Raw genomic sequence first — 288,358 nt, forward strand, 5'->3', positions numbered from 1 at the left:
GTTATTATGCTTTATTGTGTCTGCCTGTTCCCACCTCCCTTCCTCTCCCCGCCACCTCTCCCTCCTCCCTCCCTCCCTTCCGTCTTTCACACACACACACATAGATACATACATACATACATGCATACATATGAACACACACACACGCTCCCCCCTCTGCAGAGCTGGCAATACTGCATCTCACAAATGTCTGGCCTTATGGTTTACAAGCAGAAGAGTGTACTAGCAAAATGCATAATCTTAATATCCCTGCTTCTTGATATTCATGGATTTATTTACAAGCCCCTGTGTTCTACTTTTTTTCCTGTTTCTATGGTTTATATCACTGGCATGCTTATATTCTTGTGAGAATTTCAAATAAGAATCAAGATATAACTGGCAAATATTCTGTAATGCAGACTGCATTTCCATCATTTAGATGTTTGCTTTTTTTTTAAAGAGACAATTTTAAGAGGTTTATGGACTTACAGATATATGAAGAGTATTTTGATTGGCTTTTTTAGTACTTCAGCTACTTAAGGTTCTGTTTGTGTAAAATGGCTGTAATAAAATGAATTTATATACACATATTGTATATATGTAAATGCATTTGAAATGAAAAAGTTCATAAATCCTTGTCAGTTGTGCTGATTAAGCCCCACACTCTGACATTGTCAGTGTTAAGATTTTTCACAAAAGAGTTAAAATGCTAAAGAGGTATTCATTTTAGTTTTTCTTTTGGTAACAGGTAAAAAAAGGATTTAACTAGTTCAAAGGAAGTCATTCATACTTAGCTAATTTTCACTTCTTTAAGAAAGCCTTTCATTAGCACATTTTACAATTGCCAAATGGACATTTCCATCTTGTAAACAGAAGGATATAGTGCATTTCATCAATGATTTATTTTCTAAATACTTACAGAAAATGGCTTGATTCTGCAAGTTCTTGCACAGGAGTAACTACACTTATCTGAGTAAACTTCTTAATATAAATGGATTACTCATGCAAGTAGTTTCTTGTAAGTAAATTTGCTGAATCGGGCTCTAAAATTAAAAAATGCTTTAAATATGCTTTCCATCTACTATTTTGGTGTATTTTTCCTTTTTTTTTTCTCAAGATCCACTTGTGAACAAATAACTGACAAGCAACAATTTTCCAAAAGCTGATCTAAATTACTTTTACTGGGCTACAGCAATAAAAAAACCCACATATGCTTATCGTGTAGCACCTACATTTTCCCCCTTTTTTATTTGAAGCAACAAGATATTCCTCATTAATTCACCATAAGTAAAATACTATTGCTTTTAATGTGAGCAGGCACTCCACCTTACTAAATGAGAATAATATCTTCCAAAAACATAGTTAATTTGCAGTCAGATGCAAACCAATTCACATTAACATTATTCTGTCTGGGGCTTTAGGTTTTGTTTTCTTCTGCAAGTAACCACAGTGTTTTTGCAAGACGTTGCCTCAGTAGTAAAGCAATTTAGAGTGAAGGATATTTTTAGACTACATTCATTTAAAGGAGGGGGAGGGAAAGGCCGTGCAGTAAGATATACATGTATTTGTAATTCATATTGTTGCTGTGCTTCTATTGTACTCTGAGCTTCCATCATGGCTGAGATGGGGAGCTAGCATCCAGACAGTGCAAGCAGGGCAAGAAAAAAAACCCTCACCAAAAACACAAATAGCGGGGTTTCTCCCTCCTCTCATTTATCCCCGCTAATTATTACCATGCTTGTTATATTTTAAAATATATAAGTAAATAGCTGTAGGCTAGGAAGGCATATCTGGACAGTCTGTTAAATAACGTTATTAATCCTTTTGGTCCAAAACAGAGATATTTTGATTCTGGTCTTTCAAGAGCCTTAGTCTACACATTCAAAAACGTGACAGAAAAATTGAACTGGAATGTGGAAGCATTAAACATTTAAATTCTCTACTCCTTGGTCATTATACTGATGGCCATATTTTACATCTTCCCCTCCTCCACCATACTTTTGCTGATTTCCCCTCATTTGCATGGTCTTATTATGCATATAGCTTTTGTTCTTCTGATGTAGAGTACAGCATGGTGACAAAGCAAAACCTATATACAGAGATAACATTTTCTCTTCTTCATAATTATTCCAGCCATCAGATATTAGCATTTGGTTTATCAATATAATTCAACATTAAATCAGATGTATGTTCTTGCTTATAAAATGCTAACAGATTTACTATTGTTCAAGAAAATGAAAAGTCAACGTCTAAACTGCGTCCAAAAATATTTTGCTTTAATAATACATTCAGGTTTTCTGTTGATAACACTGTAAGCAAACACACTAACGGTAGGTAACAATTAAGAAGTACCTGTTTATTTATGACAAGGATACCTACTATATGTCTAACTATATGGATGTTGAGAAGGTGATATTATGAAATACTGCATTTGACAGATAAGGCTCAACATGGACAGCCAGCCTTTGATTCCAAGGGTTCCTGCTTGCCTCGCATCTTAAAACAAAGAGACCAGATCCCCGGTGTTATTACTTTCTGGTTGTTCTTATAGTCTACCAAGTGTATTTTGATGTTATGGAAATTTGAGGCTGATTCATCTAGCTTTTTCCACTGATTTCAGTGGATCTGCCAACCAGAGGGAAGGTTTCAGCATCACTTTCTTGTTTTCTGTCCAAAAGTAGGTGATAGAGGGTTTAACATTGTCGCCTTGAAAGGGAAAGATAAACTCCCACTGGCTGCAACAGGAACAGAACTGGGCCCACCTTGAGAGAAGCATAAATTCATTAAAAAGAAAAGAAAAAAGAAAAAAAAGAGTCTTTGCCTTCAGTAACATTTTAGGATGTAAAAAGAATAATTTGACTTCTTGAGCTTTATCTTGCATAATACCAAATAACTTCCCTTCTGTGAGATTCCTACATGGGAGATCAACTATTTCTTTAATTTCTAAGATCCTGTGGAAATAATGCAACTAATCAAATATAACATCATTAAACTTGCTTCTAAACAAGAATGATTCTAGTAATGCTAAATTGTTACAATACCACCATTACCACCTTCCTGCTAGAAACCAAGAAACAAAAAAGTATTTTCTTTCTCAAAGAAGGGCGTTCTCATGCTAGTCTTAAAGAACACAATGCTGTCCTCATCACCTTGTATCAGAGCACCTCCCAGCAGAAGCATTGGTTACACTTCATCAATATGATGCAACATAAATAAAATAGCTCCACAATTCAAGGGAGGAAACATCCTTACCGTTACTGGTAAGAATTTGTTTGTGCCTTCTTGGGAGCTGCCACAATTACTTGATTTCGACAGCTATATTCAGTGCATGCTTTTAAATAAAATAATGGGCTGTGTGGTGCTTCTAATTGTTACATTCACTTTGTTCCAGATATTTCTTGCACTGATTAATCAGATCTTATTTCATACATGGGAAGTTGCAGTTGTTTCCATTCTTATGACATTTATTTTTTATGGGGCATAGTCCAAAAACCCAGTAAGATACAGTCTAGGAATATGCACATGGGGGCTCAGCATTACACAAAACACCAAACCCTCAGTGAGCTCTGCGCGCACATCTGTGCCAATGCCCCATGTGCTGTCTCTTGCAAACCAAAGCCTTGTTCTCCGTGCAATAGTTTCATGGAGGTTATAAATTATATTTAGAAAATCTAGGCCTAAAGGCTTTGTCTTGGCATGCGTATTATTATGTTGTGTGTGCAGTTGGAGGAGTGGCTGTCCACAAAAAACACGACCCTTGAACAGGCAGCTGACACGCCATAGAATCACAGAATCATGGAATCGGTTAGGTTGGAAAAGACCTTCAAGATCATCCAGTCCAACCATTAACCCAACACCACCAAGTCCACACTAAACCAATTAAGGGTAGACTAGACTAAACCATGTCCCAAAGTGCCACATCTACCTGTTTTTTGAACATCTCCAGGGATGGTGACTCCACCACCTCTCTGGGAAGACGGTTCCAATGCTTGACTACCCTTTCCATAAAGAAATTTTTCCTAATATCCAACCTAAACCTCCTCTGGCACAGCTTGAGCCCATTTCCTCTCATCCTATTGCTAACTACTTGGGAGAAGAGACCAACACCCACCTCACTACAACCTCCTTTCAGGTAGTTGTACAGAGCAATAAGGTCTCCCCTCAGCCTCCTCTTCTCCAGACTAAACAACCCCAGGTCCCTCAGCCGCTCCTCATAAGACCTGTGCTCCAGACCCTTCACCAGCTTTGTTGCCCTTCTCTGAACACGCTCCAGCACCTCAATGTCTTTCTTGTAGTGAGGGGCCCAAAACTGGACACAGTATTCCAGGTGCAGCCTCAACAGTGCCGAGTACAGGGGGACAATCACCTCCCTGCTCCTGCTGGCCACACTATTCCTGATACAAGCCAGGATGCTGTTGGCCTTCTTGGCCACCTGGGCACACTGCTGCCTCATGTTCAGACTGCTGGCTCGTGTTCAGACCATCCTCTTCTGCAGAACACAGGAGCTCCTTCCTGTTGGCTGCCTCATATGAGCCCTCACCAAGAACCAAGATGTGACCTTCAACATGACTTGCTTCGCTCTGGTGTCTCCCTGGGAAGCCTAGGAATGTTTGTCATCCTACCATAAAACACTATTTTTACACAGATTTAGCCTGAGGTACCTAAGAATCCCTTCTAGATCTCACCCTAGACATTTTTCCTATGTAGGACAAATAAGATCAAAACTCAGGTGTTACGTCCAGCGCTTGCAGGAGTGTGTTCCCAATTTAATAAAGTCAGCAGAGTGGTGAATATGTAAATAACCAGAGGAGAACCCAGCCTACAATAATTGAAATATTGTGATACTTGCTCATCTTCATCCAGTGAGGGATACATGGACCTTATCCCCAACAGAGTTCTTAAGAAAAACCCTTGCTACAAAAAAGCACGGTAAAGCCGCAAGTTGCCTTGGCATTGTTCTTGGGGGCTGAGGATCCCTGTCCATCAAATGAGCTTTCCACCAGTGAACATCCTGCTCCTAGACATTGAAGGAAACGTGCTCCAGAGTTTCAAAGGTCAACGCAGTACTCCATAGCAAAATGTTTAACTTATGCAGCCTTTTGCAGTGGTGCCATTTCACATAAATGCGCTATCCAGGATGGCACATCTGCAAGTTTAGGAGGACCAAGCTCCTGGGAATGATGTCGACAGGGTGCTTTCCCTCTGTAGACATTTATGAAGCTGACAGAAATCAGTCAGCTGAGGAAGATTTTTAGAGAAAATGTGGCTGTGAGTCATCACACTCTTTGAGGCTGACAATTTCGAAAATAAACCAGAGATGAGGCAAACAGGCCTAAAGGTAACCTATTCATGTACCTTGCCTTCCCATCCCCATCCCCACCACAGACTTACAAGACAGGGTAAGCAATTGCCCCTTCCAGTAGGCATGCAATTATGAAGTTTCCTAGAAGAATGTCAAGTGTGGGAATAAAGAAACAGAGGAAAATAAATAATCTGTAACAATACACTTGTTTGGGGGCTACACCTGTTTGGGAAATATTACATGTGTACAGTGCTTAACAAATTGGGTAGTGCTACTACAAAACAAACCGCAAGTTAAAGGAATAATAGATAAAAGGTTGTGCCCAAGGTGGTGTCATCTTTCTTTGCAGGGATTTGAAGGGGACTAGAGAAGTTAGTAGAGTTTATACAGCCCAAAGTGCAAGGGTGTAGAGCAGAGAAGAGTATAAAAAACAGATAATGAAATTTTATATATATATATGTTATATCTAATATAAATAAATATCTTTGCATTGGTCTTACTTCATCTTTGATATACTAGTTACTTAGTTAATAAATAACTACAATTATTTCTAAATCAATAGCCTTATTTAACTATGTAAGTAACATGTTTCTTGTCTCTGACTGAGCTAATGCTACTTTTGGAATGAGGATTTTAACACTCGTGACTATGAATGAAAATGTTTCATATCGCATTTGGTAATATTTGCTTAAAATTTTCTGTTACAGTGACTGTTTCGTCCAGTAAACTACTTTCTTAGAATATTCATACACAGAATAGCAGAGCCAATTACAGTGAATCACTCAAAGATATGAACAAGCATTTCTTGACAATGATGTGATGTAGTCACTAGTCTCTAATGCAGAAGGGAGGCACTGTAAGTCATCTCTGAAGCTTTCAGCAGCTTGCAAACAGGGAGATACATCTGTCTGGGTTGGGTTTCATTTATTCATCAGGTAGATTCTCTGCTTGGACTGACTGACCTGCTCTGGGATGGTTGCTGTTAGTTTCAAGAGGCTCAGCCTTGCAATCCCTTTCATCCTATCTTATGTAGCTGGTGATAGTGGGTGGAATCAATGTTTAAGTTTTAGCTGTCAAAATCTGATCTTTGTTTATATATGTAGAAATATTCACCCAGATGCATATATTTTCACGTTACTGTTATAACCCAATAAATGCATTTTCTCTATTTCTGAAATTTGGAAAAGAAGAAAAAATTGTACCACACAATGTATTAGAAAAAACATTGTATAAAAGCAAATTATATTATTTTCATACAACTAGATGCTAACATTTTTCTAAAGGCAGAAGTAGGTATTTTTATTCCCAAAATGCTTCTGTTTCCCTGTAGTGATGCATAAATGGTAGCTTGGTGTTAGCCTGGATTCAAACTGGGCCTTTAACACTTCCACTCTCATTTTTCAGAAGTTTCAAATTGATGGTGGCTGAGCTACCAACAAAAAACATGGTGCTGCAATACTTGGGATGCTAAATATCTGGAGTTAGTAAACATCCGTCAATGACTTTTCTACTGCTTTAGCTTTACACTATATCTTGAACAGGATATATAAGCAACACAAAATTTTTAGCTATTTGACAAAAAGATTTTAACACAGAGAATGAGCCAATACTGAAAACAGCATCTCTGAAAATAAGAACCAGTCTTGCAGTCTTCAAACAGAGCTCTCCAAGGGTATTCTTGCTGCCCCATGCTTTAAAATGCACCATATTCTGTTGTCTCCTAGTTTTATTTCCATACATACATATATATATCTTTATAGCACTCCACTGTGGCAAAGGGAGTTATATATAGTATCTAAGGGAAAAAAAACAACATGAGCTTTAAAAAGTTGATTTACAAAAGGAAAGCATGTTTAGGTGTGATCGAGGAAACAAAAGGTCTGTTCTCATTTCTTTTCCACTGTGCTTGGGAGAATTCCACTCAGTTTATCGCCCTTATTTCTCAGTATGATACTACCTTCACAGGTAGCCAACAAATACCCACTTTGCAAATAAAATTCCCATAGGGTTACAATTGTTGTAGGGCTCCAGGGCTACCAAGCCCACTCCAGCTCCAGATGCACATCCCAGCAGCCCCCCTACCCTGTATTTTACTGCTGCCTCTGCTGCATAGCTTGGTGGCAAAGTACATGTCATCTCTCCCTCTGAGAGCTGCCCATGTACAGGAGCATCTCCAACCCCAGTTACTGGTTATTCCATTGCCTCAAATGAAAGAAACATGCACTACAGCTTTGAAGATCATACCTTCAAACTCCGCTGATTAAGTGAGAAAAACAGTATGTGACAGTATCAGAATGGCATCAAAGGAAGCTTTAATTCTTACACTTCCAAATATTCAAAAGCTGGACTGCAGCGTTCTCTTCTAGTGAAATTTTTGGTATATTGACTTACAACAGAACTCTCAAACTTGCAACTTTCCAAGATTTTTATGCAAGGAGAAGGGCTTGCCTTTTTATCTTTGCCATATATACTCCAATGCATGACATGCTTTTTCTGTAAAATGATGACAAAAGCAGTGCCTGTTCGAGTAACACGTAGACCCTGGAAGAACTGTAATATCATTTACAACTGGTTGTACTGATCAGTTAATTAAAACTGAACAGTGTTTATGATGTGAAACAGTAGGTAGAGAAGTTATTTGGTGTTGATGCTGATATGTATTTTACTGTTTGCTTTCATCCTGGTTACTATCCTTTCAGCACAGGAGAGGCCATTTCATTTTGTTTCATAAAGAAGCACAAAAGCAGCGAGTGGTAGGTTGCAGTGGTGGTGGTGGCAGGAGAGTGGAAGATGTTGTTGACAAAGCTTTGCACAGGACCCTTACTTTTCAAAAAAGAGTAGCCTTATCTGGGACATGTTCAGCTCTCCATACATGCGCCTATCACGAATTCACCACCAGACTCTGACCGGTTTGGCAGAGCCAGAAGAAATGTTAGAATGAACAACTTAGATTAAGCTGGCCTGGATCCAGCCAGCCTAAATTCCACCTAAATCCTTGTGCCGGTCCTTATTATTGGCTGCCTCTGTTTCTTATCTCTGCAGAGAAAGTCAGAACTAATCCCAGCCACCAGGAATGGGCAGTTCCTGGATGAGGGCACTCACTCCTCACTCCTGCTCAACTTGCAAAGAAATATTCAAGATTCATTAGGCCAGAGAGAAAAAAAACTTATGAGCAGCACTAGCTGCTCCTGTGGGTATTTTATGTTATTTTTAAAAAGTAAAAAAATACCTGTTTGTATTATATCAAAAAATCTCTATTCTTTCGAAGATGAACAGTTACCACATGAACTCCAACCACCGTACTGATCCAAGTCAGCCCAGCTGACCACAAAATTTGTCCTATCCAAACTCTTTTGCAGGGGTAAGGCAACATAGATGCTGTTGGTTAGTTTGATGATTCTTGCTGTATCCTTAACAGTTAAGATAGGACCACACTGGCATTTAGATGAAACTTCATCAAAGCTCTCCTGACGAACAGTTGCATAGCACTGCAAGGTAATTTGCATTCCTGTGTGTACCCTGTTCTTAAATTAAGGTATTGACTGCTTTCCAACAGGCTAAATTTTTGTAGGAGACTTTCTTTTACCATGTTCTAGATATGCTACTGTTTCCATTGGTTTTAGCTTGTATCAGAAAGGACAAGCACCTGAGTTACAAATATCTAAGAAAAGATCAAGATGAGTAACAACATGAAAATCAGTCTGAGATCTCATTAATGCTTTCGCAGAGTGGTGCTACAATTAAAAATGCTGAGAAATCAAACATTTTATTGCATTTTAAATTAATAAAATATTAGTTAAATTAAGTAAGAAATTGACAGGGCATTTGTGTTACAGAATAATGTACACTTTAAGAAAGCACCTTAAAATGACATAAACATTTACTTCTAAAGTTAGAGACCACCAGAAATTAGAGGGGATGTGCATATATATGTCTATAAATAGATACATAATTATGTGCATAATTCCTCTTAATGAGAACTGTGTATATGTATTGTGACATATTTTGACTTGACAGCAAGTATGTAATTGAGACAATTAGGAAATGAGGCAGTATTTGTCTTTAAGAGATGCTAAGACACCTATAAATCTCACAAGTGTGTTCTAGTTCATAAGACATTTGTTAACTTTATATTAATTTGTATATACAAAAGTTTCGATAACTGAAAGAAATCACTGACAAACTTGTGAAAAACATCTTTGTTCAACCTTTTTCTTAAAATGTGCTTGATTTTTGTAGTCTGTATTTTTGGAGTCAGGATTTCTTTATTATTAAGAACCTAGATTTTCAATCCCGTGTATACAGAGCTCCCACTGAAATCAGGTCAAACCTTTGAAGTAAATGGGATTTCTGAACATGAAGGATTCGTGCATTGTTTGCAATGTGTTTAGGAATATTTAATGTATTATCTGATAATAATTTGAGTACCTTGATGTAATTTTTTCAGGTTGCATAAATGGCAGAAACATTTGAAGGTTATTCCTCCTCCCAAAAAAAGGTAGCAGAAGCATAATGCACCTATAATATCATTAAAATCATACTGACTTTGTCTTGCTGAAATTATTAGCAGAAGCAGCGAGTATTTCATTTTGTACTACAGACATCTTAACAACCATTCATTATCCTTTATTATTGTCAACACATCCAATTTTTTAAATACTCTAAAGGGAGAAAAAATTAGTGAAAATTATTACATAATAATTAATATCTTTCGAAGACCAGACTGTTACCCAAAGTGAAGAGGGCATACATAATTTATGTAACCTCAAGGAAGCAGAATGAGACAGATATACTTCAGACCTGGGCGTATGCTCTGCTGCTTTTTAGCTACGACCATTTAAAGAAAACTTTCCAAAAGATCATTCCACAGCAAGCAAATTAGTTTTCATGCATATTGCTTGGCAAATCATACTGGCCATGTTTATGTGTGTACAACCCAGTAGGGCTGATTCTGCTCTTATTTTATGTCACGTTCATCCTGATACAAAATGATTGCAACCAAAACCTCTTCTGGGGTACACCAGGCTAAAGGAAAGCAGACTTTGAGTGTTTTTCTAGCAGGAGGCTTAGGCCTGAGCAGTATCAAACCATATAACATTAACTGTCCACATTCTTATTTTAAATTGTCCGATTTTCCTGAAGTGGAATCTCTGAGGTTGTAAAGGCTCTCCAAATTAACCAAAAATGACAACGCTCTTGTGTTTGCCATCATGCTGTGTATTGTTATGTAAATAACAAGTTAGTTAATTTTCAAGAAGGTGCTACCTGGTGGCAGAAGTCTGGGCTATCACTGTTAATAAAACCTAGAGAAGCTTTTGGTTCCACTGACTAAATATCCCTTGGAAAGGACTTTATGTTTACCATTGTTGTGGTTTAGCCCCAGCCAGCAACTAAGCACCATGCAGACCCTCACTAACTCCCCCTACCCCGATGGGATGGGGGAGAGAATCGGAAGAGTAAGAGTGAGAAACACTCCTGGGTTGAGATAAGAACAGTTTAATAACTGAAATAAAATATAGCAAAATAGTAGTAGTAGTAATAATAATAACTATATAATAATAATAGTAATAATAATATACAAAGCAAGTGATGCACAATGCAATTGCTCACCACCCACTGACCAACACCCAGACAGTTCCCGAGCAGCAATCATTGCTCCACGGCCAACCCCCATCCCCCCCCATCCCCCCCCCCAGTTTCTATACTGAGCATGACATCATATGGTATGGAATAGCCCTTTGGGCAGTTTGGGTCAGCTGTCCTGCCTGTGCCCCCTCCCAGGTTCTTGTGCACCTGGCAGAGCATGGGAACCTTGCTCTAAACCATCTAAACAACTAAACCATCAGCATGTTATCAGCATTCTTCTCCTACTAAATCCAAAACACAGCACTATGCCTGCTATTAGGAAGAAAATTAACTCTATCCCAGCTGAAACCAGGACAACCATACCTCATAGAGCGATGATGTCCCCAGGTTTACCCATTCTCCTGGCATTTTTTTGGCTGCAGGCATGTGGAACTTTTGCTAGCGTTGACATTGTCAATGCATAGTCAGCTGGACATACATCACTTTGGATTTCTTGCCTTTCAGTGGTATTACCTCACATTAGTAGAGGAGACCTCATGCTGGTCTACTTCCAGGAATAATTCCAAACAGACACCTCAGCCATTCTCCTCGTGAAGACAGGCCACTAACCATACACTGCTCTGAAACATAGAATTATTAAGTGTATTAGAAAAAGATGTTTGTTGTAAAGCATACTCATTTTTCTACTTTAAATAGAACTTTAAAGGACAAAACCCTCTCTCTTTGATTCTATGTGCAATACACTGAGGCAGATGTGCACTCATCTACAAAGAGAAGATGAATCATTCATTTTACAGGTAGCATGGCACGGAAATAAATACACAATAATATTTCAGATATTTTGCTCTTTAACACTCTTGAATTAATATAAATTCATTTATATTAAAAGGACAAATGAAGTAGCAATATCAAGCACCCTAAGTATACGAACAGCACTAGAAAACCCCTAGTTGTAACCCCAGTTCTGATAATATCTTGTACTTGACCTCTAGTAAACACTTTACTTCTGTGTATACGTCCATGTCTGTGAAAAAGGAATAAAAAGATCATTTACTCTTTGCTACAGTGACTGATTGTGAGGCTTATTACCTCAAAGTAGGTATACTGTTTTAAGGTATTATGTAATAGGTATTGCTATTAGTGGAGGTTCATGCAAGAAATCTCTTTTAGAAATATATTTGCCAAGCATAAAATCAGCTTAGAGCATGAGTAATTTATCAGATAATTTTGCAGGACTGAGCAGCATCTGTTTAGCTCATAATTTTTCTTCATGGCTTGGTACCATTGTACCAGCTGAGCCCCAGACTACCTGTATCTAACCAAAGAGACCAGAATAAACTCTTTTTTGAGTGCACAGGTACAAGCAATCTGGTTATTCTGAGCTACACTGAAACTGTCCTATTGTGCCTTGATGGAATTCCTTGATTACTTCCATGGTCCAGGTGACAGTTTTCAGCCTGATTTTTGTCTGAAATAGTCTCATTGCCCCATCACCAGAGAGCATCACACATAGCACGGTGGCTGACTCGCACCTTCAGGCAGCCAGGACAGGGCAGATCAAGCCACTGGCACAATGTTTAGTTCCACTCTCAGTAGGACAAGTACCCAAACACCCACACAAGGCTTGTCTGCCTTTAGCACTAGACCTAAAATATCAGTAGTCTTGCAGGCAGCCCCTGCAGAACTGGAAAAAAGGGATGGAGACTTTGGTTCAGGCATGTGGGCACCCCCCTTCCAGCAGTGTGTCCATCTAATGGCACCAAAACTCCTTTCCAAATCTGACTGTCCATCCTATACACATAACCAGAACTGCATCAAGACACACTCCAAAGTACACCAGGTAAATAAAAGAAGCAAGAAGGCTACTGAAATGCAGCTGCAAACTAGCTTTGGTGTTTCAAGGCAAAATGCTCAGGTATGATGCAAGTCTTTATATAGGGAGCCATGAGGTCTGGTAGTTATACTCTGCACCTAGACAAAGTTTTGGTTTCTCTGTGATTTAGAAAAGTCACATGCTTCAATTTCCTCATCTGGAAAACAAGAATGATACCTTCCTCTGGAAAGAAGTTTGAGAAGCAAACTGAAAAGCTGGCATAGGAGAGCTAAGAATAATTAATATCTATACTTTTGGTGTACTGGGGAGAGATTTGTATATGAGTAGCAACTTTATACAGGAAAGCGCTTGATGCTTTTGGCCATTGCAGCATTCTTAACACAGGAAAGCATGGAATCACATATTTACATCGGATAGATTGTTCTTCCCTGGTTGGTAGATCCAACAGTGTCCTTTTTCCTCCCATACTGTTAATTTTCCCCTTTCTGACGTCATTTCCTTATAACTGCTCAAGTTAGTTAGATTAGCCCCATTCATATATACTGAATCAGCACACACAGAATCAAAAATATTACTGTTGTGGCCCAGCATTGAGCATTAGAGAGACATACTACAGAGCTGTAAATAAGCAGGAAAATTTAAGGTTGGGAAATATTCTTTTTAGAGTTGGATTAATCTAAGTGATTAAGAGAGAGTATATCTTTTCCAACATTCATTAGATAAAATTATCAGGAGATATAACATTACATGTGAATATTGCCTTAATGTAATAATTCTCTCTCTTCACCCAACCAGGGTGAAGAGATAGATGAAGCATTCTGTTAAGTGGCTGGCAGAAGTCTCACAATCACTAGCCCTTGTTCTCATGGGGGACTTCAACTTGCCGGACATCTGCTGGAAATACAACACAGCAGAGAGGAAACAGTCTAGGAGGTTTCTGGAGTGTGTGGAAGATAACTTCCTGATGCAGCTGGTAAATGAGCCTACCAGGGGAGATGCCTCACTTGACCTGCTGTTTACAAACACAGAAGGATTCATGGGAGATGTCATGGTCAGAGGCCGTCTTGGGCTTAGCAACCATGATATGATAGAGTTTTCAGTTCTTGGAGAAGTAAGGAGGGAGGCCAGCAAAACCACTACCATGGACTTCCAGAGGGCAGACTTTGACCTCTTCAGGACACTGGTGGAGAAAGTCCCTTGGAAGGTAGTCCTGAAGGGCAAAGGTCTCCAGGAAGGCTGGATGTTCTTCAAGGAGGAAGTCTTAAAGGCAGAGGAGCAGGCTGTCCCCATGTGCCGTAAGACAAACCAGTGGGGAAGACGACCGGCCTGGCTGAACAGGGAGATTTTGTTGGGACTCAAGGAAAAAAAGGAGAGTTTACCACCTTTGGAAGAAGGGGTAGGCAACTCAAGAAGAGTACAGGGATCTCGTCAGGTCACACAGAGAGGAAATTACAAAGGCAAAAGTCCAGCTAGAACTCAATCTGGCCACTGTTGTAAGAGATAATAAAAAATGTTTCTACAAATACATTAACAACAAAAAGAGAGCCAAGGAGAATCTCCATCTTTTATTGGATGCAGGGGGCAACATTGCCTCCAATGATGAGGAAAAGGCTGAGGTACTTAATGCCTTCTTTGCCTCTGTCTTTAATAGCCAGACCAGTCGTCCCCAGGATACTCAGGCCCCTGAGCAGCAAGACAGGGACAGGGAGCAGAATGGAGCCCCCAGAATCCAGGAGGAAGCAGTTAATGACCTGCTACACCACCTGGACACTCACAAGTCTATGGGGCCAGATGGGATCCACCCAAGAGTGCTGAGGGAGCTGGTGGAGGAGCTTGCTGAGCCACTTTCCATCATCTATCAGCAGTCCTGGTTAACAGGGGAGGTCCCTGATGACTGGAGGCTTGCCAATGTGATGCCCATCTACAAGAAGGGCCGGAAGGAGGACCCGGGGAACTACAGGCCTTTCAGCCTGACCTCGGTGCTGGGGAAGATTATGGAGTGGTTCATCCTGAGTGAGCTCAACAGGCATGTGCAGGTCAACTCAGGGATCAGGCCCAGCCAGCATGGGTTCATGAAAGGCAGGTCCTGCTTGACCAACTTGATCTCCTTCTATGACAAGGTGTCCTGCCTAGTAGGCAAGGGAAAGGCTGTGGATGTCATCTACCTGGACAGTAAAGCCTTTAACACCATCTCCCACAGCATTCTCCTAAGGAAGCCAGTGGTTCATGGCTTGGACGGGCGTAGTCTTCACTGGGTAAAAAACTGGCTGGGTGGCTGAGCCCAGAGAGTTGTGGTGAATCGAGTTAAATCCAGTTGGTGACTGGTCACAAGCAGTATTCCCCAGGGCTCTGTTTTGGGGCCAGCCTTGTTTAATATCTTTATCAATGATCTGGATGAGGGGATTGAGTGCACCCTCAGTAAGTTTGCAGATGACACCAAACTGGGTGGGAGTGTCGATCTGCTGGAGGGTAGGAAGGCCCTGCAGAGGGACCTGGACAGGCTGGATTGATGGGCCGAGGCCAACTGTATGAGGTTTAACAAGGCCAAGTGCCTTTGGTCCTGCACTTGGGTCACAACAACCCCATGCAACGCTACAGGCTTGGGGAAGAGTGGCTGGAAAGCTGCCTGGCAGAAAAGGACCTGGGGATGCTGGTCAACATCCAGCTGAACATGAGCCATCAGTGTGCCCGCCCAGGTGGCCAAGAAGGCCAACAGCATCCTGGCTTGTATCAGGAATAGTGTGGCCAGCAGGAGCAGGGAGGTGATTGTGCCCCTGTACTCGGCACTGTTGAGGCCACACCTGGAATACTGTGTCCAGTTTTGGGCCCCTCACTACAAGAAAGACATTGAGGTGCTGGAGCGTGTCCAGAGAAGGGCAATGAAGCTGGTGAAGGGTCTGGAGAACAAGTCTTACAAGATGCGGCTGAGGGAACTCGGATTGTTTAGCCTGGAGGAGGCTGAGGGGAGACCTTATTGCTCTCTACAACTAGCTGAAAGGGGGTTGTAGTGGGACAAGGTTTAGTGGGCATGGTGGTGTTGGTTGGTTGGTGGTTGGTTGATGGTTGGACTGATGATCTTAGAGATCCTTTTCAACCTTAATGATTCCTAGTTTTTCCTTTCATTAAAAAATAATCCAGCCACCAAGCCAGGAACATGAAATTATTACTCTACCTTTAATTGGTTTAGTGGTGGACTTGGTAGTGTTAGGTTAATGGTTGGACTGGATGATCTTAAAGGTCTTTTCCAACCTGAACAATTCTATGATTCTATGAATTTATTGCCTTAACGTAACAATTGTATGCTTTGTATGACTGGGTAAAAAACACACTTCTGATACAAGCAGTGCTGAATTATTTTATGACTGCCATTAGCACAAGTTGCCATTCTGAAGTTGTGACAAAGTTCAGACTGTCTGATGAAGAGATGGAATGACACTTCTCATTTATAACTTCAAGACTGTATCATTCATAACCTCAAGGTGTAGATATTCAATGAAGCTAGGTAAAATATCTTTTTTCAAATTTCAAAGATATGTAAGTATAATATAGGCAAAGACATCTACTATCTATATCCTCTAGATATTGCCATTCTATGAAGTTAAGTAAATGTGGTTTGCATTTTAAAATTATGTAAGTATATAAAATACAAAAGCACATTTTTGTAGAAAACATTTCTCAGAAGTGCTTTGCTAACCATTTTAAAAACATACTCTTTGCTGGCTTTTTTTTAACCTTAAAAAATTAATCACATCCAAAAACTGCATTACACATTTAGGAGCTACTAATCCTTCACCATACTAATTTGTCTCTATATTAGGTTAAAGTTTCTTACCCATTGGCTCTGTCTTTCAGGTTGCATCAGGTCGCAATGCAAGACATGTTTGTTGCTTGTGTTTGCAGAACTGCCATAAGAATAATGTATTGTACATTCCTGATGTAGCTATTTCATAAGGTCACCTCCCCCATTTGAGTTCAATGGCATGACTAATGCACGTGAAGTTAAGCATGTGCGTTAGGCCCTGAGCCAGCAAACATTAGCACAGGGGCAGGGAAGTGGATCCATGCAGAACCCTGCTCGTTTCAGAACAGGAACACAGAAACCTGCCACTGTTGGAGCCAAAGTGTTTACAGGACAAGGACCTTTGAAAGCAATTAAACCACAAAACATTTCAGCTCTGCTTATGTAACAAGCTATTAAACAAAAAAAACCAAAAGCGGTTTTCTCCATTTTATTTGGTTTCCCAGTACTGTCATTGCAAATAATAACAAAACAATAAGATTGCTTTCTTTATCATCAGTCACTCAAAATGGGAAACAGCCAGCTATACTTTACATTGAAAAACAAAGAAGCATTCAACAGGAACATCCCAAACTAACTCACTCTTTGGAAAAGAGCTTGGAAAAGCAGGTTAAATTGCAAACATGGTATTCTGTTATTTTGTTATGTTTATCCTCCTTAGATAATCCCTATTAATATACCCATCTACACAGAGCACTTTTTGACTGCAGTCCTCACAAACATGCTCCAGTATCCTACGCCTGAAAATAAATTATTATTTCATTGGAGTAATTGCTTCTTCAGACTGAGCTGTGATGGGGTTACACCTGTGCAAGGGCTGTCCATAGTGACACAAAGATGTGAGTAAAAGATCTTGTAAGGGGAATTCAACAAACAAGACCTCAGTGCTGCAATATCTGTGTTTAATATTATGCATGTGAGTCATCTAACTACCCTGAAGGGGATTCTTGCATGCATAAGTATTTGCCAGATGGAAAATGACATATTTTTGATGCACAGGAAGGAGCAGAACTGAGTTTATGCTTCAATCTCTTATAGCTGTTTGGGGTTTTTTTCCACTGATTCTTATGATATTATACCTAGTCTTTAGTCTGATGACTTAAACCATATAACCAAGACAATAGGGCTGATTTGTGTTCATTGTCTCTACCAGAGAGAGAGAGAGAGAGAGAAGGAAATTGGGACCATGCAGTAGATCAGCAGATACGTATGGTTAAGAAATTTCAAAGCTGACCTATTATATGCTTATATACATAAGTGTAATGTGTATATGTATACATGTTCATATATGTACACATTAGCTGGGTATATGCTAGGTTCCAAAATACTAGAATTTCTCTCTCATGTAAAGGAGACAATGATACATACAAAAAGACTTACTCCACTTACCAGAAACTTTTATGGGATTGTTAACTTTTTATGACATGCATATGTGATTCTCCTGCTATGTACCGAGTGAAGAAAATTAAGTTTCTAATAATTTTTCTTTCGATCATGAAAATGAATTTCTTGAAAATTTAAATTCTTATTACAACTTCAAACTTCTGAACACACTGTGCAGTCAAAATCAATATTTTCCCACAGATTGTCAGGCTTTTTAAACTAAGTATTTATAAAGCTCCTTGACTAAATATGAAAACAATTTTTAAAACTTGATTAAGGTCACCAGAAAAGACTGTCTTTTATTAACATTTTAGCTGCAAGTGCCATATAACAGATCCTAGCAAGACAGAAATGATAGATAAGCTAGAACTGCAACTATTAGAAATGCAAGCTTGTAATTTTTAAGACTGATTTAAAAAAAAAAAAAAAATCCATACCAAAGGAAACAACGCTCCCATTTCAATGAAGACATTAAAACAGCCCTGTCCACCATGCTTAGCAAGGGGCACTCTAATACCAGCAGGTTTAGGAGAGAGTTACATGACTCATATCTCCATCCCCAGGGCAAAGGCCCCCTCCGCATCCTCCAGTATGTCAACACCCTGCTGCTGCTGCTGCAGACACTGAGCCTCCTTTGGAGCTTGTTCTTGTTCTGACAGCAGCCTCAGGCCCTCACTGAGCTCCCCAACCCCAGTTCATATTTCCACTGCCTTGCAACAGCCTGGCTCCTGGTGAGCCGTGTTACCCAGGAGATCTGGCAATCATGCACCACGCAGCCTCTCCCACCATGCCCGCTCAGAATGGTCCCCCTCGCAACTCTCTGGCTTGGTGCATCCTTGATTTGCCCTCCCTCTGCACAGCTCCTCTGTGCATAGGCACGACCACCCCACTGCCGCGAGCTGATTAATGGCCCCAGGACATGATGCAAGGCACACTCCTGAACTTGCCCTTCCCAGGCGATCCTCGTGGGTGTTAGTGATGTGGCAATTATTCCACCACCACTACCATGGTGTGCTGTGGGCAAGGGCTGTGTGATTAAATGCCTTCCTGGCCCAGAAGTGACATGAGTACCGCTTTTATTAGCAATACAACCCCTTCCAGCAATTCCATCAAGTTATCAGCACTGACTCTCACTTTAAATATTTTTGTTCTTCCCCCCAGATTCTGTGTCGAAATATTCCTCTTTTCATTCCAACTTTCCTAAAATGCATTTTCAAGATGGCACTGCAAATACTCATGGAAATAACGCCTTCAAACACCTGTGCCACTTTCTGCAACTTTGCTTGTCTGTTTACTCTGAAAAATGCAAGAAAAGTGATCTTAAAACCCCGGAAAATAAAGTCTCAACTCCTAGTGATATGACTGATCTTATTTTTTTCACTATTATTTCTAGAGTGATATTAACAGCAAAATAATATGAAGCATAGATAATTGCTGTAAGGAAAACCCCAAACATTAATGTATAAATGCTTGAAAGTCTGGTTTCTGGAAGTTCTGTGTGCTTCCATTTATTTCAGCAGCAAGAATGAATGCTTATCATTTCTGAAAATATGGACACCAGTGGACAAGAAGTTTGAAGGAAGATTTTCAATGCGATTTGACAGGAGGGAAAAAAAAAAGCCATGTTATTTTTGGCTTCCCACAGAAAGCCATCAAATCACAGGCTGTAGAAGTACTATATCTTTTCTGCATAAGATGAAAGATACCAAAAATCTCATCAATTGTATGTTCACTACCACAAAACTTCAGTAACAAATTATTGCCAAGTTGCAAATAACATTAAAATAAAGGACTGCATGGGAAAAATTTATAATGTACTCAGTAGCTCCTGTAAAAGCACAGATTGTAGCAAGGAAACCAGAATAAAATTTTAAAAGTTGCAACTACTAGGCTAGGAAAAGAGCTGTTCAGTGATACAAGGTTGTGTACCTATCTGTAGTCAAACAGAGCGCTCATATTTCATAAACTAAGTAAAGTTGGGCCATGTCAGTGCCTGGGATAAGAGATAGGTGATACCAGAGGTTGCTTTTATGCATCAGCACCTGACATGCTTCTGTGTAAGTGAGCATTAAATTAAACATTCAAGTGAGCAGTAAGTTGCACTACTTTGCCAGAAATATGTCTTTGCTGAGAACAAAATCCAGGTCCTATCACTCTCTTGGTTAAAAAAAACATAATAATGAATTCTATGAAAGTCACCACCCGGTATGAACATATATAGTACTCTGAGTTTTTCCTGTTCATCCAGTACTTACATGAATTATAAGCTTAAAATTCCTATTTTGATGTCATGAGAATACATTTTAAGTCACGCAAATTTTCCTGTCATAAAGTCCATTGCAAATGTTGACTCAGATTTTGCAATTGCTCATAGGATCCCACAGCTGACAAATCAGTCTCTATTCTGATCTGTTTACTAGACTCAAACATCTTTGGGGAGGCAAAAAACCAACAATGTTTAATCAGATAAAGTAAAAAACTGGCCTTTTCTGTGGTGTGATGCAACAGTCTGGAGGAGAATAAGTCTTCAGTGATTGATGATGAACTCCTGTGTGAAGGGTCTGAATGCTGGATTGACCCATTCCCATAAGAAGGTGGTGATTGCATATAGCTGAGTAGTGGGATCTAGTAGGTGAAGAAACACAACTAAGAATGCATGTGAAGAAAATGAAAAGATGTGGTTGTTATCTGGCAATGTGATTGGCAATGGGGAGTGTGTGTGCATGGGATTTTCTCTCTGTGGCTATGCTTCTCATTTTTCAAAGATATAATATCAATCTGTTTTAAAATAAGTGTGAGCAGTTTGGGGTAAATGGAGGAATGGAATCTCACCTTGTCAATTAAGAGCTTGTAGAAAGGCATTAAACTAGGAACCATGGCAAGAGAGGTTTCTCTATTCCATATACAAGGATATCATCACACCTAAAACTAAGTTTATAGAGGAAAGGTTTGATATAAATTTTCTGTAGGCTTAAAGAAAAGAGAAAGGTAAGTAACAAAGGTGCTAAGGTGCACTATTTTACCAAATTCACTTTCAAGTGATCATGATTTTGTTGGAGCCTGATTTATGAGTGGGTGGATTTGGCAAAAATGTCAAAGCACAAGATCTTAAAAATAATTAAATATTAAAACAACAACAAAAAAAATTAATTAACCAAACAAATTACAAAATGGTATATTTTGTTAACATTTATTTCATAATCTATGGATACAGGAGAATTCTGGTATACAAATAACTAAAACAAATTGGTTTCCCTTCTAGTAACAGAGGACTGTTAAGTGATGATAATTTAAAGATGTTGCTCACAGGTTAGGGGAGCCACAAGTGTGCGTAGGCCTCTGTCCAGAGATAATACAACACAGGCCTGGGGCAAATAGCAGAAGAAAATTTAGATATCAGTGAAACAAATAAATGTCTTCTTGTAAAATTGAGACATACTATGTCAGGTCAAATGAAAAATAAAACCAAGACAGTTCCCAAAGGAGTTGCAGAAGGTAATAAAAGAAAGCAACAGAACTAGGGCTAAATCCAGGAGATGTTCTTCCCAGATTTGTTTCCATCAGAAAGAACATGGGAAATAGGTGGGTTTTTTTCTGATAAATCAAATGAAAATGAATCTTGACTGAACTTCCCCTCTTGTCATTCATTCAACCCAGAATCACTGGATGCACTACCGATGCTTCTTCCACCTTAGTTTCCTAAAATACCTTTTCACAGCAAAGCAGGCTCACCTTCAGATTCAATATGCACATCAGCCTGAAAACTCTGAGGATACTTTTAACAGAGAGGAATAGATATACACATATCCCTCAGGGGTCTGTACTGGGACCAGTGCTATTTAACATCTTCATCAATGACATAGACAGTGGGATCGAGTGCACCCTCAGCAAGTTTGCAGATGACACCAATCTGAGTGGTGTGGTTGACACGCCAGGAGGACGAGATGTCATCCAGAGGGACCTGGACAAGCTGGAGAGGTGGGCCTGTGTGAACCTCATGAGGTTCAACAAGGCCAAGTGCAAGGTCCTGCACCTGGGATGGGGCAACCCCCGGTATCAGTACAGGCTGGGGGATGAAGGGATTGAGAGCAGTCCTGCCAAGAAGGACTTGGGGGTACTGGTGGATGGATAGCTGGACATGACTCAACAATGTGTGCTTGCAGCCCAGAAAGCCAACTGAATCCTGGGCTGCATCCAAAGAAGTGTGGCCAGCAGGTCGAGGGAGGGGATTCTGCCCCTCTACTCTGCTCTGGTGAGACCTCACCTGGAGTGCTGCGTCCAGCTCTGGGGCTATCAGCACAAGAAGGACATGGACCTGCTGGAGCGGGTCCAGAAGAGGGCCACCAAAATGATCCAAGGGCTGGAACACCTCTCCTATGAGAACAGGCTGAGAGAGTTGGGGTTGTTCAGCCTGGAGAAGAGAAGGCTGCGAGGAGACCTTATTGTGGCCTTCCAGTACTTAAAGGGTGCCTACAGGAAAGATGGGGAGAATCTTTTTAGCAAGGCCTGTTGTGACAGAACAAGGAATAATGGATTTAAACTAAAGAAGAATAGATTTAGACTAGACATTAGAAAGAAATTTTTTACACTGAGGGTGGTGAAGCACTGGCACAGGTTTCCCAGAGAGGTGGTAGAGGCCCCATCCCTGGCAACATCCCAGGTCAGGCTGGATGGGGCTCTGAGCACCCTGGTCTGGTTAAAGCTGTCCCTGCTCACTGCAGGGGGTTGGGCTGGGTGACCTCTAAAGGTCCCTTCCAACCCAAAGCATTCTATCATTCTATGATTCTATGATGTACTTATCTAGCAAACAGCTTTGACAGAGCTTATAAAAAGGCACCCATAACACTTGAGCAAATAACTGTTAATTTGCAGATACAGTTCAAAGCCTACCCCAGACTGATTGCAAATACTTCTGTAGTTCATGTCAAACAGGTTAGTCATCAGTGGGCTTCAGTATCCTAAATGATTCTTTGTGCCTATTTTTTCAACTGAGCAGTATTTGCACATTCAGGGAAATTCCTGCTGTTTCCTCCACTCAAAATGAAGTTTGAGCTCCACTCAAAAATGCAGTTTTCCTCTAAGCAGTTTCTATTTATTAATTTACTTGAAGACAAAGCTACATTTGATGTTGAAGTACAAAGACTATTGAAAATTGCAGATTTTTTTTTTTTGCCTAATTGGAATTTCAGGATAAAACTAATGCTACTACTGTTTTTCTACTAAAAATTAATTTCTTTTTTAAGTTAGACATTGTACTTTCAAAGCAAACATCTTCTTTTCCCAGAGAAGTTTACTTTTACTACAATCTCAACACAAGTTTGAGAACAGGATAAAATGAGAGAAGAGAAGCAAACCTCATAGCAAAAATTAAATAACTGCAGTTATTTAGCAAAAGTGAGTTTACCTTGGGGTCGTTTATTTCACTGTTCAGAACTTGCAAAATAAATACACTTCTAAACACTCAAAAAGATCACCCACATTGCTTTAATTTTAATGCTGAAACCTGGAGTTTAACCAGAGCTCTTGCTAAGGAGAAGGTGGGTGTTTCATAACTCAGTTCACTGAGGATGCTTTATGCAAATGGAAAGGAGGAGACAAAACAACACAGATGAGGAGGGGAGCAGACAGCCAGGGCACCAAGGGTAACATCATTAGTAGAAAAGAGAGGGCAGAGGCAGGGCAAATGTCTAGGTCAAATAAGGTAGGACAACGTTATGGAGAGGTTTGAATACAAAGGCAAAAGGCTTGCATTTAACCAGGAGGTGCTGCATTTGAGCTACATGCAACACTTTGCAGGACATGCCCAGCACCTTGCAGAAGTGTATTTGAAGACTAAATTTTCACCACTGGTAGGACATTGCAGATTAGTAATGACTGCAGAATTAGGTTCCAAGTGTTTGGGAATGTATCTGGAAAGACGATACAGTATGATTGTCAGATTATTATCATTAAGTAGAAGTATCTGAATGAAATGAAGAAAAGGAGAATGTAAGCTGAACAAAGGGAAAATGTTCCTAATGATAAATTCTATTAGACTGTTGAAAAGTTGCCCAGGGGAAATAGTGGTCTCCTGTTCTTTGCAAGACAAAACACTGAAGAATATACTTTAAGTAACAAACCTACAGTGGCATAGAAAAACATGTTTAGATAACCTATTAGGCCATCACCATCTTTGATTTCTGTGAACTGAATAGAGCCAGAGCAATAAAGCAGCAAGAAAAAAACACAAATATTATTTTAACAAAAAAACTTACTCCATTAATGTCAGTGTGACCTGTGAAAATGTAGGCAGGTAAGTCTTTGTTACCTTGTCAGAATTGGAAGTACCATACATGCTAATATTGGTTCTTTTGCAAATATATATTCATGCAGGTGTCCTAGTCCAGAACAAACTACACATCTGTTTTGAAAACTCTTAGTCTTGTGAAATAAGAAACAATAGGTCATAATATAGGTAACATAACAAGATAGCAAGATAATATCACATGCCAGGTAACACCAGTATTCAGTCACAATATAAGGCATTTGCATGAAAGCACAATCAAATCTCTGAGAATAATTGTCTCTGTGCAAAATATTGTCTTACACTGATAGTGGCCCTGAAGAAAAAGCCCTAATAAAAACCCTATCTGGTCATTATTGAATACATTTTTTTTTTGTCTCGAGTACTTTCTGTGTAATTTTGAAAATTAGTTTCTCACAGAATACCGTGAAAAAATATTTTTTAAATATTTCTGTGCTAATTAATATCAATTAAAACAGTCAGTCATGTGTTACAACATGAAGCAACAGAGAAATCTTGATGCAAAGTCCAGTGACTGGAATAATGTTATTCCTGGATCTGCAGGTCCGCAACCAGAAGCCTCAAACAGAAGAGCAAAAAGTGTAAAAAGTAGCACTGCTATGTTGCATTTCATCACTGTCACTGTCCTGATCTAAAGGAAAGTTGCACTCTGCCTTCCCAATCTCCAAAGATAAAAACCTACACTATCGTAGGGAGCAAAGAAGTGGATATGCAGAACTATTATCACCCCGTTCTTCAGTGTCAAGTTTTTGTTTTGATAACACTCTTCCCTAGAATAGTGTAAGGAAGGTGAAGGAGAACTCATTTGGTCCCACACCTTCTCTCAGAAAGACAAGGGTACAAGCAGGGAAGGGTTATGATCAATAGTCAGGCTGAAAAGCATCACAGAAACAGTGCAAGGTCCTGATTGCTATTACAGCTGGAAACCTTCACAATTGCACCATATGTGCCATTCATCTCCCTCTGGCCTTTTGTAATAATGCTTACATGTATATTTCCAAAAGTACCACGAAGAAAATTTCAGGAATCTTCCCTGTAAGGGGGTGCAGCTGCCTTCACCATGTGGCACTGCTCTGTGTAGTGCATCTGAAAACTGTATCTAATAATCTGTATTTAATGGGATATGTTCAGTCCTCTTCCACAGTAGTTGAATTTCATTTTCAACATGTTCTTTTAATGAAAAGTTTGCAGATAGCACTGCAGTGCCCTCCCTGATCTGCTGTATTCAACTTGGCAAGCATTATTTTTTCCCCTCACCGATGTTATGTTCATATTCTGCATAGTGGCATATGACCAGGGGAAAAAAATCACTTAAAACAGAGGCCCAGACTAAATGTTTTTAACATACTGATTTTCTTCTTGCTGTTATCTTCATTGAAGGTATTATTCATGATCCCAGTACAGTCCTATAATATCAGCCTCTGTAGGGCAAAATCATTACAGAAACATGCTATCAGTTTTAGTTTTTTAATTCCTTTATTGTTGGAATCTTATATTTTAATTTCACAATATATACCTATGTGTTTAAAATGTATTTTTGTTTTTAAGAAACGTCTAATCCCTATGCATATAGCAAAACTAAAGACCAGAAACTGAGCCAGAGCAGTTGAAAGAAGATAAATGGCATATTCTAGCTCAACACCTGTTATTGTCTCCCTCCCTCTCTCACCATGTAACTGATAATGCTTCAGAAGAACACCTTGTGTCTGAGAAAAACTATACAGCAACCTAAAAGATCCTTGGCTTATACTAGGCTGACTTGGCCTCTGTGGCTAAACATGTTTCTGAAACTCTTCTTCCACCCTTTTGACGCTGAGCAAACACTGTCCCTCAACATTCAAATGAAAATTAAATTAACTATTTTGGTCAAGAAAGGATAGTGAATGTAGGTAATACAGGGTTAATGGAATTCTGTTTAATGTTAAAGACATTTTACTTCATTTTTTTCTATTACAGGGAAAAAAGAAAAAAAATATTACAACTCGTCAAAACATCAGTGCAATACCAAGCCCCAGCATGACTTTGGGACTCTGAAGAAAGGATTTGGTTCAGATAATGACTGTGATTTCTGGTGTGTGCACACTGTATGTATTTGGCTGTCTGCAGGGTCAGAGGTCTGAGATCCTCAGCAGACACTTTTAGAGAGATGCACTCCCTGTGTTCTTGCAGAAAAGTTAAAGCTCTCCATTCCTTCTTTTATTTAGGGTATAATGCACATAAGTCAGATGGAAAAAAAAGGTGTTTACTTCATAATGAATGGGAAACATATAATAACAAAAATAATGTTTCTTGGGTCTTAAAATGAGCCCAGTTTATTCTGAGACATGACTCTGGAATTTAAGTCTAATTAAGAAAAAGCAAGAAATGACATCCTAAAACTAGCAAGGAGGTGATAATAATGTCCTATTAGTGAGCATATTTGTGCATAGGCAGACATGATTAATAAAGCTTAGGTTTATATATCTTTTTATTAGAACTGAACTTTTAAAGATTCCAGGGAACTCTAATGGAATGTTAAAAGCCTTTTATTACACTGCTACCGATTCATTATGTTATTTTGATAACAAAGAGCTGAAATGATTTAGCCCACCTTTAAAATCTCCATATTCTGTAGTTTCCAAATGCATATGCACATGTCGAGGTCATCTTGAGAGATTTTATACTATGCAAGGTTGTAAATTTGTCTCACCTTTTACTGCTTCTATGATGCATACATAAAATACACTGTAATTTTGGTCTTGTGATTCTTGTCACAATTGGAAAAGTCTTTAAATAATGATTCCAGCAATATACAGGTTTTCCTATTCACATAAAGAAGGGCATGATTTTCACACATTTATGCCAGGCTGTTTATTAAAGGTACTAAACCAATTTGGAATTGTGGGCTGATGTGACAGATAACCACGTAACCTCATGGCACGAGTGATCTAGACTCAGAGATACTTCACTAACTTAAGAGAAAGATCATCCGCCAGTACTTGAATGAGAAGGGTAGGAAAGTCAAAAGGTGTGCAGAAGAAAGAGGCAGAATAGCTTCACTGAGGCTTGAGGAGAGAGCAAAATACATATCAGAAGACATAAAGAAGAGAGCTATGTGAAAATCAGACCAAAACAAAACCAAAAGAGTAAAAGAAGATATATGCAATAGGCTTGTGGTAGTCTTCCTCTGTCTCAAAAAAGAGTCAATTAAATTTTACAGAAAAGGACTATAGATGCAGAGCTTACATCAGATGTTACAGAATAAGGGGCTCTATGCTTTTACAGTGCTCTTAAGGATAAAAAGTAAGCTTCATTTTAAAATTTCAGTGGAATACTTGATCTATCAAATAGTCATATTAAGAAACATGCCTTCAAAATAGCCTAAAAAAGCCTTGGTTTAATCACATTTGCTGAGGTTTACAACACTGTAGCCCTAAAATTATAAAATTATTGATGTCCTATAAAATTCTTCAGTTTTCACAGCTGAAGGACCACATTGCTTTATGTACTTTATATTAATATAATTTCTCTACTGCTTGTTTTTTTCCATACAAAACCTTTAATCACAATCCTAATGAATTTTTAACCATGGCTGTTCTGGATGCAATTTCCTTTAGTTCTGTGGGAATTATGTATCCAATGGAAGAAAGAATGGGAACTGATATCCTGGATCAGATCATCCTGACTCCGTGGCTGGCCGGCATTATTTACACAGAAGAAAAATCATTTACTCACAAGAACAGCAAATGATGCCAGTCTAGAGGAAAAGGTTTTTTCTTTTACTTCTTGATTAGTTATCTGTACAGCATACAACTTCCCATACAACATAACTGTGGCTACTCAAGTTGTCCATAGCATACCTAATACTTTGCTGGAGTATCGTCCTGGTTATTGCTTATGAAAGTGAGTTTCACACATCAGTTATGAAGCTTGGCTTAAGAAATACCATTTCCTCTCCTCTGATTTAAAACATTCCTTTCAGTTTTGACCATGATTTCATTCTTTAAGTGTAGATTGCCTTACTTTCTATGGCACAAGTTACTAAATAATGCCCGTGGCTTAGTGTGTTATTTTGTTTAGACTGTAAATACTAAACACACTTTGAAAAAATGCCAGTTGTTACTGGATTCATCCTATGATTTAAATACAAGATGAAATCTCTTCCTGAAACTTGCTGTTTGCCACTTCATGGAACATATTATTTCACTCTTGCAACCATACACAGGTGATCTGAACAAAGTTATTTAAAGGCGCAGTTGAAACCCCAATAGTAGAGATATGAGATACATCAGCATTGCTTTGAAGTTTGCTTGTCAGTAGGTTACCTTAAGACAACATTAATGGGTAGGCAGAATCAGCAGTTTTTACATGTAAGTCAAGGGAATATAATCATGAATCCAGAAAAGTAACTATTGAAATTCTGAGTTATAGGGAGTACAAATTACAGTTCATTCCAAAACAATTAACCTGTATCTATAAGTTAAATTTTAATATCAGAAAAATACAAAAGCATTGCAAACTGCAGCTGAAAGTGATGATATGAAAAATTAAGTTCTACATTTATTAAGTAAATAATACAACATGGGTGCAAAATATATTTTCATAGCTTACAAAAACTTGCGTGCTTGTTACAGAAACCTGTTAAGCTGACCATATGCATTTCAGTAAGCACCACTCATTTTTGTCCCCAGTGGACCCATATTCAATAAATATATTGCATTTTCCTCAATTTCTTTGCTCAAAATCATTCACTCCAAAATCTGGAATCCTAAAAACTGCTTGAGAAACATCTCTGAATCTCAGCTACATTTACATAATCATTCTGTAATCCCAGTTCATTGTCAATTGGGTTAGTTGCCATTTTTATCTACCAGAGCATTTTCTGGGCAGTCGCCTTATGTTTGCAATGGAAACCCACTGTAAGCCTAATGCCCATACCAGTGACGCTCTCCCCTGTGGAAGATTTTTGTTATCTCAAATTCTATAGTACAGTTCTACTTCGGATTTTAAATCTCGCTTCTCATTTTTCTCTGGACTGCTGTATCTATCAAATCGTTTTGCCTCCTGTTTTCAAAATGGTTGCTTCCATACTTTCGAAGAGTGTTGGGGTTTTCTGTTGGGATTTTTTTCTGTAAAACATTGTGCTTAGTTAAAAAAATTGGCTCCTTTCTGCACCGTGAAGACTTGTGTTTATCTTACTAAAGAAAAGACCTAAAAAAAAGGACTCCCCACTCACATCTTCCAGCATAAGCCTTTTATCAACATCTATCACATCTTTGAAATATCTTCCAGGTTCTTTTCATAGTTCAGTCACTGGTCCATGATGTCTTACATGCTTGGAAGTCTACTTCAGCCAGCCATGGACATCTGAACCTTTATTATCTTCATTAGTATGTATTAATGCCAAGAAAAAAACACTTAGCCAGCACAATAATAATTTACCATAGAAAAAATTATGAACATTTTTCCATCCAGGACAAGTGTCAGACAGGTGACAGTTGCTTACCAGAATTTGCTTGTGCTGAGAAGCTCCATTTTATGAAACTTAGCTCTTCAGGAGCCCAGCAGAGATTGATGGTGGCTAAGAACTAGAGTGGGGCTACTGAATTTTCTTTACAAAGCTGCCATTTCAAAAGTGTCTAGGATTACAATATCTTGGTGTTAAAGAGGAACTCCATTATTCCATCACTAGATGGAAAATATATATATAAAAAAAAGAAGTTTCCCAGTTAACCTAACTGAAACAAACTGGGCTCAGGAGGGAGCAGAACTTGCCTATGCCACTGTGTTGGTATTTTGTCTTCTGTATTTTACTCTGCATATTTTTGTTATGGAAATACTCATGGCTGTGTAGACTTTGCTGTGTTTTGTTCTCTGACACAAATTTTGTTCACTGTTATATACTGGTTTTGTTTTGGTTTTTTTTTTTTTTACTCAAAGCCATGGGGTTCCACTAAGCAGAAAAGACACATCAAATCACCTACCTTATTGATGAATTACTTAAGGCTTGGGCAATGTTGTAAGTAGATCATGCTGTAAAAGTGCTAAGTATCATTTTTTGGCCATTCCTCTAACTCTAAACAATAATATTTCTGTTTCTTGTGAAGGCTGCATGTACTCCTACAAAGTCAGTCTGATTCCTTCACTTTATTTTGAGAAAGATGCATCTTCTGTGTTTTAGGCTTTCATACAGTTTGCCCATGAATGTCACAGTCTCGGCATGCCTAAGGCTACCTCTGTCAAAGGCAGACCCATTTTTAGCAGACTGTGCTAGCATATATACTACAGGAATGAGTCTGTATGAGATCTCTGTGAGAAGACATGAACTGCCATTTCTGAGCTGAAAAAAAGAGTTAATATTTTTGTTTTACCCCTTAATACCTCCTAAAATTCAAGGACAGATTGCTTTAAAGAGTTTACATTTACATACAAATTATAAACTAATAATTTATAGGAAATATGTAAATTAGGTAGGCATACAAAACATGACATGAATGTTGAAATTTGTATCTTTAAGAGGAAACCTAGGTGCCCAAGCATGTAACCTTTACAAGCATAAATAAATTTTATGTGAATATACCCTATAAGCTTTTACTTACACTGCTGTAAATCTAAAATAACTCCTCTGACCTTAATAGCTTTACTTAAGATGTACCCCTTGTACAGATGAGATTAGAGTTTGGCCTTTTAACCTCAATGAAACTCCATGTGCAGGTAATACCATACCATGGAAGTCAGGGTGGCTGAATCAGGTCCTCCACATAAAACACCATTGCTAGGGAAATGTTTAGATAGTGATTTTCAGAGGAATATTTAGATCTATAACTGGTCTCAGTTAAGTCAGTTGCAGTCTTAATTATTTACCAGCTGTGTCCCTGGACAGAATACTGAATTTAGAGTAACTCGGGGTAGAGTTCTCAGAGCCTGTTTAGTTAAGAAAAATAATGGCAGTTTTCTTCTGATCTACCCTATCACTTTTACCCTAACAACATTCTTCTAGTCTTTAAAATACATGCTGGAATACAGAACAAGGTTAAAGGCAATGCTCTGTCTTTGAGGTCTTCCTCAGGCTGAAGAAGAAATAGAAATCTGTTAGTTTTCAGCTTATGGCCTGAAGAAGACCCAACAGCCAAAACATCACCTTTAACTCGGCTTCTATTTTTGAGTATCATTTGCTATCAACTTTTCTTTCATTTTCCAGCTTTCATACCACTGCCACACTATCAGTACTTCCACTTATCCTATTTTTATAAGGCATCAGGTTCTTCCCTTCAGAGGAATCTCACAGTGATTCTGATCAGGCAATTGATTTTTTAGCAGAACTTCCTATTAAAGTCAGTGGAGAATTCCAGTTAAAAATCAATTGCATAATCTGACCCAAAATGAGTGAATAAGTCTTTGAGAAAAGCAAGAAATGAATGACACCTTGATGCAAAACTGAATGTTTTGCATGAACCCCTAAAAGTGGAACACTAAAGCACATGCATTTTCTTTGTTTTTTGACTATTTTCCAGTAATATAAGGAAAAAGAATCAGATTTTAAGTGGATGGAGAAACAGACAGAAAAAACAAACTCATGTCAGTTATCCATTATAAGATTTTTGCAACATTCCTTTCCATACATTTCTTGCTTAGTAAAAAAATGTAATTATCAAGAAATATTCCTTTTTTATTATTGTTGCGGTTTAGCCCCAGCCAGCAACTAAGCACCACGCAGACCCTCACTCACTCCCCCTACCCCGATGGGATGGGGGAGAGAATCGGAGGAGTAAGAGTGAGAAACACTCCTGGGCTGAGATAAGAACAGTTTAATAACTGAAATAAAGTAAAATAGCAATGATAATAATAACATTGTAATAATGATAATAATAATAACAATATACAAAGCAAGTGATGCACAATGCAATTGCTCACCACCCGCCGACCAATACCCAACCAGTTCCCGAGCAGCGATCGCTGCTCCCTGGCCAACCCCCCCCCCCCCAGTTTCTATAGTGAGCATGACGTCACATGGTATGGAATAGCCCTTTGGGCAGTTTGGGTCAGCTGTCCTGCCTGTGCCCCCTCCCAGTTTCTTGTGCACCTGGCAGAGCATGGGAAGCTGAAAAGTCCTTGACTGGCATAAGCACTGCTCAGCAACAACTAAACCATCAGGGTGTTATCAACATTCTTCTCCTACTAAATCCAAACCACAGCACTATGCCAGCTCCTAGGAGGAAAATTAACTCTATCCCAGCCAAAACCAGGACAATTATTAATATTTTAGAGGTATCATTTACATTTCTAAGTGTTCATAAAACATATTTCTCATTTCAAACAACTCTTACACCACTGGCACACTGGCAATATCAGATTTACTGGCTTTTACATTCATATTGTGTGTTGCAGTATCTTTCTGTTAACTACCATAAAAATACTCCTTGTTTGAAGTACTATTTTGATTTTGTTTTAAAATTTGTAAATTATATTTCTATGTTGATTTTGGTATATTGCAGTTTCATTTTTAAATTACTTTTTAAATTGTATCAACTGTTGATATACATGAAAGTTACAAAACTCACAATAATGTAACTATGAACTTTTTATTTTCCACATTATTAGATTAAATACAATGAAAGAACTATCAGAATACCTAAACCACTGCTTTAAAAGATGAATTTAGAAATTCATCTTTGATAAAAAATGTATTCAAAGCAATACATTTTAAAAATGTATGTTTAACTTCTAAACTGGAGCATCTATAAGTTTAAATTACCTCTATGCTTGACACTGAAAAGAAAATGTCACAAAATATTGTGATCCAACTGGAAAAATAATTCCCATCTTTAATTTAGGCTAGTACACTTTAGTCTTAGGCGAACATGTTTCTGACAATATTTTTCATTTTAAGTTAATTGATCAAGCAAATAAGCAGGATTTGTTTTTTTGTTTCAGTCCTGGGGTTGTGTGGGTTTGTTTTTTTTTTTAATTTAGGTTCAGAAGAAGTTTTTTAACAAGCAAAAATGGCCACATGTAATAGCTGCAGCAATTTCAGACTTGCAATTAAAAAATCTAGGGACTCTGCTCTTTGTGCCAAAGTCCAGTGCAGGGAAAACCAACTGTTCTCAACGGAGGGATGCAAACTTAAAACTAACACAGAGATTGAGGTCTGTATTACTATCTGTATAGAATAATAGATGGGATTTTAGAAGTGCAGGCTTAAGTTCAATTTCTGCTCATATAGATTACCAGAAAACATTGCTGAAATTGATGGTGATTACTGTGACTAAAATCACTTTTTAAAATAAACGGAGACATAATCTTGGCTGTTCCACTTGTCTAGGCTGAGACTCTGCCAACTTTCTGAGCAGGAGAATCAATAGGATTGCTTAAATTAGTCATGGCTATAGTAGAAAGAATCTTGCTCTTCACTACTCAGCCACATTTTATCTACACTAGTCACTGATCTTGATTTTATTTCTATGGTCCAAACTGATAAAAGTGATGTTTTAAGTGGATACTTAAGTTGGGGAAATGAAAAACAGTGGAAAAATAGCTCTTAGCTTTTGGCTTAACCTAGGCAAGAATACATCTGCACAAAGAAATTAAGACTGAAGTAAAATTTCATAGATTATAATCTTCATAGAACATAATGTTTTCTTCGGTTTAGCAGTTATGATATTATAACTTAGGTTAAGCTAGTTATGCTAGCTAGCATGCCCAATTATAATTTAAATTTTTGTAATTTTCAACTCCTGTTAATTTTTTTCTTCCATTTAAATCCATTCCTGATTCTTTTCACTGTGACAAATAAAAGTAGATTCTGTTCTCTAGAACATAAATGCAACTGTAAAATAATCTAAGTTCAAAAAATTTCATACAAAAAGTCAGTTTCCCATTATTTCTTATTTTGTCATTTTAAAATCTAATTGCAACATCAGGTATTCACATATGTAAATCTTGCACCATGTTTCCTTAAAAGTCTTGTAATTCTCTTGGAGTTTTTTTCCTTTATGCACCAGGTTTGGTTTTCAGTGTGCAGGCACTTGCAGCTATGCAACTCCAATGATGCGTCTACAGCTTGGTTAGGCAGGAGATGATATTGCACTATTCATATATGAGAAAAGGAATCTCATCTTCAACACCCATGAAGCAATATCAGAACACAGAGACATGTAATTCAGTAACAACAAACTCAAACATTTGGTTTTTTTTGAGAAGAAAATCAAAACATTTCAGCAAACATGAAAGTGTACAATAGTGATTTTTTTTTTCCATCAACTTTGTTCTCAAACACTTCCATTCCTACATTCTTCTCTTTTGGCCTGATTCAACAAAGACACAGTACATGCCCCCAGTGAAAGCAAGAATCCCTCAGTAATAGGCAGGTTAGAACCACACGTAGCAAATATGCAGTATATCTGTATTATACCCTGCAGCTCAAAATTTAGGTTCTGTGCTTGTTGTTTTATCATCAATGTTGCAAGAGTTTAGATATCCACACAGCACATTTCAGTCTTAGGAGAAAGAAAAGCCACTGCATTGCTCACTAGTAAGCTACCAACAAATAATATTTACAAAAAGCAAATAAGATACAAATCTTGCCATTTAAAGTATGTCCAGGACCAGTTTATTCACATAGAGTACTCAAGCACATAGTAACAATCACAAATACAAAGTAGAATTTTTTTGGCATTTTCGTAATATGTCTAGTAAATTAAAGCTTGAGTATTTCCTTCTTACTTTGGCAAGGGTTTACTCTACTGTGCAATAATTTTTATCACTCTGCTGTGTTTAGGATAAAGGGTTCAGCACCAGGAAAGGACCAGGAGTTACAAACTCAACTCAGTTGTACAACACTGCTCTCTGCCTCCTGGGGAGCACACCAACTCTGAGAGACAGGAGATTTGACCATCCAGTAACACAGCTGATTGATTGGCCACCATGTACAACTTTGCTTATATTAGTATAAATCTGTTCAAAGTGCCCCCATCAGAAGACCAAGGTTTTCTGATGGGAACTGGAAGTCTATCCCAGCTCCTCTGCTGGCAGTCAGCTGCAAATCTCCCACCCACCTATTTTTCTGATCTCCACTGGTTTTGTGGTTGCCATTTGCCTCAGTATTAAAGCTCAGAAAGGAATAGTCGGGTTTCAGATGCAGCTTGTTCTGTCAGAAAATCCTGATGTCCTACACTACATTTCACTTATTGCTAGATTTGGGTCAGAAAAGGCATTTTCTTGAGGGCACATTGACTCTGTCTTGAGATGTTACTTTATTGTTCCTTCCCCTGCATTTGAGAAGGAAATTGAAGGCCTTTGAGCTGCTGAGTGTCTCCTACAAGGTGCTGAAGAGTCTCAGCTTCCATTAAAATTAAAATGAGCATATCACAGAAGGCACTTAGCTTTTTGCAGAGTTGTATCTTTGCTGTGTCCTGGAGGGGAAAAAAAAAATCAGCTGGCCATAGCATGAAAGTTTCAAGAACTTCATTATCTACCTAGCCTATGTACACCACATTGGCTGTGTTCTTTTCCCTGCGTTACAGATTTTTATTTTTTAAAAAGGAAAAAAAAGAGAGAGAAGGAGCCCTTATAATCATGTATGAAGTATTTATTATTACTTAATTTAAGAATTTGCTTATGAAGATATAAAATCCTCAGCTGAGTCCATCAAGATTGAACTAAAACACATCAAAACAGGACTGGCATTAAACTGTCAAATTTAAGAATAAGGTAGTCTCATGCACCATGAGACTGATTCTTTCCTTAAAGAAAGTTCTTTCTTGATTCTTGTTTTTGAAGATGAATCTTCTGGATAAATTTGTCATAAGCGTTATGCCTACATAGGCTTTGTATGAAGGTCTGCTGAATGCTGTGCTTGGCCCCAGTGGCAGGGAAATTCAGCACTTATTTGTTTTGATATTTAACTTACTGATAAAGTTTTCACCCTTATCCTGAAATCCAGCTTCAGTTGTGATCCTTACTGAAAGGATGATTACACGAGTTTATATTCCTGAAAACCACGACTGCATGTCTGAAGTACAAAACCCTTTTCCCAGGTGCTTGGAAATGAGGTACACTTTACAACAACATTTGGGTTAAGAGTTCTCCCCATCTACTCCAATAAATTGGCTGAAATTCTCCAGAAAAAATTATCTTCTGTATATTTCTTTCATTTATTTGGGATGTTTTGCTAAAATAAGTGATATCAGGGCTTACCAAAAGTTGATGGCCTTTCCAAGAATTATTGCAGATAAATATTTGAATTTAATCTTTAACTAAACTGATATATAGAGGACAGTAGATTGCCTTCTAAATAGACATTCATCTAATACTTCTTGATGTTATTCAGATCTCCAGGCTTAAAAGACACTGCTCTAGAATGAATTTCAGGATAAGACGCTTTGAGGAGTTTTAAAAATATTTTTTATCAGATGAGCCACTGACACACAAGTTTGGCTTCTATAAGCTTTAGTTTATCTGAAACTTACTGAAGATTATCTATTTAATTAGCAGATAATCACTAATGCAAATCAGGAGTTTTGCTTTCTGTGACTACTTACCTAATAAGCAGCCCTTGAACTGAAGAACACTGACCCTTCAGCTTCCTTATTTTGCATGAAGTTGGACAACTGTCTCTCCTATGCCAAAATATTAGGACCATGGGGATGAATATTTAGTTCTTTATAGTTCCGATAAAGAATCTTTTGGAATATTGCATGTGACAACCCCTAATTCAAAAGTCAAAGATGCCTCTTCTTAAACTGCGCCTTAGTTATTGAAATCAGCTGACTTCTCAAAATAAGTAAGAAGTCTGTGTGTAATTGATTAAAATTTATTTTATTTTTCCAGTTGCCCTGCTTTCAACTTGTTCACTTTTTTAATGTCATCATGCTACTAGCTGTCAAGTTGCTGTAGGACTCCCTCTTCACTGGAGATAAGCCAGCTGTCACCTAAATGTGCAGCTAAAATGAAAAAAAAAATCAGTTGCCAATACTCAGAAAAATAAAACACGTCACTTCAGAGCAAGGTCCAAACTGGCTCCTAAGTAGTGCTGAGTATGCTCTTGGTCTGTCTACACTTTGAGGTCATCTCTAAACAGAAGACTCATTTTGGCAAAAATAATTATACCATATATTCAGTAGTTAAAGCACACTAAACACCTTTATTCATAAAAGATACTGAACATTAGCTCTTTCCTTAAATATCACTGTGTAAATAAACCTAAACTTAGATGCCTGCAGTACCAGCTCAGCTGTGCCTGTTATTGACTCAAGCAGATAGCAACAGATAAATTTCCCAGTGAAAACATGGGTATTTAGATTCTTTAGCGAGCGCAGAATTTCTAATTTAAAAAAAAAAATCTTTTTAAAGAACAACAATTCTCTTAGGTCTTCTTAAAATATAGTAAATAGTTTTTTTAAAATAGATATCATTCTGGTGAAGTAAGGTCCTCTCTCAAGTTCTTGTGAAAGACAATGTTTACATGGTTGAGAGATTTCCCTGCTTTTTAAAAAAAACCCAAAACATACAAGCAGTCAGCCTCACCATCAGAAGTACCTTATTTTAAGATTAATTAATAAACATTTATGAAGGATTTGATACATGAAGTGCCTTCTCTCCATATACCTATACATATACATCATATACATAAACACAAACATATATATATACACATACACATACTTAAATACCCACACTCACATACACACATACATATGCTACATGTTATGAAAAGGATGCTGTATTACCTGGAATGTCTTTGGAAATAAAGATAGGAAAATGGTTTTATTTTCTTCCTGATTTATAAGTCAAGATCAACAGACTGGAATATTTCAATTTTTTCTATTTTTGAATACTCCATATTTTTTTATTTTATTCAGTCACTACTTGAAATTTACATTTTTGGGAATATTTTAAATCACAATCAACATAGATGAATTTAAAAAGAGATCAGAATTCTTCCCACATCATAACTGTTTAAGGTAGAATCGATGTTATTTCTTTCAATAGGTTTTCTGCCTTTGTGGAAAAAACTTAATTATTTGTTTTGTGAAATATTGATTAAACTATAGCTAATCCTTCTATAACCTGCCCCAAACTTATTGTACAGAAAGGCTCATTATTAATTTATGCACACATTTGATACCTAACTTGAAGGGAGACAATGTGGCAAAAACACAAATCATGTCATTTTGTTAGTAATTTTGTTAAATTTATTCAAGAAAAGATATCTCTTACTAATATCTCACTGACTAATTAAGTCTCAGACCATAGTATTTTAGAGCAGCAGTTTCAGAACTCTACAAGCTTTGTTGCAATAATCCATTTCTAGCCACATTCACAATATATTAAATACAATTTCATCTGGAATTTTAACTGTATCTATGAAAAATAAATTTCACAAATACATAGCAGGATGAGTTTTCATAGCAAAATTGTAATAAAATTGATTTCTTATTGTAAATTACTGTGCAGATATGCTCAATTACTGCATAAAGTAAGCTTTGCAATGCTTTACATTCTGATTGGCTGAGGAGTTTCTAATTTTCTTAATCACTGCACAGTTATTTCTCTTTAAGTATGTACCCTATAAATCCATTCCTGCTGTTTGGCAGAGAGTTAACCAACCAGAGAAGTAGGATGTATGTAATAGCTATGTGGTTATCTTTCAATAACCATATTTCTACCATCACCTACCATACTTCTTCTTAGGTTGGCTCTGGAATACAAACTTTTCAACCTCAGTTGAAAACCTCAGTCAGCCTCAGTTTATCATTTTTTTAAATAATGCAAAAATGCATGAAGGAGGAATTCTTCTTCTGTTCTTAATGCAATGAAAAGGAAAAAAAAAAGCAAAACAAGGCTGGCAAAACTGGAAAAAAAAAAGAAAGTGCTCAATTCTGATCTCATTTTAAATCATGTCAAATCCAAATTAATTCTACTAACGATCACCGGAGACAACCAAAGTCAAAAGGTCAGAATATGCCCTGGTTTGTAAAGGTTGAATTCTAGCACTCATGCCCCCGCTGCAGCATGCTCTTCCCCTACACTTAGGACCTCAAGGACAGCAAAGCTCTCATCCCAAGAGCAGCAGCTATGTATTTGCTCTCTGTGTTCACTTCCAATAGCAGAATCTTGCTCTGCACTGGTAAGGAGGAAAAGGCAGCAAGCATGGAAAAAGGTCTAAGATGGCAGAAACAAGGAGGAGTAGGGAGGAGTTGCAAGGCATAGATCCTGCAAAGAAGGCCATACCCCGACCTGTACCAACCCTTTGTGGCATCTAATCCATACCAACGTCCAGCTAGGGTCACGAAACTTGGCATGGCATCATTAGAGCAAACAGGACCATGTAGGAAAACACAGACACAGCCCCCAGAAACCCCAGGATTAGACCCATGTCTCCCTGGTGCATGTCCAGACGATTAAACCAAAGAGACACACTCCTCTGTCCTCCCTCCTTCTCTGCCCCACTGAGCTTTCAGTTATTCCCCACACAGTGGCACAGTTTCACCCAACTTGTAGCTGATACCTCTGACCACACACACTCCTGAACCTCCCCTTTACGTAAGCTAGAAAATGGAGCTTTTAAAAATAAACAAATTTCCCTCAATAGCTTCCTGTGAAATAACATTTTCCAAAGGTTGTCTAAATGTTTTTCATGGTTCTGTTGTCTCATGCCTTATTTTTCCTTTTTTTTTGCTCTAATTGTCCACATTTTATAAACTGAAAATTTAGAACAATAATAAAATAATTGTGCACGAAACTATTTCTTCTACATATTTACTTTAAACATGGGCTTAAGGCTAATGCATATTATTGAATGTTGGTCTTATCAGCAAGAGGTGATCCACTGACTCTTCCCAGTCATTATTGGAAACTGTCAGGAAAAAGTAATTAAAATGGAGTTAGGGTTGACAGTTTATATTTTTTTCCTGGTTTTCCATATTTTTTATTTTTACTATTTTCAATATTTTTTGAAAGCTCACATTTTTTCTCTCTAATTTATCAAAAAAAGACACCAAGAAATTTTACTTTGGGGAAGCTCTCTCTATATATAATTTAGCTATGTAATATATAACATATACAGTTTGCACTCATATATAGTTTGTACATGTTTCTCCCAAGTAGCTAGTGATAGGACAAGAGGAAATGGCCTCAAGCTGCTTCAAGGGAGATTTAGATTGGATATTAGGAAAAATTTCTTCACGGAAAGGGTAGTCAAGCATTGGACCAGGCTGCCCAGAGAGGTGGTGGAGTCCCCATCCCTGGAAGCGTTCAAAAAACGGGTAGATGTGGCACTTGGGGACATGGTTTAGTAGGCATGGTGGTGTTGGGTTGATGGTTGGACTGATGATCTTAGAGGTCCTTTCCAGTCTTAATGATTCCTAGTTTTTACTTTCATTATAAATAATCCAGCCACCAAGCCAGGAAACACAAAATTGTTACTCGACCCTTAATTGTTTTAGTGGTGGACTTGGTAATGTTAGGTTGATGGTTGGACTGGATGATCTTAAAGGTCTTTTCCAACCTAAACGATTCTATGATTCTATGATTCTACATACTTCTGTATACATATATATGTATAACTATAAGCTATGCACAACACGGATGCATGCTAATAAGACACCCAAAACAACTCAGAAACGTCAAATCACCTCTCAGGCTACACTGTAAAAGTGCTTGAATTTGGCATTCTCGACTATATTCTTCTTATTGAACAAGGTGGCTGAATGCTCACACCATGTTCAGACTGAAACTTAAGGATGAAATCAGGACAGGTGCCTCTGTAATTAACTTGGCCTGGTATTCTGCCAGTGTCTGCTTAGAGACAATAATTTATAAATTATTTGAGATTCAATCATTTTAATTTCCTGCAGACATTCATAAAGAGATCTTGATCTTGCACAAGCACAAGTGTCCCCCACCAACTTCAGTGGAAAGATGCAAGGGTCTTTAAAGGACAATGCAAATTCTCTAGGACATGGACATTAAAGAATAAATGTTTTTAACCATTGTATTTATAAATATGTGATATGTTGCTATAGACCATAATATATGATATGTAATATGATACATTTATACTTCACCTGTTCATGGAAAAGAATTATTCAGATACATACCTATCGATGTCAAATAAATGGAAGGAATGTGCCTATATCTAATATAATTATACCTTTGTGATCTTCACCATGAGGCTGTGCATCTTAAACCAACCATTTTCATTTCTGATTCTTAAATTTATATTTCAAGCCAATGTTTGTATTCCTGTTATTCCCATGATGGTAGCTGGGCAGCAAACACTATTACAATAGGTCTATCACTATCACGTGTGTTTCTCAAAATGAGCATGCAAATGAACTATCCAGGTTTATCTTTAGAAAACAATTTTATTTGGAGATTTAACTCTAGGCAAAAGAATCAAGTGGAATCAAATGACTATGTAAACATAGAAATTTAGAGATGGAAAAAGATCTAAGAACTGATCTAGTCAATCCTCTTAAGTACACAGGATTGTAAACTTCAATAGGTTCTCTGGAGTATTCTCTGCCCCAGGTTTAAATTACTCCAGCAATGAAGTTACCATCATTTCCCTTGAATCTACCCCACCGTCAACCTCCTTACTCAGAATTTTTCCAGATATTCAGACAGTGAGTTCCTGTGCTCAGTTTCTTCTCATTTACCTTTCCTAGGTACACAGACCATCATGTTGGCACTGCTCTAATATTGGTTATAATGTCCAGGTTTTGGTCAACATTAGAGAGAACTCTGGACTCATGCGAAGAATGACCAGTTGACACCATGCAAGCCTTTCGTAGCTGGGATAACTCCCTGTGCAAGCACCCACACGTTTGTTTTTGATTTGATATCAGTTAGCTCAGTCTCTTCTCTCAAGCTGTCCCCCTGAATCAATGCTTCCATTCTGTCACTTTAACAGTTTTCCCCTTTTTTTCTCTGAATCTTATCAGTCTGAGTCATTACAGGTTTTTTTTAATAGCATGCTGTATTCTAGGTAGCCTAATACTGCCATGTGGAAATTATGGGTTCCCAACACGATGCTTTTAAACATATGGCATAAAAGGCATTGCTACTACTATTTTTTTTTTTAATCACATTTTAACCTTGTAATTAATTTGTTGTCCTCTTTCACTCTTAGGTCTCTTCCTATTACTTAGTATCTGTTACCCCTGAATATTTCTTTGTGTTTCAGATATTTTTTTTCTCCTGCATACCCATTACCTTATTTTTTTTTTCACATTAAATCTTATATTCTGATTTCTAGACAGTATTGCTAACCTGTCTTGATTAGTCTTATTCTTTTGCTTCTCCCACAAGTGTTTATAGCATCTCCAAATACAGTAACTTCAGTTGTTTCATTTACACTCTCCAAATTATTAGTAAATAAGTACATTCAGATTATAAATTCAGTATTCATAGAACTAGATAATAAACTTCCTTAAAATCACTAAAATGTGTGCAATTATTTAAGCATTTTTGGGGTAAAAAATGTTCATTTTTACAATTAGTAGAACATCACAATTGCATATTCTTTTGTTCTTTTTCAGGTGAACTCATCATATTACACCTAAGAGTTCAAATATCCTGTGGTCTTTAACGTTCTGTGTAACTGATGGCTAGTTAACAGCAGGGTTGGGCTTCACCTGCGGGAGCAAAACCACAGGGATGAAAACATAGAAAGAACAGGTCAAAATCCAGTTTAAAAGTCAAACTGCAGAAGATTATATCCCTTGATGAGAAATGTTAATTGTATGTATAATAGGCCCAACTTAAAGCCTCTGTTTGTTTTAGCAGCTCTTATTTATAGGAGCTGCCTGATTTAAGAGACACCATAGGTAAGTAATGACTACTTACAGCTTACAGGACTGGGCTCAATACATGACTAATAGGTTGTACAGTATATTTTGATTTTACAGGTATTTTGGCCTGTTTTAAACTAAATTAAGAAATTAAGCATTTGTGTTAAATATAGTATCTTATGTTTATTGTGTGTACAGCAGGGGAACATGTCTGCATACTGTACATTATTAGCAAAATGTGCTCAGATGGCTGACTTTCATTTACACTAACTGGCATATCTTTTTCCTTCTGTGATATTCTATTTGTTTCACAGATGTTGAGAGGCATGAACAAAACTAATGAATATTTCTAAGCAAACTGCTTCAAAATTGTGTACTTTCAAAGTGACAGAAATATTTAATTTCATAAATGCATCCCATTTATGTTCAAAATGTTCTCTCTCACTGGGAGAATTTACATGTTTCAGCATCATCTATCAACAGTGTTTAGAATAGGAGTGGTATCTTTCAAATGCAGCATTTACAAGTCACCACTTGTCATTAAACGTAACTGTATGTTCAAGAGGTTTGTAATAACAGCCTTTAATTAAACTGGGGACTGTTAGAGGGTTTCTGTTGCCCTTTGAAGTTCTTAATTATTAGTTGTATCCAGCCTTTCATGGCGCACTTAAGGTTAAATTAAATAATTAAAATATACCTCCAAGAGAAATATAAAGACTTTACATGTTTAATTAAATTGCTGATTTTCAAGGTTTTTAAAATAATAACATATGTTTTGATTTTCTTGCATTGGCATAGTAGAATGCTACATACATTAAACAAAAAATTGGTAGCTTTTTATGAGAATAATCGCTAAGCATAACGCATGTAAATGAGCTATTTTCTATGCATGGCTGGCAAAAGTGCTAATTAAATAGTTGGTATTCAAGGCTATGCTCGTTCATTGTTTAGTGACATACAAATCCAGCGATGTGTGCCAGCAGACATTTTAAGTTGAATGTTTTCTCCTCTACGCTCTTTGTCATGAAATGGTGGCACCATGATGAGAACACTACTGTAAGCAAAACACTGAAATATGCTTTAATAATGTTTTAACCATGTAGTGACACTAGTCTAGTTTTCTAATGAATTTTTAATTTCTTTCTTCTTATAAGGATGTTACGAGTTATCACTGATGCATATTAAATCATATACATGAGTCATTTTCTCACTAAATTTGCATAAAATGGCTAAATGCTAATGCACCAAATGGGGCTTACTATATATGGTACAGTAAGTATGCCCTTGCAGGTTTTCTGCAATCAATCTCCTGTATTTCATTAGCAGCTAGATCAAGCTCTGTTCTGAAAAGGGAAAACTATTGTGTATACACTGCGAACTTATGATGCCTACGATGATTTCTATGTGATGATTAGAACCCAGTCTAGAATCAGAATTCACACAAGACTGAAAATAAAGTTCCTTAGCAAGTACAGCTTAAATGGTCCCCCTGAAAGCAGCCCAGTGCTGCTAATAACCACCAGGCAATTAATTGAGACTTTCCACATTTAGCATTGAACATTGGGTTTAAAATCCACGTAGCCCATGATTTTAATTTTGCAATGCTTGATACATCTCTAACATTCCCTGCTAAATATATAGCCACCAAAATCTTGCAAGCTCCTCGCTAATTCTCAGCACAAGTTTAAAATGTTCTTCTTCTCTTATTGTTACATACACTCACCTCCCACCCACATTAACTGTTCCCTTCTTGTCTTCCTGCTAATAGAAATTATATATACATATTGGCCAACATATATTTCAACTGATAGTGTGATCGCAGTAAGAATGGCATCACTGTTGCAATATTATTAATCCAAACAAAAACCCTACATTTAATGACAGAAACTTTGTTCTCCCTCTCTTTTCTCTCTGGAATATTTTTGTACCTGGTGAAAAAAAAGTGCTATTTAAAAATAAATGTATGCTTTGCCCTACAGTTATTTTGAATTAGTCTTGATAAATAATTAAGTAGTGCATAATATATTATTTAGATGCAACAGTCTTAAGAATTTGAGTGGTATTTCAACTACAATTATAGTAATTTATTTATCAGTGAAAAATTTACATAATCACACTTCAAAATCCAGTGGACTGGAGAGATATCAGAAGGACACCCAGGAATGTGCGTAATGACTCTGGGCATTAGATTAACTTAATAATGTAGTGATGTGCAAGATGTTATAATATCTAACATAGCTATATTTGATGAATCGTTTTTAAACTATGAAAGCTAAACATTGTTTTCTCTTTTCAGTTTTATTTTAAGAAAAAGGCAAATTTTAAACCCAGAATAGGAATTAGACAATTGTATAGGAAGTAAAGTATTGTTCGTACTAGAATGGAAGAAAATTTAAATACCATTCACAATAAAATCCTGGAGTCTGTCTTCTTCAACTACCAGAGGAAATGTTGATTGTATTACAATGTCACTGAATGGTTACTTGGGTTTGTGCAGTTATTTCAGGTGATCCTGTTGGTCATCAGCAGTAAAGGACAATGCAGGGAAGAAATGGAAGCTTTCTGTCTTGTCAGTGTAGACAGACCAGTGACAGAGGTAACTCACTCCTGCTAACTCTGTCATACTAAGGATCTTCCCTCAGCCCAGGAAGTCTTTTTGAGGCAAATGAGGTCGAGCTTATAGCTACAATGGAGTGCAGTGAACTTACGTCATGACAATGCACATGCAGATACAGATCACAGGTTTGCTGGATTCAAACTTACACACACACAGGCACATACAAACACACAAGTTTGCATATGCCAATTCTGTCCATGTATATGTTTCTAAAATAAAAAGAGGATCTACGTAGTTGCCATACGAACCCAATTTATGCCATCTGAGAATTATGGGAATTTAGAGGAAGGCATAAAATTAATATTCATGTATTTCCCAACAATGTATTTATGCCCACTGATAAAATATTGGTACCTCATAAAGTCCTCAGCACTCAGCTGAACAGTAACCTACGTAATGTATGCTTCCACCAATTACAACCATAGAGAAGGAGATTTTAATGGTCTGTTTTGAAACAATTTTTTAATGTAGAAAAATGAGTGAAGAATTAGCTCTGGCTCTGTTTCAGCCCGTACCACCACCAGGTTATACTTTCCTACACACCTACAGCAAATTCTGAGATGCTACAACAGCAATTCGTTCCTGTGACAGAGAACAGCTAAAGACAATAATTCATACTTCATACAAAAGAGTGCTAATTTTACATTTTCTGATGTACCACAACTGCTGCTGAGTTAGACAGGTGAGCAGAAATTGCATATGTGTGATCCCATCCTCGCTGTGCAGTTTTTCTGTTACTGACTCCAGCTTTCTCATACAAGGTTTTGAGTTAGATTTCAATTACATTAAACTATTACCATTATTCTCATGATAATTATATTATTTTATAACACCCCAAACTCTTGTTTCCTAAAGATAATATTCTACATGACAATGAGAGTGGAGCATTTTTTTATGTTAATGTTCCTTTCAGAGAACTGACATTATTAACGGAATAAATGCAACTCACCTGAAAAGACATCTCTGGAAAAAAAAAATCAGATTAAAAAAAAAAAAACAATTATGTGTCTCTTCTCATTGGCACAGAGTTTATTCTGGAAAAAAAATGATCCCACTCAGACCATACAGTTCCTTTTACAAAGGGCAAAATGCTGGTCCTATTCAAGTCTGAAGATAGACTGAGCAAGCTTTGACCCAAAGCACAGGACTTTAATTTTTCCCAACAAACTCTTCTTAGACTCCAAAGAAGATAAATTACTGACCATTTCCCATAGTTATCTAAGAAGTTCATTTTGACCTAGCTTCTACTTTCTCCACGCCAATGTACAAACCTGAGGTCAAAAGGCTAACCAGAAGGTGGTTCCTTATCACAACCTCCTAGGCATCGGCAGTTTCCTTACTGTCCTTATCACAGGGGTCTGCGCATCCTGCCCACTGCTGCAACCTTACTCACATGCCACATGGCTTTCAGCACCATCGAAGCCATAATGGTCTACAAATCATTAAGCAAACGAAGATGACCAGTGTTCTTATCACACACTGTGCTTCAGCACAGATATTTAAACTATCAGTGTCTAGGAGGAGTGCCCATTCACCATTACTTTCCAACGTTACATGCCTCAGATTTCAGTAAGAGCTGAAGGAACTGGGAAAGATGGCATCTACACCTGGAGTTTCCCCTGAACTCTTACACATCCCGTGATTGTTCCTACATTAAATATGTGTGTATTTACCTTTCTAGTATAAACCACTTTAGAAATATGTCCTTACGGTATAGGAACAAAAATTTCAAAGGCAGATGGTTACAGATATAAAACCGAACAGCATCCCAAATGGCTGGGGTACCAGAGACTCTTTTCCAAAACGTTACTCCTTTAGTTATGAGGTGCTGGAAGAATCCGCACTCATAAGCAAGATACTCTGACTCATTACAAGGTCCACAAATGGGCCTATCCATACAGCACCAACATGGGATGACCGCTTCAAACGGGGTGCTGTCCCATCTTGCTGGGAAATTAGGTAACACAAACAACAGACCAGCACAGAGCGGGGGAGGGGAAGAAAAAAAGCAGCCCTGGCTACGAGATGATGGTGAGATGATGGCAGGCCCCGAAGTGTTTTTCCACAGCCCAGGCACAGTGGCCGCCGGGGCCGTGGCCATGGCGGGTGGGACGAGCCCCACCTGCGGCGCTCAGGAGCCAAGATGGTACCACTAGCCCCGCGCAGCATGACTTCTCCCTAATCCTTTCTGCAGCTTACAACAAGTTTAAATGTCCATGCATGATGTTATTAACTGGCTTTACCAACCGCTTACGACCCGGATTTTTTTTTCCCCCCTTTTTTGGGTTTGGTTTTTGGTTTTTTTTTGGAGCCTCCCCCGGCGGACGCACACACCGGCACGGCAGCCCAGTAGCGATAACAACTCAATTACTCGCCGACGGGGTACCCGGGGAGGGGGCTGGCTGCTGCGAGAGGCGGCTCCTCGTACGGCGGGCAGCGCTAATTAGCGATAAGCGTTAATAACAATTAACAGCCGCCGTTAGCAACGCAGCCCCGCGGCCGCAGGGGGTGGGCGATGAGCCGGGGCACGGGGGCAAAGGCCGGGCACCGCCGGGGAGAGGCCCGGCGCATCATCCCGGCGCATCATCATCCCGGCGCATCATCCCGGCGCATCCCGGCCGGGGCGCGGCACCGCCTCCGGTCTCCCTGGAAACACCAATCAGCGCCGCGGCCGCTCCGCGGGGGCGTGGCCGCGCAGGCGGTGGCGCAGGGGCGGGCTCCCGGCGGCCCCCGCGGCGTCCGGCCGCCATCTCGGCGGGGCGGGTCGCGGCAGGCCCGGGCTGGGTCCCTCCGCCTCGGCGGCGCCGGGCCCGCGGCTGGAGCCGGGCCCGGACCCGGACCCGGCGGGGATTGGGTTGGGGGGGCGTGGAGGGGCGTGCGGCCTGGCGGAGCGGCCAGCGGGCTGGGGAGGCCTCAGGCCCCGGGCGGCCTCCTGGTGTGCGGGGATAGCCGCCCACGCGTGGAGGCTGCAGGGCCGAGGGGGAGGCCGTTGCCTTCCGGGGCGGGGGGGGGGGGGGGGGATCAGGGAAGAGGCCTTCGCCTCCGCCCCTGCGTGCATCCACTGTGGACAAGACGTGAGGGGAGCCCTGACAGCCTCCTAGCAAACCAGGCAGTAGCAGTAAATTTTTGCCATTGTTATTGTTGGATAAGGGACAAGATCCAAATGCATGAAGCCGAATTATGGTTAGTTATTGACCTGTTCTGCTTGCAGTCCAAATCGTACAGAAGCAGGAGTGGGCAGCCGTCAGCCCAGTCTCTGAGTGGCCCTTAGCAGTGCAGACAGGCGCTGCCAGGCTTGGCTCCTTCATAGCTTGGCATTAGTGGTATGGAATTGCGGGGGAAGACCAGCTTTTTTAGCGTGAGCTTTAAAGACACATATGGAACAGACCAGCTTTTTTAGTGTTAGCTTTAAAGACACGTACGGAACACCCCATTCGCTTTTGCCCTGCATTAAATACGTATCTAAAATCTGCAGGTCAGCAGCCTTTCACAAGTCAGTCCTGCTTCCCACAAAGCCAATGCCACAAGTTATCCATGCTATACTCTGACTTTGGCAGGTAACCTCCACACCAGCGTTACACCACACACTACGAATGCATATGCTTACACACATATGTATATTTATATGCAAGTGAGAGCCTCAGGAAGAGCGAAACGAGTCACTGTTGATGGACAACGGCAAAGCCAAAGGGCTCCTTTCTCTTCGTTTCCCACTCCCTCCCAGAAAGGCCCATAAAAAATGCCCTAATTTTTACCTCATGCACTTGCCATTTAGTTAGGAAATTTAATTGTTGGAGTCTGACATTTTCTTTCTTCTAAATTAAAATAATGAAGGAGGTAAGGGGTAATTAACACATGCACCCCAGGGTGAGCAATCTATGGAAGTAGCGTATGTTTTAAAAATCTAAATGGACTTTTTCATCGTGTCTCTGTGGGACTGCTACACACCCACCCCTCCCCTTTCTGGAGGTAGCCAACAGAAATCAGAAAACAACTTTCAATTCACACGGGCCAGGCGGGATCTGCCTGAATGGACAACGCACCCATGGCTTCCCCACAAAATGGAATATTCCACCACGTCTGTTTTAACTGAAACAAATAATGAATATACCCTATGTTAATGCATATTAACGGCAACTTTAGGGAAGGGGGAGATGCACTCATGAATATGCCCATTCATAGAAGCAGCCCTTTCTGGAGGGGTGAGGGCAGGCCCCCACCCCAGCTGCCGGCTGCTGTGTGGTGGGCAGGGGGCTGGCTGAGGCCCGGCTTCTCTTTCTGCCTCGGCGGACGGGGTCTGGGCACCTTCCCACGCTGCCCTGCTTCTGCCCTGAGCCCCGACAGTCCCAGCTGCCCCTCACTCACAAGTGGTTGTGTGAGAAAGTCCAAAAAAGGCAATTTTTCTGGCACCGACGCCTGCCCAGCCACCGCGTACTGGCATCCCCACCATCCCGTGCTGCAAGTGGTGGCCCTGCTGGGACAGGCAGTGGGTGGAGGGGCTGAAGGGCTGCGTCGTGCAGCGCAAGGGTAGTTACTTGTCCTTTTGCGGTTTTATGCCAGGAACTGTACAGCGCTTTATGAAACATGAACAGAATCGTGGTTGCTTTCATTTAAAATGCAGACGTTCTAATAAAGCACATGCAACTAACTCCTCGCGATGTCCTTGAGGGGTTTCTTAGTCTGCACATGCACAAATGCTTAGCAGAGGACTAAGCTGAATAGTACTCAGAAGAAACCATTATCAAGTGAGCTGGGGGGTGGGGGGAGGCGGAGTAGTAAAAACTGAGAGAACTGGAAACATTCCTTCTGGTACCTGGGTCTACACTGAGGTGCTCTGATGGATGTCCTCCAGCACCTGGAGAAACATATTTCCCACTGCTTTGCTTATCAGTTTCAGCCTTATTCCTGCTAAACATTCAAGAAGAAATCCTCCCCTAGACTCAGAAGCAGCGACCCGTGTACTATGGGGCGCACTTGTTAATTTGTCCGTCCCAAGCTGGAGGTCCACAATAGTTGCTGAACACGAGCTTGTTCACACAGTTTATTTTCTCGAGTGCTTAAGAAGCATTTTGGTAACTGGAACTTCTCAAGAAACCATTAGCCAGCTCTACGCACTGAACCCCAGTTCCCATAAGAAAATTAAAATGTTTATCTGGCCAAAATAACACGTAAATGAACTCATTTCCACCACCACCACCCCCTTCTTTTTGTATTTTGTGCATTGTAGGCCCTAGCAATGATATTAGTTCTAGTGTGGGAAAATATTATAATTGAGATCTGGTAAGTTATTTGCAGACTTCAAGTTTTTCTTTACACTGTGCTGACATTTAGTACAGCCCCGGTGAGGAAAACAATGCTGCCATTCATGGCTCTAGACGTAGATTTCAATCGACTTAAGCGGGCACAATGAAACTTGGTCATTCACTGGTTACCCATATTGTGTTCTCAAATTTTCTCTCAGCAAAAGTATAATGACTCAGTATTGTATGGTTGCATAGACAAGGGCTCCGAACAAGAGACACTAGTTTTGTCTGACGGTGTGAGAAAGTCGTGAAGGGATCTTTTCTTCCAGATGGTGTTAAATTCAGCTGCCTTTTTAACATTGGCCTTGCACAGCAATCTGCTGCTCCCTTTTCACAAAGAATAAGCCCGGGTCCCTGCTAGTTAACATGCATACTCACGCAACCTGCAACTTCACTCCAACTGTTTTACAATGCACTGGTATGCTAAATAAACTTGATCTGGTCTCTCCCACTGCTAAAACTAGCCTTCAAAGAACTTCTCCGCTGATATGTACACTTCCCCCTGTCCTCCTGCCCCATCACATAAAGCTGTGTACAGTTTTATTATTTTTTTTCCCCCCATGAGTTTTAAGGAAACGGCACCTAACAGATAGATACTCCGAGGAAACATTACTTGCTGTGTGAGCCTCTCAAAGCATAAAGTTGCAGGGCATGATGCCACATTTCTACATGCTCTCTTTGCCCAAGTCAGAAGTCAGATGTGCGGGACAAAAGGCGGGAGAAATGGGGCGCTTTGCTCCTAAGTGGCAAAGGAGTAACAGTAATAATAGTAATAATAGCCAAAGGTATTTTATTGATTGATAGTCAGGTAACATTAATACGGCAGAAAACAATCTAATATGACAATGGCCAACGCGCCATTATAATACTGATTCTTTTCCTCTGGTGTTTTCCCTGACGAATTTCCATCAAAGACCAAGACGCGAGCAACAGCTTAAGTGAATTGACCCCATTGAACGCCTACGTAAACAATGGGTTTCCCCAGAAAACAGCTTATTGCCTTAATTGAGGCTCTTTGAGAAAGGAAACGCGCACTTTGTCATGTAAATGTTAATTGTGGTAGACAATGGCTCTAGGTAAATAGGACCCCTGGACAGGCAGTCAATGAGCGGCGTGCGGGCACGCTGCGGTGAAAGGTTGGTGGCACAAACAGGGTTTCGGATGTAAATAAAGAAGAATCCGCTCCCTGGTCGCTACCGACGTACTACTTGGGCACGTGTAGCGCAGCCAAAACGAGGGATTTACCTCAAAACAGCCTGGCCGGGGTCCCGGCCGCCACTGCCGGCAGCCGCCGGGCGAGACCCTCAGACCGAAACTGCAGCTAACGGGGAGGTTGGGGTAACTTTTGAGGCCAAATTCTTTGTTTTAAACCGACAAGACGCCTGGTGCTGCCGGGACGCGCTGCCTGACTCTCTGCTCCCCTCCTCTCCCTCTGTGTGGCGTGAAGGCAAATATTCCCAATGTAACCTCCCCAAAACAACGTTTTATATAAGCGGTCCGATTGCAAAGTTTTTTAAAAAAAAAAAAACCAAACCAAAAACCCAACCAACAAGCATCACGCGCAGAAGGTTAGCCCCTCGCTTGATGGAGACCGCTCAGCCCCGTTCCCTTATCTCTGATCTTATTTTAATCTGCCCTGGAGACGCCAGGTTTCCAGCACGGTATCACAGGCCTCCGTGCCTCTGGGAAGATGTTTGGGTCAAGTCCAAAGGAAAATGTTACCCTCCGCAATTAATCCCGCTCGATTTCGCTGCGAGAGGTGCCTAAGCCGCCGTCATTACGAAGATGAATCGCACCCCAACTCGTCTTTATTAAAAACGCGGGGATGTTCGCCTGGCCAGCCCGCCACGCCTGCTCTTCCCTGGCTCCCACCGGGCCCAGCCGCCGCCTTACCCCCCCTCGGTGTCCCCGTGTCCCCCCCGCCTTCCCGGGGCGAGGGGCGGAACTTGCACCGGGGGGGAGCGGGCGGCATCCGCGGGAAGGGGCGGGGGTGAGGAAGAGGAGCACGGCGTGGTGCCGGCGGTGCGCTTCCCCCCGCCGCAGCCCCGGCCCCGCCGCAGCCCCGGCCCCGCCGCAGCCCCCGGCCCCGCCGCAGCCCGGCCCCCGCCGCGCTGTCTGTCACCGGCTGCCGGGGCACGGCGCTGCCGCTTGCCCCGAGCGTGGGAACGGGAGCGCCCAGCCGTTCACATCTCCTGCACGCCGTTTAACGGAATCAATTAGGCAAGACAGACCCTCCGCGTCCCCGCCCCCCCCAGCTCCCCCCAACCCCTCTCCGTTTTTTTGTCAGGTCTATATACGTCCTAATTATTTCGGTTTGCGATGCCAGAGCTGTTTCCTGGATAGATCTGATCATCCTTAAACAAAAAGAGAGGAGGCGCACACGTGGGTTTTGGAGTAAATGTCACTTTCATTTCCAATGCTAGGCGCAGAGTAAGACACAGAACATTTTTTAACACTTTGACAAGGCGGGAGGCGATCTCGTCTCCATCATGTCTTTCTGCTTCAGTAGCTTCCTCAAGGAAACCCTCTCGGAACAGAGAAGCATCTGTGCTCGCGTTTTGAATAGAAGAATAAAAATCGGCCATCACTTTTTTTTTTTTTTTCCATCTTTGTGCAGCTCCGCTGAGTTCTCAGTGGATATAAATTATTAAGCTTGCCTACACTTCAGTGTAAACTTTTCCTGAAAGCCTGCTTTCATATGATTTGAAATAAACCCCGATGCTTTGTCTCAGATGCACATAGACAGGTTTTGGGTTGGTTTGTTGTTTTGCTTTTTTGTTGTTGTTTTTTTCTCCCCGCCCCCCCCCGAGTTCAGTCCACACGGTTTCATCACCACCACCGTCATCTTCATCATTATCAGCTACCACCTTTATCTTTAAGGCCATTTCATTGCAATGAATAATTTCGCAAAATGAAACTCAGCGTTTCCAAATAGCTTTCTAAGAAAAAAAAAAAAATCCTCTTAGCCCAGTTAAACGTTAGCTGGTCTGGGTTTCTCTTTATTTATTTATGCACCAGCAATAGTTGCACATGCATTGTTTACCATCGGTACCATTCCCTCCGTGCAGTGCCTGGCTATCCGTTCTGTGCCATCTGACAACTTCGTATTTTGGAATAAGTCTGCCATTTAATTTCCTCCACTCCCACCTTCAGCTGTGAAAATGTTAGATTCAATAAGCATTCCTGACCTTTCTCGGTTTTTACTGTCTCTCGCAGTAGTCTCATTTTCATACGCTGTACGATGATCTTGAAGGAGTTTTTACTTTCGGTTATCTAGCTTTATGAAGACCAAAACACTCATACAGCTAGATAACCAAAGATAACAACTCGCTTCCCTCAAAGCTTTTTTGGTTTGGTTTTTTTTTTTTTTCCCCCTCCTTGCTAGAATCCAGATTCTTTCTGACAAACAGCCGTGTTGTTTCCTTCCAAGAGTACTAAGTGCCGCTTTAAAACATTCATCCTTTTTTATGCAGTCGTGACCCGGTTTGTGTGTATGTGTGTATGTGCAGCTAATAACATCCAAAAAGAGATCTGTTGCCTTCAAAGTTTATTCCGAACTTTTCCTTTCAGCCAGTAATTTCCGGCAGCGATAGCCAACAATTCGTCTGTTAATACGGAAAATAAAACCAGCTATTAAGGTGCGTCAAGCTGCGTTAAGAGTGAGAAGCATCCGTCCCTTCACAGGCCTCTATTTGCATTGTAAATCGCTTCGTTCTCACGAAAGACTCTTTAGCCTCTATAAAGATGTAAAGCCATCGGCAATTTCCAGCGCAGTGTTAAGGAGGAAGAAGAAGAAGGAAGAAAAAGAAAAAAGAAAAAAAAAAAAATCCTATTTCGGTAGAAAGTGACAAGATGATTCGAGGGTGCGGCTCCCGATCCCTTTAAGTCTATGCACGGCACAGAGCTTTTTACCAAATGGTGGCAGCTGGATTGCAAATATCTTGCGTGCGTGTGTGTTTTAGGGGGGGAAGATCCTCGCTTTCTCGGGGCTCCTAGAGCTGGGGAGAAGAAGATGCGGTCTTGCCGGCTTGCTGCTGCCCCCGGTCTGAAAGAAGGAGAAAAGGGCCATCATTGGAGGGCTTTCAGTGCCAAAATGTGGACCAGCCCGGCAAGGTCAGACGTCCTGGACCGCGGGAGACCAAGGTAATGATGATGTCACCAGAAATCTCAAGTACACAGGGCCATTGGCATGCACGAGCGGCCAGCCACCGGCCCCGGCCGGCGGGAGCCAGCCCGCCTCGCCCCGGCGCCGCCGCCGCCGGCTGCAGGGGAGCCCGCCCGCCGCCTTCGCCCTCCTCCTCGCCGCTCCAAGATCCAAAAGGCCGGACGAAAGCTCTCTCTAAGGACAGACACGAGCGTTTGCAGAGCCGGGGAGCGCCCTCGCCTCCGCATTTCTCTCTGCCGGCGGCCCCCGCCGCGCGGGGGGGCGAGGGGCTGCGCCGCGGCTGGCAGCGGGGCCTTGCTGCGGCCGGCACCGGGTCCGCGCTACGCAGTGAGTCGATGTGCAATTACGCTGACAATTTGCTCTGATGTGGGGCTGGGGGTGGGGGGCGGTTTGCTTGTTTGTTTGGGTTTTTTGGGTCTGGTGGTGGTTTTTGGATTTTTTTTTTTTTTTCTCCTCCCGGCTCCGCATCTGGGCGATGCTCCGCGCCTAGAAGTGATTTGCAGGTATTTACACCGGGACGGTCGTGCAAGGCGTTTTCCTCTGCGTGTCTATCGCGAAAGCGGCGAGCGGCAGGCTCGGTGTATTTTATAGCATCTATACGCCCCTCTCCCCCCCCCCCCCGCCTCCATCCCTCCCTCCCAGCCCGTATGTCTGTGTGTCTGTGTCTGTCTTAGAATGCAACACAGGTGAACGTTGCAGCAATATTTATCTCAGGCTATACATCATCTGGCGAAATGCCTTAATAAAAACGCTGATTTATGGTTTATTTTTATTAACATCCTACTTAGAGCAAAGAAATGCACACTGACGTTACTCGAGGAAACGGTGGAGGCAAGTCTTTCTACACTGTTAAGAATGCCTTATGTGCGGTTTTAGGATTTAAGTCTCTCAGTTCCCCCTCCCCCACCCCCCAAAAAGAACATTATACTTTGAATTATTTAACAGTATAATTTGTATAGAATTTTTCTAAGCCCTAAAGTGCAAACATTAAAGGTCTCTCGAGTATACGTGATACAATGAATCTTCTCACTGAGATCTACCATATTTACTGTTGAAATTAATAAACGCACTTCAACAGCTCGCGTGTGCTGCAGTCGGTATAGGATGCACACTGAAAAATTCAGCACAGACAGAACGTGGACTGCTCTGCGCTCCTAAAGGAATTATGACTTAAAATTCATGCTGCTACTGCTCTTTTGAGGTGCAAAATAAACCACAACATACCATGCGCTGTGTCCCCACACAGTCACAGTCAATATGCCACACCACATTTAAATACATTTCTGTGTAAATTAACCTGTGTTTGCACATGTTACTGTTTTTAAGGGGAAATTTTTGAATGCCTGGAGTTAAACTGAAGTTGTTGCTGGCTACATAGCCTGCTTACGTGATAAAGCAAGCATATGTGTGCTTGTGTGTATATGGGGGAACCATATGTACGTGTGTCAGTTGAGGTACGTGCCTGTGTGTGCGTCTGTGTTAAAGTATCTATGTAGGTGTCATGTGGTTACGCTGCAAAATGACAACTGTACAATCCAGTCCATTTTTATCATAAGTTAATATCACAAAAGCATGAAAATGGTGGAGCAATCTCATCTGTCAGACAAGGCCCAAAATTAATACTGCCACCACAGAGTAATGCACATATGCTGCTGATCTGCCAAATCCCAAATTCAGCAGCAATATTACCGAAGAGGCCACTCAGCCGCCTTTCAGATCCTCAGCCTTGGAAACTGAGCATTTCTTTTTTAAACAGGTATTAGGTATCCTGGTGTAGGGGGACACTGCAATTTACCACCAGTGCTCTGTACCTGAGAGAGGTAAGAGCTGATTGTGCCAGTGCTCTCGATGGAAAATACACACACAGCCTGGCACAAAACAGTTGGAATCCTTACAATGCTGTGTTCTTAGTTACTGCGCTTCTTCATTACCTCCCAAGCTGTTCAGGCCCAGCAAGGTTGACTGAATCAGATGTCTGATAACATCCAGAGGCACGCGATCATTTTGATATTATGCAAAAGTCTAATGAGCTTTTCTGAATTGGCAGACAGATGTTTTTTTTCTGGCAATAGCTAGGGGCAGCAGTGTTGGTGATCAGGCATGTGTTGCACACGACAGGCTTGTGAGCTTATGCATTAAATTCTTTCAGTCAGAGGCAGGAAAACGCAAGCGCTCCTCACGTATATGCATGCATACGTCTGTGCTTATATAGGTATGTGTACATATAAAACGTGCTAATGCAGACATGTATGTACGCATTGCTGCACGCATATAAAATTTGTCACCATGTCACCGGATTTACAGTTAAATGCAAGGCATATTACTGCAAACTGGCATGTGTCAAAGAGGCAAGATATACCTTGAAAAGACCGAGCCCTGTGCTCATGACCACCTCTCTTACATGCTGACTTGGGAAGTAACTGCAACATGCCTGTCACATTTTGTTGATTAATCATTGGAGCCTCAGTAAGTCAAAAGAGCCAACATGACAATTACGACCTAGCTGTTCCTTAGCCACATTACCAATTACATTTTCTAGAGCTCAGATACCTAGTAAGGCCTCGAAATCGACGGGTGTCCATTAAGACTTGCTCAAAAGTATTTGCTTATTATCACAAAAGGTGTATGCAGCAGCTGCAAAATAAGTTTCCAAGACTGTGGTGTTGTCTAGCATGTGGAAGGTTTAAGCAATGTGAGGTTCTGACTCTACCACCAAAAATATGGCCTGAATTGTCAAAAGCAGCCCTTAACACTGCCTGCTTTCTTCCAGTTTACATAATTGTATAAAACTTATTTATTCCAAGATCACTGTAGAAGTGGTCTGCATATGGCAAGATACAGAATCCAAACATTGACTTTTTCCTCCTACCTCCCTAATAAATTCCTGCTAATGGGCTGTAGATTAGTATGTGATTGCCATGCTTGTTTTCTAATCTTTTTATAGATCTCCAGATGGCTGTGACGTAAAGAAGAAACATCCTGGGTGGATTTCTTAAGAATAAACAGTCTCCATTGACTTTCAAGAGGAATGCTTATGGTTTTCCAATTATTGAAATCAGAGCCCCGTCCTAATGCCAACATCCCCACCTTCTGCGGGGAAGACACGCAGGACCCTCCCCGCCCCGGCCCCAAGCTGCTGTGAGCTACATAAGAAGAGTGTAGCATTACATAAATCCCCTTTTCGCACTAAATTACGATAGGATTCACGTAGCTGTAGACCCATGGCACACCACTACAGCCCAGGCCAGCTTTTCCTGCAGAGCACCCCTGTCCTCCCAGCCAGGTAAGTCACTTGAGCGGCTCGCCTTCTGATGAAGGTGCCTCATCATTTCTTTTGTGACCACAATTTCATTTCAGAGGCAGCTGCAGATTATAATTCTGCTCTGTTGAACATATGGTATTCGAAGGGACATCTACTACCAAACCAAATGACAAAATAAGAAAAGGCACACTATCAAGAATTCAAAGTCTTGGGAAAAAAAAATACTAAACCCACAGTCAGTAATTACACATGGAAACACTGCGTGCTCTTAAGGAACATACATTCATATCTGTAGGCAATGCATATCGTATCGCCTGACTTTTATTAAACAGAAAAAAAATTGAAATTACCGTTTCTTGTCATGATTGTCACTCCTTGTGGCCTGTCTGTGTTGTCCAAATCTGAAAAATAGCCAGGAAAAAAAAAAAAACCAAAGGTTCATAATTCAAACACTTCAAGTGTTTGGTTCTTGCTGTCATGAACATATATGTGAACAGGTAAACCTATGTGTACTCAGAAGGCGCTGAGTGTATTAACTTTTGAGATTATTAAATAAATCACTAAAATGCTTGGCTCTAGAGTAAACGGGGAAATAAGTAGCCACATTTCCCACAGATGATCTAATGTGACACAAAACAGATATGAGTCATGTACTGCGGTATCTGCAGGGTTAAATGTGGTAACCAATATTTACGGGTAATAATATGAATATAATAATAATAGTAATAAAACAAAATGCATCATTAATTCTGGAGAACTCTGCTTAAAAATAAAAGGTTAAGAATATTATTTGGGGCTGCGGAAGAGAAGTGATGAAAACTAGGGAGGCAGATACAGGATTTGTATACTATAAGCTGCCAGTTACTTAATAAAGGATGGAGGCTCCACCTAGCCTTCAGTTCAAAACATGCAAAACACATTAGGCCAGCGTTTCCCTGCTAGATTTCCCAGCTCTCCCAGACCGCCGGTGTCCTGAAACCGGGATCTCCGGGAAGGCATGCTGTCTGTTTACAGCCCTGCCAGCCTACCAGGAGTCGCAGGGGTAAGGAAATACAGCGTAAGCTACTCGCTTGCATTGCATCATATCGGTTACATCAGCTTCAGATAAAAAAAAAAAAAAAAAAAAAGCACGTTGTTGTTGTTGGGGTTGGGGGGGGGGGGGGGTGTTGGTTTTTTGGTTATTGTGGGTTTTTGTTTTTTTTTCCAGGGAGCAACCGAGTTGTTCTGTTTCACGGTGGAGCAGTTTCACCCGTTCCACGGAGCCGGGGTGGACCGGCGTTGCGGAGGGATGCGACTCTGTTGGTGGGAGGGATGCAGGGATGCAGCGGGGCACCCTCGGGCGAGTCCCCCTCCCCACTGACACCCGTGCCGCCCATCACCGGCCCGCCCCGGGCCCCGGCTCAGGCAGCCCCCCCCCGCCCCTCCCCCGAGTCCCCGCGGCCGGGAGGGGAAGAGTGGCAGGAGCATCACGCCTTTACCAACCACCCCCCGCGCGGAGGGGTGCGTGTTTTGAGCGGGCTGCGTTTTGGATAACCCGGGAAGTGACGGCTGCCTGCTCCAAGCGACCCACTGCGTGCGGAGGCCGCGGACGGACTAACTGCAGCGAGCGATCCCTTGCACCGCGGCCGGCTGCAAGATCGCCTTCGGATTCTCTCTTTTTTTCTTTTTTTCTTTCCTTTTTCCCCCTCTTTTTTCTCCCTTTTCTTTTCCCTTTTTTTTTCTTTTTTTTTCCGTCGTTTCTTTTCTTCTTTTTTTTTTTAAGCTCGAATATATAGAGGCCACAGGAGTTAGTTCCTATACTCCAGCCCTGCGAGTGTCTGTTCCTATGCCTGCACATCTTCTGAGGGCACCCAGGCATTGCCAAAAAAGCTGCCTGAAAAGCCTCAGCTCTGCGTTCGCCGGGAGTCTGCTGGATAATTAACAGCTCCCGCACCTAACTACGCCCCACGACCAACAGGTTTAGCATCAGGCGCAGAAAATCGGGCAACCGGAGTCAGCCGCCGTGTCAAGTCATAAACTCTGCCTTGTTAATCAAATTTCCCTCGCCGGGGGCGAGGGGAAGCGGCCGGAGCCCCGCCGAGGCGACTTCAGCCCGGGCTCACACGGACCCGGGAAGCCCCGACCCGCCCGGGGCTCAGGTCCCCCGGTTTTGCAGGGAATTCGGGATCGGTCTATCCCACACACGCTCCCACACAACACCCCGCGGTACTTACAATTCTTCGTCTTTATCAGAGAAAGATTTGACCTCCGGTCTAGGGGGTGAGCTTGGGCCTCCGGTGGCAAACAAAGATCCCCGGGGCCAAGTCTCCTCGGAGCAGGGAAAGCTCTTGCACGTCTCCAGAAATTCAGGTCTCTCCCCTCGCCATCCCTGTTTAAAAGTGCCGCTTAGCTCCACGGTGTCATTCTTGCGCGGACGGCTCCAAAAGAGTTAGAAATCTTCCATCCAGGAAAACGGGAGAGAAACGCAGAAAGTTGCTTTGCCTTTGGTTTTGGTTTGTTTGGTGGTTGTTTTTTTTTGTTTGGTTTTTTTTTTTGTTCCCCCCGTTTTTTCCATATTGCTTCCTACGCCCCGGAGTAGAAAGTGAAGTGTTGTATGTGAGGCTCTGCAAGTTTTTTGGGGGGGTTGGCCAAGGTCTAGTCCAGCCCTCTCTGCTGAGGAGGACGTGCTCTGAAATTCAACCAATTTCCCCAACGCTTTTGTTGCTGATGAACTGAAGCCCTATTGTTCATCCATTGCCACGGTCTTTTTCAGTTCCTACTATACGTTATGCGTTGCCAGAGATAATGAATTTGCACCAAAACCTCTCATAGTCCCATTCTGACAGACGAAACAAATTAGAAATGCGTAGTCTAAAGAAGAGCAATGGCTACCTTTTCCTAGAGAAGAAGGAAAGTGCACTTTTCTTTGGAAACTTAAAAAAAAAAAGAAAAATTATACTGCAGCAAAAGGTCGAGTTTTGTAAGGTGTTTTCCTCCGGCTAACTTCTGAAGAACAGTTTCTTCTTGTTTTTGGGAGGCACTTCCATTTTGTGCAACTTTTGCCAAAACCAACCAGCCAGCCAACAGCAGCCAAAAAAAAAAAAAATTAGGAAAAAATCACGGTACTAACAAAAAAAAGACTATCTTCCCATCCCTGCTGTCATGCAAACTTGCAGCGTGACCTCTCGTCGCTGGAAGGAGGGTGTCCTAAAGCGCTGCCGCTTCCTTCTCTCCCCTTTCGTCCATCGCTCCGGGTTTGGAAACAGCGTGAAAACGCCCCTCAAAGCCCCGGGTGGGTTTTAGGGCGCGGGAGGCGGGCGGGGAGCGGCGGGGGTGGGGGGGGGGGAGGCGGGCTGGGAGAAGTTTGGGTGTGCGCCGGAGCGGGAGGTGTGCGGGGAGGGAGGGGTGGAGGAGGGGTGGAGGGAGGTGGTGCACGGCGAGGGGGCGGCGGGACGGCTCCCGCCAGGGTTGGGGGGCGGCGGGGGGTCGTGCTGGCCCCCCACTCTGGGGAGGCTTTACGCGACGCCCTGGCCCCGCGTGGGCAGATGTCAGGGAGCGTGGGTATTGGGGGGGGGCTGCGAGGAGGAGGGGCGGGCGGGGGGAGGGGCGACGCTCGAAAATGAATATATGTATGTATACACATGCTACCCCTGCGCACATATGTACGTATGTGTGTATATATATATGTATATGGTGCCAGGTGGGTGTCCCGCCGGCAGCGCGGTTGCAGGGAGCGGGGAGGTGCTCCGGGGTCCCCGGGCGCAGATTTCCGCGGGGAGAGCAGCGGGAGAGCAGCGGGAGAGCAGGGGGGACAGCAGCGGGGAGAGCAGGGGGGACAGCAGCGGGACAGCAGCGGGAGAGCAGCGGGAGAGCAGCGGGGGAGAGCAGCGGGAGAACGGGGGGACAGCAGCGGGAGAGCAGCGGGAGAACGGGGGGACAGCAGCGGGGAGAGCAGCGGGAGAGCAGCGGGAGAGCAGGGGGGAGAGCAGCGGGAGAGCAGCGGGAGAGCAGCGGGAGAGCAGCGGGAGAGCAGGGGGGACAGCAGCGGGGAGAGCAGGGGGGAGAGCAGCGGGAGAGCAGGGGGGAGAGCAGCGGGGAGAACGGGGGGACAGCAGCGGGGAGAGCAGCGGGGACAGCAGCGGGAGAGCAGCGGGAGAGCAGGGGGGAGAGCAGCGGGGAGAGCAGCGGGGAGAGCAGCGGGGACAGCAGCGGGGAGAGCAGGGGGGAGAGCAGCGGGAGAGCAGGGGGGACAGCAGCGGGGAGAGCAGGGGGGAGAGCAGCGGGAGAGCAGGGGGGACAGCAGCGGGAGAGCAGCGGGAGAGCAGCGGGAGAGCAGCGGGAGAGCAGGGGGGACAGCAGCGGGGAGAGCAGGGGGGAGAGCAGCGGGAGAGCAGGGGGGACAGCAGCGGGAGAACGGGGGGACAGCAGCGGGGAGAGCAGCGGGGACAGCAGCGGGAGAGCAGCGGGAGAGCAGGGGGGAGAGCAGCGGGGACAGCAGCGGGGAGAGCAGCGGGGACAGCAGCGGGGAGAGCAGGGGGGACAGCAGCGGGAGAGCAGGGGGGACAGCAGCGGGGAGAGCAGCGGGAGAACGGGGGGACAGCAGCGGGAGAGCAGCGGGGACAGCAGCGGGAGAGCAGCGGGGAGAGCAGGGGGGAGAGCAGCGGGAGAGCAGCGGGAGAGCAGGGGGGAGAGCAGCGGGAGAGCAGCGGGAGAGCAGCGGGAGAGCAGGGGGGACAGCAGCGGGGAGAGCAGGGGGGAGAGCAGCGGGAGAACGGGGGGACAGCAGCGGGAGAGCAGCGGGAGAGCAGGGGGGACAGCAGCGGGGAGAGCAGGGGGGAGAGCAGCGGGAGAACGGGGGGACAGCAGCGGGAGAGCAGCGGGGACAGCAGCGGGAGAGCAGCGGGAGAGCAGCGGGAGAGCAGGGGGGACAGCAGCGGGGACAGCAGCGGGAGAGCAGGGGGGACAGCAGCGGGACAGCAGCGGGGAGAGCAGCGGGGAGAACGGGGGGACAGCAGCGGGAGAGCAGCGGGGACAGCAGCGGGAGAGCAGCGGGAGAGCAGCGGGAGAGCAGCGGGGACAGCAGCGGGAGAGCAGCGGGGAGAGCAGGGGGGACAGCAGCGGGGAGAGCCCCCCGCAGCCCGGCCGCACGGCCCCGGGGAGCCGGCGGACAAAGGGGGCTCTGTGAGGACCAAAACGCAAGCCCGGAGCGAAGGGGGGGCGGGCAGGAACCCGGGAGGAGCCCCCGGCTGCAGGGGAGAAAAGAAAAAACCCGAAGTGGTGAGAGGATTTATAGAAGTCCGCAGCGCTGCCCCGGCCAGAGGCGCGCTCGCCTTCCCACGCCTCGGCGTGGGCGTCGCGGTTTATTTGGGGTGCTTCAGCGGAGAGGCAGGCGGCTGTGCGGTGTGAGGGGGTGCGGTGTGAGGGGGTGCAGGTGTGCGGTGTGAGGGGGTGCGGCTGTGCGGTGTGCGGGTGTGCGGGTGTACGGCTGTGCGGCTGTGCGGCTGTGCCCTGTGCGGGTGTACGGCTGTGCGGCTGTGCCCTGTGCGGGTGTGCGGCTGTGCGGTGTGCGGGTGTACGGCTGTGCGGAGTGAGGGGGTGCGGGTGTGCGGGTGTGCCGTGTGCGGGTGTGAGGGTGTGCGGCTGTGCCCTGTGCGGATGTACGGCTGTGCGGCTGTGCCCTGTGCGGGTGTGCCGTGTGCGGGTGTGAGGGTGTGCGGCTGTGCGGCTGTGCCCTGTGCGGGTGTGCGGCTGTGCCGTGTGCGGGTGTGAGGGTGTGCCGTGTGCGGGTGTGAGGGTGTGCGGCTGTGCGGCTGTGCGGGTGTGAGGGTGTGCGGCTGTGCGGGTGTGCCGTGTGCGGGTGTGAGGGTGTGCGGCTGTGCGGCTGTGCCCTGTGCGGGTGTGCAGCCCTCGCTGGCGGCTGGTTTGCCGTCGGAGCGACCGTGCCAAGGTCCGGAGAGATGCTCCGGCACATCTCACAGCAGGCTAAGAAAGAAATAAAGAACAACGCCAGGAAAAACGGGGGTCCTAGCAGAGGACTCCCCTCGCTTCCAAGCCGGCGGTTGCGTTCCATCCTGCCGCCGCGCCCGCAGAAATCCCCCCGGCGCTAAAAGTTCTGCAGCCACCACCACACACCGCGGTGTCTCCAAAGGGCGAGGGGGAAGAGGAAGAGGAGCCCAAACCGCTCTCCTGCCCCCGCTGCCACCCTGGCACCGCGCACGGCCCGCCGCCAGACGCCGGGTCCCCGCTCCTCCCGCTCCTCCCCCGGGCCGGGGTCCCCGCCGCTGGGCCGGGGAGCGGCTCTCACCCGCCACCAGACGGGGGGAGCTGCGGGACCCTCGCCCCTCGCCCCGGCACCCGGCGGAGCGCGGCTGGCCGCCGGAGGGGTGCTTCCTTGTCATGCAACATTTTGGGGAGGGAGGAGGGGGTTTGGGTTTGGTTTTTTTTTAATTGCCCGGAGTTTTCTGTTTCCCGCTCGCCGCCTGATGAAGAGAAGCAGCAAATAGCGTTCCATTAAAAAAAAAAAAAAAAGCAAGCAGGACGGGCTCGGCGGCGTTCCGGGGAGGTGGGCTTTGTTTTGGAGCCGCGCGGGGGGGCGGGCTCCTGCTGCTGATGATGATAATGATGATGATGATGATGATGATGATGATGCCAGCGCTCATTTCATCGGGCAGGAGCGCGGAGCGGCGCGGAGCTTCCCCGCGCCTGCGCCCCCGCCCCGCGTCCCCCATCCCCGCTTCACGTTCAAGGTTTAATGGCGAGGTCACGTCCATTGACGTCAGCTGGAGGCAGACTGTACGTCCGGCTACATTTACATACATCAAGGAAATTAGGGCAATAAAAAAAAAAAAAAGAAAAAAAAATGCAAATGCCACTGCTCGGAGAAGAGACCGCGGATTCCCGGAGCAATCGCCCTCATGGCGGAAGGTCCTAATTGACGGAACAAAAAACCGGGCCTACCCTCTCATTCCAATCTTCATCATCATCATCAACAAAACAAACGCGCCCGAAACGAGCGGGCCGGGGCACGAAGAGCCCGGCCCGGGTGCGGGATGCGGGATCCGCCGCCGCTCCACTCTCCTCTCCTCTCCTCCTCCTCCTGCTGCTTCTCCTGTCGGCTCCGGCGTGTGTTATTTTTAATACTGATGCATATGTAAAGATATATTTGCATTTTTTTAATTTACTGGATGATACAGGGTATCACTTTTCCTTCAATCTCTCCTTTTTTTTTTTTTTTTTTTTAACCCTCCCCCCTTCCGTTTGTTTTTATTCCCCTGCTTTTTGGTGAGGCTCTGCTGTGTATGTCTCTTTATATCCCCTTTCTTCCATGCCTCTGTTTGCGTAAGGTTACAAAATATGCACAGTGCTAATATTACAAATCAAGGTACACAAGACACTTATTGGGCCTTAAGAGGAAGGGAGGATCTCACTGCCCAGCTATCATACCGCTAGCTCGAAACTGGAACTTTGATCGCCTAATTAACTTCATATTAGCAAAAAAAAAAAACCCCAAACCCCAAACGAACCAAAACCATCTTAAGGTATAAGACGATATAGACAAACCGTGTAATGGGGAGTGTTTCAAAGGATTTGTCACATTTCATTGTTGTATTACGGCCTATAAGTGCACTGATATCTGCCTTGATTTCAGGAACCTTTTATTTCAAAATCTTCTCTTAAAATGTATAGATCCAGGTACAGAGAGCTTTCTCTGAGGAAGACATTTTGTGTGTTCAGCCTTAACTGCTACATTATTAAATGTATTACATTTCATTTTAGCCTGTGTAGCTTTAAGCCCTCTATCTAATTCTTTACAGAAAAAAAGGCATTTTTAGAGGTTATTTTAAAATATTGCTGATGGCATTACATTTGCTTTATCCGAAAATCCGCAGGCCTTGAATGCCATTACAAACAGTGTGAGCACATTTCTGTTTACCTTAATGAGGAAGTTCTCACGAGAAAGAAGAGTAGTTTAACTCTGATTGAAAGCAGAAGGTTACACACTTTTTATAGTCCTGGCGTGTTATGTTTTTAAATGAGCAACATTCCATAAAAACCACCACCCCCATTTTTTTTTTCTAAAGAAAAAAAAGTCTAAGTGCTTGCATAGATAATTAGTTACACTATGAATGACTTACCTGCATGAACGTATAGGTCGAAAGTTAGCACTCCCCAAAGATTGGCATGCACGTTTGTTTTGTTTGTTTGTTTGTTTAAATAAAGAGCAGAGTGTCGTGTTCGGTCGGTATTACTCAGTGCCTGTTTTACCACATATATACTTTAATTCTTTGGCGTATCTTACGGTATTTCCAGCGCTACCTCTCGCTGCAGTTTCACAAGCCCTACACTGGTATGTCGTCACCCAATAAAAAGTGGTCAGATGGCTACGCGTAAAATATTTTAAAAAACCCAAACCAACAAACCACACCACAACAACAGAAAAAAACACCCCACAAAGGAAACCGACACCGTCAGCCGTTAGGTTAGCTCTCACCTTAGCACACATAGCACAATTCATTAGGAAAGTACCATTTCTACACGTTTTTACCAACGGCGGGTGCCGGGGACTCCCGCCCCGCGGACTCAAACCCAACCTCCCTCCCCCGCTTTTAATGAGCGCACGTGCAGCTCCCGCTCCCCTGCGGGCCCACATTAGCATATGCAAAACGCCGAGGTGAGTGCGGGGACGGACGCCTGTCTGTCCGTGTGTCCCTCCCCGCAGCGCAACCTCGCTTCCTCCCCGCCGCCCACCCCCGACGGCCGCCCCCCCGCTCGCTTACTCCACGCCCGGAGGGGGGGGGGCACGGGCCCCGCCCCCGCCCCCCCAAGCGCCCCCCGGCCGGGATGCCGCCGCACCCCCTCCCCTCCCCTCCCCTCTCCCCGCCCCCCGTTACCGCAGGGCGGCCCCGCGAGTGGCCCGGGGGGAGGCGGCGCGCCCCTCCCACGCCTGCCTGCGCCGCGGGCAGCTTCTTCCCTCCCCCAATGGCCGCGGGAACGACAGCTCGACGGTGGAATGGGAACAATAAATGCACCCCCCACCCCCCATCACCACCACCCCCACCCCCCGCACACGCGTTACCTAATATCGGCCTTTTATGGCTAAAAATACTGGCGCGTGTATTCCGCCGCACGGCTCAGCCGAGGGATTCGAAGTGCCGCCGAAGTGGGCGATTTCACGGGTTTCGGCCAAGGATGGAAAAATGAATAAACGAATGCTTCAAAGCGCTCATAACGCTCAGACTTGGGGTGGCGGCTACAGCCACGGAGATGAGGCAGGGCGCCGGGTGAAAACAAATAAATGCATGAAGTAAATCCACTCCTTCCTCTTCTTAGTTTTTCCCCCACCCTCGTCGTCTTTTTTTTTTTTTTTGTTCTGTTCTCCCCAATTCCTTTAATACCTAGACTTCTCTAAACCGAGTATTCAGCATTTTACCCTTAGATTTCCTCCCTCGCCTCTGCAGCCTTCTCTCTCCACCTTCTTATCAAACTGTAAATAACCAGAAATGCTTCGATACGGTCTACACGTGAACATACATATTTTAGAAGAGTGGAGATGGAACGTCATCTTTTTTTTTTTTTTTTTCTTTTCTTTATCCCGCAAGATTTAAATACTGAAACGAAACTATGTAGAATGGAAAACATATGCTACTAGGTGAAGTAAGCGAAGTTTGGCATGATAAAAACAATTTTTCCTTTTTCAGTAAAAATATGGATTTAGAGTTTTCTGGCTACACACGCAGAGGGGAAAAAAATCATAATTTGAATTCTTTACACAAAAGCTTCCAGTGTGCATACACCTCACGGTGCAGCACCTTTGGAAGTAATAAAGACAGCCCCAAAGCTATACCCCTTCTCTCCGGTTAAGGACATCTGCCCTGGTTAGAGACAGAAAGGCAGAAACCAAGAGGAGCGGCGGGAGAAGAGGGGGCGAGGACTGCGATACTTTCATCCAGACTTCCAATAATCGCTAAAAGGTAAGATTTCCGGGGAATGACGTACGGCAAACTCTTTGTTAGGGGCGGTGTAGCCAGCACGCAGAACGCCAACTTCAGCACCAGCCCGGGGTAAGCGGCCAAGGCAGCGGGGTTTCCACGCACGCCGTGGTTTTGCCTCTCAGCACCGGCGGAAGGGGAATGATCCCCGTTTTCGCCATGGCTTTTCTGCTCTTTTTCGTAATCAGTTTATACCTGGGCGTAAAATAACCAGCTAATAATGACGAGCTTTGAAATGCACGGTTATTTCGCTCTTTTCCGTGATTACGGCCTCACGGATATGAGTAAACCTGCTTTTTTTAATATTTCCGCCTGGAGGCGCCGGGTTTATCCCCCCCCCCCCCACCCCGCCTTTTGCATCCCCTCGGCGGGCCGGACCCCACTTTATGAGCCGGGGCGGCGGGGGGAAGGAGGGCAGGAGGCGGGGGCAGGGGGGACACCCCGCGCCTCGGCGGGGCCTTTCCCACCCCCGGTGCCCCCCAGCTGCTCCGCAGGGCGCCGGGCCCCGGCTGCCCCCGGCCCCGGTGGCGGCGGCGGCGAGGGGACAGCGGCACCTGCAGGTGCTCGCCCGCGGGCAGGGGCAGGGGCTGGGGCAGGGGCAGGGGCTGGGGCAGGGAGGGGCAGGGGCAGGGGCAGGGAGGGGCAGGGAGGGGCAGGGGCGGGCAGGGGCAGGGAGGGGCAGGGGCAGGGGCAGAGAGGGTCAGGTTCAGGGAGGGGCAGGGTCAGGGGCAGGGAGGGGCAGGGAGGGGCAGGGAGGGGCAGGGGCAGGGGAAGGCAGGGGCAGGGAGGGGCAGGGAGGGTCAGGGTCAGGCAGGGGCAGGGTCAGGGTCAGGGAGGGGCAGGAGCAGGGGCAGGGGCAGGCAGGGGCAGGGGCAGGGGCAGGGAGGGTCAGGGAGGGTCAGGGGCAGGGGCAGGGAGGGGCAGGGGCAGGGGCAGGGGCAGGGAGGGGCAGGGGTGGGCAGGGTCAGGGGCAGGGAGGGGCAGGGGCAGGGGCAGGGAGGGGCAGGGGCAGGAGCAGGAGCAGGAGCAGGAGCAGGGGCAGGGGCAGGGGCAGGAGCAAGCAGGGGCAGGAGCGGGCAGGGGCAGGAGCAGGAGCAGGAGCAGGAGCAGGAGCAGGGGCAGGGGCAGGAGCGGGCAGGGGCAGGAGCAGGAGCAGGAGCAAGCAGGGGCAGGAGCGGGCAGGGGCAGGGTCAGGGGCAGGGAGGGTCAGGGGCAGGGTCAGGAGAAGGAGCAGGAGCAGGAGCAAGCAGGAGCAGGAGCAAGCAGGGGCAGGAGCAAGCAGGGGCAGGAGCGGGCAGGGGCAGGAGCGGGCAGGAGGAGCAGCGGGAATAACGATGAACGGCTGCCTGCCGGCAGAGCATCCCCCGGGTGACGGGCAGCACCCCCTGCCCGCCGCCCCCGCCGGGGAAGGGCACCTTCCGCGCACTAAGGCGGAATTTTCGGCCCCCCCCCCGCCCCCGCTCCTCCGCGCTTCGCATGTTAATTACCGGGATCAAAATATGGTCTCGCTCTGTGGGTGCCTGTTTGAAGAAAAGCTGGGCTTATGAACCACGGGGCGAGGAGGTATCCCAAGGAACAGTAATATTTCAATATTCGTCCCGGCAGAATGTCCCCATTCTTTATATAATTTGCACCTGCGCTGCGTGGAAAGACCTTTTCCTCGGAAGCACTCGCTACCTGATCATAAGAGGCTTTACCTTTCCCCGATTCTCCCTTCCTCTTTTTAATAAAAATAGTGAAAATGCTAAGTTTGGTGTCACCGAAAGGCAGTTTTTACGAGCAGGAATGGCGGTGAGGAGCTCTCATCGAGGTAGGTAGTCAGAAGGAAGACGCACGCTGCAAAGTTGGAGGTTACGTTTGATTGGATTAACTGCCACTTCTATTATTATTATTATTATTATTATTATTATTATTATTATTATTATTATTATTTTGGTAGTTCATTAGCCGAGCTTCCGTCAAGTTGGTGTGCTTCAATAATTGATTTCCCAGATCTCCTTCTAGGAATTTTGGTTGTCCCATATCTCAACAGGTGGAGAAAGGAATCACCCGGCTCTTTCGGAGGATGATTCTTCTGCACCTGCAGGACTTTATTTCTTCTTCTCCGAAAAAAACCCACCCCAAACCCACAACAACGCACTGGGTTTTTACAACGAGGAAAGGCTGCGGGCGCACGAACATCAAATATTTCTATTAAAAGGTGGCGTGGCCGGCATACGCAGTTGCCAGAGCACGCGTGGCGTGGCTGCCCCTCGCGGGTTTTAGGCACCGGCGAGGGGCCTCACACAGCCCTGCCAGCGCGTACCAGGGACGTGCACCCAGGCAAAGGAACAAAACTTGGCCGAACCTCCCGGGTCGCCAAAACCCGCTATGAATTATTCCGCCCCCGCCCCCCCCCCCCCAAGCCTCGACAAGCCCGAGGCGCCCTTCTCAGCAAAGGTGTCTCTGTCTAGGGACGGCGTGGGTTATCCGAGCGCTGGTCTCGCTCGGGGAGGTGGAAAAATCACGGATTAAAAGCAAGGACTACCCCCGAGGGGCTGCAGAGGTCCCTCGCTGCCGCAGCCGGCCCAGCGCCGGGGAGGCGACGCGGCGGCGGCGTTTGTCCGTCTCTTCTCCTGCTGTCCTTTTGTCCTAGTGGCTCCCGGCACCGTCGAGGACTATTTTGACGGTAAAATGACAGCCGCGGATCTCACTTACTTCGCCCTGGACACGCGACCATCCCGACCCCCGTCCCCACCCCCCCCGCCCCATCGGGCCGCGCCGGCGGCACCGCCTCTCCCCGCCGCGCCGTGCGGACGGACAGACGGACTGCCCCTGCTGGGGCCGGTTCCCACGCCCCACTACCCGAGCCGGCACCCCAGCACCCTCACTAAAATCTCTCCGTTGACACAAAAGTTTCAGAGCTCTGCCAGGGCGTCCCCCGCGCCGGGCACCAGGGGCAGCGGACGCCCCCCGCCCCGGGGCACAGGGCAGGGCAGACACGCAGAACCCCTTGTCCTCAGAGCCCCCTCCCGCCCCTCATTTCTTCCCTTCTTTTCAGCAGCAAGGAAGGAATCAAGAAACGGAGCGACGGGAGCGGGAGATCGAACGCCGCCGCTGCGCCGGTGCCGGGCGGGCTGGCGGGCGGAGTCCCGACGGACAGACCCCTACAGAGGAGTGGGAGGGCGGCCCCCCACCTCCACCTACCCCTGCAGCACTCCAGCCGCCCCCCTCCCCCTCTTTCACACCCCCAAAACGACGCTGGGCGGGGAGCAGGAAGACCCCTACCTCGGCTCTAACACCTTGTCCCCCCGCCCGGGCCGAGCCGTGCCCCGTCCCGTTCCCAGCACAGACGGTCACACCCCCAGCAACCGCCCCACCTCGCCTCCACACCGTTTATTTTGACTTCTCCCCCCGGAGAATTCCCCGCCCGGCCTGTCCCGCCCCCCCCCGCCGGTGAGGGGCGATGCTCAGGGTGCGGGCAGCGCGGTGCGGGTGCCCCCCGCACCCCCACGCGTGTGCGTGTTTAACGAGCCCCCCGGCGAGCCCCCGTCAGGTGATCAGGCTTGCAATCCAGTCGCTTCTCTTCGCGTAAATACGATTTGCCACCGACGGTAAAAAATTGGGGGGCGAGGGGGTGTTCAAGAGAAAAAAAGCCAGCGGCGGAGGAATCCCGCCCCCGCCCCCGGCAGGGACGCGTCCCCAGCTTCCCCCTCGCCCCGCACCCCGCTCTGCCCCGACCTCAGCTTTCCCTCCCGTGTTTTCAGGAGGCCGAGAGTTGCAGCTCGGCGAGGGGACGGGAGGCCGGGGGTGTCCCGCCTCGCCCCCAGCCCCTGGCACCCTTCTCCCGCCGCAGGGTGAGCCGGCGCGGCCGGGCCGAACCCCCCCAAATCCCCCCCGGGGGAGCCCCCGCCCCGGTACTCACCGGGCCCCCCCGCTCCGCAGCCGGTACCGGCGCTCGCGGGCGTCCCGGGAGAGGCTGCTCCAGCCCGGCCCTGCTCGTCCGGCGCCGGGAAGGGGCGGCGGAGGGGGGGGGGGAGGATGGAGATAGGGGGGTGGCCACGGGTGCTGCCCCACGCCGGGCTGCGACGTGGCTCCCCCCTCCCTTTCGCCCCGGCTTTTCCCACCCACTCACCTCCCGCCCCAAATCAGACTGCCGCCGGGGACGAGGACGCGTCTTTCGGCACGGCCCCTCCTTCGGGGACTTGGGTTTGGGGCTAAAAGAGGGAAAAGGGGCTCCGGGGCTGACTGCCAGGACGCGGGCCCCCCTCCGCGAGTGGGGGGGCTGGGGCCGGGCATTCCCCTTCCCGCGCCCCGCGCCGCCTCTCCTCCTTCCTCTTGCTATTAATATTATTATTCCTACCGATTAATAATTAATTAGAAAGGGCTCTGCGAACGGAGGCCGGCAGCCGGGGCCGGAGGAGACTGGGGAAGGGTCTCCGCGGGGAGGGGGGCTCTGCCGGCGGGCAGCCCCCGGGGGCCAAGGGCCCGGGCAAAGGCCGGCTGCGCATCGCTGCTGCGGCACCGCCAGTTCCCGGGATAACACAACAGCGTGGGCCCTCGTGGTTAATTACAGAGGCGGCTTGATGAGCTGCGGCTCCTCCGCCGCTGCAGGGGCCGGCGGGCAGCGCGCCTGTGTCCGAGGGGCTGGGGTTGGAGGGTGGCTCGCCAGGCCCCCCCCCCGAAACTTTCGCTGCTGCAGACGTACTAATTGCCCCTCCGATGCCTCGGCTGACGGTTTCTGCGGCGCTTTTCTCCAAAAGGTTCTTCGAAAACTTGTTTGCGTCCATCCCCGCCAGCGACGGTGCAGCTCCGGCGTGCCCGGCACCAGATCCCCCCGTTTGCGATTGCTGCATCGACCGCGGTTTGCCAGCGATTTGCACGCCAGGGATTGCATCATTCACAGCCTTCTTCCCTCTGTAATGCAAGTGACGGCAAAATACGATTTGCCGTACAGCTAATTGGAGCAGAGCGCAGCACCCCAGCGAGGCTGCGGTTTCTGCAGGGTTATGCGAGTTTCGTGTTTATACAGAGTGAAAAATAGCCAACACTAACATTTGCCGATGCCTTTTGAGATGTTTATACCTTATATATCCTATATCCCAATAAACAGGTAATGCGATTAAAGATTGGATTAATGGTATCGAAATAAAATGAATGGGTAAGAATTACATTCTAGTTAAAAACAGATTGCACTAAGATGAAAATAAATCTTTGATGCTTTAGGACAAACAACAACAACAAAAAAACCCTACTGTAAGCATCCTACATTATGTTCAGAAATTGTCTTTAATTTCGTATGGATTTTGGTGTTACATAAAATGATTAATATAATAAATACAAGCAGCTAAGTCAGACTGAATTGAAAAGTACTATTATTTAAATTAGCAAAATAAAATCCATCGAATAATGTTCTTCATTCTAATGAGCACGGAAACGTTTTCCTTTTAATTTGCTTATTTTCAAAACGGAAATTAAATCATGTTAGGACGTACTTCCTTTCAAATCAGAAGGGCTGACATTAGAACAAGCGCCTGTATATTCTTGCTGTAATGTGCCACTACCTGAAGCAAGTAAAAATGAACAGTCGAGCTCCTGAATTTGCAATTCCGCCCCCCCCCCCCCCCCCCCCCGCCCTTACCCTGTCTATAAGCACTGCTGCTTATTACATCCACTCACTTTCTCGTACGGACCACCCATTCTCCGGTGTCTGCATCTTTCCGAACGCACTCGCACTCAGGTTTACTCTTCAGAGCAGTTACTAGATACACTGACAACGCCAGCGTGCTTTTTTTTTTTTTCCCCCTTTAAGTAGGGATACACGGAAATTGTTTTCGACTTCACAAACCAGCTAAGGTCTTTCTGGGCAGGTCAGCTCCAGGGATGTTAGGCATCGGTTGCTGTCGAGCTCTAAGAATTCAATCAGGAAAAAAAGTGGGTTATTAAGCGTGGAACAATCAGCAAATTAGTTCTGAAGCCATTGAAATGGGTGCAATTGATTTTAAATGGGCAGAATTTGGCCCAGGTTACAAGGGTTTGTGGCTATTTCTTTTAAAATGTAGGTCTCAAACTCATCTCTTGTTTTATATATATATATATATATATATATATATGGCAGGTAAAGGCAAGGTATTAATCTTTTTCAAAGGAATTTCAGGTGGGGGAATCCGCTGAAGTTAAAATTGTTTACTCCCAAATTTACTAGATTGTTGCAGTAGTGCAGTTGTATGGAACATAATTACCAGCAGAAAAATCTTGCCAAGATGTTGACGCCATACAAATGGGAAAAAAAACATTTAAAATCCAGCTTAATTATTCTGGCGAAGTGAAAGGCTTTAATTCTATTTCCGCCTTTCCTCTAATGATTTTTTTTAACTCCCCGAAACTCTCCTCGCGAATCGTACACCCCCATTTCTGAGCAAGAAGTAGGCCACTCGGGAAACCGTCTGTCGGGGCGGTGGGAGCGTGGGAGCCGGCGTCGGGGTGCTCGGTCGGTCCGTGGCACCCCCTGACGAGGATTGGGCTTACCACGGGACATCCTTCTCTGTCCTCCTCTTCACTAGACGAAATCACTTCAAGTACGTCGTAAGCGTAGGATGTGTTATTTTTGCCTTAGTTATCCGAGTAACCGAAGGCAGACTTCAGTCCTGCCGCTGCAACTCAAGCAAAACTTGCGTGAGGCGAGGGGACACTTTTCCCGGGGAAGAACTGGGTACGGGTCTCAAAAACGAGGATGGAAAGTTTGCTGTGCTCTTTGGAAGTCGTTTTTTTAATTTTTTTTTTTTTTAAACTCGGAGTGGAGTGTTGCTATAAAAATGCGCTTAGGTAATAAAACGAGAACTCCCCAACGAGCCTCTGGCTGTGCACGTTTGGCTTGAACCCTGTAAAACCGGGGTAAGACCCCACTCCCGCCACGGGCAAACCGAGCCGCTCTGCTTTGCAGGGAGGTGGGATTCGGCTCTGCTCCGCACCCCTCCGAGAGAGGCACACCCGAAAGCCGGGGCTCCGGACCGTGTGGGGAGCCGCGGGGGTGTCCAGGGCGGGGGGGACACTGCCATACCCCCGTCTGAGTGACGAAGGGGAGGCCTTCAAAGCGAGCTGCGTGTTTCCCTGCTAAAAAGGTGCCGACCGGCTGAGAGAGGAGCGTCCACGGCGCTCCCCGAGCTCCACTGCCCGGTTTCAGCTCAGATCGTTATTCTCGCACCAGAGGAAAACGAAGAGTTATACGAATTGCCTGAATTAATTTTTTTTTTCTTTTTTTTGGGGGGGTGGGGTGGGGAATGCTTTCCAGGCACTTTTAAAGGGTCTCATTTTCCCCAAGCAGCGTAGAAACGACAGGAGAAATTTCCAAAAGAGTACACTATTTTCCCTCTTGTTTTTTATCTTTTATTATCCACCCCCCCCCCCCCCCCTTCCCCAAACGAATAGCTAGAATTGCTGAGCACTGAAGGTGGTGGGGAGGAATTGCCTCACGCACGGTGAAACTCCCGGGTGTGGCGATCGTGGGCCTGCGGCGGGGACCCCCCGGAGATGGGGATCAGCAGCGTGCAGGAGCAAGCCCGCAGACCCCCGCCTCGCCGCTACACCCAGCCGCGGGGATTTCGAGTCCCTGCAGGCACCCTGCAAGGTGCGACGCAGCATAGCTCTGCGGCTATATGTTACTAAGCATAGATGCTAGCAGGAACGGTCACAAAAGGCGTCGAGGAAGCGTTCCCAGCCGAAATTCCTGCCGGGTGGGGAAGCCCCCGCATCCTGCGTGGACAGCTTCTCCCCAGACACTAGCAACACGTTGCTTCATTTCCTCCTGCTCCCAGAAAAAGCACTTTTTCTTCATACACGGCTTCCCCAAAACTGGGATGGGAAGGAGGGCAGGACACAGGTACACTCCTTCCAGAGCAGGGGTAAAGTCTCTTTGCTTTGCTTTGATTTGTTTTTTTCTTTGCAGGAGGCAGCGCCATCCAGGGCAGACACCTCCGCAGGACGATGGAGGACACCCCTCCCCCCCACCCCCCGCCGCTGCCGGGACCTCCCTGCCCGCTCCGCCACCGCCAGCGGATTTCACCGGAGTAAAACCATCAGCGTACAGGTAAACAACACGAAAAAAAGCACTTTTCTCTCCCCGTGGCCGGGTTAGTACCTGTTTTTCATCCCAACATAAGTGTTTCTGCCCGGTTTTCAAGCCGACCCCTGTACGCGCCTCTTCCTCCCTGGAGGGGTACGTATGATAGGTGCATAATAACAACCATAGAGTGTATTAGGTTATACTTATTATTATTATCAATATTATAATTATGAATTATCACCACCATCGTTATTAAAAGAAAGGACAAAGAAACCAACCTGCGGAGAGGACCGCTCCCCCCGGCACGGACGGACGGACGGACGGGGAGGGGGGGGGTCAGGTCTCGGGGGGGCCACTGGGACCCCCCCTCCCCCCACCTCCGCTCCGCTGCGGGGCTGGCCGGGAGCCGCCGCTCCCCTGGGGCGGGCCGGGGGCCGGGGAGGACGTCTGGGGGGGGCGGGAGGGGCGGGGGGGGGACGGGGAAGGGATTTGGGGGGGGAGGACGGCGGGGAAGGGACGGGACAGGGCGACGCGCGGGGCGCTGCTGCCCCCTGGCGGCGGCGCGGGGAACCGCCCCGCTCCGCACCCGCGGAGCTGCGCGGAGCCGGAGCCAGCGGCGGGGTTAGCACCGACCCCCCCCCCACCCGCTCCGTACCCCTTCACCAGCCCCGGCTTCCTCGGGGCTGCCCCGCCGCCCCCGCCGCGCTGCCCGGGGAGGCGGGACGGGAGAAACCGCGGAAAAGGCAGGGAAAATAGTAACAGTAATAGTGAAAAAGGCAGGCGGAAGCGACGCGGGTGGGGCGAGAGAGGAGAGACGCAGCCCTACACTCGCCCTTGTCCGCACTCCGCTGGGGAAAAAACCAACCAAACAAACAAAAATCAGAATAAGTCTGAAAATAAAGGAGACTTTTCTGCTTTTTAGGACTTGCTCGATACTTCGGAAAACCACCGGGAAATGCGGCGGGGCGGGCGGGACGACGAGCACCCTCCCGCGGGTGCGGGGTGGGGCGGGTCCCCATGGGGCCAAAAAGGAAGAATAGGGGAAAGAGAGGAAATTTGGAAACGGCGAGGAAGGGGGGCCGGGAAAGGAAGTAGGCCAGAAATTTTAGGGAAACGTGGCGGAATGAGGCCAAGGAGAACGGCTACACCAAGCGCAGGTGCGTAGGCAGGGACGCAACCGAAGAAGATGTGAAATGAAGGTGAAAAAATCACCCGGAGCGGGGGGAAAAAGGGTTTGTTTTGGGTTTTTTATATTTTCTTTTTTTTTTCTTTTTTTTTTTCTTTTTTTTTTTCTTTTTTTTAGTTGGATTTTATCCTCTGTTGGGCATAAGCAGTGGTTCCATCAGCCGGGGCAGATGGTCTCCGGTCCCCCCCATCCCACCCCGCCCCGCGGTAGTTCCGTGGCTCTCCGCAGGGATGCCGGGTGCGGGGCTACAGCAGCAGCAGCGCATAATTTGTTGAAAACTTTGCGGGGAAAAATACCCCAAACCACACCTCAAAAACGTGGGTTTGAGGAATTGAGTGGAGCTCTCAACACCCACTTAAAACCATGCCACTTAAAACCAGTGGGACTCGGGAGGAAAGTTGACTCCCTAAACTGGGCAGCTCTGTAAAGGTAATTAATAAAACCCCAAAAGGTGCAATTCTTCCCAGGTTTTATTGTAACCATAATATATAGTTATTTTTATAGAGATTATATATATTTTAATATATAGTTTTATATATCTTTATATATATAAAATAATAAAAAAATAATACATTTATAAGCCCATACCCCACAGATTCTTCTCCCCTTACAGGTAGGGCAGATTTGGGAAAACAGCACCAGGGATGGCTCACCATGACAACTTGCTGCTTGACACATCCCCCCTCCCAAGCCCAATCCTGCCCACAGAAAGAGGTGAGTCTTTGTAGATTCAGGCGTCCACAGGAGAGAGTTGTCTTGGTGTAATCCATGCTTGTTGTCCTTTGGGAAGCACAACTCAAGGAGTAACTTCCCCTCAGCCATCACTTCTGCCACCAGTCACCTACTCCCGCTTTCATCAGAAAGCACAAGGAAAACTAATCCTTGAAGGGAAACCCATGTTTATTAATGGAGACTAACTGTACAGAGCATACCAGGCCCCTCTCAGTAACAGAGTTTTGCTGCTACTGAGAGTAAACCATCAAGTTTGGGATATTAGCAGGAAACAGCTATTTGAGATGCCAGCTGACCCTCTCAAAGCTGTTTTCATTGTGACTGCGATGAAGAATGGAGGTCTCCTTTCTGCTGCCAGGCCGCTGCTTCCCACGCAGCCCTTCTCCTGCTTTACTTGTGATTACTCATCCCAAAAGACAGGAAAAAAAATAGTTTTTCTTCCTAAAATACAGGGATTTTCTTTGTTTTGTTTGAATTTTCAGACAAACCTATGCACGTGAAAACTGTTTTATCTGGTATTCAGCAATGGACATTCCGAAGTCAAGTACAATGAAAACCAAGGTCTGAGTACTTGATATCATCTCATCTTTAATTTGCCTAAGGATTGTAATCAAGATTATTTTCTGGGCTAAGCTTTTCTTCCTCCATGAGTACGGCTACAATAGTCTTTCTCTGTGACTTCATGTTGCAACAGTTGTTAAATACAATGGTTAGATGTTCAGCTACATCTCATGAACTGTATCAAAGTGCCCGTCATATAAATTTGCCAAATAGAAAACAGACAATTAATAAAACAGAATTCAAAGTCCATTTTCTGTTACACACTTTTGAAAGAGTAAGTTCAAAATGGATGGAAGTAATATGTAGTATTTTTTTTCCCACTGTGTCCAGAGCAGTAGAGGTAAATGTCAGATGCTACATGCCATAAGGCTATATTAAGGCTTGCAGCTACCGTCCCTCCCCTCCATTCTTAGATCTAGTTTCAAAGATCCCCAGGTTTTCCATGTATGTGTTATTTCCTTATAAAACAAAAAATTAGGCTGCAATATAGACATGCACTTTCTCAGCCTGAGTCACTGCAACATGTAACACCACCACTACTCTTGTTTTTGTTATGTATTAAATTACTAATCAAATAAATGAATATGTTACAGGGGTACAAATATGAAATATCAAAGTTAAGTTTATGATTCCTTTTTGTTCAACTAATTGCATTAAACTTTTATGTTTTGGACTATTTATCTATTAGAAATGTTGAGCGATACTGGGATTACATATTTTTTTATTTTAGGATTAAAATGTAGAGCCAGAATGTATTTAACTTTGCTGCCCCATACAGATATAATGCTATGACTCTTTCTTATGGCATATTGGCATTCTGAGAGCTTCACTTTCTGACCCAGAGGTGACCTTGTTAGATCACTGTTCCTCTTAATGTGGTAAGAGCTCCTGAATTTGGGCATAAGCAATTACAAGATTTCCACTAAACCTCCCAAAAGCAAGACAGGACCTTCAGTCCTTGAGGTACAATCCACAACGCTCACTAGAGAGGAGAAGTACAGACCAGACCGTAGCTGTAACGATTTCAAAGCTAATAAGTGCACTTTGCAAACATTTACGAGATTTAAAAATTCATTAAGCGCACATTTAAAAATTCAGGTCATGTATTTTGTGATTTTACAAAGCAGAGGAAAGCAGCAGTTTACCTCTGAGGCTTATGCCCAGTGGGAAACTGAGAGTCTATCCAACAGACTGACTCATAACACCTTATTTTAGCCATGAACAGGTGAATACTTTTGTTGATGGGATTAGCTTCAGTGGAAGAAGGAAGTCTTTTAAACAAAATTACAATTACATTGTCTCTTCTACTCCCTGATACTTGTTACAGTTCACAGTCACAAATATTTGCTAGGCCAGAAACGAGTGACTAGTCACTCACTGGAGTATCAGCTGAGTATTCCTGTAAATATTACTTTTTTGACTGTACCAGATAAAATAATATCTATCAAATTTCCAGAAGAGATTAACTGAAACAAACACATTAGAAAATTAGAAAATTCAGCTTTCTTCCTTTAAAACCATTGTTAACAACAAACTGATAATCCTGTCAGTTTCCTGAAGTGACCACTTGCCTCCCTCACTGCCTCCAAAACCAACTTCACCTTTAAAAATGGAGGAAAACAATGCAATTAAGTAAACAACAGCAACAAAAACATAAAACTCTGCTTGCAGTTTTTGCTCACAAATGGGAAAGAGGCAGATAGCTAAATAATTACGTTATTGTTGGCAATTTTTTCCTAAGGAGAAATGAATGCACTATGGTAATAGGCAGCACTACTGGAAAACACCGCTGAGTTAAATAGGCTGTTTCGTTACTTATTTAGTAAAAGTAAAACCAAAAAAAACCTACCCTATTTAGAGATAGGCATTTTTTCACAACCATAGGTACTTCCTGCTACACACACCGCCCTCACAGGCTGACTTTGATATTTTAAAATGAGTCTAGCATGAAAAACAGAGCTATTCAGGCATCCCTGAAGAATCTGTAATTTCTACTTTGAATGGTTTTATTCTTGGCAATGGGGCAGTGGTCTTCCTTCACTAATGAAATTCAGTATCATTACACGATACAACTCTGTGTGATTTGGAGGGACTCAATAGCAGGGTCAGATCAATGGACGCAGTCTGTCCTTGGCATTTGCAGGGGTTCCCAGCAGTGATGGCAACTACAAGGAGGTGTGGCAGAGAAGCAGACTGAGCGAGCTGTGGATGTTTATTCCCTTCAGCAATGAAAATAAATGATTCAACAGAGTATGTATCACACACTTTTCCCTAATACGTAACAATTACTGATCAGTTTGTGACAAGCAACCACTCGCAATGTGCGATCTTGGCTTGTTTGCAAACCCTCTACACCAAGCTGCCAAAAGAAGGACATGACGTGCATCGACCCTTGTTTCCTCCCAACGTCCTTTTACATTTTCTGTTCTTCTCAGATGGTGCTGATTGTTGGGTTTTCAGATTAAGGCTAACTGTTGACATTCCCTATAAAACCTTCCTTCTCTCAGCCTATTGCACTTGTGACAAAGGCAGCTTTTCACTCCTTCCCACCATATTGTAGCCATTCAACAACAACAACAACAGCAGCAGCAATCCCCCGGCTAGATTGTCCAAATGTTGATTCTCACATTTGCTACTGCTAGCTTATTATAACATGTTTGTTTAGCATTCAGCATGGGATTTCCTTCCCATTGCCCATGGCTTGTCTGGAAGGCAGACTTTGTGTCCCAAATAAATCACAAGCATCTGTCCTTTGTTCACCCTTCTGCCCTGTTACATGAAGTATCGCGTTTCTTCAGCAAAGTGCTCACAGCCTCCCTCCTCACCTTCACCCATCCCAACTAATTAAGTCTACATTCACCTTGTCCATTCTGCTGAATCTACCTTCAGTCACTGACAAGTTTCTCCTTAAGAAATCTGTGACCTCTATTACACCCTCCCCGATCTGCCTCTGTCTTAAATATTATGTCCTGCCTTCTTTCTAAGTCCCATCTCTCAGGTCACTACACCTTCTGGCTTCTTCTCACTCAGAGGGCCTTTATTTAACATTTCTTTCCAGCTACACCCAACCTGATGAGCATCTTTAGCAGTATAAAGTGCATAATATCCTTAACTCATGCTACCAGTAAACTTATTTTTCCCCACAAATTAAATGGAAAATTGACTGCTTCCTGTTAGTTGCACCTACAAGAAAAATGGCAAATTTCTTCAGTGATATGTCAGTAGCATGATAAAACTCACGAAATTGTGTGGATTAGAGTAATAGAAACAGCATCAAGTCAGGTTTTATTTTCTTGCTGCCTTTTGTATTTAGGTGGTAAGTTTAGTTCACTGTACAAAATGAAGATGAACAATAAGATCCTGGCTTTTGATCATGAGATCCAAGATGGACAGAGAAGATAAAACCCAATTCATACAATCTCACTCTATATAACCTTGCTTCTTTGTAAAAAAGAAGCATGGGAAGCGTATGTACTAAGTATTAAAGTTGCCACGTTCCAGTAAGGTCACCAAAGGCTCTCTGTAGTAATTTGGTTTTTTGAAGAACATGTCAAACTCAGTATGGCTGTTGGGCACTAAAAACTAACTGCTGTGCCTTGAAGTCCACTGATGCTGTTGTTCTCTCAAGGAAAATGTGCTTGCAGAAGGTAAGTTGGGGGATGCACTCTGCATTTTTCAGCATGAGGGGAAATGCATGGCTTTCATAATGCATCCTCGAGCTGGTGGAAAACAGAGGCAGCATCATGACTACCACCTTCCAAGTGTCAGGCAACGGAAAGAGCCATCTGCTTGTCCTGTCACCACAAGCTCTCTTAACACGATGTTCCAATTCTTCATCTTTTCTTTTATTGATGAAAGTTGCAGTTTCACTACTCAGTAATTGCAATAGTCACAAAGTCTCTCAATTGGTCTGATAAACAACTAATACAGACTGTAATTTGCAGGTGAGAGTCCAAACACAGCTAAAGTTAGTGGATGCCATATCTAAAGCTTTCTTTAGAAAAGCTTTCACTCTTCACACTCATTTCTTCAAAATCCAAATTTTTGTGGCTGGCAAAATCAGCTCTGGAGATTTATACTTTAGCCAACACATCATCCATTATCTACCTTTGTTTTATCATCAATTTCTGTAGACTGAAGACGATCTTTTTTTTGATGGTACTATAGTGCAAGGGCTCTTGGGGGGGGAAAAAAAGTAATTTGTTCCTTCTTTTTGACTGTATGTTGCTGTTCTCCAGCCTCACACAAAATCTGAACTGTTGACACATTTCATTAGTTATTTATTGAACAACACACTGAGGCAATTTTGAATAGTTTTGCTTGTGTGCTATGCTTTTGGGACCATATTTATTGTCTATCATATCAACAAAAGACACACACACAAAAAACCTCACTCATGATACATTTCAAAATCAGTAATTTTCTAGGACAGCATCTTGCTCTGTTACCAAAAAATTGATGCTTTGTAGCAAAACCTATCTGATTTTATACACAGCCTTTCAGGCCTTTTCAGCCTCAGAACAAGGATGACACTGACTGCAAATAGCAGTCGAGTGGCTGTTGGAAAACTCAGTGCTCTTCCTGTGATAATTTTTTTTTTTTAAAGTATATCAGGTGTGTGATTGAATCTGCTCATGACTATTTTTCAGCAAGATGTTGAGTTGTTGTGAATAATAATTAATTTTAATTTCTCAAAAGGTATACATTACTGCCAGTAACAACCCTTTTTGTACTAAAAAAAGTACCAAAACCAGTTCTGAATTGCTCATGATAAAATTTCTGCCTTTCCATATAGTCCTAAATTTTTTTAGAATGTCATGTTACTCAGGACAAATTAAATAATGAATTTAACACCAATTTGAGAAAGCACAGTGAAGAAACTGATATATGATTAATCAAGAAGAAACTGAGGGATGGCAGTGCAGCTAGTGCCAATTCACAGTTTTATACAGAATGGTTTTAATCAAAGAAACATGACTTCAGTTTTTATAAGATTGATTGGGATGATTGATAAGATTGGGTTGACTGATAAGAGTAACTGCATAGTTCTCCACATTAATTTAGCAATGCTTGACAGTCTGACCAAAGACTATCAGGCTATCAATAAAGCACACATTATTTTGAGTTAGGAACTGGTCAACTGGTAGACTTAAAAAAATTGGTGCCAGGGGAAAAACTGTTCAATAAATGTCTTCCTGACAGGATTCCCACTGATCAGTGATGACTCCGTTCTTTTCAATATTTTATTAACTATCTGAAACTAAATAAAAAATCACAACTGGCAACATTTGCAGTGATATAAGCTTTGGACAAGACAGAAATAATGTTATAGAGGAGTCATGGAGCGTATTCTAGGTTTGTACCTAATTTGGGTCAGTCAAGGCATTTTCTAGTACATGCAAGTCAAATGCAAAGTCATGCATCATGGGACAACAATTGCAACCGCCTGCAGAGTGCAGGTTCTTTTGAAAAGCAATAACCTTGCAGAGCTTCAGAATCTACAGGCAACTCAACAGTAATTCTCATCTTGAGACTGCTGAAAAAAAAGACTAATCTGTCCTCAAACTGTGACAAGGAATTAGTGAGTACAGAAAGATCATTTCACATTTTCATACAGCTCAGGAACACAACCAGGACACTGTCTCATGTTCACATGTTCACAAGTCCACCTTTTAAAATGGAAGCTGAAAAACTGGACAGCATACCTAACAACTATTTGAATGCTGGGGAAAACAAAAAGCCTAAGTCAGGCACATACATGTATATCTGCCTATCAAAAAAAAAAAAAAAAAAGAAAAAAAAAAAAGACTTGCTTACATGACTTAAGTAGCTTTATAGGGAGAAATGTACTGAAGGGGTCTTCCTTGGGGGAAGGGAAAAACACAGATGAAAAGCTGTATTTGTCAAGAGTAGGCACATATCTTTAATGGACAGAGGACACCAGCAGTACAAGGGAAGAGAAGAGCTCTCTAAGCCTTGCTATCCTGCGTCAGAGATGCGCACTAGCATACTAGTAAGCTCAGTGCAGGGTGTAATGTGAAAATCTACAGCCCACAAGGCACAAGAAGTCAGCTGAGATGATCTCAGGTTCTGTCTGGTTTTCTAACCTGAGGGGGCCACTTAAACCACCTAACTTTAAACACTTAATTTAGGAGGTTATTCCCTGTAGGTACTCAATAGTCACTGGAGGGAGACAGAGTCCTCTGTGAGAGCATTTAAGGACTGTTTTCAGGAGGAGCCTTTATTTTTTACAGCTGTACGGGGTGTCCAGAAAGAGAACAATTTCCTGATGCTGGTGGTAAAGGCAGGGGTGGCATGGTGCTGATGCATGTACGTTGCCCCTCCGTCTCATGCTCCTCAGCAGCTGGAGGCACCTGGAAAGCAGTACTTACCCAGGCAGGGAAGGTGACTTGACACCCTGAAAGTGTTGTCCCAAGTGTCCCAGGAAGCAGAGTGGTCTCCAAGAGGAGGGCAGTCCAGGAGCAGGTGGTATTTCAGGTGGAGTGTCTGCACAGAAGCAAATGAAGACAGTGTAATTGAAGGGCTAAACTCTGCTCTGGACCAGCAGCAGATATCAACATGAATGGCATGCCTGGTTATTTGGATGCCAGCTCCACAGCATAAATTTCTGGGACAGGAGCGTCAGACAGCCGGCCTGTGAGGCTCAGTTTCATCTGTCTCTCTTGTTTGAGAGGGAGAGGTGGCATTCTGCTGCAGGCAATGGGAGCCAAAGGGGGGGGACAAAAGCTGGCAGCACAGCAAGAATCCAGCTTTTCTTCATGCAGAACCAAGATGCAAAATTACGTTCCCGTAAAAGCAAAAATTCCAGCTGCCAAACCACATGCTCCTCCATACAGCAAGGAAAATCAAAACATGCGTACACTCACGGAGAAAAATTCCTGTGTTTTCAGTGTAAAAGCAGCCCATAAAAAGGCATGTCCCTCTCTCTCTGAGCACCCTTTATTTTGTGCAGCTGTGAAATAAAGATCTCCAGGAGCTGCTGCCTTCCTCTTCACTGAATCATTCACATTCAAAACTGCGGTCCATGGTTTTTAGACTGAGCCCGCACAGTACCTTGGGCAGCCTGATGACCTCCCCAGTGCCAGTGACACAACCCAGTGGAAGTACTGTCCATGACTACACCAGAGCTGGTAAACCACACAGTAAATAAGTGACCTGGTAACACCCACTCCTGTCCTGCTCTACCTGAGACCTGCAGCTCAGGTCCCGGTTTAACAATGGTCCACAAGGTGGTAATGAAAATGCTAAAAGAAGGTGGTAGTGGAAAGAAAACACTCTTTTGGATTTCCACTGGACCATCTCCCTCAAGATCTCTCTTCAATATGCTACTGCTTTCTAATATTGGACATACTTGAAGAGGAGAGTGTTGTCATCTTCCATTAGACCTTCTTCACTCTCTTTTCTTCATCTTCATTGACATCTTCCAGGCGACTCAGGCTTCCCAACCTAGATTTATTTTTTAACTGTCACCTCTGCCGTCTTTTCTTCTCATATAGAAACTTGTCAACTCCCACCACGCTCCCTCCACATCAGAGGGCAGTGGAAAAATGCCGTTGCAGTGCCTGTAATTCAAACTAATACTGTGCTGTGACTCAGCTTCACCCTGAGGAAATGCACACAGCCTTATGCTCTCAGGTTTTGCTTACAGAGATGGTAATTCAGGTTGTTAGTTGATTGTTTTATTTCATGGCATAAAATAATACAAGCAGGTGAACATCCTCATAGATTTTCCCTGTGGTCAGCTTTTTTTGATACGGATCATCTCCTATGTTATCTTAAAACCGTGCCCTCACTGACACTATAGCAGTAAAAGAACAGAGACCGACCATAAACTTTTACCTGCTACTGATTTTACACAAAGGTAGGGATTTTTTATTAAGCTCATAAAGTCTTCTAAACATTTATATTTAAGTTCCATTATTGTGTATCATGAATGACAAATTTAACTGTAACATAATTATATACCAAAGCATAACTATATACTTAATTTGTCTTATTCAAGCTTTGTAAATTATGGAAAATATTGACCGTATAGTGTTTAATTGCTAACCCAGATATAATGATCAGTGATCCTCAAAGTCTTTTCAAATACACCATGGGCTTCTCTGAAGACAGAAGATAAAGTCAACTCATTAAAAAAATAGAGTTTCTGTCTATACTTTCAGACATTTAAAGTAAGAAAGGACCATTTGTATCACATAGTCAGATGTCTCTATTTCCAAGCTATAGAAGTTTGCACAGGAAGATAACATGAACGATATTTTTACCAAAAGCTTGCCAGCTGAGAGCAGCAAAGCAGCAGCACTAGCTGTTTCTGTAGCTGCTCTTCCCAATGGAAGCTGCCGTCATGTGTCTGAGTGCAGAGCTCGGTCTGCAGGGACTACTAACAAACTGGAGTTTTACCTGCAGATCTATCAAAACATAGAGTTTTTAACACAACCAGACACAGACAGAAGAGTGCATGATTGCTTCCAGCAACACTAAACTTAGGCCCTGTAGATCACACAAACTGTGGAGTAGTGTCAGAACACCTATCCTCATCTCCCCCACTTTGACAAGTACCTGCTCCTGGAGAAGGAGCTCCTGCTTCTCACCCAGGAGTTGGGAAGGGAGCGCTAAGGAGGGATGTGGAGTTAAGCTCCCACCAGGGGCAAGAAGCTTTAAAATGAATCCCAAACTGCTTTGCCATTTTTCCTTTTTGAAATCCGTGCATCAGGAGCAGGGATTAGCAGATAAAGGGGCAGATCCTGATTTTATGGCACGGCTTAGACTAACGGGGTCTGCACAGCAAAACCGTCAGATGCCCAAGGGAGATGCCTGGGTGCTGCTATGCAGAGAGCATTTTATCTGCTCTGCAGTAATGGTCAGGCAGCTCCCAAGGCCCCTGCTGAGCATTAGAAGTGCTTTTGGACAGACAGGTCCTGCTCCAAAGCCCATTGGAGGCAACTGGAGCCCTTCCAACACCTTCAGTGAGCTTCAGCTTGAAACATGCACTGTGGACGTGCATGGCCAGTTTAAGGAAACTGGTTATATAGCTGTGCAGGGATGTCTTGACAAAACACTTTGATCAGACTTGTATTTTATATTTTTTTTGTCTACAAAGCTAGATTGATAGTCACTCAAGTGCTGCCAAGCCACCAAGTCTCTGCCCCTTTGCGGAGATGGAAGAAAGTAATTTCAGCAACAGAGAGGTTTCTCCACCCCAGCATGCAAGCCAAAGCAACTGACATCTTCCCTCGCCATGAATACAGTGTGTATGTTTACATTCATTTTTTGCTTACTTGGGGATTTGCAGTTGAAAAGGTCCTGAATGGGTGAGGAGTGTCTGACACAGGAGAAAATTGAGACACAGATAGAATGGCTTGCCTGGGAGGAATTGTGGAATATTTATTCATTTAAATTTAAATGGTAATTAAGGTGACAAAATTGCCTAGACAAGGCTCCAGGCATCTAACACATAGGTAATAATAATATAAAGTTCCAGCAGCAAAAATAATGATTTGAAACTGTATCTTTGCCAGCCAGTTACAAAAACTTTGTTGCAGTCCTATATCACTCCAGGAAGAATATTCCCATTGTTCTCCAAAAAACCTTACTGAACAGATGTCTTTTTCAGCATGCCCAGAAGAGCGACAGCTCTAAATCATACACATTACACAACAGAGAGGAGGTTAAGATTATCTGTGCAACCTTAACTTCAACATAACACCCATATGCTCTGGCTTGGCATGCATTTGCAAACTCCCAGTCTGTTAATCAAGACTTTTAAAAGTATTTCTGTCTTGTTGTCTGTCTATTCACTAACTCTGATATAAAAATTAAAATTTTGATCTCCTAGCATTTGTAAAAAACTACTTTGGAATTAAAGGGAGACAGGGTATCAGAAATGAGTGGTAAAAAAAAGCACTTTGTCTTTAAAAGCATTGTGAAACTCTTTTGAGACTAAGCTTGGAGATAAGAAGTGTTGGGTTTTTTTTTTTTTTAAAGGCAAAAGTCAAGAGTTTGGTAGACAGTTTTTTGTCTTCTGTACCACACAGGCAGGTAGGTGGTGCAAAACCAAGATCCAAGGTACTTTGTTAACTGTCACATAGACACTAACACTTCAGAGACGGCCCATCCACTGACAGACTGGTCTGGCACAGTAAGGAGACCTGGATAGTAAGTCCCCATGTAAAGTCTAAGTATCATAGCCCTTACACAGGGCATCTGCATGGGATCTGGATAATCTTTGAAAAATCTCCTCTGCTTGACCTGTTCTCGGTCTCTTCTAAAGACCCTGGTTTTCAGCAGAGGTGTTTGTGGATGCTTACCCCATCATTGGCTGCCCGACCCTCTGTGTTGGTGCACAGCTCACATTCCTAGCTACAAAGACTGAGCCATGTGCTTTAGTACCATCACCACTTTATATACGAGCTGCCCTCAGGAACGCTAAGTGATGAATGCTACGTGTGTCTCTATTACCTGAGTACAGAGCAAAGCAAATTGCTTTCTTCTGCTTCGGGTAATGTGAGGACAAGATGAGATTTTTCTGCACAGTGTAGCCACAGAGAACAGTTTTACACTGTCAATTAAATCCAGTCCTGCTTAGTCTGTACTCTGGGATAAAAGGGCATTAACCTCAGGGAAATAAAGTCTCCCAGGAGTGAGGCTGAGCCAAGGTGCTGCTGTGCAAAGGCTGTGTGGCTTCTGTATCTCTCTCTGGTTGACTATTTGCATCTACCAGGTAAAGGGTGGCTAAACCTGAGGAGCAAACCATAGGAGTTGGAGAACCTTCTGATAGAGAGCATGATTGCACCAGTTCTCCAAAAATCAGAGGGAATTCAGGAGACAGTGGCGAAGTATGAGGTTCTTTTAAGGTAACTGGATCTAGCCCAATGAGCAGAATTGTCTTTTTTTTTATATGAAAGGGGGGTAACTGCGTGGGATCACTGGCTGCCAAAGAGCAAGGTCAAAGGAAATTACCAAACACCTGGGAGATGGAAAGGAAGGGTTTTTCTGAAGCCTCTCTAATACTCTGCATCTCCAGAAAATAGGGCAGAAAACCTGCATAGGAGAGACTGGTACTTCTCTTTACTGGCAAAATTAGCTTCCTTATAATCTAGTAGGCTGGAGAAATCTGCTGCCATTCAGAAGACAGGAAGAGAAAAGGTCTGGCTAATGCTCTTTCTTCAGCAGCTATTCATAGATTGTTTGAAGGAGACTGATAGTGTTAGCAGAAGAACTATCCAAGCTTAGCTAAGTGGCCTGACCCCAGCTGGCAGCATAACTACAGAAGTTTCTCAGAAACAGCAGTCGGTCTGTTTAGCTTTGTCAGAGGAAATCAGTGCAAGTGGTCAGCTCACACTGTCACAGTTAAAAAAAATTATAAGAGACTATCGGATAAAAAAGATTGAGAGGCTTATACTGTCTACTGAAAAATTAGCCCTAGTTTAAGGAAGTTTTACTCCCTTTTATATAGTGTTATCTCTACATGCTTGGCAAACAGGCCAATCAATTACAAGGCAAACTGGTTCTCCATAGGATAAATAAATTATCGTGTTCTTCCAGCTTCTGACTAGGGAAAAGGAATTTTTCAGTTAGTGAGGAACCAGAGGGGGATTTTACAACTTAACACAGAACAAACCTTTTGGTACAGCCTAGTAAATGCTTGTTTGTGCAGCCACAGTGGCCTAGAAGCTGAGTCCTGACATCCTCAAATAAGTGCATGATGAGAACCTTGGCTGAGCTGAGCCTTGAGGTGAAGCTGTCTGACTTTTTCTTACTGTGAGCATCTTCACTAGTGTTCTCTCTCAAGCAAGCTTTTTCTTAAAATGGTGATTGCTAAACACAAGAAAACTTTAAATAGTGGAATATCAGGTCTGCAGAAGGAGATATTAAATAAGAGTAGGGAAATTAACTCTCTTCAATCCCTGTTCCTGGTAGTCTTCATTACTGGTCTTGTGCTCCACTCCAGCAGCCTTTGATGGCCTCTTGCACTGTAAAATCTTCAGACAATTCCCCTCAGCTTCCTAGGAAATGTTCCTTCCCTTGCTCTTTTTAGTCTTTTCTAGGGGAGATTTCTTGCCATTATCAGTACCCCACTCCTGCTGGGTGGCTCAGCCTGTGATTATATGTCACTCCAGAAACTCCCTGCTCAGTTTCTCCCAGGGAAGGCTCTGTCTTCCCTGTTTTTCCAGAGGGCTTTGCCTGCCTAAAATAGTAAGAGCCATAGTAAAGCAAACTGGTTGGCTTCCAGATGCAGCCTTTCAAACAAAACATACTGCATGCGCACAGTAAGCTGCAAACAGATAAAACATCGCCTTCACAAGGTGTTTCACCTGTAGGATATATGATGCAGCAGCAGAAGAAAGAGACCAGTCAAATAAATCATCTTATTCAAGAAAATTAATTCATTATATAAAAACCTTGCAAAGTCTCAGAATTATAAGCAGTTGATTATAGTTTCTATGTTTCTTCCTTCAAGACCCTCATTCAGTTGTTACTGAGCCTGTGATTTTCAATTAGCATCTTCTTACACAGAGTGTAAGTAAAATCACACAAATTGTTAGCCCTGAAGAGATGAACACCTCCCTTGCTACCCTGGCTTGGAGCGGGGACCTTGATCTGATCTGAGGCAGGGAGACTACACTGGGATGATTGATACTTCCCAGCACGAACAAGTGGATCGGAGAGGGACGGAGGGGATTAGTGATTCTAATTATTATTAATCACTCAGGAATGGACAAGCTGAAAGTGCTGAACCCAAAGTAAAAGGTGTGATCCAAGTGCTGCTGAGCAGCTACTCAGAGTAGCAGCGAAACTTGCTTATGCAAAGATGTCCTCAAACCAGTGCGTATTTTCACAAACCATTCTTCATGGTGAAGTCTTCTTGCATGCATAGACACACATTTAGGCATCACTGTGTAGACTGTCCACTAATTCTCAGCTTAAATTTTCTGATTAAGATTATTTCTCTCACTAGGAACATATGATTACTTCTCTTTCTAATGTGATCACATTCTGCCCTAAATTCTGCTAAGTTATATAAAAATATCACAAGAAAAATTAAAAAGGAACAAAATGGCGTCTTGTATACATGGCATATTAAAAAAAGAAGAAATCATGACAAATCAGGAGAAATTTGGGATATCACTTTGCATAAAGAAATCTTCTGAAAAATAAATCCATACAGATATGCTATTACATTAAATCATCTCTTTTCTGTCCCCCATCTTAAAATGTGTCAGAAGGAGATAAGCAACCCCTGAGGTCCAGCATAAAAGGAATGTGCTTCAGCATCTTCCTTCTAGCCAGGGCATGTCGAAGGCAGTACAGAAGGGGGCTGAGGGAATAAAAGAGATTTTTCTCCTTTTCCTGTTACTCATCAGCAAGGGGAGAGAGAAACAGCTGAATGTTTGTTATGGCATTGCCTTCACCGACTATGCAAGTTGTTGGACCACCTATTTTTCTGTGGCTTTCCTGTGACTGCCTTTCCCTAAAACAATTATTCAGTTGTCTCTGTGTTTCAAAGCTGCTGTTCATCTGACACTTTTCGGAAGCAGAAAGAATTTTGCTTTCTCTGAGCCATATCAATGCAATGATGGGGTTTTTTGTGTGTCCTCATAGTATCTTGAAAGTATCTTAGAATAATAACAACTAAAGAGAGGAAATGTTGGATAGTGAATACATTGACTCAGGAATTTAATTGCAATATGTAGCTAGTATTTAACAGGTGAGAGGTTCAGAAAGGCTAGCAGTGGAAAGAAATTTCAGTGAAAAACTCAGGAGGTGATTGATAGGCATCTGTTGCATGTTGGCAGAAGGAAATACCCCCAAACTGTACCAAACCATAATATGCTTCATGTATATCCACATTTCATCCTGCAGAAATAGAGTGAATCAGCCACAAACACTGGGTAAGAAAAACCTCTCCTGTTTTCAGGAGGCAGAGTGTACACTTCCTCTGCTAAATTCAAAAGCTAAGAAAACAGCAGCCTAATGCCTCAGAAATTCTTGTCTGTATCACAACTCCTCTGTGTGCCGATCAGCCACCTTTGTTCTTCTGAAAACCTGAACTAAAGTCATACTGTTCTTATTCTTTTGAAGGTCCTTTACCTTTAAAAGGGGATTAGAAGACATTGCACTGGTAACTTCCATTGCTTGACCTGCAGGCTGTTTCTAGTTCTGCAAACTCCCAAACAATTGCTATTTACACTTGTGAGCGGCACTGACACAGCCATATGAAAAGCTAGATCAGGATTAGCTTTACAGCTATTTAAATGTAACTTCTATTTTTTAACCATTCAAATTTAGAACAGCTGAGATTTCAAACAGATTTCAAAAAGATGGTACTGAAATGATGTTTGCAGACTGTTTACTCTTCTTGCATGCTTTCTAATTTGTCCAATTGTCATCATAGAATCATAGAATGCTTTGGGTTGGAAGGGACCTTGAGAGATCATCTAGCCCAATCCCCCTGCAGTGAGCAGGGATTCAACCCATAACCTTGGCGTTATTAGCACCACACTCTAACCAACTGAGCTAACAACAAAGCTTGTTTTTCTGCAACAAATCAAATGACTCGAAACACTGAATTGTTCAGCTAATATTCAAAGGGTATAAATACAGAAGAAGTCATTGCAGGAGGCTGCGTTTGACAAGGGCTCAGCCTCTGCATGTATACAAGACAGACTTTTTAAAAATGATTGTTATATTTATGCTGCATCTTCCATGAGCATTTGTCATGAGTTGCTAAATCACCCTCACTAAATGGTTTCATGGTTAGACTATTAATAACCTTGACTAGTTCACAGTGTCACACATAAAAACATTTTTGGAAACTCCTAAAATACCTCAGTCTACACTCAAAGATATTAAAGGCAGTAGCAACCATAATCTGGAAGCCCTTGAGTTTGAGCTGTGTAACGTATCCATGGAATTTTGCTCAGGAGTTGCTGCACTGAGCCCTGTAATTTTGATTAAACTACAGCATATTCTTTTTTAGGTTAGTCAGTCTAGATATAGACAACGAAGTCTGTACAGGAGTGGCCAATCCAGCAGATCCATGTACACTGGTCCAATGGGCTGCTTGCAAAAGTATTCTTAAGCCCATGAGCACATGGAATACATTTCCTGATAATGCTGTTCCATGGATTTCCTGTAGTTGGGTCCTCCCGAGACTGAACAAAGATTTAACTATTTGTCCTGTGCATGTATGTGTTTTATTAATTAAAGTTTTGTGCCTAATAACTGGCATATTTACATACACAAGCAATTTTTTTTCATGGTGGGAGTAGTCCCAGTGCATTAGCTGGCACTTTGCAGACAACTACAAATCCATCGTCTGAGCAAAGTTCTGGTGCTTAGTTGAACAGCAGGTATGTGAAATTACAGGCCCAGGTCTGTATTTGTGTCATCTCTCTGTTTTCATTTTCCACCCCCATACTAACACACTGATATTGTCTCATTCCTGTACATGCACATTCATTCTATCAATCATGCATCCTTAACTGTACTTGTGCGTCTGTAATTTATGCACTATTCATTTTTCCTGACTGTCGTAAAATAAACAGGTGCATGTTTATTACACTTGAGTCAACTGGGTGTGCCTCACAATATTGAAAAAGCAAAGCCATACTAAATGGAAAGGTCTGACAGTTCTAGCTCTTGGCTTATTACGCATGCTGACTACTCCATTTGTACTGTGTTAATTTCTAACACTGTAAAACCAGTATGCATATTCTGAAAAAAAAGGGTTTGCAGGGAAAAGAAGGATGGTTATTATGTTATCTAGACACAGGAACTGCCATATGGAATCAAATCAAAAGTTCATTTATCTCATTACCTTCTCCTTGACAATGGTCTGTAGGGGATTTTCAGGGGGAAGAACATAAAAAATCCATGGCATATAGGAATTCTCCCCTAGAATACCTCTCATTTTCCAGAAATACGTCATGGAAAATGTTCCTTTACTCTCTCAGCTGGGAACTGTATGTGTATCATCATGCTTAAAGGACAAATGGAGCTATGTCCTGTTAACTTATCTAATCCCTTATGAATTTACCCAGGCTTTTGGCTTCCACAGTGTTTTATGGCTGTAAGTCCCACAACTTCATTACATGTAATGTGGTCATTGTATGTCCTTGTGAACCTGCTGTCTGATGGTTTCTTTGGCTGTCCCTTGCTTCCACTGTTTTTGAGAGAGAGCACGTAGTTGTTTCCTGCATATCTGCTGTCTCCATACCATTCACATAAGCACATACTCTCTCATTCATTTATTTTTCAAGTTGAAGACTGACATTTTATGTAATTTATCCTTTCAAACAGATCTGTCCCCAGCTCTTCTTATTCTATACTCTTTCTGAGGTGGAGTAATGTGTATTAGATCAGGGTTTCCCACAGTAAGAACACACCTGCAAAGGGTGCCATAATGATATTTTCTAGTCTAGCTCTCAGTTCGTTTCCCAAAAGAATCCCAATGCAGTGTAAAAAGCTGCAAAAAAGTCACTTGGGCCTCCGCCAAGCAGAGATAAATTTATTTCAGATGACTAAGTGCCACATGTATTATATTCTCACAAGCTTGTCTTTGAAGGTGTAGAGTGTTGCTGTGAGGCAACAGCCTCAGTGCTATCTCCTCCAACTTTATGTCTTAAACTTTGCTGAGTGAAAGTTCAGTATCTGTAGCCTGAGACTACTGCTGTAAACCAGGCTACTTTTCCTGGCTACTGACTATGAACTCAGCATACTTAGGCCAGGAACCTCTTTTCGGCTTTTCCAAGTTAACTAATGTGTAATACAGTAAATTATAATTAGAGAAAGTGATGTTTTTCCTGATAAACAAGTGTCAGAGGGAAACAAAAGGGTTGCATTTCAAGCACCATTCTTTTGAAATATATTCAGACATGTAGGCATAGAAAGGCAGAAATTTATGTTGTGGTTTTTTTTCTTTTACTATGAAATTCCTTCCCTTTTGATTATTTTCTAAGTGGTTCAAAATGCAACCTTGTAAATGCAACTGATTGCATTTCTACTGGCCATTTTGGTGGTCTGTGTGCTGTACCTTGGCTTGTTAACTCTCTGTGGTCAGATTCCAGATATTTTTTCTTTGTTTCCTCCTTTTGAGTTTTGGTCATACAACATGCTTCTCTACATACTTGTCACAGGATGCTGTGTTTTCACCGTGAGACTGCACGACCTATCCTGAGCAACTCTCCTAAATACAGAAAATAATTAGCTATGTAATGTACTGTCATAACAAAATTGTGGTTTACACCAATTATGTTTATCATGAAAATATACTACCTTTAAGTTTTTCCCACGCAGTGAAATGTTCTATTACCTCACTTCTTGTCTTCAAAGAAGTGAAACCTTCACAGCTAACAGTGATCAATGACCGCACCACAGAATGAGGCAGTATTTTCTAGCCTAAAATGACTTACAGGTCATTGTCCAGACAAGCACAAACAGATTCTTGAAACTGAAAACTCTGGGCAGGCTACAAAGGAATCACAAACAGAAGCACAAAGACAGAACAGGGTAGAAAGGACAATTAGAACAGCATACTTTGCAGCTTTCAGAAGCAACGTACTCATTTCAAATTAATCATTCCCACAACCATCCTCATGTTAGCTTTGAACTATCTCTAGCAATTAAGGTGATGCAGAACGGAACCAAAGCATGGTCTGATATCTGCTGGAAGAGGAGGAAGAAATACCTTTATCAGTGGAAGTACTACTGTTAGCCATAATGCCTGCTAACAACAGTTACAGTTATCTTGGGTGTGTTTACATGAACTGCAGAGAAAACAGTATAGATTTACCTAATGCAGGTGCTCTGAATACCCAGTGTAAAGTGTCAAGTGCAGTACGTGAATACAAAATAAATGTAGCCTCAGTTTGTTATGGCTAAGCAGTCAGTCTGAGCTTCCCAAAATCAGGGACTGCAGAAAACTAGAGTTTCATTTATATGTAAGTGGGAACATACCTGGAGCAGGCAAAGCCTTGCTGCATTGGTCTGCACTGGTAAATTTACACTGAATTAACGAAGAATAGGTTATGTTTGTCACTAGAGGCATGAACAACATCCTTCTGCTGTTTACAGACTAAATGGTCTGATTGCTTTAAAGTAATTCCTCTTTGCTGGACCCTCTCACCCCCAGTATTTTAGCTCTGGAAATGCAGGCATTACCTTTGAGGAAGGGTTAGGTATGAATGGGTCACATTGACAATAAGCAAAGGTATAAACAGAACTGACATTCTGAGCTCTCTTCTGTGAGACATGTGCAACAACTGTCTCAGCATAGTTTTCCAGTTCTAAAAAGATGCTATGTTGACTTTTGTTAAAGAAAAAAAGGAAAAACTTTGGAAGGAGAGCAAACACTTTGGATGGAGAAGGTATGTGGCTTAGTTATCTCAGATCACACACCTTACAACTGCTTCTCAGAACGACATGTGAGCCTGAAGTGAGAAAGCTTATTTAAAGAACTGGTGACCTCCCCACTTCTATTGCAACATACAATTTTAAAAATTGTTTAAAACTATAGTTCATAGAATCTAAAGCAAACTAACCAGTATGTGTATGGTTATTTTTCTGGAGCAATAAATCAGAAAAGAGAGTATATAACTGACTCTACTTCCGAAGGAATTCCTTTTCCAGTGCAGGTATAGCATTATCAATATTAATCACACAGATGACTGATTGCAGGAGCAAGTACTCCCAGATATAAATTCTCTAAGATTTCAGAGAGTATTACACTTTGACTGCATTTCCAGAAATATTTTTCTTATCCTTGCCAATAATGACAAAAAGTTATTTACTTGAGAAAAATATATTATGTAATAAACCCAATAACATTTAATCTCAGTTTTAGCACCTAATTCTTATGCTGTCTCCAATACTGCAATACTAGGAACGCTTCTCTTTAAAAAAATTGTCATTAAGAGCAACAGGTAAATAACAATGCAGCTGTTTTCTTTCATAAACGTATTTAGAAACTAGGCCTTCCAATGTTATTTTTGAAATTGCCACATTCACCAAGCACCTTAAGTTATAAGTATGTAAGTAATAGCTTGTCTGTCTCTGGCATGAAAAAACATCTTGTTGAATTACAGTGATCCTTGTATTCTTAGACTCCAAAACTATAACTGTTAGCAGGGAAAAAAAATTAAACAACAACAAAAGTACACAAAACGGAACAGATTAATTCTGATGCAGTACCCATTAAGTTATCATGTTAAAGAATATATATATATATAAAGCACAGACCCAATGATACATGATTTTGACAGAGAACATGCTGCTTTTGTAGCGTTTTTGCATGGTTCTCTGCACACGGAGAAATTGCAGGACATGTATACACAGGAATCTGGATTCCCAATCAGGGAGGAAGTACCTAAAAGCCAGGCGTTATCTCACCTGGCTCCTCTGCTAGCTCAGACATCAGGGCCAGATTTAGACGGCCTCATTCAAAATGACACTAACTTCCAAGAGTAGTAATGGAGTTTCTCTAGCTTGATGGGATGATGTGTGGTGGGGCATTAACATTTGTGAGGCGCAGATATGCTCAGGATGCCATAAAAAGGCGCTTAACTTTCTGAGCAAGCACAAGTGACAGGCAGAGGGACCTCGAGGCAACTGCTGGTTGTAAAAGTGCTGATTCTTTCATGTGTTACAGTGCAAAACAGTGAAAACCGAACATTATTTAAATGAATAAAAAAACGCACCACAGACACCATATCACTAAGAAAGCCAGTAACTTTACTGATTTGTCTGCAAAATACAAATTATACCTTATTTCCAGCAGGAGAATCTTTTGAAATTTTCCCATTTTTGTTCACTACAGACAGCTGAATCAAGTCCCTTGAGATACACAGATGTGGTTTAACTTAGTTATAACATCTTGTCATCTAGTGGCGACAAAGTCCAGCTTATGCCGCTGTGAGCCTCTACTTATATTTGTTGCAAATGCTTGTATGCTCCCATTTACAAGCTATTTTGTTATCACCATTGTTTTATGGAAGCAAATCCCCATGAAAGAGAAGAAAAAAAGAAAAAAAAGGATACAACAAACCATCTGAAGCAATCCAAGTGTAATGCCTGCGGTAACCCAGGTCTGATATTAGTTACTCCACAAAAGACTCTGGTACTGCATTTTGTATTATTTTTTTTTTTTTTAATGAGTTACTTAACTGACCTTTTTTGAATCAAACTGAGGTACGGATCAGTCTGAGGTATGAGCAGGGAAGGTAGAAATGCAACACCTGATTATGAAAATAATCAAACAGATACTTTTGATGCAGAAGGTCTGTGGCTCAAAGCTTGGATTGCTCCACATCTTTGGTTAAAATATATTAACAAAAGCCTTTTATTACATCTACAGTCTGAAGCATTCTAACAGACACCAATGTTCCATCAGTCCTTCAAGAGACCTGTAGTGGCAGGAAATTAATGCCATATAACTGACGACATCACAGCAGATGGCACAAACAGGAACAGATGAAGTATGCCATGTTTAGGCAACAGCCTTTATTGAGGTTTCAAGTGGCTTTTAAAAAATTACAAAGCATTTACCTTCAAGGCGAAGGAAGAAGGAAAACAAAACAGCTCTGTTAGGACTATAGGTAAAAGAGGGTATATAGGATAACACATACAATACAAAAGGGTTGACATCCTTGGAAACAGTCTATGAGTTCTTTTATTCTTATGCTAGCTTTACCTGAAAAAGATCTGAGGACAACAGATATTTTTATATTATTCATTAAAAACTGCTAAACTCCTCTTCTGGGAAAAATATAAGCCATTTTGTTATAAAACACAACTTTTGAAAAACACTGAAATGACAAAAGCTTTACTGCAAATGGGTCAATGCATACAATATACAGGTTGTGCAGATAGGGTATATCATATAATTGTCACCAGCAATTAAACACTAACTGACAACACCTTTTAATAGAGGTTAGCTTAGCTATAACAATACTTGCAGATGTCTAGAATGCCACTTCAGGTGTTTGAACTTACAATTAAGAATGTTGCCTAAAACATTATATAGCATGGGTTAAGGTAAAGTAAATGTTAATACTCTTTCAGGGCTCTGCCCCAAACTCCTTAAATACAAAGGAATCACACAATAAACCCAAATTAGCTTTGCAAATACAATAAATGGTAAGGTACAGATAAAGGAACAAGAAAGGTAGACAGTTATAGTTTACAGAAAGTGACTTCACAATCAAAGTTGTGCTTCTTATCATTAGATCAGTTTGCAAATATGCATTATCCCCCACAATTTTGCCAGTATAAGTTAGTTGCCCTCTGCAGCAGGAACAAGAGGGATGACTGGCATTTATTTTCACGTGATTCTGTTCTACTTGTGTTATACAAAAATCACTGTCAGAGTTAATATAAATTGCCCAGGCAATACTTTTCACGCTACTTTCTGCTTAGTTACGTGCAGTAATATATTACACTGCATCTTCGTTAAATATGGTATCTTTCCTTTTTCATGCGTTGCTGAGGCAAATCGCAAGGTAAACTATTAATATGGCTATTCTTCATATATCAATAGACCAAATCCCCTTCCCCACTGACAAGTTTCTACTACAATACTGATAAAGTTGTATTTTTTTTTGAAATGACAAGGTACATTTGTGATATATTTGCATATTTTTGACACACCAAAGTTTAAAATTCTCAGAAGAGAATATGAGTATAGGTTCATCTGAAGGTGAAGAAAGTGGTTTCAAAAACAGTTTTTTTGTGTTTTAAAATTAATTATGGGCCCCATTTTACCTTTTTTTTTGTTTTGTTTTGTTCCTTTTTTTTTTTTTTTTTAAACATGCGTATCTTTCTTTACCCTGCAGATTGCTACACGAGATAAGATGGATGCATCAGTAGCACAGTATTCTGCTTAAAGAGTTTCCAGATTATGCACTAGCCCCTGCACGGCTGAGAGTGCCTGTAAGGCAGGCTTCTATAAAGTCATGATAAGTGAAAAGTGTATGTCCTAATGCACACTGTAGTCTGTTCATCATCCTCTACTACAGAGAGGTACACTCTATTATTGAGCAGTGAACAGCAACTGCATGTATAGGTGGGAAACAGAGTGTGGATTTCCCTTAACAAAATATTCTGTGTTGATATTTAGGTCTCGCAGCTATATCCTTCATCATAGTGTCAATGTATGTAGGTAAGAGTTGGAAGGAGTCTTGGAAAAAGAAGAAATATTATAGTTTTACTATGGCACTAACATTTTGCTTAAATACTTTCTCCCTTCAACAGAAAGGTTGAACTGAAACATTTGAATACACCATTTTCTTCTAATAAACAAGAGGGACAGAGGGACTTAAAGAAATGATACATTCCCTCTGGTCAATCTATTGTATTCAAAGGAACAATATGAGGCAGGAGAAAACATGGGTGTCACACGCTGAAGCAAATCTTGCTACGGTGCAAATACATAGGGAGCGTTGTTCAACAACGTGCCCACTGTGAGATGATGCAACCGCAGACGTCCTTAAGAACCAGGGATCTGATGGCCAGTGTTGGCTGTAATGGTCCTGATGATCTCTCTAAGAGTTTTAAATCTGTGAGAGAGGGGAGTAATCTTTACAACAGGCATGTTTGTGCCGATTCCTCCCTTTAACTCTCCCTACTGCTTCTGCAAATATTTACCTGCACTCACATAACTGACAGCCGTTAGAGCTGTACACCCAATTCTGACAGGCAGAATACCAGCTTCATTAACGAGAAAGGGCCAAGTTATGCCACTTTGTCATTTAGTCCATGGAAAACTACAAGATACGCAGGACATTAAGTAATAGAAGGGCCCTTAACTTGTTACAATGCACAAAACAGCATGAAAGAACTAATCAGTATATACAATGGATCGCAGTTCACCCAACTGATTGTAAAATGCTGTATTAAAATGATTTAAGTTGTTACACCATGGGTAAATTCTAACTTTTTACAGATCAGTCTTTGAACGGCTGACTTTGATCTGTAAAATGTATACCCAGTAAAAGAAAACTGAAAGAAAATAGTTAAATGTGCAACTGCACAAATATAATTCCCCACTATTAAGATAACAAAAACTTTTGCTATTACCATAATTATTATATATATTAGAAAGCTATACACAAGCATGTTAATTTCACAGATTTTTTTAAAAGATTCTTAATATTTTATATAATTAGAAATACACATTTCAAAAACAAAACTTCTGCAAAGAGAAAACAGTTATCTTGGTTAGCAAAGCATGGAGTTCTTCATGGCTTAGGGTAGTGCTTTCTATACAAAAAGTCCTTTTTGTTTGTTTCTTCAGGACTGTTTAAAAGATTAGCGAAGCTATCAAGGAAAAAAGAACACATTTTGGCTTAAGGAAACTACAAAAGCCACAAATGCTTTGCAAACTCTGTCTTACTTTTTAATATGAAAATAAGCAAAATGTAATGTACATATTTTTATATTTTTTTATTTAATAAGTGATGCAGACCCAGAATTTTTAAAATTAAATATGTTAGCCCTCGAACTCAACATTTTTACAAGTATGGTCCTCTTTAAATGTTTTGATCCTTTTAAACTGAGTGCCATACTCTAATGATATGCCTGCATGTTTGTAAGCATTTTCGGTATGTTAGGTGACCCAGTCTCTTTCTGGCATCAATTCATGGCCACCCAACTGCTGGGTCTGTCAAAACATCTGTACATTTTCTATACGTTGCATAACAGCTGCTTTCTCTCTCAGTAAAGATCTGCCATTTCTGGCAAATGTTTTCGTTTTGTCTATTTACATGTAAATAACGTTGAACCTGCAACATGACACTATCTATTGTAACATACATTTTGCAAGGGAGCACAACAGTGAAAAGAAGTTAGCCTTAAAATCTATTTTGTACAAGTGTTCTGTTGTACAACTCAAGTGCTAAGCTTATCTCAGCATTTCTGTTTATCCTTATACTGTATCACTGAGGCAATTTAAAAGTACTTTTACAAAACAGAGTACCTGACTTTTTTTTTCCACACACGGCACATATAATGCATATCGACCCCCCCCCCCCGCCCCATTAAGGTATAGCACACACACACTGCAAGAAAAAAAACTAATAGGTAATAATGTTATCATGTCGCCCATCCCTCAGAGAGCCGCATGCGCTTGACAGAGGGGCTTTCCCTTTCGTCCGGCGAAGGTCTGGTGAGTCCAATGGGGGAGTGGAATTCATTCCGGTGATCTTCTCGGTCACTTCCATCGTAGGAACTGCTACAGCTGCTCAAACTGTCAACAGGAGATCTCCCCGCCTCATGGCGCGTGTGCTGTGGGTATCTCGAGGGTGTGGTGGTACGGTCTCTAGGAGGAGAAACAGGTTCTGACTTGATGTTGAGGCTTTGAGTAGAAGGCAGGGAGAGATTTGTACTCTGAGATAAATGAGTGCTAGTGCAAGCTCTGTAGGAGGAAAGGAAACCCAGTTACAGACGGAGGAGGCATGGAGCCCCCAGATATGCACAAACACTCACACAAAACACCAGTGTAAAGGCTCGCGCAGGACCAGAGAGCATGAGGACTGTTTTCTGGGCAGAATTCACAAATTCAAAGAGATGAAAGCATCACAACAAATGTGGTCAGCCTGAGTGGCACATGCCCTCGGTTTGAAAGGAGGTCTTGCTTTCAATCTCTCTCTCTCTCTCTCTCCTTTTTTTGACTCAAGTGTCAACAAATTTTGGAAGGCGAGCCTTTGCACTGTTGGAACCACCTGCAGGTTTCTTTATAACTAATGCTTGTGTGTGTGTATGCACCGGCTGAGACAGGGGAGGCATGGACTTTCTGCTGGGATTAATCCAATTAGTTTGAATGCACCCAACTATTTTTATTGCTGTTCATTTTGACATGCAACTTCTAATGCAAAACAGAAACAAAAATTTGGGCCAGGTACATTTTGTACCTTTCAGAATGGAGTTGAAATTACTGGTCCTAGGATTGACACTAAAAAATTACCACAGGCAGACAAGGATTTAGGTACTGTTTTATGGTTTAAATCTATGAATTCATAACTCAATCCAGAATGCTTTTGAATATACTACCAAAGAGAAGCTGAAGAGTAGTGGAAGACGTCAGAGGATTGTACTGTTTGCCTGTAGGAAAGCCCAGCTCAGATGATGCTCCTAGCATCAAGAGAAACTGCTACACTAAAGCTTTTTCAAAGGCAAGCTATATACCTATTCCAAGTTCATTTTCTGTGGTTTTGTGTGGGCAGATAGTGGCAGAGGAAAGCTGAAGCAGGCAGGGAGGAGAGTGAATACTGAGAAGGTGCTTTATCTCTATGGAGAAATGAGATTACTTGCATCTGCAGGATGTTTTGTACAAAAGCACCACCTCCTGGTAAAAACTGACTTTTCTCTTCATTATTAAAATAGAGTTCTCAACATGCAGTTCCCATTATGTTCCACTTCAGGGACCATTTGCTAGGCTGAAGTTAGTGTCTAACCCTAGACAGCTGTGTGGTGTTTAGCTGCCTGCCGGGTTAAACCACAACACACAGTTTCAAGGTTTCTACTCGTAAGTATTTATACAGGGGGAGACTGAAGGCAGTAGGGGCAACATGGGGCAGGCAACTTGGCCTCATAAGATTTTAAACCCAAATGGATGGGCAGGCATTTTTACTACAAGCAGAAGAAATTGGCATTTGGAAGTAATATTTAGGCATGTAGAAGAAAAAACTAACTTTAGATGGGGTCTCTTCATATATTGAAATATTCCACTTTTCCTGATACCTCAACAGGGAGCTAAGCTTTATTTAAGCAACATTTACTACAACTTTGATGAAAGACAAAATGTTTTCTTTTCTTCTGACAGACTTAAAATGGAACTATATGGCTTCAATATTGAATGATATCAGCTGCTTTTATCAGGAATTATTACAGTCTTTAATAATGGATGGATCTTGTTAGAAAACAGGATGTTCTACCTCCAATTGCTTTTATCTACCTTTCATTCCTATACAGATGAATGTGCCAAATTTGCAGAGATCCCTTTCACAAGTCACAGAGTTCATGAGTAATAGCCCTCACGATAGCAGCAAATGCAGGCTTTTTTTTTTTTTTTTACAAAGAGGACATTTTCTTTGCTTTTGTAACTACTAAATTAACACATATAAGAAACTGTAAATATCAGACTTCATCGCTCCAATTTAGTAAAGTATTCCACTCTTCCTGAAAACTTGTTGAAAAGAATCCAACAAGAACCAAAAATACATTTCTGAGGGTTTTTTTTTTTTGTTGTTGTTTTTGTTGGTGGTTTTGGGTTTTTTTTTTGCTTTTCATTTCCAGTGACTTTATTTTTCAGTTGCTTAGGAGATACTAGGACTTCACCTGGGAAAAAAGGCTGCCAGTTCCAGTTTAGCATGTGTGATAAAATTACATGAGATTTTAGATGCCAAGCTTATAGCTAAACCTGAAAGTCCCATAATAAAGGATGGTGGAGCCTGGGGATTGATTTAGAAGTGTTTGATATGAGCAGATGACATGTCACTTTGCAAAGCTGGGGACAGCTAAAAAAACCCATGTTAGTTAAAACCAACCATACTCAGTCAAATTTGTTCACATGGAACATACTTGCATTCTATTGCGTGACAGCCCCCAAAGGAACAAATCTAGAGGTATAAGCTGCATTTTTAATGAAATAGATCTAGTTTTGCTGTACTGCAATGTTGCTTTTTTAATAGTGTTTCAGAAGTGAGTATGAGAATGCATCTCTATAGACTTTTCCTTAGATTCTTTGTGATTCGTCAGCAGGGTTATGTAAATACCTGGCATACAAATTTGTGGTAGTTTTAAAAATGCTACAGGTTGATCTGCATTTTGAATACTTTTTTGTGAATGGAAAAAAGGTTAAGAAGTCATTTTGGCAGGTCAGGACTAAATTTTTGAGGCTTAAAACAATATAAATAATTAAAGGAATTATTTTGAGTCATTAATTTTTTTTTCTTTTTAAATATAGTCTTTTTCTGCTACAATTATTTCTGAATTTTAATATCTGGTTTGGGTGACTCATTTACATTATTTCATTACAATTCTCTGAAACATCTTTACGAGAATCTCATCTAAGCAAAAATGGTCAATTACAAGGGAAATTACTGTTACACATAGATCTGAATGGTGAAATAGTACATACCTAGGTGCAGTCTTTAGACCCATATTCTAAACAAAGGATTAACCTCTATTTAAAATAGAAGCTGTACTATAAAAAATGAGAATTCTGTTGCTACAAAATGATTTCTTCTTGTGCATGCATGTGTGTGACTGTAGAAACAGCTGTTTCAATGTATATCAGCTGTATCAATGTATATTTTACACTGTTGCTTCATATAATTAAGTAATTTTTGTCCAGCCATGCCTTATTTTCATCCTTTGAAACCTACACTAAGTTCACTGGAAAACAAACAGGTTTTGAATATGGAAAATCCACAGAGAAAATAAAGCAAAACACTTCAAAGGATTGCTTATAATTCTAAGAACTCAGTAACTGCCACACAGTCTGCTCATGTTGACGTAATCACCTTTTCCCACATATTGTATGGAAACATTTCATTTTATGGGGACAACAAAGAAAATCAACGTTTTATTTTTACACAGCAGTTCCTATTGAGACCAGTGTAGTGAAAATGTGACATTTATTTAGAATGCAACAGCCACACAGGAGAAATGCTGGTTCCTATCTGGGTTCAACACTGAACAACTACACAGCTCTGTGGTGTAAGAGTAGGGAGGCAAGTCAGGATGCAATGAGCTTGCAAGAGGGTTTAGTCCTTGCTGATGCCAGTGAGATTAGTTCTGTGTGTGTCTCCATCTATTCAAATCTCCAACTGGTAAGGAAGCTCAGCATGCACAGATAGAAGTGCAGGTCTGAGTAGGTGATGAGTGAGGACATGAACACACACCAGATAGGTTTTTACAGAGGCAGAAAGTGATCTATTGAAGGAAGAAAAAGCTTCACATCCCTTTTCTTTTATGCCCACACTTGCTTCTCTAAATTAGTTCACCTCCTCACTTTGTATAATTTTTTTCCCCATAAATATATATAAGGAACCATTGAAAATTCACTGCAAAATTTAGTTATGTAGCTTTAGTTATGTGCTAGTCTATAACTAGGAGAGTAGAGGACATTTTTGAATTGCTAGCAATGAAACCTTCCTCCCTCCCCTCTGTTCTTTCTGGTAAAAGCAAAGTTATTTTTCATATTTTTTGATCAATGTAAAAGCAGAATAAGAATTTCTGTGTCAAGATATTTTGATTAGCTGTCCTGGTTTTGGCTGGGATAGAGTTAATTTTCTTCCTAGTAGCTGGCATAGTGCTGTGTTTTGGATTTAGTAGGAGAAGAATGTTGACAACACACTGATGTTTTTAGTTGTTGCTGAGTACTGCTTATGCCAGTCAAGGACTTTTCAGCTTCCCATGCTCTGCCAGGTGCACAAGAAACTGGGAGGAGGCACAGCCAGAATAGTTGATCCAAACTGGCCAAAGGGCTATTCCATACCATATGCTCATGCTCAGCATAGAAACTGGGGGGGGTTGGCCAGGAGCAGCGATCGCTGCTCAGGAACTGTCTGGGTATCGGTCGGCGGGTGGTGAGCAATTGCATTGTGCATGACTTGCTTTGTATATTGTTATTATTATTATCATTATTACAATGTTATTATTATCATTGCTATTTTACTTTATTTCAGTTATTAAACTGTTCTTATCTCACCCCAGGAGTGTTTCTCACTCTTACTCCTCCGATTCTCTCCCCCATCCCATCGGGGTAGGGGGAGTGAGCGAGCGGCTGCGTGGTGCTTAGCTGCTGGCTGGGGCTAAACCACGACATTAGCTCTCACATGTTAAGGTCTACACTTTAAAAATAAATTTCTAAATAAAGAATAATATGAAACTGAAAAACTTGGAACATCTTGTTTACAATGGTGGCATAAGAAAAAAGGCTCAATCCTAACTATACAAGTCTTTTATTCAAAACAAGGAAGTTGGCAGAACCAATACAAGTTCACAAAACATGATGTTACTGCACCTAAATTTTTCAGTAAAAATGGTTCAATGGAGAATACTTGCCTATATCTAGCTATGGCTATTACCTAATCAAAATTAATCATTGCTAAGTAATAAGCTTGCTATGTAAGAGTCACAGAACAATATGCATAAATTTGGACAATTTTTTGTTCAGGTAGGTAGAAGTTTGGAGATAGTTCTTTTATGTAAACAATTATCTATACCGAAGATTCGTCAGATGAAATATTGTTTCCATGTTTGCACTTCTATTTTAGGAAAGCCAAAATTTCACCTGTGGAAGATACTTCAGGAAGAAAAGATTCTCTCTTAGACTAGGAAATATGGATGAAAGAGAACATTTTCCATATAATGGACTTGTGCCTAAAAAAATTAGATCATTTATTTCAAAGTTTGGAACGGCCTTCCCTTCTGGTTAGCAGCAATTAACTTCTGATAGACTCTTTGGTCCATCTTAAATAAGCCATAACCCTCCCTGTAATGTATTGCTCCATTGCAGCAATATTCAGACAAAATCCCAAAGTTTTGGGAGGGACTGATTTTCAATAGAATTTGTGTGTATTTTTTCCAGATGTAGACCTAGTTAAAAATCCATGAAAGTACTATTTTGCTTTTTAACCTAAAAAGTTGAAAAGTCTGAATTATTTTAATGTCCAAATCATATCAAAACAGGCTCTACATTGTTATCCTATTCACCAGGCTCAGCAAAAGGCTAAAAGCTGCACAGACAGGGAAAGCGAACCACTCCCAAGTCCTCAGGTATCTGCCCTGAAGCCCACTGGCACTAGTATGCTTGCTAATTGCAGAGTCAGCATGAAGAGTTAGGTTGCAGAGATCTCCAATTATCTTAAAGATGGTTCTGACAGTGCTGCTGAAATTGTTAGGGACTTATCTGGAGCAAGCTAATACATCTAACCATACCCTATTCTATGACTAACCATATTCTTCTGCCATGCATTGAGGAAGCAGAGCTGGTTTTCACCTTTAGGCAATGGTGAAAAACAAAACCTGGTGGAGAACTAGGATGTCTCTTCCAGTAACTGTTTTCTCACAGGTCTTTACAGCCTACTGTTACCAACAAACACCTCACAGTTGCCAAATCTTTCCACTATATGACCTCACTCAGCACAGGGATTTGAGTTGTCAAACCCTTTTTAGATGGATTTTCTCAAATACCTGGGGATGACTATAATTTTGTGTGATTAAGTTTTAATCTTTGTGCAAATTCTAGCTCAGGTTGACATGGACTGAATATGTTCTCTATAATTTCCAGTCTTTCAAATAATCCAAAAATTGGTACAGGTGCTTTTGCATGTAGAACTCAGTGACTAAGACAAAATAAAGTAATGCTTATGGTTTTCTGCAGAGATAGAAGACTTCTCTAGAACTGTCAGTGAAGCAGTTTTCATAGCTGAATTCATTTACAAATCACTGAAAGAATAATAATAAAAGTAGCAACTCAGAATGTATTCCACAAGCCAAAACCATTACACTTCGACATTCTGTGATATGAATTAGAAACAGATGACGATGTGTGACATATCTGAAAAGGCATGTAGTTAGTTTAGAATTTAATTTATACTTTTTGGTTAACCAAATAGCCTTATTACATTCTTTGGTACACCACTGCAAACAATAAGCTTATTGTAAGGTTATACATTGACATCTAACGTGAGTTTTCAATTTATTTGAGTCTTTATGTCTTTAGCTGTACAATTAGCCTGAATGTTGCCCCAGAAACAGTGCAAACTCAAAAAGGAAGAACTGTAAGAGAAAGGTATTAAGACTATTTTTTCTAGCACAGCAACTATTTCAGTTGTATGTTTTCATGTAGTTAGTAACTATATATGTTTATTTATATAGAAATGAGGTTTAAAAAAAATCTTTGTTTCCTCTGAAACACTTGTACAGCTGTCCTTTAAAAACACAAACTCTCTGTACATGGTAAAGAAATTACAGTAAGTTACAAAAAGTGGTCAGATAAATTAGAAGGAGAATTTTGAAGTTTAAGCCACATTTGTAGTTTTAAATAGTTTCACATTATGGCAACAATTTTGCAAAAAAATTGGAGCATATGTGCAACACCTTTTTCTTGGGGAAAAAAAAGTTTACTTTTCAAATGCATGTGAATTACATTTCTTCTCATAAATACACTCCAGCTGTTTTCAGCTTCTATTTTTATAATGAAAACTTCTAAAATTCAAACATGTCTAGCCATACCTTAGGCTACGTGTGGTGTGCTGGTGAATGCCTACGGACTTACTCAATAGAAACTGCAGATACCAGGATTTTTTAAAATCATAAAGTTCACTTCAATGAGCCAATAGGTTGCTTTTTCAAGAATGCATTAGGTGACTTCCCTGTGTGAATTTTCACACTTCTAAAAATCCTGAAATTATTTAGCAGTGTGCTTCACCAATCTTGAATATGTCTTGAAATTAGCCACTAGAGGGCACGAATACCTATCCTCCTCAACATAGGCTAATCACAATGAGTTTTGTTGGGCTTATGGTTCTTAGGTCTAATTATGTTATTTGCTTGTAGAAAACATTTCCAAAGAAATGAAACTTGAATGTCAGAGCTGAGCAGAAGGGCGTATGTGATTATTATATAAGGTTAAGGCTTAATCTCAGGTCAAATCACTACATCACTCTTACTTGATTAAAAATATTTAGAACATTTTCAAGTTTCTGCTATAGTAACTGGAAATAAAAAGCATAAATGGCAAAATACATCAACAGCACAATACAAGTGTTTAGTTTCATCTTTAGTAGTGAAATAAAATGCTATTTAAAGAAATAAAGAGTAAAACATGAACAGTAGTCTTTACTACACTATTGAGAAAATGTCATGGACAGCATATTTCATTGTAGCTACCTAGCAAACTTTTCATGAAATATGTAGTTCCAGTTTTGGGAAATGGAGCTTTTACATAAAGTAAATATGTGCTTACATGTTGTCTTGATATAGTTCAGATTTGGGATTACTGGGGAGACTGAAGTTACTGTAGAACAATAAAATAAAGAAAACACTGCTTACCCCAATTGACTGAGGGCAGATGGTGGCATGTTATGTAGGTGTTGCTGTTGCCAGCCAGTCACAGAACCAAGATGAAGAGCACTGGCTGTATTAAACCCAGAGAGAGATGATATATCTGCACTACTCAGAGAATATTCTAGATTTGAAAACAGAAAAGACAATAAATAAAAGGGAATTAAAGAGGAAGCAATTAAACTGTAACTAGCAAAATAATTTTCACATGTCACTTTATAACCCTTTTAATTACTTACACCAATCACATTAAGTTGTAGCAGAAAATGTAGACCTTCCTCTCCCCTCAACTCATTAACGGGAGCAAATAATGCACCAATAATTACTCTGTAATTTAGCAGGGCTTTTCTGGATCTGGAAGATCCAAAGCATTCTTAGCTTGTATAACCACCCTAACTACAGGTGCATTCTCACAGAGTCAAAGACATGAAAAACATAATAATATTTCAGTTACAGTCTTCCTTGCAGAACCCAGCAGGCAGCCTGGTCTGAACAATGTACATCTTCTCTAAGAGCATTGGATCTGTACACCAGCACGCTCTATACAGCAGCAATGTGCAATGGGAACTGGAAAGGATCTCCTGAGGCTTCATTTCTAGTCTCTCCCAGGTAACTCTGTGATAGCCCACAAAGTTACTGAATTCCATTTTGAAGCCAGTGAAGCTGCTTGCTCCCACTACCCTTATGACTTCAGGAAGGTGCACTCAACTACACAAAATTCCTTGTGGTATTAACAGGATTAAGAAATGTCTTTTAAGCTACATTTTTTATTAAAGCAAATGAAAGAAAGCTATCAAAGCAGTTTTCCATTCTAACAAAATAGCTAACTTTTAAATAGATGTCTCAAGTTAGTGACAGATACAGAATAAGTAAATGCAGTGCAAAAGCATATCAGCTATGAATTTTTCAGTTTCTCTCAACAAACATTAGCTAATTCATTAGTACTGAGACACACATTTGTCAGCATCTTGCTCCTTCCCCCACCCTTTACATCCTGCGCCCATACTTACCAGTACCATATGTTGTTGAGATGGCTGATGGGTATCCTCCCATCCCTTGCCCTGGTAGAGTAGGAGTTGCTACGGAAACCACTGGAGTAGCCAATGACTGAGCAGACTGGGAGTTATTTATCCTCTGATTCTTTTAAAGTAAGTAAAATAAACATATTATTGACTAGTTTTAAGCCAGCTGAGTGCATTAGCTTTCTAGGTATGTTTTGTGCATGAGAAACACAAGCTGATACAAATTTCTAGAAATTAATCGTTTAACATGTGGCTTTTATGAACTCTGCCAACCCTATCATTTACAAGCCTTCAAGAGACCAGTTGTCACCATAGTAACCCATCACATCAGTATCTCCTAGGTAACTGAACTAGTAACAAGATTGCTTTTATTGTGGGGAGAAGAACAGATCGTGTGGAGAACTAATGAAATATGTAAACTCTATGGCCATCGTTTTCCTTTCCACTCAAATTAAAAAAAAAAAAAAAGGCAAAAAAATCAAAAGAAAAAACCCCAAACCCAGCCCTACTGGATTTGATGCTTTGAAAGTGAGGGGCACCCTGAGATTGCTGAACACTGAACTCTTACCAGCAGATGGTGCTCTGACTACTTCGGTTTTTGTGCAATAAAACAATCTTCGAGAGCGTTAGGTAGCACAGCAGTTACACGCTTATCTTTAACTCCGCGGCACTAGAAGTTGCACTGTAAAAACTGCACTACAGAACTCTAATCTTGTGAGTGGCAAGATAAAATGACCATAAAGCCACCAAAAAAATGTCATAAGGCTGCACCATCTTCAGCAACACAGGTTTACATGCTCTCAAAGCAACAGCAACAAGAAAGTTTTATTCTAGCATGCATAATTTGAATATGTGCAACAACTGCACCTGGCCTTCCATATTGCTAAATGTCAAAAATTATGATGACCTTTTTGTTCACAAAATAGTTATGGTAAAGTTTTCCATTTTATTTCAACCAACACTTTACCTATGCAAGTATCAATCATACAAAAGAACTGATTTTCTTTTCCTTGTTATTAAGATGAACATCACTACCACTTACCAGAAGCAGATCAACATCCTCAGACTGAGTGCATAGGAAAGGAGCATTAAAAATTAGTGAATATAAATATTTACCAGGATGCAGATTTCTAGCCTAGGGAATAGCTTAATCTGATAGGGGCAGCAAATTAAAGACTTTCTGAGCATAGTTTGGAAAAACAACACGTGATAGATCTCCTCTTTGTCCTTCTAATGGGATGTTTGTTTCAACTGTGAGGACAACCTACCCTGTTTTCAGAACAAGACTTTCTCTAAGAATTCATTATTTCTTCTACAGCCCCAGTGGCTGCAGACTGTGTTACTATACCTGGTTTCAGGAGACCTGACTATTCACAGAATCCCTTGGAAAGTATCAGTTTTAAGGACCTTGGAATAAATCATTTGATGCAGACAGCTTGTCACTGCCTTGGTTGACTTTGAGCATTGCCCTGTAGGAGACTATTTGTTACTTATCCTCTCAGAAGGCAGCATCACATTTATGGAGGGTTTTAGTTTGATGTTCAAAGTTAATTTATTATGCGTCAAGCTGAAGTAGCCAACTTGGAAGTTGTTTTAATAGTGTCTGTTACATAATGAAAAATATGTTTCTAGTGTCACTTAAATTTACCATCAAGATCCTTTTTAAATTAAGCTCACTTTCAATGTCAAATCACTCACGAAACATTGACTTGCAACCACTAGCCGACTTTCAGAAGGGAACTACAAGATATGCACACGACACTTTCATGATTCAACCTTCTAGCATAATAGCCTGCCTGAATTTCTTTAATCCTGGCAGGAGATACAGCAGTTTCATGCTCCTTTTTATCCTGCCCTATATATTTACTTCTTATCATTACAAAATTTGGCCTTCGGAGCGCAGAGCAATAGAGTTCAAATTAATTTATTTGTAGTTAATCTCCCATCTGCTGAGAGTCTGTGTGGCTAAATATTTAAGAAAAACATAGTAGGTTAGGAATACTCAGGGTTAAATTGAGCCTTTATAACAAATCCAGGAAAGGCTCTTCCAGTTACTAGGAAAGCGAGTGCAGAAGTTTAGACTGTGCAGGACACAGTTCCTATTTTGCAACTCAATAGAAAAAAGGGAGGAAGTAAATACGACTTCATAAAAGCAATCGAACAGGCTCTGCCTACATCCTCAGCTAGATATCAAACCTTAAGGTTAGACAGAAAGACCAAACAAGCAAGAATGTGGAATGTTATTCTGCTGATTTTAGTTGCTTGAGCAGGACTTGAAATTCCTAAATATCTCTTAGCTGAAGGAGATAAAAAGAGCTTTGAAAATGCATTACCACTGATGGCATTGTATTCTTGCTGCCAGGTGGAATAAGCACACGGAGATCTGGTTTACGGTTGTTCATTCCCAAATTCATTGGAGGTGGAGATTTTGCTTGCATATTCTTGTTCAAGTTGCCAGGTGAGACCAGCAGACCTGGTGAGTTGCGGGGGTTGCCATATCCATTTCCTGTTTAGGTAAAAAAAAAAAGAAAAGAAAAAGGAGAAAGAATGATTATAAACTCCAAAGTATTTCTTAAGACTGAATACTAAAAATGTCAAATAAAAAAGTTCAAGGCAAAGACCTGTGCCACGTAATGTATTTTTATAGGAAAATACTACACATGCCATATTTGGAACAACTGCTCTTAAAATGCTTTCTCTCATGGCAGCTGACATCTTCGTGGTGTGCTGAAATTAACTTGATTATACGACTCTGTTTACAGTACTACAGTATAAAGCATAATATACTGTGGACTCAAAGCAGCCAAGATCTAACACTTGCCTTACAAGAGAATCAGGAAAGGCAGACAGTCTTATGGCTTAAAAAAATGTCAAAGCTATGCTGTGTTTTCTTGACAACTACAGAGGATTCTGCCTTGCCTGACTCAGCCCTTTCCAGGTCATGATTTTGTTTTGTTTTTAAACAAAGGATGAGTATAGCAAGGCTATAATTTCCAGAACAGGCAAGGGGAGGAATAGGAAGATTCTTAAATGTTTTTGGCTCTCTTTCACCACACTTTTTGGACCTGATTCTGTCAACAGTAAAGTCAATGGGAGCAAGAGCATAACCTTATTTGGAAAATACCACCGCATCTTTCATCTCCATCTCTCTGCTGCTTTCTGCAGGCCCCAGGAATGATTGACAGGCAAATGCTTCATTTGCCTTTTTCAGAAATGGGTTTCCTTCTCTCACCACATAGTACTGACAACTGTATATCCGTAAGGTTACTGACCTACCGTTCCACTAAAAATGAGACCTTCCTATTTCATCCACCTAATTTCACCTCCTACCCACACAAAGTCTGGGGAAAGAGATGACTTTTTAGTGTAGCCTTGAAATTCTGTCTGCCCAGGCTCGAGAGAGAGAGAGAAACTGCCCAGTCATAGAGAGGGAATACCATGAAAACTTGTACAGAAAGAGAAAACTTTCACGGATCAATACCAAGAAAACAAATGCTAGGGGAGACTTTCTGTTCTGTGCTCATCGTTTGTCCACAGCTTGCAAGGTGTGACACACAACATAGAAATAGTGTGGGAAGATGAGGTAGTGAGTGTGGCAGAGCCCTATGAGTTAGAAGCCCTGGACCTTCAAATTTCCTTTGTAGTCCCAAAGTCAGTGAAGAACTCAGTATCTCACTTTTTTCCACATGTGAAAGGGGGTTTACAGCCCTAAAGGACATAAATGGATTATGGAACTACATTTGATAAAGTCTATGAGATGGGCGTAAAAATGACTGTACATGAGAATGAATCTGTCTTCTAGTAAGGATAATGAAGTGTGTCCAAGCATGACTAACATTATATCATGTCTTTAATCTGCAAGCACATGTATTTATCAGATCAGCAAATTCATGGGAAAAAGAAAAAATCTGTCAAAGGCTACTAAATACAAAAACACCACTTCAAGGTCTGGAAGACCCTGAACTGTGAACACTAGGCTTAGGACACAGGAAAAGTATCACAAAGTGCTTGACTTCCATATTTGTGAGGTACTTTTAGTCATAGGTCTGGCCTGGCTTGTTTATTCTCATGCTTTTTATTATCATGATCTCCCATGCCTTTGCAAAAAGGAATTAAGATGAAAACTTAGAAGCACTCAGATCACTTCAGAGATTTTGTATTAAAATATTTTTCATAGTTAATCTTGTTGTTTATTTCCTTAATAATATCTTACAGTTAGTGAGATAAAATGAGTTAATGAAAAAAAGTGTATTTTACACTTATCAAGCTAAAATAGCAGAACACTGTCAAGAATTTTCCATTTTGTGTCAGTAGGCTTTTTTTTTAAAGTGAACAATTGCTCTCAACATGGATTTGCTACATATTATGCTCTAATTAATGCTATGTGTTACTAGAGGCATTGAAATTAGAAGGGGTGTTTTGAATATACAACATTTTCTTCTAGAAACTACAGTGCCTTTTAAAAGTTGAATTTTTACAAACTGAATACTGAAAAACTAATGTCGCGGAGAAGTGATCAACAGAAGAAACTGAAGCAAAAGGAGGGTTTCTCTGGTGCTGGTTTCATACAGGAGCTATTTTACCAACAGGAAGTAAAACTGCCTTGTGAAATCTGTTGTATGACAAGCATTTGTTCAGAGAGTGAAAATGAAGCTGTTTGAAGAAGCAGCATATTTTTTTTTAGTTCTACAATAGGCAGCTTAAGATATTTAACGAAACAGCATGCACTGTAATCTATATGTTTGTTTCTGTAGTTGTGATTTTCAGAGAATAGAAACCCTATGAGAAAGAACTCCCATTTTCTACATAAGATTTACTTAATATAATTTACTATTAAAAATTAAGAGAAAGAATGTATCTGCATAAAACTTTATTCTTCAGAAACTTTTGTCTGACCTTTAAATTATTTACCTACTGATGTAAAATATGTTGAACAGTGATAACACTTCTTACATTTATATTTTTAGAACACCAAATTATTTTTAAGAACTACTGCAATCTTCTCTTTACCAGTAGATTTCTGCTGTTCATGGCATATTATGCCAGCTAGCACTTTGGAGCCATATAATAACCATTCCTCTTTCCAGCCACCAAATTGTTATTCTTTTGGTATAATGTGGCTTCAGGAATGTAAGACTGTGGACCTTAAACCAATGATACAGAAACCCATCATTTGAAAATCAATGATGAATGCATGCGTGCGGTTTACAGTTAAGAAGAGTCTGCATTTAAACCAGCTCTTTAAACTGTATCCTCTTTACTCAGAAAGCTGTGGCCTGCTCTGAGGCAGCTGTCCCACCTCCAGATAAATCCACCGAAGAGAATGGCCTTATTTACATTCAGAGGCAAAAAAAAAATGTATAAGACTTCTAATATACAAATTAAGCCTTCCTTCATCCTATACTTTAAAATTATACTCTGCTTGGACAATTATCAATTTAGATGTGACTGTACGCAGAACATCACATTCCACTATCCACTTGAAAGCCTAAAAATTATATGTCATGTATGAATGGATTTCCTGATTATAGATTATAAGAAAATGAAAAACAGATGGATTTTAGAGCAAGTTGGCTTTACATTTTTATTTGGTTAAACGCCATATTTTTGCTGGAATAGAACATTTTTAAACATCATGGATATAACTTGTAATGCATAATGAAAATAAAAACAGTAGATGCACAAGTTTTAAAGGGCATATGTCAGAATTTGTAAATTTACAGCATTTTCAATTCAAGAAGTTTTCAGAGAAAATTATTTTTCCTCGTGTTGTTTGTTATACTGACTTGAAAGACTAAAAATATTTTACACAGAAAAGAGCTTGTTTCTAGACAGAACTAGTGGAGCAGCACGTGTCATGAAATGCAGTGCCAGACTTTGTATTTGGACTAATGGCAGAATATAAAGACAAATGCTTTCTGAGCATAGAATGCTCTTCCTGGGCATGCTCCCACATTCTGCATTTAGGCACAAGTGCCATTGACTTTAGAAGGAATTCTGTCCAAGTATAGACTGCATGATTAATCCGTGCAATATCACTTTTCAAAAACAGCCAGAAAAGTTATTTCTGTGCACTAGTAGTTAGTCAGTCAAGAAGAATTATTAAAAAAAAATTCATTTACTCATGGATAACTATGATTTGAACTATGTTACAAATTCACATACTACTATCTTAAATGGTCACTTCCATGTTTTAAGAATTTAAGGGTACGAGTAGGGCACAAGTTTATTCAGGACAGGACAGAGAGCAAAGTTTACTTCTCTTGTTTCATCCGCCATTAGTAACACCTGTATGTTACATGTAGTTTTGGTTACTGGTGTCATAGTGGTTGCAAAATGGCTGCAATTCTTGATATTCTCAGAGTTAGGGCAATAATTCTGTACTGAGCACTTAACCCAGGAAGGTTTCCACATGCTAACGTAACACAAATGAGGAAAGAGAAATTTATTTCCACATCTGTCAACATTCTCAAACAGCATTGTCATGATTCAAGTCTTTAAGTCTTGAAAAATTGGAAAATTTTTGTATTTTGATTTCTTTAAGTTTTGAACCCATCATGTCCCTACTTGTTTCTTTTAAATTTGTGATTTCAAAGATACAAAAATATACTGAATAAAAAAACCTCTATGGTAGTCCTAAAAGAATGAAGAACAAGACACACAATTTATATGTCCTTTCTTTGATCTCTCTTTTATTTACTCTAATGTTTTTCACTGACCATATGGGTTGAGAATTTATAAGATCTTTATGAACCTGGGATGCCTACCTCCCATTACTTTTAATAGGAAAAGAGCTTTCAAATTCTCAAAGGACTTTCAATAAATATTAATGGTCATTTCAAGTTTCCAACAAGTGTATGCTCTTCTTGTGGAAATTATTGTAATTCTTCCAAGAAGAATATGCACATTCCATTTAATGAAGGATTCCTGCTTCTTACTGGGTTATGTTAAATGCACATCTCATTTATATGACATTATGACTGACCACCAAGCCTCTCAAAAATAATGTTAAATTTAGAATGAATCTATATAAACGTAGAATCATAGAATAGAATCATAGAATGCTTTGGGTTGGAAGGGACCTTTAGAGGTCATCTAGCCCAACCCCCCTGCAGTGAGCAGGGACAGCTTTAACCACATCAGGTTGCTCTGACCTGCAATGTTGCCAGGGATGGGGCCTCTACCACCTCTCTGGGCAACCTGTGCCAGTGCTTCACCACACTCAGTGTAAAAAACTTCTTTCTAATGTCTAGTCTAAATCTATTCTTCTTTAGTTTAAATCCATGAGAGGCAACTATGCTACAATTTACCTCCACTTCAAAATATACATATATATGAAAAAATATACATATATATATATACACATATATACATACATATATATGAAAGAATCAATGCAGTAATAGAAATTTTGCTAAATTTACATCCAGTTTTGCAGTCTTCACTCAGTTCATTTTGCCACTTTCTGGAGGAATGGTAATTGTTCCTAATAGTAATTAAAAGGCAATGAAAGGGTTCCTTTTCTCTCTTACACCTTACGTGTAAATTTTTTTTTTAATGCATACACACTGTTAGAACAGGCTATAGTTTACCACCCAAACAAAATAGATACCAACAATAAAGTACTAATGCCAGGAAGCTGTACTGGTGTTCACCTACACATAATTTTTAAAAGACATAATTGAAGGTTCTTACTCACATGTTGCATGCTAGACATTTTACAGCACATGACCTCTACAAACTGCAAGTGGTAGAAGAAAACCAATCTGCAGATACGCTCACCCAGAAAAAAGAAAATCTTTACATTAAAGTAGCAGCCCATTCCCAACAACACTACGCTAACAGACCTTCTTTACTGAATTACTGGGAGCCAGCTCAGACAGATGTGGTATATAAAACCTACTGACTTTGTGTGAATGAATTCTCAAGCATCCTGTGAAACATCAGCTGCTTTTTGGACTGAAATAGGATGAAAGTGCTGTGAATGCATAGGCATTTTGAAGAATGGCAAGAGAATGAGGAGAAAACAATCTCAACAACTCTTTGTTATAGTTCCAGAAACCAACTGTTTAGAAATAATGTAAATAAAAAGGTAGAGATTTCTACAACAATATAAGACTAAGTTGATATCCAGGTCTCTCTCTAACTCACTTATTCTTGCCATGCAGGTTGTATAATGGGAAATTCTTGCTCTTTAAGTCTAAAGCTATGTAAAGGGCTCTAACGGCACTACAGTTGTCCTGTGTTGGGAAAAGACTGTATTTGGGAATCACTAAAATACTGCTTATACTGTACGCAATTTAGGTGTACATGGAGGGCCACCTGCACTGGGACTGCAAAAAGCTAAAGGTTACATTGTGCATCCCATTTCATGATTCTGGGTGTTAGTGAGATCTCATTTTGGAAACCAGGCAAATCTCCACTGCTTCCACTGCAGCGGAGGTAAATGGTCTCACCAGATTTCCCAAGGAAAACTGTGTGTATGATCTACTTGTATTTGTGTATATTACGAAGAAAGTGACTTCTCTGTTCTGTGGCTCACATTTTGCAGTTTTGCTATGTCCCCGGGCTGGTTGAAGTACTTAGGCTCAGAACCTACATACTGAGACAGTATGGGTCCTACTGCTAAATCTTGTGTTTAGCGTCATTAACAGTCCTCTAACCAGTCTTATGGTTCCCCTCACTGGGCCTGATCTAGACCCCCACCCGTGGACTGACATCCTGGCCCATCCCCATGGGGGTGCCTGGGGCTGGGTCTGTCCCCAGCTGCCCCCTCACCTGCCTGGCACTCTGGCCGGGGCAGTGGGACAGGTCCTGGCTGAGAAGCCCTGCCCTGCTACCCCCAGAAAGCCCCTGCTGTTCCCTGCCCCCAGACCCCAGGGTGTCCTGGCAGCACGTTCCCCATCACAAAAGAATTCAAAACCAGCTCTTCCTCTTCAAATCTTCATGTCGAGTACTGTCAGCTACCTTAATGAACTGTTTACATGGATGAAGCAGTCAAAATTATTTCTAACCCTTGGGCTAGTGCCATATAAAATTTGGAACATCTTTACAATCTATGTGGAGTATTTGCAGTGCTCACAACTATTGCTGAAAAAGGGCGCGTGTATCCCATGCTGCAGCAACTGGGCTCAGATTTCCTTCAGGACAGAGATGATGCTTCTCAGGCAGAAGCTGGAAGTAAAGAAGTGGCTCTTTGGCCACTTGACAATGCGGAACACATTGCAAAACATATTTCTGGAAATCTAAGGACATGTCATGAATCTAGGAGGCTAGAAATCTGAGATGCTTTTTCAGGCAAATGGAGAAATAGATGAGTTTATTTAGATGCAGAATGAAACACCATGAGAACAGAAACCTGACCTGTGTATCACAGACCACTACACTTCATGCAAATACTTTACTGCTGAGTCAAGTGCATAACTAAGTACATGGCAAACTAACCTGATCACCAACACTGCGGTTATGTTTTGTTGCTTTAATAAGATCTGTATTTAAATGTTTCTAAAGTAGTTCTTGCACTACGCATTCTCCCACTTCAGTCTAGGAGTTCACACCTTAATAAAATAAATGTAAAGGTGGCACCTGACTGTCTGCAGAATTAGCCTGCGGCTACTCACATAAGGAACTGTGAGCAACCTTTCAAAACATTTCTTATTGCAATTAGTTTTCCCAAGCTGCAGGCAGATATTTCAGCACATCTCTGAACTCCCTCCTTGCAACCTTTGGAATAGGGGTGTACTGCATAGGCAGTGAGGGTCTGTTGCAAATTATACACTGAGAGAAGGGGGAGTACTCCTTCAGGGATGACGATCCTTATTCCTCCCTTTTTTGCTCAGCAAAGAAACAGAACAATAGATGATCCAGGTCCTGTTTGTGTTTTTTGTAAACTTTGCAGTACAGTTACTACTGTCAGTATGCTTATATTCTTATATTGTCTGATCACAGCATCTTACTCTTTGCTTTCATAATTCTTTAATGGCACCTCATTTCAGGAATCTCAGAGCATATAGCTTTAATGCAGAAACACTATCTCCCCTATATCTTTACTTCCGATTGTGTTGATTCACTTATTTCCACTTCCACAACAATATTTTGTTCTAACACGGTTATTTATCAATAGCTATACTCATCTCAAACCCCATATGTTACAAGTTATCTTGTTTGGCTTGAAGCTTCACCTAATCAGCACCGTAACTAAGCTGCAATTATTGATAAAAATAACATAAGGAAATTACACAGTGGTCTTTGTGCTTATGAATATTACACTTCTGTAGTTCAAACACGTGGGCACTGCACAATGAACATCAGAACTATATTCCTGTGTGTTTTAAGTTTTTAAGGTCCAAACAAAATGTCAGGGATAACAGTCACTTACAAGTGGCTTACCATGGTAAAACAGCTACCCTGCCCCTGCCACTGGCACTGGCACTGGCACTGCAGCTGCTACCATGAGGAGCAGGCACAGTGCAATGTCCCCAGCCTCATGTAGTGCTCCCTCCTCACTCACTGTTCACGTTTTCAAAGGTTAGTCCCTGCTCTGCACTGGGAATACAGTGATCTTCCACACACTAGGTTTAGTCTATTAGGAGAGGTCAACACCAAAAATTGAGGGCGGTATTCAGTGGTGCTTATCTAAAATTTAGCTTGCCTAAGAGCTTTTCCGAAAACCTTGCAGGAAGTGGCACAAGCCTGATCTCTTAACATGTGCAGGATGCACAAATCTGGGCCACACCTATCTGAGATAACCCGCTGTCCAAAATATGTTTTCAGGACTTAGCAGATCTCTTGCGATTGTAAGTTAATTCTTATTTCAATAAAGGAATTAAATAATGCATTTTAGGAGCATATATCTTCCTTCATCTTGTACGCCAGCTGAAAAGGTGCTCCATTCTAGTCCTGTTTATGCAAAAACCAAACAGTATTCTTTCTTTTTTTATATGAGCTGTTTTAGAGTCAGGAGAAAGGAAGAAAACCCTGACTTATGTCAGAGGGAAAACTACATCACTGAAAAATATAATAATTTCTGAAGATATATAGGAAAAAGATAAGAGCCTGAGAAAGGTAGGCTTGTTTCTCCTCCTGACTGTCTGAATGGGATCCTTTGACAAATTATCTGCTTTTAACAAACTATTTGCTGATGACAAATAATTTCCTTTTTTGGGTGTCTGAAATCTATTATCATTTTGGGGAAAAATGCTTTTTTAATGAAAAATATTTCAAGACAAGAAGCAATTCCAATTATAACCTGAACACATTATTTGAAAATGTATTTTCTTGCTTCTCCAAGTAAATTTTAGAAATAACTGTTAGCATTTTTTTTAATAAACAAATACCTAAAACTAAATTGTTGATTTTTGTTAAATGCACATTTATTGAAAAATGAAGACTGCATAATTCAAAATTTAATGGCAGGAAAGTTTCAGGACTATATATATTAAACATATATACTTATATTTTTAACTTACTAATGTTATTAGAACAGATACACACAGAAAAGGAAAGTGTTTTGCATATAGATAATACTACTTAGATTTGTCTTAAAATTTAAGCAGTTGCAAAGAAAAGACCAGTAACTAAACAATCCCTGTCTCCTCTGGCGTTTATTTCTGGGGGACTGTTCCAACGATTATCAAAGGAAAAATCAGCTTGCAAGAGACTTGGAAAACAAATGGACTCTATGGATTGAATACCTGAATTGGGGAATCATGTTAAAAGTTAAATGGCAGGGGTCACATTAACTTCTTAGTGCCAGGAGCTTCCACACGTGGCTGCAGTCCTAGCTTCAAGAGGTTAAATGCATTTCTTGCTTTCTTAGAGCAAAGTCATTGCTGCATTCCAGATCCAGGAGGCATCAACTATCTCTTTCAGGACTCAGGACAGGCATGAAATCCAGATGTTTGCTAATTTGCAATGCCTTCTTACATTGCCTTATTTTGAACAAGAATATGGACTGCAGTGTGCAGCAGAAGACAGTGTGGTGTCTTAATGGCCAAGAATGCACAGACAAAAAACCCAATGAAATCCCTATCTCACTGAAGTAAAGCATAGAATTCCTACAGACTTCACTAGGAAAAGGATTTTAGCTAACGAATCCAGACTATTCTTGAGGAACATTTGAAACTGCTTGTCATAAAGGAAAAGAAGTCAATCATGCCTGTCTTTAAAATCCCACTTACAAAGAACAAGTTTGTATGACTCACTTAATTGTTCATTACATGTGAACTTAGGGCTTTCTCCCTTTCAATCCTTTCAAGCTGTCTTTTAATAAATACAAATATTGAGACACTGGTGATTAGAGAGATGATGAGCTAGAGAATAACTAAATAAATTACTAAGTCAACACTAACACAACTGCTGTAATCCTAATAAAGGCCAAATTTTCAGATTTTCACTGAGGTCTACTCAGAATGAGCTTAGGTGGATCTCTTCATTGGTAAGAGGTCACATGAGTTAGCTGAAAAGACACGTATCCAACCTTTGCATGACACCCATTGCAAGATTTTTTTGATTTTTTTGACATGGACAGTAGCTTCTATCCTTCCAAACTTTTTCTCAAAGTTTCACTGATGTGATTTTTACCTATATGAAAAGAATCTGAATGAGCTGTATAAAACAGCAGTTGCTTAGGACAGAAATAGGACTTAATTTTGGAAAGGCCTGCATTGACTGCTGACACAGATATGAAATTCAGGTACTGTTAGATAGACTGTTTCCTTCATACTATGTATTAGAGCTGTCGAGCAAGATCTAGTGTTCTTCCTGCTTTATCACAAATCTCCGACCTGCAGGTACTTCCCTTAAAACACTGAAAAAAAAAAAGCATATATCCATCTTACATGGAGGAAAGTTTGGAAAAGGAACACTTAATGGCATAATATGAGTGGCAAGAGAAAAGAGGAAAAAGGACAGCTGTTGTGTTTTCCATTTCTTATCCCCCTCATGGTTTTAAGCCAACCTGCTAATTTATGATTTCTTACTGTTTGGATTTGGCACTATTGCATCACAAACTCTGTTATGAATGACTGCATGTTCTTTCTTTTGGACTGTAAACTTCCTTGGACAGGAACTATTGTTTACTATACTTTTGTACTGCATCTTGCCCAATCTTTGGATCAGAGGTCTGTGGGAGACTGCACTCATCGAGTAATAAGGGAAGGGCAACGACTCATCATGCTTTCCTTGGCAAACCCAATCCTAACAGGTTGCCTGTAAACTGTGGTTTGGGAATCGTTGTTCTAAGCTCGCTTGTTTATTTAACATATTCCACACTTGTAGCCTAAGAATTATCTTCCCTTGACTATGCCAAGCATGATTTCAGGGCACATTGGATAATATTTATGTAACCTTTCAATTTTTTATTTTTTATTTTCAGTATTAGTTTGCTTATTTGTATTTATAGTTTCAAAAGACACTAATGCAACTAGATGTCTTTGGAACCCTTGCTTATTTTTGGTACTGCTTGTAGACTTATTTGGTCAGATTGCTTCTTTTTAGTAAATCACTCTTGAGACGATTGCCTCTACCCTGAGGGCTTGTAAATTAACACCCCCCTACTATTACATATATTCCCATGTGGCTTGAAATACTAGTAGAATATATAATATTCGCCCACAGTCAGTACATGACCAAGAAAAGAAAAAGGAGCAGGAAAGCACTAGCAAATTATGATATTGGCTCGCAGACCCAGGACCTCAGCCATCAGAAGATGAGAAGGCAACTGTTAGCTTGTGGTTAATTTCCTGAAGGAAATGACTAGCTGCTGATTTATAGGTAAATATGGGATTCAGTTATTGAAAAGACATGGGATGAATTTTTCAAAATGCTCTACTGATCTTTTCAGTTTCTAATAATTTTAAAGAACAGGTTTTAAAGGTAGTTTGAGGATGCTTGATTTAAAAACCAAGCACTTAGCCCCTCTGACAGCATTTGTAGAGTCCCAAGTACTTTTGAATAACTTGCTCCTTCAGTTTAATATTAATGTTAAGATTGAGACAGTACCAAAATGAAATAGTGAAATAAACAAATTACAGGAAGTGAATAAACAATTAAAGCAGTGTATTTTTTTATTATACCCATCCTAGATTTAAAACTTAAGTTCGAATTTTCCCTTCAATTTTATTACTTATAGTGGTTTAAAACATAAAGAAATTCTGTTGATTTAGATAGGCTTATTCCATTCAAAATAAAACTTAATTATAAAATACAAAATGTCATAATCTGAAAACCATACGAAAAATGAAAAATATAACTCAATCTAAAAATATAACTCAGTTTGAAAATCAAAAGTTTAAAGTACAGATGCAAAGAAAGACGTCCCCCAGTACTGTTGTATTTTGATTTTAAAACTATTGAAGTATTTTTGAAGTTTCAATCTTTTATCAGGCTTTCAACAAAAATATTGAGCCACTGAATACAACTTGAGTTCACATAACTTACAGTACTAAAACTTCGAAGACATTGTTTATTTTTGGTCAAGTTACTGTTAAGTGGTTTTGTCAAAGACTATGGTCCCTAAAAATGAAAAGAACTTCACATAGTCTATTATGTAAACAGGTAACGTTTCACTTAGTCTTCATATTAGTTATGGGGTAAGCTAGAATGGTTTTAGACCATACCAATTTGGATCCAAAAAGTTCTTGTTCGCTCTTTCAGTCAAAAGCCTCTGGTTTGAGAGAATAGTGCCAAAGACATTGCTATATTTATAATTTAGCAACTATACTAAATGTGAAATTCACTCCAATTTTCTTGGCAGTTGCTGCTATCACATGATAGAAACTATTCAATCAGTGTTTGGCTAAGAACAAATTTACTTTAACAAACCTGAGATAACCTTGGTTTAACTTAAAAATACCACCGATGGTATTTAGTTGTGTAGGGTAATAAAGAAATAGTCAGCTTTTTAAAGTTCTATTTATGTCTTGGGTTGACTCCCAAGGTAAATTGTGGATGATTTCAGGGGTATTACTTGAAAAAATCCAAACCAACAAAATAACATATTTTTCAAAACACAGGCTTAACTAATCTTTTTCCATTTCTGATATTGCCGTTATAATGTAATTTGTTATAATGTAATTTGTTAAAGTAGTGCAGAAACTGAGGCCTGGTGTTAGCAATCAAAATTAGTTTCATTTTATAATGGCAGAAACGAAACTCTTTAGAGTCTTCTTCCTGGAGTATGTTATTTTGAATACATGCTATTTTTGGACACTGCAGAAAAATGCAAATTCATAATGTTCTAATTTGGCCAGAAATATGAACCTCAACAGATTAAACCACATGATCATGCTATCAGCTTCAAGATGCCAAATAGAAAAAAACACAGAGGTCTCTGTTTCTTGTGAAGAATGATGAACAAAGAGAACTTTTGATGTTTATTCTTCTGCACCATAAAAAAAGAGGACTGTCCAAAATAGTGCCATTGTGGAATGATGCAACTAAGACAGAGGATTCAACCTTATAGTGACCTTTTCATCTTTCTTCAGCCCTGTATCAAATTCTTCCTACTGCTCTGCATTTAAGAGATTTAGAAAACACTTCTTTAATGGTGTTTAAAGCTCTTATTGCCAGATAAAGAACAAAGACTATTCATAAGATTAAATATTTATGATGCATTCCTAGCAATGCCCCTCATATATATGCTCCTCAAATCAATTGCCTACTCCAAAGTTACATTGCTTGAGAGCTTAATGCATAACACTGCGCCCAGGAAATACAAATTCTTAATTTGTGAGTAAATAATCAAGCTATTCCTCTTCCTACGCTTATATATGCTTTTAATATATTTCCAAGAAAAAAAAATGTATTTACAAAGAATATAAATTTTCAACTGGCATATTGATATACAGATTTTATTAAGTGCAAGGATTATTAAGCCACATGCATGTGACGAGGAACTTTTATTTTAGAATGAGCGCCTGTTAAAAGAAAACATTGCCTTCTTTACTAATTGCGTTCCAGCGTCTCTTTAAAGGAACAGGGAAACCAGTAACGAAACAATGATATTTCTTAATGAGCCAGTAGAGGGAGCCCGTTAATAGGGCAATCAATTTCCTACCCGAGTCCCTCCACTGCCGTTCCTGAAGTTTCTACTCCACATGAGGTTAAAGTGAGATGAAATGTGAACATTGCCAGAATGAATCTTTCTTTAGCTGTGTTTCGCAGGCTAACAAAAGATAATTAACAAAACTGTAATTTTCTATCATGCTTTCTTTTTTTGAGAACAAAGGAGACTAATAGCTAAGTTCCCGTGGTTTGCCTTCCCTACTCCTAAATTAATACAAAATGACCCCTCAGAGCTTCAGCATGCGTTTAAAGTGCCTTTCTGATACAATGCTGTGCAGTTTCAATTTTACTACAAATGCACCACACAAACATCTGTGACTCATCTATGCATGAAGATAAAAGGGGGTGGTCTAACGAAGGCTAAGAAGAGCCAAGAAAGAAAAGATCACTATATCCAGAATTTCTTTATAAGTAATTTTACGAGACCATGTCAGAATTGGCATATATATCAGGCTTGGTTTATAGTGCACAAAATGGATCTTCCAACTATTTTTCCACACAGTTCTTTCTGCGAGCAGTTAACCCGGTAAAATTGGATGTGCTGCATGTTGTACCACTCAGCTTATTTTTTTCAAACATATGTGTTTACTTCTCAAACTGAAACAGTAATCTTGCCATTGTCTTTTGTAATCTGTATTTGTAATAATGCAACATTGCTGACATTGCTAACAAACCACTGAGTTTACTGAGCAAAGGGGACTACTATGACAACATTGCCTTGATAACACAGACCTGAGTAAGTACAGTTCTCATTAGTTCTATGAGAGTACAACTAAAGGGGCTAATCTTTTTCTCTGCATGGGTATTCTGAAAATCCTCTCCCTGTTGTGTACCAAAGCACTTAAGTAAATACATAAAACTAAGCTTAAGTTAATTACTGATTATTTAAGTAAATGCTAACAGATTTTGCTGACTAGCAACGGTCTTAAAGCAGGGGCTGGAAATCAAATCTGTCCTCAGTAGATTGGAGTCTAATGAAAGACTCAATGTAGAAACCTTTACTCAAGCTTAAATTCATAAAACGAAACCCCAGTTCCACTAAAGTCAATGGAAAAGCTCCCTGTGACTTAAAAAGGATCAGGGTTTCTCACACTGGCCTCGGTTGGAGTTTTGCCTGAACAGGGCTGGACAATGGACCCAAAAGTTTTCACCTTAGGAAAGCCTAAGGTGAAGGAAAACAGGCATTTGTATCTGTGAAATTTGTTGAGGTGCAAGATTTTCAACATTACTGAGAACAAGCCTCTTCCTAACTAATAAGAGAAGCACAAATACCAACTCCCTTACCCCCACCTGGGGGAAATAAACTGATGCCGATCACTTTCTAATATCCCACCTCCAGTACAGAGCTATTTTAGGACTCAGCCTTTGAAGGAAGTCCTTTGTTAACTTAGAGAAATAAACATAAATTCTTTTCTCTTTACCTGCACTGGTGCCTGCACCGGTTGTGAGGTCCCCACCCATCAGGCCACCTAGGGGGTTGAAATGAAATACTACAAATGAGCACGATAAATTACAACAGGCAAACATTCAAAACATTTTCTCTAACTTCAAACGGCCTGCTGCAGTACCCACCAACTGCTTTCCTCTGATTTCAGCAGGCATTGGATCAGACCCATAGTCATAAAATTGTAATGTTTCATGTTACCCATACAAGATACTTGCCTTTCAAGGACAAGTAAAATATGTAGTACACAACATTTGATTATTTTACTTTCATACTTCCACAGCACATGAAAAATAATTATATTTGAAAGTTAGGTATAGTAGTCCTTCATTTTAAAACTATCTTTAGTTCAGTATTAGTCAGAAAAGAAAAGGCTTCCACATAGAATTGGGAGGAAGAGACTGAAAGTTCCTGTATGAGAATGTAACTCAGAAGCTATAACATAGCTTTTAATTTTAATTTCCTCAGCCTTTCACAGACATTCACTCCAAGGATTTTTAAAACTTGTCTTTGCACTTGGGGACCTCAAATGGTTCTTTCAGCCTGCTATACGTAATGATCTAGATGTTGCTTCAGCCAGACAGATTGAATGAACTTAATCCCCATTTATCCTATTCAGAGGTGAGCCCTCCTCATCATCAGAGCAAAGCACAGCCTCTTGCTATACAAGGCACTCAAGTAAAGAGCTCAGCTAACGTTTACCCATCGAGGAACCTGTGAATGCATAAACAATAATAAATTCTGCATTTAGCCTCTAGACTGATGACTTCAGTAACGAGTGTCCTATTTTACTTGCTTCAACTTGTTTGTGTTGGCTACAGTTTCTCCCGTGCCCCCTTAAGCTTTATGGTATAGTGAATTCTTGCATGAATTAAGTAGACAAGCTGCCTTTTTATGAAACAGCAAATTGTCTGCCCTTTTATCCTTTATTGATTTCCTTTAATCTTAGTCAATATTCAGCTTTTTCTAGAACTTTTTAAAAAAAATTTCTAAATTGGGAATAGAAACCTCTTTGGCTCTTTTGATTTTTCAACACAGCAGTTTTGGACAAACTGTTATGACCTGTGAAAACAGAGTTCTTGTTTCTCAGAGTACAGTTTAAAGTGACCTAAGGCACACAAGCAGCTGATAAAAGAACATTTAAAGGGGTGGGATTGAACAGAGCCTACCTGTGTTACCTGCACTTGGAGGCCGATGTGTCACGCCAGGAGACATGCTATTTCTTTGCAAAGAAGGATGAGCCAGTGGCAAAAGGTTGGGGTTTCCCAGTGAGCTGACTGGGTTACTGTATACCAAACTGTTGTGGTTGGACACTGGGATAGAAACTGGCATCTCAAAGTTTGGTGGTGGAACAGCCTGTACAAACAAAAAAGGGAAACAAAGACGAGAATAGTACAGAAGCACAACAGCCTTCAAGTACAGTTACTCTATATTTAGTTCAAATATTTTGTAGTTGGTGGTTAAAATATTGACGCTCGCCCTCCTCCCCCTAGGAGTCAAAAGAAGAGTTTCAAGAGTTACCAAGGCTTTTAAATATGATTTTTCAAATCATGATTCCATCTTCCTTTGATGCAGCTTGCACATTTTCTTTGTAAGAACTGGAAAGACTTTTTCACTTTTTCTTGTTTCAAACAAACCCCTGCTTTATGAGTCCTAATTTTCTTTTTCTTTCATTCTGTGAAGTTGTAATTGTTCACTTGTGATATCCTAATCTAGTGTCACAGATGACTGCAAGATCAAAGGTACAGGATAATGGTGACTTCATTGCATGGAGAAAAATTAGGAGGTGTGGAATGCAAAAGGGAAAGCTTTAATTTCAGCTTATGTTGCTTTAGCAACCAGAATGATCCAAAATCACGTTAAATGCACCAACACAGTAAATTACTTTTTTGAAAGTTTCTATCTTAGCTTAGAGGGGCTTAAAAGAAACAAAGTTCTACTCAGGGACAGGTAGCAAATACAAGAAGTTTAAATGCACATAAGTCTTTGGGTTCTTTGTGTGTTAGGTGGTGGGGTTTTTTTTTTGGGGTGGTGGTGGTCGTGTTTGGTGATGCCTTTTGAATATACTGTTTTCATACTTTAAGGCAGGATCCTCTCCTGAGCCACTTTCCTTTGCAAGAATACCTTTCAATCAAGAACCAAATTATGGACCACTCTGACAAGAGGGTGTGAGGAGATGCAGCACCTGGTTGTCATTATGCTCTTAGAAAGCTCAACTCAGGTTTTCTTGTTGGTTGGTGGGTTTATTGGTTGGAGTTTTCTTGGGTGGCAGTTGCCTGAATCTCTCTTAAATTTATGACTCTGGTGGCATTCAAATATGTTAGAACTTCATATTTAATTTACCTGTTTTAAAAATAATTAATTTCTTGTCTTTGTGAACAGCAAGAAAACTTTTTCAGAATTACCTGACAGTGGTTTAAATATTCAAATACCTGAAGGGAAACAAAGTATCCCTTAATTAAAAATCTTACAAGTTTCAAGAGTCTAAATCTGTCAAAAAATACTTTAAACCAGCCTTGTAACATCTTCAGAGCGAGGAAATCACAGATTTTAATTTTGTTCTGGGCAGCCAATAGTACTGGTAAGTCTTCAAGGACCTAGAGGGAGTATGTTGAGGACTGGACACATAATCTGCTGTGTCAGGCAACAGAGGCGCCCTGACCTTGTGCCACCCACATGTCTCTTCTCTGGCTGGCCAGAGCTGTTGGCCGTGCCCTGCATATTACAGCGCTGGCCATCAAATTACGGTTATCCCTGAAGGTTTTTTGGGTTTTTTGTCCTCTCCTCTTTCTAGGGGCAGACATAATTTTTCTCTAAATATAGAGGAATCATTTTGCCTAACCACTGAAACACACAGTAAGATTTTAGTTCAGGGTACAATGTGAAGGATATATTACAAATGCCTTGGGACTTATTTCAAGGTGTTAATTTAGCTCTGAAACCATCTACGTAGCCTGTGGCCTGGGTTTGTGAGAGATGGCCATAGCATAATCGCTGAGATTGGGTAGGGCACTGGCACAGACTGACCTGCTGGCATTACTCCCCAGCCAGGGCTGCATGCTGGGACTCGCTTCCCTTTGCTGAGAACCTGAAGTGCACCTCAAGGGTCATATTTTCCATAGCGTTGATTGGTTTAAGTAAAGATGGGAAAGGGAGAAGAGGTGTCTTGGGAATCTATGTGTTCAGTGGGTAAGGAGCAAAACTACACGCTGCTAGGTCTATGCAGGGATGCTGAAATGTACTAATGCTTGTGTCTCACAAATCGAAAAAAGAGAATAAATGATTACATGATGAAAACCATAATTGCTGAAGTATATTCTTTATTTCTTTCAGGAGCAACCTTTTTTTTTCCTGCAGATGTTTTTACAGTTGAAGTCCAGCTCACTAGCTGCATGTGTGGCTTGTCTTTCAAAAGAAAATTTACAAAACACATAGTACAAGGAGTACCAGTGTATGTCATGACTGAGGTCTAGGCTCCTTGGAAATAGGTTCACATAGCATAACCTGAAACATTTTATCAGCCTGAAGGCATGCTTTGAAGCAAGACAGTCTCTTTACTGGCCACAGAAAGACCCAAGAGGTTCCTAAATCCCATGTAAGTCAGAAGTGCATCGCTGCTCCTGGAGCTCAAAGCCAGCTGCTGTTGCTGGTTTCTGCCTTTTCAAAAGGTTTTAGCCAGTGAGTTCACACAAGGATAGATGTCTTCACTCCACCTCCAGCCTGATGTGAGACATGAATAAGCCAACATGGAGTCTCTTGTTATTGCAACGTTCAGGGCTGTGGTGGAGATCTCTCTGCCTGGTGGCTTCGAGCACATCATCCTGCCTGCTTGACTGCCAGCCCATGTCAGATTTAGCGTCACCCGGTGGGGAGCACTTTGCACAGTGTCTTCTTCACCTCTGTCATGACATCTGTGAAATCTGTCTTCTGAGCCTGGGTAGACAGCTGATGACACCAATATTGTCTCTATTTTCTCAGCTTACTTTCCTAGTCACAACATCTGTTGAGCTATCTAAACTAAAACACAGGTACAAATGCAAATCTGAAGGTCTTGCCAACCCTCAACAGGCTCGTCTTCTTTCATCATTATGCACTGTATTTCTTCCATGTACAGACCAAACCCTTCAAGGGCTGCAGTCTTCTTTTTCTACTTTAGTACAGCACAAAAGAGCTCCAGTCTTGGTTGCTCTTGCGGCTGCCAGTCTCACTAGTCATCATTGAAACATAAACATTGCTGAAACAGACACTAGGCTTTCCTTTTGTAATTTAAAAAATATTTTTTTAAACTAGCCAAGTGAATTATTTTATTAATTTCTATAGTAATGGTTTCATTTTCACCTTTTCACCTACTGTCTGGATATACTTACATCTATTTACAGAGTACTTCATAGGCAATTTTATCAGGGCAAAGTCAGTTTACTCTCTGCTTTGCAGCATGATACACACTGTATCTGGAATATAGTAGTTTTTATTTCTTGTCCTCAGTAGCCAAAGGTTAGAGAGAAGTTTGTCTGGATAAGCATGGCATGAAAGAGTAAGTTTCTAGCTACACTTTTGATCTGGTTGCCCAAACTTTGTTACAGGCTTCTATGTCCTTCACTAAGAACTGCAACCTACTGCAGATTCCCTAGTCATTCTTGGTGGTAAGTCACGGGGCATATCTGTTCCAGCTAGGCCTGATGGACATTAGAGCTTATGATGCACTTGCGTAATATCTATATTAGTAAATTAAACTTGCCTAGGAACTGAGGCCATCTGAGGCCACAGAGCAGTCCGTGTCCATATTATTAAGCTTTCTCAACCTCAAAAACGTCATGACTACATATAAACAGACAACTGGGAATTGTTCCTAGCCTGGGCTAACTACCAAAACAGTGCTAAGAAATTGTCTGGGAGAGCATTATTTGGCAGGTGCCAAAAGCATGCCAGGGACTGTTCAAGCAATTCAGGGCAGAGATAAGCACCTCCCACTGCCTTGGTATGTTCTTTGCCATTTGCTAATTTACTAACATAGACATAGTCTTACTTTAACGTGTATGCAGCTTGCCACATATTGCCTTTTTTTTTTCTCTGTCTTTCCTCCTTTGGACACAAGTACCAAAAAGGGCAGGTGGCTCACCTGAGAGGAAACTTCCAGTGTATGGCACACACTGCATTAGATGTGCGCTCCACAAGCTGTGGTATGTTGTGCAAAGCAAAGTGTTGGGGACTCAAAACCCTTAGAAATTAATGGACTGAACATTCTGTGTTAAATATTGTTTTTATGCTTCCCATGTTCAATCAGGCCTTCATTTATTTAGAGACAGAGATACTTATAGCTCCCTTCTAGTGGACTATTTCTGTCTCCTCTGCTTTCATCACTCTTATGAAAAATGCAAATAAATGTCTAATTATTATCAGATGTTTTAGAACAATATAAATACTTATCCCCAGAAAATTATCTGAGGAAACATTATTGGCCTTAGCTGTTAGGAGCAAAAGCCAATTTTGTTTTCATTTGGCAGCAGCTTTATTCTGTTACAAGACCAGGCACAGGCATTGCATTGTTTTATGTATTTTGTAAGTAGTGATTTAATGACTTGACGTGGTGACTTTTTTGGTTCAATTTTGGTTTTCAAGTTCGTTCAATTTTTCTTTCTTCCCCCCAACTTTCTTGGCTACCTTTGATGATCACAAATAAATGAATGTAACTTGCCTGAAGTTATACTCTTTTGTACAGTTAAGGATATTATTGTATATATCATATTATATATATATTAAAAATCTACTATATTTACAAATTTTCATTATGTACTAGCTTTGAGCTCCATCTTGCCCATTACATCTCGGCTTATGCTGAGAAAAGGAGCTCTTGTTGCATTAGGGGAGAACACCTACTGATTCTTCCTTTTGTGGTAAGCAGCTTGATGGAGCACACAGACCTTAAGCTCTGTGTGTGAAGTATTAAAAGAAGGGATATCCTGTCTTACATGAAAAGAAACGCTAACATTTTGCAGTTCTGTATCTCTGAAGTGTCTCTGAAGTAATTTCACAAAAAGATAATACATTGTACCTTGTAACATCCCTGCAAGGTAGGAAGTTACATTATACTCAAAATACAGCTCAGGAAACTGAGTTAATCACCGAGTTAATAGCTGAAGTAGGACTATATGTGGTGTCTAAAGGTTAAATGTAATGAAAGCAACCAGAAGGAAAGTTCATTGATTTTTGGGAGGACAAAAGTGATGTACCATATTTGGACTAACTGTGTTGTTTCTAATTCCTAGAACTTTTCTAGTTTTATAGAAAAGACAATTTCCCCAGATGCTTATGGAGGTAAATAAAGTGACACTACCACAGGAATGAGGTTTTTTCCAGGGTTTTTTTCATGTCTTAAGATTTTAAATGGTTATAACATGTGCTGCTTTGTTGGAACAAAAACAGGTAGCATGAGAGAAACAGGATCTGAAGGACCATCCCACACACAATTTTTAAGGTGGAAAAGTAGCTTGGTTAAATACTATGTGATTCAAAATTCTGCCACCTTGATTTGAACAAGCCAAAGGTCATCCTTGAAAGAGGAAAGGAATGGCAATTGATAAGATTTTTATGTAAAAAAGGGTTAAGCATTCCAGCTTATACCAGTCACCCTAAATGTTGCAGACATCGTTTGTCGAACTGAGTTCCATCCTCAGAAACCAAATTCATGGTGACAGCTTTAGAGCTTTTTTTTTTCCCCTGAGAAAAACAGCTATGCAAAAGAAGCAAATAAAAAGTGAGGTAAAAAAGATGGAATATATATGTATTCCTCCCTGATATTTTACATACATGTTGGGCATCCTTAACCACCCATTCCAAATACTAATTTATCAAATTAGGTGCCATTCTGGTCTCTGGGAAAATCTTTATTATTTATTTTTTTTTGCAAAAATACATTTGCCAGGATGTGAGAACTTCTTGAAATTTTAATTAACTTGAGTGAAAATCTTCCTGCTGAGAATTAAGGGAAAGAACACTTACACTGCATGAGACAGAATCTGAGCATCCTTAAGAGGTATCCTCATCTTAGGTATCAGATTTTGTACGCACAATTGACTAGCACTACAGAAGAGACATTGCTCATTGTGGGTATACATCCTTTTTGGCAGTTAACCATACAACCTATATGTGGGAATGAGGAATGAAGACATCCAAATGATCTCTTTTAGAAGCAAGCAGTTGCCTATGCAAATTCAAATGCTTCTTTGGACCTGGGCAAATCTTTGGTTTGCTACTTTCTCTTCCACACACATTTGGAAGAAGCACCAAATATAACCTCCAAACCTCCACATTCTTTTTGTCAGCTTTATACACGTAATATTAAACATTATAACAAAATATTCTCCCCTTGTACGTCTTGTGCAAACAAAATAGCACATGCAGAGTTATTTCTCTTAGATATCTGGCAAGGCATATGACTGATGGTTAGAAATTTTGACTTAGTTAAAACAAAATTTAGCTCATGTTAAAGCATTAAAGAAATGCCGATGAGGTCAAAGCAAATTCTCCGATAAAGCTGTAAAATCACCCCAACACACAAACATGTCTGAATCCTACCATTAGGCTCTCATGCAGTCTGTTTCTCTGCAGCGAGCAAGTAGCTGTAACCCTTCAGTGCTGCAACTGAGTTTAGCTGAGAGACTTGAGAACTGAAGCGACACGCACAGAATGCACTAATTACTATATATAAAGGAATTTCAGTTCTACATCATTTTTTCTATATCACCACAGAAAGTATTCTGTGGGTTTGTTAGCCTGTCCACAAAGAAAGATTTCCATTGTTATTTTTCAGATATAATTTAAGTGGTGTGGTAAAACAGTTCTGTAAATCAAGTGAATATAATGTACATATGTATATTTCACTTCCTTCTGTAGGTTTCACCTATAGTAGGCTTTGTCTGTGTGTCAGAGGTAGAGACTTGGAAGAAAAATATGTCGTGTGAAATCGTCTGACCACAGTGTTTAATTATATATTGGGCTATTAAAGCCTGTTTCCAGCTGAAATGTTTTCCTTAAGAAGCCAGAACTGAAAGGGTTATGGTTTGTTACTGCAGCAGTTATCAGCAGACAGCCATCTAACCTTTGGTACTTACAGGTATTTTATGGCTCTTGATCATATTATCAAATTCTTCATTAATTTTTTTGTATTTTTCTTCAGTGCGTGGGGTGAGAGCGTAAGAGGAGTCAGGATCGGGGCTTTCACAACCTTTGTTTTCTTTCTTGTTCAATGCCTGCCAGGTTCAGAGAAATATCAAAAAGTAAAAAAAATGAAAGGGAGCTCAGAGTACTTACACATAATCTTTGCCTGCTGATCATTAGATCAATATCTTCATTAATTTTTCTGTACTTGTCCTCAGACTCAGGGCTGTGACCTACTGAATCGTCTGCATCGGGGTCTGGACTGTCACAGCCATTAAGTCCTTTCTTTCTCAACGTCTGAAATACATAATTTGGAAAGTTCAGTCCTTGACAAAGGCTGCAAGAAAGACTCAGCAGTGTTACAGTAACACAAACTGCCCAGCAGTAGAAGGTTTTACATTATGCTTTAGGGAAAGAAAGTGACTAGAGATACACCACACTGATGCTGTAGGTCTCCAATTACGAGTGGCAAGAGAGGACCATACAGACCTCTTCTGAAATTGGAATCAGTCAATAAGGAATGAAGCTGAAGCAAGTGCCTGTGCTAGTATCCCCCTCCCACCATACCCAATAGCATTAAGCGGTTAAGATAATCACCCAGCATGCAATTTATTTTAACGTATTTATGCATTTGAAATGAATGAACATTAAAAGCAAAGGATGCATACTGTTTACAGTGAAATACCCTGGTGTTTCCCTTTCTCTAAGAAAGGTACAGGAGGAAGAAACAAGAAAACCCCTGCAACAAATTTAGGAATTCATGTTCTTCACAGAAAAACTGATTTCTTTTTTTGAATTGGACGTAAGGGATGACATTAGCAATACCCTGCAATTCCTAAGTGTATGGTTTTGATAGGACAAGGGGGAGGACAGAGTTGCTAATGTGGCTGTGAAATACTGATTAAGAGCTTCTAGACATAGTATTTACTTTTTATGGACTCCAGTTACAGTGCTGCAAATGCACAGTGCTGAAGCTTAAAGTACAGGAAAAAGCACTGCTAAAACAGATGCTTAGTGAAAAGTCAAACCAGATGAATTTCAGGTTCAGCAGCTCAAATCAACCCTCACAACTATGATCATCATTACCAAGATATATAACAGAGATGAAAAAGCTTAAAAACAGAATGAAATCAGTAGCTAACAATTCAGGATGGTTGCCTGGTCTCAAATAGTTTTTAACTGATCTACCTAACAAAGAACAGTCATTGGCTTCAGTGAGGTAAAAGAACATGAGAAGCAAGTCTTTGTGGACACCCCAACTACAAGCAATAGTACACAAACTCAGTATTTGTAAGATTTCTCAAATTTAGCTTTAAGAATCTCTCAGTCAAAAACTCTTCAAAGAGTCCACTTGGCTATTACAACTTTATTAGATAGCTTGGAGTTAATTCTGAGTTGAAGCCTGGCTAAGCAATCTCAGTTACAACATATAGATCACATAGCGCTCCTGTGTCAATAAGTAGCTATGCTTGTGCTATGTATTAGTGTGGGATACTCTAACCAGTTTCTTTCTGCCTTCTCAGAATGGCTGCCTGTCATCTGAGCTTTTTGCTCCTTTTGGAAAATTACATTTCCTGATCATTTTCTTTATGGCAATGTCCAGTTTACCACCATTAAAGCTCTCAAGTATTATAATGTCATAGCTTGTTTTTGTACTACTGTATTTATTCATTAAAAACTAGACTTCATCTTCTGTATTTTACCTGCCATTTAAGAACAGAGCCCTCTTATACCTGCAAAAGCTATAAAGCTGTTCTCCTTGTCGAGACACACTCCCTGAATCTCACAGTTTCATCAAGTCAGCAAAGTGATGACGATCTGCCCTTAGAGATCTGAGCTTTCCAAACTCATGTTGTGGACCTCTGAAACAGATTTAGGTAGCTGTGAAAGGCTAGCTCAGTGTAGATCTTTCTTTTCAAACTTTGTATCTATACAGACTTCACATCTAATCCCATGAGCTACTACTGACACACAGACAAAATTATACATCTATTGGAATCAAACCTTAAGAAGCTAAAACAACCTGAATGATTCTCTATGCTTCTCCTCCACTCCCTCTTATCTCTCTCATCTTTTAAATGTTAACTAGCAGAACAGACATAGCCATGTATGATTTCTATTGCTACTAGCTTGAAACAAGCCAATTATAAAGATGGCTTTTGCAATCAGCTGTTGTCTGATAGATTTACTAGATACAATATGATATATTAAAAGTGAAGTTTCTCTTTTACTTCTGAATAACTAATCTCAGCTAACATTCTTCTCTTCATATAAGTACAAAACAGTTGTCCTCTGAATACATAAAATATTCTGTTTTCAAGATCCATTGGATCAAGCTGTCCAGACATGAAACCCAGATCAGCACTCTTGGGACCTTTTCTTGAGCTCATATGAGTCACTGATGGAGTCACAGAATCATAGAATCGTTTAGGTTGGAAAAGACCTTTAAGATCATCAAGTCCAACCATTAACCTAACACTACTAAGTCCACCACTAACCAATTAAGGGTAGAGTAATAATTAATTTCATGTTTCCTGGCTTGGTGGCTGGATTCTTTTTTAATGAGTCCTGCTGATTCACATGGAGTCTCTGAGGAATGATGCTGATGTGAGCTGGACTGGATGGCATCCTCAACTCCAAACTTTGAGATGAGTCCAGCTCCTCTATTTACAAATGGCAATGACCTTTTTTTTCCCCAGAGCTCAACAGAGCTGCAACTGAATGGGCACAGGTGAGGGAAGGGAGCTGCACAATCCTACCAGACAACCCAGACAAAAAGCAATATGAAAAGACAAGGGGGGAATGTTTTGCAGCCTCTTTGAACCTTTTCCTCTCCCATCATTCCCAAATCCTTGTCTGCTGCATTCCCAAGACTGTCTGGGTGAAGGAAGATGCACATTGTCCTCAGCATATTCACAATGTCCTAAAGCTCTGCACCTGTCTACTTAGCACTCATGTGAAACAGTCACTTCTGTGGTTTGCAGAGGTTCAGGAATGAACTGCCATCTTTCAGATGTTCAGAGGAGGAAAGGCAATGTAACCCAATGAATGTCTTGCAGCAGTCTCCAAAAAAGAGACCAGATTCCGTCCCAACATCGTAATGCTTTTGTTTTCATACACATTTATTTTTATTTTCATATCCTTAGAAAGCAGATTGCTGCCACACCAGGTGGAGAAGAAGCAATCTCTATTTTCACCAGAAAAGCCAAAGACCAAATGTAGTAAAATCATGTTGGTATTCTACCGCAAATTAACTTTAGCCCTAAAGAGTAGAGGCAAACCTTTCCCTTGCAAAGCTTATCAGTCCAGTGTGTTTGGCTGATACCTTGGCTGACATGGCTAATCAAGCTCTCTAAGGCAGTGCACTTCTTCCCTGCCACCCCTCCAACTCCCTCCTGCCTCCCCTAAAAAGAGAAAAAAGAGAACATGCTTCCATGAGTTGGGATAAGGTTAGGCAACAAATTTCCACAAGTGTGCTGCAGTCAGAGGCACAGCTCCCAGCTTTGTGAATGCTGGAACTAAGCTTGGTTCCCTGTGAATTGCATTTTGGGGTAAAGTGCAATATCTAGAGAAGCTTTCCTGTGGCTGGGTCTCTTGGGACTTCTCTTGCCCCCTACCCATCCTTCTGCTGATTCTTTGTTGCCTCTGTGTGTAAGGACTCATGCTGCAATGCTGCCTTCAGCTGGGAGTCTTTCTGGGAGTAATTTCTGGTTCTCTTTTTCTACAAAAGAACATATAATATTCATGAAACTTGTTGGAATTTCATTGTCTGTAAGACCCCTCCCTTTGCGCCAGATTTGCTTGGCACTGAATAAAAAATGAAGAAGTTATGAGGGAAAAGACAGAAGAACAGGCTGATAGACTGCACAGGCACATAAACACACACACTCACATACACAGTCTTCTGGAGAGCAGAGCAGGCTGAAAGTGACATACCTATCCTCTACACTAAGGTACTGAGTGGTATTCAGGACAAATATAATGATCCTAAACATCTTAGCGTTATCTCTGGCTTCTCAACATGTAGGCTACAGTTTTGCCTGTTCTATTGCCTTGTTTGTTACTTTACTCTCCTCCAGATCATTACCTACCACATTATACCTCTCATAAAGGTCCTTTATTGTTGTGCTTCAACACAACACAACACAACACAACACAACACAACACAACACAACACAACACAACACAACACAAGTTGGTACAGCACAGCTGAAAGTGGCACTGACCAATATCTAGCTGATCCATCCTTATTCCCAAGCTCTCTGGACCCCATGTCAATTTTTCCTCTTCTCTACTCTGTGTCACCTCCTGAAAGCAGAGGCTGATTCTGGACATCGGAGAAGACTGGAGTCATTAAGAAGACCAACTGGGTTTCAGCAGGCTCGAATCTTTGACCCAGTCTTGTAGTGGCTTAAAAACCATTTTTCTTACCCTGTTAAGCTATCATAGCGTCTTGCAAACCCCTGGAAATTAGCCAGACCTATCGCATCCTCCTGGAGATTAGCTAGTTTCCAAATATTTAATGACTATTCAGGGAATTTTTAAGAGGATAAAATCACACAACTGTATAGTGCATTGCATTCTAGAGAACCCCAAGCCAGATTTCAGTTATTTTTAAAGAAAATAAGCCATTTTTGAACTACGGAAGCTCTACTTCTTCCAAGCAATTAAGCAAGTAATTATATTGGACTCCAATAACCTAAAATCAGCCAAGGCATTTGAAAAACAAAATGGTTAAAGGAAAACAACCTTTGGCTGAAATCTCATATGCCAGCAATTTAGCCTAAATCCTGCTCTATAAATCTTGGAGGAGAAGTGCTGACTTAGTGACATACTGGCTGCTGTAAAATGAAGTATAAACAACTATTTACTTTCATTTCATGCAAAATTTATCATCAGTGCGAAAGCACAAAAGAAAATATGGCACCATCAGCCAGGTCTGATTTTATCAAGGCAATGGAAATCATTGCAATTTGAAGGCTTTTGAGGAGGAAAAGCCTTTCAGTTTTCTAATCCAGTCTCTGTTTCTGCAGTATTATGCTCTTCTTTTAGCATTTCTTTAACAGGAAGAGTGAAGAATATTAGAAATTCAGGGTTTTTTCATCCTATCCTTTAGTTTGCTCAACTAGGTTCATCTGCTGTGGAACTGCTTCCCACAGCACTCCAGGGCTTGAGACGCCACAGATATTTGGGCTTGGAAATGCTTACAGTATACCTGCCAAATTAAAAAGACCAGGTCAGTTGATAAGGTCCCCAAAAGGTTCAGACCAGCCCATTGTGCTGGTTCCATTTTGATATGCTCTGCCACAAAGACCTAACTATTGCAAGGTTAATCACTCTCTTCATTTGTGTAATGAAAAGTGTGATCTCACTGGCTCTTCATCTGTAATCAAAATTTAGAGTATGCAAAAATTCAGAATTACAGGTCTACTTCTACAAATTCCCATATCTGTTATGTTGTCTAGAAGCCACCACAATGATCTCTACCTGATAACCCCACTCGTGACCATGACAATCCACAGAGTTGTAATTTGGTAAATTATATTCTGCTATCAGAAGACAAAACCCACAAGTGCCCTCCATTTTCCACTATCACTTTCTTTCCTGTATCTGGATGGGATAAATCTTCTCGCCACAAATGAAAAATGGTTTGCTCACTGGAGCCACATATCTATGTGGCAAGGCAGACAATAGCCAATTACAAAGGACTGATATGCTACTGTGTTCAACTGCTTTATTTATAGCCACTCCAAAGAACCTGGCCAAAGTTAAGGAGGTCCCCCCCAAAAAGCAGAAAATATTTAAGTCATGGACCTGATTCATTTAAGCATCAGTTTGCGCTCTGTGCAACAGAAACATTAAAGTTAGAAAGTGTTGAGTGAAGACAACCTTCACTCTCTTTTGCACAGTTATATAATGATGAAATTTTATGATGAAATTGCATGATACAATGTATGGTGCAATCAAGTAATGAAAGGTTCTAGTGAAATGAAAAACACAAAGAGGAAGAGATAGGTTGCTATGGGAACCGTCCATCTGAATTCCCTGACTTCTGTGTAACTAAAATCTCAAATTTTATGTTCCATTAATGCAGAGTTCTTAGATTTTTACATTTAATAATGAACATAAACTAGTATGCTAGTACTAATGTACCTTAATTGCATGTTTAGGAGAATCAGATAAAACATTATTATACTTACTGTTATCTAACAAGCTGCAGACAAAAAAAAATGTATACCAGTAACACAGAAAAATGGAACATTTCTTACCTCTTTTGTGTAAATCATAAAAAGCTTTTGTGGTTTATACTCTTTTTGAAATAAGCTACAGGGCTTATATAATAGCTGAACTTCTATAACCACATGTTAACCTTTTTGTTACTATTTTATTTTCACCGAAGTTTCAAAGAAAAAAAAATTTCCATTGTCTGGTCCTGTACGTGTGTCTTCCTCAAATGAATACACGTAAGTGTGCTTTTCACAACGATACACCAAACCCTCTGCTTGGTTTTGCCTCTCATTTTTGCATGCCAAGTGATTATTTTCTCCTCCTTCAAGTACCTTCTCTAATCACACCTCTTGTGAAACCAAACACTGCTGACATCCTTTGCCAGTAACATCTGCTTCTCTTTGCTTACGAATGATCGACCAGCCTGCTATGAATGTTTATACATGTACGCTGCAACCTCACCAGGACACGTAGTTTCTACATGCTTATGGAGTTCAGTCTATTCCACTCACGCTGTTGACATGTGCAAGGCATATCTACAATATTTTGTAATACCTGTATAAAACCAAATTAATCTGTGTTTTTTTGAAAGGGCACTGGGAGAGTGGGGTTTGATCTTCTTTGCTCCCCGTAGCTGTGCTACGTAACCTGCGCGTGGGTGAACTTTGCAGGGTGACACACAACGCTCTGGAGGTGCAGTCTGTTCGCTCTGACCTTGCAGTCTGTAGCAGACTGGTCAGCCTCACCACATCTCCTGCTGCCTCTCTGCAGTGCGCCTCCTGCATCCATATGAGAGACCACACCTTGCCATTTGACTGCTGTGCCTGGGTTACCCCTCTGGAGAGATGGTGAGACTGGAGATGGGGAGATGGCAGAGGTTTGCTCTCAAAAAGAAACCAAGCACAATCCCTTTCTTTACCATTCAACCTTACCCACTTGCCAGTGCTTTTCTATTTAGTATTGACTTAAATTACACAGGGCAACTTTGGCTTTATAAGTATAAATAGAAGAAGGGTATGTCAGATTCAGAGATCTCATAGCAGCTAATCTAAACTATCTATCTTTCTGGATTTTCTCGGAAAGAAACAAAAGCAAATCACATGAAGACTCCAGCATTAAAGCTTTGTATCAAAATTTCTGTTAATGCATGCAACTAAGCTTACACCCTCCTATGTTCACAATTATTTCATGGGACACGCAAAAGACTTCTGTCCATCACTGCACTTGTAAACTGTTCTTTTAAAAAGAATTTAGATCTGAGTAATTCCCAATGTTCTAAGTAAGGATATTTCCTCATCCTTCAGGCTTTTCCCATCCGTCATCGCGGCTCCAAAGGTCTGAAAACCCCACAAATCCCCCTGGGCAGCTGACGTAGGATTCCTACGCCAACCTTCAATGGAGGGGATCGCATTTCTCTGGCCTTGACAGAGGAGATGGGCGGCAGCACCCGCCAAGCCCAGCCGTCCAGGAATCCACAGGGGGAGCAGAGCATCAAGTGACCGGCGGCGCTGACCGGTGCGATGTGGCTGCATCCCGGGGGGAGTGGGTCCCTGGCCCGGCCGAAGCAATGCCATGCATCCCTGCCATCTGCACCTGTCAGCGCCAGCACCTGCTGCCCCATGGCCATAGATGGCTGTCCCTGGGGCCGCAGCGCTGATTGGGGACGCTCTGCTCCCAGCCCTGCCGGATGACCGGTTTGGGTTTGGGTTTTTTTGGTTTTTCTTCACCCATGCTGCTGTCACACTTCTCAGCTCTCATGTGGTCACAGCCTACAGGAACAGAGCATTTGCGCTTTACAGATATATGTACATAAATACATATGTATATATATCTATACATATATTTATATATACACATAGACACCCTCTACTAGATCACTTCTCAGCACTTTTTTGTTCAAATCTAAGAGATCTTTTAGAAGACTTCATGCATAAGCATGACCAGCCTCTGTTTGCTACGATGCAGTATAATACCAGCTTAATATTGCTGGTGCATTGGATTAGCAGAAATAAAAAAAGGGATGTGCTTTTCCAGACAAGATTGGCATTTCCTAAATAACGAATTCACATGCAAGATTAGTTGGAGGTGTTTTAAGATTAGTGACATAAATGCAATGTTGACCTAGTTGTGAATACAGCTTCCAATAAAGTCACCTCTACAGATATGTGAGATTTAAAAAGAAAATCAGCACTGGACAAACAAAATTCTTTTTAAACTTTAGTCAAAATTTACTCTACTGTCAAATGCATCCTTTACACCCAAAGACTGTGTTAAAATGAAACTTCTGTGCAGCTGTTTGTTAAACCTGTACTTTGAAAAGACAGTCAAATTCTGCTCTGTTGTGTTAAAAGAAAATGACAACTTTCCAGAGACTGGCTGTCAGTGCTTCATGCACAAAATTAGCAGATTATTTACCTAGGTCAGAGGTATTTTCAGGATATTTGTGTTTTAGGGATGGAATAGTTATGACTGCTCTTTGAGCACCTCAATGATTATAAACCCTTACTGAGGGTTCAAAGGCCAGTCACAGGCACTGTTTTTGAGTAATGGAAATACAGAAGATGCAGGTAAGGGCATAAAACTTCATCTTGCTCTCCTGTTCTTCCCACCACTTTATGCATGCTGCGCTGCTCATAAACATGTGCCTTCTCCTGCAGAACGAAGGCTAGCACCACAGCCTATTGGCAAATACCTCTTTATCCATCCTGTATCTTGGAATGTGGATTTACACAAAATAGACTCCCACTATTTCTCAAGGATCAGTGTTTGTGGAACAACTCCATGAAGACAAAACTTCTGTATTCTAGCTACTTCTACTAGTTCACTGGCAGGAGCACCACCAGTCTGCAAGCAGACCTGATCTGCCAAGGGGTGCAGAGATGGCCTAAAGCCAGAACATGCATCTCTGACACCCCTTGCCCCTTGGCCACAGCATAATATCAGTCCATTATATCCTTTACTGATTTTTCAAAACCACTAAAGTGTATGAAGTATTTAAATGGACAGATTTTCTCTAAGCTTCATTGAGCATATTTAAAATAGAAGAAGATATTGGTGAGACATAGTATATTTGATTTGTACTAGGTTTTGCTGCCAGACACAGAAAGTATATGAATGGAAAGATAAACTTTACAGTAGTTCAGCAGATTCATCTCAGCTTCTTTAGGGAATATGAGGCCGCTTAAAAATAAACACTGTAATCACCAACAGGTTGTTATTTCCCTCCTTCTTTTTATGTTCATCTATCTATAATCCTTCTCCATTGACTCCAGCCCTTCCAGATGGAGCACTGCCCTCAACATTTTCATTTGTGTCTAATTTAGTCAGACATATACACAAATACAAGGCTGAAGTCAGATCTCATTTACACTAGTGTAAATCTGTAGCTGGATTTGGAACAGCTGTAAAGACACCAGTTGAGTTATTCTAGATGTACAGTGGTGTTACCAAGTCTGTTACATCAGTGTTACTATCTCTTGAAACATACAGTATTTGAAAAATGCAGGGCTTAATATAAATGACTACAGAAACAATTAACTATTTCAAAGGCAGCTGGTGTTTTTCCATGATATAAATGGGAACCTTTAATAGTAAATGCCATATTCAAAATACTTGAGAAATGTGACATACAGAGTAACATATACATTTTACAGAATCTTTTGTCACAAAAACTTATTACAGAAAGAATGGCAGCTGATAGGAATTATATTTTGCATATATTTTGAGCATTATCTATGTTCTAAAAGATCCCAAAGAAATTCTGAAATTATATGTTTAAGGACTGCTTCACAAATCATTAAAATGCAGCCATTCTGGGGTGAATATATTGTCAACTTGTGTAGCTACGCTAGTTAACAGAGTTTTCAGGAGCAGAAATGACATGTACCTCAGACAAATAAAATTGTAACATATGATTTAAGTTACTTGGGATGGAATTTTTCCTAGACCATGGGGCAAACACCTTCACCCTTAACCATGGGGCCAGGGAATCTCTGATGACCGCAACATTTTGCTTTTCCATTTTATCTGGAACAGAGCACCTCCAGCAGCACTGAACTGGTGCAATACTGACTCAGCAGTGAAAATGCCACCCACTGAGACATGAACACCACTTCCTTCAGCACCTGGGTTTTCTTTGGAGGTCTCCCATAAAAATCTTAAATGTATCAATGTTCTGAACGGTTTGGTTTTTTTTTTTTTTTTCCCAGAATTTGAACATTTATTTTACAGCAGATCAAATTGCAGGGTATTACAAAAAACGGTACCAATACGACAATGAGCAAATGTTGCTGAATAGCAGTTCCTTTTAAAGGAAAAAGAACATTCCCTTTTATTTTTATAGTACCATAATTGTTTTATCCATTGGTAAAAATGCCCAAATCAATATATTTTTAAAAAATGGGAAATTATAACAGAGGTTAGATCTCTGAAACTGTAGCCTCCTGTTTCATTGCAAGATGGAGGCCTTAAATAGCACAAAGCAATAATCATCAACTCACTGTTCTGCTGATAGAGTCAAGTTTTCACCAAGGAGAAAGAGAAGGAAGTCTCTCCACTAAGTTTAGAGTGAGCAAGCACTATTTGAGAAGAAAAATTGGCCCATGATTTTAACTATGAAAACAGATGACTCAAACGATGCAGACTTTCATGCTTGATTTAAGATGCCTTTGTTTTTTTCTGTTAGACCAACAATTTATATAAATTGTGTTATTTACCGGAAACATTTGTGCAAATTGTATCTATCTTTAAGCAGCTGTTAAAATCTCTAGACTATGATATGCATTTGTCTGCTTACCAAAGTGTCATCTGCTACAAACAAAGAACTGGGTTTTGTTTTCCCATGGAAAATCCTACAGGAGTGGTAAGATTCAGACAGAAACTTTGCAAGTTGAAACTTGCAGATAACTCAACACTAGCCGAAAAGGAGTGAGAGAGTACAGTCAGAAGTTGTATGGAGGAGCTGGATGAAACTCCAGAACTGCACAATTATCCTAGAAAGCTGGCCGTTGAAGCAACTCTCTTTTCCTGAAGCATAACTTCTTCAAAAGTCATACTGCTCCTATCACTCTGCTCTTCCCTTGAGAGGAGTAAGCACTTTGCTCAAAAGGAAAGAATCAGACATGACAGAATTAGCAAAAAGTGGTTAGATTTTGAAAAGATTTTGGAGAATTTAGGAAGCTTTCCAGGCAAGGGAATTCTAAATTTCCATTACTGCAAATTGTGCCACTATGGAGGCAACAGATTAGCCCCTTTACATAAGATTATTCAAGGGTTAAGCTGCTACCGTATACCCCAAGAAGCTGCAGTTTAGCTCCCACTTCTGCTACTAACTTCCTGCATGGGCTTTGTTAATTCACTTTTCTATAGTTCTCCCTTTATAAAAGTTGAATGATAGAAGTTACCAGTGTAATGGGGTTCTATAAGAAGGAAAACCCACAGCAAACTGTAATGTATTCAGCAAGGAGTCCAGATTTAATATAGACAGACAGACCTCACATACACCTGCAAAAAACTGGCTTGCATGCTGCCCCTTGTACCTAAGTTAACAACATAATGGTCAGTTTCAGTGCTTTGTTTGGGAAGGAAGAAAACTTGAGAAACAGTGCAGCTTTTTATCACTGCTTGAGAAAGCAGAAGTGGCAGAGGCTTCTGACTCAAGATTTAGTCAGAAAAGTTTGACCAGAACTGAGGACAGAGTTTACAAAGATACTAGAAAATTCATGACTGACAAGGTAAAATAGAAAAGAAGAGGGGGGAAAAAAAAATCTTAATTCAGAAACTATGTGTCTTTCTGTGAAAATTTCAGTTTCCTCCAGAAGCAGCTAAAACATACTTTAAATGTTAGGGGTTTTCACTGTAAAACTGGATTTCTTTTTTTGGACAAAATTACAGTTTTGTAAAGAAGAATTGGTATATTGGCCTGCCAAAGCCCTACTGTCTGAAATCTTCAAACCTTTAATCATATGGTATTCCCACACAGAGAATTCTGTGGGCTACAAAAGATGTTTCTGCTTGGGTCCCCTAATTCTGCAGAAGAGCTGGACAAATGGAGCAAGATTTAAGCCTATTTCATTCCTTCCACAACTTGGTAGATGTGGGACTGAAGGACACAGTGAACATATGCATGACCGGTACTGTCTCACTTGGTGAACACTTAGCTGTGGGCTCTGATCAGCTTTGGTGGCTCTCACCACTGCAGCATAAGTCACCATGCAGAGCTGCCTGCTCTGCCCTGTCATCTGAGATTACTCACCCCATACCAGAGCTGTGGAGGTGGAGCGGCCATGCATTCCCTTCCTCTGACTCTGCTGCGAAGGTGGTAACCTCCAGCGGAGGAAAGGCAATAAATAGCTTGGGGGTACTCACATCTCCAGATGCCACAGCTGCTTCCTCAGACAGCCTCAGTCAGAGTCTCACACAGCCATGTAACATATAAGACAGGGAACTTTTCTAACTGGGAATTCCAAACCCAGAACAGCCTGAAGGACTGTATTTGTTTTAAAGAACTGATGTCCTTCATGATTTATCACTTCACAGTGTTTTGCAACATGGACACAAGTAGTGTTTTGGGGACTGTGTTCCTGAGAAAAAGGTAAATCTTCTGGCTATCCAAGAAAATGTTCAGAAGTCAGTGACAGTCTGACTTTTTTTCTAACACGCTCAGCTTACATACAAGGAATAACCATACTGGATCCCTATCTAAAGAGGAACTGAAATCCACAGGTGCACAAGCACTATTCCCAGTTCCAAAATCTAGCTGTGCCAGAGCTACTTGGACCAACTACAGACTTTGTAGACAACTACATTATGCTGAGAGATGGAACAGTAGTATTTGCTATCGACATTATTGTGGCAAGAAAACCGAGCTCATTTACTTAATTCCACTATCTCGGTTATCTTCTAAGCCGTTTGCAGCCATCAGTCTGCTGCCACAGTAGCAAGAGCTCTTTCCTAAGCTTTGCAGAGCATTTACAATGCAGTAAGACAACCTAGAGGAAAAGTAAAGAGTATTACGTGGAATGATAAAGGAATAATTCAGGTTCTCTAACATTTATGTTTGAATACGAAAAGTCAATTTTAAAATCAATCAGAAGCTGACTGTGCCAAAAAAATCAGAGGCGGTGGTAAGACTGAAAATGAGATTACCTCAAAATATATACGGCTTTGTCTCTTACTACTGATATATTAAAATCAAAGATCTGGCAAAGAGATCCTGACTGATTTCAATGGGCCCAGGCTCTCACACAGCACTTAACAGTAGCAAAAGGAACCAGCACTGTCCTAAATGACCAAAATTTCAGTGAAAATCAGTAATGCTACAAGATCCTTTCCATGAAGAGGCCAATAGGCATATAAGCAATGAGCATGTAAGAATTTCTCCAGTTCAGCAGTGCACAATTTTGTTCCTAGTGTCTGCAGAGAGTTTCACAGTCCTGAGGTTTGCCTGGAGTTTCTCAACAACATGAAACTTTCAAATAAACTGCAGCAAAGCTTACTTAGGTTGATTCCAAAGTTTGGCAGGATTCCTGTTTCTGCCTGGGGTATGCTAGATAAAATAGTGGTAGCAGGAATGGATGAGTACTTCTTTTATTCCTGCCATGGCCAATTGGTCCTGGAGATCAGTAGGAAGCAGACTTAACTGCAGAATGTTTAGTCAGCTCTTTTGCTCCATCACTCTCTGTGAAGGAGGAGGTGGAATTAAGAACATTTCTCCCATTAAAAAGACTGTACAGAAGGAGTAGGAGGATTTCTCAGACTCCTTAATGGGAAGGGAATGACAAATTTAGTCTGTGGGAGAGACAAGATTGGTTTCTATAAACCTTGGGGATCCAGTGTTTCACCTCAAGTCCAAGCCCAGAAGCATCCTACTTCTGTTCAGGCTACAGTTGTCAATCCCTCATGGGCATCACTATCAGGTGAGTTTAGTTGTACTAAACAAACTCCTCAATATTGATGCAGGTCAAGTCAGAACTGTTAAATATTGTTATCTGCAGGGGGTCCTAACAGTTCAAAGGTTCTGATAATGAAGCTAATTAGGCAGAACCCCCTATACCTGCCAGAGTTTGAAAGCTATAAATGAAGAAATCTCCAGGACAGAGAAGCGAGAGCACACCTTTTCAAGCATCCTTTGGAATAGAAGCATTTTTTAAAGTGACAGGGTAGGAAAATGGTCAACGAGGCATGCTCTCTCTTAGCCACATTGCTTTGAACTTACACTGAAACCATAAAGAGCAGTCCACACCCTGCTGCAATCCCCTTGCCGCAAGCAAGGGCCTTGTGATAGAAAAGGGCTATGGAATAGGTCCAATAAAGGATTTAGGGACATAGAAAGCTCGGTTTGGCAATACTTACTATGTAGGCACCTGGTCTCCAGAGTGGAATTCACACTGTGTTAGGATCTGAGGCTTTCTATGCAGGGCACTAGAAGAGTTTGGTGCTACAGAACAGGATCCAAACCTAGCAGCATGTGATGAAGTTGTGAGTGACCCAGACCAAGCAAATGGGGTTTCAAAAATCTTATCCCTCATCACAAGTTAGACTGCTTACCCAGGGCTGCAGAGACACCTTCATCCACAAAGCCCTACTGGGCATTCAGGCATTGACTTAGGCATACTGTCCCCTCTACAGCTAATCTTTTGAAGAGTTGAGGAAGAGTCACTCTTCTCTTTTAAGAAAAGGCTGCTGTTGCAGATTTTCTGTGCAATAACTAGTGGTTAGAAACCTGCTACAAAACTGGAAAGACAAGTTCTGTTTCTTCTTTGATCTGTATGGGCTCAAATCTATTGCATCCTATATCCCTATAAGGGATAGGATTTACCCAGCTTCCCATGGTCTACACAGTTCTAGATAGGTTAAACCTCTGCACCTCCCCATAATATTTTGCTTTTGTGCATTAACAAATGCAACATTTGTTGGGTCAGAGAAACAGAGCTCAATAGGGGACAGAGCTCTGTGGCTTGCTACATCATTTTTGTTTGCAGGCAGAGGCTGTTGAAATCTGATTTCTGCTCCAGAGTTGGTGTTTGCATTTTATGTTAAATAGACTCTCAATGAAATGCAGAAACATTCCTTTAAGAAAGGAATTAAACTGATGTCTCTGTCCCTTTGAAAGCACCAGCAATATTTTCTGATTCTGTTTTGTTGAAAAGCTTGATCCTATACTTGTGCATTGCATTAGGAATTGCTTGCCAGGATATTTTGTTGATGGAAGACAGAGTTCCTAGATCTTTTGGGGCTTAAATGGGGAAAAGACTCTCCATTTTGGCCCAGATTGGGTTAATACTTAGTAAGCACAGTACAGGCCCCTACGAATCTTCAAGATCAAGTAATAAGATCTCTCATAAAGTTCATGTGCCTCCAAGATTAGGCTTTGGGATAAATGACCTTAGTTGCCATATTTTAAAGTTTATGTTTAGTCAGTTCTGTGAAACACTTTCAGATATAGGATGGAAAGTACTGAGTATAATTATGAATTTTTATTCATGAGTTAAACAATATATGTGGGTTGTACAAAAATTTACATCTGAGAAAGCAAGCTTCTTTTCACATAGGTTACAAAAATATAGATTAAATGCTAAGGCACATACTGGTAACTGCTGGAGACAAAAGTGTAAAGCTTCCATTTTACTGACATATGTTTGAACATGCTAGAAGTATGTAATAACCAAGCCTTGGATTAGAACAATGAAAGGAAAAATTATGTTTTTATGTTTTTCATGTTATAGCCATGATTCTATTGTAGAAAGCTAAATATACTTTAAACACCATACACTCCATTAGGAACTGCTTCTTTGTCCAGATTTTGATCTCTTTTGAATCAATCTATAGCAGCTGTGTGTTGTTTAAAGTACTCTTATTGACTCTTCTATAATTTGCTTTCTTTGAACAGCCTGTGTGCTGTAACATTTGATCAAAGAAATAAACGTATACTTTAACAACCCAAAGTAAAGTGCAAGCACATTTTTATAACTTTGCACTATAAAATGTAATTATAGTTGCCTATAGATCACACAGGATGATATAAATAAATGGGTTTGAGATTTTTTTTAATGCAAGCCTATCCAATATATCACGGATTTTTCCCTTTAACACCACTTTCTATCATGCAAAAGCCTTAATGAACTGTTTAGAACACAGATGATGCAACTTCTTTTAAGTTTTTACTCTTCCATTAACTGGTAACCATACCTAAAAACACTCATAGTAAAATTAAGTAAGGAAAACACAACAACCTAAAGTTGTAGATTTATAAATTACCATATAAAGAAAATGTTGATTTAAACTCTGTTTTAAAGGGTCTTTTTTAATTCAAAGAACAATGGCTATTTATGATTTAACTACATTCAGCAGTTCTGGACTATGGACATTAATTCACAGCTAACCACTAGACTTGTGATTATTAAAAATATACAATAAAGCATACGTGTTTGAGGTTTTATAGCCCTGCAAATTTGGTAACTTACATTAATTTCAATCATCTTTTATATAAACAAACACAGAGGCCTGCCTGGATTCAGGGCAAATGGAGTATAATCAATACAAACTACATAATACATAAAGGATGGATGCAAATTTTATAGCACACAAATAAATAATTAATTTATACCTTCTTACTGTAACAAGGAAGAAAAGTCAGCATATTTTGAAGTTTAGCAGAACTTTTGCCAGGACTACGAAAACTGTGGAAAGACATCTCAAGAACAGATAGTGTTATCTGTGTGCAGTCCGGGGAAGGAGAGGTATGGAGTTATTTTGCTTCATGCAAAACAGAAGGGTAAGGTGCTCTGGCCTGAGTGGAGCATTTAAAATGCCAGCTCTGTGGCAGGTGAAGTGAAGTAGGCAAAAAGCCAGGATTAGAATGACTTTTTATATCCCCATCCTCTCTGGTGATGAAGCTACTCTTGCACAGTGCCTTTGTTACTCAGGGAAGGGGGTTCACTTATTGCCACTCTCTGTGGCATGGAAGCGAGGTGGATGTTTTTACTTCTCAGTATAGATACACAAATGCTACTCATGGTATGAACTACTTAGGTCCCAATTCTGGCACCCTTAGTGACATTGGAACTGCTTCAGAAATGAAGCCATGATTCTGCAGATATTTGCAGAAGCATTCAACTTTCTTCCTGTGAATAGTTTTACTGTCTGAAACACGACTTCTATGAATCTTTGTAGAAATAAGACCTATTCTAGTATTGCTTACTATAAAAGGTGACAGAATCTGTAGAAATTGGTGTCTGTGCTAGGAACTGTAACCAGAGAGTTTTGAACTTAGTCAGAAGGCTCCCATTGACCACTCTAGGCTTTCAGTCAGAGGTCTAATTGAACCTGAATGGTAGACTTAACATATCAGTTTTTTGGCTTTTGATGGCGTAGGGCTCTCTTTACCTAATACAACTATGAGCAGTGGCTAAGGGTCCACATTTGGAAACATACACTAAAAAAACCCTTTGCTCATGTGTAAGCATATGAAGAACTGTGCATCGCTTGCTGATTTTGCTAGAAACTCGGTGCTGCATAATCTTCAACATTGGTTTGACGAAGAACAGTTGACAGCCTATGGGAGCCCAGTAAAACAAAAAGTCTTGGGGGAAAATAAGGCAAGGGCAGTAGTTTGCATTAAAGATAGTTGTGAGGTAACAGAAGATGTGGTATTTCTACACTTATGATTATTACTACTGTGTAAGAATCCAGGTAAATAACCACATTTTGTATTTACCTTACAAAGCAGGGATGTCTCAATGATGAAAATGAAAAATGGGTTTGCTCACAGAAGCCTTTGTGTCTGAAACATAGCTATAAGTAGCTCACTATCTAGGTTGAAAATGGTAATGCAGGGTAGTGTGTCCTATTTTTCCATGCTTGCAGTGAAGATACAATACGGGAATTCAGCCTTGGTAATTACTAATACACCACACAGACACAATTACACCCTGTGTACTGCATAAAGGAATCACTTGTGGTCTGCCTCCATTACAAAGAGCAGTAGGGGGCCAGCATGCAAGAAGACAAAATGCTTTACAAGGAGGAAGGAGACCAGAAGAGTCGATGTACCCAAATACAAGGACCTTGATTCTTTTTGGAGTGATTTAAGTCCCTTTCCATCAATTATCGTCCTTTGTCTCCAGAGTCTTATCACAAGCAGCATTACAGGAACTGAACAAAACAATACTGAGGCTCAAATAACCCTGTGAACTGTGCTGACATTTCCACACCCTGTTGCTGTGTTTGACTAGGTTACTCAGATTTTAAAAAAAAAAAAAAAAAAAAAAAAACAACAAAAAACAAAACCCAAAAACCTCCATACAGAACAACAACAAACATTCCTATTTTAAATAACATGCTCAACCCTTCCTGGTGTCTTTTCTGCTGTCTAGTATTACTGATACCTCACACTCCAATACCACAATGGTGATGTGATATAAAAACCACTGCAGCACAGACCAAGATTGACCTTCTCTAATATGACAGCTTTTCAATTGAAAAGTTCCTGCTTTGCAGGGTTCTCAACAAGTTTATTTTTAAGTTAATTAGATCCTGCCCCTTGCCATTCCTATCTCCTCTACCCTCTTGGTGAAATTTGAGTTTCAGATAAATGAAGAATTACAAATAAAAAACTTCACTTACATATATGCAGAAGTGCTCTGCAGCTAAAGTTAGATTTCTCAGTGAAACAAATCAGCTGTCTACTCATTCACTTCTACTGCTCAGAATCAGAGTAATAAATTTTTCTTTCTTATTGATATGTGAAGTTTTGAGGGCACAATTTTAAGTACGAAATCAATGAAAAGTATCTATTTTTTTCGTTCATTCACACTAGATATGTGACATTTCATGGTAATTCTTGACAGAACATTGCAGTCACTGCTTATCTGAAAATAAATTAAAAAACATGTAGAAAGTCAAAAAAAAGGACCTTAGGAAAGTCAGCTATTTTTGACAGTAAGTTAGCTTCTGTGAAACAAAGCCTTGTCTTTCAGAAAATGTTTACGATCTATGAGAAAAAAACCCCATATCCTTGGGCTAAAATGTTTATTGGCACCTAGGAGTCTGAAGAGAGCAAGTCAGGCCTGTGGTTTTTTGAGGGCACTTTATCATCGCCTGCATTCTCAAAGGGATCTGTGAATGAATAGAGCTGGATTACTCAGCCTTCTATTCCACGCCTATTCCTCTCCATTTTCCTTGGCTACACTGAGAGCCAAGCTATTTTTAGTTAGGCAGTTTTCTATTTTTAGACAAATATCAGTTAAGAGACATTTGTTAGGAAAAAATTAAAAAAAGAAAAACACAAAAGGGGGAGGGGATGAGGCTTCCCATCTCATATTGTGAAGCAAGCCCTTCAACCTGTAACTCCAGGCGTTTCAGCTGCTTCCAATCTTGGAAAAATAAAGAAAATTCATTCAGAGTTCAGGGATTTAAAAATAAACCTACCCTCTGGCAAACAGACCAAAATACAACAAGCTGTTACTATGTGAAACAGTGACTACAAAAACAAAGAACATTCTCCAATGACTAGATTGGGATAAAACTTTGGAGCTATTAAGTTATAAGAATGTTACACAGACATGTAAGATTTTTCCAGCTTCTCAGCCAGATATATCATGTTTTGGAGAAAGAAACAGTGATCTGTGAAATAGACCATGCTCTAAGAAATACAGATTTACGTGCTCAGTTTGACAAAGAAAGGAACTATGAACAGAGTTTGAAACACATTTATACGCTGCACGTATTTTTCACCTTTGTCATCATAGCATTTTTATGACAATCCATCCAAAACATTTCCTAAGTTATTAAAATATTTTAAAAATTATTACTAAGAACAAAAGAATAAAAGAAAAATAACGTGGGGACATGACCAATAACAAGAACTGATCCTCGATACGTAAAAATCAGGAGGTCCGGAGCTCCCTCAAAATGTACTCAAAAGTAGTTTTTGCTCTACCATGTGGTTCAGAGTAACTAACTTTGCATCATTTTAGTTTTCTGTGTCCCTACTCTCTTCTTCCAAGTATGGAAAAACAAGCTATCAAGTGAACTACTTCACTTTCATTTGAGATACATTAGGATTGCAAACTATGTTTCATGTCAACGAAATCTGTTGCAAATAAACCATGTGGAACATTTTTTTTTTTGAGAGAAAGCAAAGCAAAACAACTCATTATGCAACTTTCCCTTAGCTGCATTTTTCACATGCTGGATTAATTTGAAACATATTGAAAAAAAAAATAGTGTCAACAATTGACCCTCTACCTCTCTTCTTCTAGGCTGCAAAAGCATCAAAAGTCTATCACTTATTAGATGCACAGCAACAGGATGCTGCAGGGTTATCAAGGAGAGCTTAAACAATAGCCTGTGGGTAGAAAGATAGAGTCAAAAATCTCATGTGGGTAAGTGGGAGGAAGGGAATAAATTGCTATCTATTGGATGTAGTAGAAGGACTACTTTGGACATTCCCACTGACTGGAACAGCAGTCCCATTGAGAGACTACTTTGGACAGAACAGAATTGCCTTCCACAGTTTTCCAGCTCTGAAGTTTATCTTGTGGTCTTGTAATAGCTACATTTACATAAAGCCCAAATTGATGGAATACTAAGATTAAGTAAGAATTATCAGCTTTTGTTTAAAAAAAGATGTATTTCTAAATTAATTGCTTGAAAAAATGAAATTAAGATCGATAAAGTGGAGAGTTTTTTAGTATTTTTGAAAATGCAATGTTTTCCCATGCAAGATCTGTTTGTACTAATCATGGTTATGAAAAACACAGAAAAAACTCACATGAGGATATTAGGTTACAAACACATTGTCCAAAGGCTCAAAACTCAGAAGGCAAACAAAGAAAGACCAAAGGAATATTACAAAAATGCTGAAGATCTTGAAGCCAGTCCCATGATTTTGTCATACATGAGGTTAGCAATAATGGTTTGGCTCATATTTACTATAAATGAAACAAGAAGCAAGCATTTAAAAAGCTTAAATCATCATCCAAAGGAAATTCTTTGGCCAGTTGACCCTGTCCACCAATCATCTCCTGGCCTGTGGCAACTGGTAACAGTAGCTGTTTTTTTAACAAGCTTGTCTTCAACCAATTTACAAAGGAAATCAATAATGCTATCCCCATTTTACAGATAGGGAAACTGAAGCATTAGGAGGAAACGTGACTTGCCCAAGGTCACACAACAGTATTTGGCAAAGCTATTAATAAAACCCAAGTCTCATGAGTCCTAGTCCAGGGCAGTATCCAATAGACTGTACTGTCTTCTATCACCCTGAATAACCTTTCTTACATACAGGCTTACTTTCTATACTGTCCCAGATCCTCAGCCCATGGTAGCTGAAATAATTCCCTGGATTTCAACAGCTGAAGAGCTGACTTCATGTGTATTTCACAGCTTGTTTATATGCAGTATTATGTTATTAAGAGAAGAAAATACACTTATTACATTAAACAAGCTACAACAGTTGCCTTACTTTTCCTAAAAAGAGCACATTTAGAGAGTTATATGGGCTTATTTAGTACAAATATACAGGTAAGAGTCTTAATTGATATGAAGAGGCTTTCAGAATCTAATTAACCTCCCAGCTAGTCATTAGCTCTGTGACCTTTAGATATAATTGACAGTAGGAGGTTTTTTCCCTCTTCATCTCATTCAGAACTTCCACACCAAGTGACTAATCCTACATGTGTTGTAGGACCCACAGCACACCAGTAAGAATTGATGGGATAAAGTACAGTAGGTCCATCAGCAAAACAGGACTGTGACATTCCTCTCAGGCACAATATACTGCCCATGTAACCCGTCACATGCCTGCACCTTTTGCTGCCTGAGCGCCATCCTCATCAACGCCAACCTTCCAATGTGCTAAAGCTGTACTAAGTTTTCAGTTTCAAGTCCCTCAAGCCTGTAGGAAATTTAGTAGTATTTCTTGCCTATTAACACTCTGTTGCTGGTCATACTAAAAGCAATTGGATTTTCAATGCAAGCTAGTTCTTCCACAAACCTGTGGAAGTGTTCATTGTTATCTATCATTAGTTGCATGTTTTCATTATACACACTTTTTAGAGCAAAATGCTTTCTTAACAAGCCATAACACACATGCAAAAGCAAAATTCTGAATTCCACCACCCTACAGGGCTTGGGATTACTTTGTTCCCTACCATCTGAACATTAAGGTCTGTAAAGATGTCTCTGTGTGTTGTAAAACACAAAGGATGTGCAATCGGCAGGTAGAATTTCACATGTCCACAAGCTCACTTCTTCCCCTTGGGGGAAAATGCTGCTGCAAATGGCACTCATCTCTCTTGCTATGTTCAGTCCATTCTCCCTTACCAAACACAGGAGTCCACTAGGGAAGGGAAAAGACTCTGCAAAAGGTCAATTCATCAGTAGTTACTAAAGCAATGAAGAAGTATAACCCTATGCAAAACAAGTTAAAAAAATGCTAGATGCTGATTATCTATGAAAAAGAATCTGTAATTTGTAAATTATTTAAAAATCTGACATATTCCTGCCAATTAGAACTACTTATTTTCCCCATGGCCAACCAGCAACCCCATCACGATGGCCCTAGGATAACTAAAGTCTCCTAGAGTAGCTCAGGCTAATTCTTGATGAAGTCTTCAGTATCACTAAAAGCAAGAGTTCACCCAATGTTGAGTTTCTCCAAACTTACCCAATTTCAGTGAGAAAGGAGAGGGAAAAGAGGATGGAGGGGAATGGAGGTGTAATGGAAAAGCAATCCCTAACAGGCAGACTGAAGGAGCAGCTGGTGAGAAAAGAGACAAAGGAGAGCACAACTTAATGACACTCTCAGAGACAGGAAGACAGAAAAAGAAGTATGTACTAGAGTGCAATTGGCAAGAGATTAAGAAGGATGAAACTGAGGATGAGTTGAAGATAAGGAGACCCTCAGAATGGTCAAAAGATGGTCCTTGGTATGAGAGGTACAAATACTGTTTTATGGAAACAGGATTGATGTACTTTACGTGGAGAATCATGTTACTGTATCATCATCACCTTATTTTGCTACCTGTTCTTACTGTGCCATGTCTGCAGTAGGGCTGTAAATACTTTGAGGTAGGATCTGTTAGTGTGCATTAGAATACAGCAAAATTGCAAGACTGAGTGGAGAGGTGGGTGAAAGGGCATAGTATGCTTGATAAATATTCAGGTGAAAAAACCCCCACAGAGTAAGACAATGTATAGCTGAGAAGCCAAATGAGGATAAGGTTTTATTGAAGCAGAAGGATATGACAGTGTATTGCAGGAGCTGGTATATTCCTATATATAAAAGTCTATATCAAGGACCCTGAACTCCTTCTAAGTGTAAAAAAAAAAGAAAAAGGAGTAGTTGAAGCCAGATGCCAGTAAAAGATAGAGCCAAAGGCAGATAGCAAAAGAGATATTTCAGAAAAGGAAAAGACACTGAGGTCATGGAAGAGTTTCTTGTAAGATAAAAGACAGCTGCAAAGATCAGACAGATGTGTGTGCATGCATGCAAAGCAGCAGTTTTCAGTAGTGAACTTTACAAAATTCAGAGAAGATTTGGTGGGTGATCAGCATTGATAACATAGAACCTCAGCTAGCAAAGAGAAAAATGGAGGAAGTTTGTGTTGTTCCTCTTTTTTCTCTACCAGTGATTAGCGGTATGGCAGAGGGGAACTGAGGAGGTGGATGTATATTGGCCAGAAACTGGAAAATACGTTCAATGGGATGAATTTGAAAGGGCTGACCAAGTAGGAGAACTTGAATTAAAGGTAGCGACCACTGAATCAGCAGAGGAATAGAACCCAGCTGGAGAAAGAGGGACAATAAGAGCAGCAGGGTCCAAGAAATTGATGGATTGGGGGCTTAAAAAGAGCTGAAAGATGAAGTGGTTAGCAATTTGTGGAGGAATGATTTGTGTGCCCACAGAGCAAGGATCAGCGTATTAGACTCAGGATCTAAGAAAGAGAATCAAACCCAGGACTTGGTAAAAACTCAGCAGAGCTCTGCTATAGCTGACAGTAGCTAATGCTTTGACATGAAAAGTGACAAGGAAGAACGGACAGTGAGAGAGAAAACAGGCAGGAAATTTCTCCTTAAATCAGCAAAGGCTCGATGCCTTAGCTGAAGAACCACAGCAGATTTCTGTAATATGGTTAGGGTTATAATTACATTTGCAGCCAAGATGCAAAACATTTCCCTGTATCCTCCCTACAATCTAAGAGTGCTGTCCCTTCAGAGCTCCTAAGCAGTGGGCTTACAGTGTTTTGGCACTGGATTCTCATGACTCACAGTAGTGTGGCAGTGAAATATCACTGAAGTAAGTTGTGTCACAATCCACTCCTGTTTTACAGAAACAGGGAGAGGATCTGGCCTCATTTTAAATAAATGCAAAAATGCATAATGCACATACTTGTCTGTTGTAAAACTCTGACATTTACTCTTCCCCGTTTCCTCATTGCCATAAGAAAATTATTGCCTAGTCCTATACAACTGTGCTGATAATGTTAAACAACAAATTCATAAGGTGAGTTTTTTCTGATAGAGCAAATAGGAACTGGATGTATTGACAAACTTCTAAGGACAGATTGGAACTCTAGTTGTAAAAACACTACTTGTGTACCAAAGACTGTGTACCAAATGCCACAGGATTTTGTAATGAGAGAATATGTAATCCCATTTTAAAGTAAAGAATTACAAATCTTCTAGTTATTATATCACAGGATTTTAAGTGACAGCTGCTGAATATATTGTTGTTGGTATTTACATACTGCACTTGGAAGTTAGCATAAAGATGAAATTAATCTTCTTTTCCTCCATAGCAAAGGAACCCTGCACAGGTTCTGCTATTCCTTAAAATAAGTTACTACATCCAGCAACCAACATGCACTTTTTAACTGAAGCAAAATTGCATGAATGACTGTGGTGTGAGTGGTTTGGTGGGTGAGGACATAAAGGCTTCAGTTTTAAGAATCCAGTTAACTCTAAACAGAAGTCTCAGAATGAACATTTGTTTTGCAGAACTAATATATATCATAAAACCTCCACACAGATTTTGCAACAAGTTGCCACTGTTGCTTAAAATGGATAAACTTGAGTGTTGAATGCAAATATTTTCTCCTTCATGAGTACACATTGACTGTGGATGTTGTAAGTGTATTTACTGGGTAATAACTGAAAAACAGTCAGCTGGTAGATCATTTTTGTGATCTAAAGAACTCAGGTATACCAAATTGCATGTTAATCAACTCTATTTTGAATGCAGCAACTGGAAAAGACCATCTCAGTTATATTTATTACATGTAAATAAAATTACTACATGTGTAAAGAAAGTATAAGCTGTTTGTTTAAATCATTAAACCAAAGGAGCTCAAAGAATAACAGTAACTGAACTTTACAATTCTCTTAGTATTAGCCACTCCATTTTTTGTTGTGACAGAGGTAGTCAGATCATATACCTATAAGTTGGGCAGGACCAAATTGCTTGATTTGCAGTAATACAAGTATTAAAATGAATGTCAAATATTTTTCCCTTGAAAAACAGTGTAATGTTTGTAAGATGTATCACACTTGGTGTCTTCTGATACTTCAAATAACAAATTATGGCCTGAAGACTCATCCCTTCAGAAATGCTAAATATAATTAATCCCAGTAATTAAACTGAAAACATTTGCTTAATAAAATTAACAACCTTAGCCAGACCTACATGAAAATTCATGTAATTTTTCCATTTGAATACAGTGGTTTAACTTTAAAGTAATTAACTACATATGAGAGACCTACTGTTTTGATTTTCTTTGAATATAGACTGTTCAAAGAAGTTATACCACATTCTAATGACTGATAACACAGTTCTACCACAATCAGAAAGTAACGAAATAGTTAGTATTATGCTGAATGTGAACAGAAATTGGATTCTAGATTAAAGACCTTTATACGGTTGACAGTTATATTTCAAATTTTCATACGTCTACCTAAAAAAGCTTTCTTTCTCTAATACTGTGCAGAAATCTGTGAGCACAGCTATGCCCTTTTTTTCGACTGAGATACAGTTACTGAACAGTCATTTAGTTGAAAATGATCAGATTTAATAATACTGTCTGATTCTCAGCTGCTGTTGATTGCTCTGGAAGAACAAGATTAAAAACTTGTAAGTGTGAAATCTAGCTGTCTGAAAGCGAAAAAAAATGGACTCCTTACAAGGAAAATATGTGTAATGTAGTCAGTTTAACTGATCAATTTAAATATTTAAATGTGTGGCAGATTTATATCCTGCACCTAAAAATATACCCAAACTACACTAAGAGTCAAGCCATTTCTCAGATTGCATACCTTCACGGGCTCTATTCCTCTACTGTACTCAGAACTGTGATGTTAATTATCAAGTAAAGGCAGGATAATATGAAACCCTTGTTCAAAACCTACACCCTGCACAAGTACTCCTTTGGTCCTCAAACAGTACTGGCATTGGTGTGGCTTAAGTGTTTTGCATTACAGGCAGAACACTGAAAAACATAACAGCAAAACAATCAAATCACTGAATTCAGAGCTGACAGAACATACGGAAAAACTATAAACATGCACTTCACTGGCCTTTTCTGCCTATTGTTAGATTAGCCAGTTTAAATAATGTTTATCATAATTACCTACTCTTATTTGGCTCCTTTTAGAGGAGTGAAAAGGGATGCCCACCAAATTTTGAGTACAGCCAGAAAATCACACGTCTGCATGCAAAATTGCCTATCAGCCTATCCAAAATGGCCCACTATTTTTGCAGGAAAGGGACTTTCATGGTGCAGAGAATGCTCTTTCTGAAAATCTCCAAGTTACAACAAAACAGACATTATTTTAAATTTTACATTTTCGCTCAAGTTTCTTGAAAAAACAGTCCTCATGATCAAAAGCATTAACACATTGTGAAGCAAGTAATAAATCCCTAAGTACTGGCATACTCACCCATTCCCACAAGAAAGCTTGCAGGAAGAAGTAAAGATATAACAGGAAACTTTTCCTGCTAAGAATATTCTGGCTTTTTGCCACTAAAAGAGGACAGGGCATTATTCTGGGGACAGAATTTGAATTCTGCTGGACAGGTTTACCAGAGCTAGGTGACAGCAAAGGCTTCATGTCTATATAGGAGATTTGAAGTAAAAGAGGAAAAGAGATGATGGAGATGAGGAAGAAATTTTGTACTTTCCTCTTAGTCTCAACTCACATAAATTTTTGTTCTGCTGTCAGAACCTCATCTTCTCCTAATGGGGAAGAAAATCTGCTGGGAGATCCCAAAGGAAACAAAAGAGTATCATCCTATACGTTGACATAAGAATAGACAGAAAAGTGATATATGTTCCTGGGTTGCAGTCTTTGCCAATCTATGGTGGTGTGACTGTGACATTTTGTAACAAGTGTAATGATGTCTCTTATACAGTATTTGTTCTCCATCAAAAAATTTTATATGTAATTCACACACTTACTTTCTTCCATTGCTAGTCTCAAATACATGACTAATCCAGGTGAAGATTCCAAAAGCACCAAAGTCTCATTTTAGACAACATGCAGATTATTTAAAAACCTGAAACTAACACCTTCAAAAAGATCTGAAGTAATCTAAGTGTATAGGACAAGGTATTCAGTAGCATTTATGCATAAATTTTCACTGATCTTTAAGACAGGACCTCATCCTTCCAATACTTTTTTAAATGATACTGTTAGATGCCTAATCACTTAGGTGCTTTGAAAACAGGAGTTGCATAAGTCACATAACCAATTTTTTAGATATCACTCTGAGTGTTTTGCTATTACAACAAAATATTGAAAGCTTCGTTTATTTTGCATGGCTTGAGTCCTAACATGCTTATAAAGTAAACTGACTTTTCTACAAATATTAGAAGCTTAAAATTGAAAATCTTAAATTTTAATTAATAATTTTCATAACTATAAATAAAACTTGTCCTATGTAATTTTTTTTTTAAATAATTACAAGGTGTCTCTAGCATTCTGATAGTATTGCTTTGATACTGTTATTATTATATTATGGTAACAGCATTCTGTGTGAGGTAGCTGAAACATTTGTTATTGTGCAGCTCATGAGTAAACTTTTCTTACATTTTATTAGACGTCCTTCCTCTGTAAATCAAAAAACTAAACAAGTCAGCCGAATGTCTTAAAGCTGTGATTCTAAATATTTTTGTTCCACGTATTTTACAACGTATTTTTAGTTCCTCCTGGATGGATGACATTATAACTTTTGGAGTGAGGAGAAAAGGCACACAATGTTTTCTGGACAGCATGTCACTGGGAGCGACTAGGAGATAAGGGGGAGATTCAGCTGGGAGGTAGTGGTCAAGGTGTGGAGAGGACTAACAGGACAAAGGGACAAAGCAGAATAGAAAGCTAGACAACAGGGAGACAGAGATCCCATCACAGGAGTTTCTGCTGAGCATGTGAGACTCAGCAGGATAAAACTCAGAGCTCACAAAAGACATGGATTCTCTCCAGTCTCTGCTGCACCATCTCCAACCCCCAAACCCATACTCTGTTGTCCCTGTTCTGCTTTCCTGCTGCTATGTCACCTCCAGGGTACGTTCTACAACCCTCCAGAAAGATGATCAGGCCTCTCGCTTTGAGTGCCTCCATCTCAGAGCAAAGTAACATAAGAATCCTCACAGAACACAGAATCTTACCTCAACAATATCTGAATTCGTTCGACTCTCATGCGGCTCATTGTACTCAGTATATTTCAGCAACACTTTGTCCATATCAGTGCTGGCATACTGGAACAGTTTGTTGGTGCTGTTGAAGATGATTAGAGCAATCTCACAGTCACACAGAACACTCAGCTCGTAAGCCTTCTTCATTAACCCAAATTTCCTCTTTGTAAATGTCACCTGGAAAAAAAGAAAAAAAGGTCCGTCAAAAATCCCCGAGCTGGTTTTTGTAGTCCTCCTTTTTTTGGAAATATAATGTGTGACTGCTGTGGTCTTTGAATTGAACACGTTGAGAAGGCAAGTGCATAAATATAAATATAGTTCAAAAATAGAATATTGGGGGGGTGTGTGTGTTATGTAAGTGAGGAAATATACATAATTCTCACTGCACAAAACTCAAGGTACAGGTAAAGAGCATGGGACATGTTCATTAACTATCACTATGAAATGTTGCTACTGCATCTTTCTCTGTAACTTTTAAATTCATATACTCTTTATACTGCATACATATTTCCCAACAATATTTTAAAATAGTTTGTACACGTGACACATGGATTAAATTCTTCTTTTTGATAGTGATTGACTTTGATTCCCTGCCCACCAACACCTACTAGATTTTTAGTGGGAGAAATTATTTCATACAGAATTCAAATTGTGTGAAACAGATACATATTTTGTATAAACATACAATAGTTTTGAAGAATAGTATTAAAAATTCAAACACTCATGTGAGAAATGAGAAATATAAAGCATGAATGAAGAACAAACAATAGTTGGCCAGCAACAAATACCACCTTTGAAGCAAGGTCTTTTCTAAACACAGATGTAGCATACTTTATTTCATTTCAAATTAGATGCTCAGAAATACTAACTGGTGTTTTTTCATACAAATGAATTTGGGACATATTATACAGGAAAAAATAGGAATGTGCTTATAAGTTCTCAGTAGGACAGCTAATGTCCTGACATCATGCAAAACCTATGCAGTATGAAAAATATCGTTACTCTGTAGAAAACCGTAATTTTCCACATGGACTGTTTTGACAACGAAAGACCTGCACATCAAATAATTTTTTTTTCCTCTTCTTTTCTGCACTAGCTTACAAGTTCCAGTAAAACATGTGACTCAGAATAAGAAACTACCATAAGCTGTTTAAGCTAATTGTATGGTTGAATTTTTCTCCTTCTTCTGTTTGTTCATATATGCAATTTTCATTAAGTGTATACAATGACTCTGATTTTTTTTCCATTTATTTTTTTCTCTAATAATTTTCAGTGACAAGAATTTTTAAGATGAAAACATGTTTTTGCTAAGCCTGTTATTAATCAAATATAACATGTAGTCAAGGTATTTGATATGTCAAGGACAGGCATGGAACCAAGTTTATAGGTCTGCCTAATCCTGCACTTGTTGCTACCAATCCTTAACACCCATAAGCAGTAGCACCTCTGCACTTTAATCCTGAGACAAGAAGATTTGTCTGTACATGGTTCATATGGCTGCTGTTTTATCTTGTCACACTCCTAATGCAAGTTAATACTAACTGCAACCCCAGACTACCTTAAAATCCCAGCACATCAGGGCATGGAAAATGTGACCTTTAAGTATTGCTAATCCCTATTTGCTAGTCCATCGCAGAAAGATGAGTCTCTGTGCCAATACTATGAACATTTATTCTCCCAAATGTATACTGAATGTTATTCCTCTTATTGTCATTTCAATCTCTTTAGCCTCTGTCAACATACTGTTTAAAAAAGATGGATTGCCATTAAATACAATTATTCAAGCATTTTAAAAACACACTTTCCACAGCACCAGTCTCAAGTATGCATAATTGATAGTAAGTTCTTTCTAAATTTGTCTGTGTCAATGGCTTTTGATATTTGGATTGAATAACAAGATAGGTAACAAAACTTCATTCAAATTCTGAAAAAAACCCTAGTCTTTCAAATACTCCTTTAATGTTTCTCTGATTACAGAAAATTGCAATGCATTTGTTGAAACATACATATATAAAAGCATGTTTTAGAAAAAGCTAAACATACAGAAAATAAAATGTACTAACTCAACATATTTTTCTGCATCTAAAATGCCTTTCAATCAACTTTTTGACCACAGTGCAGTAGGTGGAGTGTCTCTGTACAGTATGGTTTCTGTTGCACAGAAACCTCAGAATTCAGCATGTTACAGCTTCTTACCATCAAAGTACACTCCAGTACAGAAATATCTTTAAAGCCACTGTTTCTGTTTACTGTTAGGTGCTCCTGAACATTTAGAATAACCACACAGCTGTGCAGCATAGCACATACTTATTTCATAATACTTATCACCAGAATGATACTGGTTAGAGTTCCTTTTTGTGGAAAGTGAAAAAAAGAACAAAGCATCTAGAACTCTTTTTCTTTCTTTAAAATACAATCTTAATTGCTCTGAATTTGATTTATTTTTAACTCCTTGATATTTCTAACATTTTCTAAATCTATCAGATAATGCTTTCTGCCACTGCTGATAAATGCATTGAAAAAATTGTATCTACTACTGTTTCTATGGTGATCTGGAATATTACTTTTCTTTTTAAATATGCCATTCATTGTGGCTTATCTTTACATATATATATGTAAATTTATCATGCTTTTACAACAGTTTATAGTAGGGGTGAACTTGTATTTTCAAATGCATACTGAAAGGTCAGTAACTTCAGGAAAGATTAAGAATATCCTTCAAGCCATTTAAAAACAATGCTCTTTTTTCATACTTTCTTCCATATGGCTATATAAGGAAGATGAATATACTTTGCTTTCATATGCTAAAATATTTTTGTGAGCAATATAAGTAGAGAGCATCTTTATTACTTAACTTTTTTTGTGTCTCAATTTGTTAACCATTTGCTATGTCAAACCAAAAGTATCTAATAAATACTGTCTAAGGTAACAGATAATATTCTAATATTGCAGAAATTTTGCTGAGTGGTAAAAACTAGCATAAATTATTTAAAACATTTGGTGTCTTTTGTCTAGGTGGAAGGCAGTGTGCAACCTACACTTAAGAAGCTTTGACTACACTTGAACTGGCTCAGTGCTGAGAATGAGCAAGGCACACACAATCCTCATGAACACAAGCTTTTCAGTAGCTGTAGCTACAGTACCAAAAAATCCAGGTGGTCACATAGCCTTATTGTCATATACTGCATTCAAAGTTCTCAGTCATGATAACATCATATAACAATGGACAATGTAATTTTCTCATTTGACATAAAGAACACTAGTGAGACTGAAAGAAAACACACATACAGTGAGACAATTCATCAACATGTTTAAAAAAGGACATCCAAAAAATGTGTACATATGTGTTTAATATTTAACCTTTTTTCAGCAGCAAGAATCAAATTACTACATTTTCTTTCCTGATGGTATTAGTCAAGATATGATTAATTTTCCTTGTTGCCAAAACCACTGCTAATTTGTAGGTGTTTTTCAGTTCACAATTTTTCTCCTTTTTAGGATAATGATAGGCAATTTAGGAAGTCCTTCTCTTTTTGGGATATAATATTTTATAATGACAATGTGAGAATTGGGGAGAATGAAAGTGGAGTGGAGGGACAAAGTAGATCAGATAAGAGGCCAGGATTCGACTGTCTTTAAAACCTTTGTAAGCATGTGTATATAAAACACAAGGTCTGAAACACTGACACAGTTTCTAAATACTGTTATGAGGTGCTTTTATGCATAGTTTTATATGTATTGCAAAAAGTGCAGTGTGCAGAGAGTACCACATTTACCTCTGAAACATACCAAAAAAATAAGCTAATTCCATCCCTTCATATTAACTGAAAACCAGCCAGTCTGTTACTATTTGCCTTAGCACTATGGTTATTTTACTTATTTAAAGGTCATTTTCAAAAATGTAAGAGCCAAACTGCCCTCATAACAGGAATGGCGGTACCAGGAAGATAGGTTACTAAAGCCTGCAGCATTTTTGTATATGAAGAAGCATAAATGCTGATGACTTTATAGGCTGTGAGCAAATCAGATGCTGCTTTCAAATACTGGGAAAACTAAAACAAAAAAACCAACAGTGAAGTAGCCACCTTCCAACTTCCTTGCTATAAATCGAGGTGAGCTTTTTATGCATTTTGAATGAAATTCTGACTAAACGTGAAACCCACTGTATGTGATAAAGGAAAGGCATTGACAAAAGAGGATTGTTAAAAAGGACGTTTTTCCACTTCAATTCTGGCTTGTCTTCAATACCATGGAAACACCTCTCAACTAGCTCTTCATGCGCAAAGCTGCAAGAGTCTTCTGAGAGATGTTTCATGGACTAGTCATTGCAATGTCTGTAAGTGGGACTGTGGACAGCCTGAATTCAAATGTGCGTATCATACACTGTGATATGCTCCATTTAAAGGGTAATTTGGGCCAGAGCAGACTTTCTTGTTTAATTGCTAGTGGGTAAAACTTACTTCAACTAAATAAACTAGAAGGTAATGTTGCTTGGTTGCGAGTATAAATTCTTTGACATGCTGAAATTTAAATTTAAATATGTGTGTGTAAATGGTAGTAGTCTTTATTTAGCTAAATTTGTAACAACAAATATATAGATGTTAATACAACAGTGGAGGAACAGAAGCAGCCATAAATACTCCCATTTAATGAATACAGCCTTCAGGATACTTTATTTATCTTTGTCACAATGTAGTCTTTGTTTCTTTCTGTATTTTTTTGTGGGAGTTGGTTTGGGATTATTTTATTTCATTTTATCTTTGTATTTAATTCAGGTCCTTCTAGTACTTTTTGTGAGAGGCTGAGCCATAACAGCACTCCGCATTTGTCACAGCATCTGTGCTAACATTTTATGTCTTGAAAGTGGCAGTCCTGTGATCTTTCAAGCAATTCAGTCCAGCCAGTGGCAAAATACAAGTGTTCCCCTTACTTCTTCCTATCTGATTAGAAAGATATATAGCTGCTGATACAGAAAAATGAGGGAAACAGGGAATTTGCACATAATCCTTCCCATATACATTTCCTGCCATTAAACATGTATGAGTGACTAGCAAAAATCAGGGACCACTTGACAGACACTGGCTGGTCAAGAAGAAATATTGTTCTTTTTGTTCTTATTTCACCTGGAATGTCTAAAGTTCTGATGCAGGGACTAGAGCAAGCATGGTAGATATGGTGTATGTGACAAATAGGAGGTACTACATGAGCAACCTACCTAACTTCAAACACAATAAAGTCAAGTTGGCCACGTGTAAACCAAGGGGCTCTTGACTAAAATGTCACTGCCAGGCACCTAATCCTATCATATGCTGAAATCCCAAATAACTACTCGAGAGGCAACAGCTCTTGTCATATTCTCTCTTCCCCTTCCTCCCGTTTGATTTTTGTTTAGATCTGTTTGTCATATGAAGAGGCCTGGCTGCAACAATCTTTACAGTAATCCTCAGTGGGACTGGGAAGCAGCACTAGTGCAGGATTCACTCTAAACAAACCTTTCTTTATGCGATAGCTGGGCATGCCATATTATATGAAAAACCCTTTAAAGTGCAGTGAAGGACCTTCAGCAGTCTGATTCCATGTTCTTATAACCCTCCAGCATAACTTACAGGGATGAGATAGCAGTGATTTATGCTGGTAAAAGAGCTATTGTCCCAGAAAGCCTCAAGCATATTGAGCTACTACTTGCTGAATAGTCCAGATAAAGAGGAGTTCTAATCAGGATGCCCTAAAATTATAGCTATAACAAATAAAATGTTCATGATTAATCCGTACAAAAAGGAAGGTTTTGTACTTGTGTTATGCCCAATTTTTAGTATATTAGTACATAAATAACAGATCAAATACTTAAAATAGTGATGTTATTCAGTCTGCCCAAATCTGACATGTGATAGTGGATCTCTCATACTAATTTTTTCTTTGTAAGTAAAGGGAGGGGGGATAATTGGAAGATGTGTTAATTACCAGATGATATCTCAACTCAGAAATTAGTAGGTTAGGCAGTATCAATATGCTTCCCACTTTAACTTATGAATTAAGATCTAAAACCAAACAGGGATGCAAGAATAGTAAGGGTTAATCTCTGATACCATTTCCTTTTGTTGAATCAGAGAGATAAGATTAAGTCCATTATCTATAGCTGTACAGATACGCACATATTTTAGGAAAAAAACATCATCTCTATCAAAACCACAGTAGCTAATGCAATATACAAGAAAGCCAAATTCTTTTTTTTGGTATGCTATCACCAGTTCTGGCAGGTACAAATAGATGTTTAGGGTAAAAAACATGTTTACTAGTTCTGTGCTGCTAAAATGTTCATAAGGTAAAGGTCAAAGAATATTTCATTCCCTGCTGAGCAAATGGTCAGGAAGCACATTTGTCTGCATTTCCTGTCATAACAGGAAGAGTGTAACTTCTTCCTCTCCACAATGGCTTCAGTTCTGCTTCCCACCTCCAGCTCTTTCTCCCCCAGGGCTTTCCAAACCATTCCTTGCAAGACAGCAAGGCTGTGCCTGTCTCTGCACTGTTTTTCAGCTCTGCTGTGTTGGCAGATGCGTCATTTACTACTGCACTCTCTTTACTTAGGTTTCTTGCTCACACTTCAAATTAAAAGTAATTTGACCTAAATATTTACCTTATGTTAATTCACTCTAAATTATGCTCAGAACATACATTTGTAATACAAGCACACTTAACCTTAAACATAATACATTCTAGAAACTCACAGTTCAGTTCAGCAGCTCTCTTAAAACTTTACTTCTCAGGTAGTCTGGCATACTGTGAAAAATGCTGCCAGAGTTATACAGATCACTACAATTTAGGAGTCACAAAAACTTGGGGTGTATCTTTGCTTACAGATACCTAACTTCACCTCAGAAAAAAAAAAGGACCAAGACCTAACTGTAATGCCATATTCCCAGTATATCTCTTATTGTGTGCAATTTAATGTAAGCAAGAGAAGGAATTCAAATATGTAAAAGATAAAAAGCATGTGATGTTTAAGACAAAGGTTCATTGAACAGAATGATGCTTAGTTGCATAGTTAAGCAGTTACGTTTTCATATGAAAACATTTCCTGGGGGGAAAAAATTATAAAATCTCAGATCTTGGATAAAATGAAGACACCCCATGAGGGAAGACTGAAAACGTCAGGAAATGGGTGGAAAAAGTTTTCTATCTAACTTGTGCTCACGTTAGCAATAACATGCAAGGCTCTTCTCTCTTTCTACAGCGGAGTTTCTGATTCAGCTGATAGTCTCTTACTCTTTCCTTTTAAATAGAGCTGAAACATAGCTAAAAATAGATACACGAGGCTGAAATTAGTTTTGAAACTAGCAGCATTAGGTATCGAAGTCAGTAGAACAAATCTAGGTCTTCCTGCAAATGGTCATTTCCCTCCAGGATATTCTTCCCCTGCCCCATAACCTCACTTTACTTATCTGCTTTAATTTGTTCTCTATTGAGCTGATAAGTGCAGTAAGTCTTGGTTTATAGCTTTACAGATTTGCTGGAATCAAAGAATGATAAAAAAATCTATGCAAGAAAAAGTTAAATAGTGAGTGTTTGTTACTGTCATATCCCACAGAATTACACAGACATGATACTTTAAAAAGGGTGTTTTACTATTTAAGCACCTTAATATTGAAGTGTACACTTCCCATGGTATTAAATAACACTTAAGATCCCAGCAGCTCATTACAAATTGAAAGAGATGTTTTAAACAGTATGCAGAATCATTAGCTAAGCTCAACTCAGTTTTAACTGTGAACCCGACAGCAGCATACTCCACAAGCAGGAAAAAAAAATGCAGAACTAATGAGCAAGATGATCAGAGGGAATAAAAAATGGTGGATCGCTGTATAAGACCCGGTATTTCTTAATACTAACTAGAAAAAACAGTGGATTAAAAGCAAGAGGGTGTTCCAGACCCGATACCAGAATGTCACTGGGTCAAAATGCCCTCTTTCCTGGGTCAATGTACCTCTGGATTTAGCTCACAGACCATAGATTTAATGAGATATTTTGTAAGTGACCTTGTATAACAGTAATACAGTATCATTTACGTCATTACACCTATTTATTTCAGGCCTGGGCAGCCCTGCCTGGACTGTTGCAAAGAGAGTTTCAGATGATGCCAGTCTACAGCAGACCACAAAAGGCCCTCATTAAAACTAACGAAATACTTCAAACTGACGAAGAACAAATAGAAAAAATACAAGGACTTTTCTGAGGAAGATGAATGCAATTTTTCCTTCATGTGTTGACCGTAACAGAGCTAGCTGAATTATTTCTTTCAATTAAAGAAACATACAAAAATAAGGTTCACCTATGTTTTTGCACATGCCCCCCTTCTTTTCTTTTTTTTTTTTTTAAACAACCCAGAATCCTTCACAGCAGCCTTCTCCAATCTGCCCAACTGAAATTTCTGCACAAAGAACTTGCAGCAGTCAGGAGTTTCCAACATCAGATGTCAGTGCTAATATTTTGGGTATCTGTTCTATTGGTGGTGCAGCTATTATCATGTATGCAGTCTACTCAAATGGGCTGTAGACAAGGCTACCACGATCTCATAAGCCTGAGCAACACTATCAGAGATTCATTCCACATTTATGAAGACTATATTATCCAGTGTCGCAATAAAAAAAGGAAGTCTGTGGTCACCTTGGCAGGATTCTCTTGAGACTTTTAATTTCCATTTAATATAATGATGGTAACTAAACTACAAAAATAAATACACATTTACTATAGCCCTGGCAGTTATTCATACTCCTTCTCCCTGTGGCTAAAAGCAGAGTGAAAGGGAATTTTTCAGATGGGTTTTTCTGAAACTTTCACAACTGAAGAGAATTTGTGATCACTCACAGAAGATTCAAACGTCCTTGCCACCTTCATCACCATGCGGTAACTATTAGGGCCAGAAAAATACAGCCAACTGGCAGCCCACATGAAACAACATTAAATTAATGTCTCCTCCTAGTTAAAAGCCTGCAGTCTGCACTCACTGAAGCCCATCACAGAGCTCTTAAGCAGTCCAGGGTAAAAGGACTGGGCTTCTGATGTCTAGGTTGCAGTACTTTTCCTTCAGCTTACCCCAAAATGTCGAAGTTTCAAACAGTTTTTCGAAAAGTGCGGATCATATCCCCATATCGCACATTTCTATGAGATTTGCAGCCAGACATCTCACTCTGGACAGTTTCAACGTATATTTATTACCAGTATGATCACTCAAGTACACAAATCCAACTAACTAGACTTGCTCAGCAGAAATCCTCTTCCCAATCCACTCACTTTGAACAGTAGGGGAGTCTCCTACAATAGCAGACAGTAGTTTAGAAGAAAACAGCTGTTATACTGATATAACATGTGCCCCATTGAATTGTTAATGTAAATAGCTAGTCAGGATGCTGGGCAAATGAGTGGAAAAGCCAGGACAGAGATCACCTTCCACAGGTCTTGTAACAACTTAAACCCTTTTGCAAAAACTGTTATCCAAACAGATTCACCCTTGCACTAGGAGAGGGCAGAAGAATTAAACTATTGCTATATCCCCTCATTCGATACGTTTCACCTATTTTTACCTGTGCGTGCTGTCCTGCAGAGAACTTACGTGCTTGAAAACAGCTGAGGATGCACTATCCATGTATATATCATATTCCCGTCTAACATGCCTTGTATTGTGAAACCACACAGAGTTTGAACATCAGCAACAATAAGGCAGTTTCAAGTCAACAGATTTGCTGCTGTTCTTGCAAGCATCTTTCGGTGAGGTAGTAAGAAAGAAAACAGTCTCCATCCATATCACAGTAAATGGTGCTACAAATAAGCTTTGTGGAACCATGCTTCAGCTGGTATCTCAATTTCATTAATCAAAAACTTCTAACTCTTTTTTCCCTGGTGCAACCTTTTAATCTCTTCTATGCATTGAAATATATTTATACAATCAAACAAAAAAAAATATGAATATAAACCAGTTACTATTTTAAGATTACTGGAATTGTGTAAGTTAGAAAACAAATAAACTGATGCAGCTTCACCGAACCAGCAATAGCTCATGGAATACATTGCATTTTAAGGAACAGTAAGGCTTGTGAAAGAAATCTCATACAAATGGTTAAAAGATCAATCAGCTATTACTGAAAACCTAGTTGTATTTAATTACATATATATTGCTACAACTAAAAAGCCTGATCCCACAGTCCAAATTAATCGAAAGAAATCTTTTCATTGGCTTCACTGAGCTTTAAATCAGGGCACTAAGTGCAAAGAGGATAAAACCAGTAGAAACACTTTCTAAATTATATTTCAATATATCAGTAGAAATGAGAACCAGAATCAAGCCAATTATACAATGTGGAGGGTGAAGTAAATCTATACCTTCAGCCTCACAGTGACTAATCAACATGATGGATATTATCAAATGCTCGCAAGATAAACACTTTCTGCACTAACACTACAGTTGTTAATATGCCACTGTTACGGTTTTATTCATAATTATTAGTTCTGAAAGCTGGTGTTGGAAGTCTTGAAACTCTGCTGTGAATGACTTGAAAGACTAGCTGTCTGCATTTTTTGAAGTAAATTTAGCCTCCTGAAAGATATCTCGTTGACAAAACTGGGGATTAAGTTCTCTGTAAATCTTGTATTTGAGTAAGCAAGTTGACACTGAAGCTATTGTATAAACTAATGTTACTAATGGCAAAATTTTGTAGTATAATTTACAAAATAATTCAGGTTCACTTCAAAAAGAAACCATGGTAGTATGGGAAAGTTCCAAACAACTGGTGTCCTAATGTTTAATGATACATTCAGTTCAACATTTCAAATCCAATTTCAAGTCCAAGCTATAAAGCAATTCAAGTAAATATGGTGGTGGTTTTATATTGATACTGCTTTTTGGCTTGGCCCACAGCAATAGGCAACCTTTAGGAAAAACACAACATGTATCCATCATAAATATAATTTTGCTTTTAAACATGATTTTCTGCCATGGAGAACATAAGCAACTACAGACACTACAGAATTTAAAAATTCTGTATTTAAAGATTATCATTTGTTGTTATGCCCAGGTTGAGTTCTTTATGCCTGTATAAAATCCTTGAAGACTAACAACATAATAGCTTCTTAAAACCCAACCTGAATATATGAAGAAATTTATAGATTAAATGAATAGAACAAATACATTAATAGTACCTCAGTATCAAGTTCTTAAGAAACAGCTACTGAAGATTACTCCTACACTGCAGCCACATGTATGAAGAACACTAATCATAGTGTTAAGTAACTTTATGGAGAGTTTCTCACACTTGTGAACCTCCAGTTTCAACAAAACATCTATCCATCAAAGGTAAACAGCAGCAGCTTTTCACTGATTTTATTTTAAGACGCCAATTGTTGAATTTTATTTTTCTGAAAACAGGAAAGCAGTTTCTTTAAGTTATGACCATATTTTAACTAGCAGAGGTAGTGTTGATAATATGTGACAGTTACTCAGCCATTTTATCTAAAGTAGTGGTAATAATTAACCTGTTCTGCTGGACCTATTTAGCCATAGCATCAGTAACGGAGACTCTGTTTCATGACTACAACATGCCGATATTATTGTATGTCGGTTTTAGAATGTGTTAGGTTGCTCAAATTCTTTTTAAAAATCATGTTCAGACAGGAACAGATGAGATTTTTTTATGAAGTAGTGTCATTTTTATATGAAGTAAAAATAAAACCACTGCAAACTTGTAGAAACATAAATAATTTGGATCTATGAATTTAAATGCAAGTCATCCTGCAAATAAGCTCATATTGTAAGAGTTCACAAAATACAGTACTAGAAGCCTGTATCATGTAACAACTTGCAGATGCGCTTAACTGTGTACGTTACACACTGAAGTCAAAGTGAGTACAGAGGGGGCCCACAGTAGAGCATACACATCAGTCTTTGTAGAATCAAGGCCTCAAATAATAAATTTCTACCTACTTGTGTTACTAAACTTGAAAAAACTGTGTGTGAGGTTTCTGGTTGTTTCCAAAAGTACTTTTTCTTTGATAGTCATCCATACATTGTGTATATGTATGCGTATGTGTAGGTATATGCATATGTACACAGTCATCACCTTTTTAATCACTTATGAGAATGTCACCTTAGAAATACAATATGATGTTCAAATACAGTATTTTTGCTACTCACCTGTCTGTTACGTTCATCCATAATCCTTGTAATCTGAATCTTTTTTCTCCCCATAGTCCCCGTTTTTTTTTCTCTCCCTCTTCCTTAAAATTACGTATTTTTCCCTTCTCTTTTCTTCCTCTTTCCCGTTTCCTCAAAACAAACCTCCTTCTTCAGCACTTGCACTACTCAGTTCACAGTCCCCTGCATCCGTTCCTGCTAAACACAGAAAGGAAATCAAATGTTATTACAAAATTGATAACTAGATGAAAGTTATTATATGGAGCTGATCAAGGATCCTGATTATAATTTAGTGTACAAGTAAATTATAATAAAAATTTACTGCATCTATAAAATAAGTAATGCATAGAGAAATAATAATTTAATTCAAAGGCTTCTTTTTATGAACAAATCCTCCAATATATCAAGAAATTAAGAAAAGGACTGAAATACACATTGCCAAAACTTTAACGGAATTTGCTGTCTCTAGTTTTAAATATCACTCACTGCTCTAATATGAAAAATCACCTAAATCAGAGAGTTAATGAACCTTTCTGTACCTATGTATGCTAAGTAGGCCAGCTAATTCATTTCTGAAGGGAAAACAATCTTGTGTTTTGACAGCAGAGGTGATAATGTCCCTCATTATGCAAATAGGATGGACCTTTATTAAAGTGTTACTTGATATATGAGAGATGTCAGCTACTTCAAATCAAAAAATGTTAACCTTATTCTTTAAGAATATAGATTAGTTCAAGTATTACTCAAGATACTTGAAGAAAACAGTAGTGCATTTTCCCTCATTTCATTTCAATGTAAATTCTAAAACGTTCTGACAAATTATTTGTAACTAGCAAACACATACCTCTTTCCTTATAAAAATTCTTGCACCAAAAGACAAACTATATAGCACAGAATAATAGGGATAGATCATAATTTAAGAATGTTTTAAAAAACATTTTCACAGTTTTCGTAATACACTGATACTAGTTTCCTGAACTTTACAACACTACTTCTATTGCAAAACTAAGGACAGGCGCAATATACAAAAATACACGACAGAGTACACATTCCATATTTCACAAAATGTCATAAATCAAAAAATTAATTTTTATCATAGTCAAAGTATTTTTAGCAATAAAAGAGTTGGTAGAAATATAAGAAAATACAGGAACGATATTCAGTTTAGTACTAAAGTAAAAGATGCAATTTTTTTCCCTTTTCAACCTTCATTTACCATATTTTTATATTTACATATTTTGACCACAACAGCACAGATTTCTTTTAAATACAGAAGAGAAAAAAAATCTGAACAAGATTAATTTAAAATGATGTTTTAAAGCTTTTATGTTAGAACCATAGTGTATTAAAAATGTTGCCTTGGAAATAAAAATTTAGTAATTTTAAAACAGAAGTTGGTGTTTCCTTATTTATTTTAAGCTTGCAGTCTCGCAGCCAACCTGATAAATTCTCACAATATGTTACGTAACACTAAGCCGATGTCCTGGCCATTTAATCCATTATTTGGCTCTGATTCAAAGCTACTGAGGTAGAAAAGCTAGACCTCACTCATTCTGATCTTCAATTCTCTCTTGATTTTCTTTGCATACATTAAACTTTAAGCTGCTGAAGGGTTTTATCATTCTAAGGAAAAAATAAGTTAACAAATAAGCAGTCAGTCTGCGTTTTCTAACTAGCCACCATGATATAATTAATCTGCTGGGCAAAACAAATTTTTAAATATAATACTTATTACCTTTCTGCACATGAATGCCTTTTTATATTATTTGCTGGGCATATTTATATATGCCTAAATCATTACTGTAATGCAGAACATGGAACATGGAGCGATTCATGTTGCCAATATAATAAAGTGTAAAGGCTACAAAATTTTTTTGTTGCTTTTTTCTTATTTGAAAACAGTTCAACTTTTCACTGCTTAAAAAGACACAAAGGTGCTTGATCATATTTACGACAAAAATGTCCAAAACTTTGAAATAAATTAAGTTGATTAAACGTTCTTATAAAACTTTTTTCCCCAAACAAAGCTAGGAGACAGTCTTATCTGATATCCACTGTTGACAAACAAACCCAGTCTAATTTTAGAAACAGTTTTAAATTTCCTCAGACTGGGTTTCTTTCCTGTTTTTCCTGTAGTCTTACCTCCAATACAAAAAGCAACTTAGAATGGTGTTTCCCATGCGCATGCAGGACCCAAAGAAGTCTAACAGGCTTTCTCTGTAACAGTAAGCCAATACGCTAATCCACAGCAAATGCATATGGAACAATTTCCTTTCCTTTCATTCAGCTGAAGCCAGTGGCACTATCGGCTTACAGCACTATGCCTGCCTAAGCTCTTATGCACTTCAGGGTGGAAGGTCAGGGTGGACAGATTAGAGCAGTGGTGACAGGTTAGCAAGGATGAGAGCTGCTCTGCAGATCAAGATGCTGATGCTGAGTTCAGAAAAATCACTGAATACTGAGAAAATCTACCAGGAAGGACAAAAATCTTAGTGGAGGAGCAATATGTTGAGTCCCTCCCACACACTTACCACTTCCACATTTAAGACCAGTCTTCAAACAACAAAAGCTTTTATAGACAGTTTATAGTCAGAACACTTAAAATTCCTATGATCTACACCAAAATTATCTTAAAGTAATTAATGCAACACTTGATGAGCAGAATTTTATTCTTCATTACTTGTAGTAATCCACTAACTACACTAGTTTTATTTTAAAAGGAAAAACAGAGGTGCAGGAAAATAAAGTCGAAGGGGAGCAAGGATGATTCGGTTATTAAATATTACCATACAATCTGACAGAATCTGAATGAGAAGACAGAATGTGTTAGGTCATATGCATCCAACACACAATTTGCAAGGAAACATAATTTTGCTTCAACAGGCAGCAGGTTAAGTTTTCTTGCATTGGTGAAAAAAAAAACTCTCTCCTGTATGCTTTTTGCTTACTGGCCTAATTTCAAATAAAAGCTTTTCAGCTTTTCTAGCAAATTTATTTCCTTTTTAAAAAACAATTTCTGCTATTTTTACTGCTACTAGAAACAAATTGGGAATGCTGTGGTATTCTCTATATCTATCTTACACTTTTACACATACATACATATCAACATGTACTGCTTCACGTGCTGTTCTTACTATGTGTTTGCCTATAGTTCTATTCATTTCATTAGTATATACATTTGCACATGTACATATATATAGCAGATAGCTGGACTGATTCCAAATCAATTAGATTCAGATGAGTAAATCAAGACATCTGATTTACGGGCTGTAACCTTCAAAGGCTGGTGACTTCCGAGTCAAACAGAATGTAAAGGACCCTGGAGACCAACAAATCCCTGTGGCTACTTTAGGACTTCACCGCCTTTCTTAATACTTTTTGAAATTTCTTGCAGCACTAAGGATTACATATTAAGTATTTAAAGTTCCTGTTAAATGATAAATTGTATTTCCCTAACACTAATAAAGCACACTAGCTAGAAAAGTTGAAGGTACTACAAAACTCAAATAGTACTTCAGGCTTTCATTATCCAAAAGAATCTAAAAAGGAACTTGAAATAATTCCAGAAGCTTTGTTGAAGGAACTCTCCACATAAAAGAAACCTTCCAACTTAATGACATGGTTACATGCAAACAAATTGCACTTAAAGAAACACATAGTTACATGCTATGGTGTTACAGTCTTCAGCATTTTTTCTTTTTGCAAACCCAAACATTAAAAAAAAAAAAAAAATCAGACTGCTTACAAAAAGAGGAACTTCATTTTTGGCGGGCTTGTGTTCGCTATGTGATTTGGCAGAGGCAGTGATAGCTGACAGAAGATAGATCTGATCCTTGAGAGGGAAAATGGCTAATGGACAAATGCAGCTGATCACTTGACCGCTCCTGTCTCTCTTTCATACATTCACAGACAGACATATGCACGCACACGCACACACACACACACACATGCACACCCACTATCCCTTCTGTGCAACACAGAAGAATCTTGATAGAATGGCAGGAAACACGCACAGAGTGGTCAGGGAAGGATATGATGTCAGCAACCACGAACAATAAAAGGTGTAAAGGTGCTTCCTTCCCTAAACTGTTCCAGAAGTGCAAAATGGGAACCAAAACTCTCCACTTCCTTCTCCGAGCAGAACTGTCTGAATCTGCTCTGCTGCAACACCCCAGACAGAGAGTTCTTTGAACAAGTCACACCAGGGGCAATAAGGAGTATCAAAACAGGAGAGTCAAAATATTTAATTTATAAACAAGAAGGCAGCCAGAGAAAAGCTAAGTTAAAATGTGCTAGGGTTTAGCATTTTCATGGTTGCTTTACAAAAGAAACAAAGTCCCTGTTCCATTAAGCAGCTTGCATTCTGAGTGGATTAATTAGGTTAAAACTAAAGACCAAACTGAATTTTTTTTTATTATCCTGATGTAAGGAAGCAAACAAAAAAATTCCATCCCCATTCTCTTACCATTCTTATCTTGATAAATAAAAGTAACTTCCAAGATGTACAAAATCTTTTTATGCAAGCCTTTCTGTTTACTCAAAATAGTTTTGAATCAGATTCTAAAAATCTAAATGTACTGAGTAAGAATACATCAGCTACTGTTAGCTGCAAAAACTGCAACATAACCATGGAAATCTGCAGCAGGGAACACATATTCAAATAAAATGGTCACTGAAATATTTTCTGTAAAAGCCCTAGCTGACTGTGTTCCATATACAGACAAAGATAGCTACACAGTGAAGAAACAGCTGGGCACACTGCATCAAATAAAGACACTGATCATTTTGGGTCTGTCACCTTTAGCCGAATAAAGCTGAAATAAATACAGAAAAAGGTGAAAATAACGATCATCTCTCATGTTATCCAACTGAGATCAGGTGACATTAAAGATAGAAGTGGTCCTTCACATTCAGTGTGGTTTGGTTGCATGGTCATTAGAGAAGACACAGCTTGGGCCATTAACAGAGAAGTTACGATAAAATTATTTATGGCATCACCACGGCAATACATCAGTAAAGCAGAAATGGCATGATCGACACTATGGTTATGCAGGCAGAAAGCCATGCAACAACTGAATCTGAGTCATCTTAAGGTTTCAAACATCTGTCCACAGCACTCTGATTTAGAAATTAAACATAACCTACATTTATGTGTTTTGATCTCATGGCCAGGCTGCCACATGAAAATATGGGAAGGGAGTTTGTTTTAATCTACTAAATTTAACTCTCAAGAGATCATGCGTTTTGCTACAGGAAGTATAAAACAAACATTTAAGCCATAATGGTTATAATATAACAGATGATATACTACAGACTACTAGGGAGAGAGTATGTCAAACTGAAAAAGTCTGTACATAAAGAAAATATTTGTAATCTTTAACTACCACAGCTTATTCATCTTTTAATTTATCTAACCTGATTCCTGATTTATGGCATGAGTTTAATTTATAATGGAGAGCAATTCAAGGGCAATGAAGTCCTACATCAAGGCAGGAGTAAAATGTTCACAAACATGCAAACTTCAAAATCATTCCCTATATTTGTTAATTAAAAGTTTTAGAGAAAACTTGATTCATTGGAGCTGAATTCACATTTCACTAATTTTACAGCTGATTTTGAAAGCATCTGCTGAATTTGTAAGATCCTCTATATCAACTGATACTCCATTTATTTGTTTGTTTATTTATTTGTAAAGGATAGCAGAATGTGTTTATTTTTAAGTCTGAGCTTCAGGAGGTATACCTTATTTGCTTTTCACATTTACATTTGAACATATTCCTATTACAGTGACAATGTAGCAATGAACTGCAGAAAATTCCTCTCTTTCAGCCAAGTTACTCTCTTGTAATCAATACCATTATTTGTATGTGTAGGAGGAAGAGGCATGAGAATACCCAGCATTGTGATTTTTTTTTGAATTGGGAGTTAAACAGTTCTGAAAACCAGTTGTAAGAATACTTCATCTCCCTTGAATGAGACAACTGTGATCACTCAAATACAGTACCAAGTTATCTCACAGAGCAAGAACTTATGCAATGTGGGTGGAAGAGTTTCACTTGCTATTGTTTTGCAAAGTACCCCTGAAAGTTTTTTTGGGCAAACTAAGCATCATTCCCAAAATAGTGGAGAAAATGGTACTTCTTAATAGCAGGCCTACTTCATTATGCCACAGACCCTGCTTTTCAAAAGACTGAGTTATCCAGATGCTGAGTATCTAGTCTGCAGGCACCTATCAATTTAAGCTGATCCATGCCTATATGAAAAGGAAAGGAGTGACTTCAAGCTTACCTTCCAGAGGACGTGCTGAGAGTTGTCCATCAGGCACAGTGAAGGAGGGTTTTCTGAATAGTACATACATATTATACCAAACCTGGACATGCTGATAAAGATCCACGATAGGAGGCCAAAGGCCTTCCAAGTGATTGTGGAATTTGCCACAGATGGTGAGTCATTCCTTGCAGTGGTGCACCAAAAGAGGAAGCAACCACCAGCAATCTAGATGAAAACTGATTGCCTGCAGCCCAGTAAGAAGAGATATGTGCCTGCTACACTTGATGAAGAAAGGAAGACTTGGCTAATTTACCACATTTTTGAAGAAAAGATGAGGAAGAATATTTGATTTGTAAAGCAAAGAATGCAGACATTAATGCATATTTTAAGGAAAGCAATTAAGTGAAATGCTAGTACACTAAAAAACATAGCTGTGAAAAGTTGGTTTTAAATCTAAAATGACTAACAAGGGATATTTCAGTGTCTACCCATCACCCAGTTGAAAAAAGTGGAAAGCAGATAGTCTGAAGAAAAAGTTTACAGGTTTATGATTAAGTTCATGATGTACCTTTGGCAGCTAGACAGGCATAATGGGAGTCTGACCAATAAATACGGAATAAGATCCTTGAAGTGCTTGGGAGACTGGCTCAAGCATAACAGTTTATTGAATCAGACAAGCTAATAACACAAGGGAAAAAATAAAGGACAGAAAACTGAATCAACTAATTGGTCTGAAATGGAGACAGTGACTAGGAATGGGAACCTGTCTGAAAATGGAGTAGGGAAACTGGACTGCTGTAATTTCAGCTAGGAGTCTTGATAGTTTTGAGCTAATATTTTGATTGGATTGCATTATAGTTAATAGGTGTGCAGTAAATATCAGGAAAGGTGTTTTACAAATTCAGTCTGCCATTTAATGAGATGAAGGAGAAGGGGAAACATTTCAGTGGTCAAGAGAGTATGATTTAGCACCTTGTGTGTTGAAAAGGTGTCTTGGAACTACTCTGATCTTGTTCTAGCTATATTTAAAGACATTTCATACTGGGTAAGATACTAGTGCTTACAGTTTTGGAGCAATCTTATACACAAAGACAAAGGACTTTGGAGAGTGTTGGCTTATTACAGGAAAAGCCAAAGATCTTTAGAGTTAAGTCATTACATCACCTGAAAGCAGTCTCTGGCTGTGGTTAGATCCAGATTTGCAGATTTGTTACTAGTGCTTGTATGTGAGGAAGCCTGTGGTGAGGAACATAAATCCCCACAATGGCTTTTAAGAATCAGGGGACAACTCCAGCTATTATTGGAAAAAGCTATGTACTGCAATATCAAATCACAGTCTGAACCTGGGCACAAGTGCTTGGTAATGCCAATACCTGTGGCAGACAATTTTAGGTTGTCCTCTATTGAAGAAAGTAAGGATTGATTCTCAAAATGATTCTTTGTTACCAGAAAAGCTTTTTTGATTACTTTCTGCTTATAATTTGCTGAATTGCAGAAATGCGAGCAAGCTTGGTACATGCACTTAGACAAGAGAGCTGGAGACAGCAGTGTCTGAACTATGGTCAATGATCATCCTTGAAGCAATAGACAGAGTTGATGGAGAAGAGAATTGAATTTTGGGTAAAGTTCAGATCTACACAGACCTGGTCTCTTTCATCTTCATCCAATAAGTTCCAGAGGAATTTTATACACTCTGACCCAGGATCCTGCCTTTTCTTACTCAAAGGGCACTGTCATGCCTATCTACATTTAACAACACAAGCCGAGTTCTACTATTCTAAGTTTGTGCTGCACCACCACTTCATCTCTGTGAGGAGGAACAAAGATTTGGATTGCAGAAACCTAATAATCATATTTTGAAAAGGGATATCTTACACACTTGCAAATGAAACTTTTCAGGAAGTTTTTAGAGAAAAGAGAAAGCTTTTAGAAACAGGAATCTTGTGGCATGAATGAACAGGAAAAAACATAGTAAGAACCTGAAGTCTCTTTAAAGTACTGAGCAAATAAATGAGCACTGTATTTGGTTCGAAGACTAAGCAGAAAATTAGGAAGGATCATCTAAGGAGGTAGAATAGGGACAAAATTGAAGATGAAAGTACCTTAAAACTGGGAACGTAAGTGTAGAAATTAAGAGAAGAAAAACTGAGATGTGAATAAGTTCCTCATTAAAAGAAAATGTGTGTCTCTGCCAGACAACAGATGCTATAGAAATATTGTTAAGGGGTTAATAAAAGGAATTCTTTCCAAGATGACCAAAGTGAGTGACAAAAATTGTCAAGGTAAAGCTTGAATGAAAGTGAAACTGTTTGGGGTTAGGGGTGGGAAATATCTTGACAGGAAAACTGTATAAATATGTTAAGGTGGTATAACATTTTTTCCAGCTGGGAAGTGTTGCTCATGGCGTTGCCATTTTAGGAGTAATTTGAATAATGGCTGGAAGATGAAAGAAGGTAGAAGGGGTAGGGTTACTATTGGTGAGCATAACATCTGTGATCATATAGACCTGGATACTTGAATAAAGACAGCACAGAACTTTGCTAGGTATTATTTTATGGAGGCTTGTGATTTGTGACTGTGAAGAGAAGCTGAAAATTGAGAGACATTGGGAGAGAGCTCAATTACAGAAAATACCAGGAGTAGAGCCCTGAAGTAAAACTGATACAGAGAAATGGCTTTGGAGTTATTGCTGATGGGAAAGGGAACCCAAACATTAATACTTGATAATGGACATTAATTCTCAAGTCTTGCTACATTTAGAGATACAAGAAATCTTTGTAAACAAACAGTATCAAGGAAATATTTGAGTCATTTGTCAGTTTTCCCTGTCCTAATGGAAACAACCTATAACACCCTCAATTTGGCTAGCTACTCAAGCCAAAAGGGGGCAATATCACCTAAGCATATCCCCTATCGTGGTTCAGCTTGCTACCAGAGAACAGGAACAATCAAACGTGAAAGACTTCAGGCAGGTGTCCCTGAGCCACAGAAATTCCTCAAAATCTGACCAAATCTTGGGAGATCCATGGAAGCTGTATGTGCCAGTCTCCCAAGCTAAACAGCTGGCAGTTTGCTGTTATCCTATTCAGGCTTGAAAATTTTGATTCTGTATGGATTGACTATTACTAATGCCTTAGACATTCATGTATTTATTTATTTATTTTTCACTAATGTATCTTATATGATGCAACCAGTCACCCAAAGTAAAAACTGACTTGTTAAAGATGGACTGAGTCTCAGGCTGAGATAATTTTAAATCCAGAGAATGCCACTGATTTCTATGGAGCTACACCTTTGTACTAATGCAAACATGAGAACAGATCCATCACTAGTACTGAAAAAGTAGTTAGACAAGCTTTGTAAGCTGATGTAATATGTAATATAGATTAACTCCGTTGGAAAAAATAAATTGCCATTATGGTGTACAAGCCCTTCTTTGGGTCGTCAGTGTACCCAAAAGCTCATCCTTTTTTTCCAGCTATAGAAGCTGGTCTAATGAAATATATTACCTCTGCCCGGAAACCTTCTCTTGTTTGTCATGTTAGACCATCTCAACTACAACTATACTACCACAGAAACACAAAGTTGGTTTTCCTACAACATAGACCTAAACATATAACTTTCGTATTTAAGCACCTTTATTAGTTTTCTAAAGCTATCTCAGATCAGTACATCCTTATTCTGGCAATTAATTTCTTAGAGAGGAATGATTAGATATAGAGATGTTCTGCTTCTTTCTTTTGTATACTCAGTTCTAGAAACATACCCTTTTCCCTTTAATTCCTGACCTTCCCAGAAATGTCACGAATTAAATATAGTTATTCTGAAATGTAAAGTAGACTGCACAACATGGTGGAGAGCTGCTGAGCTGCTAACTGTTCATTCATTTTGTGTAAATGTTAATATGATAAATATGAGTATAAAAACTATGACACTCCCTGAACTCAACTGCTTTCCCAGAGACAGCTGCAGGCTTAAAACGAGGAAGAAGAAGGGGGAGAAAAAAAAAAGGCAAGGGAAATATATCAATCTTCCCCATGACCATGACAGCTGAAAAGTCTACATTGATGCTTCCAATCCCACCCAGACATTTTTTTCCCAAGGACAAAAGGAGATGAAATGTATGTCAGGTACATAATAAGGCTAATAAGAAAAATGAAAACACCTGCATTTCACTGAATAGGGGTGAAGAACTGCCTCTGTCTGTGAAATATATGTCTTTTTCTAATGGCAAAGATCATAAATTAGGACAGGTTGCTGCTTTTAAATATACAAAATACACACAATTTAAGTAGAAACACATGAACTCAGAACATCTGTTCTAAAAAAAGGAAAAAGAGAAATGTACAGTGGCACTGTAGCAGAGAAGCACTTTTATTGTGATTACAAAGATCTGATACCTCTTATAAGCCACATGATAGGAAATAAAGCTTGCACATATATTGTCCGGTGCCTCATGTCTGGAATTTTGCATGTTCAGGATGAGGCATCTGTTAGAAAAATGGAAGGTTCTGACTACCAGGAAATAAAGTACATGGCCATATCTGCTAGTGCTAGCACACCATCCTTTATTTGCTGAAGCTACTTGCTTTCTACTTCCTGGCTGTATCTTGCCAAGAGGCATCTCTCTATGCTGGAAGATCCAAACTGGATTCCCACTGGTTTGGAACTAGAAAAAATGCATAAACATACAGGGCTATAAGAAAGCAAAGATAACATGGAATTTGCTATGAGGGAGAAAATAGAAAGAGATGCCTCGTGGGAGAAGAAATGGGCAAGATGCCTGAAACAACTGACTTATGTTGTCTGTTGAGGAAGGAATTTTCTGTTGTTCTGGCTTAGCGGGATATTCTACAGATTTTTTTTGTCCTTGGTGGTGGTGGAGAAAGGGGCAAGCAATAGATTTATTTCTGTTAACAATATTCACATGAAAAGAGAGACAGAATGGAGAAACGTGAGATATACAGCACACTGAGGAGTTATGCTGTCATATGATAAAGAACTGAAAGAGCAGCACTTTAGATACTAAAGATCCATCTTGAATCAGTTACAAAGACATAAATAGCCCCATCTAATTTAGCATGCTGTTCAACCATAGTTCACATTCAGTTTTTGAAAATTGTATTAGGTAACTAATTCATACTTTCCACATGAGGATTTGTTCTTCTAATTTTTCACAGAACTGGAGTCTAACAGCTCTCACCTCAAGTCCTCTAGAAGCAACTTTTCTACTGAAACAGGTGTCTACCACAGAGGTACACCTATCACTGTCTACAACTACAAAAGCCACAAGTAAGCATCACACCCTTGCCTACTGAACCTCAGCTGTAACCACTCCATTAGCACATGCAGCTGGATTTATTTATTTTATTTCTTACACATACAAAACCCATTGCATTTGGCAGTAGCCAATGCAAAAAGTCAGCTTCCTTGACAAATATCAGAAGAAAACAGACATATAAAATGTGCTTAATTTGCAGAGGGAGATACAGTGCAGTTTGCTTGATAGTCTCTGTTCCATCTTGAATGAGCATTTTTTTTTCCTAAACGGATCATTGCCAGCATTGCTTATTTTATTATTGTCCTAGAAGCATGCTGAAAAAACAAAACATAATCAATACAAAGATACATTAGCTAAATCTTCTTGTGGCCTTGAATGTACATTATGTTTTCTCAGAAATGGCACTTTTTGAGCTCTATTGATATGCAAGGTGATTTCTGACAAAAAATAATCTTAGAAACAGACAGCTGCGGCAAAAGTAGCCAGCAAAAGTAGCCCACAGCATAGTGTAAAGAGTTGAATCTAAGGTTGGGATGCAAACATGGCTGAGATCTGCTCCTTTGTCTGCCCAAAATATTTCATGCCACCTTCATTTTTTACTCAGTTTCTCTGTTGGAAACCTGGGGATAAGAAACCTGGGGATTTGTTCATACAAATGTTCTGAGAAGTAATTACAGTGAATATTTATTACACAATAGAGAAATTCTGAGGGCTTTCAGTAAATATACTATAATTCTCATGTGGCATAGTCAGTGAGTATGTAAACAAATAGGATCATTTAGCAGATTTAAAAATGTATGGATGTAATGTTAAGGGCAAGATTATGATCATAAAAATATTAATATCTGTGCTTAAAATCACTGACTTCAGAAAGTTATAATTATATTGTATACCTAAAGCATTTATATACATGTTGTTCTCGCACTATAGCCCGTTATGCTAATGCATATCTTCTTGAAATAAAGATATTTGACAGTACTGTCATATAAGGTCCAACATGGTACACAGCAGATTCATCAATTTCCTGTTTCTTACCCTCTCTCTTACAGCATCCTAATCAACCTAATTAAAGCTCTGTTCATTTGAAACCTCAGATGACAATTTGTTTAACTCTATCCCACTGTGGTCTTTTTATAAAGAGAATTAAATTTGATCTTCTGACAGCAATTATTAAATGATCCCAACTGGCCCCAATTAAGACACATGGCTCACAGGCCTCAAAATCCAATAAAGTGCCAAGCCCTCTCTTTCACTTGTACATCTTCCTTTACCTTGCTTTATTTTGTTAAAGCCAATTAAGCCCATCTTATCAAGTGGAACTGAATGCCATTGTGTACTCTAATTCAAGATACAATGCATCAATTTACTTCTACAGACATACTGAAGTAGGGACAACATGCTCAAAATCATGCTTTTGAAACCCCTCCCTGATTCAATTCACCTAGCTTTAATGCCTTTCACTGTGCTGCACATGACCTACATATGCTTACTTTTAAAACACTGCCTACAATGAGCAGTGATTAGAGAAATATATTAAATATCCATGGTATGAGTTTTGCACTGCTTACAATTCTCCTTATAGTAATACATCTCTTCTTGAAGCATTTCCACTTGGTTATCATCTCTTCATTTCAGAAATTCAAAGAAATGTGACACTCGTGTAATTTCTGAGGTTAACCTTTTTTTTACCTTTAATTTCTGCTCTAATTTTTCCACACATTTGGTAGTATACTGTGAAGAAATGTTCCCATGATTTCACATAAAGGCAGGTAGCCCCAGGATTTGGAACTCATTGATTGGGTGGTACTCCAGGGAAATAGCTGAATTAAAACCAGCCTCATGAGGCTGAAGGAGCTTCTACACACATCTGGCTCTTCTTATTCTAAACTCTAACACCTGCCTGGAAATTTAACCCCCTTCTTTTCTCTGAAGAACAAATGGGACAGATTTATCTACTGCCATTTGGTTTAGGTCAAAGCTGAGCTGTGTGGTGTTCTGCTAAATTAATTGCAATGTAATTGATATTGTTTGACACAGTTTTGAAAAGATGATGCTCCATCCATTTTATGACCAGACTGCTCTCTCTGTATTAAAATATGTAAGATTTTGTATTTCTGCATATTCACCCTAAGTACAACTTTGAGTAATCACATATTAAAATACAGCACACATTTTCTCAGTATTTGTAATGAACTGCTGTACAAAATAAGATTATGTGCACAATCATCATCAAAAGAGTAAGTAACAAGTAAAAAACGCTCAAAGCAATACTACTTCCATTGTGGTGAATGTTTTCTGTATTTCTTTAATTTGCATACTGAACAAATGCAAGCACAATATTCCTTAAACACAAAAAAGACAGAAAGACACTAAATTTCAGTGCAACATTTTCTTTACTAGCAGGAAGATGTACAAGTTTATGTAAAACATAATTAGATACACTTCCTGTCCATCTGGGAAACATACTTTTCTTTGTAAAAATCTAAAAAATTAAAGTGATGCCAGCCACTTCTCAAAAAGTAAAATAAATTTATTTTTAAAGAACTTGCAAATGTTACACTTAGGAATTTTAAAAATATTGACTTCAAAAGGCAGGCAATAGTTTTACTCCCAGAAATGCTATTTGACTGTAATAAATTTGGACTGTAACATGTAATAACAGTTGACAGAGAATTTCTAATAGCACACTGAAACGTCTGAAGATTAAAAAAGATTTCAGTATCCTGTGCTGCTAATTATTTCTCATTGTATTCTAATAATCCCATACAAGATGTTAATTTTAGATCATTCTTTTGCTAAAAACAGCAAACCCTGTAACAGATTTAGTGCGAAGAGCTGAAAATATCCTGTGGAAAAAAAAGCTGTACAGAAATCAGATCAACCCAAATCCTGCCATTACTCAGCACTGCAGTGACATGCAGATGTTTGTAGTGGTTTAAGGAGCCAGTGGGGTCTGGAAACTCGACATACTCAACTCCAACATGATTGCAATTGAACCTCATCAAAGTAAGAGCTCATAATTTGTCACAGAAAACAGCCAATTAACATATGTTAGAAAAGGCTCCCATAAAGATAATATATGATTAAAGATCCAATGCAGCTGTCACAAATCAAAATTCTGCATTTTAAAAAGAAATATCAGTCTGGGTTTCTGAATGTTTACATTGATAATGGATACAATATTTTAAAAAACTACAGAAAAAAGTGCCCCTAATTATAGAATTTCCTCCAGGTTTGGAGTTACATCTTAGGGAGATCTGGGTACCAAAGCACTATTTACTCTGCTGGCTGTTGTGCTGTAAATAGTTAAGACCCTTGCCAAAACACAACTGTTATTTTGTTTTAGTGCTATTTTAAAACACAGGCCTTCATTGTGAGTGAGGTGGCCTTCATTGATGCACTTTGTTGTCAAGACATTCCTCTGAAAACACAGCACATCCTTACTGCTAGAAAAAATACAGTACTGTAAAACTGTACTATAGCCCCAGGGCCAGCACTGTGATCCTACCTATTCAAATGCACAGTGTGAGTAAAACTGCACTGCAGCCAGTTCCATTACTTCACATTTACACCGGTGAAAATGAGAGCTGAATGTAGCCTGTAACCATCCTTTAAATAAATACATTGATTAAAAATAGTTTTCACATATATATGCATGAAAAATGAAGCCTGTTGCTTTATTAACACAGAATCCTGACTGTGATGCCTATTCTGAACAATAATCTTTATTCCTTATATTTTGCATAGCAATATTTTAATTACTGAAACACTGCATAATTAAGCTGCTGTGTTTTACAAGCATTATACATTTTTTTTTCCTGCTATCATTTAGGATCCTGTGTGTCAGTCAGTAAACTCTGAGGCAATTTGAATAGTACCTTGTTTGTATGTGTGTGCATACGCGAGTGAGTGTGTCCTTGTCTTGACATCGTGTTGTAAAAGGAAGTGCTTCCTCTTTTCTGTTTGAAAGAGACCCAAGAAAAACAAAGTTTTGAAACTCAGTAGTCTGACTGGACATTAGTCAAGGTATTTTTAAAAATGCTTTAACTCCCGTTCAGTCAGATATAATTTTATGTTGATGGATAAAAGGGATAAATTTTAATCAGTGCTAAGAGAGAATAATGGAGATTGTATTCTCTTGAAGTGGAATGTGGTTATTTTTAAGGGTCTTTTCTCCCCTTTAAAGTCTTTCAATGATTCAGAAATTCTGTTTCCATTAATGTTAGAGGCCATAGTTTGTGTCACCAAAAGTTAATTCTCTTAAAACAGCACTTATATTGGTACTGAAGTATCTGTTGACTTTAAAACTATAGTTTCAAAAGCCCTGAATAAGCACAGACTTTTGAATATGGTAAAACTTAATATGCCAAGAGGTCAAAAGGAAAACTCTTAAGTGTTTAAAGCTACTCATGTGTGTAAGACTGTCTGAAAAAGATTAAAAGCACTTAATATTTCTGACCCATTTACATGGAGCAAACATTCCTAATGTTCTTCACTATTCTTCACTACATTATATTAAGATAAAAAAAAATTATTATGAATTACTGTCGCTCTTAACAAAACACTGTGAATAATGTTAAGGTTATGCTGCTTTTTTTTTCCTCAGGAGTGTGTTCATTGATTCCCAAGCAATCAGTAACATTTTTGATTAAGATCTCAGAAATAGCTGAAAATCCCAAGGCTTCTCTACTATTGAAACTTCACATGTCTTTGACTGTCCCCAACTAATGACAGTAAACTATGCAGCCTCAAGCTAAAGAGATTAATTTCCATTTTGCAATGAATAGACAAAAAGACTGGACAAAATCCATTCCATATCAAGTACATTCTTATGTCTATTACAGAAAATACACGTTTGGACCTAGAGACAGTTTGAGATGGAAATAATAAAACTGAAGGTGCAAAACAAGTAGTACTTAACAAATGACACAATAAACAAGAGTCAGATGAGAACTGTATTTTTTTTCTCATCCTTTTTTTTTGGAATAAAGCTATACGTTTTGGATAAGCCAGCTTCAAATTTAGTATTTATTCCTGATAATAAATCTGCTTTAAAAAACGGCTGCTAACAGTAACAGCAGAATAATTAAAAGCAAGATCTTCATTGTAAGGAAATATTATGTCAGAGTGATTTTCTATTCCATAAACTTAAACTTCCTCTCTTCATAGATAAAATCAGATAATTTTACAATTAGAACATGCATAAATTACAAGTATCAGTCCACTGCAATTAAGCAACATATTTTCTAAGCATAATTATCAAATTAATCTGCTGTCTACTTATCACGGTATCTCTAAGAAATTTCCAGCATTCTTTTTTTTCCACTTAACAAATTATGTATGATGCAATCTTTTTAAAAAGTTCATCCTCCTATCTATCCATGTTGTGTTGCAGAAGTGAAAACCCTCTGAGGCAGTAATGGCTTCTACTAAATGGAAAGGCTGACGGCTTGGCATAACTTAATTCAAGATGTTATAGATTTTTTTACCATTATTTAAAAATCTGATTGTAGAGCTTAGAAACAGTTCCTGAAAGCAGTATCCCACTTTCTTATTGCTTCTGTGCATATGGAAGTTAGTGATAATTTTCTATTTGCTTTAACAACAGTAGCACTGAGACTTTGGAAAAAACAGCTGAGGATATTGAATTAAATGTCCAAGACCACTTTAGTATCAAGGCTGCAGACTCTATATGGTCTTACCCACACACCTCTATGGCATTATCCTGTTTAAATAAAGGAAAAATATGCTGATGCTTCTCAGTCTTTCTGATGAGTCCACTGGATGGTTCTGGAGAGGAGAGATGAGTTACCACAATGTGGAAGGCTCTAAATCCTCATAGGTTATAGCAATGTTATACCATAACAAAGGATCATAAAAATGAGGCATAAAACTTTCAAAGTAGACGATGATGATGATAATAATAATAACAATAATGACTCTGTACCAGCCATGTTAATACAAAGGTGTTAGTCCTATATGTTACCTAGAGATGACCGCTGAGGAATCAAAGGCTCCATTTTGCAATTTTGCGTGAAACAACTATAGAATATATTGAGTATGTTCAAGTATAAATTAAGAACTTTAACTACCACTACAGCCCTCGCTGTTAAATTTTCTAAGTTACTGAAAACTTAAAGGGATATTTTCAAGTCACTTTAATCATCCAACATTTTCCTCTACCAGCTCATGGAGTTACTTTTCAACACCAGCATCCTGAGACAAAAACAAACTGATTTATAGCCCATGTTAGAGGAGCTTGCTGCTCAGTTGTCATTTTTTTCTTGGATCCAGTAGACGGAAGCAACTCTTTTGCTGGGTTTTAAGTTTAGTGTGGTTTGGGGGCTGTTTTTTAGGCCAAAATCTTCATTTTTATATTTATTTTGTTGTCTGTTGATCCTTTGATGTTAGATTCCCAGATAATTTCTTCCAGTTCCCAGAGCAGTTTTTTTCAGATGAGAGCCATGCATTAGTAAGTCTGTAGCTCCTGCTCGAAATCTCTTGCAGGGATAAACAGAGCCTGTAGCAAATCTACACGAGCTTGTTTCTGGAAACCCCACTGCTGCATGGTTCTGTAGAAATAACCACTGACAAGACACCTGCAAAAAATGGTCTGTTGTCTGGATTCAGGTGTGTACAGACTGGTGGTTGTCAGTCTTAGAGTAAAATACCTTGTCTAATAAAAAACCATGGAAACATGACATCCTGCATTCTTTTGCTATTTCAGTTAAGCCAGTGCATCACTTGTTTCCCTTCACCAGTCAAAAAGTATGCTGACTGTGACATTCAGCATCATGTCATGTCCATGATAGGCAGGTGTTAGAAGGATTTCAAGTATAGGGTTTTAGGACCACAGACAAACTTGCTCAAGCTGCCTTGCCTGATGAAAAGCAGAAGAGCAGCAAGAGTAGAGAGCCTGACACTACCTGGAGCAGACTCTAAGGGTTCCTTCACAATTAAGTAGGCTTTGCACCTGCCACAGACAAAGCATATTCTATCTAAAGATAGATATGCGTACAGGAGAGTAGCAATATTTGCCCGTTTCCTCAACCTGTAAGTCAGTGCCATGCTCTTCTGCCATATAAGAGGGTGAGATTAGATGTTCATCTTTTTAAAGACTTGTCACCCTCAGTTAAAGAGGTGTCAACCACTCTTAACCTGTACGGCATATGGTCACCCTGGTTAACGAAAGGGACACCTCCCTGAGGCACTGCAGTCAAACTAGCATGTGCTGTGATCCTGTTGATTCTCACAAGCTAATCAGGGTCAAGCTGGGTCAGATTTATGTACTGCAAATTCTTTAGGACAGGGACAGTCTCTTCCTATAAGCTTCTCCGCTACAAAAAATAACAGGTAAAATAATGGGCCTTCATTCATAACTGGAACATCAGGATATTACTGAACTACTTTACATATTTAACTCTCGCTAACAAAAGACCTCCAAACATGTGCAGGTAATACATGAGGTCAGAGATATTTCAACCAATGGTGTTTTGAAGGCACTATGCTAACAGAAAAGAGTGTGTTACAAATGAATTGCAAAACCAAGATCCTGATCACTGAGAACATTAAAGATTTCATGACAATCTTTACAGAATGAATTATGTCTCATGTCCTGGCCAAATTCCATCTTGGATCATTATTCTGCCCATATAAATTCTAATGCAGTTGAAGAAGGCATTCTTTGCTTTTGGTTTAGACAGATTTGGTGATATTTTTTCTTGTTAGAAGTGTCAGCATTTCACCATGACTCTGCTTTCAGAGTCACGTGAACGAATCACGTTCCTTGCTTACATTTTGCCTTCAATGGGTTGTATAAAGGCCTACTTATACTATACAATTAGAAAGCATTTTTATTAATAGTAATTTCATCATGTCTGAGTGAGCAAAGTCTTTCCTCTTACTAGCTTTTCCAGAAAAGCAACACAGAAAGGAGAGAAATACTTATAAGAACCTCCTTACAAATTAATGAAGATTAATGAAGACATGAACATTTTGCATTCAAAAACCCCCAATGAAATTAATATCTACATTTCTTCTTCTCAGATATAATTGATTGCAACATGGAGTTTTTGGAAATACCATCTCATGGATGACTACAACAATACCATGAAAGAAAACCATGGACTAAACCTAAAGGAATGATAATAATTCTTGACTACTGTCTGAATAAACCTAAACTAACTGATAATCTTTCCTTAACAATCATACAGTTTACGTGGACACAATTAATAGGTCAGAGAAAGAACAACTTCGTATCTTTCGGGGCAGCTCTTCTCATCACAGCTGCAGAAACTCACATTCCTGTAAAAGTTGTAATAGCCTACCTTTTTCCCTGCATTAGTTTGCAAACAGAGTGAAACAGATCAAACTGGTGGACATAACTCAGTTTTAAACAGGCCAAGTGGTAAATCATGACATAGTCCCTGGAGTGTGGAGAGCCTTCTTCATATAATTTTTTAAAAATTATTATTATTATTTTATAATAAGGTCAACTTTTTTTTTAAAACTGGTTTTAGTGCTCACTGTTTTCAGTAACCCATTTCTAACTGTTTTAAAGTTGTCACAGAAAACAAGTATCTTAAGAACAATTGGTTTAGTGGTGGTATTTTCAACCAGATCTGCAGGAAATTTGGTAAGACTTTTTGTGCAGTAGCCTGTTTTTTCATGTAATTTTTAGCAGGGTTATGGCATTTACGTTTCATGGCAAACATACTGCTTATTTCTTAACAAATTGATGCCCTGATTCCATATTAACCTGGAGATGTCAAATCTCATTATTTGGTGGAAAATGGTTAGAATGGCCAACTTCCAGTGGCAGAAAGGTGGGAGGAGCAGGGCAGAGGGGGAGGGGAGAGGCTTGGCTTGATTGTGTGACTAGCAAATTGGATCACCAACATTTACCAAGAAACACAACTGTTGACCAGAAGGCCAAATCTACTGCTCAGAAACAGGGAGTGACAGTCTCCTTGAAAACAGATTCTTAGTAATATAAAAATGCATTAACAAAGGACACACAGAGGACATGAAAGTTCACCCTACACTGCTGACTTGGCATCATGCAAAAGACAGAACAGAAAGTTCTCCACAGAAAAAAATACTATGTAGGAAGAGAGGAACAAGACTCTTTCTCCTCAAATATGCTTACAGTTTAACCCAGTCAAAGATGGAGTTTTATGTGTTGTATATAAATATTTTATACTACCCAGTTATTAAGTTTTATAGGTGAAATCAAAATTCTCTATACTCTTTTGAGATGGAGAGACCAAAAATGTCTGCCAAGTAAGAAACTATCTCTATTATCAATTCTTCCTGCAAGAACTTCTTAGAACAGAAGTTTTCACATTGTGATAAATCAGAAATCAGTGATCCACAGAAATGTTGCCAACTACCAGGAGACAGATATACTATAATGTGCTATAATATGTTGGAGACACTTTTATTATTGATACTAATAGATAGTGTTTCCTAACACTATTCTGTCACATAACAGTATAGCTGTTCTTGGTGTAGAGATTTTATTCTCTTGCCAGTGATGGGGGATGAGGTGATTTAGGTATTGTCCCTTTGATTAAATAGGTTCAGAAATTCTATTTCTGAAAATTTAATTGCCTACAAATTCTATCATTTGAAAATGATAGAAGGGATTTTCTTCTACACATGCATAGCTTCTTACTGAAGTTAAGCAGACTTCTGTGGGCATTAAATTTGCTTGCCTGCTCTCCTGGAATAATACATGGAATAATTGCTTTTAGCCTTGTTGGTCTGAATACTAACAAAAAAAACCCAAAACAACAAACCAACAAAACAAACCACCCCACAAGAATTATTTGTTCCTTCTTATTATGTATGACATTAAGGCAACCTACATGAGGGAAGACACTGACACAGGAATGCACAGAAAACATCAGAAACTAAGGCTAGATAAGGCAGAATGATAGCCATCAGCAACTCTGAACAGTTCCTTAAATTCTGTATAGGCAATGCTTTAGCCTAAAGTCAGGCTTTAGAAGGCAGTATCTGCAATGTATCAGACAACTCTGGACAAATCTGACAAGATGTCAGACGCTTACTTTGTGTTTGAATGTCTGCCACAAAACCAGATGACACCACCAGCTTTAGATGTGGTCAGATTCTGTCTGGAATTGGACTAAAAGGGTAGAAGGACCTCAAAAATGCCATAGTTCAGAATTGTAATTCAGCAGTTCTGGGACAGACACATCAGTCAGAAATAGTAACTTTCAATGGGTAGACACATTGAGATCAGGTGAGACTAACTGGAGGAAAAATTATAGCATATGCACCAATTTAGTTTCTACTGAACCATGTTAAAAAAAGAAAAACCTTCAAATTCTAAAGCAGACTCTATTTTAGTGTGTTACTTCTCTGGCTGATCAAATTCAACTGTCTTTTACATGCATTTAAAAAACCAAAAGTAGTTAAACAAGGTAAAGGTGGTGCTGCTGCACAAGCCTGAATTTCTTAGCATTCTGTTTACAAAAGTTCCAAGGGCAAATCGTCTTTCCAAGGCTGAGTCTCAGTCTACTTTTGCCAAATGCCAGCACTGACTTTGAGTGGATTGTTTAATGTTTGCTACCTGCAAAAAGATACTTCTGAAATAAGATATAGCCTGAAATGATTGCCTATAATTAAACAAATGAATCTTACATTTTCTAAGGTACAGACTGCAGATTCAGTCAAATAAAATAATTTATAATTAAGTTTAGGAAGCACATTTTAGATTCCAGTTTGCTGTTAAATCTGCATGGAAGAATACAGCGATATATTTACTTACATTTTTATGGGCTGTCCCCTTCCCCCCCCTGAAATTTTGGCCATATTTCAACTCAAATGCATAGAGTTTTCCACTCAACAGGGTAAAAATCATTGTGGAATATAGTAAGACCTAAAATTAGGTGTAAACAGGGTATAATATGGGCCTAGTCTCACTGAAAGAAAAGCACCTTTTGAAAAATATGATACAATATACTCAGTACATTAAGATAATTAGCAAGTAATTGCATACATTTTAATCAATATCTATTGTGAGATTGATTTTTTTATAAGCATTATAAACTTTGTGAACTACAGAATGAATATTAACGTAAACTGTCACATTATTTTTGACTAGCTGCGTGACTTTTTACATTTTAATGCAGAAAATAGGCCCACTGTCATGGCTGTGGGGTTTGTATTTGCATAGTAGGATTACATGTCATGCACATTATAAAACCAAGAAGTGTGAAGGGTAAATATGTGCATTGCGTAGAAATGGTGGCTCATCTCAGCAATGCTGTGCACCTGTTGCGGTGTGCTGTGATTCCTCTTAATTCTTCCCTGTTCACGGAATAACGATCAGTAACAATAAGTAATTTAGTTTTACATTCTGCTTCTCTTCTACCAGCTAGGTAATAATGAAAAAATTCCTTGTTTGCATTTTAAGACTGACTGTGTATTCCCTATAACTGAAAATCTGGTAATGCTGTGGTATAACATTTTGCCCTTGCTGTCTTCAGTAAATCTAAAATGATTTAAAGATTTGCTGTAGCACAGCCCTTCAGAAAATACATTCTACAACTTCAGTTCATTTTTGATCTCTTGCCGCTTATCAATGATTTGATCTATGATTATGAAGCAGGTTCCCTTGATTGTATTATAGCCTGAAGTCTCTGTTCTGACTTTTTGCATCCATGCACATGTACCTTATGTCCCTTTTGCCGTCCACAAAAGATAAATGCATTAGTTACATAAAATGGAAGAGAAAAGGTTTTAAAACACTTTGAAAATGTGTACTAATGTTCCAACTTTTGCACATATTTTTAAGGAAAACTGCAGTGTAAATGAACATTATATGCAATACCCTGAAGAGATGAAGCTTCCATTTGAACCAAACACACAGAAATTTAAGTAACGGAACAGGTCTGATTTGTTCAGTCATCTGACTTACCTAGTGTCCTCCATCTTAGTATCTGAACTCATGGTAATACCCATGGCATCACTCCTTTTACCTCTACATTTTCTGTTTGCAGTGGTGCATCTCCTTTGATGATGGGGAAAAGTTCATCATTTTAGTTCTTTTTATACCAAAAGACTAAAAATACGTCTGCGCTGCCACCTTGTTCATGTAATATTCCAGTTGTAATACTCCAGGCTTTAGGTCACTAAACAATGCCACCTGAACTTGTCAAAAGTAATGACAGAAAAAGACTCCAGAACTAACCTTCACTTAGGCACTTGATATCAAGTCCCAGGGTACTACAAAAAGGACTGAGATCAAATGAGAAACAGGGAATTGAAGGTCCTGAGCAGCAGCTTTTTAAAATACATTTGTTCAAGATAAGAAGGAAAAAGAAAATATGCATTCCTTTCTTAAAGGGAAAGCTTTTCTGTGTCTAATATATTAGAGAAATTGTTCAAGAACAGCTCATCCTTACACAAAGATTACTTGTGCAACTCTGCCAAGGTCAGGGTCAGCCTGGGTTATCAGCCATGGACTGGGAAGTGCCAGACGAGCAAGATAAGCTGCCTTGATTCTCGTTTCTGCACGGCATAACAGCCGGTTTCTAACTGCGTGCTGAGAAACAGGTAAGTGAGTAACAATTTCCCTCAATTTAGAGATAAATGTTGCATTCTAACACACTTCTTTTTTACTTGTATAAATTCAGATATATGTAGGGCATAAATCCCTGAAGAACAGTGTCCTAAGTATCCAACCAAGAGGGAAAAATCATATAAAATAGTCATTCTTTAAGGATAATTTTGAGTCATCTCACTGTATTTTTCTAGTACGTAGTTGCAACCAGCATTGAAACACATTACCTATTATTTAATGTAGCAATTTTATGCTTTTGATTTGCAACAGTGTTTTGGGAAAACAGTCTGAAACAGAAGAACATACTATTTAGCAATGATCTGTAAAGTGTGCTGCATATCTGTACCTGTAATTGTAATCAATATTCTCACTGTGAGCATCAGGTATAGCATGACTAAGAATGCGTAGTATGTTCATATTGGTTATTCAATCCCTGAACTGTAACAGAGCTATTTCTGTACTTTGAATAAAAACAGATTAACACATCTCTTTTACAATTTTCTATCTAGGGAGAATAAATCATAAAGCAAAAGAATGCATGGTATTCCATGATGCCACAATAAAATTCACTCATAGGAACCAGTAGTATTAAAAACACCACATTCTGCTGGGAATGTGGTTCAAGGCCTAATGGTTAAGAGTAAGTTACCCTGAAGACTATCCGGTAATGAGGATTTGTAAATTCCCAGCTTAATAGTATGTAATACTTTTGGATTGTTTCAAGAATTATTTGGGCTAAAAAGTTCCTTGGTATTCTCACTGACTGTAATCCATCAGAAGACTACTAAAAATAACAAGACAAAAAAACACATTAAAAAATCATCTATTTAGCTGACCTCGCAGGACAAGGAGTTTGCACTGAAGTTAAATTTAGAAATATCGAAATATAATGAAGTTAGCTTCAGGTATGCATGTCAACTTCCTCCATTTCCTTCTTTTTTTCCGGAAATAACTGATTTGTAAAATTGATTTAAGAAAAAAACCCCAACAACCACCTTCCCTCCCCCCCCCCCCCAAAGACTAGCTTTCACTTTGTAGTAACACATACAGTCTAGAAAATGTTCTGAACTCTGATTATTTCAATCAGATGATTTAAGTAACTTGCATCCATGGAATACTTCAAAATTCAAAGGACTTAAAATAATTTAAAAGCACACCATCACACCCACCAGTCAAGTGAAGGCTTAATGGCAGGGCATTTTCCTTGACGAAAATAATTGTGACATCGGTACAACATCCAAAAATAGTACACTTGAACAAATGTGTAAGTCTCTGCAGTACTATGGCTTGTAGCCCCAAACCCACAAGCATGAATGTATATGCCTAATTTGAAACACTTGAATAGTTCACTGAAGGCTGCAGAACTGTTCATGTACCTAAAATTAAGTACATATGTAATGGTTAATACAAATGAAATCACAGACGTAGTTACTGCATCCCAATGAGTGAAATAAGCCAATGAGAATCTGAAATCAGTGAGTACATTAGAGAGGCAAAAGCAAATCCTTGATGCTGTTCATAAACCTTTGGTGGATACAAGTTGAATGCACCTAAATACAGGCACTGTATTCAGGTGAAAGGTGGTATTATCAGTGCATGGAACAGTATTTAAGGCAATTTGGTAAAAAGTGTCCCAACTGAATTCAACACAATTGAATTCAGGTGTGAAAAACGCAATTAATTATTAGACTGAAAATGCGGACATGGCACTGACGAAAAAAGCCTTATGTATTACACAAAGCATTTCATGAATGCCCACAAGTGTAGGATCCATCTGACCTCACTGAAGCTATCAACATTTGGCGTCTAGTCTAAGCTTCTTCAAACATAGGCTTACTTTATCATCAATGGAGAAAATTAGGCACCATATAAACATAGCTGTAGACATCTCACCATAATTACAGGGACTATAATAGAAGTAGCAAGACAAACAGACAGCAAGACAAGCAAACAAAGTTGAGGATTCCCTTCCATCTGAAGCTTTGTACACCTGAAGCCTAGAGACTTAGACTGCACAATGGGAACAACAAAGGAGTAATTCCTTGTAAGGAGGAGGAATAAAGATTCAAACACTTCTTTTTTTTAATATATTAAATGTAATAATGGCCCAGGTGTCCTATTTAGTAAGCAATTATATTGACATACTGTGTATATAAAGATGGAAAAGCTTGTATTCTTATCATGCAACATGAAACTCATTATTAAGAAGTCACTACCAATAACTACACCACTAACACGCTTAGGTTACTCTACAAATAAGGAAACAAGAAAATTTGAAGTAACAACTTCAACAAGGATTATTGAAAGCAACCATAATAAATATGGTCTTAATAGGAATTATGCTGAAAAATAACCGTGGAGAAAAAATAAGTAGCCAAAAAATTTAAATTTAATTTTAACGTTTTCTGATAAGGATATATGGTTCAAGACAGATTTCCTGGGGGAGTTCCTTTACTGAAGGCCTATCACAGCAAAGGACATAACTTGCCAACCTAAGATGTGATGCTGAGATTCCTAAAATGTGCTATGGGGGTGGTGATATCTGTCAAGATGATATTTGTGGAGGAGTTCTTGAAAATAGCCAGGATCTAAACCATTAAGGACTGCAAAACTAAGAGAGCAAACTTTAAAATCAAACAGCTACTTCATAGCAGACAAAGTAAATGAGTTAAGGTACAAGAGGGATGATCGTATTTGCTCAAGACAGGACGGGAGTGTGTCACTGCATTCTGAACAGGCTGCAAGTGACACAGCTGAGCTGCTGGGAAGCCTTTCTAGGAGGGAATTACAATAATCCTCTCCATCAAGAGGGCATGTGCTGCTGCTATGAGGTCATCACAGGATAAATAAGGGCACTGTCTACATCAAGCACACCACTAAAAAGATATTTTTCAATCTCATTCACTGCAGAAATCTCCACAGAGGCAAGGGGAATGAACTGGACATCAGAATTTTTACTACAATTTCCCACTGTACTCAATTCCCCCAAATCAGTCTGTAGTGACACGTAAAAAGAGAAAGCAGTCTCCTAAAGATAACAAATACACACCGGTAAGATTTGTGCTTTCACTGTGGCTGAGGCAGTGGTAGCTGGCAATCCTGCCTGTGTGAAAACAGAGCTACACTTGTGGAATCCCTGGAGTGAGAGGCACACAGCTCCTTATCACTCAAACTAGTATGAAGTCTTTAATATTTAGCATTCCTACAATGCCCACTGCAAGCGCACACCTCATGACATGATTCTGGTGTCTGCCAGATGAACCTTGAACTTCAGCGCTGTTTTGAAGAACCATAAAATATTTTTATAATTAATCTGATAGTCTGCACAACAAAATAATGCAGGCATGAGGCTTAGCATTTGGAATATAAAGTATTTGATTTCTCACACTTGCGCAAAGTATGAAAAAGATTTTCTTGCATTTGTGCATGTTGAATTGGCCTATAAACTGAAAAATGTATTGTAAGTAATAGCACACAAAACTTCCTTGTGTTCTTAAATCATAACAATATTAAATATGTATACAATTAAAATGTTGGGGGGTTTTGGCTCATCAAATTGAATTAAGATAATAAAGCATCATTACATACATTTTCTAATACATTTATTTAACAGTTACATCTTGAAAGCCTATCAAATTATTCACATTATCTGTGAATTAAAGTATTCACAATTAAGCACTTATCAGCCCCCAATGAACAATAAATAACTTTCTTAAAAGAGAAAGCTTATGTGATGTATTACAGTATAGGAAACTTCTAGCAGCATGATTATTAAAAGTAACAGCTTGTACCCCTACAGCCTGACTGAGTTTGGAAGAAAGTTCAGAATGGAGTGGGGGAATTAGCTGATGAACTTCTGTCAACTATAGCAGTAGCCTTCATGAATAATTCAATATATGCCCCATCCCCTCTGTGTCTCAACAGACTAACAGCTGCAGCTCTCAAATGACAAGTGTTATTTTTTCAGAAGCTTCTGAAAATAGTATACTGATTATAAAAGAACATATATAATAAAATGAGTTTTCCCTCCCTGCTTTTCTGTTCTGACTTACAGTAACTAGTGAAGTTTTACAGTGAAAGGAGGAATTTTCAGATGGACTTTTATGAGTTATACAGCAGGCCTACAGAAGCAGTTGGGAAAAGAATTCAGGTCCTCTACTAGAGATTTGGTCCTTTACCTTAACACAACCACACAATTCACCTAGATCAGTGTGTCCCCCAAACCTCATTAAGAGCAGCTTTGTACATAAAAGCTGCACTTTCATAGCATGGATCTTTATCTTGGCTTCATACAAACAGGAAGAAACTTTCTGGTCTGAGGTTTTTTTATTGAACATCTTCTGTAATGTTCTTTACTTCCTAGTGAAAATATGGCACTTCAGGATGTCAGGAAATTGACTGAACATGTTTGGTGAGTATTCTGATGCGGAACAGTTTCTCTTGAGCTAACAAGGCTTCAGTAAAAGGGCAGAGAAGCTTAAGGAGATAGGAACACAAATTTCCTTAATGACAGTGTAACTGCCTGTGCCATCAGTCCAGTTTAGGAGGAGAAATGGCTTTCACAGAATGTCTTCTCACACTCCAACAATTCAGAATAGAAACTGTACAAATCTCCTAATGTATGTTTTTATAAAGCAAGGTAGGCAAAGAAACCCAAACTAGGCAAACTCTATAACTATAAAGACCTTCCACTGTCACCAGGCCTTACTGCTTAGAGGAAGGGATCTCTCAGGTAAGTTTGTTTAAACAATTTGAGGATTTTTCAGTTTTGTGAAGAGATTTTTCAGTGGCATTATGTAACAGAGGGTATTTAGGGAAGGAAAACATTAGCTCAATGTAATGCTGAAATAGCTACACACGTAGCTGTTTCCTGATGTACTGAGAAGCTACTGTGTGCAGCACTTCTGACTGAAAGCAGTAGTGGACAAAATCTTTTTGATGATACAGACTGAAACATCAGCTTGCTGCTTTGCATTTTAAAAAAAAATATATAATCTTTATGTCCATGAGCCAGCTTCTGTTTATAGGAAGCGTGCTCTGTACAAAAGAGAAGGAAAATTCTTTGCCTTGCATGCCCTATATGGATATATGTCATAAAAATTAAGCAAATATTGAAGATTTGAAGGTGATCTTGTTGCTGAGAGATAAGCTGAAAGGTTTCTTAAATATCTGCTTTACCTTCTTGTAATGAACTGTGTCTCTTCTCAGCTCCAGAAATGCCCTGACTTTTCTTGTTCAACGTTAATGGCAAGATCCTTCAGTTCTTGAGTTGCGCAATGGGTCTGGTCTAGACTTTAATTTGGATGCAAATTATTTAACTGACCATTTGAGTAACAGCTTTCTTGTGCTTAATTTTTTTTCAGAATTGGAGTTCTATCTCTTACCGATGCCTTGTCATAGAAACATAAAGTAGATTTATCTGATGGATTGCAATTTATATTGCTAATTCTAATACAAAATAATGAAGGGAGAGGTTTCATTTTGTCCCATTAAAGGGACGTTTTCTATACAGCAGGAATCTGCACAACCAGAGAGCTACAATGCAAATTATATTTTCAGCTGCTTACATTTCATACTTTAACAGTTAAGTTTTCAAACAAACTGAAACAGAATTATAAGACTTTGGAAACAACAAAGCTATCTGTCTGTTCTTATTTTCAAATTTTTTAGCTAACAGAAATAAAAAATTGGAACAGTTACTGAGATTGTGTATTTGAAAACTTAATAACACTGCCAATTTTAAAAAAATAATGTTAATACGGTATTAGCTTTGTCAGTTTAGCTGTTTTCAGGATAACTTTGAAGTGCTACTACTAAAGGGCTACTTCATCCTCAGCCATCTTAACACAGTTAACATGGTTATTTCTGCTGAATACTATGAAAAGTACATTCAAAACCACAATATTTTTCTTCAAAATAATAAATTCATAATTAAAGCACTGTCTGTATTTTTGCCAAGGACAAATTGTAACAGAAATAGAAAGCCATAATAGAATCAACCAGAGAATTGATCACTGACATTTTCGTTTGTTGAATATAGTGATTGGATTCAAAATGCATCATTTATAAGGTACCTCCTGCACTGCATACATACATGCAACTTCTACTTATGAGATTTATGCAGGTGGAACATGACTGCATACCACAGCCAAATCTGTGTGCTGTTTAAGAGTCAGTGGTCAAATCTGACTCCAAACCAGACAGTCGCCTTCTCTCTTAGATTGTGGATAATTTCTTATTGAGTAATGTGTTGGTCCTGCATCCTGGTGCAAACAGATAAAAAAGGTTAAGTGTATTTTTAAAAAGAAAAAAAATTCCCCAAACAAACAGTGCTTTCACTAGGGGCAGTACTAGCCCAAGAAATCCAAGCTATCATTACTGGTGAAGAGCCCTACTCCATGAATAATACATTTTTCGGGCCAGCTCACATCACAAAAGTAGGTTGTCTCTGCTCATGAAAGGTCCACATCTGGGCTGATACAGGGAAAAAATCTGCTTCAGACCACTACGGAGGGTGGTTCCCCCATTCAGAAACAGGCTACTGGCAAGGCACTAGAAAGTGTTTTCAAGTGAAAAAGCCTGTACTGTTCCTCCTTGTGAACAGCAAGAAAACGTAATTTTTTAGTATTGATTTTACCTTAACTTTCCAGTGTATAATCATACATCAGACTAATCCCTTTCATGATATTTTCCAGTTCAGTTACTGTTAACAGTGTTAGAAAGCATAAAATGCAAACATAAACAGGACTTACTGACCTAGTCTATGTATTTGTTTATCTGAAGATACACAGATATCTTCATACTATCACTTAAGTAACTATCAATATTTATTCCTGAAACATTACTGGGAGACTGAAAATACTAGTCCCTATTCAATAGAGATGAAAGCAAGGGGAATACAAAGCTAAGCGCCCTACTCTATGTAAACTAAAACAGGCAGCGTCTATGGAAAAGCAGGTCCCAGCCTATTGTTTTTCTGCTAATGACTTGATCAGCTTTCCTTATGGATTTTTTTTTAGATGGAAGTGATCAGCCATGTATAAAATGAGAAAAAAAACAATCTTGACTTTACATCTTCTCACTTGTGACACATCTACAGCTAAGATCAGCACTGATGTCTGAAACAGACTCTGAAACTGGTAAACTTACGGAATAGAGTTCTGTGTAATAAGTCTTCAGCTTTGGAATTTATCATCTGATTTGTCCAATCTGGATGTGTATAAATTTCATCTTCTTTACCATATCAGGTTCCAAGTATGATTGTGAAGTACCAAGCAAACAGATTTCAGATTCTTGTGCTTAGCATTTGGATCTAAAAGCAATATATTGCTATGCTGAACTGCAGTTCAGTTTATAGGTTGTTTTTTTACAAAGAAAGTATAATTAATATGCTTAAGTTTAAAAGAAAGTGCATTAAAAAAAAAATCAAGATAAATACAGATTGATATAATGAGAGGGTGTTACATTCCAGTCTTTCATTTCGTCTTTGGCCTCTTTCCTGACACTTTGTAGAAGTATCAATTCTTGTGACATATATAAGGATATAAAATCTACCCTTCTAGAAAGGTATTAAATTGCCCCATTCACTTCTCACTGCCTGACTTACTAGTAGGTGTGCTGGTCCTGTTGTAATCTTGGTCTTAATAGCTAAGTGGTAACTATTTCTGGAGTTGAACCAAGCCTAGCAATCAAGGCAGAGAGGTAGCAAAAGAAATAATTTGAAGACCCTATTTCCTCTTAGCCTTCTTTTTACATTATGTGTGATAATTGATATACTGAAAATATCTGTCTCTTAGAGATACACATATTAATGATTCCCATACAAAAATAATTTTAGGACTAATTAAAAAAGTCAGTATTATTTGCAGAAACCCTACAAAGATCTAGCTTGTAACAAAAAATAATATTAAAAATATAGTAATGGAAACTAGGGGTTACAGTCATCTTCTAATCCAACATGTCTATAAAACCAAGGAAAAGTTATGTCTGGGATGCTTATATATATCTTTCCCGTACCCACATACACAAACAAATATAAAAGTACATACAAAAAAAACACTAAAAAATACTGTATTTCTAACCCATAATATAGAAGGACTGTAAGTCTAGAACAACAGGAGAAAGACTTTCATTTTATATAGTAACTGTATATATGTGAATAAAAAGCACCACGTGTTTATGGACTGATTATTTTTATGAGGTCTAACTGTGAAGAGACATTTTGACAGTTTTATTTACAGTGTAAGGCATACCCAGAGGCATGCAAGCATAGTTTGAAAACCATATATATTTGTATATAAAACACACAGATATATAGATATATGTACATATGTATAAATATATGTACAGGATCATAGGAAGTGATTTTACAGAAAAACCGCAAGCCTTGCTAACATGGCATCTACCCCTGTAGCGTATTTCTACATAGCCTTTTTAACACATATACCCTACCAATAACATAAAATCTGCAGTTACATGAGGTACAAAAATATGAATTCTGAGTTTTAAGTATATAAAGGCACTCCCCAAAATGAAACAGTGTTTAAAAATATGTCCTAAAAATACTGATTAAATTTCTTTAAATACATTTATGTTAATGTATATATGCAGCTATTTCAAATGCAGCCAAGTCACTAAGCTCATTAAATTAGTTTTTGACTTTGGGAATTAATGGAGATTTCACTGTTGAAGATTATTTTTTTAAGCTATAGATAAAAAAGAACCCAGAGACATCCTTCTGAAAAAAGTGTAATTTAACGATAGAAGTTAGATCATTAAGGATGAAAATAATAGGGTCACAGGCAACATCAGCTTGTACAACAAATTCTATCCTTTAATAAACATCTAGTGTGCCCATACATATTTAATGTTAACAGTTTTCTAACGGCTTAGGCTGTAACCTTAGTACCCCAGAGTGGAATTTGCTACTGTCATCCCTGCCCTCACTGGGATAGAAGTAGAAAGCAGCAAAGTGGTAACTCAAAGTTGTATTTACAAAATTGGAGCTGTTGATTAATTTTCCTCTGGCAAAGACATAATGGGAATACCTCATCACCTCATAAAGTATTATGCTGGTTGGACACCTTCCATGAACTTTAATTAACACACCAACCCTTCCTACTGAACACTGAGAAGAACCACAAGACATTCTTAACACTAAAACTATCTACATTTCTTTTCCTTCTACCTTCTTTGTTTACCCTGTTTGTTCATACTGTTAATGCCTTGGGGTAGAGGCTGTCCATCAATGTGTATTTGCACAGCATGATGCACTGTAGGCCCTAATCTCTGTTAGGACCTGTAGCTGTTACCACAATACAAGAAGTGGTAACATTAATTGTGTTTAAAGGTTTTTTTCTGTAGTCAACAAAGTCCAAACCAGTCAAATTTCATATTTGTATCAACTCAGCCTCTTACAAGTAATTTTTACTAGAAGGAACACATATGCATAATATCCTTTTGTATGCTTCATATTCATGCAGGATGGTTAAGACTCCACATTTTTGGATGATCAGCAATATTTATATATTGGAATATAAAATTTAAAAGAAATACCATAAAATTTTCTAAATAAAAGTTGGGAATATTACATTTATTCCAGAATGGCCAGGATAATGGCCACCACTTGAAACTGAAGTCTGTCAATGTATTGTGATGATTTCCTATATACACTATTGGCAAGTCTATATTTCACAAACTAGGAATTAAAAAGAAAGCTAAGATGTTAAACAAATGCCCTGTTTAACCTGGTGCAGAGTAGCCTGGCTAAAACACTATGACTGAATAATATATAAAAAAAATAAAAAGAACTAATTTATTCTCAGTTACTTTTTAGAAAAGAGAATCCTGTATAAGTGACTACAGCAGCATGTTCTGTCACATTCTTTCCATAAACTGAGCCCTGTCAGTGACAGCAAAACAGATTGTGTGCATCTGCTGGGAATGAGCCAGATGACAGTGGAAGAAACACACATGGATACCTTGGCACAACAACTAAAGAAGTAGAAGAAAAATGGACAGAAAGAAGCAGAAAGTTCTAAACTTTAATTAAAATGGCTCTCTAACAAAAGTGAAGTTATCTAAGAGTCTGTTGCAGACTGTATGCTTTGCTTTAGACTGTAACTTTCCAAAACTACATATTTATACTCTACATTGTCTTATTTACTCCCTATGGTACTCATATAGCCACCATTCCCACAGTGCCTGGGTCCTGCAGAATTTGCCTCAGGGAAATACCATCCTCATCTACAGACAGGGAATTGATGCACCAACAAAGTGAAAACCTTACAGTCATCTAAAATAGGTTATGGAAGAAAGAGTTAAATCTGTACTGTCCAAATCCAGGCTGACATCCTAAATGCTAGAATGTCCTTTCTGTGCTTAGCTTTCCTTTCAAACAAAAACACTGTTATACCTAAAATTGACATTAAACAAATAGCCTGCTAGTACTCTAGCATTACAGGACTGGTGAGCCAGACAAGTTAAATTAGCACAAATGCTGACTGAGTCAGCTTTGCTATTGCTGCTTGTATCCTCTCAAGTTTTACTGTGAATACATGGATTGAGAGCACAAGATGGCCCTAAAAAGGATCAATGAGTTACAGATTTCAGTACAGAACTGCTACCACATATAGTGGTAGCTGTGTATTCTCATATAAAAAGAGAACCTGGTCTTCACTAACAGTAAAAAGCACTTCCAGGTGTTGACTCATCATGGCAGCAAAATTGCATGCTTATGCTCAGGAATGAATTCAGGAATTCTGCTGAGTCTCTAAAATAAATCCTTTATTTCAGGTGTAAAGTAACTTAAATTGTTTCCTTTTCGGTTAATCACTTGAAGATAGGCCAAACAGACATGAAAGAACATTTCTTTTCTTTTTTTTTAAAGAAAACAGTATTCCAATTACAAGGACATACAAATTCTTCTGAGTTTTGCACTGATGTTTTACACAGTTTTGCCTTATATATCAGGAATAAGATGTGACTGCCAGCTGAGAAAAGATTAGTATAGCACCTAATGGTCCAAGCAGCTCAAGTCATCTATTTAGAGCATCTGGAAGCCTCATGAGGCCAGCAGTCTCAGCCTGTTATGTATTCCATATGCGGTGACTACCTAATATTCTAATGCTACTTCAGAATCACATTAGTAAAATGGAATGATTTCCTGTTTATAATACTCATATATACATCATTACATAGTACAATTAACATCCAGCAGACAGAAGCTGAAGTATACTCGCCTAGTCTGAGAAAAGCTCTAGAACAGTGTATAATGCACCTTCATGTTCCATCCCATTTCAGGATGTGTGAATGGCAGCCACACATGTACAGTCTTGCACCCCCAAGTGGGACTTTGAAAACTGCTTAAATCTGCTTATAATGGTCTTGATCAAAGAAGTGGTAGATCTCTACATATTCTTCCCAGTGTGGTCCAGAAGAGAAGATAAGGAGATCTTCTTTTGAAATGTTCTATTCAAATGGTACCTTTGTTTCTAATGAGTCTGGAAAAAGAGTCAGAGTGGAACTGAGAAAAAGAGGTGGATGTTAATTAACAACATGAATGATAATTCTGTATATAAAGCAGTTTTTAGTAGGTCATCAAGTCAGTGCAGTTATGCTGGAATGCACGAGCAAAGGACATCCATATATTCAGTTACATCTGAAATACTGTTAAATAAACGTACTAATATCTGTGGATGTAAGTTTTCTTTGTATTGCCGAAATTGGAATTTCCCATTTATAGTTGAAAGAAAAGAAAAAAGCAGCACATTTTTAAAACTTATAAGCTGTTTCAAGCTCTTGGATAAATACTAGTCAAGACTGAATATCGGCACAACTTTTTAACCAGAGTTGTTATTCTTCTTCATTAATTCAAGCATAATAATGTGGTCAGGAAGTCAGGTTTGGATTCACACCCACATATTCAACAGGCACATTAACTATACAAGAAACTGGCTGAAGAGGCATGCGTGCTAGGCCGCAAGGTCTTTCCTAAAAGACCACCCAAGATCTGCTGAAGATGACTGAGAACATGAGCATAATGGCTATTTTTGAACTATTTGTTCTCATAAGGTTTATTAAACACTCTTGGGTAGCCTGAGCAATTTATCGCACCCTGAAGCTGTACTTCCTGTCTCAGCCAACCTATAATCAATCCATTAGTCATTTACAGCATGCTGGTTGTCCTTGTATTCAAACACCTCTTCATGTTTCCAACTCCTATCCTAGATCTCAGAGCTTTGCTAGGTATGGTACACCTCAGTTCAAGAAACAAACTCAAATGAAAGAATGAGGCCACTAAATTACTTAAGACTGACACAGAGGTACTTATAAAAGATCTAGTTTCACATATTTAGATGAATACACTTGTAAAGATAAAACAAAAGGCACTTTCTTTTTATACACTGTGTTTTATAAAGTAAAATTAAACTTTTCAGACAATGCAATAAGGAAAGATGGCATGGAACTCGTTGTTTAAACTAGTTTTAAACTGTATTACAGAGTAGAAACACAGAAAGGCTTGTATTTTTTGAGTAAAAGAGATAAAAGAGCACAAGAGACCAACTCAATAGCTAAGGAACTATGGCATTCCAGTGAAACATGACTCAATTACAGCCCTTCATTTGATGAATATTTAATTATCTATACAAAAATGGGATGGCCTCACATTTGGAAACTGAGAGTAGCTTTCTCCCAGAATATTCTATAGCCAACTGATTAAGGAACTTTCCAGAAAGAGATTATTGTCTTTTCTGTGAACTGCTCTAAATTAAGGGCAGGAAGTATTTCAAATCAGGTTTCTCAAATCCTGAATTTTTGCTGTAAAAGTTAAACCAGTGCTTATAAAGAATTTATAGACTTAATCTGGGGATGTGGATTCCAGTAGACAACAGGACACAGCAAAGTAAAACCTAAATTCCCCTTTTCCATGTTTCCCGAAGTCCTTTCTAATTATGTGGATACATCCTGGCACCCTGAATAGATGTTAGCTTTTACAGCATCTCAGTAAAGTTGCCAATTTTCATCCATGTTTTGCCCTTGGAGAACTGAGACACTGCCTAACAGACTTGCACAAAGAAAGTTTGCAGTTGCATTTAAAATTACATTTAGGGGTTCTGAGTGTCCTTCCTATATTGTATGCATTGGACTGTTGTGAAGCTTCTGCACTTCATTTGCAGACTTTTTTACTTTGTGTCTGTTGCTGCAAATAAATTTCATGTACCTTTTTAGGGATGATGATTAGTGAATTGTATGTTAAAGATATACAATATATTTTAAAAATTCCCCCTTTATTTTTAAGTTTTGGGATTCATATTGAAAGGTTCCGCTCCCTGGTCTTCTTCGAAATCGTCACTGATGGGTTGCATGTGGTGCTGGAGATTATTGTGTTCAAGAAACTTGTTTAAAATTTGGAGTACACTTTGGAACTGAATGTGCTGTATGTTAACCTTTTCAATAGAAAACCTGTATTTTAATCTTAGAGACCTAGTTTAGATCACATTATTCAAAACGTGCTCTGTGAACAGACGTGATAGTGGGTATTTATTTAACTGTTCGGCATTTAAGATTAGCATTTAGACCAACATATGAAAACAGAATGCTGATGATTCTTTTTTTTTTTTTGCAAGTATCAGCAGGGGAATCTCACAAAACTGTATGTCTACAGATTCCTTGTGATTTTAAAGAGGCCTTGTATTTTGAACTAGTGTCTATCAAACATGGAAGCTCTATTTTTAGGACAATGTTTAAATCACAGAGCAATCTTCTGATCCATTAGTGGAACAGCTTCCTCTTTCCGATCACATCTGGAAAACAGTAGAGCAAAAGGAGAGAACAAATACTTTCTTCCTGACTATCCTCAAAATTACTTTTTATCAGAAATCTGTAGAAGTGCTACTCCATGTCCTGTTTGGGGTAGTCAAAGTAGTGATGGTCTCACGACAGGTTTGCCTTTAATCTTATACAGAAAAATGTGGTAGAACATAGTGCTACTGCTTTACAGACAACATTTAGTGACTTGTAACAGAAGGCAGCACCAGAAAATCACCACTTGTCCAGATACATGACAAGTACTGCTCTTCAAAACAGACCAGAATATCTTTCATGTCATGCCTCTTGCTGCATCAGATATTGCTTCATATTGTTATTGTGACCAAAAAAAAAGGGAAAAAAAAGTTAAATAAAGGACACACTCTGCCTCCATTGAGAAATCCTGGTGCTCTCAATGAAGTATTTTTCTACAAGACTAGAAGCAAGGGGAAAAAAATCCTAATAGCATAAAAATGCAATGCAAAACCACCACTTCTCTTGCTTTCTTTGTAGCTGCCATAAAGATTTGTGTTACACCTATCACCACCGTATCTTATCCCTGATACATTTTTTAAAAACATGAAATTCCAGAAAAGATAGCACACTGTAAGGATGCCTTCAAGATGACTATTTTGCTGATCACCACCGAATGTAATACTGAGCTTGTGACAATATCTACTCGAAGCATAACTGAACTAAATGTAATGTTCTGGATGGAAATTGAAGTACTGGAACTTGTACCAGAGATAGATTCTCATTTTGCTTTGTCAATATCAAGTTTTGGAAAAATTACAAAAATGTTAGTCCAATTTTCACCTTGTATGACAAGAATATTATAGGAAATGTAGGAGAATGTTCTCCTGTTTCTGTCCTATGCGTAATCTTTTTTATTGCAGCACCAACAATAAAACAGAAATGCCAGATCCTATTGGTATCCCAGTGAAGGTATGCAGATTTCTACCTACCAAGGATATAGGTAGGCATTCTCCATTTCTGTACATACTGTTACGGGCAGTTCTGCTTTAACTAGGTAGCTTGCCGATCATTCCGTCATGTTTCTTTTTAACAAAAAAATGGAGTATTATATTCCAATTAATACACATTTTAAAATGTAATTTTAAATTATTTCCAATTGCTAACAACATGCCACATAGATAAGAGTACTAGTAATCCAACAAGCCTGGGTTATATTTTTTTCAGTGCATGCTCCCAAGAACATTAATGAAATTTTGCTTCGTCCTATTTAGTTTTAAATGAGTCTACCAGTCCATAGGCTCTTACTAACATTTACAGTCATATCTGTGATCTCTAAAATTTATGTACGTGTGTTTTGGATAAAGTTGCACATTTTGCATGCCACTGCAAGGATGCATTCCCTGGCTCAGTATTCTGACATAAAAAATGTGTCATGTAGAAGTTTGGTAAGTGTGCAGTTTCACACTTATTTCATGTATTGCAGTGGGGTAATAAGCTGGATTTTTCCTCATTCCACTCCTATATCAATTCCTTGTCTGCATCTTATACACATAAGCAGGATAAAGGAAAAACTGGCCACTTCTCCATGATTCTGTGGGCAAAACAGGTTGTCATCACATACTGCTTCAAAGACCAGTTTCTTATAGGTACAGAACACATTTAAACAATCATTGTTATTATTTTGTTAAGACCCTTGCCCTACGTCTGCAACAGTTAAGGATTATTCATAGCAAGCCAAATTCCATACACTTCAATAGGAAGTTTTTTTTTAAAAACTGCAAGATTAAGGTTTTAAGTTCAACTACCATGTATTGTCCACTCTCCTCTATTTGGATACCATCTTACCAAATAGTCCATAGTCTCATTCTTCCTAACCTTCCTAAAAGCCTTCCTCCTTTTTTTTGCTGTTTCACGCACTTCTCACATTCAGTATAGGCAGAAGCAACATTCAGGACACAGATGGACAGAGATAAAGCAGGCCTGAGTATAAGTGTAGAGAACATTCTGTCTCCTGCAGGTTTCACAGAATATCCTCAAACAGTACTAATTTTCTCTACAAACTGCGCGGGCATTCCCAAGGGTTACGGCAACCAGAGGGGAGTTCCTGGCAGCACGTGTCTGAACCTAAAATGCCAGGCTGAAGGGGAGGCATGGGCCAGCACTATGGGACAGTCACAGAACCTCACCTGTTGTTTCTCTGCAACAACCCCCCCATCCTTAGGAACAGCTTTTCCACCCAACTGCAATGAAATGATTTAAAACAATCTCCACTGAGAAGTCCATACGGAATTTTTAAATTAAAAGTGCCATAGTCTTGCTTCTTACACTGGTGGATACATTCTGGAACATTTTAATTTCTGTAATGATCTGACAATAACTAAATTATTTGGATTAAAATAATGCACCGTTATTTTGCATACAATGTCATATCAGAATATATTTGTCAGTAGGGGGAAAAATTTATTAGAAATCAAATAAATAGCACATGCTACTGTGTTACTTGTTATTTATAGTACTAAAAGTAATGTTTCACGTGGACAATGTTCTGTATTATGTTTACTTTTGCAGATGTGTTTTATAAACAATTTCACAATCTTCCCTCCTTGTCCTTTGTACATACTTTGCTAACAGCTATTGATCGACTACTTAAAAGTAAACAGTGAAATTTAACGGAGCATGGGTTCCACAAATGGCATGTGTCCTGTATCTATAAAAGCAAACATAAATAATGTTATTTCTAATTCGGTTTACTTAACTGTAGATCTTGTGATTGCAGGATGAGAGAAAAAAAACAGTAATGTCTAAGGTAAATTCCTGTGCTGGCATTTGGTTAATAATAATTTGCATGATAAACTTCACTAATCAATTACACGGTTGAGAAAATAAGAGTCAGAGAAGACCTGTTAGCTTGGATTCTAAGTTTCATATCAGCAGCGCTTTATAACCTGGGAAATGGAGGCAGAGGAGCTTTATGCCATCTGTTCAATTCTATCCCTAATCTGTGGGCTGCCTTATGGTTAACTTAGATGAAGGCAGTAGATACTGACTTTCCAGGACCAGGATCCTGTATTGTCCAGGATCTCTGAAGCTGTCTCCACTCAAACTCCTGCAGCACTCCAATGTCAGGGAAGGTGGTAGAAGGCAGAGATAAGTACATCAACCCTGCTGAAGCAGGTGACTGCTAAGTCACCTACCTGTTCAGGGAATTACAAAAGGAGTCCAGGCTACAGACTTCACTGGTATGATTACTGAATCCATCTTGCACAAGAGTTCACTCCATACAATTTTAAAATAAATAATTCTTGAAATAATTTATCCAGACCTGTTTCTACATAAGTCAAATAATATAATTCTAGAATTTCCTAGGATGTATTTCTGCAATCTAAATGTATTTAGTTTTTAAAAGGGGGCTAAAAAAAGAAAAAAAAAAAGGAAAAAAATGCTTAGTAGAGTTCTGTTTAGCTGTATTTCAGACTAATAGTCCTACACTTGAACTGCCTTAAAGATTCTTTTTCTCTATGCTTCCCTCTATTTCTCTTGCAAATTTACTTTCTCTTTGCAAGGGAAGAAGCAATGTAACTATATGAGAAAATTCTATCACTTCTGCATGTTAGCTTTCCTGGCTGAACAACGGGTGCCATTTGCATACTTTGAAATACTTTCAAGATGCAAGGAAGTTTAAAGGCTAGGATACCATCCAATGTTTAGTGGCTTAAATAAATGGCAGACCTAGGAAAGGTCTCTTTGCAGTTTAAAGCTTATGGGAGACAATTGTGATACTAACGGGGTTGATGGCAGAACACAATTCTAAAACCTGCATTTTTTATCTATTCTAAAATCAAACACTAATTCCCATGACTGAGATCTGCATGTACAGATTTAACTCTGTATTCAGTGGGAAACAATTATTTTATCTGGAAGCAAGCACCTAAATTTACCATATGTGCATAGAGAAAAAGACACAAATTTTTATTACCCATATTAACTGGTAAACTTAAGATTTTTTTAATTGCAAAACCATTTAATTTCTCTTTAAAAATTCCTTAGTAGAACAAGCATCTAGGAATTCCACTGCTTTTCTTGAAAGCCTTAGAATAACAGGCTGTACTTCCAATGTCATCATTAAATTGATCTCATACTTTACATAAAACTGTGTGACATTAAAATGTGCAAAAGTGCACTCAGCCTTAGCTGCTGCTTTATCATTATAAGACTGTACCTGACAGTTCAAATATACAGCTGGGGCCCGTAAGTTTATTTTGTCACACCGATGCGGGGTAACTTTCCGAAAATTACACGCTCCCATCAGAAAAAGAAAATATGTTGCTGTTGTATGATATAAATCTAATATAACTGAATGTTTTTTCAGGTATTCCTGAATTATATAGCCAGACTGAACTTCCAAGAAAAGGCCGCTGTATTTCAGTCTTTCCCACTCCAAGTTCTGTTTCAGTATTTTACACACATATAATACCTTTTCAAAAGTACTGATAATCCACATCTACAATCAAAAGTGCAAGGTGCATGTTTTGCACAATTCAAGACTGTCCTAATACAGTTTTCTTCCTTATACAGCAGTAAAATAACCGGGAACAACTACAAAATGTGGTAACTTAACTATTCTTTAAGGACTGTAATGAGCGAGCATCTCTCAGACTAGTCTTTTTCATCTTATTTGGCCATGAGGTACTTCAGGATATTTCAAACATTTCTATAACTGCATTTATTGCCTATTTCCAAGGGCTTATGTTTCGAAACATTATCCTACCAAAATTTTTTAAATTCCCATTTGAGCCTCATAATATATTGTTGAGAAGTTAGTGTAATGCATGTAGGAAGCAAAAGAAGAAAAAGAAAATGTACTTTACATATAACACGAACTTTTTCAAAATGCAGCAGGGAAAGCTAGAATGAAAGAAAATCAAAATGTGCTTTCAGTGTCCATTGAGATGAAACATCTGAATTTACAGGAGTTTCCCGTCTGATTATAACAACACCCACAAAATTAAACACATAAATATTAATTTTATGTATCACATAAGATGAAGACAATGAAAAAAACAATGTTTACATTTATGTTTGACTCATTAGTGTTTTATTATGTGAAACACTAGGAGGCATCAGTTGGGTAAAAAAAAAAAACAGTTCTTTTGAAAAATGGTAAGAAATTAGCATAGAAGTTATCAGCTTGGAAGTTTCCTACTTCCAAACGTTAAAGGCTGTATGTTATAACTACATTACGCAAATAGCCCAAACTCTCTATTCTCACTGATAAATGACATATTTAATAATACAGGGACAACATTTAATTTCCTGTTTTCAAACCAGAATACTATGTTCACGTATGCGACACAAAGTATACCTTTACATCATACTACATTTTTTAAAATCACAGAATAAAGGTAAACTAAGATGACTTACTTGTTCCTCAGTATTATACTTTTTGAGAAATCCGCAAAGCCCTGATATGTTTTATGCACTTTCCTCTGCACATAAGCTCTTAATAGGGTAAAGTACAGTGAATTTAGTATAGTCCTAGGCACTTTTAAGAACTTCTAATTGATATTACAGAATACCATCTAGGCAAAAACATTTTTAAAAAATCCCAGGACAACCATCTAAACATTTTAAATATATTTACCCAAAGCAGTGAATTAACAGCTTTTTAAAAACTTGTATAACAACGCTACAAGTGGCTCTACCTTTTGCTATAAAGTCATATGAAACCCAGTAACGTCAAAATTGAGTTTTCCTTCCTTCAGACTGCATTTAACAATGACTAAGCAACAGAGTTATAGTTGTCTTATGAAATAATCAATTGAAATTGAAGTGTGCCTCACCATGCTGCAGCAATCAGCTTTTATCTCTGCCCAATCAAAATGACATATGAACTGCCTAATCCTTCTTTTGTAAGGCACATAAGACTTTGTTGTCACTGTTGGTTTTGTGAATCGCCTCTATAAGCTGGTCTGATTTCCTAAAGATGACAGATCTTAGTGAATAGACAAGCTCTACTGCACTGCAGTCAATGAGACAGTGAGATTAAAGTGGAGGACTGAAGACACTAGCTTTTAATCACCTGTCCACATGCAACACCGACCACCCATTCTGAGAAAATTACCTTAAAGCTGGTCAGAGGACCCAAATAATTCCTTTTAAAAATAGAAAATTAAAAAATTAAATTTTTCAATTTTTCACTTGTACCATCAGTTGTGTTTGCTGACCAGAGTTCTTCTAAGCCTTTGCATCTTGTTTCTGAAATAAGATGCAAAACTGGTATTTTCATCCTTTTCAAATACCCAAACACTAACCCTACTCTTAAACTTGAAGTTTTCTAGCTGTTTGGAATTACATATATAATTTTTTTGTATTTTATACCTAAGTTGCTACAGAGCCTAAGTGAGGATGTAGCAAAACCTATCTGCTGATATCATATAGCAAAATTTAAAAATCTTAAAATACATGAGAAATATAGCTGCTTTGGTTATTCTTCAAAATGCTGAAGCAGAAAGTGCAAACACCTTGAAATTATATAGCACCTTATTTATGTTCATCTTCATAGTCAGTGTTTTCAAAAGAATACCACTACACCTTACTTGATTTTTGGATAAATTATCATGTAATTTAGAATAATGATGTCCAACAGGTCAGAATGGAGTCTACGTATCAAAACCCAAATGCTTATTCTTTCAAGCACCTAACAGCAGTTAATGACTTCTTGCTCAATGAGATGTAGAAATATACTTCTCTCTCTCTGAAGATGAACTGAACTATCCTGGTGAACAATAAATTAACCTGTTACAGAGAAAAGTAAAATTGAAAGAAATGAAGTTGGCAAAAGTATTCTATTCACAACTCCTGCTCAGTTCCTAAGTTTCTATGTAGTTATATTTATCTACTAAATAGTGAGCTATCAAAATCTTTCAGAGGTAAACTTTTGGAAAAAGCTTCAGAAAGCTTCATTTCTCTTTGTCTATAATATTTTAGATGTTTTAAAACCCAGAACCATTTAAGAGAGGCATCTCTCTGTTTTTGAATATACACATTGCGGGTACACAAATTAAGAGTGTTTATAAAAAAATAAGAAAAATTGTCTGATCCTGTATTGGAAGAAAATTAACCGTAAGAAAGTGTTTGTATGAATCTTCTTACGACGCTCCAAAACTAGCAGCTCAGAAAGGTAACTCTAAAAGAGTTAATCTCACACACAATTCATCATTTAGTACCAATTCCTATAAGGCTTTTAAGCCTAAAATTCCTTTTTTCTTGGTCAAGTAATCTTAAGAGGATACAGACATATCTGATTCCTGCATTCATTTATAGGACATCGAAAGTGATGCTCTTTACATCTCTGTCCTAAGAGGGCTATGGGACAGGCAAGAGGTCTAGGTCTCCTAGGGGCCTGATCCTGTAAATTGTTACTCCTGTGACTTGTTCATTTTCACACAAGTAGTCTCAGCACTGTCAGTGGGACTAGTTGTGTAAGTACTGTTTGCATGAAAGGTTTTCATGTTGACGTCCCAGAACCATCTTCTCATACTAGCTATGTAGGGCATGTTAGCAAAAATATATATAAACAGCAAGTTTTTAAAATAAAAGGTGTACTACAAGACCTGAATTAAGGGCCATTCTCTTAAGTTCTTCTTCAAAGAATTTTTCCATTGCTTCCAAAGGGACTTCAGTGCGAGCAGGGACTTCAGTATTAGACTCGATATGAATTATGTATTAATTAATACAGAAAGAATAATATAACAGGTATTTCAGTAAAACTGATAAAGGAAGAGAGTCTTGCGGGTTTTTTGACTTCATGTTAGGTACCTAAAATCATGTAACAAAACCAGTTCACAAACTAACAAATCCCCAAAGTGGGCATTTGCCTGAGTGTTTGAGCTGGAAATCAGTTATGTATGCAATACAGGGGTTAGAACTGGTTCACAGGTGGTTATATTTCCATGCCCTGCCAAGCCTCTAGGGATTAGAGTTATTATACTCCACATAAACATCTTTACTCTTCAACCACAATACCCGGGAAAGTGCCAATAAAAGAAGTCTAGTCACATTTGCATCTAATAGAATTGGTTTATCATCCATCTTGCAGTTCTTTTAAAGTAAAGATATGAAACTAGGACATTTGCCATTAAGCTGAACATCAGATAAGTGCTAGGAAAATGCATTTTGTGTCAAGACAATTCTTTTCTGATCACCAGTAAAATACTGGCAAAGTGAGCTTCTCTGCTTAATTTTCTTAAATCTTTAGTCTTAAGTTGTGTATTACAGTATTTAAATTCAGGATACAGGTATTTGCTAATAATAATTATTATACACAATTAAGAAAATAGAATTCTTCTATAAAAGACAATGCTTAGGTTACCACAATGATTCATTAAGTTTTGTTTTGCATTATGCTGCTTTTTTTTTTTCTTTTGAGAAAACGAATTATTAACTTGTCTTTATACTTGTTTTCTTTTTCAGGCTGACAGAAGGTCACACTAAGTTTTACGGGAAACGCTAAGTATTACAGTTACATAATGCACCAATAGTCTTATAAGTCTTTCATTTACATTAAACTTTATCTTAGTCTGTAAGTAACTGTACTGCAACTAAACCAGCCACTTTGGAAGGCTGATCAGCTCTACTCCCTCATGTTAAAAATGTAAAGGTTACTCAAAGTACTATGTAAAGAGCAAAGCATACTATTCCAAAAGAGGTTCACAGCCTATGACTTAAATTCCCACATCCATGCAAGGGGTCTTCCCACCTCAAATGTAAGTTTTAAGATGAAAGATGCACAGAGTTAAACACTTGCAAGCATGCAGTACCTAAACTCCAGAACTGAAGAGCCTATGATACAATGAAGTTTAAGAGCATTTCACTCAAACTGGATTGTTTCCTTAGTCTGATAAATCAGGGTGCAGGCACTACAAGGTCATAACATTTGGTGAACTATTCAAATCAAATAACCTTCTAGCACTTCACAATATCAAGCACACAAACGATGTAAACTAACTTCATCAAAGTTTAAACACTGAAGACACTGATAGACAAGTCAGCAATAATTTACTAGACAGTGATTTAACTGCGTTCCTTGTCTAAAAAGTTGCTGTTAACAGTGCAATCACACACTTAAAAAGTCTGCAAGCAACCTCAACGCCAGTCCACATACAATGACTGACACATTCTTCAAACGCAATAGGAAACGTACATAGGGCTTTTGTACGATGCCCGCTATATTTTATTCCGATGCTGAATTTCACACGTACTTACATAAGAAACATTTAGCTGTTTGGATGATCAGACTAGTCCTTGAGATATTTTCCTTTCATAGGAAAAAGAAAAAATCCCTTTACTTCTTCCAGCCTTAAATATTCACCACCTGGTTCAACATGCAGCCTCCTTGAATCACACACACAACCTTCAAAGTCAATCCAATAAGCAGCCAGAAGATGTCTGGGGTGTGTGTGTGCGCGCGCGTGTGCGCGCCTGTGCGTGTGTGCAGCGAGGAGGAGGAGAAAGTGGCTGAGCTGCTGGTCGGATTAAAAGTAACCGGACTCGTCCTGAGAGCGTCCAGGAAGGAAGTGACAGCAGGCGAATGGGAAAAGGCGAGCAGCTCACAGCCTTTGTAACATCGCGGAGGGGAAGGGGGAGGCGAGGACGGGATTCAAACTACACGCCTGATGAGGTGTCCTTTTCTGCTTCGCTCCCGCTTCCTCCCTTTTCTTCTCCTTCTCCGTATCTCTATCTCTCTCTCTCTCCCCCACAATCCCAAACGAATGACTCTCTTCTCCCGAGCTGGAGAAATAATCAGTTTCACTCTTGCAAAAAGGGGGCGGGATCAGATCCCGAAAGCGTTTTAATAAAACAAACATAGAGCAGCAGCAGCGGCAGCAGCTCCCTTCCTTGCCCCTCTAGTCTAAACTAGATTGATAAATTGCTCCGCCACACTACTTTAATTATGTATATGGTATGCAGAATAAATCACTGAACATCAGCACCTCAATCAAGCACTTTTTAAATGATAATTGCATCTTGGGTGAATCAATCTTCCCATTCCTGACATTTTGCTAATTTTAGGTTTGCGGTGGGGGTTAATGGCATATGCCACACGCAAACCTAATGACAATCCTTTATTCTGCCGAGCGAAGGCAGCGCGGCGGGCCGGTGCGCACTCCCCCCTCCCGCAGACGGCTGCGAGGGAGCAGGCAGCCGCCGCGGCTCCGCCGCCTCCGCGCCCGCCCAGCTCGGGCAGGGGCCGCCCGCTCCCCCGCGGCGGCGGGGCCGGGGCCGGGGTCGGCGCCGGCGTGCGGGGATCCGCGAGGCCGAGGGGCCCTGGAACGCCCGCCGGCGCCCACCCGCGCCCCGCGGCCCCCGCGCCGCTCCGCTCCGACACCTGCGGGGCGGCTTCGGGCGACCGGTTCGGGGCGGGAGGCGACGGGGCCGCGGCCACCGCCGAGCCCCGAGCAAGGAGCGGGGCCGCCGTGGTGCTCCGGCGGCCGCACCCCCCTGCCCCGGGCTCCCTGCCCCGCCGGAGCCCTCCGAGTGCTAAGCAGCCCAACTTCACAAACTCAGCAGGCTTCGTATCGCAGGGTGCAGGAGCCATCCCGACGGCAAGGTTTGGGGCAGCACCACCTTCCCCAGAGAGATAAGCCCTGGCCAGGCAAGAAATCCCACTCGCCTCCTTGCACGGGCCCCAGTCACGGCCGGCTGCCAGAGATGGTCTCTTGTCAGACTTAGCCACAGAAATGCAGCATTACCAGCACACTGTGCCAAAGGACAGCACTTTTTTTTTTTTTTTTTTTAAATAGGTTCATTCGCTTTTAAAACTGGAATGAAAGGACCGTACCGTATGGGAGCTTGAATCCAAATTAAGCACACGCAATGATTTGCGAGCAAAACTGGACTTTGCAGATAGTTGGTTTGATTTCTGTGTAGATAGCCAACTTTTACGATCCTTTGAGAGCAGCAGGCGAGTTTATAAAGGCACAGACCATTATTTTTATGACAGATTAAGGTACTGGAAACAGGAACAGCACGCGTGATAAAACCAAACGGCTGAATTCAAACAACAGTGATAAATATATGTTTGGTTCCTTTTAATACAAGTCCTTGGTCTCTTGGTCTTTCCGCCTACAAACATCTCATTGGGCCACTGACCTACTTCCAATGTTCCGTATTTGACAGAGAATAATGCCTTTTCAATTCCACTGTACTTCTTACAACATGGATGCTCAAAGCACGGTCTGAGCAAAATGAAGCTAAGGCAGCTCTAACAAGCACCCTGCAATTGCTCTCAATGCAGACCCCTCGAGAATACCCTTCAGTGACTTCGGGTCTCATCATGCCCTACTCTGCCTTGCTGAGATTTAGATACCGAGCAGACAACTCTCGATGGACAGACTGTGTGCTGTAAATGCACCCACAACGACAACAATAAGAGTAATACTGATGTGCCTGGAGCCACCAGGCAGTCAGACACGAGCCAAACACATTGTACGCGGCGGTGAGAGGCACATATGCTCGGCAGTGTCAGCAGCGGAGCCCACATAGCGTTGGGGAAGAAATACGTTCTCAGCCTCAGGTTTGGCATGAAGAGCAGCAGGAAAGAAATGTGGAACAGCTACATGGGCTGTACCCTCGCTAAGCCTCTTCTGCAGACAATTTTGGTCTCCCAGCACGGCACCCAACTACCCAGTAATATTCACATTTTCATAGCGGCAAAAATAGGAAACTGTGTTAAGACTTCACACTTTTGTGCTCTAATTGGAAATGACTGTCATCTGCTTTATTTTGCGCAGGATATGTAAGTTTTCAGCTTTCTGGCTAGTTGGTAACACAGCCCTTCAACTGGCAAGACAGAACACAAGCACCATCATATCTTGAAACCAATTATTAAGAGTAGGCGAGTATTTCAGAAAATAAAAGTATACAGCATCTTAGCACATCTACCACCCCTCCGTGTGGGCACTTGTGGCCTAATCTTAAAATAGTTGTGACCTTCACGTACTGGTGTACCTTAGAGCCATGCCAAGTTTTTGTCACGAGTACAATTCATCAAATCCATGTAAAGGACACCTTGATTGTTAAATCAGGGTTCATATGCTAGATCGACTAACAGATATAAGGGGAGGGATCAGGCTTTCTCACTCATCTCAGGGTTAGATAAGGCATGAATTTATGCAGTATCTTTTGAAGTGTTCACGATTTTTTTCTCTCTTTTGCTGCATTTAATTTTAAAATCTGGAATAATTTCAAACAGTGAAAAACCTTTGTTCTGGTGTCTGTATTTGTACTGTATCTGTATTGTACCACAAATGCACCCTTTTCCAATTTCTGGCACGAGACTCAAACCTACTCTTTTTTGCTGTCCACAGGTCACGTGTAGGTCTGTTGACAAAATTATTTTTTTCTTAATCCACCACCTGAGGCAGGCAATGTTTTAAACAATGAGACATCAGTCAAAATGTAATAATAATAAAACCAGATCTCCAAAGTTTTATCAACGAGTGAAGTGTGTATCCAAGTATCTCGTTCCCTTACAACTGTGATTATCTCAAGGTAACATTTCCTTTGAAGACGATTATCAAAGTCCGTTTTTTGTTCTTTTGTGGATGCAGAACGTACCTTTCCCTTAGGAGAAATGAGATGGCCAGCTTACATCTTTTAATGGCGTTTAAACTGAAAAGCAGTAAGGTTACTATGAAATGATCCACCTCCTTTGCATCTTAACCCTGGGGTGGCTTGGTTTCTATTTTCTTTTAAAGTTCTGCTCAACCCCACTCCACTCCACGCCTCGCTCTCTTCCACCACCTCCCTATCTTGTAAGAGCAACACAGTATAACACTTCTTCCCATGTCTGGCTGCTTTTAAACTTGGCCCACGCTGGGTGCAAGCGCTTGAAGTGAGCTTTACAAAATTATTTTAAAGTGAGCTGGGGCGGTTGCCACAGCAACCCACCCTGAGAGAAATCGAAGCTATAGATTAATCTACCCCACAAGATTATTTAACAGTACTGTATTCGTTCTTCATTCATTCAGAATATTCCCTCAATCCATATGCTTTTATAATGAACAAAAGATGTTTTCAAAGATAATAGGATATATATTCCAGGAGCACAATTTAAATACTGAAACGTACATGATTCTTTGCAAAATCATTTAATTGCAAAAAAATATTTGCAAAGTAGGCACAGCTGACATATGAACTTTATATAAAATGGCATGCCATTACTAAAATGGTGTTATACACATCAAGCAATGATTACAGAAAGCCTTTGTCACAGGTGTACCTGTAAGTACATAACACAGCAGAGCTTACTCTCCAGGCTGTGCTTTTAACATTAAATCTGAAAACAATAAATAGTACTTTGTAATATTAAAGGCAATAAATATTAAACACTCACCACATACACCCTCTTTATTGTCAAAATCATCCGCCTCCAATGCTTTACTTAATCTTTCCCATAGTAGTTACTTCACAGTTTACAATTCTTGTTCGGCACCTTAGATGTTTAAAAGCACAAAAGTAGTGTATTATTAAAATGCAAACCTGTAGTACTTCAACATATTTAAAGAGATTTATGAAACAATTTCTATAAAAAGAATATGAGCCTTTACTGATGTGCACTTAGGCCTAAACAGAGTATCGCTTGTAAGTAACTTGACATTTTCAGGAGCTGTAATAAACTCTATCTGAATCCTACCTTAGGGATGCTACACCATCGATAAAATTACAAAACTATTGATCTTGGACTGTACTCATCCTCCAATCGCTACTGAGAAAATTATTTATGCTTTTACATGCCTTTTGGAAAACACAGCTGCCCCGTTGTTTAACAAATGCCAATTTAAAAGCCCAGGCCAAATACTGAAATGTTAAAGCTTGGCATATTAATTTCTTCCTCCTTTTAAGAACAGCTGTGTGCCGTGCCACCACCCAGGGACGCACCTCCTCGGGCCTGCCTCCAGGAAGACAACACAGGCCAACCCCGGGAGAGCCTTTTTTAACCCAAACGCCCGTTTTTCTGTGCACCTGTAGCTGGGGGCGGGGGGGGGGGGTCGCCGCTGAGACCCGGACGCACAGCTTAGGTCTGGAGGGGCGAGCGCTGCGGCCTCGCCCCGACCCCTCGCAGCCTGGATGCGCGTTTGCCTCGGGCTTCTACTCGTTTATTTACTTATTTTCCCCAGGGGCCGGGTGTCCTGCCCGGTGCGGCTGGCAAGGGAGGCACGGCCGGCGCAGCCGCCCCGCCGGCCGCCATCTCCTCAGGCAGCGCGGCCCAACGGCGGCCGCGCGCGCCCCCCGCCCCTGCGCGGGAACCGGCTGAGACCCCGGCCACGGCGGTGGCGTTCGGCGGCCCGGCCCGGCCCGGCGCCGTGCGGGGAGGTAAGCTGCCCCGTGTGTGCGGGGGCGGCCTGTGCGCAGCCCCCGGGTGCGCGCCGGCGGTGCCGGGGTGCTGCTGCTGCTGCTGCAGTCGCCTCCTCCTCCTCCGCCGCCTCCCCCTCCTCCCCGTTTCCGCGGGAAGGGCGCTGAGGCGGGCGGGGGGGGGGAAGGTTGGTGTCAGTTCGGCCGGGCGCCGGCTGAGGCGAGAGCGGGTGGTCCCGGGGAGGGAGGGAAGCGGTAGCGGTGGCTACGGAAAACAGGACGGGACTGGCGAAGGGGTGGGAGGTCCCGGCCAAAGGTTAGCTCTGGGAAGGGCTGTGGAAAAGGCTCTGGAAAGGCTGGAGGCCAGCGGCAGCCTGATTTCCCCGCAGCACTGTCCCCATCGGGCCCCTCCGAAGCCGTGCAGGGCCTTTGCAGTACGACTCCCACCTCCCCAGCCTTTGCCATAAATGAGCGGAAGAGCTGGAGGGCAGTCTCCAAAGCGCAGTGGTGCCAGCGGGCCTCGGGGTGCCGAGTGCGGTGGCGGGGGCCGGGGCTGGGCGAGGTGCGCCCCGGCCTGCCGGCGCAGGGCTGGGCGGTGGGGAGCCGGGGGTGCTGATCTCTGCAGGGAGGGATGCCATGTGCGGACATGGGGCATTCCGGAGCAGCGCCCAGGCTGGTCAGGTTAAAGCAGGACGTGGTTGATGCAGGGAAGGGGACTGGTGAGAGGCTGTTGGGTGTCCGGCAGGCCATGCGTGAGCCTGCATTGTAACCGTGGCTGGAGGGGCTATAGCAAGGCCTGGAAAGATAGTGCAAATGGTGTTTCTGGTCTGGATGGAGAGCTGGAGGTAGTCTGATCTGGGGCATTATCTGTTACTTTCCAGGCTTTCGGGAAGTTGTTTTTTCAACGCACCCTGTTTTTAAAAAAGTCGGATTTTTTTGTACTCCCTTGCCTATGTTTTCAAGGGCCTTTGCAGGGAAGAGACCGATTGTAGGAGGGAGAAGGGTGCCAAACGCACTAAGTCGGCAATGAAAAGGGGGTTTGTTTGTTTTGCTAAATTGATCCAGTCCTAGCAATCTGAAGTGTTTCATTGTTACAAAAGGCAGTTTCTGAAACTGTAGTTTGCAAGTTGATATTGTCCTTTAAATATCTCATAAGCAGTTGTCCAAGGATTATTTTTATCTAAGAATTTTTTTACTGTAGTATTTGTTTTCTTTCTTTTTTAACAGTGTTTTAAAACTGGAGATGGGATGTAACTTCTTTGTAGACAAATATGTTTTCTTTCGAAGATTAGATATTATTAAAATTGGCCTAAAAGTGTAAAAACAGTGTTTATTACTTTCTGAATGACTATACAGACTAATATTAGAATCAGATCTGGAGCTATTGATAACCACTCTTTTTGTTTGCCGCACATGCTTTTTAGAAATAAACTAATATTTAAGGTCTGTCATTTGTTTGAAATGAGCCTGAATTTGCATCTGAAGGATTTAACAGCTATAGAAATGTTGAATCTCACGCTTGGCGTGGAAGGGGTATGCTGTGGAGCTCATGCACCATGTCCAGAGTCCCCTGAAGTCTGTTGAAATCCCATGCGTTCTGATAGGTTTCAAGTAAGACTCTAAAATGGAAGCTCGGCCCTGCGTCAGTGGCCACCCAGATCCTATTCCTGCCTCAGGATTAATCTTTGAATATGCTGTAACTCCAGTTCCTGTACCAGCCACTGTCTCGCTGTAAGATATTCAAATGTCCTCACCATCCTGTGACAACATTCCATCAAATGCATATAGTTTATATATACACATATATATTTTAGGGGGACAACACTTGTAGTCAATGATCTTACTTAAGTGTTATTAAAGGAAGAATTTAACCTACTAACCTTCCCCCCATTGAGATTTAGGGACTCCAAAAATGTGAGTCTAGACTTGCATGGAACAAATGTATCAAGGGTTTTGAAGTTCTTCAGTGCTAGTCAGAAATTGGCAAGCAAAACTTTAGTCTCAGACAAACTCAAAAGCTCAGGAACTAGTTTCAATTCCCCCCCACCCCAATCTCTTCTGACATAAAGTTAATTAGGTGAAATTTCAAGCTAAATGGGCTTTTTTTCCTATGCAAAAATATAAAAATAGATCAAATATGAGCTTAGAGTGGAAATTTGGAATCAATTCTCCATCTTAATAGGGTTTAAGTACAGAAATGTATTTGAAGAATAATTTTGGAAACGTCATTTTCATGAACTGCTGTTCATCAGTCTGATTATTCTGCATCTTCATATGCCTCAGAAACTTTAGATAAAAAGCAAGGCGTTTGGTGGAAGTGTAAGTTATTGTATGGTTTAAGACAACTGTGATTGAAGTCTACCTAGAGTATTAAACAGCCTTTGCCCGAGAAATACAGTATCTTTGCTGTTCAGCTTGGTCGCTAACACAGAAGATCACGCTGGAGGGAGATGTGCTGTGATGACTTTGTTCTGAAGGGCCTATGTCCAAACAGAGACTAAATCAGAGCAGCTGTGGGGCTGCTTGCATTTACAGAAGGGATCAGGTAGGATCCTGACAACTGCAAAGTACAGCCCTGGGAGTCCCTGTGTTTAAAATCTTTATCTGTCTTCTGGTATCTCGCACAACCTGTAGACTTGGATGCGGAGGAAGATAACTTTGTATTTAATTGTTAATTTATCCAGCTTTGGAAGGTTTAAACCTCTTCACCATTAGCTGGTCATTTCAAAAGGAAGTTTCTGCTAGGACAGTTCCCCCTGCTTCCCTCCAAGAGGAAAGGCTTCCAGAAATTAACTTTCAGAACTAGTATTTTGAGTAAGGACCACCTTTCTCACTCCTGCTACCACATTTGTTCGTCCTTATGATTTCCCCCAATTGAATAAAGAGAATCTCCCTGTGATCCCCTTTCATTCTGTGAAAGGTGGGGGGGGATGTGGAGGAAGGAAAGATTTTTTTTTAGGCTGTGATTCCTTCTCTTTTCCTGAAATGGAATTGTCTGACTAAGGTATTGTGATATTTTCAGATATTTTGCCAAAAAATACATGACCCAAAACAAATATGATTGCACCCCCTTGCTGATTGTGTGACACTCCAGCATTTGTCTGTCTTGCACCGCATGATGATGTGATACAGAAGCAGGCAGCCATAGATGGCCAGAAAAGGCTTAATTGAGTATTCTGCAGCTGCTACAAATTAGATCAGCATCTGCATCTGTGCAGACAATGAAATTCATGGTAATTTTGAGGGCCAAGCAAAGTAGAGATTTGTTTTGCATAGACCCCTAGCGACAATTAAAAGAAAATTCAAATGAAACTCGTTCTAAGGGTAGAAGAGCGTTGGTCAACTTCATCTCCTGTTGCTGAAGGCTGCCATGGTTCCCCATCCTGGCTACAGATACAGATGCCAGCGTACCACAGGAAAGGCTGCTGTTACGGTAATTTTATAGTAATCCCAACTAGAGGAGGAAATGCCTTTTTTTTTTTCTTTTTTTGAGAAACCCAATTCTCAGGAGTTTTCCGGGCTAGACTTTGAAATATACTTTACATAAGCACCCACCTTTTTGGCTGTTTCTCTGACAATTTGCCTCTACTTCAAATTGCATACCAGTTTCTGGAACCAAAGTTGGAGTAAATGATATGCAAATTTTAGAGGTCAGTCATCCTGCCTGCTGTAACAGAGTATGCTGTATGATATTTGCAGCATAAATTGAGTATAGAATACAGTAGCAATAGATTAGTACATGGAATGAGGGGATAAAGGTATTGTTGGCAAACTGTTCTATACAGATACGCTTGTGTATGGATATCAAGAAGCAATAGGTTATTCTCTGGACATTCTGAGAAAATGCATGTTTTTGAGTGTTTGTAAACTCTTCGGTACTAAATTCCTGTTTTTGTCTTGCGTTTGAACAGCTCCAAACACAAGCATTGATCCATGAATGTGTCTTCTAAGTGCTGCTGTAATACTAATATTTCTGTTATCAAAACAATAATTAATATAAAACTATTATTAGACATTTTAGAGAGGCCTTTTGAAGGTTGACAGATCTTATTGATAAGTGAAGGAGAACTTGTAACCTCTGTGGCTGTAAAATGTAATTGCACAATAGTTGGGTCAGCTTTTAGATGTCCTTATGCCACGTATGTTCGTCTATATTAAAACTTCCATGAGTCTCCAGCTGTGATGTCATTGGTTATAACTCTTCCCATGGAAGCACTTTAAAAAGTTGATATTACTGAGGTTAAAAGGAAACTAAGCCTCAGAGGTCATGTTTGGACATGTACTTTGGTTTAGGTATATTTCATCTGAAGTTATCATTGCTGTTGTATGATCTAGTTTGAGCATCTTTGCACCGCTCCTGTATGATGCGGACAGATTTAAGTCCCCATTTCTGGTCTGTTACGTTCTGCAGGCCTGCACCAATCAGACCAGCAAGATCCAGTTTTGGCAATGACTTTACAGATAGCTACACTGAGATGGTTAAAGGAGAAGGAACCTGGTTACTAAATCAAAGAACTTTCTGAAATTGAGGGTTGTTATTTTTGTCAGGCAAATAAGGACCATACAGAGACAACTTCAGTTCTTTTTTTTATTAACCAGTTAATCTCCAATCAAATATGTACTGAAACCTCTCGAACTGACGCTTCAACAGTGTCGTTACTCTCTCCATTTTTAAACTCTCAGTAACACTTAAATAAAGTTACGGTGGCACTAGCGTTTGTCTTTACCTTTTCCATCTACAACAGTCTGAGGGGCTGCGCTGTAAAGCCCCTTCCTGCTAGTATCTCTGGACATGACTTGGTTGTCCTCTTGGCTGTGATTCAGATAAAGGAGCAAGGGCTGGAGAACAGGTACATGTTTGGAAGGGAGTTATGAGATTTTTCTAGCTATTAAGTGAGACCGAAGGGTCTTTTGGGGTCTTGATATTCAGGTAGGGTGAAGATGGGGCAAAAGCCATATGGGCAGAAATAATTGGGTAGTCAAGCATTGGAACAGGCTGCCCAGAGAGGTGGTGGAGTCCCCATCCCTGGAAGCGTTCAAAAAACGGGCACATGTGGCACTTCGGGACATGGTTTAGTCTAGTTTACCCTTAATTGGTTTAGTGTGGACTTGGTAGTGTAGGTTAATGGTTGGACTGGATGATCTTAAAGGTCTTTTCCAACCTGAATGATTCTATGACTCTATGAATTTAAGAAGGACTGTCACTAATGGGGGGGCTAGACAGGTAAAGAATTTCTGGATTAACGTGAGATTCAATGAGGAGTTGCTGCATCCTTTTTGCAGGTTAAACCCGGCAGTTTTGAAACCATTTAAGAAATAGTTTCTCCCAGGAACCAAGGAACAAGCGCTACTTTGCCCTAAGTGGGAGCCAGTTCCTTCATATATCTGAGGAAGAATACAACCCAAAATCTCATTACAGTAAGGTTGTATGTGCCTAGGATCTAAAGTACTATCGAAAGCATAGTGGTTGAGGATTGAATGGTTAATGAAGTCAGTCAGTGCAAGGATGCATAATTAAATGGATAGCCATATCTTTCCAAGGGTAGGAACTGTCTCCTGATATACAAGTAGATTATTTCACAATCTCTTCTATTTTTCTCAACATTAGTGGACTCTTCATTAATTTTTATAATTATTGCATGCAATATTAATTTGTTATTACCAAGCATTCTTCTACAATAATTTCAAACTCAAGAGATGGATTGATACTGAGGAAAGGGCTATTTCCATATAGTTATACTGCATAGGCAGTATTGTGCCACCATTTAAGAAAGCAAAGAAAAAATAATGAATGCTGCAGATATCTATAGCAAAAACTATAGGAACCATCGATTTTGTATCCTTCTGTATCATTAGTGGTATAGCAATAAAAGAAAGTAGAGAGAGATGAAAGTTACTGGGGGATAGCTTTTTTTGGTTTAATTTAAAAAATTTTAAAACCCAAACCTCAAACAACCCAGATACAGAAAGGTTTGTTTTGCTCAATTAATCCTTAGCAGCTGGGTATCATACTGTTCAGCTTTTAATTTTTTGCCCTGACAGATGCTGTCATGTTTCAGGGTACAGTGCATTGGCTACATTAACATTAGATTGAACTTATGCTGTGAGCACAACTTTTAAGTATATATGTAGAACTAGGATTACTATATATGTATTTATGAACGAAGCAGTAACTGGTGTTTCATTCATTCTGTGCAGTTATTTTACATGCTTCCAGCAAGCTGGTATACCTTAGCTTAAATCTATATGTTTATCCTTTGTAAGCTGTATTTATTGAACTTGATTTAGAATCCAGTGCCTTTAGAGTTGCACGTAGAATGCATTGTTGCTTTTGCCTTTATTGAAAATTTCTTAAGTGGTGCCTTCAGAACTTGCCTCATAATGCTCATTGCTTTCAAAGGAACAAAACCCAATTTAACTGTGCAGTAAATTGTTAGGAGTTTTGTTGGAGAAGACAACTCACTTAACAGTTTGTGTATCTGTACATTGGGGCAAGGGATGTGCTGCAAAGCCAGTCTGCATTACCTTGTTTATGGTGAACTGTACAGTGCAACAGCATTTTTGAAAGGGGATAGCAGGGAGGAGCTGTGAGTAGTCATTGGGAGTGGTATGGGAATGCCGGGGATGTCTTCATGTGGGAATGGGCCACAGTGGGGTGCAGGGGTGGGGAGCGGCTGCAGAGTAGTCCATCTGCAGCCACTGCGACAGCTCAGGGGTGCTGAAGTCCCCAGGCGAGGCAGTGGCCCCGTACGTTGCCAGCAGACTGGCAAGGAGGAGAATTCTCCACTGCTTCCCAACGTGCGTGCGTTCCTTCGATTTTCAGGGAGATGGTCTCAGACTAATAACCAATGAATTTTTGAGCAAAAGAAATTAATTAATAAAAGTCCATGAAGAAAGTTATATATATTTCATAGAATAAGATGTTGCTTACTGTACCAATGGAAAAATAAATTTCAAGTGTATATATACGTATGTGTATATATATGTACATACACACACACTTTATGTACACAGCTGTGTATCTAAACACACAGACTTTAAATTTGTAATAGAAATACAAAATGGAAAAATTGCATGTTTTACCTGCTCATATATGAAGTAGTAATTAAGGAAGTTCATCCTGCTTTTTCCCCCTAATTTTTATCATGCAGTTATCTTCTTATTAAACTTTCAAATGCAACTTCATTGCCTTCAGTGGAAAGTGTCCAGTTTTCACCAGTATAAATGAAAGGAGAAGGCAGCATGATATGCTTTGAAAAATACCATGTAACGCTTTATGAAAAGCCTTGAATTAACTTTTGAAGAACACAACACAGAGTTGCTAAATTGCGATTTTTGCCAAAGCTTTGTGGTTAAATCCCATTTTTTATTTACACGCACTATGAAATAACTAATATAGATGTCTTCCTGACACTGAAGCTTGGATTTATTGGAAAAGACAAACATGTGGCTGAAAGCTGAGCTAGAATGTAGCTTTTCAAAATGAAAGAGATAAAAAGATAGTTGTAGAATAAACTGCCCTAGTTTACAAAACAGACAACAGAGCTCTTGGTTAATGGAGAATAGTTGGTACAGAAACAAATGAGTGTACCAGGCATTTTAGGGCTGGTTCTGTTTCTAACTGAAATAGTAATAAAGTTTCAGTGAATCAAATAAGATTTTTCTATTTCTTAATCTCTCAATATTTCATTAATAATAGAAATACTTTAGAATTTCACTTACTGTGCCTAAATCTGATGATGAGAAAAATAAGAAACCGGAAGACCAATAAAGGGCACTCATTTAAGTTTAATGGTATAAATTATCTACTGTGTAATCTCCGCCTTTTGCAACATTAAACAATCTTTTTCTAGAAAAGTAAAACATTCTGTACTGAAGTTTTATTTGACAGAATAATCTTTTCCCCAAATGCAGTGAAATACAGACTAACTTGATAGGAATTTTGTGAAATTATCCAGGGGTTTGTCACGTTAATTCCTGTTTCTGAACCTTTAAAATCAATACAGTAAAATGCTGATGAACTTACAGTATATAGAATCAAAAGCCCTAAACCAAAGGCTATATATTTTTCTTGGTTAGTGTAGCATGTACAACGTCTAGTTAACTCTAGGAATTGCAGTTACTATTTACTGTCTTTGGATTCAACAGTGTTTGGTTTTAATGACTGCTGAGGGGATTTGGTTTCCATACATTACGAATGTTATGCATGAAACAGCGATGTTTTACAGGCATTGCTTAGTTTAAAGGCAGCTCTAGTTCTGGGGTTTTTGTTTTGTTTCATGTTTCATACTTCATCCAAGAAAGTATCTTTCATATTTAGAGGTTTACTTTATGCTTTAGTAATGTTTTATTCTACTGGTCTTTTATTCTCACATACAGTAGGGTGTTCTTGCAGCAAATAAAATAGTGATTATTTTCATAAAGTACATTTCAGAAACAGAAATAATCTCTGCTGAGCTTTTCCTGTCTCCCAAAATGAAGAAAATAGACAAGGATTAAGGCCTGTTCTACCTCTGCTGATGTTGGAGTTCCCTGCCAGCTGTACTGGTCCCACACCAAGCAGCCTAGCTGAAAAAAATCACAGATCAGGGGTGTTTAGAAGGGCCTCAGGTATTATTATTGAGCCCAGTTTTAGGCTACCCAGTGCTGATAAATCATTTATTTATATACGAGGCGTATCAACTACAGAAGTAGTCCAACTGTATACTGACCTATCATTCCTTACTTTTTCCCATTAATGTCTTCTATGGTGTGCATGTGAATTGTGAATATGGAATCTGTTTACTCAGAAAGATTCATATGGTCAAGTTTTCTGTCTGTTTACTTGCTTAAAGAAATGTTTTCAATTTAACACAACAATTTATAATGAATACTGTGAAACAAAGTTAAAAGAACGAGTTCTTGAAATAGAAGTCATAATAAGAATGCTTTTCTCCCCTCCAAAATATTTATTTTAACATGTGGTCATATTTTCCTACTTTTTTGCATTAATTGAAATCTTATTGTTCTAGAAAAATAAATCTTTTTTTTCCCCTTTGTCTAGTTCCCCAGCTCTTATGCAAATTAAAGAATATACACACAGGCATAATTTGTGGTTTTAAAATAAGGAAAATTGTGTAAATTCATGATTTCTTTAAAAAGCATCATGCCAAGCGGTGCTGTCATGTAGCTTCTGTTTTGTAACTTACCTTTTCACTTCAGTGAAAGACAACAGTTTTGTGTGATAATCCTTTGATTACTAAGTCTTGTAAAATGTTCCAAACATTGTTAATTCCACTCCCTTATTTATTACAAAATAATCTTATATTGAAGTTCAGAAGGAGTTTCTAAGGCTCTGGAATGTCCGTTGAAGCTCCAAATACAGGGAACAGACAACACATCCTTTCTATTTATTTGGAAATTACCAGGATAACTCATTTATTTTAAAGGAGGCAGATGGGGGGGCACAGCACACCCCCAGTGCTGTCTGGCTTCTGGTGTTCCTGTATGTAATCCTCTATGTTCTTTCCATTCAGAATCATAGAAACAGTTTGAAAGAAACTGACTATAAATACCCAGTCACTTTCAAGAAACTTTTCTTGGCAACAGAAGCTAAAATCAAGCACCATTATCAAATAAAATGCGAAGCATGCTACAAAGCTTATCTGCTTTCTCTTGAAGAAAGCTTTGCGAGCGTAGCCACCAGCCTGGAGCCGAATCACCCAGTGCTGCGGCAAGCAGAGCAACTCCAAAGACTTAAGAATCTTTTTTTTTTTTCTTTTTTTTTTTTAAATTGTTTTCTCTATTAAAACTCACCAGTGCCCTTCTTCTGCTTCTCCAGGAAGTTGTACCCCTCAGCACCTGCTGAGGGCTTCGTTGATCAAACTGGCAGGTAAAAAAAATTCCTGTAGAATAAAGCCAGACCAGCTGGCTTTGAAGAGAAACCCCCCAGTTTGGGTTGTGTTTGCCTCACTCACCCTCTCCTCCTCAGCCCCGGGCTTTTTCTCCTTCAGTTGTTGACCTGCAGGCTGCGTGATGCGGGCACACAAGTGTCTGGCAGGCCAAGGTGCACCTGCCTCTGTCACTCTGAGTAAATTTAGCTGTAAAAGGTATCACTGACAAACAGACCTTTGTCAGCGCTGGCACATGAACACAGTGTTGCCGTCCCCCTTCCAAGTGTGCTGCGAGTTCAAATGGAAAATAGCAAATCGGTCGTCTTATCCAGGAATCACTTCTTTGAGAAGAAGGAAGGCCAGATTGCTTGCACGTGGCAAAAAAACTTTCCTCCTTTACATAGGCGTTAAAATTACTGTATTCCAAGAATAATCTCTGAACAAGACAGGGTTTTGTTCTATTAATTGTGGCTGGAAGGAAACTTTTTTTTTTAATGGAAATATAGCACACACACATTTCAATTCAGGTTATTAAACTGTGTTAAGTATTAAAGTTGATTGCCTTTCTTTTCACTAACTCGTTGTGCTTTTTTACCCAAAGAAATATTAGAAGACTAAAACCTCTCAAATAGGAGGTATTAATCTCATTCCCAAAATTAGAAAGCATGCGGTGTTGAGAGGCTGCATGTCAAAATTACATGTTCGTAGCACTTATGCGGTGGGAATCTAGGAACCAACCACTTTTAAAATGGGAGCTAAAGTAAATGCAGACCCTTCTGAGAGAAGTGACCAAAACTCGGTGTTCTTGTCTGTATTGGATTAAGGTAAGGGTATTTATCATTTATATCTGCCCTTGCTTCCCCCCCCCCCCCCCCCCCCCCCCCCGGAAGTGGCTTCTGGTGATTGAAATAGAAAGATGTAATTTGCATCAGTATGTCTTATCACAGAGTTAAAAAAAGTCACTAATGTAGGTTTGCCAGGATTGGTAGTAGCATACCTGGATACTCCATTTTCTGCTTGAAAAGTATGTCATAAACTCAAACAACTTTAAGGAAAAATTTCAAAAGTGTGTATTTTACTACAGGATGCTGTTTAAAAGGAGCAAAATGTTCCTTCTAAAAAAGTGATGAGAAAAAGTGTGGGTCAGGAGCTCTTTGTAAGATAAACAAGGTTCCTGTTTACTTACTTGTATAAACAACCACTCACCAAGCTGTATGTCTCTGCAGGGGCACCCTTTCAGATAAAAACATGGACCTGATTGGCATCATCCTGTATCCATGAAAACGTTTTAAGTACTTCTCTCTCAATACGTACTTCTCTTATTCAGGGTTTAAAAGCTGAGTACTGAATAAGTAGTGTTTTTATTTAATAATTATATAGGAGGTACTTTGTGGAAGCTTGGTTCTTGGGGTTTGTATCTGTCATAATAAAGATCTTACATTTTCATCATATTTGATAACATCATGTGTTTCATTTCAAGCCTCCTATCAGCTCTCATTCTTAGATTAAAAACAATGTTCAAAAAATCCTAAGGAATGAAAATTGTGAAAATTTTGATGATCCTTTACTGTTTGAAAAACAATGACCATAGTTCATATTACCGTCAGACAGGCACTGCTCTGATTGCATTACACTAGTCCGTATTTCTGTCTTTCTGAAAAAGAGATAGGAAAAAACCCCTAAGAAATCAGACTATTTTCTTTTGGCGACAGCCATACCCACCTATATTGCTGTTTAGTGGGTCACAGAAGTTAAGGGCTTAACAATCATCTTGAAACCAAACCAAGTGACTGAAAATAAAGGAGGTGCTTTAGCACCAAAATAAGTCAAATGCAAAATAATAATTTTCCTACTAAGATGTAGCTGCTCCACTACTGAGTTAAAATATCAAAGCAAAGAACTAACAGAAATAAAGGATTTTCTGTCTCCATATTTCCATGCAGAGAAAGTATAGGCATGAACTACAATTATTTTCAAAACTATCATTCTGAAGAAGATCCTTTGCAGATCAAATGTGGTTATTTCAAAGTTTCCTTGGCTCAAATTCAAAACTCTTTTGGAATTTCACCTATTAAATGGTACATCTGATGATGCTTTTAATGTAGTTTGATTTACAAAGTATGAAAATGAGTGATTGCTATCCATTAGTTAACATTCTGTATGCGTTTTTAAAAAATCCTGTCTTCATTTTGTTGATGGAAAACATTTTCTTCACCTGGGCTGGGTTGTAACACTAAAATGCCTTGCTAATTACAACTGCTATCAGAAAAACACATTTCTGTCTAGAAAGATCCAGTAGTTCTCACTGAAATCCAACTGGGTTAGAGTCTTGGTTTGCTAAGTTTGTATCTCTGCATATTATTTTCATTTACTGCTGTTACTGTTTTTATTTGCCACCTCATCTCGACAACCCAGTCCCTGCTGAGTGCAGATGGCACAAATGATCTCTCCACTGATCAGGCTGAAACAGCCTTTGTAGAAAGTCTGTAAAACTTTGCTATCTAATGAAAGTTGTTGCCTTTTCACATTATAGATTCTCCATATCAGGCTTGCACTTTGATTTATGTATATGCATTTACAAAGGTGTAAAGATTTATTTAAGAAGTGTGACTGTGGTATGGGCCAGTTGAACTTGTTTGACTTTCCATGAAAGCTTCAGTGGGTAATCTGCCTGTGGGCTGGCCCATTTGTCCTGCAGATTGCCACATGAGACCTAGGATTGTGATTGCTCTCAAGAACTTTTACTCTGAGCCAACTAAGCATATCAGAGAGGTGAAACTTTCAGCCTCCGGGGAAGGATGCCGCACACATGACAATTTTGTACATTTCCCTTCTATCATGTGCCTGTCCTTGCTACAAGGTCAAGGTTGCTGCAGTACTAACTGGGGAAGTAGAAAGAGAGCCTAGTCTCAGCTCAGCCCTCTGTGCATTCAGTCTGATGTGGATACGGAAGCTCTGACCTTGTTCACCATCCTGAACAAATGACATTTCAGTTATGTGGTTGAATGGCAGGATTGCTCATGTGCACTGCAAAATACAGTGGAGGCTGGGCTTGATGCTGCTGCACTGAAATCGGGGAAGCAAGATTTGCCCAGTTGCCCCTATGTAATGGGCAAAAATCTGATTCTTCCTAGCCACAGATCCTGTGGAAAGAAAGGGATGAGGAAAATTGATAGTGGTGTCACTTGGGTACATAAATCTTCATCTAAGTAATATGTTCTCAGCTTTATGATTTTTAGCTTTTTAATCCAAGATGTCTTTTTTTCCTAGCATTTGTTAAAGAATCACTTCCAAAATGCTAGAAAGTCAGCCTGAGCATATTGCAGATAAAATCTGTCTCCCTTCTCCATCACGTAAAATAGAGATACAACATTTGGCCTATATTCAGTTTTTCAGGTGCTAAAAAGCTATGACAAAACTGCACAGATCGTATGATAATGGGCATATTATACAACTGTAGATCATCATATGCCCAACTTATTATTACTATTTTAGTTTTCCACAGACCACTTTTATAGCACCATCAACTTGCATGTACTTCACAAACATAAAGGCTTATTGCATGCTTTTTGAATTTATAGATCAAATACAAATAAGTGGGGAAAAAAACAGGAAAACATTTATGAATACAGCAAAGGTGTAGGGAGTATTGCTGTGAAAAGAAAAGTGAGCTGAGTTGTTTGAAGGCTTTTAAAGATCATCAGCAGACTAAAATGTAGACAAGGAATTCTCCAAGGAGCATGTCCTGTTATTTTGGAGCCATCAGAGTGAAAACGGGCCTTATATTCTGACCCTTCCATGCTTGAACCATACCCAGCTGGAAAGGACTGAGAAAGAAACGTGACTAACTAAAAAGCAGCTGCATTTGAGGAACTTGTATATAACAAAGATGGCCCACATTTGGGCTTGAAAAGGAGTGGGAAAGCTGAAAACACAGAATCTGCTTCCACTGGTATGAGCAGATAGTTGCCGACAGGGGAATAAACAGTTATACGATAGTGATGTGACAGAGTGTAAAACCCCTCCGTTCATAAATTTATTCAAATAATGTGCATACAGCACTAAACATACCTATGTGAAATTGTATGTAGCCTTCCCCGTATCATTGTGCAGAGTCCGAAAGCATAAAGAATGTAAACATACATTTGGCAAGCGAGAGGGAGGGCAATGTTGTGTAGGTTTTCCTAACACACAACAGGAGTTGGGGTTTTGTTCCTGAAGAGAAAGTAAATTCTGAGTTACATAGACAGTAGAGGTGTGGTAGGAAAGAGGTGAGTTTAGCCACAGCATTCCGAACAGTTTTGAGGGAAGGGTGTAGGGCAGGATTAAGGTAGATAAGGTGAGATGTCTGTCCACTTAAGTGGCCGCTAGTGGTGGGAAGCCACATTTCAAAGTAGAAGAACTTTATTTAGGAAACAAGTTGCACAATAAAAGTTCAGAAATATGTACATCCAGAAGTTAAGAAAGGGACTGGAGTAAGTACAGAGTGAGATAGGAAGTAGGATCATGGAATTGTTTAGGTTGTAAAAGACCTTTAAGGTCACCAAGTCCAACAGCAAACCTGATGCTGCCAACTCTACCACTAAACTGTAGCCCTATGTGCCACATCTACATGTCTTTTAAACACCTCCAGAGATGGGAACTCAACAACTTCCCTGGGCAGCTTCTCCCAATGCTTGACTACTCTTTCCATTATGAAATTTTCCTCATATCCAATCTAAACCTCCCCTGGTGCAACTTGAGCCCATTTCCTCTCGTCCTATCGCTAACTACTTGGGAGAAGAGACCAACACCCACCTCACTACAGCCTCCTTTCAGGTAGTCGTACAGAGCGATAAGGTCTCCCCTCAGCCTCCTCTTCTCCAGGCTAAACAACCCCAGGTCCCTCAGCCGCTCCTCATAAGACCTGTGCTCCAGACCCTTCACCAGCTTTGTTGCCCTTCTCTGGACACACTCCAGCACCTCAATGTCTTTCTTGTCTTGAGGGGCCCAAAACTGGACACAGTATTCCAGGTGCGGCCTCACCAGTGCCGAGTACAGGGGGACAATCACCTCCCTGCTCCTGCTGGCCACACTATTCCTGATACAAGCCAGGATGCTGTTGGCCTTCTTGGCCACCTGGGCACACTGCTGGCTCATGTTCAGCTGGCTGTCTACCAACACCCCCAGGTCCTTTTCCACCAGGCAGCTTTCCAGCCACTCTTCCCCAAGCCTGTAGCGTTGCATGGGGTTGTTGTGACCCAAGTGCAGGACGCGGCACTTGGCCATGTTGAACCTCATACAGTTGGCCTTTCCCATCGGTCCAGCCTGTCCAGGTCCCTCTGCAGGGCCTTCCTACCCTCCAGCAGATCGACACTCCCACCCAACTTGGTGTCATCTGCAAACTTACTGCAGGTGCACTCAATCCCCTCATCCAGATCATTGATAAAGATATTAAACAAGGCTGGCCCCAAAACAGAGCCCTGGGGAACACTGCTTGTGACCGGCCGCCAACTGGACTTAACTCCATTCACCACAACTCTTTGGGCCCGGCCATCCAGCCAGTTTTTTACCCAGCAAAGAGTATGCCTGTCCAAGCCGTGAGCAGGCAGTTTCTCCAGGAGAATGCTGTGGGAGGTAGTGTCAAAGTCTTTACTGAAGTCCAGGTAGACAACATCCACAAGATGTTGAGAAGGAGTCAGAAGGAAGAGATGGTGTTTAAATAGAAAAAATTCTGTTTGTGGCAGTGGCTGTTTGTAGCCAGAGGGAGATGCATGCTGTGTTGCAGAAACAGTCAGATTTGGCATAAATGCAGCTGAAGGTAGGGAGAAAGATAATCATAGAATCATAGAATACCAGGTTGGAAGGGACCTCAAGGATCATCTGGTCCAACCTTTCTTGGCAAAAGCACATCTCTGAGAGTGGGGAATAGAGAAAACTTCAGAATATGCTGCTCTACTTTTCCATTTTTTGTGTCCTAAAATGAAAGCAACTTTTCAAACAGGAAAATTAAAACCACTGAAGGTGAAGGGTAGACAGGTGAATGAGAGACAAGACTCTGACCTTGCAGTGAGTTACTGGTTCTGCTGAAATACTGTGTCTAAGATAGCTGTATACAAACCTATACAAGCACACCAAATGCCCCTACCTCTAGATGTTCTTTAAAAGATTTAAAACAGACTATGGGGAGAAGTTACTAATGTAGGCAGAGGAAGTAATTTCTGACACATGCAAGAATACTGAGTAGCCAGTGAGCTTGTGTAATATGATAGGCAAAGCTATATAGAGGCAGGAAGGGATGAGATGACATGGTAGGGCCCAACTTGGCATTTCATGCGGAGCAGCCTCTGTGCCACTCAGTGCAGGCTGTAGGACTGCCTCTGTCACACCAGGTTCACGTACAAGTGTTAGATGACAGGCTGAGTCAGTAAGAAGGCCTGTTCCAGGAACTACAAACACCTAACTCACAACAAACCTCTGTCTTGCTAGATTTTGTTGGAGTAAAAAAATGAAAAGCGGTTGTGAGATGCGTGTGAATAGATCTATACCATTGCTCTTAAGGAGTGAAAGCAGTGCGACCACCTGCAGTCTGTGGGAACTCAGGTACGTATATGCCATTAATTTAAATGTGCTCCAGGATTCTGCCAACAGAGGAAAGAGAGAAGAGCTTCCCCAGGCATGTTTACTGCAGAACAGTTACACTGATTATAAGTTACTTTAAAGTAATAAATTAATAGTGACCTTCTCTGCCAAAGTATGATTTATTACAGACTGATCTGCTTTTTTGTATAACTGTTTTACATACTAATTGCCAGTATAGTTGCCCAAGAATTGACATATAAATATGATAGGGAGTGACTCATAGACAGTATCTAAAAGCAAAACTGAAAACCTCAAAATGTTACAAGCTTTTAGAACTAAAACATTTTAGTGCAAATCAGCAATATGGTGTATTGTCAAATTAATTATTTGAAAAGGAGTATTTATAATAAACATTGGAAAGGATTAGCGGAATAAAGGGTTTCACCAAACATTCCCAGTTTCATGTAGAAATGATTCAACTCCTGTTCCTGCAAACCATTTTTCATATTTTGCTATTGTCTCCCAAAGTCCTGCAAGCTCCAGTTTTATAAATAAGTTCTGTTCAATAGATAAGAGATTAGCCTGCATTTGTCCTCAAGTCTACAAAAGATGCTTACTAAGAAACAAGTAAATGGGCTTCCTTCTTGTTTTAAGCCTTTCATATGATGTGAATAGTTGATTTGAAAACTATTATTTTAGGTGGATCTTGTACCACAGCCATACACAAGATTGCCTAACATTTCTCATTGAGATTTTTCATTGTGAGTTGCCAAATTTTAACCATCGAGATTTAAAGTTATCCTTTCTGGGTATGTATTTGATCCTGTTTTTTCTAGAATGATTCAGCAGTTACTTGGAATGAACAGGAGAAGAGGTATTCTAGATTATATATGTTAAAAAAAACATGTAAAGTTGTTCCACTGTGAAACTCTAACACCTACAGATTTTGGAATAATGGAAGAAGTTCAGGGACAGTCTTAGGAATGTACCTGATGCCTGCCCAAATGGCGTATCTGCCAAAGAGAAATTCACTAGGAAAATACCAGGTCGTGTACGCTCGTGTGAGGCTTCAGTTGGGAATCTGGCACCAAAGAGGGGGAGGAAGTGATTAAAAGCTGTTGGCATGCCTATATGCGTAGAGCCAACTTAGAGCTGCATGGCAACTAATTCTGCTATTTGCGATATTTTAAGCATTCAGCATTATTTTATGACAGAATCTAAGGGCTTACTAAGGTGCACACTGAACTGTGTATGTTTTGCGTTGTATATGGACAGATGTGTCAGCTGCTGTCCACTCCTTATCTGCTCCATCTCAATTTCTAGTGCAAAACAATGAATATATAGGTTGTTCTTTCTCTCTTTATTCCGTTTTCTGGCTCCTTGGAATAATATGGGGAATAAACTTGACCTTGACTTCCTCTGTTTGTCCCACCCTCCCAGCTCTTAGTATGGCTGCAAGCATTGTCCAGCCTTCCAACTAGTAAACAGAAAAATTTCTAGTAGAATTCATACATTCTGAAGAACTGAGTTTTGCAGTAGCCACTTGTCTATACGAAAATGTAATTCTAATCCTCTCTGGTTTTTTGGCATTAATGTACCATATTCATTGAGACTGAGACAAAACTGCTGCCTCTAAGAGCCACTGATTTGGACAATTATCCAAAATCAGATTATAATAAATGGCAGTCTTAGGAATTTTGATTAACCTCTAAATAAATGTTACTTTGGAAAACCCCTTTCAAATGCATTAATGATAAGTTGTGAAGTAGTAGTAATTGCAGGCATGGCATTACAGATAACATAGTTAATTGATACCACCCTCTCAAACATGTATAACACATCAGCTGCCATGAAGCTGGAGTGATTATAATAGTATTTAAAACAATTTAAATACATCAGGTAAGACGTGTAAAATGGAAGCTTAGGGTGCTTAGTACAATCAACTCACTTGGTCATTTAATGACTTTACTTTGGGCAAATATTGCTTGGCCATTAACACTTCCAGCTTTCTGATGAGGTAAGTATATACTGAGCTGCTCTAATTAGATTTTAAGAGAATGTCATGTGGTCCAGTTTGAAGACTGTAATTAGTCCAATTAATCTATACAGGGTGCAGTAATCAGTCAGGTCTAGGGATCAGTCGGAGGGCACAGTAAGGAGCAGCAGGAGGTGGGCCAGGGCCAGGGCTACAGCATGATGAGGCTACAGCATGGCTCCTGAGTCCATCTAGGGGAAAGGGCCAAAGACAGAACTGGTGACAAAACTGTGACAAAGCAGGGGCCTGTCCAGGAGACAGCTACCTACAGCAAACGTCTCATGTCCATCTAGGGACTACTACATTTAAAACAGCTCCAGCTAACTAAGGCCCTTGGGCTGAGCTTAAATGGAGTTCATGGGTCTGGGGGTATGGGTGTGGGGGAGGCTCTGGGGGAGGCTTATCAGGGCTGTTAGAGCCTGTTAGGGCAATCAGAGCCTTGACAGCTCTTCCTTTCTCTTTTCCTTATCTATGCTTCCAGTCATATGGTTCACAAAATGCGTCTGCCTAGATCATCTTTCCTCATGATGGTCCTAAGGAACAATATGTTTTGGATGAGTTCAGATTGAGATTACAAATAGAAGTGCAAAACTTGTCCTTGTCTTGCAGGTGTGTTTGTAGAAATGCAGTAGAGATTATATGTGCATGCTCTAGGGAAGAGAGCTCTGGCTTTGTTTTTTGGGGGGGAGAAATGACACACATGTGATGAGGAGTCCTCAGTTCATCTTGTTTCAAGCATGGCTGCAACCCTCAACAAGTTAGCAGAATGTAAGATGTGTGTTGATGATGCAGCTGCAACAGCTCCATTGAGTCAGGGGGAGTTTTTTTCACCAAGATGAAGGTATTGGCAGAATGAAAAACTGGGAAGCATGCAAAGGACAGCCAGCACCAGCCACTTCATCATCTCCCAGCACATGAGTCCAGGTGAAAGGATTAGTTTTGGGGGAAAAGTTTTTGGTCATAGCATAGATAAAACAACAGTTGCATGACAAAAAGGAAGAAGAAGAAGAAAAATAGTGGATGTGTGAGCTTCTAACTGCAGCAATGGTGGAAAGAGGGTGTCACCTCCCAGGGCAGAACATCAAAAAGTGACTTTTCACCCTGGCAACTCATGTACCTGCAGCTGATCATCCTATATGTGGAGAGTGATGTAATTCCATTGTCATGGAAATCCAGGTATTTCATGACCTGGATAAAATGTGTAGTCTGCTCCTTGGCTGGAGGCTTCTAGCCTACAGTGGCAAGAGTAGAGATCAGCCATGCCTGAAGCGGACCTTCTGCTCCTGGTTACAGGTTTTGCCCATCTTACCCCTTGGTATGCTGTATGGCACAACAGTCACAATTTCTGTCTCTCAGTCAGGCTAATCACTTGATATGAGGGCAGTGGGGTGAGTGGAAAGCTATCAAGTACAAATTAGATCTGCTGAAGTATGGCTTGGACATAGTTGCTTCTGTCACAAATGAATTAGGGAGGATAGAGTGACATATTTGACCCACTTGGTCCAGCAAATGCAAACCTTGAGCTACCAAAGACATGTAAGCATAGCTATGAGAGCTTCAGGGCTCCATTCTCTATCCCTGAGATCACAGGTTATGAAATATAATAGGACATCCTTTTCAGGAAAGAAATAACTTCAGCATAGCTTCCTCCTGTAAGCGTTCTGGGCAAAGGCTATGGGTGTAGCTGCTTGAGAAAGGAAGTTGGAATGCTGTTGGGAAAATAAAGCTGAGACTTAAAACTCAGGCTACAGAATATGCTTTGTAAATGCTGTATTTTGAGGAAGAATTTGCAGGTTAATGCAATTATTTTGCTGGTTATTCTGCTGATTTAAGCCATCTTTCTTATAGTAAAAATCCACGAGATCAATTTATGACCCTTTAGTTAAGAATAGCTCTTGTCCATTTTCAAATGAAAACTACTAGTCTTGAAAATTCCACCATTCTGGTAAGGGTAAAATACCACTATTTAGCCCTTAAGTATAGCCAAAATAGAGTGAAATGAGCCCAAGTCCTGCATTTTCTCTAGGTTGCCTTGAATGATGTTTTGCTAACTGTGTATAAAAGCAGTTCATAATTTCAAAGTTTTCTTTTGTTTATTTATTTATTTTTTTAAGTAACATGATGGATTTATTCAAGTAAAAGTTATCTTGCTTCTGAACTGCTCCCCGCCCCCACCCCCCACACCCCCAAAATAGCAGAAAAGCCAAAATCTCCATAAGGAAGCAGAGCTGTTCTATGAACACTAATGTGTTCTTACCACTTTTGTCAATTATATGAATTTGTTTTCCGGTATTAAAGCCAGCATGAAGGACTACTTTACAGTGAATAAAGTATTCAGTCTTAAGTGCTAAGAACAATTTTTTAAGCTGAAGTTTTTCTTTTGAGAGTTGTCCAAGGTTTCATTCCATGACTTCTTCCTAAAGCTACAGCTACATAAATCAGGCCAGAAGCATACCTGTTTACACAGCTGTGTCAGGGGAATGGTGCAGGAACTTCACCTTGCCAAGGGAAGGATTGCACCCTGGCAAGGATCAACTCCTTCTCTCATTCCTAACTTCTGTCTCAAGATTAATGAGTAATAATTTGTATCCTAAGAGCAGAAAATGGGGCAATGCCTCTCACTGATCAACTGTGATTTTTGTAGCTGACTGAGAAGTAAACATCAAGGGAAGGTGGTTTGGTTTTTTGTTTGTTTGTTTTTGTTTTTGTGAGGAAAAGGAGACAGCTTCTCATCTCTTTGGGAATGCTTGAACATAAGGTTACTAATAGGAAACATTATACACAGTTCCATCTATATTTTCCCAGTCATTTTCCATGCACCAATCCTCAGCCAACACAACTGGCATCACTCCCACTGAACAGAAACTAATTTACACCAGCTGAGGTCCTTGATCTTATGTTACTTTTATATTCATATACTATAGTCTGGGAAATGTCAATAAAGCACGCAGGTTTTGAAATGGATAAGATACATGAGCGCAACATAACTATTTTACATAAGGACTTGAATCAGAACTGTTACTTGTGGCTGGCATATTATGATATGTTTTCTTTATGACCCTATCTTAAGCTGCAGCTCACTTGACCTAAATTCTGCTGCAGTTTTCTGTTGCAAAAGATTGAGAATTCAGGCCCTGCTGCAAGTAAATTAAAAAAATTGAAGCCTTTACCAAAATGATACAATGAATTCAGCATTGTGTGGCATTTAATCTTATATTGCACCCTATTGATTTTATGCCAGACTTAATTTTTTATTTTTAAGCGAGCTGCAGACTGCAATATTGGTACCAAGAGTTGTCAGCACGATAAACAGAAGGTTTGGGGAGTAGATATGGGGAAGCTGAAATTTAACAAATTTGGCAAGAACGTGAAAATGGTCTGGGAAGTAGAGATTAGGATAAGAAGCAGCTGTGAAATACTTAGCATCATTGACCATTTAAATAATGGCTATCAAGTTTTCTGGTTTAATTAACAATTAAAATCAAGGGGCAGTTCATGCCTATTACAGCCATTGTATTAGGCTGCCTGCAAACTTGGGCATGTATCTCTGCATGACTTTATTTCCAGTTAACATCTGGAAGATTTTCTTTGCCACTAAAGGCACACCCCCCACCCCCTCCCCATTTTAGTTTTAAAAATGCGTCTGCATCCTGCAGTGTGTGTCTGCAGCAGTGGGTGGATTCTTTGGCAAATTTAATTGCCATGGAATCACACAGGGGCCTGACTTTTACCAAATGGTGTGTGATAAACAAACACAGAAACTTATTTTACTAAAGTATTTTTTCATTTAGTACTTAAATGCACTAGAAGTGGCCTTTTGAAAAGTGTAGGTCATGGAACAACGATTGGTATTGGAGTCTCTGGATTGCTTCGTTGTGTATTTAACTTGACAGCAGGCTAGCTACATCACAATTTAGATCATTTATTTTTATGGTCAAAATGTTTGTACAGTAGCAAAATGGTTTAGCATATATCTGCAATGGGATAGTGCCTCATTCTGCAGCTGCTCTGGCTTTCTTTAGTTCAGGCTTCATACAGAGTGGGTGCTTCAGGAACCTGGCAAACTGTTAAATTGGCAATGCTTTCCCTGTTGTGCCACTATACTGTACCTACAATAAGAAAACCATTGGAAGCTCATTTCAATATGATTTTCGGGTGTTTCAGGTAGCCCTGAGGGGAGAAAGAGATGTACTGTCTGGTTTCTCTTGAATAAAAGAGCACACAGATACAAAGGTAGAATTCAAAAGCCTCCTGAAGCAAAGAAAAGACAAAGCTGGTGGTGTTCTTCTTTGTGTTATACTGAAGTACATCAGTGAACGTAAGAAGTTAGCTAGTAATATGAACATTTCACATTCATGGAGACCTAGGGCAGTCGGTAATAGACCTTATCTCAATCTTTGGTAGCCTTCTTCACCCTAATGGTTATGAAGAGCTCAGATATTTTTTCATGTGCATTCACAACATCTTTCTGAGACTAGTAAGTAACATGTAGTAAATCAAAAGGAAAAATAAGGTCTCCCTCTGCTTCCTTTGTGTGTACCAGGAGAGTATGGGAAGAACAACAGGAAGAAGGACAAAAGGAAGGTTATTTGTAGATGCCTTGTTGGAAGGCATTTTATTTTCTCTCTATAGTACAAGATTTCATGTCCTAGGGAGAGACTCAAACTCCTCTCAAGAGCTTTTGGTAAGGGACGAAGAGTTTGAGCAACAGTGGACATGTTGAACAGAGAAAGACACATTTGTGGTGGCCCTTGCCTCTGCTAGCTTCTCTGAAGGGAGCACAGGTCTTTTGGTATCTCTGGGTATTGTATCTCTCTTCAGTGGCAAGAGGACAAATCAGCTAAAGTAGCAGCAAATACTCACTTAGCTCAGTAGGGCTGCCTACAGACCCAGTGCACCACGTGTCCCAGTGGTGGAGAATGAGTCCTCATGCAGTTCACAAGAAGGAGGCGAGGTCTTCATTCCATGGGTCCAGATACCATGTACCAGCTTGGCCACAGGTAAATTTTCCCTTGTTGTAAATTCACTAAGTTCAGGCTGTGCATGCATGCAAAAAACAAAGGTCTGATTTTTTTCAGCTAACTCTGGATGGTTTTTTTATCCTCTAAGAGCTCCATAAGATTGGCATTATCCTGTAGTAGTGCCACAGCCTGCAGTCGTTTAATGCCTCTTCTTGTGGGGCCAGGATTCCCCGCCCAAGTGCATTTAGTAGGTCAGTACAGTAATTTTAAATGTCTTTCTTTCAGTCTTTTGCCATCTTCAATTATACCTTTCCACCCTACTATTTGTGTAATTTTCTTCTGTCTGAAGTCTCTTTACTGTTGTTCTCTATTGCACAGCATGACAAATTACCCATCAAGCCATATCTTTTCAGCCCAGAAATGCGCAGTAACACAGAGTCATGGCATTATCACGTCGTGCACTTTATTTCCTCACAGTTCATTCAAGTGTGTCACTTTATTTTCCTGCTTCCTTTTGTCATCATGAAGATTAAGTGTTTTATTCTTCCTAAACTTTAGGAACAATTAGAAATGCATTACATTGTAAGCTCAGAGCAACACGTATACAATTCTGTATAACTTAAAGCTTCCTCTGCATGGCAAAACTATGTCCATGATTCTGAGTCTTTGCAGAAGCCAGGGCTTTCACCCTTATTATACAGCTGAGTAACCTTGGCTGTGGACAAGCAAATTATTTGTAGCCTCTGGCCACCAACCAAATTAACTGTGAGACACCATTCACTTTGATAGTGCACGCTAGATTCTCTTGGGAGTTATGAAACTCTCTGGGCCTAATGTGTATGGTGCCCACAATCCCTTCTCTCCCTCCTCTCCTCCCCCCTTCCTCTTTAATTCAAGATAAATACCAGTAATTGTACAGCTTGTGCTGAGATATCTCCCAGGCATTGCAAGTATGTGTTAGAAAAATCAATTGGAACAGCTTAGAGCATCAACAGGGCTACAGCTGATACATACGTAAAATGCATCTTTAGCAATTGTGATTAAGATGATACAGAGAAAGTTTGTTGTTAGGGCAACCAGTCTCTCATTAGCATTCCATGGGGACAGTGCAGGAGCTCAGGAGCCAGTAGCTCCCACAGCATTAATGCACAGTCTGAAGAGAACCGCAGGAGTAAATGTAAAGCTGTCCTCATAAGCTATCTGAGATGTGAGACAGGATCTGTTTGGGCAAACATGTCCGTTCTTCTTTACAAGATATTTTATGAATCAATAGGAAGAATCGTTGATTGAAAGGTATTAGGACTTCAGGTAATCAGAAACAGCACTAATCCTGTGGGTGAAATTTGGTTGGAGATAACTTCATATGCTTTCAGATTGTTATTAACAAAATGCTGACTGTTTAATACTGTTAGGTTTTATGACTTTTAAAAATACTTATACCGAGGAAAGTATAAGAGCAGAATATAATAAGCTGAAAGTGTTGTGGTGCCAAGGATGCCAAGAGCCATTTGCAGATTTGTGTTAGTGGTCCAGTAGCTTGAAGAGTGGCAGATTCTAAGACTGGTCTTGAGATGTGCTGAAGAGCTGAGCATTGCCAATAGCTGGTATAGGCACAGGTTAGGCACCAGTCCCGAGTCTAAATTAATCTAATCCTAAATAAGGTTTCTGTTCCACCCTCTGCAGCACTTTACCATACACTTTGTAGTATTTACCTATTCCATGCTTATTCTGAGCCTTTCATGTTTGCTTTTAAAAAATCCCAGGTATCAATTAGCACCACACGTAATTTAATCATGATTCTTTTTTTGAACATATCTTTACTGGTTCAATGGCAAGATTAGTATAGAAAGAAAAATACATGAAGAATTTAGAAAAAGCCTGACTTTTAAATGAAAGACAAAATCTTTTTACTTCAGTTTTTGCAACTTTTTGTGAAAACTCTCAAAGTTAGTTTAAAAGGGACTGAAAGCTCTGGCTTTTGCAGTTCATTTATCTTGTAATGTTTTCTAATCCATTTGCTTTAGAGTGTCAGGTAGGAGCTGGTAATAGAAAATCCAGCTCCAGCATGTTTCTTCATATATCCCCCCTTACGGAAATTTGTTACTGCAGCTGATAAACAGTATTATACAAGCTTTGTCACACAAATCACATTATAAAAGGTTCCAAATAACTTGACAATGTTGACAGTTGTTTTCAGCAAATGGCTCCTTTACTGTAACACTGTCAATGTTGATGTCCTTGTGCACATGTAAAAGAGCAATGTGATTAAGGCAAGCTTGTCCATGCTAGATATGAGCCAAGTTTTCAATCTCCTCATGGCACTGAAAGATTGCTCAGCTGTTGCAGATAAGGCAAGAATAGCTAGCAGATTTCTGCCATTAAAAAAAAAAAAAAATCCTTCTCTTTGGGCATGCATCTATAGGAATTTGTAACATCTGCTACTGACCTTAAGTTCTAGATAAGAACTGCTCGTATTTGTAACTCAAATTGATATTACTTGGTTTAGATGATGTACTTCCTAGGAGATTACTGAAGTATCTTTGTAAGAAGAGATTTGTCTAGATGCAGTCTAAAGCATGATATATTTTTGTAAAAAGTAGTACAGTAGTGAATTGTCACCATTCCTCTTATGCCACTTACAATCACAATTTATGTCCACCTTATGTTGAATTTAATTTGGACAAATAATCTATATTGTCTTTTGTTCTGAGAATACTTCATATTTATATATAAAAATTGATGCATGTGCCCTACCTAGAACATCAGTCATCTTTTCCATATATTTTTCTCACTATCAAGTAGATGAAAGGAGTGGAAAACTCAGTTCTTTAGCCAAAACTTTGTCAAGGGAAATGGGCCTGAGTTAACACAGTCATATCTTCCATCCAATTGACCCTGAATTCTTTATGTAAGGTGTCAAAGCCATGGGACTCAGCAGATTTTTTGTCATGGCTGGGTGTGGAAATAGTGGGAAGAAGCCAATTTAAACAACATAATCTTATAACAAACCCACAGGGATTTTCTTATATAAATTAGTGAAGACTTTGTTAGTCTAAACATACTCAGATTTCCATTTTCTATCTACTAAAAACTCTTTTGAAAAGCCTGGGTTTCTGACAAGAGCCTGAGAGGGAGGAGGATGTGGATTTTGGGTTGGCTTAGCGTGACCAGCTGCACATTTCCCCAGACATTCAGAGCTATGCTCTGCACATCTTGGAATATCATAGATGGGTCTATGCCTCTATGATATGACATGGGAAAACCTGTGAACTGAAGCTCTCTATTAATGGCTTTTCTGACAAGCTTGTACAGTGACAGAGTGCGGTACTAAAGGGCAACATTAGATAGTCTATAATTACAAAAGCATCCTTCTTGCAACCCAGTGACAAGTTCCCTGTTCTCCAACCAAATTCTGAAGCAAATGTCTCAGACAAAAGTCTTCTTCACTAAACAAGCCCAATTCAAGCCCAGAAAATGGTCCACTCTGCACTGAAAGAGGCAGGAGTCTGATAGAAAAAGATGTTTATGATAAGGTATTTGAAGAACATGACATACAACCAAGAGGGGAAGGAGATAATATAAAGATGCACTCTTGACCTTAATTATGGTATTTCCCTGTATTTTTAAGACTTGATGCTGTAATGTAAACATCTTTATAAAAAAGAATCTTATTATGGGAAATCATGGGCAGCCTTAGTTATGGGCAACACCACCTGTGCCTCCTGTAATTACCAGGTTTAAAATAAAATTTATAGCAAGTGTAACAGGGCTTTGCTCTTAACAGAAACCAATATTAGTTTTGCTTTTGGCATCATTAGGGTAAAATTAGGTGCTGCAATAAAAGCTACATTGCAGGAAGACGTGTTCATTTTTATGTCACCTTGTGAAATTCAAGGTGACAATACACTTCTTTCCTCCTGCAGTCTCAAATAAAGATTCTTACCCTGATGCTCTGGACTCAGAGAGTAGCAGCTTGATTCATATTTCGTTCTCAGACTCTTTGGTTGAAAACCTAAATCTCATAAATGGAAGGCTGTAATTATCAGCTAGTAAATCTTTCTATCAGTGGTTATTCTTTAAGGTCAATTAGAGTGAAGAACATTTCAATCTGGACATATCACAGAGGAAAATCTTTCATGCAGAATTGATGAAATGGGAGTGCTTCTCCCTGTACCCGTCTGCTCTCTGCTTTTGTGTGTTCCTTCACTACAGCTGCATGCATTAGCAGGCTGACTCCACTTTGAAAACCTTAAGCCGCATTCTTCAGAACAGTTGCTTGGTGTTGGTCGGATTTCTCTGCAGCCCTTTTTTCTGTTTGGAGCCACTGAGGCTGACACATATTTTCCAAGAACTTCAGCATGTCTTCTGTCTCCTGAATTGTCTCCTGAATCCCAAATATTGCTCAAGTGGCTATCAAAAGAATATCCAGATAATCTTCAGCCTGATGATACAAACTTTGAGAAGAAAGCCAGAGGGGTCTGAAAATGAATTGTAAAGTAATTTTTTGTTTTATGTTAACTTGGTGTCTTTAATAAGTGTGCACTTTCATTGTTACAGTTAGAGCATTCACAAGGTCTGAAGAGACTATGAAATCCCACTAATTCTAGCACTAATAACAGCTTTTGTTGGTCAGATGCTAAATGATATTGCCTGATGATTCATTTGAAAAAGCAGTAATGCAGCTTGAAAAAATAAAAGATGAGCAATAAACTAAAACAAAAGAGCTTGTTGCCTTTCCTAAAACAACACTTCTTCATTCCTGACCTAGGTTTACTTTTTTCCCCTTTCTTTAAGCATCCTTTACATTATATAGTAAAAATAAATGCATTGAAGGTTCAAACTTTAAGTCCAAAATTACTGCCTTTCAGATCCTTTATTATCCTTTCAGGCATCTAAAAAATAGGTCAAAGCAACACTGCATAATTTGGAAAGTTAACAAAATGTTGTTTATGGAACAAAAATATAAGTAGATGTAATTACAAAAACCTTTAGGTGAATTGTTTCCTTTTGATTGTCTAGTAAACATTTTAAAGAACTGAAGTTTTACACAAAATTTTTTTTTGCCTTCAACTTTCAACAAGATGAAGGGAAAAAAATAGCTTCAAGTGACATGACATGAAGTCCACCTGGGTCACAGTCCCCTTTCCAGCAGTATGAGTGAGCTTTGGCTTACCACCTCCTTTTGTTCTCACTCAAAACATTGTGCCTAGATACCACAGGGAAGATGAGGACTGAAGATTGACACACAGCAGCTGTAGACACAAACGTACATTATGATAAATAAGGCCCTGATCCTGTAAGCAGCCTTGTCCAGACACAGCTACCCTCCAGATCTCTGCTCTACCACAGTCAGCCTACATTTATTTTCTCTTCAATTTCAGTATTGTCATGGGCTTTAACTTTCTCAATACTCGAGGCCAAGCAGCTTGCAGACATAACATTGATAGCACTTGATAATGGAGAAACAGTGTGCAAAGAAAAAAAGGTAATATTTATTTTCTGGCCATACCTGAAAACAGTGAAAGACAAAACATTCAAGAATTTCTATCCACAACTGATAACTGAAAGAGACAAATTTCCCTTGATTTTCTGCTTTTTGTACACTGTATAAGCTAGGTTTCCCAAGCTTCCGGACAAATCTCTTAATGTGTTTTGGAAGAAGCCATACCCTGCAATAGAGAGGGAAGGAGAGAAGTCCCTAGAGATGTCTGCACAAGGCTTGCTTAGATGTTCTACCTCTACAGTTCTTTTCCACTAGCAGAAGCCACAGGGACACTGGAAAAGGAGCCGGGCCACTGCTGGCATTTTGAGCCCAATGGGTGGGATTCTTCTCACCAGATAAGAGTTTTGAGTCTAAGCTTGTAATTTAAGTTCCTTTTGTAGTCGGTGGCAAGAGATGGACATATCACAATTCCTGCTTAGAACTGATGAACCCTACCCTACTTGTGCCCACCAGTCCTATGACTGTCCAGCAAGTCTAGGTAGCTTGCTTCATGTCTAGAAGCATGCAACATACTTCCAGGCAGGAACCAGCTGAGAAGCATCCAAGCACCAGCCAGGATTATTTCTTGCTGCTGTCAGTTCACAGAATCATAGAATGGTGTGGGCTGGAAGGGACCTCTGATGATCATCTAGTCCAACCCCCCAACATGGGCAGGGACATCTTTCACTAGATCGGGTTGCTCAAAGCCCCACCCAACCTGAACTTGAACACTTCTAGTGGTGGCCCATCCTTTAAGTGAGCAGCCTCAGGTCATTCTCCTTCCTCAGCCTTCAGTAGCTGGGGAGCAATAATTCCTGAAGTTTAGAAGTAATGTGCCACTGCTGAGTGTGTCTACCTGGGTGTGCCATGTAGATGCTCTCCATGACCCCCCTTCCCTATGTTCGAGTGCTTTAGGACTTCTATAATTAAGCCTATCATGCATTTCTACAGCCAGTACACTTTTCCATCAGTGCTGCTCTTAATCATAAGTATAAGGCTTAATCATAAGTATAGAAAATGCATGACATATTTTGAACTACATTTTAGGATTTTTTTCACACAGACTGTAACGCACACACAGTAAATAATTGAAATTAGTCAAGTAATTGTGTGCCCCTTCTTCCTACCCTGCACACAAACAAATGCCCACAGACACACAACTAATGCAGGGTTAAAGGCAACCTAAATTTCTGCAGCACAACTGTCTTACCAATTGCAAATGTATAGGACAACCAACTTCTGATCTTTTACCAGATATGGGCTGTCCATCAGATATACTACATGATTTAATACAGACATGTTTGTGAATCTATTTCCAGAAAATATTTTTTCCACTCAGTGGTATCCACCCAAGAAAAATGAAGCGAGAATAAGCATCTCCTGTGGACCAGAACCCCCTATACATACATATTTGAACAATATAGACTTAATAATGATTATTTAAAAAATTATTGGGAAAGGTGGAATTTTTCAGACTTAGCAGCTGCTAACTGGATTGTCCAATATGGAAAAAAGGAGGATCTGGGGATGTTGTTTTGCACACTGAAGAAAAGTTTTGCACATATTCAAGGAATATTTAAAACACTGATAAACTAGATTTGGGCTAAGTGTCAAAAATCAATGAATTATGTGGCCACTAAATCAATGTCTTGCAGACATGTCATATGTTGATTTACTACTGTATGGATTTTGAGAGCTCTGGACTCCTCATCTTTCCCAAAGTGATTCAGGGAAAATGCAGCAGGCTTTCAGGATGAAGGAGCAGATTGGTTGGTAGAGTATAAGAAAATGCCCTTTGCAGAGCAATAGCACGAGTTTGTGTTTGTGCTGGTAGTGAAAATAACAAATGGCTAAAAAATTCCTTTATATTTTTAAGAAGAAGCTGGATGTGAGGCTTATCTTCCCAAATTCTTTAGAAGCTTGAAAATATAAAGTTTTAGGCAAAGTTTCAAGATTTTCTTTCTCTTGCTTGATTCATTTAAATCTTGAAAAAACACAGTTGTGATCCATAGCTGAAAATTATTTACTATGGAAAGCAGTGTCTCAGTCCTTGAAGAATATGTCTGCCCTCCACCTGAGGAATTGTGGCTGTCGTAAAGCAAAAATATATAAATTAGAAACCAAATACTGAAAAATATAAGTTTTTCAGAGAAAACATGAGGGTTTTTTTTTTTTGTGTGTGTGTTGGGTATATTTGGTTTTTTCTGTCTTTATTTAGATAGTTGCATAATTAATTGTCTCTCCGGTGCCTCAGAAATTTAATTGTACTTGAAATGGGAGCTTATTCACAAGAACATCTTTGGAAGCTTTATTCCTCAAGTATCTTCATTTTTGCATGCTGTTCTCCAGATTTATAAAGTGATTCCAGACCTATTACACAACCTAGTACAACGGGTAGGCTTTGCTGGTGTCAGGCCCTCTAAATATCTTGACAGTACTCAGAAAAAGACAATACCCCTTGGCTGCAATTGGAGAGAGTGCCGGAGCTGAAGCTGGCTGTGCTTTAATCTACAACACATCCCCTGGGAGGTGGTAAAAAAGTCCATCTGTGCTTTGGACTGTGAGGGAAGGTCTGTATTTGTGGGGCACAGGGTGCTTCCAGCCCTGCAGGGATGCTCGGAGGAGGGTTTTGCAGGCAGAGCTGCAAAGCACAGGGTGCTGCCGAATTATGCCCTGTGATGCTGGTGTTCATCAGAGCCATGGCAACTCCAAGCTCCGTACCAGGACATCCAAGCCCATCTCTTTAATGTCGGGGGGGGATGACATGACTTTTTGGGAAAGAAGTGTGTGTGTACCCCAGTTTTGCTGGCTGGTGTGAAGGGAGGAGGGGTAGCCGCTCTACTCCTGCCTGGCTGTCCCTCTATGGTACGGCTGATCCCTGAGCACTGGTGGCACAGACGCTGCAACTCCCCGCTGACCGGGGGCTAGTGGTGGCAAAAAGGATGCTGTGTGCCTCACAAGCCCAGCCACCAGCCCATCGCTTCAGGCTGTTTTTCAGATGATCTATCCACTTATGCCCTGCTGTATCAGCTTTGTTAGGAAAAAAAGCTTCAGCCCCAGGAATGGTACTAATAATGATGGTGTAGGGGATAATTTCAATGACACCATCGTGGCTCTGGTGCATGGTTTCAGGGAAATACATCCAAGCCAGAATTCAGACCATTTTAGGACCAGACACAAGTCATTTAGCTGACTTCCAGCTGATGGAAGATTAAGGAAAATGCCGTACTAAGTCTCTTGACCTTTGCTGAATCTCTTGGCTCGTTGCTACATCTGATACTGGCCCCCTCTGTGGGCAACAGAGCTGGTGGGGGTCAATATCACAGAGCATGTGTTTTGCCTTTCATGCAAAGTTATTTGGTACTTTTCTGATCTATGCAAATCGTTCTTTAGCAGCAAACAGCAAAGTGCCCTACAGATGCCTGAAGTAACAGCAACAACACAGAGTGGTTTTATGAGTTAATAGACGAGTGGGTAATAAGTACCGGAAGGATTATGGTGGAAGACTAAACTTTATTCATTTGCCTGCGACCTCGGAAAGGGGGGGTATTATATGTATTTTCAGCTCCCTTTTTTTCCCCAAATGTGGCAAATTGGAACAGGCATTTTCTGAGGCTTCAAGCGCTATCTACCCTTTTACACTGTTGTATTCATTTTGCAGCTGGTGGTCAGAGTGCACACTTACGATATGCTTTGTCCTGAATGCTGCTGTTACATTCTGTCATTGTTAACCCATATGCAAAGCTTGATGTGGAGTGGTGGGTCCCAGTGCCCCCAGTTTTGGTAGGTAAACTTAACATTATCTGACTTCAAAGACTTGCCATACAAAGAATAGAAATACTACTAGTTAAAATGGAAATGATTTTTTATTTCAGTTGTCTGAAAGGTTTGATAACGACATTTTTCTTTGTTAAAAGTGGCATGCTACAAATTTGTCTCTGTTGGCAATTCAAGACCTTGTGCCCTCACTGAAGATTTCAAATCTTCAGGTGACTTCGACAAAACTATCATAGAATCATAGAATGCTTTGGGTTGGAAGGGCCCTTTAGAGGTCACCCAGCCCAATCCCCCTGCAGTGAGCAGGGACAGCTTTAACCACATCAGGTTGCTCAGAGCCCCGTCCAACCTGACCTGCAATGTTGCCAGGGATGGGGCCTCCACTGCCTCTCTGGGCAACCTGTGCCAGTGCTTCACCACCCTCATTGTAAAAAATTTCTGTCTTATGTCTAGTCTAAATCTGTTCTTCTTTAGTTGAAATCCATTATTTCTTGTCCTGTCAAAACTATGGAGAGTCAGACTTAACACTGCTGATTTGGGTGTAATTACATATAATGCTGAACCTCCTTTCCACTCACTAGTTTTTTAGCATAGGTAAAAGACCTTTCAGAAGATCTCCATTTATAGTAAAACTGTTTTTTTCTTCCCCTGTGAATCTCCATTAAGAAGATGTAATGCACGCACTGTCTTAGCGCCTGATGTAAAAGTCACTAAAGCCAATGGAAGTATATCCATGCATTTCACTGGACTGTAGTTTGAAAGAATCCTGTGCAAAGAGAATATTTTATGGCTCTGCAACACAAATATCCTTCAGTTTTAATAGGAAGCTTTGCTGGCCCAAAATAAGGTGTTTTTATTAGTCTGTAGCCTAATGCATTTTGTTAATGAGAATGCAATTTAGTCTGTCTGTTAGATCTAAAAAGTATATCTTGAACTGTGGTAGGTAGCACTTGACAGGGAAAAAAGGATTCTGTAGCGACAGAAAAACATCTGGGTTTTTTTGCATGGCAATGCTATTTATTTTAATTTAAGATAATCAGCTGTTTGATAGAAAACTGGGTTGGCATCAACCATTTGAAAGCACTTTGTTAAAGTCTTTTTTTCTGAAAGGATCAGGTACAGTTTGGAAAGCCAAGAGCTAAACCCTAATGGCCAAGTTCTTCAAACACATGTCAGCAAAAGTAGTTCCAGTGGATCAGGAGCACTGCTTTCTTCAATTACATTACTGGAGAAGACAGGCATGTTCAGGACTGGCCCTTGGCAGTTAGTTCGTTCTTACAATCCCAAGTATGAAAAACAATTTAATGTGCCTTTTTCATTTTATTATGGAAATGAGATTGGACGGTCTTCATCTGGCACAAAAAGAGTGGCAAGATTCCTTGTTTCTCCTGATCTCTGCTCATGTAAGTATAGAAATTTGAAATCGTCATAAACACTATTGCTGGTTGTTTTAAGGCCACCACATTTACGCCTTTAAATGCAAACCTTTGAAAGAGTCATTATAATTATAGACAGCAGCCTTGTTATTTAATTACATCCCAGTGTAGCCTCTGCAACTCAAAAAGTTTACAGCCAGTCTAAGAACTGAGAAGTTAAATGTATTTTAAAATGTGTACACTGTGGTGCTTCTGAATAATTCTTTGCTACTAGTCAGTGCCAGCTCAGAATTTCACACTCTTGAACAGATTGACTGGTTTGGCTTGTGTAATAGGTACCCTGCTATCCTGGACTAGTTGGTGGGTGGGTGGAGATGGGTGCTTTTGGAAATGCCAATTGATAGCTAACCATAACAAGTCAGAGTTATGTGTGAGTTGAGAAGGTAGAAACATTTATCTAAAGTAAAATGGATCTACTGAGATGCCTAGGAGGAACCGTAAAACTAGAAAGGATGCTTTGCAAATCAGCCAAGACCTGGTTTTGAGGCCATTGACAAGGTTTCTGGTGGGGCTTTTGGGGAGCAGCCATAGGGATGCATGAGCTGTTTGGCTAAATCTGCAGGTAAACCAGGTGAAACCCACCATAGTGATGCTGTGTTGGGAGTCCACTTATTGTAAGGGATTCTCTCTCCATGACAGTACTGAATTGCCTGTCATCCTTTTACTCTCTAAACAGGAAAGAAAGGTATGTGGGAAGTCTAGAAAAGGGGAATTTTAATTCGAAGACTCCATATAATGCCCTCCTCAAAATACTTATTCCCATGGTGTAAACTACTGAGAAAAGACTACCATCTTTGAATCAGTTATGCATACTATAACTCATTGAATAAAACTTGGTGGATTTTTGTCTTTCTACACAGACTGGTGTCTTGTGTTATTTAAGGACCAACTTAGTTGAGGTTTGGGGTTTTTTTTTTTTTTTTGCTTTCCAGAAAAGACATCAAAACCAAAATAGATTACTTTTTAATTAATTCTTACATTGGAAACACTGTTAGTGGTGCTCTCTGTTGCGAGCAACGTCTTTGTCTTGGAGTTACTACAACATTTAGCAGCTGAAAGACTTAAATACAAGCTTCACTGTTAGCTTAATGAGCTGACTTCTGTCAAAGTCACCTTAGCCCAACAGGTCTGGTCAGAAATATCTGCAGTCCTCCCAGGTCTCGGGAAGACAGGCTGCTTGAGATCCTATAGGGCACTGCTGGCAGCACACAGCACATTCCTGGGTTTACAGGCCCTACATGATATTTCAGGAAGCTCTTGTTTCTGCGGCTATGACCTGTTGCTGAGAGTCAAGCCACTATGTAAACACGAAGGACTTCAATCTCGCAGTGTGCTGCTTTCCAGAGCAAGTGGTCATTTGTTCCAGTTTCCCATGACCACATTACTGCTTGGGTTTGCTGTTCAGAAAAATACATCAATTTTCAGCATTAATACTAGACAGGGAAGAGGGTTGGAAATACAGGCTGCATTAGTACGTATTATTAAATGTGCCAAGAGGATAATGTTACTTTATCCCCAGTTTCAGCACTTTAAAACTCTCTCCTTATTAAAATAAAAAATGTTCAAACAGTCAAAGTGTGTAGCCAAAATCCAACTTAGGAAATACATTATTTAGCTATTAGCAAGATGATCTGACTTGTAAACTCCATCCGTGATACCAATTTCTCCACTGATGTGATTAAAAATAATTTATTTTTCATTGCATTTATAACTCTATGCAGAAAGAGAAAGGAAAAGCAGTATCAGAGAGTGATTTACATTATGCTGGATTTTACTGCAGCTTAGCATTGGGAATGAATCTTTGGAATACTTGAAAAGTACATAAGGAAAAAGTCAGTTTCTAATTTGCTGAAGAAAATATTCTGACATGGTGATAAGTGAGGTAACCAAAAAATTGTGGCTTAAAAAACATTCTGAGTGATTGCTGTTTCAGCTGTCCCAATCCACAAGCTGGTATTAAAACAGGCTGGTAGTAAAAAACACTCATAGCCTTTTTCTACCTGAGAATATTAACTCTCACTCAGTGGCTGTTACACAGAATTAACGTGGACATTTCCAGTCGTATGCATTAGTACATCTTTTGTTTGCAGAATCAGAGATTTGCATTTAGTAGTGTGCAGCAATAAAATAGAGACTGATTTGACATCTTTAATTCACATGTAAATACAAGGCAGCTACTCTGAAGTTAGTGAGGTTTCTTCAGATTTATAACACTGTTGCTAAAAATAGAATCTGACAGTCTATTTTTAGATAACCCAGAGCTGTTACATGTTGAAACCTTGCAACCGTGTTATCTACTCTGGTGTCTTCATGAAAAAGCTCAAGCATGTTTGAAAATATAGAATTAATTTTAATACAGTTTGGAAACCTTTACATGCAAATATGCCACAACCTTCAGGAGTCTGTCTACTGCCGTACCTAGTTGCTGATGGATGAAGGTCCTTTCTCTGTGCAGAACCTTTAAGACAAGCCCTGTTTATGCCACAGAAATTATTTTTTTCAGACAACACTTGCAGAGTACCTACATATTTAATGTATCTCATTTTTTAACTGATGGGAGATGTGTTGATTTTGCTGATTCCCTTTTGTCCCAGATGCCTCAAAAGACAGAAAAATCATTCCTCACCCAGAACTAGGAAAACCAGAAAAGTTAGCAACAAAGCTGATGGAAATATTTTTGTCTTTCAGTAGTCTCCCTCGTACAGCAAGAAGAAAGAAGCAAGTGACGCTAGGGGAAGGGAACGCCCCTATTCATGGGGGATCCCACCAGCGTAAATCCATCCGAGTGTACCCAGACAGAGCCAGTGGTCAGGGCAGCCAAGCTTCCCAGGCCTAGCAATTAAATATAAAAAGCCTGTCTTTATCCAAACAGACTGTCTATATTTTGGAAATTTCCACCACACTTCCTTCTGAAGTCCTACTTTTCTTAAAGTGCACAGCAGCATGATTAGCAATAGCTATGCTGGGATAGCAGCGGCCGTAAAGTCATCCATGCTGAAGAACTAGGACAATCTATTAAGTCAACATGAGTGATCCATGTCACTATCAATTTGTTTGCTCTTTCTAACAGTGGGTTGTGTTTTTGTAGTTCTTTTTTTTTTAAATCCTCCAAATTTTCCATTGTCTGTCAGAGATCAGCTGTTGTCAGTGAAAGTTTGACATGGATGACAGTGGCCGTGGGTGGCACAGACAGCATTTGGTGTTACCCTGGTGTTAGTTGTAAACTGAGAAGACTTGAGCTTTCAAGACGTTGCTGCCTTTCATTGGGCCTTTGGTCAGACATTCCAGGAATAGCGGGGAAGCTCCAGTGCTGGTCCTGGAAGTGGGGCTGGCAGTGGGGGAGAGAAGAAAAAAGGAGGGGAAATAAAAGGAGATTGGAACCCAGTGAAATGATACTAAACCAGCAGCACCACAATCCCGTTTTTCAGAAATTGTGAACCAGATCCTCAAAAGTGAGGTTGGCTTCAGAATTAAAAAAAAAACAATGACCAAAAAAAAAAAAAAGAGAGAGAGAGAAACCCTATCATGCGCAAGTCAAAGCCAGAAATGTCAGTGTTTCATTCCATCCATCATTTTTTAATTTGTCTTCTGGTTTTCCACTTGTTAGGACTCATGATTTTTTCAATAGTTATAAGGGACTGAGACTTTAAAACACTGTATCTAATTGCCTGAGAAAAAGAGTGAGGATTTTATGGAAACCACCAAATATCCTGTGACTGGTGATAAAATTGCAAGTGCTGGCAATACTGATTAGGATAAGCTTATTATTATATTAACTCAGTTAAAATAATTCAATAGATTAAGTATTTTGCTTTCTTTGATTAGTGTTGTATATAATTGGAAGGAATTTTTTTTATTTTCAGTGTGGTTCTCAGCCAAAGTTGTGATTAGAAACTTCTTGTATCATTCAAGCATTGAAGAGAGGGAAATACCAAGTGTTAAAATGGAACCTACCTTCTACAGCTGAAATGAAGCAGGAAGAAAAAAAAAAATTATATTATCTACAGCAGAATAAAATTAAATTACTCAGTGTGTGTGGTAACTCTTATGTGGTATCTATTAAGAAATGTAATTTTGAAATGTTTTATGCAGATGCTTGTTTTGTATCTTAAAGTAATTCCATTAAAACCACCTAAACTTTAATATGTTGAGGGACATCTTCAAAACCTGAGGGGTTCAAGACCTCAAAGCTGGCCATCAAGCATGTGAAGCAAGTGAGGCTTCACAACACACATGCCAAGCCTGGGGTAAGAGGTTCTTTAGAAGACGTAAGCTTACAACGTGGGATTTTTAAACAATATATTCAGACATATATTTTTGTACTTCTTACATCTTGAAAAGGGAAGTAGACTGGGAGGAAAGGTAACCAAGGTAAGTCAAATGTACATTTTCTGGAAATTCATGTAAATGAAATGATGCGCCGACTTTACACTCTTCAGGTAGTAGGTTTCCCTGCTGAAGTAGGTTTCCCTCCTTACAATGCACATCTGGCTAAGGCACCTACTAGCAAATATATGGAAAAAACTAAAATTAAAAGAGTTCCTTTGTTATTAACATGATAATGAGCACTGTAATAGTCCATCATACTTGTGCTCTTAATCAGTTACACAGACAAATTAATCAATAAGCATGAGAACACAAGTGCTCCCCTCTCACAGCAGATAAGGGGAGGTGAGATGGGATCTGAGGGGCTTTGCTTGCAGTCCACCCTTTTGAGGTATAGTATGTTTGTGGCCACATCACTCTGCAGAAAAGGCCAGAAAAACCTGGAAAAGGCAATTCTGCTGTGACTGCACCAGCACCAGCCTGTTAATTCTTAGAAAAGAAGCCAGCCTGCTGCCATGGCTCAGTTAATCCTCCAGGGCAATCCTTGTGTGCCTGACTGAACTGGACCTGCCTGAGCAGGCCAGGTCATGTACATCCACCTTCTCTATTCCCTTTCCACTCCATCATTCCACACTCAGAGATACCCATTACCTAAAAATCAAACCTTCCTAGCATGATTAAGAAAGAGGCAAAGCACAGGCACCAATCAAATACACACTGTGTACCCCATTATATTAGGGGTATATGTTGGTCTGAATATTGTCTTAATGCATCTACCAAGAAGTCTGAAAAGAAGAAAATTCAGTTACTTTTAGCTAATTTCTTCCTCCATGTGGCAGTCATTATTCTGGCAGTTTAAGGGAGCTGCGCTCAACACCCCAGCAGATGGATCCCAGTGTGGTCTCGGTTTTGCATTCGTGCTTGCCCTGATGACCCTCATGGATCAAACCTGAATCTCCCAACACAGCTTGTTTCTGGCGGAAACACTGGCAGAAGAAATGGCTGTAAAGGAGACAGAGATGTGAAATAGTGAATAGAAAAATTGATTGCTTGGATAGAAATGTACCCAAAAACTAGCTTGCTAGGGAGATTGCTTTCCTGGCTGATACCCTTGACTTGTGGGTTGGGAAAAAGGGAGAAGCAAAGGACAGCAGTTGTGACAGCTCTGGACCAGGGGCCAAACACCTTCTGGGGCTAAATGCTCCCAATGTCTCCCTGAGGAATGAGGCATGGGCTGCATCCCTCCACGTTGGTCCTGGCACTGCTGCTGGGGCAAGAATGGGACTGGATGGTTCAGACCCAGATCCTGGAACTGAAGAAACCCTGTTGGCCTGCCAGAGTGGCTAAAAGCAGTAAGGACCAAATATATTAAAGGTTGTAGAAGACAACTCAGGCTTCCAGTAGTTACTGTACTCATTTTAATAATTTAATGGTGTGTCGTTCACACAGTGTTGCCCTAAAGAAATGTAGCAGTTCTTACTGTGGCAGGTATCCTAAGCCCTGCTAGTTTTCTAGACCCGTATCACCACTGCAGCTAGCTACTGTGAAAAACAACACCTTCTTTTCCTCTTTTCCAGTGGTTTGGGATATGACAAAAAAACCCAAAAACCCAACAAAAACCATACTGCTAGTAACTGTGACCTACAACTGGATCTGGTGCCAGAAGCTGAAACCGTGATTTCTTTAAGTTATGAAATGCTTCACATAGCCTAATACCACAGCAGTGACCCTACTGAGTCTTTTCTGAACAAGTCAAAAAAAAATAATAAGGGGGAAAAAAGAAGGGAAGAAAACCAATGCTTTAAGCATCAAATTACTAAATAATAGAAATGGTATTTTCTGACTTAGACATTAAGAAAGGTTCATGAAAGAGATGAATATTAAGCCAAACATTTGTTTGGCTTTGCTGCAGCCGGCTGCAGGAATGTAAACTTTTTTTCAATGACTTCAGCTCCTAATTTAAAAGCTAGGATTTTTAGCAGTGAGCAAGAGACTATATTTGGCCAAAAAATTCTGCTGGCTTTACTTAGTTACCCGGCACATTCAAAACAATACTCCTTTATCAAAAAACAATAGTCTGTTTTATTCACAGCACATGTAGAAGTTGGACCATCCACCAAATTCCACTTTCTTCTCTTGCAATATGTCTGTTGCTAGCTAATGAGCTGCGACAGTGCCTGTGCTTCATTTTCAGCAAATTAAATTTATGCCTCACAGGAATTGTGGTCTGGTCGTGGCACTGCTCCTAGGTATGGGTGGGGTTTGTTTCTTCAGCCAGCTCTTGGTTAGCCACATGGGTACGTGCTGTCGCACCACACAACAAAATCTTCTCTATAATAACTGGTTTAAGTAGCCATCCACCCCACAAAAGTGGATCCCATTTAATTTACTTTGTGTTTACAGCGCTCCCTTTCAAACTGTATTGTTGGCACAGAAGGGTATTTATACAACTTTTATTTTAAACTATTTATTTAGAGTTGGGACTTCAGTAACACTCACTGTCAGATTTATAGTGCATGTTTAAAACCAAGGTTCTAAAAATGTAATATTTCAAAGAGGAGGAAGCAGACAATGAACTTATACACTCAGGAGTCTATTCTGTCTCTGGATGTGATGGGAGCTGTGCATGCTACTGACGAAGGACTTGGCCCCGTGAAGCAGAGTGTATGCTTCTGCATTTATACAGTTGCACTTGATCAAAACCCATCGAGATCACCTGTGGTCTTCAGACTTAATGTAAAATGAACAGGCTGCTGAGGAAAGGTAGATTTTGAATCTTGGATCATTGTGCTCCCATGGTAGAGACAGATCTGATGGGGTACTGCATTCCCCATGAGTAGGCTCAGATCTGGCGTTGACCTCACAGGGAAATAAAGTGAACGAAATGAGGTGCACAAAAAATAGAAAATGGCTCTCGCTTAGCCACTGGAAAGAGGGTTAATCCAAAAATGTCTTTCAAAAAATCTTCTTTCTTCAAACCAGCAGGACAAAACCATCTTCCACTTTCCAATAAGAGCTTTCTGGCTTGTTGTAGGGCAGGGGGAAGCATTATTTGGTCCATAAATAAAAAAAATCTTCATGGAAATGGATATTATGAGTTGAGTATTTGCTCTCGGTGCCCCACTTCTCCATGGCTAGCAGAAGAATGAATGACAATGTGTGGGGGGCACACAGAATATTTTATGTCTACAGCCACAAAAGTTACATTTAATGAAGGCAAAACTTTGCCTAAAAAATGTGCTTAATCTTTTTTATAAACCCATGTAATTTCTTTTGTCTTGCCTGGTGCAAAAGCACTATCTCAAAGCTTTAGTTTGGAAAGCTACTGGTGTATACATCTCAGCACTCCCTGCAATAATTAAACAACGTGAAAAAATAATGAAGGAAAACTCTTGCAAGTTACAACAACAACCATAAAATCACTTGGCAAACCTGTACCCCTCCCTTTGTCCTGAGATTCCAAAATTAAAACTTCAATTTTTACAACATCCCTGTGAAATAACAGGGAAAAAGATGAAATGACATAACCACTCTTTACTCAAGAATTCAGCAAGGAAATCAACAGTAGAATTCAGCACTCTTGACTGTCCATCCTGTGCTGCAGCTTCTAGGTCTCTAGCATTTAAAAAGCTTACACTCTTAATGACATTTACTACAAGCAGTTCTGCATAAGTTGGGTTATTTGTAGTGTGAGAACAGTTAAAAACTTGAGCAAAAGTTTGAAGGAGCCATGTCAACCTCTTCTCTGGTACTAAATGCAAAGAAATATTTAAATAAAATAGTAAAAAGTGATAGAATGTAAGTATGTACATGCCAACATATATATGCATGTGTGTATGTATATATATGCATGTATAAAAGTGTTAGCCTTGAAACCTCACAATAATCCCCACTGTATAGCTCCACTATATTCTTCACATTCAAATAACTGTCCTTGATGTCTTCTCTTTATGTAAAGCAATACAAACTGGACACACACACAAAAATATAGCTTGTCAAAGCTGTCCTTTCAAAGGGCCCAATATTTTAGGCTAGTGAGTAGAAATGGGGAGTGAGCTTGGAAAATGCTGTATGATCTTTATAGCATAGGCTATAGAGTGGGGTGGTCATACAGACGGCGTCAGTGTTTCTGAACCGTGCAAAATGCTCTGTAACACAAGAATACTGTTTTATCCAGACTGAGAACACACAGAGGGCTGAAGCAGGGGCCCCAGCAATCTGCTCGGCTCTGCGGCAGGCAGTGTGCACGTGTGCAGACGCAGTTATGACTTACTGCCCTGACGCACCCCAACAACTACATCTCTTTCTGGGTAGGCAGTGGGGAGAAGAGGTGAATTTTACTCATGCAGAATATAATTGCATAATTACGAATGGCAGTACAGTTCTCTTATTGAAAATTTAGTGAGGGGAAAACATCATGAAATAATTCATAATTCATAATAATATAATACTAATGGTGGCAATATAATCAATTGATAGTTGATCTATATAGGACTTTTCATTACTTGTTTTCTAGGTCTCTGCAGAGGAGGAAAGTAATGTTATTCTAACCACATAATTAGATGCCTTTCGGGAGTTATTTACAGGACATTCCTGTCTCAGAGCTAGTGCTTACCTCACTTGGATGTTACAAAGTCATGCAGTTAATTTTTGTTTCCACATGACTTTGAGAATACAAAACCTTTGCAGAAGTGCAAAACCTTATTGCTATTACTTCATCATCATTTACGATGACCCCTCTTCTTTCTGTGAAACCACCGAAGGTAAAATTATTGCCAGACATATTGCAAAGATGCAAAGGTGCAACAATGCAAAGATGCGAAGATGATGCAAAGGTGCAAAGATGCAAAAAGTGTAATTTGGATGGTAGCATTTTTTTTTTCCAGATTACCTTTATCTGTCTAATTATGAAAAGTAGCTACATTCCTATTCATTTCCTTGTGCTGCGTCGAGGCTGTGCCTGTGATGCTGTGCAAGCCATTTATGAAACATCAGTAGAGTGGAATCCGATTGCCAGAGCTGTGAGTGGAGTTTCAAGTGGTTGCAGACAAGTGCAGGTGGTCAACACAGAAAAAGTGTCATTGTCAAGCATTTTACCTCATTTATAAGTGGTACCAGAAAACCATTACAGCAACGAATCCCTCAGCCCTTATGGCCATGAAGTGGGGAGGGCACTGCTGAGCACGTTTGCAGGAAATCAATTGTGCGCTGGCAGGCAATTCGTTATAAGCAGTGTGGAGAGGGGTGGTTTTTCCTTTTTTTTAAATAGGAATGATTCAAATAAAGGTGTTAGTGTAAACTGATTTGTAATAACAGTACAGAGATTTTTGCAAATGTGTAGGTGCACTTTGGTGTTATTTTAAGTTATTTTGCACTCACTCTTCTTCAGGTGCTATAAACTGTATGTGAAATGCAGTTGTGCTTGTAATAATCCCATATTCCTCATAATGATTTCAGTGGTGCTTATAGAGAGTTTTAAGCTGGACTGTCCTACAGAAATGGGCCAGTGTTGGCTCATGCTCAAAAATAATAGGAAGCTGAATTTGCCGGTTTTGCCGTTTTTGCTTGCATTGCCCTATGTGATATAGTACACAGTTTAGGATGCTGGCATCTAAAAATAGACCTGGGCTTTTTCCAAGAGAGTCAGAAAGTAGTACCCCTGTACTTTCTAGAGTATAAAGTAAAGGTAAACATTCAAGTAGAGCTCTTTGTACATAAATATTTTCTAGTAGAGTCTAAGGGATTTGGTTCTCAGAATGACAAAAAAGCCCACCAAAACCAAACCAAAACAAAACCCAGAGAAATGAATGGTATAATTCTTGCTTCCAATTTTATATCTGGAGAATTTTGTAAGCAAGCTTTTTACTAAATTCAGCGTTTATTTAAAAACCAACAAAAACACGTTTTAAAAGATAGCATGCTGCAATAAAAAATAAACAATTTCCATGTAGACTTTCAATTGTTAAATTATTTTATGTCAAAAGCTAGTAAATGAAATACTTCTAAATATAGTGCGTTGGAATCTTCTTATCAGTTAATTTTTTAGAAGCTCTACACTTAAGAGCACCATAGTAACAGCTCTGCAAGCTGATTCTTCATTACAGTTATCCACCGAGAGCTTCACTGAAGACATTTCCTCTGGGATCAGAGAGACTAAAAATCAATTCTGATAATATTAGAACAAATTTAAAGAGCAAAAAGCCCTAGAAAGTATGTGATGAATAAATAGGGAGATCTTTATTCCCTGTGTAATCTTTTTAGCCTCTTTTCTTCTTTGTTGTGCTGTAAACAAATACTTTCGGATTGGAAATGTTAGCACCTTTTCATTTCTTCAAAAGGTTTTGTAAAACTGGAGCTGAAATAATTCACTCTGAATTATGCAAGTGTTTAAGGTACACAAGTATTTAAGTTACTGTACTACTAGTATTTAGAAAGTAGACTGTGAGAAGGTCAAAGTAATGAAGATATTGACATCTTTGCCAGTCATTTATGGTTTGAACATGTCTGTCTGGTGTACATTTTCCTTGTAACCTTGAATCTCTGTGGAGGGGTGAATCAGAATATCATTTACCACACCCCCAAAAAGCCTGAAGGTTCTGACGATGAAGGCAACATGCTAAGCAGAAGTCCAGCTGTACCTCCAGCCTCACGGTGTACTGAAGAGGGACTCTGTTTTGCACAGATGATGCGACCTCACTCTGCAGCCAACACCAACAAAATCTACCCAGGCGTTTCAGTTTAACTTACTGTGTTCATTAAACGAGGCTTTGGTTGTCCTAATTATATGCTATCAACAATTAAGCAATGTATCATGTGCTGCAGACTGGCTCAGTGCTCCTGGAGGGGGGCCAGCAGAGGTGTAACACTCCGTATTACCTTGTCGTCAGCTGCAGCTTTCCTTTCATGGTACAAGCAGCAGCTGTGCTAGGCAAAATAATCTGAATTCTCATATATGCTTTTCCTTTAGGAAACAGCTCACATTGAATAGCATTTCTGGTACTGGGTGCTGTTACACCTGAGTGCGGTCATGCTGGGAAAAAAAAAAAAATTAAATACTTCATGACAATAAAACATTGACTCACCATCTTTTGTGACTTTAAGATGAGGTCTTCCATCCTGCCATGTACACTTAGTCTAGAATGATGGCTAGAAAATACCTGCCAACCTTGAAGTTGTCTGGAGATGCTCAGTAACATGTCTCAGCCTGTGTGCACATCCCATATCCAGGACACAACATCAGTGGTGGTGTCAGCACTTCTGATAGCAGATCTGCAGAAACAGGGAAGGGGACAGTTGTCATTTATCTTTCTCCAAATTTTTATTTGCTTCTCTTTTTAACACTGTTTTGGCGGAACAGAGAATGAGATACGGTCTCCTCGACAAACTCTGTTTAATAAAGAGTATGAAGCTGCGGTGACTGGAGCTGGGACAAGCCATGCTGAGACGGGGCACCGCTCACTTAGAATCCACGCAGGCTGCAACTTCCCAGCTGCAGGCAGCCAACTTGCTGAAATCCTGGTGCAATTGTTTCTGGAAGTACAATTGGCTTCAGAGGGAGAACAACTGAGTCCTTTGTATTCCTGCATGTGAAATCCACAAGCCCGCTCTGGCCCTCGCCACGGCTTGGTGGGATAGCTGTGGAGCTGCGAGGGCTGGCTCTGAGGATCACAGAGCACAAACCTGCTCATGTTTGTCCAAAAATTGTTTGCGGGTTAACTTTGCAAGTCTAAGTATCACCTGCCAAAGCACTCTACATTTCTGCCAAAGCAGATACCATCTTTCCTGAAGCTTACCTAAATCTGGCATAAAGTAGTAAGGTTTCCAGTGTGTAGCATGGCTTAAGAGACAGATATCAGCACAGCTCCAGGGAGGTGAATCACAGGGTAAGGGGGTTTGGGACATGAGTCTCTGAGGCTGACTTTGTTGCTAGAGAAAATGGCACTGTGCCTAACTATGCCCTCTGCCACACCTGCTTGTACAGAATACTCCACTAACATAAGCTCTGTGGCATAGTTTGTGCAATGATGTCAAAGACAATCTGGTACCCAGAGTTATGGTGAAGCCCTATGTACCTGGTGGCTGCAGACTGAGGGAAATTTGGGTTATCTGTTGCAGACTGGCTTGCAGACGGGTTAGCTGTTTTTTTGCAGTGTGGTGCCTAAAGCCAAGCGTGCTGTATATGCACTTCAGGATGCTTGTGCCCAGGAGGTGCTCAGCTCCCTGCAGTGTCAACAGTCCTTGCTCTACTGAATGTGAACCAAGTGAATGACTGATAAAACAAAGTAGAAGATGATTATAAAATCAGTTTGAAGTGCATTTTGTCTAATTCACTGTTCTGTGAATTAAAGAATAATGTTGAGATGATTATGCCTTTAAGGACTGCAGGAAATATTGGCTTTTGTGGAGGGATTTGAGTAAAGGTGAGCCTGTGTGAGGTGCATGCACAAGGAGGATGGGAGAGGCAGGAAGGAGCAGCAGAAAGGTGCTTTTGGGAGGCAAGAAAGAAGAAAAAGTGAAGAGAGTTAGAAAAGGCAGGTTAGTCTGTCCCCTTCAAGGGGAGGAGAGATATTCTGAAAGATGGGAAAACCTTTAAAATGACTGAAAGGGTTTTAAAATGGGTGTATACAAAATTTAGAATCTAGGAAAAGACCTTAAAGGGAAGTTATAGATGCTACACACAATTTTATTTTAACATTATTTTATGTTCGTTGGAGCAGTGAAGAGCAAGATCTGAATTTTAAACCTTGTTGTAACTTAGTCTCCATATAACCTCCTCTAAAGAAAAGGCCTTTAAAATTTAATATTTCTGTACTACACTTGAAGATATAAGCTATACCTGGTAAAATACTGCCATAATTAAACAAAAATCTCAATGCATAACAACAGTTCTACCAGCTGTTCAAGATCAGAATGGCCTCTAAATGATGTGACAGTGATACTTTCCAATTATTAACTGTGATTTTTCAGGCCATCCTTTTGCAGTCCCTCTCATATGGAGATCTCAAAACACTCAAGTTTTTTTAACAAGGAATGAGTAAGGATTCAGAACTTTACCATGATATAGTGCAGTAAATACTGTCAAACAAATATATGGAAATTAGGAAAAAGAAATAATAGCAAGGTGTGGAATTGCCCAAAGTCATGGTTCTTTGCTCTTAATTCCATTTTTAGTCCTTGACACAAATAAAGGTGTTGTAATACCTCGTGTGAGCTCAGAGAGAAGGTTAAGTAATGTTATTTCGAGACACATCTTCAGTATATAAGATTAAGTACCTTGTGCAATTTTCCAGAATCATACACAGGGAATTAGTAATTTCTGGGCAGCAAAAACTTACCAGGGGCAGGATGATGTCAGCACTTTCACCACAAAATCATCATTGTTCAACAGACAGAGAAAATGTTTGAGTCGTTTGAGTCTGAGGGAGTGGCAACCATACAAGATGAAAAAAAAGGAAAATTTCCAGCCATTTTCTTGGTTAGAAACATTAGTGCCAAAGAAAAGGGAAATTTGCCACTTTGACAACTCCTCGCACACTTTTAAAAGCCTTGAAAAGAAAAGCCAGTGTTGGCTATCTTCATACTCCAAGCCTACAGAACAGAAAACAGCGCAGCTCCATCATTACATGAAAATGAGGCAATAGTGGGTTATAGCCCATCACAAAAAGCTTTTGGAGCCAGTGACCCTGTGCAGAAGCACAAGCAGGACAGATCAAGTGAGGGCAGCATGTTTCACCTGGGGCTGAAGCACATCTAAACAGTTGCTGGCTCTTATTATCTACGCTTAGAAGAATTATTCTGAAGCTGGACATCGCTGGCTGAAGTAGCTCAAAAACATGCAATTGTTTTGGGGCTCTTTGCACCATTGTGGATTGGTTACATTCTCATCTGCAGGCAGGTGTTCATTTGGGATGTCTACTCTGAAGCCAGTTGTGAGCTAGATCTCACCTCCCTGAGCAGTGGAAAATGTGTCGTTTGCTGCTTCTTGGTGATTGTTGTGGGCTTGGCAGAAGACAAATCACTTGTCACGCAGACGGACTCATGAACATGTATGGTTGTGTAAGGTCCACTATGTCCTGTTGGAAGGAGCAGGAGACTTCAGTGTTACGTGGTGAGCCAGTATGACTGAGCAGCACATGCCTCCTCACCGAACAAGGCTGGTATAAAAGGGTAGAGGATAAAATCTATCAATTCCCTTCTAAATAAAGGTGTTGGGCTGTAGCAATACTAAACATCACATGCAAAAAGAAAAGTCCGAGAACACATATGTCTGGAAGACAAACGTGAAGCCTGCCATGGGCTGCAAATGAAGCTTCAGACGCTGTATTTCTATTCTTTTTCTTGGGTTCCCCCATGAACTGAGTTATACAGTGTCACAATTATTAGCTTACTGTCCCCGTTTAGCTCTCCAATGAGGTGTGAATACTTTAGCACTGATGCACAGTCCATTTTCACTGGTGTTTCATCTGCATTTCATCATGCTGGGAGAAATGAGTCTTTGGGCATTTCTGAGGACTGCTGTGAAGTCGATAGGGATGTTTCCTCATCGTTTTGTCATGAGGTGTGATGGATTTCCTCTTTCATGCAGTGCCAACCTGATTCGGGGGAGTCTTGGAGTAAGTATGAAGAAGTATGCTGTGTTCTTGCTTTGCTGGGTCTTGCTTTGCAACTCTGTCAATGGCAGTGATATGTGAGCCTGAGTGGAGGCTATATAATGAGTGCACAGAGGCAGTCAACTAATTTACAGAAGAAAAACCCCCTTACAATTTTCCTTTTCATGCATTTTGAAAGAGAATGAGCCAGTTTTATCTTTCACACTACTTTTACATTGTTAACAAGGTACTGTGAACCCCAGAGAGGAATACCAGAGGTAACTGTCTTTAGCAGACATCATCAGCTTGACAGGACAAACACAACCTATGGACCCTCCTACGGTTAAAAAAAACTGCTGTCCCCAAATGCGTGGCATTAGGTGTCTTGGGAAAGAATTTTACAAATCTTCCACATTGTGATCAGGTTTGGGGTGTAATACCCTGTCTTGGCTAAGCACTTATTCTGTACCGCATGATCTGCCCTTTTGCCTTTAGTACTTTGACAAAGAGTGTTTTGTGCTATTACATGACAATAGGTGTCTGTAAAGCAAGTATCTTAAACTTAGCTTTACGTTAAAACTGAATACAGTTTAATTTAGAGGAAAAATAAAGGAGTCAGCTTGCGTTCTTTAAATAAGCCAATGCGTTCCTGGAGTGCTGCCTCCTCTGTTCTGCTTTCAGAGCATCTCCTAGTCTCTGCTCATATCTCAGGGAAGCTCCCTGTTCATTAAGCCCTATCTTTTCTGAGACTAATGCATCTCAATGACTTCTTAACACAAAAGCTTGCTTTTGTCTCAGACCATATGCATACAACTGGGCTAAACTACCATAGGTGATATTACCCTGGTTCTGAAAAGTTGTGCTGGAATAACATGATCCCTAAAGCAATTTGGCTCTGCCCTAAGCAGGGCTGGAAGTGTCAGGGCTTTGTTTATCATACCTGCAAGTACCTTATCTTCCAATACACTGCTGGCTGCTGCATGCGGCTGCTGCCGTGCTCCTGCGGGTTTGGGATTTGAGCTTGCCTCCTCTGCTCAGAGGTTGATAGCCTGAGCTTGTCTTATTCCCGGCAGGCTGGGCAGGACAAGGGTGAGAATAGTCCTTTGTATGGCAGTTAGACCTGTTCAGCCATCATGGCTTTTGGTTACAGGCCATGTGCTGAAACCGACTGCCTTCTTCCTCCAGAGACCCTGTCCCTCCCCAGCACGTGAGCTCCCAAAACTGCCTTTGCCAGGTGAGGCATTCACTCACGGATGAGGGTATTAAATGAGGGTATTGCAAGCTCTTAGTATATTGCAAGCCCTTAGTATATTGCAAGTCTCCATAGTAAATCTACTGTAACAGACCAGTTTGTGTCACTAGGTACCTCTTCCCTGATTACCATTGCTTTTTATGTAAAAAAAGATGCATGTTGTGTGGGCTGCAAACATGCATTAATCAAAATTATTGCAGTCCTTAGTTAATGCTGTTAGAGTGACTCGGGTGTTGCATGTGTCTGCTGGCCCCCAGCAGACCTCCTGGCAGGTGAAGTGGGTCTGTTTTCACATAAGAATTCCACAGAAACACATGCTGTGTAACATAATACTGTGCTGTTCCCGTTCTGAGTCTATAATTTGCTGTTGTGAGGAAAAAACCCTAGTTGCTGTTACGTAGTTTAATACTACTTAAGTTATTAGTTATTAGTTATTTTATTTAATTTATTAACTGGGTTAAAAAGGGAGATGTACTACGCCAATGGAAATCAGTCCTGTTCTGATAAATGAAGGCACTCGTCCATTCCCACCTCACATGGAAAAACTCATATGCTTCTCCCTTAAAATTACAGGGATTTCAGGAGGACTGGCATGTATCTGAAGCCACTGACACAACGAAGGCTAGCCTTAGGGTGAGACTTGAATCCAGCAGGAATGGAAATCTTTAACCATTGCTTAGGTCATGGAAAAAGATTGAGCTCGCAGCTCTCAGATGTCTGTCCCTGTGCACACAACTGCATACCTCCGAAGCCTCCGTCCCCTCCCCCTGCCCCAAAGCAACGACAGTGCAGGCAGTTCCCAGCACTTGATTCCTGATATGCCAACATATGTTGGCAGAGCTTCACTTTGCGCAAATTTAAATTTCTCTTGGGAGCAGGTTTCACTGGTCTGAGAAAGTAACAGACTGTTCTCTACTTCCCTCTTCTACATCTGAATATATACCCCTTCTGTATCCTGTGCATTGGCTCTGACATATCTATCGTATCTATGGCCATGAAATGCAGCCAAATTTCAGAGCTGCCCTTTGTCCCAATGCCCGTACAATTAAGTGTCATGTCTGAGTTTTGGAGCAAGAATGATAAAAACCTAAAAGTAGCAAAGGTTTTAATGTGGATATTTGTCTTGGAGAGTTTGGGAAATCCATCAGTGTGTTAGGGTTTTGCATTTCCAGGTCTATAAAATTGTGCTGCTCTCTATGTGCACTTACAGGAAGCAACAGGCAGCACATCTGGATGACAACTACATGCACAGTTTGAGATATGGTGCCTTGTACTGCTCCTGGTCAGACTTCACTTCCAGCTGATCCTGTCCTTACCCTAAGACCAGCTCTTCCACTATACAAGGAAGAGTATGCAAAGGCTAAGTGCTAGCTTTTATTCAGGAATGCCCTCCTCCTCTCAGCTGTCGGTATTCTGTCATGGTCAATGTCCTTTGGCCTTCCATTTCTTTAAAGTATATTAAGAAAATATTTTATTAAAATGCTGCAATTTCTTTGTGGCAATTTGCTTGCAAAAGCAATTTGAGAATAGTTGGACTTGCTTTTACTTCTTCTAGATACTCTGCCTAAAGGCGGTGCATCCTTTACCGATATTTCCAGATACTTTGGCATCACTTTATTCAAGATCAGTCAGTAACACAATAATGATGTAGTTTAATAGGTAGCTGGAAAAGGATAGATGGATTAGAGCACAGTTCTACAAAGAAAATACCTCCGTGAACTGTGGCAATGTGCTATGGCATGATGCAAAGCTAAAATTCACATCCGTGTTGTGTAGTCATAGGAAAAGAGAGTAGGTTACAAAAGAGAGGGCTACGATGAGGAAAAAGTGCAGTATCACTTGCTCCTGGAAAATGTACAGCCAGCTCAAATGAAGGGTTTACTTATGTCAATGGAGTTAGTTTCTGATAAATGTAAATTAAGTGGGTTCATAAATTTGGGTAGTCAAAAGAAGGCATAAGCAAAAGCCTCGTGCCAGTTTCAAAGATCTTGTGGCCAGTCAAAGATCAGTTGAAGCTCAAAAAGCAAATGAGGAGGGCAGAAAGAGAAGAGAAAGAGACTGCTTTGAAAACTTCAGCAGAGGTCCAAGCCCTGACAAGCAGCTCCTGTGGCCTGCCAGTGTTTTTCTTAGGCTGTATGAGATTTATTTGGTGCAACGCCTCCTGCTTCCTCCTGCACTTTGAGGACATGAAGGAAGGTGCAGGCAAGGGAAAACATTGTCAGATAAAATATCACAGGAGGGTTGAAGCTGAGAGAGGAACTGCACTCTGTGTGCTGTTTGGCCTAAATTCTGCACAGCCGTCAGATGAACTTGCCAACCTCTGTGTGCGCTCAAAGCTCAGATCACATACAACTGGTGTTTGTACAGGAGCAGTGTGCAGATCATGGGGTGGGTGGGTTTTCTTTTCTTTTCTATTTTTTTTTTTTTAATTATAGAGGTAAATTAATTTCTCCAGTATTTTGTCAAAGCTGGCAGATCTACAGATGCTAGCTTAGATCCCGACAAGAAACGAGCAACCAAATGTTTTCTTTCCCCCAAACAGGATATCCATTTTCCTTACTTTACCTTTTTGTGAGGGTCTGTAAAAGGTCTACATTTGCAAAGTTAACTTAAGACTGTTTTTAAAAAGCAAGAGCTATATCATCAATCTCACAGCCCTTCTTGGGGCCAGACCCTGATTTCCTGATTCAAATTGATTATTGGGAATAGCTTCATTGATTTCAGTGCGACTGAGTCTGACACAGGCTATTTAGGCTTCACAAGCATATCTGAATCTGGCCCATGATGATTCCACCCTTTCTTTGCAGATCAGCCTTGTAGAGAGACCTTGTACTCTTTTAGCTTTACCAAACACTTCCAGCAGCCCTGGATATACTGTAAAAAACTGTTCAGGCATTTTAGTTACAGCATCCTTTTTCCCCAAGAGAAATTGGCTGTATTGCAATACAATTTTTTTCCCCCTAAGAAAATAGATGTAGTTTATATCTTCTGGCAGGAATAAGAAAGCAAAAATAAACAAGCCCTCACAATTCTTGGCGAGATGAATCTTCCAGGGTTTGATCCCTTGGCAGAGCTCTGTGGTTTGGCTTTCTCTCTTCTCTTAGTATTGTGTGTGTATGCCTCATTTTCTTTGATTTCATACCACTATTTATGTTTATCTGTTAGCTTTTGTCTCAGCTGCCAGTTCCTTTTGCTTTTCAAGATACTTCATCTACTTGACTATTAAATGCCCTCTCTTCCATACAGTTTGGCTACCTCATTTCCTCAGTGTCCATTCCTCAGGACAAGACTCTGTATAACCCTGTATAACAGACAATTTGCTGTTTTGACAGTAGAGAAGTTATGACACAACTTCTTAGTGTTACATGGAAGACCTCTGTGGAAATAGCCCTTCTGGGCTCACTACTGCTTCCTCTGAATTCGGCTATCGATCTCTTGTTGATTGAATGGGAACAGTGTTGGGTCCACAATGTAGGACCTGGAAAACAGTTTTCAATACTGGGATTTATAAACCTTTTATAAACTGCAAGAGTTCATAACTGCAAGAATCGGTGCTGCTGGCCTGTGAATTGAGGCTGCTTTGTGAAGTTCGGAGCTGCTTGTTTCCCAGCCCAGCTGATCATAGAGTGGGGATGGGACAGATAATCAGGGATGCTAATCTTATCTGCCTTCAGGTTTTAAGTTGTTCCTGCTCATTGTTACTTAGCCCCTTGGGTGGGGGGGGGGGGCAGAATGTGTGTGTGTGTAATCTCATTTAGTAACAACAGTGACTATCCATGGAAGTACAAGTAATTTAACCTGGATTTTTAGGACTAATTCATTTTATTTGCTCCACAGTACATTACAAATGTTAGTCAGTCTGGTAGACATTTTTCTAAAAGATATTTTGTCAAATATACTGGATTTAATAGAGTCTAATGGAAATGGTTAAACATATATTTATTTTAATTACTGAAAATCAAAAGGAACATCTTAATTTAAAGTCTAATTTGGTGTTCTGCCAATTCAAGCAAAGATGAATGAGGCATATTAAAAACTAACATGGTTCTTATTTTTATTGGTTATATAGGCACCTTTCTCACTACATACATCAGTTAGCAAAGTCTGCTTTCAGCAGTGGAAATTTCATTATCACTTCTAATTCTGGTTTTGTAGCACATTAAAATTTCCAACAGTTAATGACTCTGGTTTCTTTCTGTGCAGGTTTACCTTTCATGAAATAACATGGAAGAGGAAAGAAATGACAGTAAGACTGAATTATGAGCTCTCAGAAGTTGAGAACAAGAACTGATTGTATTGTGGAAGCTGAATTCACTGCTCTTGATCAACTTCGGGCAACGGTGATCACATGCATGAGATTGCTGAAGCAGATGTAGCTTGTGTATTACTCATGCAGGTTAGAAGAGACAAAAATAAAACATTTATTCCAGTTTTCAATTTGACATTTTAAGAGTACCTCAAACAACACTTTAAAAGTCTGTCAGTTGCTTGAAAACTGATGCCAGGAGTTCCTCACCTTAACTGAAGCTCCTTTCCACCCTTGGACAGAGATCATCATCCTCCAGACTTCTTTACCAATGTTGAACTTTCTTCTTCTCACCTCTGACTTGTGTACTTATGGCCCAGAGATGGGGTATCAGGCCCTTTCTTTCCATCAGCAAAGCTGTCACTGTGCCCCTATGCCATCTATGTCATTGTCACCCTTACATCTGGTGGTTACCGAAACCAGAACACCTTGGTTACTTCTCAGGTATTCATCTGAGTGACTTAGCACCTCTCTGAGGGTCATCCCATTGCAGGATGACAGCAATTGTATCTCACAGAGGTGTCACAGCTCTTAATTACATCTTCTGCAAAGTGCTTGGAGGTTCCCTGACAAAAGTGATTTCAGCATGCAAAATACTGCACCAAAATAAACTAACCTAGATAGCAGAGGTCAGTCCTGTCTGTCTACGTTAACCTAACAGGCTGTGCTTTTACTCTTCCCTTCACCATTTGCCAAAACAGATACAGTTTGTTTTTCCATTGATCCCATGGAGTTGACAGTGACAGATTACTTTCAGCTTGTCATCCTGGACCTTCCCACTTTCCTGGTGATGTGACCTATGACATGAGGGAGATCTGTAATTGTGGACAGCTGCCTCTCTGAGCAATGTCCAGATACTGCAGGAGAGGTGGGATGGGACCACACAGAAGTCACTGTCTTCCCAGCAAAGCCGCTGGGTCCCAGAGATGGGTGGTGAGAAATAATTGTGTGAGGAGCAAGTGTTCTTCAAAAGCTGTGTGAGTGTTAAGATTTTCACAAGGCAGCTCACTGCTCTAAAGAGTCTAATTTTCTCAATGGAGTAAGTGTTTCAGGCCATTTTGAATGTAGAAATAAGAGGCTGTCTCCAATGGTGGGGTCCCATGGTGTAACATGAATTCTATTTTTGTGATATTTTCACATCAGTCTGTGCTATTGGGAATAGTAATATTTTTGGGTTCAATCTTAAAAAAACTGGAAAACTGCTTAAAACGGGTTTTGTTAGTGAAGAGTAGGACTCACTCAGCATCCAGTGCTGTGCTGTATGTGCATCAGAGGCACCAAGCACATAACCAAGACTAAGGGAAACAACAGGCTCAACAACTGTCAAGGTCAGTCAGCCCTGTTATTCTCTACGTACCAAAGATTTTAGTGTACTTTGCACTAGAATAAAACCAAGTTATATCTCATAAAGCCATATCAAATGCAACATCAAAACAAATTATCAGCAGATTTGTCAGAATTGTCTGGGAGTTTTAAAATACTGAGCATACAGCCACAGTGCAATTCATGTTGGAAGGGACCTCAGGAGGTCTCCTGTCCCACCTCCTTCTCAAAGCAGGGCCAGCTCAAAGATCAGAGGTGGGGTGTTCAGGGCTTTTTCCAGCCCCATCTTGAAAACCTCTGAGGCTGGATACTAGACAGCCTCCCTGGGCTACCTGCCCACTGCCTAGTGTCCTCATGGGGAAGAAGTCTCTCCCTGTACTCAGCCTGAACCTCTCTTATTACCTCTTGTCCTCCCGCCATATACTATTGTGAAGGACCTGTCTCCATCTCCTTGATGGACCCCTGGGACCAGTGGTCACCCCCATTTGGTGTCATCTGCAACCTTGGTGGGAGAGCACTCCAGCAACTCCTTCAGGACACCACTAAAGTTGATAAACAGGACAGGTCCCACAAATATTTGGGCAAGCAGTCACCATTGATACCAGTCTGCAATGTCAGCACACCATGTCATTTGCTTTAAAGAACAAAAGCAGACTCTGAGACCTAGGAGAGACTGGCAGACTGGAGATGTCATGGAGAAAAAACATAGTGATATGTATGAGATGTGAAGTTTCTGTACTGGACACAGCTCATCCACTGAGATTCATTATCTAACTTAATGACTCCTTAGCTTTTGCAGCTCTTGAAATCTGTCGATTTCAATAAGATTTTGGTCACAGCCTAACATATCTGATTAAAAGCAAAAGGACTGAATTTTGTCTTTTTCAGCAGTTTCATGTAAGAAATAATAACTAATGAATTGTATCATACTTCTTAAAGAGTTCTCCAAACTCCTTTAGCAAATGTCTGGCTAGAGAGATTTTGGTTTTTAGAAGCTAATCATCAAACCTGTTGTGAAGGCTCCTTTGACAATGTTATTGACATGTTAAGAACAATTGTCAGCAGGAGTGTTCTGCGGGGCAGACTTCTCCAGGAACGTTATCAGTCATAAATAGTACAAAGCTCTTGCATTGGAGCTCATCGATGCTCATGTTTGAAGGCCTTCAGGGCAAGACACAAGGAAGAGTATTTAACTTTGGTTTGACTGTTTTTTCACTTGTGTTGCTTTGGTAAACTCAACTCCCATAACCAAATTGTCTACACAGCCTTGGCAACCATAGTGATCAGTTTATGTAGTATGTCAGTTGTCTGAGCAAGGGTAATTTCTTGTTCTTCTTGGTTGAACTATGTAAATCAGCTAAAGGCTGGGGGTGCTATATAAATCACAAGATGGTGTTAGCAAGTTCTAGGTTAATGCTTTACTTTATGCAAAGTAACATATTCTGTTGTCCAATACTTTTATGTGTACAGTAAGTACA

At 40.0% G+C, this 288,358-nt stretch overlaps 1 protein-coding gene across 3 annotated transcripts; it reads right to left on the reverse strand.

Annotated features, from left to right (window-relative positions):
- Positions 1-102,906: 102,906 nt before the first annotated feature.
- MEF2C (myocyte enhancer factor 2C) lies at positions 102,907-225,939 on the reverse strand. 3 transcript variants are annotated; one of them, XM_075727212.1, is made up of 11 exons: positions 225,870-225,939; positions 178,678-178,875; positions 166,470-166,673; positions 137,731-137,874; positions 137,532-137,669; positions 130,590-130,776; positions 129,398-129,445; positions 114,245-114,417; positions 111,900-112,029; positions 110,878-111,013; positions 102,907-103,132 (listed from the first exon to the last, which is right to left on the reverse strand). In XM_075727212.1, exons 2-11 carry the CDS (start codon positions 178,729-178,731, stop codon positions 102,907-102,909), a joined length of 1,440 nt encoding a protein of 479 aa, XP_075583327.1. In that variant the 5' UTR covers positions 178,732-178,875; positions 225,870-225,939. The 3 variants fall into 3 exon arrangements, with proteins under 3 accessions (XP_075583327.1, XP_075583329.1, XP_075583328.1); XM_075727214.1 differs by lacking the exon at positions 137,532-137,669; XM_075727213.1 differs by lacking the exon at positions 137,532-137,669 and having other exon boundaries at positions 102,907-103,228.
- Between the last annotated feature and the right edge of the window lie 62,419 nt (positions 225,940-288,358).

Source organism: Pelecanus crispus, chromosome Z, assembly GCF_030463565.1.
Source record: "Pelecanus crispus isolate bPelCri1 chromosome Z, bPelCri1.pri, whole genome shotgun sequence".
NCBI classification, from domain to species: domain Eukaryota; kingdom Metazoa; phylum Chordata; class Aves; order Pelecaniformes; family Pelecanidae; genus Pelecanus; species Pelecanus crispus.

What these genes read in the sequence shown, in the direction of transcription:
- MEF2C (XM_075727212.1), bottom strand. Translation starts at nt 178,731, where the DNA reads ATGGGGAGAAAAAAGATTCAGATTACAAGGATTATGGATGAACGTAAC. An exon ending in CGGTGCAGGCACCAGTGCAG is followed by an intron (nt 114,418 to 129,397) that starts GTAAAGAGAAAA and finishes TTACCTAAACAG; the next exon opens with GAAATGGATATGGCAACCCC. An exon ending in CTCAACAACATATGGTACTG is followed by an intron (nt 111,014 to 111,899) that starts GTAAGTATGGGC and finishes TTTCAAATCTAG; the next exon opens with AATATTCTCTGAGTAGTGCA.